General features: G+C 36.7%; 11 protein-coding genes, 1 long non-coding RNA gene, 5 other non-coding genes and 1 pseudogene across 23 annotated transcripts; 12 read left to right on the top strand and 6 right to left on the bottom strand.

Moving 5' to 3' along the window:
• Positions 1 to 32703: 32703 nt before the first annotated feature.
• On the bottom strand, positions 32704 to 54908 carry LOC132155199 (roquin-1-like). Of its 4 annotated transcripts, none has more exons than XM_059564063.1 (19): positions 54728 to 54908; positions 52678 to 53128; positions 47363 to 47483; positions 46044 to 46283; positions 45775 to 45950; positions 45352 to 45552; positions 45105 to 45237; positions 41296 to 41527; positions 40975 to 41202; positions 40629 to 40828; positions 39506 to 39933; positions 38363 to 38518; positions 38118 to 38264; positions 37797 to 38016; positions 35570 to 35657; positions 35313 to 35403; positions 35057 to 35191; positions 34852 to 34946; positions 32704 to 33574 (listed from the first exon to the last, which is right to left on the bottom strand). In XM_059564063.1, exons 2-19 carry the CDS (start codon positions 52906 to 52908, stop codon positions 33412 to 33414), a joined length of 3285 nt encoding a protein of 1094 aa, XP_059420046.1. In that variant the 5' UTR covers positions 52909 to 53128; positions 54728 to 54908; the 3' UTR covers positions 32704 to 33411. The 4 variants fall into 4 exon arrangements, with proteins under 4 accessions (XP_059420046.1, XP_059420044.1, XP_059420045.1 ...); XM_059564061.1 differs by having other exon boundaries at positions 35570 to 35660; positions 54728 to 54907; XM_059564062.1 differs by having other exon boundaries at positions 35570 to 35660; positions 38363 to 38515; positions 54728 to 54907.
• Positions 54909 to 59020: 4112 nt separating this feature from the next.
• Positions 59021 to 63871, top strand: LOC132154363 (procollagen galactosyltransferase 2-like; annotated as a pseudogene).
• Positions 63872 to 72343: 8472 nt separating this feature from the next.
• On the top strand, positions 72344 to 73717 carry LOC132154295 (uncharacterized). Its single transcript, XR_009437143.1, has 3 exons — positions 72344 to 72417; positions 72550 to 72606; positions 73574 to 73717. It is a non-coding gene; the product is annotated as an uncharacterized LOC132154295 (long non-coding RNA).
• Positions 73718 to 79790: 6073 nt separating this feature from the next.
• LOC132154362 (Krueppel-like factor 9) lies at positions 79791 to 86463 on the bottom strand. Its single transcript, XM_059562893.1, has 3 exons — positions 86354 to 86463; positions 85623 to 86259; positions 79791 to 80095 (listed from the first exon to the last, which is right to left on the bottom strand). The coding sequence occupies exons 2-3, from the start codon at positions 86125 to 86127 to the stop codon at positions 79791 to 79793; spliced, it is 810 nt and encodes a 269-aa protein (XP_059418876.1). The 5' UTR covers positions 86128 to 86259; positions 86354 to 86463.
• A 10497-nt stretch (positions 86464 to 96960) lies between these two features.
• On the top strand, positions 96961 to 112695 carry LOC132154361 (apolipophorins-like). The gene is made up of 25 exons (XM_059562892.1): positions 96961 to 97110; positions 97280 to 97330; positions 97464 to 97612; positions 97836 to 97906; positions 98170 to 98335; positions 98928 to 99065; positions 99159 to 99336; positions 100513 to 100649; positions 100731 to 100834; positions 101562 to 101727; positions 101838 to 102023; positions 103645 to 103797; positions 103916 to 104060; positions 104564 to 104722; positions 104811 to 104929; positions 105679 to 105876; positions 105953 to 106108; positions 108262 to 108446; positions 108535 to 108717; positions 109337 to 109428; positions 109538 to 109707; positions 109807 to 109960; positions 110112 to 110191; positions 110319 to 110499; positions 112532 to 112695. The coding sequence occupies exons 1-25, from the start codon at positions 97029 to 97031 to the stop codon at positions 112693 to 112695; spliced, it is 3567 nt and encodes a 1188-aa protein (XP_059418875.1). The 5' UTR covers positions 96961 to 97028.
• On the top strand, positions 112472 to 143219 carry LOC132155198 (uncharacterized). 2 transcript variants are annotated; one of them, XM_059564060.1, is made up of 39 exons: positions 112472 to 112687; positions 112767 to 112897; positions 114677 to 114835; positions 114969 to 115152; positions 117046 to 117257; positions 117366 to 117554; positions 118049 to 118191; positions 118325 to 118484; positions 119002 to 119085; positions 119617 to 119754; positions 120153 to 120269; positions 120391 to 120608; positions 120716 to 120909; positions 121107 to 121319; positions 121402 to 121553; positions 122577 to 122654; positions 122783 to 122862; positions 122961 to 123042; positions 125402 to 125539; positions 126155 to 126314; positions 126430 to 126533; positions 126628 to 126771; positions 127416 to 127529; positions 128099 to 128221; positions 128325 to 128483; positions 131354 to 131515; positions 131604 to 131766; positions 132447 to 132628; positions 132730 to 132822; positions 133345 to 133549; positions 133896 to 134083; positions 134470 to 134567; positions 138833 to 139017; positions 139381 to 139583; positions 139693 to 139855; positions 140685 to 140794; positions 141800 to 141919; positions 142156 to 142312; positions 143036 to 143219. In XM_059564060.1, exons 2-39 carry the CDS (start codon positions 112781 to 112783, stop codon positions 143038 to 143040), a joined length of 5496 nt encoding a protein of 1831 aa, XP_059420043.1. In that variant the 5' UTR covers positions 112472 to 112687; positions 112767 to 112780; the 3' UTR covers positions 143041 to 143219. The 2 variants fall into 2 exon arrangements, with proteins under 2 accessions (XP_059420043.1, XP_059420042.1); XM_059564059.1 differs by having other exon boundaries at positions 112473 to 112687; positions 128093 to 128221.
• Positions 143220 to 149418: 6199 nt separating this feature from the next.
• Positions 149419 to 152625, bottom strand: LOC132154294 (agouti-signaling protein-like). The gene is made up of 3 exons (XM_059562848.1): positions 152387 to 152625; positions 150142 to 150218; positions 149419 to 149896 (listed from the first exon to the last, which is right to left on the bottom strand). Exons 1-3 carry the CDS (start codon positions 152532 to 152534, stop codon positions 149711 to 149713), a joined length of 411 nt encoding a protein of 136 aa, XP_059418831.1. The 5' UTR covers positions 152535 to 152625; the 3' UTR covers positions 149419 to 149710.
• A 25607-nt stretch (positions 152626 to 178232) lies between these two features.
• Positions 178233 to 190461, top strand: LOC132155197 (receptor-interacting serine/threonine-protein kinase 2-like). The gene is made up of 11 exons (XM_059564058.1): positions 178233 to 178938; positions 180427 to 180580; positions 180726 to 180881; positions 181499 to 181656; positions 182460 to 182509; positions 184741 to 184902; positions 185719 to 185804; positions 185946 to 186038; positions 186150 to 186243; positions 186773 to 186997; positions 187121 to 190461. Exons 1-11 carry the CDS (start codon positions 178748 to 178750, stop codon positions 187501 to 187503), a joined length of 1752 nt encoding a protein of 583 aa, XP_059420041.1. The 5' UTR covers positions 178233 to 178747; the 3' UTR covers positions 187504 to 190461.
• Positions 190462 to 192243: 1782 nt separating this feature from the next.
• Positions 192244 to 204250, top strand: LOC132155196 (Y+L amino acid transporter 2-like). Its single transcript, XM_059564057.1, has 10 exons — positions 192244 to 192259; positions 195995 to 196515; positions 198898 to 199023; positions 199266 to 199410; positions 200476 to 200599; positions 200708 to 200811; positions 200902 to 200998; positions 202411 to 202560; positions 202657 to 202840; positions 203494 to 204250. Exons 2-10 carry the CDS (start codon positions 195996 to 195998, stop codon positions 203586 to 203588), a joined length of 1545 nt encoding a protein of 514 aa, XP_059420040.1. The 5' UTR covers positions 192244 to 192259; position 195995; the 3' UTR covers positions 203589 to 204250.
• Positions 204251 to 217472: 13222 nt separating this feature from the next.
• On the bottom strand, positions 217473 to 231457 carry LOC132155194 (coiled-coil domain-containing protein 39-like). The gene is made up of 20 exons (XM_059564056.1): positions 231245 to 231457; positions 231028 to 231147; positions 230803 to 230949; positions 229954 to 230112; positions 228622 to 228714; positions 228369 to 228497; positions 228008 to 228199; positions 227553 to 227656; positions 227257 to 227389; positions 226168 to 226362; positions 225883 to 226047; positions 224809 to 224946; positions 224263 to 224471; positions 223773 to 223896; positions 221976 to 222135; positions 220757 to 220863; positions 219194 to 219334; positions 218787 to 218966; positions 218099 to 218190; positions 217473 to 217972 (listed from the first exon to the last, which is right to left on the bottom strand). Exons 1-20 carry the CDS (start codon positions 231332 to 231334, stop codon positions 217801 to 217803), a joined length of 2850 nt encoding a protein of 949 aa, XP_059420039.1. The 5' UTR covers positions 231335 to 231457; the 3' UTR covers positions 217473 to 217800.
• Positions 231458 to 234099: 2642 nt separating this feature from the next.
• On the bottom strand, positions 234100 to 265695 carry LOC132155188 (DCN1-like protein 1). The gene is made up of 9 exons (XM_059564050.1): positions 265606 to 265695; positions 265432 to 265466; positions 237805 to 237934; positions 237002 to 237215; positions 236677 to 236845; positions 236436 to 236566; positions 236263 to 236345; positions 235582 to 235678; positions 234100 to 234911 (listed from the first exon to the last, which is right to left on the bottom strand). The coding sequence occupies exons 1-9, from the start codon at positions 265648 to 265650 to the stop codon at positions 234835 to 234837; spliced, it is 981 nt and encodes a 326-aa protein (XP_059420033.1). The 5' UTR covers positions 265651 to 265695; the 3' UTR covers positions 234100 to 234834.
• eif4a2 (eukaryotic translation initiation factor 4A, isoform 2) lies at positions 239323 to 251802 on the top strand. The gene is made up of 11 exons (XM_059564042.1): positions 239323 to 239421; positions 240155 to 240212; positions 244752 to 244884; positions 245074 to 245213; positions 246754 to 246922; positions 247128 to 247237; positions 249372 to 249515; positions 249799 to 249936; positions 250196 to 250285; positions 250930 to 251009; positions 251099 to 251802. The coding sequence occupies exons 1-11, from the start codon at positions 239393 to 239395 to the stop codon at positions 251241 to 251243; spliced, it is 1236 nt and encodes a 411-aa protein (XP_059420025.1). The 5' UTR covers positions 239323 to 239392; the 3' UTR covers positions 251244 to 251802.
• On the top strand, positions 246660 to 246726 carry LOC132155462 (small nucleolar RNA SNORD2). Its single transcript, XR_009437255.1, has one exon. It is a non-coding gene; the product is annotated as a small nucleolar RNA SNORD2 (small nucleolar RNA).
• Positions 246979 to 247048, top strand: LOC132155461 (small nucleolar RNA SNORD2). The gene has a single exon (XR_009437254.1). It is a non-coding gene; the product is annotated as a small nucleolar RNA SNORD2 (small nucleolar RNA).
• On the top strand, positions 247277 to 247454 carry LOC132155456 (small nucleolar RNA SNORA81). The gene has a single exon (XR_009437249.1). It is a non-coding gene; the product is annotated as a small nucleolar RNA SNORA81 (small nucleolar RNA).
• Positions 249552 to 249737, top strand: LOC132155455 (small nucleolar RNA SNORA81). Its single transcript, XR_009437248.1, has one exon. It is a non-coding gene; the product is annotated as a small nucleolar RNA SNORA81 (small nucleolar RNA).
• LOC132155460 (small nucleolar RNA SNORD2) lies at positions 250045 to 250121 on the top strand. The gene has a single exon (XR_009437253.1). It is a non-coding gene; the product is annotated as a small nucleolar RNA SNORD2 (small nucleolar RNA).
• b3gnt5b (UDP-GlcNAc:betaGal beta-1,3-N-acetylglucosaminyltransferase 5b) lies at positions 253908 to 267791 on the bottom strand. 3 transcript variants are annotated; one of them, XM_059564048.1, is made up of 3 exons: positions 267766 to 267791; positions 265432 to 265466; positions 253908 to 255305 (listed from the first exon to the last, which is right to left on the bottom strand). In XM_059564048.1, exon 3 carries the CDS (start codon positions 255122 to 255124, stop codon positions 253985 to 253987), a length of 1140 nt encoding a protein of 379 aa, XP_059420031.1. In that variant the 5' UTR covers positions 255125 to 255305; positions 265432 to 265466; positions 267766 to 267791; the 3' UTR covers positions 253908 to 253984. The 3 variants fall into 3 exon arrangements, with proteins under 3 accessions (XP_059420031.1, XP_059420032.1, XP_059420030.1); XM_059564049.1 differs by lacking the exon at positions 267766 to 267791 and adding an exon at positions 265606 to 265695; XM_059564047.1 differs by lacking the exons at positions 265432 to 265466; positions 267766 to 267791 and adding an exon at positions 257203 to 257665.
• Positions 267792 to 269665: the final 1874 nt, after the last annotated feature.

The following is a 269665-nucleotide window of genomic DNA, read 5'->3' as shown; positions in this document are numbered from 1 at the left end:
GTCCTTGTTATTTTGTCTATAATGGTTGTAGAATTAGAATTAAGTATCTCACATCCTGAGAAATCTCTCGTGTGCCTTCCTGAGATGGACATGGTCTTGTTTTTGAAGTCATTTTTTTTTACCCCTCTTTTTTATACGTGCGAAGGAAGAGCTACAAAAGGAAAAAAATAAACACATCTGATATTAATGTTATGTGTGCTTCAAAGCAAAATTGCGTTGCTCTGCCTCTACCCTTATCAAAAAGGGATGGAAATGACTTTAAAACAAGATTAAACTAAAAGTCATGATCACAGACCATCTCAGGAAGGCACATTTGCACACATTTTAGGTTTTGTAGTTTGCAAAGCTTAAATTAAAACATCATGAATTTCTCATTGTTGGGCAAGATGTCCCACCAACAATGTAGTTTTTAAGTGGAACTTCATCAGAACAGAGTTTGAAGGGAAAAGGAATAAGAAAATTCTGTAAACTGTGGGGTGGATCCAGTTTGGATTGTCTAAACATGTTTTCAGATATTTATGTTACTAGGCACTTTGTGACAGCTAATCATTTCCTTTGTAGCACATACCGTGTTCCTCCAGGGGATACAAGAATAATATACATTGTTTGTGTTCTCCTTCTGAACGCATCAAATCAAAAGTGAAAGTGATTTTATCAAACAGGTCCATTATGTGAAGGCTTTTAAAAGAAGTATAAATGGTTTCACCAAGACTGTTTTGCTGTTGCTTTGATCCCTTGTCAATATAAGATGAGAAGTTCAATAGGATAGGATGTTCTTATAACTGGATTCAGCTTTGTTTTCAGGAAATGTATCTTGGCATATTATATTTTGGTTTATTTTGCAATAATCAAAATGTGTGAATAACACTGGTTTTTATTCTTTTATGTAATTTCATAATTTCTCCTTGCAGCCACTGCTAAATAAATGATTTTATATTGCAGATGGAAAGTTTTAAGTGATATTCTTTAGAATTTTTCATTTTGATTACTTTCATGAAACAGTTGTGGTACTGTGTTGGGTCGCTTCTTGGTAAATCCAATGAAAATCTGGATCTTGAAGTCAAACCAGTGTGTTAAAAAGAACAAAACAAAACATTTAAATGGCTGGTTACCACAAAATTATACTATCATGCTATTTTATTCAGAATGCTTCATAAGTAAATATCAAAACAAATAAAAAAAAAATAAAAAAACAAAAGTAACTATAATGTAGATGGTATGCTGAAGTTTTGCAGATTTTTTAAATCACAGTTTAACTGTTAATTATGATGCTGTAGTATTCTGAATTATATTTTATTAAAAGTAAATTATTTCTATAATTATTTAATAATAATAATAAATACTATGATTCAAAACAATAGAGCTTAATAATTAACTGAACTGAAATAAATAAATAAATAATGCCTTTCATCTTCATTATACTATATTGGTAAAGGCACTAATATTGTACTGTACTGGTGAAGGCACGAAATTGCATCCTCCATCTACTGGACATATGTGAGCAATACAAGACAAATAATAGCAAAGCAATATAAGTATATATATACAGTATATTGATACCAAATGAGATATTGGCTCATCTTTTTTAAACTAATACCATCTCAAAATTTACACATCTCATTCAAAACCCTTTTGTCTCTCTCTTTCTTTATATATATCAGAGAGAGAGAGAGAGAGAGAGAGAGAGAATTTTTATTTATTGAACAAAAAAAGATTAGTCACAATAACACATTAATCATTTTTCACAAATTTAAACCATTTTTAAACCATTTCAATAACAGAACACAAAACTCCTCTATGACACCATATTCTTTCAAAAAAAAAATTTAAAAATAGCTGTAAACACCCTTTCAACATTATAATCAATTCTTTGCTCAATTTGATCTCTTGTGCTAATGTAAATGGCCATTTTGGCTTTACCCAAAATAAAATTAAGCAACTGACACACATTCTTTCGTTTCAGAAACATATTTGAAACCCAAAATAAAAGTTTGCACAGAAAACTTCTCATTAAAACAAATAAAAAGATTTAGCAAACCATCAAATAAAGGCTTTATTCTTGAACAATACAAAAAGAAAAACAGTCTCTCTCTGAAAACAAAAAGGACATTCATTGCTAACTGGATTTCTGGATTTAAAACAGAAATAAAAACATTAACAGAAATTATGCCATGCAGAATTCGCCACTGTAGATCTCCAGCTCTTTTAGTTAACGTTGGCTTGTACAGTGCTCTCCACTCTGGTCTAACATTATTACTCATCTTAAAAACACCAACTCTTTCATGTAACAAAAAATTTATTTTTTTTTGTTAAAAGATTTTACACAAGCTTTATAAAATGTTTTCCCATTACGTTCATACAACTCCATTTCCGTCACCTTTTCAGATTCCAAAAAAAAAAAAAAAAACTTGTACAAATACCTACATTTTGTGAAGTAATAAAATTTGGAAACTGGTCCTTCTCATTGGGGATAAATTCCCCTTCACTGTAACCTTGAAGCATTTTAATTCTTCTGTCGTAAAAGCAGATTGTAATTTCTGTAGTACTTGTCTAACAATTCGAATGGATTTCACTTCTAAAAGATCGGCTACATCCCCAGCTTTTCCAAGACTTGGGCCAGCCACTTTGACTAAAGGTCCAATTGTTATAATCTTGGATTTATTGAATGCTGCAGACATTGTCCCACTTGCACCCAAAATGTCCAAATGTGATCCATAGATCAGGGGTTAGTTCAACAGCCAGAATAAAGATAATGTAGAACCAGTTCTTTTCACTTGAAAGAGGCCCCATACTTTAAAAAGATTCCTATAAAACTCCGGCGTCCTGGATGTGTTGATTTTTTTGGGATCAAACAAGAACAAAAACATTCCAAACATAGTCCCTCAGGAAAAATGATACTGGGTTTGTTTATTCATTAAACAAATGATATTATCACATTTCCACAAATTAATATCTCGTGGCCACGACAAAACTAAACCAAAAAGACCCGAGTTTCATTTTTTTATCTTAAAATGACAGTCATTTATTAATTTATGCCAGGAGTTATGTAAAAGAAAAACAATGTTGAGATCATTTTGAAACTTGCGTCGTAGACCTTTTTAACGATGTAAGTGAATTGCATTATTTTACATTAAAACTAGCAGTGAACTCTGAACTAATGTGAACAAAGAATGCTTCTATGCACTGGCGTCCTCCCACAGGTTAAGAGATTTAAAAAAAAAAAAACACTGTTAATACACTTGCAGTGAACCAAATGAAACAATACACTTTTTAATGTTATAAAAGTGTGCACATTGAGAGAAATTAACAGCAGATGTTCACGTCAACAACTTCTTTAACTTGAGTAAACACTGCTAATACACATATATATTTGTTAATAAATTAAATAAAACGAAAACATGCTTGTTTTAATGCTATTGAATAAAAAGAAACGATCTACTCGCAAGCCCCTGCTCAACATGACAGTACCCGGATCAATGAGCTGCGTCTCGGGGCGATGATGTCACTTCCAGGGAGGCATGTTGTACACGCCCCCATCCCTTGGCTCCACCCCCACGGCAAAACAGTGTTTTGTTTGCAAAACTAAATTTTTTTCTCCCAAAACTTTATTTTCTTTGCCAGTTCTTTATTTTTATTTGTAAAAAGCTAATTTATTTTCCTCAATACTTTAATTTTAGTTTGCAAAACTTTATTTTCTTTTGCAAAACTTTATTTTTTTGCGTATATATACAGCATTATATTGACTCCATAGGTCTGATATCAGAGGACCGGTCTCAGAAAATAAAGAATGTATAACACTTTTTTGAGCTTTGTTTTTTGTAGACTAAAGAAGAATTTTGACAGCACAAAACTTTAATAGATTTAATTATATCTTTTGTGACAAGTGTACTGTTGACATAGTTGCTTGATTGGGTTGGACAGTGTTATTCCTGCTTCCTGCTTGCCTTGCTGCTGGTTTGTGATCGTAGTTACGTGTAGCTTTGTTTTTTTGTAGAATCTTTATCTTACTATCACTCTATGTTGTTTAAAGTGATAAAATATAACTTAATTCCCACCATATTTCTGATATTATCTATCAATTTATTCTGATTAATTTGGTCGTTCACTTTTATTTTAAATCCACGAGTGCAGTGCACCTGCATCACGTTAGCACACATTAGATTGTCATTAGAGTTTCCATTTATGCCTATCGCTGTTTTCTTTTCTCCTCTCTTCTCTCGTGCTACTCTCTCTCTGTCCAGTTTTTCACAAGTTCATCAAACAACTGTGGTAAGAATCTTTCATCAAGCACGGTGAGTAATGGCTTCTCCTGCTATTGTTGTTTGCACTGCTTGTCACATGTATAGTTTATCTATCTCTGTCGGTGATGAGGGATTCACATGTGATAAATGCAGGGAAAAAGTTTTCAGATTTCAGATTTCAGAATTAGAGACACGCATCCAAACTTTAATTGAGGACAGTAAGAATGTGAGGGGTCTAGATATGGCTTTGGATGCGTCTAGCTCAGGGCGTCCTGTACATTGTTCGTTTCCGGTAACAGCGCCATCGCAGCATGGCAACTGGGTGACAGTGAGGCAGCATAGTCGTGGGTCAAAACACCGCTCTTCTGTTCCGATCAAAACATTAAACAGTTTCTCCCCACTCAGTGATGCACCCACTGAGAAACCTGATGAAAGTGCTCTAGCTAATGGCGATTCTATTGTAGGGAACGTAAATATAGAGACACCAACCAGCATAGTCCAATGTTTACCGGGAGCCAGAGCGCCTGACATCTTGGCAAATTTAAAAGTGCTGGCTAATGCTAAACGTAAATACATTAAGATGTTATTCATTGTTATGTTCTTCATAACAATGTGGCGAGATCACATTGTTATGAATGGCGAGTGGCGAGATCACTAATGTTATTTTTAGTGATCTCGCCAGTCAGAGATCACTAAAAATAACATTAAAGAGGTGTGGGAACTTGCAAGCATTATGTCAGACACTATAATATGCTCTGGTCCCCTCCGTGCTTACCATGGTGATTAGATGCATAGCAGATTGTCATCACTCAATGGCTGGATGTCTAAGTGGGGCCCGCAGAATTACATAGGTTTCATAGACAATTGGACTTTTGGGGCAGACCTGACCTGTTGAAAAGAGTCAGCCAAGGTCAGGAAGCATGCAGACTGGCTAAACCCAACCGTCTGCTAGCCGCCTCACGTCCCAGAAGTCAGTTAATTCTCAGCACATAGAGACTCTTTCACCTAGATACACGCTATAGAGACTGTGAACTAGAAAATACAAAAAACGTCCAAACCAATTTAAGAGTAACAATTTAATTGAGGTTAAACAAATAAAAACAGATACAATATGGATAAACAAATGGCAAATAAATCTTGGATAAACAAATGGCAAATAAATCTTGGCTTGTTGAATATCAGGTCCATTTCTATAAAAGCACTTTTTTTTTAAATAATATAATCACTGATCATAATCTAGATGTGGTCTGTTTGACAGAAACCTGGCTAAAACCTGATGATTACATTATATTAAATGAGTCCACCCTCCAAGATTACTGTTATAATCATGAGCCACGTCCAAAAGGTAAAGGGGGAGTTGTTGGTTCAATTTACAACAATGTTTTCAGGATTTCTCAGAGGGCAGGCTTCAAGTATAACTCATTTGAAGTAATGGTGTTTCATACAACATTATCCAGAGAAACAAATGTTAATGATAAATCCCCGGTGATGTTTGTACTGGCTACTGTATACAGGCCACCAGGGCACCATACATACTTTATTAAAGAGTTTTGTGATTTTACATCCGAGTTAGAGTTGGCTACAGATAAAGTTTTAATTGTTGTTGATTTTGATATCCATGTTGATAATGAAAAAGATGCATTGGGATCAGCATTTATAGACATTCTGAACTCTATTGGGGTTAGAAAACACGTCTCAGGACCTACTCATTGTCAAAATCATACTCTAGATTTAATACTGTTACATAGAATTGATGTTGATGGTGTTGAAATTATGCAGCCAAGTAATGATATCTCAGATCATTATTTAGTTTTGTGCAAACTTCATAAAGGTAAAACTGTCAATTCTACTTCTTGTTACAAGTATGGTAGAACCATCACTTCTACCACAAAAGACTGCTTTGTAAGTAATCTTCCTGATGTATAAGAATTCCTTAGCATATACAAAACCTCAGAACAATTGATGATGTAACAGAAACTATGGAATCTCTCTTTTCTAGCGTTCTAAATACAGTTGCTCCTTTACGCTTAAGGAAGGTTAAGGAAAACAGTTTGACACCATGGTATAATGAGCACACTCGCACCCTAAAGAGAGCAGCCCGGAAAATGGAGCGCAGTTGAGCAAAAACAAAACTAGACGTATTTCGTATCACTTGGCAGGGAAGTAACCTATCCTACAGAAAGGCATTAAAAACTGTTAGATCTGATTACTTTTGGTCTCTTTCAGAAGAAAACAAACATAACCCCAAGTATTTATTAAATACAGTGGCTAAATGAACGAAAAATAAATCATTTTTTTCATTTTCTCCATTGTCACCGATAGAGTTTTGGTTCCTTGCCGCTATCACCTTCATTTACTGCGATATAGTTGACTTGATTGCAAATGATTGCACAGATACTATTTAAACTGAACTGAGATGATGACATCGCTGAATTCAATGATGAACTGCCTTTAACTGTTATACTGCATTATTGTTTTCCTAATTAATGTTGTTCATGTTCATGTTGTTAATGTTTTCAATTGCGTATCTTTTTTTGTTTAAAGCGCTATGTAAATAAAGGTGACTTGATTTGGGTTTTACCAAATACCCCCCTCCCCCATGCTTGTAAAAACTGAAAACTTTCGTTTTAATTCCTAAAAGTTTCCCAAAATAATTTAAACACATCTTTAAAATGTGCATCACTTAATAGATTTGCATTAAAATGTCAGTAAGCACTTTTCAGCTTGATAGAGCTTAAAGTTACTGTACATAGCACCAGACTATGATCAGAAAACCCAACTGGGGTTTTGAAGCAGTTCTTAAAAATACTAAGATGGTATTTAAAGCAATAGAATCTGTCTAATCTTGCTAATGACAACACATTATCACGGGCAAGTGCCCATGTATTCTGTTTTAAATTCCCATTTGAACTCCTCCATACATCACATAAATCATTAGCTTCAATCATCTGAATAAGTCGTCACAAATAAAATACAAGGGTGTGATTCTCAACCTGAGCTTGAATCTTTAGCAATCTACCTTTCACAACCTCTTCCATCTCGATGGAACAGGGAGTAAAACTAACAGCAAATAAAATAGCAACCCCTCCACTAAGGGAAGATTTATGATTTAAAAGGAGAGACCTTTAAACATTTTTTTTCCATTCAACAGCATTTGTTTCATCACTATGTGTTTCCTGTATAAGTAACACATCAAGTTGTTTATAATTCATAGTTTCAAATATCAAAGATCGTTCCATACAATCTCTAGCTCCATTCACATTTAAAAGACACAATGCAATTTGAAAAGAAAAAAAAATAAACTTAGACCATAAAGAAAAAAGCAGCCAATAAGGGCCAAAAATTTGAGCCAATTTACTGCCATTAACTTTTCATCTGGTTTTGTAGTTTTTTCACAATTTTTTTCAGCCTATAAAAGTCTCATGAATTTTCCAAAAAGCGTTTGATATCCGGAAAATAATTTGCAACCTGTACCCCCCTCAGATTTTTTGTCAGTTTTAAAAACTTCTTGATTTACTCAGTATCATAATCTTGACATGTCCATTTATTCTGGGAACAACTAGAAGCACCAGAATCAGAGCAATCACTCTCGCTGTCAATATCATCAACATCCAACTCCTTTTCAATTTCTGTTTTTCTAGTCTGTTTTGATTCTGAAACTGTATCTTTCTTTTTTCTCTTTTTTTTTTTTTTTTTTTTTGAAACTTTGTTTTTATTAAAAGGATATGAGACGGTACAAAGCACATTTGTCAAGTTGTGATTCTACAGTCATGTTTGTTAAAAAAGAAAGAAAGAAAGAAAGAAAGAAAGAGAAAAAAAGAAAAGACAAATATGGCAAATATTTTCAAGGACATTACTTGTTTTGTCTCTATGCCCTTTTTTTTTTTTTTTTTTTTTTTAAGAAAAAGAAATAAAATGAACAGAAACAAAATATAACCTAAAATATGACTATTAAGGTTAGTAATACTCTTGTATAGTTTTGCTATTATTCCTAAAAAAAAAGTTCAACTAATGAATTGTGATGGGGAACACTTTGTTTAATATTCTGATTATAATAATTCCGTATTTATAAATAGCGATAAAAGTCCTCTGTCCCCAGGTTAAATTTGTGTTGCAGTGTGTCAAAGCTATCTAATTGATTATCATTTACAATTAGGAAAAATACTTTTATACCTTTATTTATCCAAGTCTTATATCTGGAGTCAGTGCTGTTTGGTATGAAGTTTTGATCATATGCCGGCCAACTCAGAATTTTAATATCATTTTTCAAATTATATGTTTTCAACAGCTCTTTCCAAACTGTAAGTACAGATTCTACCCATCTATACCCCAAGTTGTCAATTGATTCCAGTCGTTTCATGTCTGCCAGTATGGCCTGTAAGGGGACATCCGAGAGCATATTGCATTCTATATCCTTCCATTTAGCATAGAGTAGTGTACAAACTTGAGCTGAAATGAAGTAGTTTTTAAGACAAGGGAGACCCCATCCTCCTTTCTCTTTTGACAACTGCATTGTTTTATAACGAATACGAGGTTTCTTTCCTTGCCAAATGAATCTGGAAATTGCTTTGTCCCATTCAGCAAATGAGTGATTTGGGATGTAAACTAGAAGAGTTTGGAATAAGTAAAGAAACCTGGGCAAAACGTTCATCTTTATGGTTTCAATCCTTGCTGTTAGACTAAGATATGGGATGAGATTCCACTTTTCAAGATCTTTTTTCACATTTGAGTAAAGATGGTTATAATTCTTCTCCAGAGTTTTTGATAAATCTTTGTGGAGGGTTACGCCTGAGTCTGCATGCCATTTAAATGGATATTTCTTCTTAAAGTGATTAGGGGGTTGCCAATAAGAGAGGGTTTCAGTTTTTCCAATATTTAATTTGTAACCAGACATTGGGCCCATAATATCAAGAAAGTGCATCAGTTCCGGTACTGATATTTCAGGTTTGGTCAAAAATAAAATTATATAATTTGCATAGCACGCAATTTTATGCTCTACTTTGTTAATCGTGATACCACTGATCTTTTTTGACTGTCTAATATGTTGGGCCAACGGCTCCAAGTACAGAGCAAAGAGCAGAGGGGACCAGGCACAGCCCTGCCTCACTCCTCTTTCCAATGTCAGTGGGTCTGTTAGATATCCATTTATCCTTATTCTCGACGTTGGGTAGTCATAAAGAGCCTTGATGTTATTTATTACCAAATCACTTATTTGAAATTTTTTCAACACTTTAAATAAATAAAACCAACTAACTGAATCGAAAGCCTTTTCGGCGTCTAAACTAATTAACATTGCTTTCTCTTTGTATTTTTGTATATGATTCATTAAATGTAGGGATCGTTTTATATTGTCCTGAGTTTGTCGGTTGTTTATAAAGCCTGTTTGTTCATTATTTATGAGATTTGGCAGAATATTTTCCATTCTTTTAGACATTAATGAGGTGTAAATACGGTAATCTACATTGAGGACTGAAATAGGCCTATATGACCCACATTCAAGTTTATCCTTTCCTTCTTTAGGTATTAATGATATGATAGCTTCTTTCCAGCTTGGAGGAATCCGAGTTTTTTAAGTGCCCAATTAAATGTGGTTAAAAGTAGGGGGGTGAGCTCCTGTCTAAAAGCTTTATACTACTCTGTGTTAAAGCCATCACTACCCGGTGACTTGTTGTTTTTTAGCCTCTTAATTGCATTTTGTATTTCTACTGTGGTTATTTCTGCTCCTAATTTGTTGTTTTGCTCTTCAGTCAGCACGGGAAGATTCAGTGTATCGAGGAAAGAGTCAATTTCACTCTCTTCATCCTGAGTCACTTTAGAAAACAAAATTTTTTGTAAAAAGATTCGAAAGTCGATTGTATTTTATCTTGTTTAATTTCCATTGTATTAGTTTGATTGTCTCGAATTTTGAAAACTGCTCTCTCCGCTTGTTGCTTCCTAAGTTTCCAGGCTAATACTTTAGTAAATTTAGAGCCACTTTCATAGTATCTTTGTTTAGTAAAGAGCATTCTCTTTGTTATATCTTGTATAGTCAGGTCATTGATTTCATTTCTAATTTTTTTTATTTCTTGTAAAATTTGCATATCATTATTTCAAGCATTTCTATCCTCTAGCAATTTTAGATTGTCTTGTAACTCCTGTCATTTTTTCTGCTTTTGTCTCTTTTTTGCAGAGGTTACTGCAATTATTCTACCCCTCAGAACCGCTTTGGCTGCGTCCCAGAGGATAGGCGGAGAAGTTTCCCCATTATCATTTTCTTTGATGTATCTCAAAATATCTTCTGACATTTTCTTTTTAAATTGAGTATCATTAAGAAGGCTAGTATTGAATCTCCAGAGTGTATTTCTTGGTTTTTCACCTAGATCTATTGTCATGTATACCGGTGCGTGGTCACTTAAATCTATTGTACCGATGTCGACTTCAGCAACTTTTGATTTGTCTTTATTAAAAATGAAAAAATTATCTATCCTTGTATATATCAAGTGAGGATTAGAGAAGTGGGTATACTGCCTAGCATTTGGGTACATTTCCCTCCAGATATCTATTAGCCCTATATTCTTTATTAGTTTGCGGAATTTTATAGTTGTTGCCTTATTATTATTACTTTTCTGGTTTGAAACATCCAAGTTAGGCTGGAGATGGAGATTGAAGTCTCCTCCACAGATGAGGGTTCCCTCAGAGTGGTTTACAATCAAGTCCACAATACTAGCATAAAACAAACCATCACTTCCGGGTGGAGCATAAACATTGAGTAACGTATACACATTTCCATTGATAGTACCCTTGACCAATATAACACGCCCCTCTTTATCTTTGTGCTCATAACTCTGTTCAAAAACCAGTTTGCTTGATATTAATATGGCCACGCCTCTTTTATGTTTACCTCTGTATGAAGAAAAGTATATTCTAGTATAACCATATTTAGTCAGCTTTTGGTGTTCTAAATCGTTTAGATGTGTTTCTTGTAAGTAAATAATGTCTACTTTTTCCCTTCTCATCTTTGTTAGTATCTTTGTACGTTTAATTGGATTTAGTATTCCGTTAACATTGAAGGATGCTATTTTTAGCTTTTCAGATGCCATTTACTTGTTTTAAAAAATAATAAACACATTATTTATGCTACCGTACTCTCTGGTTAAACATAACACATTAGAACAATAATAGTATAAGGTGGAAAACTGGATAAGTTGCAACTCTTTGGGTTCCATTGCAAAGGTGTGTAAACAGTCCTTAGTCCTTTACCTGACCAATGTTTTGGCCAAAGTTTGGAGGGAAGTCCTTTTCAGATGGTAGTAAGAAATGGGCCCTCCCCGACAGCTTAGAATAAATGTTCATTGTCCGGACCCTCCAAATAATTACTATAGATAGGGGAAACACGATAACTGAAACCGGACAACCGCGGCAACAACAACAGAAAAAAAAACTTTCACCGTTTTTCTTCAATGTGGAGGTTCTCTTCTAAAAGCCTGGAGCTTGGATATGACCGTAGTTTGTCTGCCGGACGGTCCGCGGAGGTCGTTCTCTCTTCTACCCGAAACATGCCAGGGCTCTGCATCCAGCAGCTCCATCGGGTCCCGTTGGGGAGGCAACACACGCACCGCGAAGCCTCGGTCATGCATATCTTTTGTTGCTTCATGTGCCGTGTGGTAGACACGCGTCTCATCCTCGTAGAAGACACGGAGCTTGAATGGGTACGGGGTCTGAAACCGAATTTTCTTCTCCCTCAGAATCCTTTTCGCTTCGTTGTATTCCTTGCGGCGGTTGAGAATGGCAGTCGGGTAATTGTGGTCGAAGTAGATTCTTTGTGTGTTAACGTAGATTCCCTTCTTTTCCCATGCCTTTCTCAGTATTTCTTCCTTTGTTCGGTATTGCAAAAACTGTGCTACAATTGACCTGGGTTTTTCACCATCTGCGGGTTATGGCGCTAGGGCTCGATGCGCCCTCTCAATGTTGAGTTCAAGGGAGTCTGGAAGGTTTAACTTCTCTCTGAGGAACTTTTCCAGAAAAACACTCACTGAGTTGCCTTGTTCTTCATTTTCCGGTACGTTGAATATCCTTAGATTTCTCCTCCGCGCCCTGGCTTCTTGGTCAATAAGCTTTTGGTCATTTTGGGACTGGGTTTTGAGCACTTTTCTCATGATTAGCTCCATCGTCTCTAGCTTTGCTTCCGTTGCACTAATGCGGTCTTCGGCTTCTTCAATTCTCTGATTTGCGTTGTTGATATCTTCCCTGATGACGTCCAGGTGTTGTTTGTTTTCGTGCCTGAAATCTTGTATTTCTTGCAGAATCATTTCCAAATTGACTTTAGCTTTTTCTTTAGCTTTTGGTCTCCCGACGTCATCTTTAGCATTAGCATAGCTGTCGTGGCTTTGTATGTCATCTTCGGTGTCTGTTTTCTCTGGAGCATTTTTTCTACTTCTCTCTCGCGTTTCCATCTTGCCTGCCTTTTCAATCAGGTCTTATTGTTGGTAGTTGGTTTTAATACCCGGCAGGTAACGTTTTTAAAATCTTATCGGAGGAGCACGTTTCCTAAGCTGCCATCGAGGTCGAGACCGGAACCTCTTTTTTCTCTTTAAAGGTGTTTTAAAAACAGCATGATCCATATCCATCAATTAAATTCTCGCTTAAATTGACACTCTCTGAGGGGGATGTTTTGTCTGGCACTACACTGACATGTGAAAAATCCATGTTGTCATCAGCCTTGGACTCAATCTTAATGATGACAGGGAAAATTAAATATTTCTCTCCATTATTTTCTACTATAGCCTGATTCTCAGCTTTTATATGTGAATAAGGTACTGTATCAGTTAAGCTACTATTGGATGGCCTGGGTTCCGCTTTGATTGGGTCAGGAACATTATCTGTTGTTCCTTCATTCCCAGCTCACACCCCATTTTTATTTAAGGCATCCTGCACATTTGTACCATTTTTGTCTGGACAAACACGCACAAGATGCCCTGTTTTACCACAGCCAAAGCACTTTAATCACATCAGTGCTTACAAAGATAGTGTAATCAAAGTCCTCAACTCTAAGTTTCAGATTCAGGTTAACATATAAATAAATCTCCTGAAGGATACTACATGTTTAATCAAGTCTGACTTATATTCAAAAGTGATTTTTTTTCTCATAGGAGTGACTATCTTTCCAAACCGTGACAGTTCTTTAGTAAAACTTTAGTCTTTAATAAACGGTGGAACATTAGACAACATAACTTTTTTATCAGGGGTAGAAAGGGGAACCACAGGTAAAAAAAAAATGCTAATTACTACTCCCTTTTCCACCACTTTGTTTCCTTTCTCAACAGAATTCAAAAACAAAACAATAGCATTATTCATTGTAGATGCGGATAAAATACATCCATGGCCAGCGACATCACTAACGGCCAGAATGCACTCCTCCACATTCACCACAGCCACCACCTTCACTCCGTGGCACTGGTGAGAGACTCCAAACTACTGCTTGTGTTTTGGGCTGCCATGCTTCCCAGTGATCGATGCACTGGTTGGCAATAGTGGTCGACCGATATGTGTTTTTTGACAGCCGATGCCAATATCTTGGAAAGATTTTGTAAAAATTATTATTATTAATATTTAAAAAATTTGAAATCATTTGACAGTGGATTAAAAAATAAATGTGTAAAAGAAACATGCTTATACTTTAGATAACAGCATTTTTCACAAATAAATAAATATTTTATAAAAATATAATTAAAAAGAAAGTAAACACTGTAACCAACAGGGCACTCTGTATTCTGGGAAGTTTGTATGCACTGGGAATCATATTTTTAAAAAAAAACTCAGGGTAACCCTCATTTTACATACAGCACACAGTAAAAAAGGCATAAATATGACAGTGGGAAAATGCATAAAGCGCAGCATAATTTGAAATCACAAGTTTAAAGTTTAAAGCATTCAAGTTACAGGGACTGACCATCACGCAGTGATCATGCTGGATAAAAATGTACACTTCACAAGATCTCACAGCTGGATTGGACTAAGAATGTTCATTAGTCATTCAAAGATTTGTTTAAATTATATAAATGCGTATTTGTTTAATGCTGACGGCAAATGACAAAGTATTCAAATGTTTGTGTTTCTATTAATAATAGGCCTAATAAAAGCAATCGTTATAATACTTTCTATATATATTAATTCCTTTGTTTAACCGTTCTATCTGATTATTAGACAGACTTCTATCCATGTTAGACAGAACTGTTAAGACGATGACAAACAAGAGAGAGAGTGTGAGCACAGTGCATGCATGTCAAAATAATCCCGCCTCGAACACATCGGCCAAGCAGAAAAACTTAACGGCCGATGCCGATATTTGAAAAATGCAGATATATTGGCTTTGGCAATATATCGGTCGACCACTAGTTGGCAATGGCCAAAAACCCATCAAGGAAAACTTATTACACCAATCGATACACCACAGATATCAAACCCCTTTAAAAAAAGTATAAGAAAAAGAAAAAAAGAGAGAGAGCAACTGTCTATTGCATGACTCAGGCACACTGAATATCTTAAAGTGAACACTGGCCAAATAATTTCCGTGAAGTGGTTAGTTAAAAATATTCATTCCTGCAGAGTGTGCTACTGAGTGAAGAGGATTTTCTTCAATTGATTACACCTTGAATTGTTTTTGTAATGCATTAAGACAGCGTAGGGGTGGGTGATATGGCAAAAATCTTATATCACGTTATGGGGCATTTTATATGACGATAACGATATATATCTTGATTTAGATATTTTTTCTTTTAATAAGGTTTTTTATGATATTAAGATTTGATACCATATAATTTTCATAATCCTTGTCACCAATGTCAATATCAAACTAATACAAGAAAAAAATATATATAAATACATATATAAAAATAAAAAAACTCAAGCTCACTGGCGATACATAAACAGTCAGTGATGAAATAAGAACAAGAAACTAATTACAAGCACTAGGACAAAAAACTACAATAAATAATAAATACATTGTGTAAATGAATTAGTCTTCACTGTGTAAGTTATATCCATCTGTGTATATATATATATATATATATATATATATATATATGATCCAGAAGTGCAGGTGTTTTAAAACAAGATTAAAGTCGTAATATTACAAGAATAAAGTTGAAATATTACGAGAATAAATAAAGTCTAAATACTTTGAGAACAAATTCGAAATATTACGAGAATAAAGTCATAATACTACAAGAATAAAGTCAAAATATTACAAGAATAAAGTCAAAATACTATGAGAATGAATTCAAAATGTTTCGAGGATATAAATGGAAGAAATTAAAGTTCTTGAGAGTATAGCCTTTATTATGCATCCCTGATTGAGAGCACCAGGAGAAGTTGCAGGCCACCGGAATTTATTTGAATATTGTTGTGTCCGAGTGGCTGCATCATCGGGCTGATTTTGGGCTGATTTCCCCCCTTCCGACAATCCTAGCTATGTCCCGATTATCTTGATGGTTCTACAGATTATTTTATCAGATTTTCCCTTGGTGTGAGGTGTGTTAAGAGTGTCCGAACCTGATCTGATATCAAGAATATGATATTTATTAACAAAATGAACAGGAACAACTTTTTATCTTAACATCAGCTCACACACCCAATCGACATTCCTTCAGGGGGCGTATTTTTTAATACGCTACAATTATATGTGGGATCAGTAGCAGAAATCATACCATGTGTCATACTCGGGGGCAGTGTGCTTGGAAATAATATTTCATATCTTCCATTGCATTCAATATTTGTAGTGTGCCAGCCACCCAAAAGCAATAATATTCGTGCTTTTGATAGACCTACTTTTAATGTCTCAGCTTTCAAAATCAGTTTTATAGCAAAACACAAATTATGTGTCTTACAATAATGTTTTTCAAGCTCTCTAATGATCAGATTGCTATATTCATGTGAAACAATTAATTTAATTAAACTGTTTTCTCTGTGAAAATTCCAAATATGTGAAAATTTATTCTCATAATATTTTGACTTTATTCTCGAAACATTTTGACTTTATTCAGATGGTAGTAAGAAATGGGCCCTCCCCGACAGCTTAGAATAAATGTTCATTGTCCGGACCCTCCAAATAATTACTATAGATAGGGGAAACACGATAACTGAAACCGGACAACCGCGGCAACAACAACAGAAAAAAAAAACTTTCACCGTTTTTCTTCAATGTGGAGGTTCTCTTCTAAAAGCCTGGAGCTTGGATATGACCGTAGTTTGTCTGCCGGACGGTCCGCGGAGGTCGTTCTCTCTTCTACCCGAAACATGCCAGGGCTCTGCATCCAGCAGCTCCATCGGGTCCCGTTGGGGAGGCAACACACGCACCGCGAAGCCTCGGTCATGCATATCTTTTGTTGCTTCATGTGCCGTGTGGTAGACACGCGTCTCATCCTCGTAGAAGACACGGAGCTTGAATGGGTACGGGGTCTGAAACCGAATTTTCTTCTCCCTCAGAATCCTTTTCGCTTCGTTGTATTCCTTGCGGCGGTTGAGAATGGCAGTCGGGTAATTGTGGTCGAAGTAGATTCTTTGTGTGTTAACGTAGATTCCCTTCTTTTCCCATGCCTTTCTCAGTATTTCTTCCTTTGTTCGGTATTGCAAAAACTGTGCTACAATTGACCTGGGTTTTTCACCATCTGCGGGTTATGGCGCTAGGGCTCGATGCGCCCTCTCAATGTTGAGTTCAAGGGAGTCTGGAAGGTTTAACTTCTCTCTGAGGAACTTTTCCAGAAAAACACTCACTGAGTTGCCTTGTTCTTCATTTTCCGGTACGTTGAATATCCTTAGATTTCTCCTCCGCGCCCTGGCTTCTTGGTCAATAAGCTTTTGGTCATTTTGGGACTGGGTTTTGAGCACTTTTCTCATGATTAGCTCCATCGTCTCTAGCTTTGCTTCCGTTGCACTAATGCGGTCTTCGGCTTCTTCAATTCTCTGATTTGCGTTGTTGATATCTTCCCTGATGACGTCCAGGTGTTGTTTGTTTTCGTGCCTGAAATCTTGTATTTCTTGCAGAATCATTTCCAAATTGACTTTAGCTTTTTCTTTAGCTTTTGGTCTCCCGACGTCATCTTTAGCATTAGCATAGCTGTCGTGGCTTTGTATGTCATCTTCGGTGTCTGTTTTCTCTGGAGCATTTTTTCTACTTCTCTCTCGCGTTTCCATCTTGCCTGCCTTTTCAATCAGGTCTTATTGTTGGTAGTTGGTTTTAATACCCGGCAGGTAACGTTTTTAAAATCTTATCGGAGGAGCACGTTTCCTAAGCTGCCATCGAGGTCGAGACCGGAACCTCTTTTTTCTCTTTAAAGGTGTTTTAAAAACAGCATGATCCATATCCATCATTAAATTCTCGCTTAAATTGACACTCTCTGAGGGGGATGTTTTGTCTGGCACTACACTGACATGTGAAAAATCCATGTTGTCATCAGCCTTGGACTCAATCTTAATGATGACAGGGAAAATTAAATATTTCTCTCCATTATTTTCTACTATAGCCTGATTCTCAGCTTTTATATGTGAATAAGGTACTGTATCAGTTAAGCTACTATTGGATGGCCTGGGTTCCGCTTTGATTGGGTCAGGAACATTATCTGTTGTTCCTTCATTCCCAGTGATCGATGCACTGGTTGGCAATAGTGGTCGACCGATATGTGTTTTTTGACAGCCGATGCCGATATCTTGGAAAGATTTTGTAAAAATTATTATTATTAATATTTAAAAAATTTGAAATCATTTGACAGTGGATTAAAAAATAAATGTGTAAAAGAAACATGCTTATACTTTAGATAACAGCATTTTTCACAAATAAATAAATATTTTATAAAAATATAATTAAAAAGAAAGTAAACACTGTAACCAACAGGGCACTCTGTATTCTGGGAAGTTTGTATGCACTGGGAATCATATTTTTTTTTAAAAACTCAGGGTAACCCTCATTTTACATACAGCACACAGTAAAAAAGGCATAAATATGACAGTGGGAAAATGCATAAAGCGCAGCATAATTTGAAATCACGAGTTTAAAGTTTAAAGCATTCAAGTTACAGGGACTGACCATCACGCAGTGATCATGCTGGATAAAAATGTACACTTCACAAGATCTCACAGCTGGATTGGACTAAGAATGTTCATTAGTCATTCAAAGATTTGTTTAAATTATATAAATGCGTATTTGTTTAATGCTGACGGCAAATGACAAAGTATTCAAATGTTTGTGTTTCTATTAATAATTGTTAAGCCCCTCCTGAAAAAGAGCAATCTTGATAACACCATTTTGAGCAATTTTAGACCAATATCTAATCTTCCTTTTATAGGTAAAATTATAGAAAAGGTCGTTTTTAATCAGCTGAACAAATACTTAAACTCAAATGGATACCTGGACAATTTTCAATCTGGTTTTCGACCGCATCACAGCACAGAGACAGCACTCATTAAGATAATAAATGATATTCACTTAAATTGTGACTCTGGCAAAATATCGGTGCTGGTATTGCTAGATCTCAGTGCTGCGTTTGACACTGTCGATCATAACATACTACTAGAGAGACTGGAAAACTGGGTCGGGCTTTCTGGGATGGTACTCAAATGGTTCAGGTCATACTTAGAAGGGAGAGGTTATTATGTGAGTCTATGTGAGAGCATAAGTCTAAGTGGACGTCCATGACATGCGGAGTCCCACAAGGGTCAATTCTTGCACCGCTCTTGTTTAGCCTGTATATGCTTCCACTAAGTCAAATAATGAGAAAGAACCAAATTGCCTATCACAGCTATGCTGATGATACCCAGATTTACCTAGCCTTATCTCCAAATGACTACAGCCCCATTGACTCCCTCTGCCAATGCATTGATGAAATTAATAGTTGGATGTGCCAGAACTTTCTTCAGTTAAACAAGGAAAAAACTGAAGTCATTGCATTTGGAAACAAAGATGAAGTGTTCAAGGTGAATGCATACCTTAACTCTAGGGGTCAAACAACTAAAAATCAAGTCAGGAATCTTGGTGTGATTCTGGAGACAGACCTTAGTTTCAATAGTCATGTCAAAGCAGTAACTAAATCAGCATACTATAATTTAAAAAACATTGCAAGAATTAGATCTTTTGTTTCCAGCCAAGACTTGGAGAAACTTGTTCATGCCTTCATCACCAGCAGGGTGAACTATTGTAATGGGCTCCTCACCGGCCTTCCCAAAAAGACCATTAGACAGCTGCAGCTCATCCAGAACGCTGCTGCCAGGATTCTGACTAGAACCAGAAAATCTGAGCATATCACACCAGTCCTCAGGTCCTTACACTGACTTCCAGTTACATTTAGGATTGATTTTAAAGTACTTTTACTCGTATATAAGTCACTAAATGACCTAGGACCGAAATATATTGCAGATATGCTCACTGAATATAAACCTAACAGAGCACTCAGATCATTAGGATCGAGTCAGTTAGAAATACCAAGGGTTCACACAAAACAAGGGGAGTCCTCCTTTAGTTACTATGCCGCCCGCAGTTGGAATCAGCTTCCAGAAGAGATCAGATGTGCTAAAACACTAGTCACATTTAAATCTAGACTTAAAACTCATCTGTTTAGCTGTGCATTTATTGAATGAGCCCTGTGCAATGTCCGAACTGATTGTAATATATATATTCACTGTTTTTTTTTTTTTTTTTTATTTTATGGAAAATCATTTTCTAACTGTTTTAAATTCATTTGAAATAAGTACAGTTTTAATAATTTTAAAAGTTTTAAAATTGCTTGTTTTATTCTTGTTATTATTTTTCTTCATTACTATTTTACTTTCTTTTATGTAAAGCACTTTGCATTACCATTGTGTACGAAATGTGCTATATAAATAAACTTGCCTTGCCTTGCCTTTACTGTAGATGTATTCATTCAAAAATAGCCATATTAAAAAGCTACAATTTGAGACCAGAAATGCAGTAACTGTAAGAGTAAATAATAATTATAATAATGATGATGATAATAATAATGACTATGCACCCGTTTGTAAGGAAGCGTGTAAATGAATTTATCTATTCAATGCTGTCACGTCATGTGACAAAAGAACGAACGATAGGTTAAAGACTTTTATACAGTCCTATTATTATTATTATTATTATTATTAAACACAAACATTAAAACATTATGGCAGTATACACTTAAAATCATAAATAAAATATGATTGCCAGGGTAACGGTCTCCAGTCTATGGTCAAAACTTAAGGGTCTGTCACGTGATTAAGGAATGACTCAAAAACCCAAAAGTCTCAAGAGATGAACTAATCAATTCTCTTTCCGGCTCAGACTGCTTTGGTTAACTTAAACCTGAAGACTTGTCAGACAAGAGGTGAGGTGAGCTTATCATAGACTGAAGACCCAGGTAAACAATTAATTCATCTTTTCTGTAGTATAGTTTTGTATTATTTGTAGTGTGATCAATGCTTGTGTAACTACTATTAGTACTAGTAGACGTTAGGGAAGTAACACAAAATTTTTATTATATTTGTTGAAATGAACGAAATGACTTGAAAAAAGATTTGTTCATTTTGCTGAACGAGACTCAAAGGTCAGAGTCAGTAAAATGATCTGAACTTCCCATCAGTAATGAAAACGTATTGCCATAAACAATTGTCACGGGAGGAACACAAGACAGACACAGTGGGCGTGGCGTCAGGCCTCGGAGAGGCTTTTATTAACAGAAATCAAATGAAACAAGGGATAAAAGGTGGCCAAAGGGGAAGAGTGTCCAAAGCAACAGGGAATCTGGTGTCCTCGTCGTGCTGCGGGGTTCGTGTGGGTCGGGCAGTGTTCGTGGAGGAAGGGTCCAGGTAAGGGGCGGAGTCCGGCGGCCGCACGCGCTCCCCTCCTCGGTCCGGGGCGCGAGGGGCGGCGGCTTCCTCTAGCGGCCGCATCTCTCTCGTTGGCCGCGGCGCTGGTAGGGGATGGACGGCCCAGCATCCTGGCCCGTCGGCCGTGCAAACAGGTGCAGTTCCAATCCGGATCGCGGGTCCGGCAGCTCACATCACCAGTGGTGCGGGAGTCCCTCACCGCACCCTTCCTGGACCCACGAGGACACCAGTGTGCATGCACGGGGAAGAGACCGGTCTCCCGAGGAGAGGCGCGTTGGGCTTTTAAACAGCGGCGGGGATGAGGCTCCATTTCCTTCAGGTGTGCCCCATCACACGCCGCCAGCCCTGACTCTTCCAGCGCCCCTCCTCTCACACACCCACTCCAGTCGGGAGCCTGGTGAAGGGCGGCGATTTAGGACGGGGTGCCGGTGACAATTAGGGAGGAGGCAGCTGACTCGTCACACAATGTATTTTGCAGCACCATGAAATAAATGATAGCGCACAATATGAATCGATAGACTTTTAATTTCGTCCATCCAATTTACATTGTCATTGATGCAAAAAACTACTTTCAATCCAGGTCAGGCGGTGAGGTGGTATTTTAGCATGCAAATTTATTCAAAGAATATAGGAAATGAGAATACAACTCATAACTTGCAAACAGATTAGTAAGTATTAAAATCAGCTTCAAATATAGAAAATGCAAATCCAAAATTAATATCGTTTTAAAAGCAATCCATATATGATGAATTTTGCTCATCTAAAATTAATACAGATGATTATAATATTCAAAAGTAATCAAAATGTTAAAATAATAATACAAAGTATATAAGAATACCTGTATATCAAAAGTCAAAACAATACAAGTCAAGGTATCTGATTTGAATAAACCTGTAAGAAGTTCAAAGTATTCAAGTGAGCCCGAAACAAAAGGTAAAGTAAAGATGAGAAAGTTCAGTCAAGTAGAGACTGAAAATGGGAGGGTATCTGCACCTCTTTATGTAGTCCCTTCAAAACAAAGAGTCTTGTGATCGAAAATGAAGTCTTGTCTCAAATAGATATGAAGTATTGGTCATATGTCTCCTATCTATCCAAAATATCAGATAAGCCTTGCAGTTCAGTTTCACTTCCACATTTGGGAAGGTCAGACTGCCTTATGATTGTCAATATCTATAATTTTGGCTTTAAAGAGAATAGGCTCAGTTGAATACAGAGTTACAAATACATCCAGAGAATGTGTCTCTAATTAAAAACCCAGACATAGCAGACTCATTAATATCTCAAAATACAGACATTGTGGAACAAACTGAGAGCTGCTGCATGCCTTATCTGTCTCTGTCCCTTATATGGCTACAGAGGTCTTTTAAGGCCTCTGGAACAAATTGTTTTGTGTGCCTTTGAGCACGTAGCAAATTTATACGTGGCAGAGATCGGAATTTCGATGCATCAGTTTTGCACCAGTCATATTGCCCAGCCCTCTGAGGTTTTCAACTCAACTGGGGGAAAGGACTAGAGTTAAAAACCGTTGTATTAATGGTCTCCAGAAGAGCACATGAGACACACACCACCATATGTTTACAGTTCCCAGCAGCTGCACTGCGCTGTCCTGTCCTATACAGCTGTCCAATGGACGAAACATTCCCATTCTGGGTTTAGGTGAGAACAAGCTCATTCATGAGGTGTTTTGGATGAGATGTGTACATTTTGAGATGGTATTTGTTCAAAAAAGATGATCCAATATCTCATAATTGAGACTGTACCTGTCTGTCTCTCAAATGTGCCGACATCATATCCTGCTATGAGATCATGATACTGGAGTAGCAGAGTGGCACGTTCCCATAGATGTGTGTCAGCTTGTTGAGGCACATGCCCCTGTTGACTACCTTGTCCAGATTACACGTTTATGGGCTTCACGACATGAACACCCCAGAGGGCTGCTTGAGTCTGGACACCTGTGAGAGTTAACGTGTCACAACAAAGTTCATGACAATGTCATCACAGTTTTGCGTTTGGTCCACTAGAGCGTGCACTTCACCCGGCTGCTCTTGGAACAGCTGCAGGAAGCGCCGATGGAGGCATTGTGAGCAATAATGAACATATGTGCAGTTTTATCATATTCGCCAAATTCAGACCATTTCCTTTAATATATATATATACAGTCGTGGCCAAAAGTTTTGAGAATTACATAAATATTAGTTTTCAAAAAGTTTGCTGCTAAACTGGTTTTAGATCTTTGTTTCAGTTGTTTCTGTGATGTACTGAAATATAATTACAAGCACTTCATACGTTTCAAAGGCTTTTATCGACAATTACATAACATTTATGCAAAGAGTCAGTATTTGCAGTGTTGGCCCTTCTTTTTCAGGACCTCTGCAATTCGACTGGGCATGCTTTCAATCAACTTCTGGGCCAAATCCTGACTGATAGCAACCCATTCTTTCATAATCACTTCTTGGAGTTTGTCAGAATTAGTGGGTTTTTGTTTGTCCACCTGCCTCTTGAGGATTGACCACAAGTTCTCAATGGGATTAAGATCTGGGGAGTTTCCGGGCCATGGACTCAAAATTTCAACATTCTGGTCCCCAACCCACTTAGTTATCACTTTTACCTTATGGCACGGTGCTCCATCATGCTGGAAAATGCATTGTTCTTCACCAAACTGTTGTTGGTTTGTTGGAAGAAGTTGCTGTTGGAGGGTGTTTTAGTACCATTCTTTATTCATGGCTGTGTTTTTGGGCAGAATTGTGAGTGAGCCCACTCCCTTGGATGAGAAGCAACCCCACACATGAATGGTGTCAGGATGCTTTACTGTTGGCATGACACAGGACTGATGGTAGCGCTCACCTTTTCTTCTCCGGACAAGCCTTTTTCCAGATGCCCCAAAAATCGGAAAGGGGCTTCATCGGAGAATATGACTTTGCCCCAGTCCTCAGCAGTCCATTCACTATACTTTCTGCAGAAGATCAATCTGTCCCTGATGTTTTTTTTGGAGAGAAGTGGCTTCTTTGCTGCCCTTCTTGACACCAGGCCATCTTCCAAAAGTCTTGGCCTCACTGTGCTTGTAGATGTGCTCACACCTGCCTGCTGCCATTCCTGAGCAAGCTCTGCACTGGTGGCACTCCGATCCCACAGCTGAATCCTCTTTAGGAGACGATCCTGGCGCTTGCTGGACTTTCTTGGACGCCCTGAAGCCTTCTTTACAAGAATTGAACCTCTTTCCTTGAAGTTCTTGATGATCCTATAAATTGTTGATTTAGGTGCAATCTTAGTAGCCACAATATCCTTGCCTGTGAAGCCATTTTTATGCACGCAATGATGGCTGCACGCCTTTCTTTGCAGGTCACCATGGTTAACAATGGAAGAACAATGATTTCAAGCATCACCCTCCTTTTAACATGTCAAGTCTGCCATTCTAACCCAATCAGCTTGACAGACCAGTCTGGATCCTGAAGCTCAAAGCTGCCATAGCTGTACACACCAGATGCTGTGGTCACTTGCTTCCATGGAACAAAACAAAATCTGATCTGCAAATTGCTAGAGCACAAATAAAAATAAAAAGAGAGAGAGAGAATTTAGGGTATGAGTCTCTGAAGAGAGAATCTGAAACCCCATTTTTAAGCTCAAGTAAAGCACAGATGAAGTTTCCTATAACATTCCATTACAGAAATTACATTACCTTCCAGACAGAAATTGGAAGGCTGATATCAGGAACACTGATCAACGTGTCATCATCTAGCATCAAAACAGCTGTCCATGTGAAAGACAGTGACGGTCAGTACAGTCTCACAGACAACACCACAGTCGTAATAAAATAGGATGATCGTGACATAAAGAGAGTTTACCCAAACATTACAATTCTTTATATTTTTTTCGTAAAATTTAACCTCATGTCATTCCAAACCCCATGACTTTCTTTCTTCTCTTTCTTCAATTTCTCAGTGTTTTTTGTTTTTCTATGCAGTGATAAAGTCAATGGTTCTCAAAACAACATGACTACCAACATTTTTTTAAATGTCTTCTATGTTCTGCTGAAGAATGAAAGTTATTTATGTTTGGAATAACAGAAGATATGGCGAATAAATGATGACAGAATTTTTCAAGTGAACTACCCCTTCAGAAGATCTCTGTCTTCATTTTCTCACTTATTTTGTTTCAAACCCATATGAAAAATCTAATTAGATTTTATCTATTCATTTATTATAAAACACTGCACATTAAACTGCAATGCATACTGTACATGCCAAGACTTATTCTATTATTCTATGATGAGGATGTGTTTATTTTATTTTTTATTTTGATGTATTAATTAAATATATCTTTTTTTTTTTAAATGTTTTTTTTTTTACATTTTTAGTTACACATTCAGTCCAGGATACAATTATAGTTACATATTATAGTGTGTACTCTTATATGTCATTGGCCCTTAATACAAAAAAAAAGCACCTGGGATAAGAAAGTCAGTCATATGTTTTTGGAAAATGTTTGGGTCATCTGGCAAACCACCTCTCACTCATGTGAGAATCATACACCTACCATCAGCCTTGATCTCAGTGTGCGGCTGCAGGCGATCCTCTGTTCTTTGAAGATGACGGGTACAGGGTTGTGGGCTAAGGGCGTCCCACATTTTCTTGGGAGGTGACTTGTTAGAGTTGTTCGACACTATAATGCATACATCTAGTGGGACGTGTGCTCACAGCCCAGAACCGTGGAGCTCAACTGCAATTTTTCTGAAAAAAGTAGAATTTTTAGACCCGCCCTTGGAGCCCGTTTTCTTCACAGATGAGAGCAGAATCTCACTGAGCACATGTGACAGACGTGAAAAAGTCTGGAGATGCTGTGGATGGTCGCATCAGACTTCCATGTGCTAGCCGATGACACCCTTACTGCTGTTAGGGATGAAAACCTCAAAGCCACTGTCAGAACTTATGCTGGTGCTGTGGGCACTGGGTTACTCCTGGTGCATGACAATGCCGGCCTCGTGTGGCCAGAGTGTGTAGGCAGTTTCTGAATGACAAAGACTTTGATCCCATTGACTGTCCCTCATGTTCCCCAGACCTAAATCCAGTTGAGAACCTCTGTGATGTTTTGGGATAATGATCTCCAGCCTTGTGCTCGTCAACATTCTCACCTGAGTTAACAAGACGATTACTGAAATGATCTCAGCAGGTCCTTTAATGACAGCAATGAAATGCAGTGGAAAGGTTTTTTGGGGATTAAGTTAATTTTCATGGCAAAGAAGGACTATGCAATTCATCTGATCACTCTTCATAACATTCTGGAGTATATGCAAATTGCTATTATAAAAACTTAAGCAGCAACTTTTCCAATTTCCAATATTTATTTAATTCTCAAAACTTTTGGCCACGACTGTATATATGGGATAGAGCAATGTGCATGTGCGATTTCACAGAATAAATAAAATCATGTAGTTTTGTAATAACGTAAAAGTTAACAGACATAATTTTTCTTTCAGATGAAATTTTCACTATTCCTTCAAAAATGCTTTCCACATTGACCATAATGGCATTTACATGATTATCAATATCTGGATTCATTGGCTGAATTTATTAAAAGGGGGAAGCATTATTATTAAAGTTAGATAAATCATACAATTTCTCTGCAACCATCTCTTTGCAGGTTCTATTTTCAAAAGTTCCAGATGCATGAAAGTAATACAGTTCTGTATTGAGCAAACACACCAAAAAAAAAAAATGTGCTAACATATGCATGTTAATAGTTTACTTTAATTATTGCGTGACTTAGTATCTTAAACAGGGCTGCTGCAGGCCAAATGGGTGCCCTAAGCAAGATTGTACGGAAGTTCTAAGCAGCTATGCATTATAATTTTTTTCCTTCTTGTTTTCTCATTATAGCGACTTATTTTTCTTGTTATCTCGACATAATGAAAGTTTGTTTTCTAGTTATAATGACATGACAGTTTTACTGTTGCTATAGTAACGAACTCAACTTTGACAGGCATCTGACGGACAACCATGCAGGCGCTCTTACTGTAGCATATATTTCAGCAAATTTTGCTTCGCCTAGGTAACAACATCTACAATACTGTACATAAATAAAGTCTGATCAATCACTGTTGATTTTTCCAGAGACAGTACACCAAATGTTTTGTTTTTGTAATTAACATTTCAAAACAACACCGCAGACACAGGCAAACACAGTGCCTTCAGAAGGATGCAGAACTATTCTAAGATCTTTTAGAGCTGCTTGGATTAAACTCACTTTTAATTTTCCCTTTATTTGAAATAAAATTATATATAATTTGTAATTTTTATTAGTCATTATATGCTGTGACAGATATATCATGTGCGTTACAAGCTTCTGTTTGAAAAGATCAATCATGTGCAGTGTATGTGTGTGTGCAGAAAAAAACGTTTATATCATTATAGAACAAAACTGAATTAAATTAGCCTATGCCCTTTACATATACATCACATTTCTCATCAATATGGTTAACAATAAAGATAAGTAAAAGCACATCACAAATAGCCTACATCATTAAATCCCGTCCTACTGTAGATAAACAGAACATCTCCGCTTATTAACTACTGAACCTTTTTCCAAAAAACGTGTTCTGTATCATAAAATAACTGCTTATCAAAACCAAGGTTGACATCACTGTATTCTGTTTGCACCTATATCTTTATTTGTGCTTCTTTTAGGCACATGATTAGGTAGTTAATAAGTGGAGATGTTCTGTTTATCTACAGTAGGACAGGATTTAACGATGTAGGCTATTTGTGATGTGCTTCTTTTCCTTATAATTAATCTTTATTGTTAAACATATTGATGAGAAATGTGATGTATATGTAAAATCCATAGGCTAATTTAATTCAGTTTTGTTCTATAATGTTGTAATCGTTTTTTTCTGCACACACACACATACACTGCACATGAACGAGAAAATTAAGTCGTTATAACGAGAAAACAAGAAGGAAAAAAATTATAATTCATGGCCGCTTAGAACTTCCGTAGTCAAGGCAGTAGAGGCGGTGCAACTATAATGACGTCTATAATCCCGCCCACTCTAAAGCGGTGGAAACGCAAACCAAACCGTACCATGGCATGCAGTGGAAAAGTGCTATCACTAAACCATGTCCACAGAAGTAAACTAATAATAAAAGTAAATAGTATAGATGTTTGTACCAGGCCAAGCTATTGTCTAAGCTGCTATAATTTATTGAATACTTTTTTTTTCAATTTGTACTTTATCATGATTGAAGCCATTAATAGTTTCTCTTTGAGATCATCCTTTCGAAAGCGCACTCAATGTTGTGCTGTTCAGGTCACTGCTTGGGTTCAGCTTGGATGATTCAGACATGGCAGCGCTCGCTGAGTTTGCTGCATGATGGAAGCTGTTTTTATACAGTCTATGGATGGGAGACATGACATGTGAGCTGGGACCCAACTCATGTGGAATGAATGACCAGATCCAAGAAAAGCACCTGGTCAGGTGAGCTTGGAAACAACTAGAAGCTCAATGGCTCTAGTTTTCGATCTAAAAAATTATCCAGAATGGTATCATGTCTGAACGTAATTATGTACGGGATATTAGCAGGTTTTCGGATTTCGCAGGTATTTGGATTCACATTAACAACAGAAGACCTGGACTGAAAGTGAATTCAAAGTTATCCACCACTTGTCACACGAAAACTGGTATTAAGTCTTGTTGAATGACTGTTATTTGTGGAATGGTCTAAATATTAACCATGGAAAGATTTCAGTTATGTGACCGACTGGAAGACCTGGGAGGCAAAACATCCATAGAACTGCAGCACAAATCTATACATTTTCCATCCGTTTCACAGCCGCAAATATTTAGATCACCTCTCAAAAGAATATAACAAATGTACGTGAACAAAATGCAAGTTTTGGCCATTTGCAATCCATAATAAGCACCCGCTGCAATATTTCAATCATTAAACAGTGCGACGAACATTATAAAACCACTGTGCCTAAATAAATTTAAAACCGTCATTTTAAAAGATCAAATTCAGTAATCTCTATATTAAATGATGCATATTTTACATAGGCAAGAAGGTGAGGTTCTGGGTTCATATGCTTGCCTGTACAAAATATACATCATCAATAAGGTGTTTCCTGAATTTCACACTATATCTGCATTTTACCACATTACTACTTAATGCAAACTGTGTAAAAATAACTGGCAGTCAGTTGGGTGTTTCTATGAGTGTGTGACATCACATGAAAAGAGAGCAAAGGGACAAAGTTTTGTGTACAAATTAACTGCTAGTCAGGACACTTCTTGTCCTTAAACACTTAAGGACGAGGGACAAGCATACTAGTAACAAAACCACAGGTAAACAATCAAGTTGATACTGAAAGGTTATAAGTTATGCCATGTTCTCGTTTCCCATACTGATTGTCTATTATGCCGAAATGGGTCAAACTGTTGGTGCGGTTCTTTAGCAACGTTTATATCTCACACACCCATGTAATGCTCTGGGTTTGAGGTTCTCAGAAACCGCACTGTTGGGACTAAAATAAATCTTAAAACATGGAGCCAGCACACATCTTTAAAGCAGTGTTACCAATATTGTTTATTCCATCCCTCTCATTTCGAATCCTTGTTGTACACAAGTTACATTTTCTTCTCAATATCACAGGTTTCTGTTAAATTAGATTTTTTTTTTTAAATCTTGCCCTCTAACATTCAGTTTCACCTTCCTCTCTCATTTTAAACAAACAAAAAAGCAGATTGTATTATACAAAAATGCAAACCAATTTTCACACAGTGAATTCTTTTACAAAGTCATAAAATGGCGTAATAATGGCTACATCCACATTGGAGTAAGATGGTTCTAAACATTCCTTAATGGAGTATAATATACATTTATATATAAAACCTTTCCTTGTTGAAATTGAGCCTGTACCTTAATTTAAGAGATTTTACAAGACAACTTGGAAGTAATCATAAAAAAGCTATTACATTTCCCAAAAAGTTAGGAATAAAACAAAACGAAAAAAAAAAAAGACAGCCATTCAAATGAGTTAATGACATTCCAAATGAGTTAATTTGCATTTCATTTAAATGGAATTCAACAGATCTGCTCAAAACAGACACAATCCAGTCATAGAGTTATGAATATCATCCATTAGAAACAAAGAAAATCACATTATCCTGCAATGTCTCACTTGAGGAAAAATAACCTCATGCACAAAACTGTAAATGAGCCTTACTTGTTTCCCATAAGTCGCTATGTGTGGATGGTTGATACTAATTTGTAAAACAAACGAAAAATATCCACGCAGAAGTAATTAGCTCAGTGAGATCACTGATCATTACAGGAGAAAAAAAAAAAACGTTCTGCTGCACCCAAGCAAATGTCAAATATTAAATACAAGATAGCACATTCCCATACAACCCAAAGATTCAAATAAAAGCAGCATCCCTTAAGAATGCTAACATAAGTACAGCTTTGAGCACTGTGTGAAAGCCAAACAAAAAAATCTCAGCACACAGAGCGCTGGCTAAACGTTTGCCTGTTGAAGCAGCGATTAGCATTGCAAAACTGAACGCTCGTCATGCTAGCCCTTGCGCCTAACAAGAGCCAAAAAAATCTGATGTTAGCGATGGCGGCGGGAGTATGTCAACTCACAAAAGTTTGGATAACTGCAGGAAGGAGGAAAATGATCTATTTCAGACTCCCAACAGAAATCATATAAAAAGCCTTATGCTTAGCCACGTTCACGTGCCTCGATCGATGAGACGTCAAGATAAGCCGCTGGATTGAAACGTATCCTGCTCAATTTAAACCAGTCTGCAATCGTTTTCTTTTCCCGTTTGAATATAAAAGGGAACTCACTGAGCACATTATAGCCTCCTGGTGTGATGCTCCTCAATTAAGAAATATGTTTAACTAATTTTGAAACTTGATCATTGAGCATAATTGCTAATTGGATGGGTGAGGTGGCATAGAACTGAGAAATATCTAGAAAGATCATGCCCAGGTCATATAATTATTATGGGAGGAAATAATGAAATTTCCATAAAAATGTCAAAGTAGTATTTATATTGCATTGACATTTTCTTGAAAAAGTATAGTTTTTCTTTTTTTGTCAGTGTAAATTAATACAAAAAAATGCTAGTAAGTCTAGTATTGGTATATAACATTTACACAGATTTTACTAAAAATGTGTCACTTTTTTGTGTAAAGCATACAATATAATATATTGAAGTAATGATAATGAGATAGGAATTCATGAACATTTGGGGGAGAAAGATATGCTTTAACATTATATTCCTTGCTGACCTGGACATGATTTTATGAATTTCACTTTAATTCTTGGGCTACAAAGCAGTCTTAAACAACAGGAGAATATGAGAAGCTCTAAATCCAGGCAGAGGCCAGATTCACCGGAAGGGAAGTGAGAAGCTCAGCTAAATCATGAGCTACACAGCACATCACATATTAGGCAAAGCCTTAACTACTTCACGGGATCTTCATCAACAGCATGAAATAAAAACACTACAAGAATTCAATTTCCATGTCGAGGAGGAGGTAATTTTTCTCAGTGAGTGTGATGGACATCACATGATAGTAAGGTTGACGTCATCTCTGTTTGTCGGCACAGCTCGATTTCAATCTCAGCGACATCTCGAAAAGGCTGCATTTGCTCTTTGACAAGCAAGAACATCAGATAATGACCGTGACTACAAGTCATTGTAATAAGAGAAATCAACTATATCACCACGGCTATAACACAAAAAGCACAAAAGATTACATGTTAAGACTGAGGTTGCACCCAAAATTGGAGCTGTATATCATAGTCGGTCTCAAGAGACTAGAACAAAATGTCACACGTGAAGAATGTCATCACTATAGGAAGACTTCAGACTTCAAATAATCTTGTTCTCTTCATTTATTGGGCATCGAGTATGTTGTGTAAAAACACTTAAGTCAAAGCAGGCTGATGGAGGATAAACTCAACAGGCCTTGATTCGTGAGTTGCGTTTCTGCAGAAATTCATAATCATCTCTGAAGAATTGGTTCCAAACTAATTTTGAGTTTATACAAAAGAAACCCAAGACATTAAATAGCTCATCTATAATGAACATCTGTCTGGATTGTATTTTTTTCCCCAGTCAAATCTGTAATGTGATCATTTAGCGCTATGGGGCCTGGCGCTGTCGAAACTACTGCCCTGGTGTACTTCTACGCAGCGGCTTAGTGGCGAGACTCGAATATGCAAACTCGACCAGGAGAGACAAATATGCAACTTCACAGAAGTTAGGGAAAACTGATGAAATAATTTCCTAATAGGCTGTAATTTAACGAAATGACTGTGGCGCTGGGAGAAACAAAACTCACCCCGACCACAGAGCTCTGAAGAACACAAGGGGAAAAAGTCTTGCACCTCTTCTACTAAAAAGCACACACTCATGGAAAACATGTAAAAAAGTGCTCATTTTTCAAGACATTGTTTGCATTCTATAAAACGGAATGCTTAAGACACGTGTAACCACACATTTACAAATTCCTTAACAGTTACAGAGCCAAACCAGAAATTAAACAAAACCTGACAACTGATTATATATATATATATATATATATATATATATATATATATATATATATAGAGATCTTCCCCTTGTGTCATCCAGAGCCCAATCGAACTGCTTCACAGCGATACACTGCCACGATCGTGTGTCATGTGGGGAGACCTGTGTTAACAGTCCATAAAAATGGATTCATAAAAGGTTCTCCATGCTACTTTAAAACCTGGTGAGTCAGATCATATTCAAGGCTGCAGAGATCCAGGGAGTTGAACATTTCCACTGAGCCCTGACAGCACAATCAGCAACTAGCCCCGATGCTAGAAATATTGCTTCGATTCTCGTTTTGATTCCACAGGTTTCCACCTGTCTGTGCTAGCTTTGGGTTGACTGTTCGTTCTTGATATAGAGGGAAAACAACAAAGTAAGCATTATTCAGATACCCTGGTTTCCAGGCGATGAGAAGTCATTAAAACAAAAAGCTCATTCACAGAACAAAAAGAAAGAAAATTTATATCACGGCAGATACTGCTCATTTTTCTAAATAAAACAGAAGTTTGTGTCGGTGCATACATGTAGCAGCATGCAGGTGTGTGTGTGTGTGTGTGTGTGTGTGTGTTCCTCATATCAGCTCAGTCTGAATATTAAAAACACATCTTGTGTCTCTTGAAACTGGTTTGAATTAGTCAAGAGATTAATTTCAAAGCCCTCTGAGAAGGAATATTGACCTCTGGAGAGGTTGTCTCTGTGTGTGTGTGTGTGTGTGTGTGTGTGTGTGTGTCTGTACTCTTAAGAGCAAGAGTGAACACCACCATTCTTCTGAAGGTCTGAGCTACTTGCTACTTGGTCAGCGGAGCAGAGGGTGAGAGAAGATGTCTTATTGGTGAGCGAGAGCATAGATCCACCCATGCTACTGGCTGGCTTCATGCCACTGGATCCATTAGACACCTCACTGATGGAGAGAAACGAGAACATTCAGAGTGAGGAGTGTATTTTGTGGAAACATTATTCAAACAGGGCACCATGAAAACTGTTTTAGGTCTTTGCTGATGGTAGCCTGAGGAAATGGACTGCTGAGCCTAACAAGTCACAGTGTAATAGTGAACAGATGTGGAACAGAGATCTAGGTTCAATCTAGGGCTGCATTTTGATTACTTAATCAAATGTTCTCAATTTTGAGAAACATTTTAGGTCTACATAATAACTACATTATAAGTTTACTTATAATTAATTTTAAAATGTAAATGTTATTTTAAGTATACAGGCTAATAACGAATATATTAACCATTATTAGAAAGACTATTTGGGAGATAAATTTAATTAAAATCAGGCTTCAGTTCAGCTTACTAAATTTAACTATTTATTTATTTATTTTTTATTCAGCTAATTTAGCTAACTAAAAGTGAATTAATCAACAGCTCTTAAGAATTCAATTCACATTTAAGTTTACCTGAATGTACTTAAGTTTATTTTACTTTCAGAGTCTGCGTTTATGTAGACAAACTTTGATACAAAATGCATTACAAATAAAAGTAGTGTAATACCGGCTGTGCAAAATGTTCCCATATGAAAAATAGATGTACAACAGTACAAAAATAATATACCAGAAAAAAAATACAAATAAAATTTGAACAGTACTCAACAGGAATTAGTCCTTTAAGGTGATGTTAAGTCTAATTAGATATCTGCCAGTTCTTTAGAGGAAATTATTATTTTTGGGGGGGAGGGGGTTGGGGGTTGAACTTTTGCTTATGTGAGAGGGGAGTGAAATAATAAAAAAAATAATTTAATTGGCATTTTTTTTCTGTCTTTTCAAACCTTCTATCTCAATATATTTGAGTTGGCGTGTGTGTTTTGTGTTTCCTGTGATGTCATTTCTGGTAAGGGAGCATAGTAAGTATTAGTGCGCCATAGTTTTTGCAGTGCATTGTAGGATTTTTTATGGAGTGTACATTCCAGTTAACTGGAAGGATTTCACGAATGAGAGCCCTTAAATTGGCCGACTCCCTGATAACTGCACTCTCTGTTTCTAGTCAGTCTGAAGACCTAGGAAGGCTGGTTCAGGTGTGTTTAATCAGGGTTGGAACTAAACTCTCCAGAACAGGGGCCCTCCAGGAGCAGGTTTGGACACCCCTGGTATAGTGCATGTTTATAGAGAAAAACTATGGAAAAGTAGCTTAATAAAATGCAAAACCGTGTTGTGTGTGAACAGCCACTTTCCCCACTCACCCCAATGCTAGAGAGAGTTCCTCCAGCTGGGCTTTATGGTCACTCTGCCCATTCTCAACAGCCTTCAGCTTGTATTCATGGGCCACCTGGTTCTCCTTCAACCATAGGAACATGTTCAATTAGTCATATGAAAATATATGAACACTTGTACAAAAAAATATCCTCACATGGAAAATAAATGGCTATCGGTGACAGTTTGACTCACCATGGCGATTTCACGGGTTCTCTTTTTGATCTCCAGCTCTACGTGATCAAGCTCCAGGCTGAGCTGCTCACTAGACACAGCATCACCTGAAGACCACTTCACTCCAGCCACAGGCTGAGATGCCAGCGCACACACCTGTGTGTGCACGCGAGAGGTTTGTTAATATTACTATACTATAAGACTATATAAATAAGAATACATGAATATAAGGCTGTACGTTGTGAGTCATGAATTTGGATGGAGATTTCATACACACCTCCATGCTGCGGGTCTGCTGACAGATCTGCTGGTTGACTTGCTGGAGCTCAATCTTGAGCTGCTCGCGGTCATGGGCAGACACTGGCAGACTGGCAGAAACACGGAAAAAACATTAAATGATAAACTAAATAAAAGAAAATAAAAACTATTATGGGGTATTTTAATTCAATTATACTATAATTGAAAATATCTAGTATTGCCATGATGCATCTTTTCTTGTTCTTCTCTGCAAATGTAAAAGGCAAAGTTCAGTACCACTCGCTGAAGTGTCCCTGAGAGTTGATGCTCTGATGCTGAGGGTACGACGCTCCTCCCCATCCACTGTGGTTTCCATATGGATAGTCTGCTGGAGGACAAAATGATGTTTCCATAACTCTTGAACAACGAAAGTCTAAAAGTACAGTTATTTTAGTGAAATATCTGCAAAATTCTGTGGGCAAAATTGTGATTTTTGCATTTCAGATTCTACGTGTGACAATCTTTGGCTGAAAATTCCTTAACAAATGGATTCCTTTTGAAGTGACTAGATTTTGCCCATGACATTTGCAGAACACCTGTAAATATGACTGCACCTTAAATCAATAGCGCACAATTTAATTAAATCTTCAAAAAATCTTTAATTGAACCTGAATCAAATTATGATCTCTACTGATCATTCTTGAAGACTGGCAGAACACTCCTGCTTTACAGATAGGGTTGGGAAATGAGAAGTGTTTTTTGTATACAAATTTGTGAGATGGAGAGACCTTGAAATTGTCTACCATCACTGTTTTCCCTATTGATGGTGGTGCAAATGTTTTGATTTATTTGTTCTCTTTTTAATCTTATTAATTGTATTTTATTTAAATTCTTGTTTCTAAATGATGTATATAATAAGACTATAAAAGGCAATCTTTTCTTTTCTTATTTTTTTGGGCAGAGTGGGAAACAAGATTTAAGCCGCCACTAGAAGTTGAAGGTGGACGGATAAAGAGCTTGGACAAGATTGTAGTGCTGTGTAGCATGTGAAACTCCAGCCTAGATGTTGTAGAGGGGAGTTGGTACTGTTTTTAGTAATTGCAGTTCTAGTTTTAGACTGTTTTATTACAATCTTTGTTTTAGGCTCTTATACCTATTTATTTGCACATTTTGCATACCTGCTCAAAATAAACAGCCCTTTGGACCCCAACTTTGCTATTTATCCTCCTTGTGACTGCTTGGGTCATTATCACACAAATTACCTTTTATTTTTATTTAAATATATTGTGCTCTTTTTCTGTTAACAGTGCTTGAACAAGCGTTATGTTAGCATTATGGTATACTATTATACTTATTGTGATGTTTTGAATTAGATTTTATTTTAATGTCCAATTAAAAAGCTAAAGTTTTAGAATGTTTTTTAAGATGTTTAATTAGGATTCATGATTTTTTTTATTTATGTATTTCAGTCATTCCAGTATTCATGAGTTTTTGTTTATTAGTTTGAATTCATTTAGTTTTAGTTATTTCAGTTATTTAGTTTACTTCAACTTATGAGAACCATTGCCTTGGGTAGATGAAATATGGCTGTAGTTTTATTTATGGTTTTAGTTAAGGATAATATCCCTGGTTTGGCTTTTGCACTTTTACCCAGGGGGGCAGGGTTTCATATTTTATTGAATCATCCCTGGGCGCCGCTATAGCGGACCCCCACCTGCTGTTAGCATCCCATTGACTCCCATTCATTTTGGCATCACTTTGACAGCGAACAACTTTACATCTGAGGCGTTTAAAGACTCAATTTGTCCATTCATTATTTCTAAAGAAACACGAAAATGTATAAAAGCCCCCATTACCTTGAATCTTACGTTGTGGCCCCGTAGAAGCAGTTTTTGTAAAAAAAAAAAATAGGCTAACGATTGCGTCATAACCTGCGACTCTTTGTCACACAGTAGAAAATTACTGTATGGACAGGAGGAGAAGCTCGCAGGCCATCTTTTACTGTCTATGAGGCTATCGGGGGGACGTGGAGGCATGAAGTCAAAGGAGAAGCCCATAGAGAGTCCATAAAAGCAACGGGACAAAATTATTCAACAACGTCTGCAAGATTCGGTGGGTGATTCAGATTTCTCTTGGCACAGCTATTAGAAGACTTTTTTTAATAGAATACAATTGTCAGACAGGTTGCTCACGTGACATCTACGTCATCAAGCTCAGTTTGAGTCTGCGCAGTACGCTTGACCCCCAGGAAGTGTGTGCTTCTAATTGACTTCACTTGTCTCCGTTGAATCCAATGAGGTCGCTGTGTCCATTTCTATTACTGTCTATGCTTTTACCGAGTCAGGCTATACTAAAATACTCAAATAGAATTTAATCAAAAAATTGTGAGGAGATTTTTAAATGAATCGCTTAAAACAAATCACAAAAGTACTAAAGGTACTAAGAATTGTTAATGGACCCTTTCAGGCAAGCTCCTATCCCTATGTACGACTAAGTATTAGGTATTATAAAGATGTCCAGTCACCTGTCGTGGTCATGTGTTGGGAGCCCGAGGCCTGTGAGGATGCTATGGCCTGTACAGGCCCAGTGGTCTGGTAACCCGTTTTAGAGGTACGTGAAATGGCCCCAAAAGGAGACACTGTGGGCAGAGGACCAAAGGGAATGATGGGATCATCGTCTTTGGCTTCTGCAGAGCGCCGCTGGGTGTCCAGTGGTGGTTCACGGAGAACTTTCCCCTCTGCATTCTGTTGTAGGACAGTAAAGGAAGGAAACGACAAATAAAAGCCCTATTATGGATAGTCTTATTTGATGAATGAAAACACAAAGCATGAGGTAGATCACTTGCCATCATCTCCACAGCACTACTGACATCTTTTGGTTTAGCATCCTTGGAGCCAATGTATGATCCTATGGTGTCACATGACCAGGGGGAATACTGCCCAGTGTAGTCCGGCTCTCGACTTCCAAAGGCTTTAGAGCCATCCTCCAAATACTGCATGCAGACATTCAGAATTCAAAAATGGAAAAGAGCAATGTTAAGCACTATATTCATGATCCATGAAGGACAGCAGGATGTTATTCAGGACTCACCTCCTGAGGGTAGTCGTTGGGGTGTGTGGGGAGAGTCGGGGAGGCAGCGAAGGGGGGAGGAGAGATGACTTTTCTCTCCTCTAGCTGGACAAGCAGCTCTTTGCGCCTGCGATGCAAGTCATCCAGACTGGGCTGAGAGCGGCTGTAAGGGTCCTGCTGGGGGAGAACATATTAATCAGATTGGGAGATTTACACTGATTAACTGACTTGAACTGGTTGAAGTGTAAAGTAAGGGGCCGTTCACATATCGCGCTTAAAAACTCATGGAAAATGCTAGGTCCGCCGCTTTCTCCTTTCCAAAGCGCTCAGGCAGTTGCGCTCCTGAGGCGTCTGCCGTTACTAAGCAACCATGACCCGCTCTCTCCATGAAGACGCAGAAATTTCAGCAAATGATAAATGGATTTGCAGCACTAAAAATCGCTTGCAGTAGCTCTGCTACTAAATTTATTTAAAAATGGCAATCCATTTACAGCTATGATCAGCTGTTCCTTCATCTTGGCTGAGCTTTCAACGTTGTTACGGTATGCGCTTGCGGCATTCTGAAAAGTTGAGATGTTTTAACTCGATGCGGTGCGGACGCGCCTGGAAAAAACATGCGCATCGCACCGCGTGCGTGTTGCTTCCATTAAGAGTGCGCATACCGTACCATACCATAAACTTGACTGGTGGAAGTTTTTCATGCACAGTGGGTAGACGCGACTAATCGATTATGACATTTGTCTTATTTTCATTATTGTTGTTGCAGCCTGATTTTAAAGCATTTACCAATCCTAGTAATTTCATTAAATGTTAATGTCAGCATTTACTTAATCCATCACTAGAATTAAAATGTAAATCTGCTAACATTATTCAAAGCACCTGAGCGCTCAAACACATCCGTACATCATATAATAATGATAATACATTACTATATTTTTTTCTTTGAAGCTAAAATAAAAGCTATCAAGAACAACTTCAAGTTATATTTTTTGCATGAATTATATTCAAGTCAATGTATTGGAAAAATAGCAATAAATGTTATACTAAACATGATATTAAAATCAAGTTCATTAAATAAAACAAAAACATTAAATATAGGCATGCATATCAAGCAAGGGGAACTACTGTGTATCATGCAAAAACCTCAAGAAGGACAAAACTCACTCCTATGTGGGACCTCATTTGGCTGGGGTGCGGTCCAGGAGGATAGTACCCCTCCGATGCGTATCTGTCCCTGGATGACGCTTCCTGGTGGTGGTACAGAGAACCTGCAGCCCCTGCTGAAGGTGGAGGCATAGCGGCCGGTGGAACATCCAGAGGAACCGGGCTCATCCTAACCAAGTCGTCTCTGGGTTGGGCAAACTGAGGTGGGGGTACGGGATAGTGTCCATGTCTGCGACTATAATGGGATGCTGGTGCATATGTGTGGGCTGAGAAAGGGGGACCAGAGTGGTGGCTTGGATATTGGCGATCTGGGACGTAACCTGGGTAGGGCTCTGGGTAAGGTGGCACTGCAGACTCACCGGGGGGAGGCGGATTACGGATATAGCGAGGAGGGACATACTGTGGAGGTTGGTATGGGTAGGGGTTGCCTGTAAGAACACAAAGACTATGAGCATTATGACAATTAAACTAATATTCAGTAAAAAAAAAAAATTGGTGTAATATACATTTTGATTGAATAAATGGCTGACAAAACATTGATTTAGATGGTCATGGCTATTTGCATGCCGTCAAGAGTTTTTTTTTAAATTACTTTCACACTGCAAAGAAAACGGACCAAATAATAAGATATGCACTTGCACGGTCACATGCTCAGTTACCTACGTCTTCAATGACCTAAACAGGAGTAAATTATTAAGCAAATCTCTAAATGAATATCCATTATTCTTTATGTACATTTTAATGCTTCGGTGCCTGAATTAACTTTTCAGATTTTGGCATTTTATTGTTTTATCGGTTAATACAAATAATAAATCTGCAATTAAATTGAAAATAAATCAAATAGACCAAATTCCCTCAACAAAAATCTACAGCTATTCAGTAAAACCAAGCTAAGACAAACATCAACTGATATATTCAAGTTAATTATTTAGTATACACAATCTTATATCTTCAAGTTTACGAATAAGACTAGCTCATTTAAATCGGTTGGTGGGCAATACCCAGCATTCATCTTTTACTCCCAGTTAGGACACAGTATTAGATGGCATTAAAGAGCTCCAAGAACCTTGAGAGCAGAAGACTTTCATAACCAGAAAACATGCATATGAGCAAATCCAATCACCTGTTGGGTACTGAGCATCATACTGAGATCCTGAGGGAGGAGGTCTGCCGGGCTCTGGATAGAAAAGCTCTGGCTGCTGTTGTGAATACATTTGTGGCGCACCTCTGGCCATGATTGGCACCTGCTTGGGCATGGGTAAGTGCTCCGCCCTGGGGTGAGGCACAGGGTGGGGAGTCAGGGCCAAGCTAGATTTATCCAAACTTAAGAGAGACAAGAGGCAGAAATGAGTCTTTTAAAGCCAAACCTTTTAAGCACTTCTCACTCTTGCTGTTCCTCTTGCAGTCAAACCAATTCAGATACTGTAAAAGCAGGGAACTAGAAGTCAAACTGAGAAGCAACGGCTTACGTGTCGGGTGGTGACCCAGGAGCACTCAGGCTAGTGGCATCCATCTTGGGCTTGAGTAAGAGGTCATATGTGGAGGGGTCTGTGCCTCTGGAGATGAGCTGGGAAAGAGGGGCCCCGTTGGTAAGTGTAGAAGCCTTTCGCCCAGGCTCCAATGGGACCACCTCCTCAGGCAGCAGGCCAGGGGTGCAGGGCACTCGTGCAGCAAGGCGTTTGTTCATTTTACGGTGCCTGCAGAAGCGAACAGGAAATGAGATTCTGAATCGTAAGCAAGTTTTTGGTTTAACACTAACCAGATATGCAAGATGTTCCAAGGGCACTCACTTTTCCAGCTCCTCCTGAGAATGGGCGAAGGTGCAGCTAGCTCCTCTGGGACAGCCTCCTTTCTGTTTCATGTCTCTGCACATGTATGTCTTGTATTTGCTGTGCTGTGGAGTTTGCTGTGTGTCGGCACCCTTTTTGCTGTGGTTCTGGATGAAGTCCACTAGTCCATGCACCACCGTCTTTACCGCCACAAGCCCCTTCTCCAGCTGCTCCCAGGTAGGAGGAGGAGCATCTGAATAAAGATGTACCGAACAGGTACAGATGTTACTAATACACTCTAGGGGTGGGTGGCATGACCTTAAACTTAAATTTACAGTAGGAGTAATTTCATACCAAAGTATTTATTTTCACAGTATATATCAGACACCCTAAATACGGCACAGGTATATCCTACATTTTCATATTAGTGTTATTGTATTATTAGTTACAAAATTTAATGTTTTCGAAAGATGTCTCTTATGCTCACCAAAGCTGAATTCTATATAATTCTATATACAGTAAAAACACTGATATTGTGTAATATTGCCATAAAACACTTCCACTGTAAAATGTTTTGACAATTTTACTGTAAAATAGGGGCAGTAGTGGCCTAATGGTTAGAGTCAGACTTGTAACCCGAAGGTCACGGGTTCGAGTCTCAGTGCTGGCAGGAACTGTAAGTGGGAATGGTCCATGTTCAATACCCATAACTGAGGTGCCCTTGAGAAAGGCACCAGAACCCCCAATTGCTCCCCGGGTACCGCAGCGAATGGCTGCCCACTGCTACCAACTGGGTGAGTGTTCACGATGGGTGTGTTCACCTCTCACTTGGATGGGTAAAATACAGAGAACAAATTCGGAGTATGGGTTACCTTTCTTGTTCATCACGGCACTCACTTTTTACTTTTCAATAAATGTCATTTAATCCTCTGATTGCAAAGCTGAATTTTCAACAGCAATTTCTCCAAATTATTCATTTAGAAATCATAAAATTAATTAATAAAAAAAATAAGAACAGTATTTTTTTTTAATGTAAACATAAATTGTGACCTGTGCTGGCAAAATGAGTCACAATCAGGGATGGGCAATATATGAAAAAAAAATTATATCTCGATATTGTCATTTGTTTTTCATGTTATTCGATATATATCTCGAAATGTTTGCATTTAAATAATACAAATAAAATAGGGGAAATAATTTTTTTTTTTCACAAGTTTTTAACTAAGAACACAAGTCTGTCTATGGTCTCTAGTTTAAGAGAAGCTCTGTGGCATGAAAATATGTTCCCACTGCCAATAAAAACACTTTCAGATGGGGAGCTATTTGCTGTAGCACATAGATATTTCTTATATATATATTAGTGCTGTGTTCAAAATAACGATACGACGATGTATCGTCACAAAGATTTGACAATACAAATATCAATACAGCTGGCCCTTTATCGATATTGTAGCACGTGCACAGCAGCGGATAGTGCTTAATTTTAATACAAGAACACAGTTTAAAATTTAGTAGAAAAGTGCAAAGTTTCTAAATGAATAGAGCTTAATATATAGGAATCAACAAGGTTTAATCTGACGGCAAAGGTACAAAACCAGGGTTGCCTTATATAAAGAGATGTTATCCCTGAAACATTGCACAATACGGAAATATCTGTTAAGTGTGTTACTTATCTTTGTCAATCTGGCAACCCTGTGTACGCGCTCTCTTTTCACAATAAACACGCTTGCTTTCTGAAAACACCTGTTAGCTTGCAGTTTAGCGATCTCCACTTCAATATTCTATTCTCAGCACATTGTAATTCATCAAGAGTTTATTTACATAGAGAGAGAGAGAGAGAGAGAGAGAGAGAGAGAGAGAAAGAGAGAGGCTGTGCACATATGAATGACCTCAGTTTTGTTGCATTTCTTTATTAAGAGTGAAGCTGTGGCTTTCAAACAATGATGTTACCAGCTCCTTGTTGAGAAAGATAAAGTAGCTCTTGAGCGATTAAGCTTTTTATGGTTTATAAAAATTTGCGGGGGCAGTGTAAAAAAGTTTGTTGCTGAATCTCTGATTGCACACAAAGCGTGATCTGTGTGAGTGACTGAGTGCGTGTGTGCGTAAGATACAGAAGACAGTGCATTAGTTTAGAACTCTTCTTTTTATTTTATTTGTAAATAGTAGAGAGTGCATTAATTTGTGCAATGACAACCTACCATCAATGTTAAGATGATTTTTTAACATATTAATAGGAGTACATTACAATATAAATTTGAGTAAATTATTAAATTTATGGGCTTAAAAACAAAATGCAAACAATCAGAATGTTGTACCTGGTGGGGAGTGCCCAATGTAAACATTAAACATATGCCTTTACCTATATTGTACCGTGGTACAGTTATGGAGGCCCCTCATATTGCAGAGGTCAACTGCTTATAGTTAGCACTGGCCCTAAAGTATGCAGTGTTTCAAAAACAGCCGTTTTACTAAATTCTACTGAGGTAAAATTCAGTGCAGTCCTGTATCGTGCTACGTATCTTATCGTGGCCTCTGTATCATGATACGTATCGCATTGTGACTTTGCTGGTGATACACAGCCCTAATATCTATCTATCTATCTTTTTTTTATACCGAAGACTTATACACTCTGTCTATATTATGAAAAATGTTAAAACAAAAAAATTCACACAACAGCAATTTAGTTCATTTTAGTATTTAGTGCATTTATACAGCAACCACAGTCGCGAACAATACGTTCGAGATCTCATGACAGAACACAGACCGGCTGAATGATGCTTTCATTTAGATCGCTAAACTCCAGTTTGTTTCCTCAATAAGGAACTAGTGTTTGCTTGCACACGGTTGCCAGATTGCTTAAAATAAGCAAACCACCAGGAAATTTTTTTTTATCTATGGAACAACAAAACTCTGATTCTAGGATTTGAACTCTTGATATCTGGCAACCGCACTCACGAGAGTTCATAGAGGAGTGAAGAGCAGTCCTAGTCACAATGAGCACATTTTCAAAAATGAGTTATTGCTATTAACATCAAAATGATGTATCATTTGTTGGAATCAGAAAAAAATTAATAAATGACAGCGCAACAATTGTTTAATATCGATAGAGACAGCAAAATCAATTTTGAGAAAAGGTCTGAAGGTTCCAAAACAATTTCACCATAACATAACATCTCTAGCAATACCACCAAATTCGGTGGTATTGCAAATAGAAAAATATATGTACAACAATTTTTTCCCCTCCAAGATACCTCAATGCACCACACGGGGTGTTTTAACCAATCATCGAAAGTCGTTATTGCGACTAGAGGTGTGAATCTTCACTAGCCTCAGAATTCAATTACGATTCAGAAGGTAATGAATCGACTATAAACAATTCATTTTACAATATTTTACATCTAAACAGAATCATTCAAGTAAGAAAAACAAATAATCAAATGTAAAATTCACTGCATTGTCTTCAGTGTATTCATTACAAATAAAGCAGTACAATCAAGAGCACTAGTGTAATATATAGATCTAATATAATGTTGCACATCAGTTGATTTTCACTAACGGTTAACCAAAAGTTCACTTAAGAATCGTTTGTTTACGTGAATATTTGCCATTAATACTGTAATTCTGTGTGTATATGTATATCAAGATTTAGCGCTGACATTTTTCCCTTGTTTTGCCTGTAGCTCGTAATTAGCCTGTGTGTATTCAGAGTCATTTTGTCAGCATTGTCACAAATGTTTTTACTGTCATTACATATTCCGTCATATCACTAAGCTTTAATTCGGTTTCTCATATGCACAGTCAACATCTTAGGTTTGTCTGTCTTAGCAAACCTGGACTGGGGTCGATGTTAGCGAGTAACTCGAGGTGAGGTCTCAGCCGGTTGAGATTGGCAGGGTCACCCGTCCTCTGCAGTGCGATGGTCAGCTCCTGCACACTCTGAGCAAACGATGCTGGGGTCTGCAGCTAAAAAGACAAATAATATTCCCTTTATCCATTATTCTGAGACATAATACCATTTATGCCATTTGAAAGAGTGCATGAAATTCTCATGCTGTGCAAACAGATGGCAGTTTTTACCTTGTCAATGATGGACTGCATGTGAGACTTATGAGACTGGTCTCCATACAGCAGAGAAGACCACTGATCGGGCGCGATGCGGAGCCCTCCCTCCATTGCGATTTGAACAATCTGAGAGTCGTGTTCCCGCCTAAGTGCCTCATACGTGCGGAATTCTTCTTTCAACTGCATTAGCGATGAATCCTCATCTCGCTTAGTCACCTACAACACAGAAGAGATTCAACTGAAACCTCAGAGCTACAGCTGATAATGTTATTGCGAATAAGCTGTTGAGGTGATTAAAAAGGTAATTTGCACATTAAAAGAATTAATCCCAACAGATCTGAATATGAATTAGAAAACATTTATCATAAAAAAAAAAACTCTCATAAGATGCTTGTGAAAACCTCAGATGAGATCAAGTGCACAATAAAGGGTACCTACCTTAAAGCAGGAGGCACGATAGAGGAGCTGAACTACATGTCCAATACTGGTTTTGGAGGCCTGAGGAAATCTTGGTTCCAGTCTCTGGACCACAAAGAGGACCAGAACCTTCCTGGAAAGAGCGGATCCGTCTTCCAAAGCCAACAGCACCAGCTTTAGTGCCTCCTCCTGCATGGCTGTAGATTAAAAAAGCCAACATATAAGACACCAGAACTTCCGCAAGACGATGATCTTTCATGTTGGTGTGAACAGGCTAAGTGTTATATTACCAGGCCCCAGGAACTGGCAGCCTCTGGCTCTGACAGCAGCCCATAGGTTGGAAGAGAGCTGCTGGGGGTTTTGGTGTTGCAGAATGAGCTCAGTAACAGTTCTTTCACCCAGAGAACGGGCCGCCCGCATTGCCCTGACCCGTCCTTCCTCTTCCACCAGCTGACAGTGCACCAGAGTCACCAGCTTCCTCTGCATGGGGCGGCTCAGCATGCTCTGAGCAGCATTACTCAACCCCACTCCTAGATAAAGCCAAAAATATATAAAAAAAAAAATCACTTGCCCATTCCCATCATACTGGCTTAAAATTGGCATGAGAAGAAAATTCACCCTATTTTTTTAATGCATCCAATTAAACTTACAGTGAACAATAATTCAAAGCAGGTAATTAAAATAAATATTTTTTTAAAAAGATTCTGAGCCCATTTTTTTTTTTATTGGCATGACTCAATCTTCTGGTGAAATCACAGACTTCTCTCTGGTGACATGTTGTATTTCTACAACTATTTAGTCCACTGAAACGCCACCACTTTCTTCCTATTCACCGAAGGATAGAACAAAAATCACATCCCTACCTTTTTTTTTTTCATTTTGGATAACCTGTGTCACTCAGATGTGCATCACAATACCGAAGAAAAGTTCTGTCGCAAACTTTCATAACATCACAACTATGATACTCGAAGTAGAGATCAACGGAAAATCAGTTTACCAGTTTTCCCGATATACAAGTACTGTTCCATTATCGGATATAGATTTGATAATATCGGATTTACGATATCTTGTGGGCACTTTGAGAATTGCACGCAAGACCGACGTATAGGCATTACGGCACTGCATCTTAAATAGAAACGAGTCAACACGGCGTTTACACAGTTAAAGTAACTTGATTTGTTATAGCTTTATTTAACATATCAGCCAATAATGCACAAATAAGTTGCATTACATAATTGATATGTCGTTTAAGCTTGCCATTGAGAAACAAAATGTAAAGAGTTAAATAAGACAGACTTAAATAAGTGCGTGATAAAAACAGTGCTCTGTAAGCAGGCATTTCATAATCTAGACAGAGAAAAATTACTATATCTCTGATAAAATGCCAGTTGAGATTGGAAAAAAAAAAGTTATATAGACCTCACTGTGGTTTATTAACGTTCGGTTTAAGACACCCAACTTATTTTTAGATTATATAAAGGAATGACCATAAAAGTTTTTTTTTCTTTTAAAATGTAAAATTATTGATGTGTCTGTTGATTCCCCTTTCCGGTTTTGTTTGTTAAAATTGATTTGTTTTTGTTGAATTAAATACAGACATGTCAGTTACCTCGTGCACTGCTGAGGGGTTTGAGGTAGAGGGCCAGCTCCTCAACACACTGCCGTGCTTCATCATAATGCTTGGTGTCCTCTGGACACGTAATGAACACCACAGTTTGCTGTTTGGGCACCTGAGAGAAAAAGACAACTTAAATGAAGCACACAGTGATCTGAAAAACTGTGGTTATGCTTAGGGCTGTGCTGGTGAGTGCAACAACCGCACCACCACAGTGGCAGGATACCACTGGTGATGGTATGAAATAAATAAATAATAATAGTGGTTAGGGCTGTCACTTTTGAGAATAATCAAATTCAAAAATGAAAAATGAGACTCCAGCAAAAAATTTTCTGAGACTACGTCTAGACCCCCACCCCCCAAATATAAAAAAAATATTTACCAACAGTATTGAAGGCTTCTACAAACTATTTAGTCATAAACATACCACTGCATAGTTTTTTCAATTATAAAACACTAGACAGAAACTTAGACATCATAGAAGTGATTTATTTGAGCACTAGAAAAATACAATAAGAATAATTTGAGTAAGAAAAATAAGAATAATAAGAACAATAAAAAAAGATTTAACTTTGTTTGCCAATTACAAAACATCCTGAGATTGATAGAAATGCAGTATTTTCAATGGATTACGATGCAAATAAGTGCTGATGTGCTGATGGCCACTTATACAGATGGTAATAACACAAATGTGCCATAAATTAAATAATCCACTCTCTCTATTCATATAGACGCGTTCACTTTGATAGCCGTGATCATACAGTAATAGTGAGCTGATTTGGGCTGATTTGCACTCAAACAGATGGTAATCATGCAGATACATTCACATTCAACATAAAACACACTCTCACATATATAAAAACTGTTGAAAAATAAAACAAACAAAGAAAAAAGCGATCGCTATAAGTTCCGCCTCCATCAGCTGACAAGTGCGTCAGAGCACATCACGAGGCAGCGCCAAAATTCTAATAAACTATCTTTCGCCTACTTTTCATTCATTCTTTTTTCCGGTGGATCGCCTCATTCTGTTTGTGACACTGTACGCTGCAAAACCATGCCGTTTTTTTACTACCAAGATGCAGTTTCTGACCGTGAGTTATTCCATAACGGACGCAAACAGTTCTGTCGCTGAAGAACTGAAACGTAAACAAAGGAATAATGATCCATATTACAACGTTATTGCTTCGTTGCACTAAACGTGCTTCATGAGATGTCGTTCAGTGGACCCTTACCTTCCTAACTAAACCGGGATTTACAGCTGTGGATGTGTTTATGACTCGTTATTACGACAGATCTGGTATGTACTGCGTTTCTAATCTTCATGTTTTTTATGTGTACTGTTTACACAAATGTAGCAAATATAGTCTTTATAAGCTTTCCATTGAAAAACAGCGATCTGTCGTCGATGCTTGAGGCTTAGATCTTTATAATGATACATAGTTTGTCAAGATTAAATTTGTCCCGTTTCATTTAATCTATTCATAAACACTGACACGTGCGAGTTGAGAAGCTTTCAGGACGAGGGCGTCGGGGTGCAGGCTAACAAGTTAACAGTGAGTCATAAACAGGACTATCTGGATTATTATATTTTTTTACTTAATGTTTGAAACAGCAGGTTATCCGCTTAGAATATCAATTTATATGAAGTGCCACTATGCATATCCCACAACATTAGGCTAAATGAAAAAAAAAAAACAGAACAGGCACAAACAATAACGTGATAACCTAAACAGCAACAGGAGTAAGGCATATAGACTAGACTAATTCACTTCTTAATATTGTTTGCAAGAAACACCAGTCTATCAACTTGATCTGGATTAAGTGCGGCTCTCTTTTTATTTACAATGTTCCCCGCGGTGGAGAACACACGTTCGGAGCGCACAGACGTGCCTTCCTGGCTACTAGCTCTTATTTGCTCGATTTGGTCATGGGCCTACGCTACAATACGTCTAGAGTTCCCTCTACTGGATAAGATGGCAAGGAATAAAATAAACAACAAACGGTCTAATCATAGACTGTAAAAAATGCACAACACATGGCATTTTATAAACCGGATAATTTATTTATAGTTCGATTACGGATATTTCACGTCAAGTTTGAATGCATATTCGAATATCGAATAAAAAGTGACAGCCCTAATAGTGGTTGCACACAAGTTAAGTACAAAGCTTTGTTTACAAAAGAAATAACAGTTTAGCAACTTGATTTAGCAAATATAGAAACATTTGGATTTGTGCTGACTGAAGGGTACACAAGCCCATAAATGTTCAAGGATGACATTGTTTACATTTTAATGCACTTTGCACAAATAATACTGTGTGTAAGTGAAAATCCACAGATGTGCATTACACAATTTGAATGGACACAGTAGAGGCAAAAAACCACCCAATGTTATTTTGCCAACGGTCTTTAGAGCTAGAATTCTGCATGCTATATATCAGATAAGGAGATTAAGTAGTTTGGAAGGACTGCCGTATTTTCCAGACAATAAGTCACAATTTTTTTCATAGTTTGGCTGGTCCCGCGACTTATAGTCAGGTGCGACTTATTTATCAAAATTAATTTGACATGAACCAAGAGAAAACATGACCGTCTACAGCCGCGAGAGGGCGCTCTATGCTGCTCAGTGCTCCTGTAGTCTACACTGAAGACATAGAGCGCCCTCTCGCTGCTGTAGACGGTAATGTTTTCTCTTGGTACTTGGTTCTAAATCAATGCGACTTATAGTCCAGTGCGATTTATATGTTTTTCCCTCGTCATGACGTAGTTTTGGACTGATGCGACTTATACTTAGGTGCAACTTATAGACCGAAAAATACGGTACATATTTTTTTTATCCCTCTGATAAAAATGAAGCTGCAAGTTTGATTACTTACTTACCTATCATTGTAGCTTTTTAATATGCTATTGAAGCCATCTGATTTCTAAATATAATTTTGATAACATTGACAACAAGTTTCTGTGCTCCTGAATGTTTCTGTGTGCACGCAAATGCAATCTATATAAATGAGTGGTGTGTGTTCACGTGCTTTAATGCAGCACATTATTATAGAATGGTGTAGTGTTGGGCAATATGGTCATTTTTCAAATCGTCATATCGTCAGCCCGTGAGATCGATGATACACGATATTATCGTGCATGGGGGGAGCAAGAGAGACTTTTTGTTCCTGTAATAGCATAACTATTTGGGGTCTTAAACCGCCAGGTGCGCGAGAAAGAGCATATGGAATCATCAATCATCTAAAAATATACTTTCTTTTCTTTTAAACGCCATAACAGCTTCTAAGGCTATATTCATGGCGAGAATAAAATGCAACTAATCAAAGGAAGACTAGAAAAGATGTTTAAAATGTATTTCTTCTTGAAATCTTAGAACCATGTTCGGACTCACTTGATTAAAAACTTTTTCAAAAGTATCAACAGAATAAAAAAGGTTTCTCAACAGGGGCAGATGTAATGCAATCTAGAAGGATATGTTTAATGGACAATGATTTCTGACAAGATGAACATTTTGGAGGATTTTCTCCTGAGAGTAAAATGTATGTGTAATTTATGAATGTCCTATTCTGCATCTTGTATAGATGACTTGATTCCAACGATTCTCAAAACAGAGATTATGTTTTTTTCCTCACATCAGGATTTAATGCAACTTATTATTTAGACATTGATCCCATTCTGATTGCCATTTATTTCTGATGTATTCATTTATCATTTGTTTTAAGTCTGTAAAAGGTATAGAACATTTTACTAATTCTGTAGATAGCGCTTCTTTTGCTGCACTGTCCACTTTCTCATTGCCAGTAATTCCTGAGTGTCCAGGTATCCAGCAAAAGAAGATGTTAAAAGCCTTTGATATGAGCATTGATAATTTAACAAAGATCTTGACTACTGTTGGATGATCAGTTTTCATACTTTCCAGTGACTCCAGGCATGATTTTAAGTCAGTCATAATTAAGAATTTCTTCTGTGAAGACGTTTCAATAAATTTTAATGCCAACAATAAAGCATTTGCTACTGCTGTGAAGATTGAACTTTGATCTGGAATACATATACCTTGATGTACTTCATTCGTTGCAAAAGCTGCCGCTACCTGGTTTCCAATTTTGGATCCATCTGTGTATATTAGAGTATGCTGGGGATAAATAGCTCTTATTTCTACAAATTGTAGCTGATAATCATTTGAATGTGTTTCCGATTTTTTATTCTTTGATAAATCCAACAAAATAAAGGGGTTTTTTTTGGCAAGGAATGAATTTTGCAGGAGGAATTTTTCAGAAGTACGTTTGTTCCAAGAGTGATCCAAAAATCCATCGAATATTTAGCCCCCGGATGGGGGACGTATCAGATATGAACAGATAAAATATACTTTCAAACATACTGATAAACTAACGTTAAATATAAAAATATTGTATTTAAAACAGCTAGTTCATATATAGTCGGACGCAACTGTCATATCGTGCGTCCTGTGACAAATTTGTTGCATCTGCGCACGGAAGTTATCAGATTAAATGTTCTGCAATATCAGTCAACGGTGGAAATCAATAGTAGCTTTCATTTAAAGTGCATCAGTTTAACACTAATATAGGACATAAACGAACACGTTAAATATAAAGTATTCAAAACAGGTAAGTTCATATATTTAGAATAAAGTTCAATGAACTGATGCATCAATCAAACAGCGCTCGGGACCACGCGCCTCATGATGAGCCCAACACACTGCCACAGAAACCAGAATGAGATGCATTCTAACATAACTGTGGCATTAAACTTAGAGTTAGTGAGGGTCGTTTAAAATATTGCACATATATAGGCCGTTCAGATTAGACTTGTTAAAGTGCAATGAAATACCTTGTATTTTCAGACGATGTACATCTGTTTGTGGACGGACGTTCACCGGCTACAGGCTCTAATCCTTATTTGCGCACGCAGTGTGTGTGTGTGTGTGTGTGCGCGCATGAGCATGTATGAAATGCGATGCTTAAGTGAAAAAGCTGGGCAGTTTGATAGCAGAATTATAATAGGCCGCCGAATTATAATAGGTCGATCAATAAAAATAAAATGTAAAATGTAATAGCCTACATTAATAGGAGAATGAGCCTAATATCGTCTTGACAATCGACAGAGACATCTGCTATCGTCGATATCTCTGACTTTTGTCGATACACGATACTATCGTCTATCGGCACAACCCTAGAATGGTGATCACACTGACAGAACCCAACCCAAAACAGACAATGGTTGGCCCTTTACCACTAGGTGGTAATGAACTGCCACCATCACAGCCCTAGTAATGCTACTCTGCTCCTCACCTGACCCCCAACCAGCTGTAGCAGGGCAGAGTTGACAGGCAGCTGCTCGATGTCAGTGTTGATGGCCGTCTGGTCAAAGGGACAAGCTTTGCGGTGTAGCTTGTTGAGGCACATCTTGCAAACGGTGTGGCCACAACCCAAACTGATGGGCCGACGCACTGTTTCCTCGAATGTCTGGGTGCATATGGGGCACAGTAAAAACTCTGTCCATTGTGGAGCTTGTACAGGCATCGTAGCAAGGTTGTTCTACATGTAAACAAGCGTAGGGGGGTTTCTCTTGGGTGTGCGTGCAGGTGTATGTGTGATAGGGTGGGTCATTTAACAAAAAGGGAATAATAGATGAAAAAAAGAAAGATAGATTCCACTGGAATCAAAACATCTTCTGAACACAGGAGTTCTTAAATAAGTTCACACGTCCCGGTTGATCATCACATGGTGTGAAACCCGAAACCTGGAACAAAAGAGATGCAGTTGAGGATTAATCTGACAAATATGCAAATTAGGAAACTAACTATCTAGCCTATCTTTAGTGGTGGGTTCACATGATGCACATTATTAACAAACACAATTACACAGTAAAATACAGGAGCCAACTGGAAATAGATCAAGCACGTCTGGCAGCTGTTGCTACCCAAACAAACAAACAGAAAACTAACAAAAACAGTACAGTTGAAACATTTATTGTAAGAACAAATGGTTTAAACCCTACTGAGGCAGGGGCAAAACTATTTGGAGATTAAGGGCTATAAAAACGATTTTTAATTTGTTTTGTTTTTCTGGCTTTTGACAATATTTTCTGATTTATAGAGTGATAAGATTATTCAAAATCCTTTCTTCAAAATCCTTAAACTGTAAAGAAAATTAGACAAGAATTTGGAACTATGCTTTATCCAGGGTAATCTATAATAATTCGTATATATTTAATTAAATAATAATTAAGAATATTTGAACACTTGGGAAAGCCTGTAAAATTAAACAGCTTTCTGTGGTTTAAAAATATGGTGGTATTTATTAGTTAATCTTTACTCTGGGTAACGTTACCTGTGGTGTAAACTGTCTGCTTAATGTTACGTTCCCCACAGTTTACTCGTCTGTCAATAAACTCAACTTCATATAGTTCAAGCCATTCTGAATGTATAAGCATTGCATAACCTCATATGTACATGTTTGATAGCAACATGTTAAAATTAACACCATTTACCCGACGAAAATAAACCAAACTGTTAAAGATTTACACTGTTCTCCACAGTCCATCTCTATTAGCTATCGAGCTAACACAATGCTCACTGGCTCCTGTCTCCATCTAGACTGAATACGCTAATTGCAAACACAGTTTATATTTCTTACAATGATTGTGAGTGAAGACAATAAGTTAAACAGTCTCTAAAAGGTGTTTGTTGTACATTTTCTAATGTGTGACATTAAATGAACGCAAGGCACAGTATATAGGGCGAAATATGCAATCTTGCGGGATATCGGTTTAGGCTACGTTAAACCACAAGAGATCCCGCGATTATGTAAACGGCGACATCTGAATTTGACCGTACCACTCGATTGTTATCCACACACTGTCAAACCAATGTAGCGGTAACATGACATGTGGGAAGAATAGATGCAAATCCAGAATCACGTGGATTACTGTAAATAGTTGTATTTGTACGCGAAGGCCCGTGTAAACACAGCTTTCAGTTCAGCTAACGTTACCTCAGCTGATAAACTACACTGGCTAATTTACCCAATTGCTATTCATTTCAATCGAATACACGGCTGAAACCCAAATTACTGACAAATACAACACCAAAAACTGCACATGGCACGAACTACCCAACAATTAACCCCGAAACCTGACTGTAAACGCGAAAAATAGCAGAAGCCAAAGCTACACAAGGCTAGCCGGGCGGCTAAATGCTGCAAACCAGCTATCAGATTAGCCGTTAGCAGCAGTGTGCGGTCCACACCCAGAAACGAACACATAATGCACGCAAAAATGCTCTATTCTGCAAGCCACACACGCACAATAACAAATGCACACTCACACACGCATTCTTACTGTGTCTCGGCTATCTTCATCTCTTCTTAAGAAAATGCATGATTATTTCCTCGGTCGCCATGTCGACCGTTATAACGGGTTGCCGAAGTAGTTCGGGAGTTCATCCAGCAGCGGCGATGCTCGAGCTAGAGAAGAAGCGGTTGAGTACCGTGCGCCTCCTCCGGTGGAGGAGCGCTAACGTTACATCTGTGCTCTTGGAGATGCAGCAATGGAAACTCATTTCTGCCACTAAGGAAAACGTTTTGGTAAATTATTATGTAAATTATTATGACGTAAAGCCAAAATTCTGACATAAAAAGACAAAAAATTATGATATGTTCAGGTCTCGCCTTGAGGGGGGTGGAGAGGGGGATGGCATCCCTCTGGTGGAAAAAAAAATACAAAAAGCACCCCGCCCCCAACCATCGCCTTTTGATTAGTAATTTTGTAGTGTATTATGTAAACTTATTGTGCAAATTATGTTACAATTATACGATAATTCACACAAACTATATAACGGAGATTGGCCGATCAGAACTCTGTAACTTACTGTAACAAGCTGCGCACAAGCTGAAGCAAGTTTCCGTTATTTTTCACGCAAAATGGTTCAAGCCCAACTTTTGATGTCCTTTTTAAAAGAAGACAACAGAAAGTATGATTATTTCCTTGATTAGAATTTAAAGACATTCCCTGACATAATGGCATTATGCTGTATGTGTGTGAGGGACTGAGAAACAGCTGACATTATCGAGTTGAGTTGAATTCACCGACTCAAAAACACGACTTTGGTTGGTATTCTGTCCCTATCCGTTAAAAGTTGAAAGTGAACTAATCCTTTAATATTGGATTGTAAAATATTTGGAAAATAATTGTACATATAATGTGACAAGTAATATCATTATTTTTCACTTTTATGTTAAATTTACATTACAAATTACAGAATCAAAATTCTGATCTTTAACAAACTGTCTAAAATGTTCTGTGCTTTTAAGCATTAAGCAGTAAAGTTGATTTGATAGGATTTGATAGTACAATCCTTTAGAATAATCGTCACTTTGTTGACATCTTGAGTGGGGAGTAGGGGTCATCACTTCATTGGGGTCATCAGGTGGGCCCCCTTCTTCCTTGGTGTTTCGTTGATAGGCCCATGACACCTCCAAAGGACTCAACAGCGACACCTAGCAGCCCAGGTGCACTCCTCTCTGCTTTTTTGACCAGATAATGGTCATTGGTACAGTACATGGAAGATCTAAAAGGCCATCCATAGGAGAGGATGGGGGATGGATCCAAAAGCATTGGCCAAGTCCAGGAATAAGATATGCAGATCTCTTCCTACCGTTTTTGCAGTTTGGATTTGATGGCATATCATACTAGTACTGTATGTTTTAAACATCCCGAGAAGTCTGGTATACCAGCTTTCTGTATCGACATATCAATCAAATTGTTGTTCTCTATCAGGCATGTTGTCATCATTTGAGCAATATTGCTAAAGAAGATCTTTCCTTCAACATTCAAGAGATTGATTTGTTGAAACGGCTGATGTTCAAGGCATCCTTTTTCTTTTGGGATTAGCACTCCCCCTGCTCTTCGGCTCGTTCTTGGGATGGTTTGCCTTTTCCAAGCCACTTTCATTTGCCTCTACATTAATTCTTGTAAAGCTGGTATGGAGCTCCGTTTGGTCAGAGTGCTGATGCTGCCCTTGCCTTTGTCACAGTTTTCTCAACCTCACTTCACCTTGGAGGGCTGTCATCCAATTGATGTTCTGGCTGAGGAATGGTTGGGATGTCTGGTGGTATCACCCTCTGCTCATGTCTCTGGCTGTCTATGTGGGTTGCTTTCAGGTAGTCCTCCAGTTCTTTCTTTAAAACTTTAAGTGACCCACTCTTTTCCTTTGTAAAGACAGCTTTCACAAAATGTTAATATTATAGTAAATATTAATTTAAATAATAAATATTAAAATATAGTACACAGAATAATACTTTTAATTTAACAGATTATTGTTTTGGGTGGCATATGTAATATTGCATACAATTGGGGTAAGAAGGAGTGCAAAAGTGAGTTGAAAATACTTGATCTATCACATATGACCTTTACATACTGAGTGCACTTTTTAAATAACATTTCTGTGAATTGTACTAACAAAAAAATTAAAGTTTGTATTTATTTTCCATTTCTGTGGGGATTAACAGACCAATCATGAATATTGAGTGAGTGCTCATAGGTTAGAGATGGAATCTACCAGCAGTGGATGTGCAGTGAATGGTGACGTTGACAGCTGAATGAAGAGAAGCATCAGGGGAGTTATTTCTCATATCAGTAACATTTGTAGTCTGCCACTGAATGATTTTTCTTCTTGGGTCAGTGATTTACTTAACTGAACCTGTGAACTGTAACAGACCCAAATGGGTCATCAGTGAAAGGAAGGTAAGATATTGTATAATATTAAATAATACCATGTAATAATGTAATGACAGATTTTACATTTTTATATATATATATATATATATATATATATATATATATATATATATAAAATGCCTTTTCATGAATCTGTATTCCTTTTAGAATGTTTGTTGTGGATAATCTAACACTAGGAAAGTATTGGTATTATGCAAACTCTTAAATAGTTTGTTCTGCATAAGAGGGATTCAGGAATATTTAATCTACTAACACCAGATCCCTAAACAGTGGCTATGCAAAAACCTCCACTTCATCTTGTTTAAATTTGTGTCTGGCATTTTGTTCTTTGAAGTTTCCCTTCATTGCAAAATGGATGAAGAGACAGAGGATCTCTCTGGGACAAAACCACTACCAGATGACTTTCAAACTGGACCTTCCACTGATCTATTGAAATCCAAAGCATCGTTCTTCTCATGTTCCCCTGCCCCTGGTTCAGCTGTTTCTGCCCTGCAATCTAAAGTCAAAGCAGTGTCCCAGAGAAAGTTAAATGGGACGGAGAGAGATGATCTATTACCTGAGGGTTTCACAGAAGAATCAGTGAAGAAAAACCGAGACGATGATGTATTTTTGTCAAACAGAATACACCGACCAGAGCAATAAATCAAGCACTGGGGACAAAGAAGTGCTGGAACCCAACTCTGGGTTGCAATTTAACATCTGACAGGAAACGTCCTACAGACATGTTGCAGATGAGCAAGCACTCTAAAAAATATGTCTTCCAGATGTAAACATGCACATCAGATAAGATGTACATGTGCTATCAGGGCAGTATTGTTCTCCAGTCAAGAAATCTAGAGAGAAATAAGAAATAAAAACATCTAAAAACTTTTGGGTTTAAAAAAATATATTAAAAAATACTAAAATAAAATTAAATATAAAATAAAAAAGTGTTTAAGCCTTTTAAATAACTGTAATAATTTTGCTATGTACATTTATTATTATTATCACATTCACTGTAAAAGCCTAATGTCAGTCCAGCATACTGTGCTCAATATTACAATAACACTGAGTGGAAACCTAATCAATAGCAACGATATAAACTTGAAAATGGATATATGTTCTTGATGAAATGTTCTTCTCTGTCATCATTTACTAAAAAAATAAAAAATAAGTAAGCACAACATTTTTGTAAATTTTGTAAATAAGCACACACAGAAGAAAGAAAGTCATACTGGTCTGACGACATGAGGGTAAGTAAATTATGAGAGAATTGACATTTTTGGGTGAATTACCTTGACCGACTATGCTGCCATTGACACTAAACTTTACACAGACAGCAAACCGGTATCTGACACAGTGTGATCCGTTTAGCAATTGTAGTATGCTTAGTAAATATTTTACAGATGAAGAAAATATGAATACTGTGGTCAGTTTACACATGATAGAAATATTAAGAGCAGTATCACAATCGATCAAAAGCATAATTTAAAAGATGTCACTTTCTCCATCTGCTCCATACAACTTTTTGAATACACATTGAGCCATTGTCAACCTATATGGGGGCAAATTGTAAAATTTTAAAAGCTTTCTTTTATTGTTTTTTAACATGTAGACAATAAAACTATCAAACTATATTAGACATTAAATGATAAAACAAAACATTTGATGAAACAAGTTAATTTGAATTTGACAACAAAAACAAAAAAAAAAAAAATTCTACTGTGTACTATAAAATGGGGTGCATTACTTTTGCTTTGTGCCATGATTTAGTCATTCCTTTGGTTGTAAGTATATATTATTCTTTACAGTCTTTTCTCTGAAATGAGTGTGCCAAACTCAAACCTCCCCAGTCAGTGTCTTCACTTCTCTCACTGATATACTATAGTACAGCATGCTTCTGCACATGCAGGTACTATGACGGACCTGAGAGCACCTGGAAAACTTCTGTTCGGACTGTTACTGTTAGAGAGATGGATTGGCTTTATTCATGCACTCACTGACCTGGAGCCTGTTCTGGATGAGACATCTCTACTCAAGCCCAAAGTAGTCATTGCGGTTTTGGCCCGTAACAGTGAATAGTTATTTACTGGGATGTATTGAGACGCTGGGCTATCCCAAGGACTGCATCTCTATCTGGTAGCTGTTTTTTGTGTCATATTGGATTTTGTGTCATAGATTGACATTGCCATGAACTTTGATGGATGTATTTTTATATCTACACACATTTGAAAGTGCGTGATTACATGATTCTAATGTCTTATTGCTGAAAATTACCATAGAGTGATAGTACTATTATCACACAGTCTGAGATATATAATACACATTAGTGGTTTTGCATCTGACTGCACATTGATGTGAGATCTGGGCTTTTAATTACATCTTAGTCTGAAATATCTGGGAAATCTTGAAAAGGAAATATGACAGTGAAGTGAAAGAATGTGTGAATGGGGAATGAGGAGAAATGAAGGAAAAAGTGCATGGAGTTGCCACTCCAGTTAATGGCAAAAATGTGAACAATGATTATATTTTGTTATGTAGTTTATTTTTATAATAATTTCTGTAATTTCTTTATTTTACTTATCATTATTGATAATGATAAATCTATTAATACAATTACTATTCTAAAATATAATAATCAAATGTATCATTTAGCTGACAAGGTCTAATTGAACAATTATTTTGGACATTTACTACCAAAAGTTTGGAGACAATAAGATTTTATATTTTATATAGGCAGAGGTAATGAGCAACAGGTGAAAAAAATCAGGCATGAAGTTTCCGGGCAATGGGTGATGGGAAATGCAGTCCAGGATAGAGTGGCAAAAGTGTGGGATAAGGGCACTCCAGCTGGTAATCATGACAATAAGACCTGGGGCCTGTACCATGATGGTAGCTGAACAAATTCAGAGTTACAGGATTAGTTTTGAGTTGACAAAACCAAACATCTCCAATCTGGCTTTGTTGGTACCATGATGCTGTTCTGCAACTTTCTTTGTAAACTCAGGCTTTGATCATCCTGTTTGTGGAGCACGTGCACATGAATGTGTGACAGCACTGGTGAACAGCCAATCACGAGCCTTGCAACACAAAGCAAGTTTGATTTACTTCTCGCGAGAGACCCAGCGAGATTCAAAACTAAAGGTTAAAGGTTTTGCTAAAGGTTAAGAGATTGAAGAATGTGAAAAAATTTAATTTTCATATGAAAAATGAAGGAGGACAAATAAAATAAATAATCTTGCTCTATCAGTGCAGTTGTTAACTTAGTTTATACATTTGAAAATATATAGTGATAGAGAACTTGTAAGGTCGGATTTTTTATTTTTTAAATAGTGCAGTTTTTTAATAGTGTAGTATCATTTGATACTACAACTTATTTATATTACATGATCTGTATACATTAATATTTATTTAAAATAAAAAAATTATAATAACTTCTGTTAAACAAAAATTGTTTGTGTGTAAAAGATATAATAATAATATGAATCACAATAATTATATAAATCATAAAATGATCATAAAGTAATTATCATTAAAGCCAGACTACTAATTTTTTTTTTTTTTTTTTTTTTTTGCATTAGTGACCTTTAATTTGGAGCAAGATAAACTGGAGTGACTTTGTGTCAGACATGTGTCACTCCTCTCACATCTGATTGGTCCAGCTTCAGTTTGAGATCACTAACCCAGAACATACAGTAACCTGACTCGGAGCAGGTTAGCCGTGGAGTGTAAGTTACTATGGCAATGAATGCCTCTAAAAGCCAAGCCACTTACATTGTACCTAAAACCCAGGATTGGTGCAAACTAACCTGAAATTTACTTGGCTAGCCAGCTAATCTAGCTTCATGGTACAGGCCCCTGGTTTCAAAAACAGGGATAAGACTAAACCAGGATTAGGCCATAGTTCAATTAGGACATTTCAGTATTTTTTTATAAATTTACATTACTGAGACAAAAACAAAGGCACTGATATATTTCAAGATCAGTCAGTCCAGCTAAAACAGCTCAGACTTAAATTTTAGTCTGGGACTAGGCTTAAGCCTTGACTGTGAAACCAGGGGTAAGCGTTTTTACAGTTACTTTTGATCAATTTAATACATCCTTGCTAAATAAAACTATTTTTTTTAAAAATCGTACTAACCTCAAACTTTTGAATGGTAGTATATACTGTCATAAATCTTTTCTTTTGGCAAGATGATGATGTTGAAAAGTAAAATGGGCTAATTCCAGCCCTAACATGGACTTTTTCTTTGTCAGGGACGCTACCAACCACAATATTGATAACACCACTACAATGCTGCATAAATGGCTGTCTGGAGTGGAGCATTTGTATCATTCAGTGCAGCTGCAGACTGTGGAGGAGGAAGAGAGGTGAAAACACACATAACATTACATTTCAAAGCTCTATATGTTAATATCCATTCTCTTAGAACTCACTATCCTCTCTACCATGAGTAACATAAAACTTTTAATGATATATAGAATTGCTATATATTAACCTTAAGGGAATCTTCATATGTGTCTTTGTAAAGCATTCAGTTTGTCGTTCCAATATATCAACCCATTCTCACTCCAAAGGCGTCAAAAACGAGACACCCCTCGCTGTATGTACGTCACGTATGTACGTCACGTATGTGTTTACCGCGCATGCGCTTGTAATTTGCATTGCGTGATGACGTTAGTTGTTTTTGCGTCGTGCGTGCATTAAAACGATGCGCATACTTAACAGAAAACTCTAATAAAATGTTAAAGTATTAAAGAACATTAAGGTGTAAAAAAGACGGGAAAAACAACCATGTTTCATCTGAGGTAATTATACGGAATTAAAGTTTATTCTGTAATATCTGTGTAGTATCTTACTTACAATATATTAACATTCTGTTGCACTTTACTTCACTGTGTATATTGTAATATTACACTTTAATGGCACCTTATATTTCTTTTTGAGCTAGTCAAAATTACAACAGATAATGTACAGTCGTCGGCTCTAATAGTGCAGATGGACATGACTCCCGGAACTCAGGTTGTATTGTTCAGACAATGCACTCCAGTTCACGACACCTAATTTACATAAAAGAACAAACAATACTAAAGCTATATTAAATCATTTTTAAGAAAGGCAGAAGAGCCCTACAAGGAAAACATTTTAAATTTATTTTTAAATATATTATATGGCGTTAGAAAAAGTGTTATTTGCTTTGTCTGTAAACTACCTAAGAGATTTAATTTATAACCAGCATTAACATCAACTAAATTAATAAAGTTTGTCAATTCAAAATTTAGGTTGGCCTGGCTTGAGAAAGCATGGCAAGTTTTTTTCAATTTGAAAATTTTACATTTGAGGGCTATACAGTCTGTCAGAGAAAGAAAAACAGATAATTACAGTACTCTAGCCACATGAAGTGGGTCTCTTCTCTGAATTTCTTCTCACTGACAATGTCCCCAAAAAGTCATATTAAGACATATGAAGGTCAGTTTAAGAGGTAACACTTTACAATAAGGTGTCATTGGTAAACACTAGTTAATGTATTAATTAACATGAACTAACAATGAACAATAAATGTGTTACAGTATCTATTAGTCTTTGATAATGTTAATGAAAAAGGATTACAAATATGATACTTTTTTTGCAATGCTTGCAACCATCAATGGCATTACTTATATTAATAAGGTCTTTCTGCTCTATTTTAAGACATCTTTAATGGTTCATTTTAGGCGAAATAAGACTTTGAAAGACCAGCATTCGAATACTATATCATAAAACATGTCATAAATGTTGAAATTGCACACATTTGCAATGACACTCTCTATGATTATGACCAAAGCATTCTTACAATTAAAAGCAATTTAAACGCAATTTTTTAAGAAAACAAAAGTAATATTTCATAGAAAACTTTGAACTTTTCATGACCTGATGACTGTGGTTCCCAATCCTGGTCCTGGAGAACCCCAACACTGCATGGTTTTGGTGTCTCTCTTATCTATGTTTACAGAGATTTTTAATATCTAATTATTAATATCAATATTTCACATACTGTACATTGTAAAGCTTTCCGTGACATCTTGTGAGATCTCGGCAAAACGTCTGACGATTTATTCCAAAACATGATGCATGATGGGACACTATACACTAAGCGTTGTATAGCGCTCCGGAGCAGTATTGGAGAGGTTTAGTGTGTATTAAGGACGCTGCGCTTTGGCGGGAACAGTCTTGAGCACACACAGTCATGTACACACACTCTCAAGTGGCCAAGACTGCAAGTGTGGGTATCTGGACTGGGTCAAAGTCTTAAAAATGAACCCTAAACACAGTCGCACATCACAGTCTTAATAATTCAGTTTAACACTTGTATGATATTGTACAAGCCCCAGGACTGTCTCATCTGACACTATCAAAAGAATTCATATGACTATAGCTTGCTATTAATTACTTGCTTTCAATAATGGATGCATTTAACATTTAATTATACAGCATCTTTACAGAGGCTGCTTTTAATTATCAATATTGACGGCAAATGTTTCCCACTGAAAGCAATGAAGGTCGTAGTGCGTCGATATTGCAATGCCGAGAGGCACATTTGACATCATGAAAGTGACGCTAGAGGCGCTTGACCATGCTTCGGTTTTTGACGCCTTTGGAGTGAGAATTTGTATAGTCATTATGTGGATGAACCGGGTGCTAAGCACTGGACGGAGTTTCGGTTCTCCCATGTGATGAAGCTGAGGCAGGCTGCACTCACAACAGCCAGAGCACAGTGGGCAGACTAGCTTACCTTCTGTACTGATCTTAGATCAGCTTCCTATGACTGTTACAACTGGCTGTGCTGTCTTGTCATATCTACCATATTTAAATATGTAGAGTTATTTTGCATGGTCCCTTTAACAGTTCTATGATTTTAATGATAATATGGTGTAACAACCACTAAAATCTGTGCCTAGACTAAAATGTATATGATTATGTAAATACATTAATATTTACATTTAGTAATTTAGCAGGAGAATACAAAGCAACTTACAAATGAGGACAATCTAAGCAATCAAAATCAACAAGAGAGCAATGATTTGCAAGTGCTATAACAAGTCTCAGTTAGCTTAATGCAATACACGCAGTAACCATTTATTAAAAATAAAAAAATAAAATGATTCCATTGCATAAGTATTCATTCCCTAATCTGGGACAATTGAAATTTAGCTCAGGAGCATTCATAATGGTTATAATTGTAACTGCACTTCAAGTGAAGTTCACCTGTGGCAAATTCAATTGAATGGGCATGATTTGGAAAGGCACACACAACTTAATAAAAGATCTAACAGCTGATAATGCATATCAGAACAAAAACCAAGCACTGAGCTCAAAAGAACTGCATGTAGAGCTCAGAAAGAGGTTTGTGTCAAGCCACAGATCGGGGGAAGAGTTCAGAAAAAAAACTCAAACTCAATCCTCTCTTCAGTAAAGACACATGAAAACACACTTGGAATTTACAAAAAAAAAAAGCACCTAAAGGACCCTCAGTCTCTGAGAAACAAGACTATCTGCTCTGGGGAACCTCAGTTTTAAGCATCATGTTTGAAGGAAACCAGCTCTGCTTATCACCTGCAGAGTAGCATCCCAAAAGCAAAGTGTGCTGGTAGCAGCCTCATGCTGTGGGCTGTTTTTAAAGAATGAGGGACAGTGCAGCAAGATGTAGAAATAGCCTTAATGAAAACCCAGTCCAGAGCATTCAGAAGCTCAGACTGGGCAGAAGGTTCACCTTCCAACAGGACAACGACCCTAAACACACAGCAAGAGTGGCTTATAGTGAATGTGAATGTTCTTGAGTGACCCAGCTAGAGCCTGAGCTTGAACCCAGTCAAATAATTCTGAAGAAACCCTAAAATGTGCATCGTACCCCATCCAACCTGAAAGAGCCATAAAGGTGAATAGATGAGGAGAAGGACGGCAGATAATTGCCAAATGCTGATGTGCCAAACTTGTCGCATCATACCCAAAAATACTTAAGGCTGTTAAGGTTACTCAGCTAAGTATTTAGTTTGAATACTTATGCAATGAATGTACTTACTTATTTCAGGTGTTTTTTTATACATTTACAAAGTTGTGACAATTCTGGTTTTGCTTTGTCATTATGGTGAATGGAGTGTAGATTGATGTGGAAAAAAGTAATTTAAAGCAGTTTATCATAAGAGCAAGTGCAGCCCTCACCTTTTACCCTGTGCACCATTACTATCTTTGGGCCTTGGATGATATCATGGCTTTTGCATTTTCTTCAAGACAAGCAGGTAATAATTACATTATATTTGTTTCTTACATTACAGTTTTACTCACAGCAATATATTACTGTACTGTTCTCTAATGTAAGTAAGCCTAATGAAAGAGGAACCTGTAGGTTTTAGATTTGCTTGAATGTTTTTTAGTTGCTTTTCAGTTTTATAATGACAACTTTTTAGATGTTGCATTATTCTCTTTTCAGGTGTGCAGATGTCCATATGTAACAAAGAGCATTATGGGTACCTGGTTTGAATACAAAGCAGACTCTTGAGCAGGGGCGGGTCTACGTGGTGGAAATTCGATTGGCCACCCAGGTGCCCCCCCTATCAGATGTCTTGTGATTGGTTTATTTTATGGCCAATCACTTTATAGACTACTGAAGCTCGCGATTCAAAGAAGTAGCCTACAGCGTCGTCAGAGAAACAACGCTCGTCGCGATCTTGGACTTTTACTTTATCAAGTGTGGGAAGTCGAGAAACTAGTGATAGGAATTCGGATCATTATACCGACTCGGACTTTTGAGTCGCGTTCAGCAAAATGAACGAATCCTTTTTCGAGTCATTTCGTTCATTTTAGCTAAATGTAATTAAAATGTTACGTGTTACTTCCCCAACACATCTAGTACTTACGCAAACATTGATCACACTACAAACAATACAAATCTAAAATGCTATAAGATACAGAAAATATTAATTCATTCTTTTCCTGGGTCTTCAGTGTGTGATTAACTCACCTCACCTCTTGTCTGATAAGTCTTAATCACGTGACAGATCCATGCGCTATTTCTGACATTCTGACACTGTGTTTTTGTTACTGTTTCTTGAGGATCTGTGGTGTGTTATTATTTTATAAATAAATAAAACCTTATTATAAATAAAATATTGATTAATTTGTCTTTTTGACTGTCTAACAGTAAATAAACACTATGCTATATAATAATATAATAATTATTATATAATAAGTATTTATAGCCTAGTTTAATTTTTAATCCAATTTTGAGTTTGCTGGTATAATAATTGCTTTTCTTGGCAGACTTGACAAATTGGTCTAATAAATGTATACGATGCTTGCTCAAAAAGGACATAATGAAATAAATTAAAAGCAAATAACATTTTGAATCCTAAACAAGTAACACTACAGTTCTATAGTCTAATCTGAAGGGTGAACTCAAAAAGACATAAATCATACAACAAGGTCATTTTTGAAGATTAGAATCCACTGTAAAAAAAAAAAAAAAATCAAAATATCAAAGTGATGTCGCCGTTCAAGAACGACACATTACAAGACACCAAACAAAGAGCTGATAGGTAACCTTTATGTATGGTTTAATATGTTTGTATGGTTTTCTTAGATCAATGTTTTTACCCCATCAGGCTCTGCTCGCGTTGGTCGTGGTTGATTTCAATCGAGTGTTCAGTCAACGTTCAAACAATAAACAGTCATGGTGATTTGCATATTTTGTATCAGTTTATTTTGTGACAGTGACCTCATAGCAAGATTGCACCAAATGACAATATGCACAGAATGTTCCATAATAATAATTGTCTGGTGACACGTTACTTGTTAATGCATGAGAGTAAGTCAGTTAGATAGTCAGTTAAATTGTCAGGCCTAACTAGGTCATTTACAAGTGAAATGACGTGGATGCATTCTGTGCATTTCATTCACAATTTGAAATATTTTTTTTTTGAGATTGAGAATAACAGACACACATTAGTGTTTCCTTTGAAGGCAGGGAAGAGAGCAATGCCAAGCCATGAAAAGAAGTAAAGATATAGGGAGTTTCTTTCAAATAAAAAAATAAAAAATTTAACTTAATGGATATTTATACTGGGATGACAAAAAACAAAATTAATCAAAAATGTGCTTTATTACCGCATTTGTTTACTGTAAGTAACTTTATTCAAGTTAAAAAAATAATAAAATCAATAGGATTTACGTATATAGAATTTCGCTTTTTTTTTTTTTTGGTCAATGGCGGCCACCCCATTTGGAAGCAGTGCCCCAGCATGCCCCCCCCCCCCACCCCACCCCACTGAAAATGCTCTAGACACGCCCACTATGAGTAGAGCTGACACAGATTTTTCAGGGACTTTCTGGTGATGTTAAATACAGTAGTAGTGCTATATTTGTGAGTGAATAAACTGTGAAGCAGAGGTGTGGGGCATCTATTCACCACTTTCTGTTCTACCTACCACAAACACTTCACTGTATGCCTTTCTATAGAGTTTCACAGGAAAAAGAGAATTTTCTCTCCTTTGTGACATAAGTCACACATCCCCCCTTGTTCTTTCTGACCCTGTCATTAGATTAGCTTGACTTTGTTTTGAAATCTTCCTGTTAAAAGAATATAGTGTAAAGTTCATTCCCAATCCAAAAGATAATTTACTGAACTAACAATACAATTAGTAATCAAATCATCATAAACCTTGAGCTGTTTCCACTGTGTTTAGCATATTCTTCTCAAGAATTCCAACAGACAAACTCAAAATGATTTAAGTTTATTTTTCACAAAAGATACCTGATTGTTTCAACCTGATCCTTACAGTTTGTGGCAACATTTTAGCACAGACTGATTTGTGGTTCTATCAAAATGTGACACATTTTCCCCTAGTTATTTAAGGATGTGGCAGTTAAAAACCACCACAGTGGACCTAATAGCAACCAGTGTGTGACCAGAACCAGTGAAAGCGTTCAGATGGGAAGTAAATAATTGATTAACCATGTAAATAACTGGACCGTCAGTTAAAATTCGTACATTTTTTAATTTAATGCCTTTGAATCATCATTCAAAATATATTATCCAGTCAACACCAATTTCTTCACAACTTTCTTTAAATAATTCACACACCAATCATTAATTCCTTTAATTACAATGACCCTCTTTCTACAAGTCAATGTTGCCTTGTGGTTAAAAGACAATCTTAAATTTATCTTTCTCAGTTGACTTCAAAATGGAAATTTCACAGTATCTGCACATTGTTTCCAAACCCTAAGACACCATGGCATTCAATCAGGTATAGATATTTACAACTAAATGTAGCATATTGCAAAAAGTTGTGTGTCAATGCAATACTCTTATCTTCCCATTTTTAAGATTTATTTGATTAATCTAAAGCGTTGAGAAGATCGCAGATATAGTTTGCTGCGCTCACTGGAGTTACTGGGTATAGACGTCACCCTCACCGATGCGGAAGATGGCAAGTATGATACACAATGTCAAAGTTTAACCTATTGTCCTTAAACTGTCCTTCTCTATATAAAGTACATATCTCTATTATCTCACATGCCACAGTCAAATATGACTCCTTCCTGTTTCTTCTCTCTATTAGAGCCCTGAATTCAACTCAGCTAAGAGCTTTGGGAATTGAGATGCTCCCTGGTAATAAAGATCCTTACTTCGATCGTGTGCTAACTATGTGTGAAAGGTTATTGCAACTTTTTATCTCACAATTCAGACTTTTTTTCTCACAATTGCAAGTAATAGGCCTATTCACAATTGCGAGATATAAACTAACAATTCTGACTTTTTTTTTTTTGCAATTGCAAGTTTATATCTCGCAATTCTGTCTTTTTTTCTCTCGCAATTCTGACTTTTTTAACAATTGCGTGTTATAAAGTCAGAATCATAAATGTCAGAATTGCAAGTAAAAAAAGACGCCCAGACTTCCCTCTCCATAGACACATCCTCCAGCTCTTCCGGGGGGATACCGAGGCGTTCCCAGGCCAGCTGAGAGACACAGTCCCTCCAGTGTGTCCTCGGTCTTTCCCCGGGGCCTCCCGGTGGGATGTGCCCAGAACACCTTCTCAGGAAGGCGTCCAGAGGGCATCCGGAACAGATGCCCGAGCCACCTCACCTCAGAAGTTCAAGTATCTTGGGGTCTTGTTCACGAGTGAGGGAAGGATGGAGCGGGAGATTGACAGGCGGATAGGTGCAGCTTCTGCAGTGATGCGGTCGATGTACCTGTCTGTCGTGGTGAAGAAGGCATGAGCTCTCCACCAACCTGAAGTGGACATGCCACCCTTTTCCAACTGAGAACCATGGCCTCGACTTGGAGATAATGATTCTCATGCCAGCCGCTTCACACTCAGCTGCAAACCGTCCCAGAGCATGCTAAAGTTCCTAGCCCGATGAATCCAACATGACAACATCATCTGCAAAAAGCAGAAACGAAATCAAGTGGTCCCCAAACCGGACACCCTCCGGCCCCTGGCTGCACCTAGAAATCCTGTCCATAAAAGTAATGAACAGGACCGGTGATAAAGGGCAGCCCTGCCGGAGTCCAACATGCACCGGGAACAAGTCTGACTTACAGCCGGCAATGCAAAACAAGATCCTGCTCCAGTCATACAGGAACCGGACAGCCCTTAACAGAGGGCCCTGTACCCCATACTCCCGGAGCACCCCCCAAAAGGAGGCCATGAGGGACACGGTCGAATGCCTTCTCCAGATCCATTAAACACATGTGGACTTGTTGGGCAAACTCCCATGAACCCTCCACCACCCTGGTGAGGGTATAAAGCTATCCTTCCATTAAAGTCAATGCCACCAAAACATTACTGCTTCAAAAAGTTCATAAGGAATAAAAGTATTCTAATTCATCGGTTTAATCGAAGACTTCAGTAGAGACACAATTGCATTATTTGATAAACACATTTAATTCAGGCTTTTATACACTTATAAACACTGATCAATGAACATACATAGAGCACATCAAATAAGGTAAACAGAAGCTCAACTGTACTTGCTTGACAATTTTATTATTATTGTATTGAATGTGCTCTATATGGCAAAGGTTTGGAGAAATTATGTATATATATTTTTTATGTTTTTGAAAGGTGGTTATAATGCTTACAGGCTGCATTTATTTATCCCATTAAAACATTAATATTGTGACATATTTGTAAATTTTAAAATAACCTCTATTTTAATATTTAATAATTTTAATATAAGACTGGTAGGGTACATATGTGTGTTCATCAATGTTTGTTAATCATAGAAAGTGGTCATGTCTCCTCAGAAAACCTGGATTACAACGTGATGCATTTTCATTGAGATATATTTTATCACATTTATGAAGAGTTGCACATACAATAATGACTTTAAAAAAAGGATTTTTCATTTAACTAACTCTGGTATTCCTTCTGTAGGGACAAATACATGTCTCATTTTAAAAGGAGAGACTTGAAGACTTCTCTATACAAGCCCTTCTGTTCTTTCCCACACACACTGGGGAACCAGGGTATTTCAGCGACACCGAGACCTCCACCATCTGGGATGAAGAGACTGTGGCCACTAACTGGGACTGCTATCACATTCATGGAGACCACAGTTGTGGTGCTAAGAGCCCATCGCCCATCTCTAAGAGCAGCCCGAGAAACAAACTTTGATTAAGCTCTTACAGAATTAATTAAGAACATGTCAAACATCTTAAAAAAAGGAAATCAGATGACAGCTCAAGGAAACAACCATAGATGTAGAGTCAGTCTGTAATTTGTGAATGATAGTAACACAGCTAAGCATCTGTACCAATTATTAGCACACTTATGTAAGCTGTGAGGAACACTGAACATGTACAAGAAGACCAGATACAATACAAAATACATATGAAAGTGGTGATTTTGTTTCCACATTTTGATCAAGGATGGTAAAATAGATGCTATAGTTAAGTGAAAACTACTCTCAAAATGATGGATTTATTGAATGTGCTTCTTTTTTCCTAAACCAAATTTAACACGGAGAGGAGTTTGTTTACATGCAGTGTGGTTGAAAATCTGGATCAAATGCTGCTATTATTATAGGAATGTTACAACAAACCAAACACTAAGAAATTCTAAGCAATTTTTTTTATTTATATATTATTTACTTATTTTAATGTATAAAATACAGGTGCATCTCAATAAATTAGAATGTCATGGAAAAGTTCATTTATTTCAGTAATTCAACTCAAATTTTGAAACTCGTGTATTAAATCAATTCACTGCACACAGACTGAAGTAGTTTAAGTCTTTGGTTCTATTAATTGTCATGATTTTGGCTCACATTTAACAAAAACGTCTCAAGGTTACGAATGTAACCCTGGTTACTTAAAGGAACGAGACGCTGTGTCACGAGACGCTGTGAGTTACGTTAAGTCCGTATAATGTATAATCCGTATAATCTCGTTATCATTAATGTATGGCTGTCCATAACTGATAGATTTCGGTAAACTCCACGCTGTCAGGTTACGTTACGACCGCTTCGCAAACAATATACATTCGCTTAAATATTATTACAAAGATAGTCATTTTTCTGTCATGTTAATGCTACTTAAAAATAATAGATTATAGATATATTTAGGAAGAGTTGCGCGTCTCACACTAGCTGCACGAGCACACACAGTAAGAGAAAGAGAGAGACACAGAGAGACAGAGAGAGAGAGAGAGAGAGAGAGAGAGAGAGAGAGTAGCGTAGCCTACTCTGTATCCATGAAGATGATGACATGACACTGTCAGATGTAATGAGACATCAATAGTTTAGCAATCAACTATGAAAATTTATAATTGAATGTAGCAATATAGCCTAGAAACTATTAAGGTAACTTATTTGTGTAATTATGTTTTCTCTTGACTGTATAGTTAATTTGTATGTACATTCATTCATACAAACCTATGTAATATTTAAGTGATAATTTATTTTTTCTCCCTTTTCCATTCTCAGATATTAAACCATATACTATTTTTTTTAACCTTAGTTTTAATCCATTAACATAATGTTTGTCTTCTCTCTTTTGAGTATTGATTGCCATCTAGTCCTGATTGCAGAGTTAAGCTCCAGTCTCAATCCTGTATTGCTGAAGTAGCTGATCGAGGTCTTCAGGATCACCACACACTTCAGACAGGTGTGTGGACAGACTGGAGATAAACTTTGCAGAGTTGAGCTCCAGTCTCAATCCTGTACTGCTGAAGCAGCTGATCGAGGTCTTCAGGATCACCACACTTCAGACAGGTGTGTGGACAGACCGGAGATAAACTCTGCAGGATGCTGGTCCTCCAGGACATCACTGTTGTAAGTGATCAACCTAGCAGTCATCCTGCGTCACTTCTCAATGGTGTCAAAATAAAAATACATTTTAATTTGTATTGATATATGCAATATTTCACTGATATTCATTGATGTTTCCTCTTTTTCTCCATTTAGTTTGTGTCAGATGCAGATAAAGAGTCACTAGGAACAGGTCACTGCATCTTTTGTCATGTAAGTACACTTCAATTTATTTAAAGCTGCATATTCATAAAGTAAAAGTCATTAGTTAATTTTTAAAGCGCTCATTTTTCCAAAAATGAAAGGTCTGTCATTTACCGTATTTTCCGGACTATAAGTCGCACTTTTTTTCATAGTTTGACTGGTCCTGCGACTTATAGTCAGGTGCGACTTATTTATCAAAATTAATTTGGCATGAACCAAGAGAAATGAACTAAGACAAATAATATAGGAGTGGTTGGATTTGATCATGCACGTTAAAATATTTAAAGCTTCTTTTTCAGATTTGTATTTACAGCATTATCTTAATAGGCTGAATGTAAACTTATTGGGTGAACACCGGTAGTTTTGTGTGAAATCAGACATTTGAGCATTTATAGCCAAAATGGCATGATCATAACAGCCGTGAATATTCAACTGTTAGATTGGTGGTCAAATCGGGCTCCTCCTATCGAATCATTGAATCGTCGACTATTCAGGGTCACCCCAGTAATATCGCATTGTTTTGCCAGAATATAATTCAACCTTGTGTTAAAACAATTTTTAATTATGTACTCAATAATGCCTTCTGTTGTTGAAGTGGGAAAAAAATTAACATAACACATGCATATTGGATATGGATATGTATGTGAGTCAACGTCTTCAGAACTAAAATTTGAAAATGTTGTAAATGAATTATTTTAGTCTTTCATTGAGTTTTCCCTTAATCTCACTCTCAATCTCAATCAACCACTGGTCTCTCATTGTCTCATTTAGTCATTCATACTCTGTCACTCTCTGTGTATCTCTGCTATCAGTAAAGCATACATTTATTTATTATTAACATTAAAAAATGTTCCACAAAAAATATATATATAAGTGCCCTGGGAGACTTCCTGAGGAGAAACTTTGATTTTGTTTATGTTTATATATATACATATAAAATGTATATTTACATTTTAATTGTTGTTTTCTTTCTCAGGTAGATGCTGGAATAAAAAGCAGCCAGGCTACAGCATCTAAAATGAAGACTTCTATTAAAGTGGCTCTGTAACATAAGAGACTTGGGACGGTGGAAGGAGCATAAGATCAGAGATCAGGCAGAGCTCTACTGGTGCCCCTTAGGGGATTGATTCATCTATAATTATCTATAATATCTACCTAATGTGCTAATGAAGTTATAATTGGTCATTATTCTGTTTTATAAATCTATTCAATATATTCTAGTGTTCAAAAGTTTGGGGTCAGAAAGTTTTTTTTTTTTTTAAGATATTACTAAGTATTACTAACAGTAAAAACGTTTACATTGTTGGACAAAAATCCTATAAAAAAAAAAAAAATGCTGCTCTTTTAAAACCTAAAAAGATATTACTGTTTCCAAAAATGAAGCCGCACAACTGTTTTTTTTAGGAAAAAAAAAAAAAAAAAAAAAGTTTATTGAGCACCAAAACAGAATATTTTAATAATTTATTTTGGATTGTATGACACAGAAGACGAGTAATGGCTGCTGAAAATTAAACATCATAGTAAAACAATATTTTTTTAACGGTTATTTAAAATTGTAATGTTTCATAATTTTACTGCTTTAACTGTATTTCTTATCAAATAAATGTAGTTTTGGTGAGCATAAGAGACTTGTTTTAAAAACATTTACAAATCTTACCTATCCTAAACTTTTGAACAGTGTTTTTCTGCATTTATTACATGGCCGTGAATAAATCAAAGTATTTGAAATTTATGACTCTTTAATTTATTACTTCTACTTTCATCTTATAATTATTCTGCATGTGATTTAATAGTAATATTGCAGCATTCTGCAGGTAAAAAGTTTTATTTATTAAGGCCACAAAGGCCCTACACAGGTTTATGTCCACATTTCCCTCCAAAGTGTGGGCATACTGTGAGGACTGCTGGGGCCCTAGGTCCATATTTTCAGCTAGGACGCTACTTTGGATGAATAGAGGGCATACTTTTGGCCCATAGTATTCCCACACTCTCCCCGCTGTGCCCACACCCAGCCCACAGTGTACCCTCACTCTCTCCACTGTGCCCACACTGCACCCTCACTCTCCCCACTGTGCTCACACCCTGCCCACACCCAACCCACAATGTCCCCACACTCTCCCCACTGTGCCCACACCCAGCCTACACTGTGCCCACTCCCAGCCCACACTGTCCCCACACTCTCCCCACTGTGCCCACACTCTCCCCACTGTCTCCACACTCTCCCCACTGTGCCCACTCCCAGCCCACACTGTCCCCACACTCTCCCCACTGTGCCCACACCCAGCCCACACTTTACCCACACTCTCCCCATTGTGCACTCACTCAGCCCACACTGTCCCTGCACTCTCCCCACTGTGCCCACACTCTCCCCACTGTGCCCACTCCCAGCCCACACTGTCCCCACACTCTCCCCACTGTGCCTGCACCCAGCCCACACTTTACCCACACTCTCCCCACTGTGCCTGCACCCAGCCCACACTCTCCCCACTGTGCCCACACCCAGCCCACACTGTACCCACACTCTTCCCACTGTGCCCACACCTATCCCACACTGTGTACATACCTGTGGTCATGTTATGGGCACACAATTGGTCCTATTGGGGGCCCACTCAGATTTGTGTGGGCCAGCCCACACTCAACCCACACTTTTGGGCTGTCCCACTCGAGCCCCACACGTGCCCCGCATTTGGCGCCGGTATTGGGGCCCACAGTGGGCTGCCGACACGGGCAAGATTTTTTTGCCCACAGTGGGCCCACGTGGGCCCCAAAGGGGCATGTTTTCTGGGAAGAAGCTGAAGCCAGCTGCGTGGCAAGTGCATTTATAGCTTCCTGGTCGCTACGTCACCCCGCCCGTGACGTCACATCCCTTCCATTGGAAAGATTGCACACGATACTCAGAGTCGGTCTCGTCAGGGACGTTCCCCAAAGCGTTTGACACCGCTCGAGTTCCTGAAAAGGAACCCAACAATTCACCATCTCAACAAATTAGAATACTTCATAAGACCAATAAAAAAAAAAAAAAAGGTACTCAATACTTGGTAGGGGCTCATTTTGCTTAAATTACTGCCTCAATTCAGTGTGACATGGAGGTGATCAGTTTGTGGCACTGCTGAGGTGGTCTGGAAGCCAAGGTTTATTTGACAGTGGTCTTCAGCTCATCTGCATTTTTTGGTCTCTTGTTTCTCATTTTCCTCTTGACAATACCCCATAGATTCTCAATGGGGTTCAGGTCTGGTTTGAGTTTGCTGGCCAGTCAAGCACACCAACACCATGGTCATTTAACCAACTTTTGGTGCTTTTGGCAGTGTGGGCAGGTGCCAAATCCTGCTGGAAAATGAAATCAGCATCTTCAAAAAGCTGGTCAGCAGAAGGAAGCATGAACTGCTCCAAGATTTCTTGGTAAATGGGTGCAGTGACTTTGGTTTTCAAAATACACAATGGACCAACGCCAGCAGATGACATTGCACCCCAAATCATCACAGACTGTGGAAACTTAACACTGGACTTCAAGCAACTTCTCCACCCTTCCTCCAGACTCTAGGACCTTGGTTTCCTAATGAAATACAAAACTCGCTCTCATCTAAAAAGAGGACTTTGGACCACTGGGCAACAGTCCAGTTCTTCTCCTTAGCCCAGGTAAGATGCCTCTGACGTTGTCTATGGTTCAGCAAATTGACATGTCTGTGTGTGGTGGCTCTTGATGCCTTGAATCCAGCCTCAATCCATTCCTTGTGAAGTTCACTCAAATTCTTTAATTGTTTTTGCTTGACAATCCTCATAAGGCTGCTGTTCTCTCGGTTGGTTGTGCATCTTTTTTTTCTCCACACTTTTTCCTTCCATTCAACTTTGTTTACATGCTTGGATATCGGACTCTGTGAACAGCCAGCTTATTTGGCAAAGAATGTTTGTGGCTTACCACATTTTGTTAAATGTGAGCCAAAGTCCTCACAATTAAAAGAACCAAAGACTTAAACTACTTCATGCTATGTGCATTGCATTGATTTAATACACGAGTTTCACAATTTGAGTTGAATTACTGAAATAAATTAACTTTTCCAAGACAATCAAATGTATTGAGATGCACCTATATGTGTAAAATGGCAATAACAAAGTGTTGTATTAAATTAGAATGTAGAATTTCAATCAATTGGGTCATAAAGACTAAATGCATATTATAGAAGAATTAGAAAAATGGTTTGGATGAAAAACATGATGCGTCACAAAATGATGTATGAAATACACAGCTTGATCAAATTTAATGACTTGTTTAGTGGGCAGTATGTACTTGAGATTTGATATGATGACCTAAAGAAAACTATTACAATCACATAATAATATCTAAGTATTCTCCTATAAAATGAATAAACAACCAAACACAAAATAATTCTTAATCCATTTATTTATTTATTTAAAAGCACTGGAAGGTTTTTTGTTGGAGGCAAACAATGAATCAAATCAAATTATTAGTCAAGTCTCATTCCATAAAATAAGTACAAAAAAATAATAATAATATTTTAAAGCCCACCAAAACTAAAGCATGTAATAAATAAAAAATAAAATCGCAGAATAATGCAAAACAGGAGCAAATGAAAAGAATGCTTAACATTAGGTCATTATCATGGACAGAGGTTTTCAGCATTATGTGTTCTCACCTGAGGAGATACATGGAAGTTTCTGTAGTTTGACAAAACCCATAGGTACACTGTTATGAGACATGTCTGTAGACCGAGATCTCAGGAGATCTCAGTAGACATCCTTTAGTGTGATCACTACACAATCAGTACATAATCATTTTAGTGTGTCAAAACTGATGGATCTAGATTGTACGCCAAGCAACAAAGCAATTCTCAATATAAAGTCATCACTCTATATATTCTCAATCTAGCATCGTGATTAAAAGCAGCCGTGCTCACACACACACAATCTTAGTTCACTTAAGTTTGACCCGCAGAGATCAGATACCTTGAACACAGCAAATGATGCAGCTTTTTTCCCAAAGGAACTATAGAATATGCATTTTCTACACAATACGATTGCTAAGCTATCCTAAACTACCTAGAAAGCTATGTTTTGCATACTATATAGACATCTACAATACGTAAACCAATACAAAGCATAAGAAACTAGAATTTCCAGTACATCAAACCAAATACAAAAAATAATAACTGAAAAGTCCACAAAACACACAAACAGTAGTGAGTGAAAAAAAGAAGAAGACTTGATCCAGTGGTTTGTGAGAGTACTAGTTGCAAATGTGTCATGTATAATGGGAGAGATATCAAATGCAAAGTTGAATCAGGACTGCTAAAAGAGGGCATTGTGAAGGAAAAAAAGATGGAATCACAAAGGTCGAGAATCACACACAAAGCCCACCGCAGCCTAACACAGTGTCCCACTGATCGCTCAACAGATCCAGAGACGACTCACTACAGGAAGACGACAAAAAAAAAAAAAAAATTCCCAGCCAAACATAAAACATTTAATTAGCTACAGAACAAACAGTCTTATATACTATTCTGGTTCGGTTTATGTGGTTGAGATCTTATCAGTTGTCATCACGCTTTAGGCTACTGCCAGCAGTTACTTAAAGCACTGAATATTGCATGATTCGAAAATGGTACAATGAACCATTAAAAATAGCTGTAGTTTTGATACCAGACGAACTGCGATCAGATATTTCGTATCAGTTGCACTCCAAATGTCAAGCAAAACACAAACAAAAAGTGAAAAGTTCACAAAAATCAAGTCCATTTTCCTCACACTGGTTTAAGCACTCAGACAAAGGTGCACATTTAGACGAATGTATTGATTTATTGTGATAGGTCTTTATCCCCTTCCACAGTGTTCGTTTAGTTGAGCACTATGCAGTAGCATGTATACAGTGAAACCCATCACACTAGCAGGCGACTAGCATCGTTAACAATATCAGTAAGACAAAAGTGCAATATTGCATGTGTATTTCTTTAGTTGAGAAGAACGACGCCTGACAGCGTACCTGTAGAACATATCAGACCGTAAACAATGGTGCAAAACAAGTTAAAGGATTTTAAGGCTTTGAGTTTCCTGATGTGTTTTTTTGTTCTCTGAGATAGTTGTAAGAGGTCCGCAGGCGGCACATATGAACGCGATGCGCAAACATTCGCACACAAGCAGCACTATTCTATTCAAGCGTATACTGTCACCCCTAACATAAGGTGTATTATTATCTAGTAGTTCATATTATAACATCTTTACCATTCAAGCTGCAAGCATAGATATTTATCTACACGTATCCACATTACTATTAAACACATTGCTACATGTATCAACATGTCAACATTACATGAACAAACAAAAGAGTTCCTCCAAGCAGAAAATAATAAATGCATGGTCTAATAATATTAATTAAGAAAATACTACTACTAATGGAAAACAAAAGGTAAATTAAGATGACAATAACTTAATTTCGGTAGGGAAAGCTATGTGGAAACTGGCATTAGAGGCAGTGCTTCTACCTAGAAGGAACTCGCTGGCTGTTTTGATATGATCGTTGTTTGGGTTCAAAGAGTTTCAAGAATCATATTCATTTAAGAATGAATTTTACATCACGACTTAAAAGGTTTAGCAAAGCCAACGAGGTTTAAGAATGCACTGAACGTGACAAATTCATGAGTAACACACAAATACTTTGTGATAGTTATGAAAAAGTATCTGGTTATTGCTTTCTACAGCATGTGTGGACAAGCAAACCCAGAGAGGGTTTGCCATTCTGGCTGCACAAAAAAAGACATGAAAAAGGTTGTGTGAAGATTGATGGAACGACTGTAAAAAGACAAAGAACGAGTAAACTTTCCCTTAAACTGTGACGCATTCTTTCGGAGATTCTAAAACATGGCTAACAAGTGATACAACAAGATGGCCAATGGAAAACATTGTGCTACCACTGATGGCCATTTTGTTTGCATGCAAAAATCTATTCCACCCAACCGAAGCAATTTAAGACCAATGTTGCGTTCGGCATCACTTGTCGGCCATGTGATAATTTAATCACGCAACTCAGGAATGTGCTTTAGCGTTTGAGTCTCCTTCGCCCGTTTTGGTCGTCACTGGTTGGGCGAAGGGGTTTAGAGGAAGACATGGTGAAGTTCTTCATTTTTGGCCTGTGGAAGTGAAGACTGAGCTTAAAGGGTTTCCCAGCATGCACGGCGATCAAGTCAAGCTGTGGTGGCAGACAGAGGTGGTCCCGGTGAGGAGGCGTCTGAGGACGAAGTGGCGGCGGTGGTGGACTGGGTCGAGGCGGATCCCTGAGCCGAACCTTTGCGGTTGATCATGAAGGGGTGGAAGTTGGGGTGCCGGCGGGCGTGTTTGATGAGGTGGTCGCTGCGCATGAAACGCTTGTCACAGAGTGGGCACAGGAAGCGTTTCTCGCCAGTGTGGGTACGCAGGTGTCGAGCCAACTCGTCAGAACGGGCAAACTTCTTTTCGCAGTCGGGCCAGGTGCACGGAAAGGGCCTCTCACCTAGACAGAAAACATGAACAATCCACAACACATTAGAGAAGATTTTGTATGATATACACAAGCGTACTACAAAAGTCGTCAATGGCTGATGAACCTCAGACAACTTTACTAGTTTTCCGTAGAGTACTTACTACTGTACAAATATATCATTAGCATAGTAGCTATTACACAATTGCTTTGTAAGTTAACAAGCACTAATGTTTTTCAATGTACTAGAATGTATACCACTTATGGCGCTTTTCCATTACCAGTACCAGCTCGACTCGGCTCGACTCGCCTCGGCTCGCTTTTCGCTCCGCTTTCCATTGCAGATAGTACCTCCACAATAGTACCTGGTTGTCATAGCGACACTGCAGGAAACTGCCGTGACGTAATCTTCTACGCGACACACACCCGCAACCAAACAAAGGAAAGTCTGCACCTCCACGTTTGACCACGGCGTATTCTTCCGAGTTGCCATAATATGTAATGGATTGGATATATCACGCAATCTCTGGCCAAACTTTTTAAAAATGGCGGGGTTATTCTGGATACTATCTGGATACTATTGTTGGCGCGTGTAATGATGACGCAGTGAATAGTGACGATTCTCTCTGACCAATCAGCAGTCTGCTGTGTTTTCACGTCACATTATAGTATCGCCTCAGCTCGCTTGGAACCTCGCCGGAGGTGGTACGAAAAAAAGTACCTGGAAGCTAGTACAGGTACAACTTTTACACAGTGGAAAACCAAACAGAGCCGAGTCGAGGCGAGCCGAGGCGAGCTGGTACTGTGTAGTGGAAAAGCGTCATTAGTGTTGTCACCAATATATCTGCTCATAGACTTTGCCTTCAAACACTCCAGTGTGTATTTGTGAAAGCGCTCGGTATAGAGCCTGAAGCGATGATCATTGTAGCCAATCACAGACATATCTGTTGAGCGCGTGAACACAATGGCCAATCAGAGGTATTTAAGAATCCGCTCAAAGCTCAAAATGCTAGTGGGAATTGCTGTTATTGTCACAATTTTTGACAACACTAATACCACTGTTCTGGTACACGCAGACTTCTCTTTTCTGTTCACACTGTAAAAAAAACCTGATGAATGGGGGGTGGGGGCTATTAGACTCTGATGTTGGATGACAAAATTATTTTATACATTTCAGAAACTGGACAGTACATAGTGCTTAGTATATCATTTGGGACACAACTTTTGTGTTCCGAGCTCTGTTCCAATTGACAAGGCCACTACGAAGTGTTCATGCTCCCTGAGCACTGGATATCTTTTGAAGTCCGCTTTACTTGACAAAAAATGTGTAATTAGAACACATTTCAGTGCCATCACACACAGGCGAAACATGAGTTGCGCATATAAGATGTGTTTGAGGTATGACAACATGTACTTCCGTAATAAACACAAATTACCGTAAATTAATGTAATAAGTGTAAATGTATTAATTTAATCTAAATAAATGGCCATATTTAGTGCTGTCAAACGATTAATCGCATCCAACATAAACGTTTTTGTTTACATGATTAATCACGATTAATCATTTGACAGCACTGTTCAACAGTCTGTTGCCATGTTTAATATGAAAATTTAGTTGTTAGTCCTCCACAGAAGTGACTTAAACTGCAATTCATCAACTGGCCGCTAGAGGCTGGCTCCAAAAGGGAGTCAATCCCACAGACTCCCCATGTTAAAGGAGTCATGACCCACAATTTGCACTTTTCCACGAGAATCAATGTATGTTATGATTGCCTAACGATTATACACTGGCCGGGAAGCCGATATTTAAAAGTGAAGCGTTTGTTTACCTCAGGGTTTGTAAAATAGCCCACGTGCACGCGCACTCAAATACGAGATTTTGATTTCTTCCCCGTCTTGACGTCAAGACGGGCAGGATATACCATATATGGACACAGCAGCAGGAAACTCGCCCTTCCCCTCTCCCCCTCATATTCAGTCGAGAAAGACGCTGGAACTAGTGCACACGTGAGTTGCTCTGTGGTTGACTGCCAGAATCAACATGTAAATGTGTTTTCTCTACCAAGAACGGACCTACCTATCAGAGACCAGTGGATTAAATTCATTTTTAATGAAGCGGTTCCTTCAACCCTTCCCACTGGCTTATCATTACGTGTTTGTGCTAAACACATTGTACGCTGAAATCCTTCACAAATTTGGGGCAAATATCAGGCGAAGTTGGCATCGAAGCTCGGGAGAAGCGCCATTCCAACAAAATTGCATGCAATTGAAACTGTAAGACTGTGTTTTTTATTGCTCTACTGTGTGTAACAAACAGCATCTAACTGCTAATGCGGCTATTGTATGCTATTGCGTCTGTCACTAGACAAATAAACGAAAGACTCGTGGTGAAGTAATTATTTATGTTCCCTGTAAACTGACTGCAAAAACGGACTTTTGACTGCATTATAATGATTTCTTAATTCAGAATATGATCACGATTGCGTAGGTTGATGTGTTCGAGGAATTTGCCAGTTAATAGTAACATTTAAAGCCCCTTAAGTGAACGAAATGACTCGAAAAAAGATTTGTTCATTTTGATGAACGAGCTTGAACAAGAGAGTCTGGCGTTGCCAGATTGGGTGTTTTTTCGCTATATATAAAGGCCGGTTTACGGTGTGTTTTAGGTGTGTTTTCGCCTAGAAGGCTTTATAGAAATCTGGCATCCTACTGAACGAAGTTAAACTGAGAGAGAGCGTGGCGTTCACAGACACCAGAATGAACGACTTCACAGTAACGTTCATCAGGCAGTAATGCGGTATGTTCAGTTCATGTTCGCCCAAAATATGAACGAGTTCATGAACTATCGTTCAATGAACGCATTCAGGCACAACACTGGCAGGAGTATTAGCTTCGAGGTATGGGGAATGGCTGCTAACGTACTTTGCAAAAAACAAATGACTGAGATCATCATGAATTCGGTTATTGTTTATTTATTGCCTAACGCTTATATATGAGGCGCCGTCTAGTTTGTGTGTGTGTGCTGTGCTCGTCTTATATTTGTGTGTGTGTGCTGTGCTCGTGTCTCATATGAGTAACGCTATGTGCGTGAGTTCATATACATGTATGTGTGACCACTTAGTATATATGCAAGCGTGTTTCATATGTGTGCGTGAATGAAGTTTGATTTAAGCCCTAAACGGCGCCTCATACTTATACACTGGCCGGGAAGCCGGTCGCGTTCATTCACAACTTGCGCCATGATGTCAGTTTGTAATGATATGCTAAAGCATTACCTGCGTTGTCAACCCCCCCCCTTCCTGCAACCAATCAACGCGCCCCTCATTTGCATTATTATAATGACCGTCCACGACAGCCAAAATATCGCATCAGATCTCGCGAGACAATAATGCCTACAGAAATAAGGGGCTGAGGAGCTCTGTGTTTATTTTTTTTCCACTTTTCTTTTTTAGAAGGGCCTGAAAGACTATAATACAGCAGTAGGTATCCAAGGTAATACGAGGGTATGACTCCTTTAAAATACCCAATTTTACAGCAGGAAAAAAAAATGTTTACAGCCTGATACAAAAAGTGGTTTTGGTCTATATAGCTAATTTTTTATACCTAACCCTTCATGACAACTGTGAAGGAGGTGAATTTTTTTTTATAACTCATGGTTTAGATTATATTAAGCCTTAAAGTTCTGCATAATTAAGGGCGTGGCAACTTGAGTGACGGGTGGATTGCCGCTGCAGTCACCACTGTCGCGTCGTTTCAGCAACCAGTCCCACCCACCTCCCAGCCCATTTTCAATCATCCGAGAGTGACGCACGGTTGACGCGCTACCAAGATGGCAACGCCGGCTCCGCCCACTTTAGGCTTCAAAAATGTTCTTCAGAAACCTACAGGTGTCGTCACGTACATGTTTTCTTACAGTCTATGGTTGTTAATGGTCCTTACTTTTTTGTTTATGGTCTTTACTTTTTATTTCTAGCTTCACAATTCCCACCCACAATTTTTTTTTTAGTAATACAAAAAATTATAGTTATAAGTCATACCTATCATATTCCATAAATTGCTTTCCCCAATTTTTGATCATGAAATTGTACAGTAATTGTTGATTTTATTTAAGGGGTACGGTAAGGGTTGGTCATCGGTTTTATAGCTATAATTACCATGCACTAGGTCTTTGACTTTATAATTTATTGTATGTTTCATTAACAGCCATTGTTCTGTACTTTAGAGAATTCAAAAGCAATAGAATTTGGCCTTACAAACATTTTACACATAAAACATAAAATGTACTTGAAAAGACTGAAAGACAATGACATCCACGCTTTTTTCTTTGAAGGGAGACATATCTTGTATTAATATGCATAACCTGTAGAGATGTGGCTTGTTATACTGTGAGACGCAGACAGTACCAGTACTCTTCAGACTGGAATCTCACTTAAGATGGCAGAACAAGTCCTCATCACAGGGCTCTTATGGTTGAAAGGAATGCACCTCTAGTGTTTCATTGGTGTACTAGCCTTTAATCTGTACTGTACTAGAAGACTTATTCTGTGAGTGTAAGAACTACTGCACTAATGTTTATCACTGTAGTTGCCAGTGTACTAGCATATCATTAGTACACTGTACTAAAGATTTCTTAGCGTAGTGTACTACTTATAACTGTACTACAACCCTTACGAAAATTAACCAAGGTTTTACTACTAATAAAAAAACCATGGTTATAGCTGACTCATTCTAACCACAAATTTTGCTACACTAACAATATAGTTTAATAGCATTTGTAGTCCAACTATGGTTTTACTAAGTTTCAATATGCCAAAAAAAAGTTTATTTTCTTAAGGGAATCTTTTGCACCCGTGACCACATTACACTTTAATTCATGAACAAAACCAAATAGTAACAGTCCGTTTGTGAACGGCTCATGAAGGGAGGCCAGGTGCATACTTTAATAGCTCCTTTAGCAAAATAACAGAAAGTGCATTTAAATGGGTTCCTGCGCGCACACGAGCTGTATTCACATGCAAATACGATGAGACTCGTCACTATACTATCCTATACTCGGTCCTCCCTCACGCGCTCCTTCTTTTGTTCATAAACTTTCTTTGTTGGGAGGCCACAGTTGGGAGTTTTCCCACTCTTTTGTTAAACTAACGAGTAGTGAATTGCATTACTATCCAGGAATTCACTTTTAATATCTCAATTCAGAGGCGCTAATTGGAATTGACAGGAGCCCCTGACAACAGTCAACAAACAAACGACCAATAATTAAAAGTTACTCTCTAATAAAACACAGCCGACGGTTAAAATTCTCCATTATATGCTTATGCAACAAAGATTTTTTTTACAACCAATTTATGCGACATGCAGTTTATAAAACGATAATTAGTATTTATAAATGCGCATATATAGAGGAATTATAGTCGCATATATAAAGTACTTATACTCTATTCATATGTAGAGAGTATTTAAACTGTATTCCGTATGTACAGTTATATTCGAGTATGAATACGAATGATATCTGCAGCATTGGCGACCATCCCTTCCCCGCGCGTGCGCTTCAGCTCACCTGTGTGGGTCCTGATGTGCGCCTTCAGGTGGGATGATTTGCCGTACACCCGGTCACACCCGTCGAAGGTACAGGGGTGACGCTTGGTGGGGGACCGGGGGGCGCCCCCTCCTCCCCAAATCTGCTGAGGGGTGTTATTGTACTGTCCCGGGACAGGGGTGGCAGAGGGGGTCATGGTCGGCGTTGGGGTGGTGGAGTCAGACAACGTGGTGTAGCCGCTCTCTCCGCACGACGAGTTGCTGCTTTCGGAATAGGCCGACATGGGACGAAACTTGCCGTGCAGGTCGGTGAGGATCTCCGCCACCGTCATCATGTTGGCCCCCTCTAACCGGAGCGTCTCCCGCACCTCCCTGTCCTCGCTCGACCCGTCTGGCTCCACGGCAGAAAGGCCCTGAGTAGGGACCTGAGCCGCAGCAGACACCGGGGTGGGTCGATGAAGGACGGGGCCGCTTGATATCGACACCAGACACTCGGCGGCCAGATAATCCGAGTAGGCGAACGACATTTTGTCGCGACTGCGTTTAATGACAAAGAAAAAGTTATGATGGGAGCCTAGCTTCCTGAGTGCGTTCGGTTCTTCTCCAAAGACGTTCAACTCGTTGTTTTGTTCTCATCAGCAGCGGCCTCTGCTTTCTATCTACAGTAAATACACGCAAAACATAAACGATATATAATAAACGATAAAAACAATATCCAAAAATAAGTAAAAAAATAAATACATAATACGCTACCGGCGTGTCTGCATTACAAGCCTCAACGTGGTGTCCTACATTGCCCCTCGTTTCATTGTGTCTGCTGCTAGAACCGGCAAAACCCACGCCACGCCCCCGGCCGCGAGTTTAGTAATCCTACTACGAAGAAGGCTTGGCTCATGAATATTCATTACGTGACGCGCTGTTCCCCTAATCGCCTCGACGGATTGGCTGAAGGCCAGACGAGGGTAAGTAGGCGGTGCTCAGAAGGTGAAAAAAAATAATCACGACGAGCTCATGAATATTAATCAAGACGCGTGACAGGACGGCCCAGGAAGGTTCACGCACCATTTGGGGAACTGACGAGCATTACGGGCGTGGACCAAAGAGAGACCATTTAATAGTATGCCAAATGGATCCGTGGAAAAAAAAATCTAATCGGTGTAACGTAACAGTTTCTTTTGTGGAGTGAAATATTTGACTGGAATAAATAAGATAACAACTCAAATTAATTCTTATCAGTTGGTGACGTCATAGCATGAATGAAGAAATGGAAGGCGGTGTCTTTTTCATTTTGATACTTGTTTATGTTCACAGGAACTTAATCTACAAGACAAGCCGGCTCACATGGATAAACTAATTGTGCTTATTTCGTGGAATTCAATGTTTGGTCTGTGTCATGTTTTTTTAAATTTCATTTTCAGTTTATGTCAAAGATGGGGGCTGGTCAAGACACGCCCCGTTTACGCTGCCCCATTTACACTCATTCATCTTTCATGAAGTTGCGCTTTAATCCTAAAATATAAATCCTCCAATTTTCTGCAGTTTCCTAACAACACAACACACAGTTTCCATAAACTGGTGCGCAATGAACGTCGCAGTAGATTAGACCAAGGTCATCAATACAGGCTCTAAATCGTTCCTCCAAAGACCAGATGAGGTCTGGCGTCGGAGTATTTTACAAAGAGCAACAAGCCATGCATAACTCAGCAAGCGCACGCAGTATACAGTCACTGGAGATAAAGTAGGGCAACCTAAAAGCTCCAACAACAGACGCTGTGAATCATAAATGATGGCGTCCTCCCCGTTTTTTTTTTTTTTTGCCCAACATACTTCTTAAAGGTGCAGTGAAAAAAGGTAGTGCTATGGATAAATGAAAGGAATAATGGAATATATTAGTGGGTCAGTAAATACAGAGGTGGAAAGTAACGAATTACATTTACTCGCGTTACTGTAATTGAGTAGCTTTTTTGTGTACTTCTACTTTTTTAAGTATTTTTTTTAATCTGTAATTTTACTTTTACTTAAGTATATTTTGTTTAAAGTATTGTACTTCGCTACATTTTGAGTAAAAAAAAAAAGTCAGTAAATAATGGGCAGGAGGGCAAACTGGCGCTAAAATCACAAGGAAGATGCAGACGGACAAAACAGGCGTTAGTGGTGCAGACATGCTCTATTATGCTGTGTATGCTGTGCTTGCCTAGGGAGACCAAACTAGCAGTTTATAAAATCTCGACAAGACATCAACCCCACGTAAGCATATAGAGGTGAGCTAAATAATTGCGTCATTGCATTGGTGGTTAAAATGATGCTCTGACATTTTAGCAAGAGGTTTTGCACAAATTAGCCAAAAAGACTGGTGCGGAGTGTGCGATATATATTGTCTGCGATAATATCATAATTGTTGTTTTAATGATGTACGCGCGCATTTAGAGTGTTCTTTCACTGTGTGATTCAGTCTGTTGAAATGCATTTAGAATGAAATCAATCAAAATCATTTAGAATCAAAATCACACAAAGAATGCTGTCTTTTCCTCTAAAAATCATAATCACACACACACACACACACACACACACACACACACACACACACACATATATATATATATATATATATATATATATATATATATATATATAGATCAGTGGGGATTTCTTTAAGACTGCAAGGGAAGCTCAGCTTCCCCTCTAATGTAAAAAAAAAAAAAACCCAACGGTCAAATATGTACTATTGTGTATTATGTATTGTGTTAATCAGCTACATGTCGGCTGACTCGATTTTCTTCTCATACATTCCCGTAGCGTCACAGTGCATTTCCCTGTTGAAGCCGAGCGTCCATTGACTTCGATGGGGCTGCTTTGAACAGTTTTTTTCAGTGCTCCGAAGCTAGACGGTCATTGGATAAATGCTACGATTATGTCCCGCCCACGGACGCTCAGCGTCTCTGGAGGTGAATGAAGACTGGGCTTCCGCGTGATGATTGGAGGATCTGTCGATCTCCTTTTGACTGACAGCGGTCTGCACCATAAGAAGTCGGCGAAGCTGTTTCACGCTCAGTCCCATGATCGCGGATTTCTCAAGTGTATTCGAAAGACAAACTGCGGCAATATTTCTTGATATTTGTAAAATGCAGAACCACCACAAAATTAAATTGGTAACTAAGACAGATTGAAAATGTGCGCGCGCGCACACACACACACACACACACACACACACACACACACACACACACACACACTATAGCCATCTAGTGGTTAAAGTGATTTATTAAAATTTTTAAACTGAATTTCCCCAAAAATTGGCAAAAATCTTACATTAAACCTTATAAAATTATCCATGGTATCCCCATGTATGAAAGTTAGAAATCTGGGTCTTTTATGAAGTGAATTTTACCTGAAATGCTTTTTTCTTTTTTTGTAAAAAAAAAAAAAGCCTATTTAAATAAATATTTATTTATTTATAGAAATGTAAAAGATTTAAATCCTCCAAAAACTGTACAAAGTTTAGTAAAAACATAAATGAACAGAGTAAAATTATATTTGTAAAAAATTTAAATATTTTACTATTACAAAATAAAATGTTATTGTCTGGGGTCAAAAAGACCCCGAGTGTCATTACAAATGAAGACCATCAGAGGGTTATAATGTAGGCCGAAAATGAGCTTCCCCTCTTTGAAAGACCAGCAGCCGCCACTGATATATATATATATATATATATATATTTTTTTTTTTTTTTTTTTTACAACAGGACAGTAAACTAAGAGACTTGCGTTTTAGACACCATATTGCCATTGTTTTTGCTCTATTTCTACAACAAAAATTTATTCCAAACACAGCCACCAAAGCAAAATTTTGCATCTCTGAGCAACATGACAGTGTTTCGTTTCTGAATGAATCAACTGTTTAAATGATTTGGTTCAATCGCAATGACTCACTTATTAACAGTGACTTGCTGACACATACTGGCCATTTTAATTTCACATTTAAAGTATCTTTTGATTTTTTTTTTTTTTATAATTAAGTTTTTTTAATTTCAAATGAGTATTCAACATTTTATGTCTGGCATATCAAAACATTATTCATGCATTTGTAACTGCAGGTTAAATGCATTCTTGTCCTGCACTAAACAGTGTAATACATCTAAATGCCACGTCCGATGAAGCTTTTGCATTTCCTCTGTATTGAAAAGATGAGTTTGTTGATACTGATTTGCCAGATAACAGCCCAAATGTTTTATTATTCTAAATAACTGATTCCTTTAATTAAAAACAACTAGTTTGAGATTAATAGACCTATCCCAGGGGTGTCAAACTCAGTTCCTGGAGGGCCATAGCCCTAACCCTGCTCCAGCACACATATCATGTAGTTTTCAAATAAACCTAAATGATTAGATTAGCTGGATCAGGTGTGTTTAATTAGGGTTATATCTAAACTGTGCAGGACTGTGGCCCTCCAGGAACTGAGTTTGACACCCTTGGTCTGTCCCATTTTTGACTCCCTCCCACTGTTAAAATGTAACTAAGTAATTTTTACTCTGAGTAAATTTTAAATGAGCTACTTTTTACTTTTACTTGAGTGGATTTTTTAGACTGGTACTTTTACTTGTACTTAAGTAAAATTTCATTAATGTAATGGTACTTTTACTTGAGTAGAATATTTTTGTACTCTTTCCACCTCTGAGTAAATATAAAGGCTGCATAGTTACTTCATGTGTGTGTTTTATGTTCGGTAAGACACCATGAATACCACACACATACACGCATGTTGGGTTCACAATATTAAAAACAATTTCAAAACAATATTCTATAAAAAATTTATAACATCTAAAACTTTAATTCTTATGTTGAAATTATTTTGTTTCAGAAAAAAGATACTAATTAAAAATATTACGTTTGCACTCAAGTTGTTAGTTTTATGCCTATGCACCCTTAACTGACCCTTAACTGCACAACTAGCCCAGCAGATGGTGCCAGTAAATTGTACTTCAGAGTGCAGACAGGCCTTTCCTTTCCTCAAATGTCCTCAATGAACTTGTGTCTTATGTATAGACACAATTAAAATTTCTTACTATCGCTCATACTTAGGGATATAATGTAAAAGCTGACATATGAAATATTAGTCAGAAATCGTTATATTTTTTAAATGTTGTTCATTTTATCTTTAGATCATACTCAACAAACTCTTCATGGCTCATATATTGTATGACACAGGACAATATGGAGCTCATACTTGAGTAGGACAATTTTATTCAGAGGCCCTAATTGAGCGAAAATATGAACATTTGAAAGTGATGTGACACTCAGCCAAGTGAACACACACCCAGAGATGTGGGCAGCCATTTATGCTGCAGTGCCCGGGGAGCAGTTGGGGGTTCAGTGCCTTGCTTAAGGGCACCTAAGTTCTGGTATTACCAGCCCAAGACTCGAACCCACAACCTTAGGGTTAGGAGTCAAACTCTCTTACCACTAGGCCACGACTTCCTGAAGTTGCTGATATTTATAGGGCCAAAAAGTAGTAAAACAGACTAAATATGCAGAAAAAAAACAGTAATAAGGACTAAAGATATAAATATCAGTTCCCTATCTGTTGGTCACCACGAGTTATGTCGAATGACATATGGGGTCTCACTTGGGAGGCCAATCATCTCTGAGGACCAAAGTCTTTTTAGGCAAGTCAAGACGCTCGGCCGCCATCTTGGCATCGCCTCCGGGCAGCTATTTCGGACTAACAAGACCAGGCTCCTATCTAAATTAATGGGCAGAGAGTCAGAACTGCACTTTCACTGGTCACCGGGACATAAAAACTGCATGTATAGAAACAGCAGTGAAATATGATAAAAAACGCTGAAAAATATTGATGAATTTGCCCCAAAATAAGGTTTAAAATGCCTTTTTCCCCACATGTTATACTTCTACTACGCATGTGCAAGGGTTCCTCAACTGTGCACATATGTCAGTGGAACCAGACGATAGGCTTAAATGTTTCCCGGCTTGACTGTTAAAAGCAGATGATTTGGTTTCCAGCGAGAGGGCGGGACATGTGCATACAACCGCCATCTTTGCCGTTACGCGTTTTCCTTATATATATAATTTTCATTATTTTTCAATTAATGCTGCATTTCAGGTTAAAATAGAGACTAGGCCTTTAAAATAATTTTTTTAAGTGAGATTGGTGCCACCTGGTGGGAGTAGTGAGCAATAATTTGAATATATATTTAGAGATTCTCAAAGACTACTTTTGTTAAGTTTTTTTTTGTTTGTTTGGTTTAAATGGTAATTTGAAGTGCCAGTTTTACTTTATAATACAGTCAAACCTGAGCATTGCGTTAGAAAGAGAACAAATGGAAAGCATTTTGTTACCCGTTGTTTTAATTCTAATTTAATAAAAATGCAATTCATTCTTAAATTCATTCATTCATTCAAAAATACAAACGTTTTACAATCAACATTTTAATTAAATCTGTTTTTTGTACTATTCAATGAACAGTAACTCATCTTCAAAAGGCAACAGCAATTATGAACAAAAAACTAAAATAACAGCAAAAGTATAATAATAACAGTAAATGGAAAATAGAAAAAATAAAAATAAATAAATAAGTGTTTTAAATATATTAACTATATTTACATATTATCTGCATAATTACATACTAACTTTAATTAGTGTTTGTTACACATGTCACAGATCACAACTGAGTGTCTCTTGCAAATTGGATGATTGCACTTTCACATCCCTCGTGTGTGTGTGTGAGAGAGAGTGTGTGTGAGTGTTCAAGAGAGAGACACAGTTTTCTATGTTCTCTGTTACAGTCTTACCAGCCTCACATCCTTCTCTCTCTCTCTCTCTCTCTCTCTCTCTCTCTCTTTGTGTGTGTGTGTGTGTATGTGTTTATACATGTGTTCGAAAGAGAGACGGTGTGTGGCTTTTGCATTTTGGACCCAATGTCTTCGCTTTATTTGATCCATTGATTTAATTTCACATAATCTCAATTTTCTCTGTTACAGTGTCACATTACTCTATGTTATGTGTGTGTGTGTGTGTGTGTGTGTGTGTGTGTGTGTGTGCGTGCGCGCACATGCCTGTGTGTTCAAGAGAGAAACACAGTGTGAGACTTTTGCATTTTGGATCCAATGTCTCCCCATTTTTTTGATTCATTGATTTTATTCCACATATTCTAAATTTTCCCTGTTACAGTCTCATATTTCTCTGTGTGTGTGTGTGTGTGTGTGTGTGTGTGTCTATTTTGCAATCTTGATGGCTTACAGTCTCATGCTTTCATGCTTTCATTGCTGTGTGCTTTTTTTCTTACTTTGTGTTTAAATAATTGATTTTATTTCACACATCTTCCAAAATTAGCTTTTACAGTGACCCACATTCATTTGTGTCTGTGTGTGTGTATGTTAATCTGTGTATAAGTATGTGTGTGTGTGTGTGTTTGTCTGTTTTGCACTCTTGATGTTTTAGCGATTCACCCCTTCACTGCTGTGTACTTTTTTTAAGCATCGTGGCTGATTTGTAGATTGTACGCACAAAAAAATCTCTGTATTTTCGTTTTCAATTTCCTATTCATTTCCTATAGTTGGAACCTGACTGTGACTATGTTTTTTATGACCACTTAGCCTTGTCAAATCCTGTCCCCAATTTTTTTGTGTGTTCATATACCAAGTACCATAAAAGTCACAAAGTTTCGTACCATTCAGATGAAGCTACGATTTTTAATTTTTTAATTTTTATTGTAAAACTTTTCGGTCAGAAGTGACCGAAGAACCCCAGAGGAAAGCGCCAATGAAAATTGGCTTGTGGATTTTGCATGCTGAGCCACTCCTCATGCCTATGGGTATATAAGGTGACAGTGCGCATCCACTCAGAGTAGTTGATGATATACAGGTGCATCTCAATAAATTAGAATGTCATGGAAAAGTTAATTTATTTCAGTAATTCAATTCAAATTGTGAAACTTGTGTATTAAATAAATTCAGTGCACACATAATGAAGTAGTTTAAGTCTTTGGTTCTTTTAATTGTGATGATTTTGGCTCACATTTAACAAAAACCCACCAATCAGATGTTGATTGCAGCATCAGGAAATGGGCTATTGGCCTCTGAGGATGAAGATTCGGCGGGGCTGCCCACCTCGGGTGTTGTCGCCACTGCCGAAACAGACCCAGAGCTATCGGCCATGCTTGCTCGGGCAGCTGTGAGCATCGGGCTGGAGGTGAATTCCCCACCCAGGCCTGAGCACTCACGGCTGGATGATTGATTCCTCGACATAGAGCGCTGCCCACAATCATGTTCTGCTCTAGTTCCTTTCTTCCTGGAGGTGCATGAAGAGGAGACGAAGTCGTGGACAGCCCCTTTCATGGCAAGATGCCGCTCGTCTCCCTCTTCCATCCTCACTACCCTCGATGGTGGGGCAGCCAGGGATTGACATTCCCCAGGTGGAGAGAGTGGTTGCGGTGCACTTGTGCCCACACAATGCCGCCACTTGGAGGAATCATCTGAGTCTCCCATCCAAAGCCTGTAAGTTGTCTGGGGCTCTCGCTGCCAACTCTTACAGTACCACGGGCCAAGCTGCCTCTGCCTTGCATGCCATGGCTATCCTGTGGGTACACCAAGCCAAGTGGCTGAAACAAATGCATGAGGGTAGTACTGAGGTTGGTGAATGCAGGAGCTGTGTACAGCAACTGACCTTTCACACCGAGCAACAAAAGTCTCGTCGTGGTAGGCGATGTCCGCTTTGGTGGTCCAGGAGCGCCATCTCTGGCTTAACTTAGCAGAGATGAAAGAAGTTGACAAAGTTCGCTTTCTTCGTGCTCCCATTTCCCAAGCTGGTCTGTTTGGCAACACTGTTGAGGATTTTGCCCGGCAGTTCAAAAGCAGACTGAGGCCATTTAGCATATCTGGCCCTGGTGTAATCCTCCAGCTGCCACCGTTCTGTCATGGGCCATGCCTTAGCCTGCTCGTTGCCGTGTGCGCCATTGGGCGTCCTTCACTCCAGATCCACCCCGCGCTGAGACCACATCGAGGTGAGCGCATCGAGCCCCACACAGGAGAGTGGCACCCCACATGTCACATCCAGCCTCTAAATCTTCAAAGAGGATGACGAAGCAGCCCTGACACAGCAAAGCAGAGATGTTGGAGACAAAGACAACACCGTAGACAGAGTTCCGCTCTTTCCCCTGGGGGAGGACTGGGTAGAGAATCTTCTTTTGTCTTTTCTTTTTGTTCCAACACTGACTAAAAGAGCAGATTCCATTTCCACTCCAACGCATTGCAAAGCCTGTGTGAAAGATGCACCGCTTTCTCACTCTCACCCATGGTGCCCCTTATCGCTAGTGGCTGAGAGGTCACAGTTCAGAGACGCAACACCTCTCCATGCATCTCTGGCCAGTCTCTCCAGGGACACAGGGTGTTTTGCTGCAATGACTCTGAATGTGATTCCTTCTGGGCTACCAAGCACAACTTCCCATCGCTGCTATGTCGACTGTACCTTTGGTGCCACTCGTACAATGTTTGGGGGCATGGCTTACGCTGCCCAATCCATCCTGTTGGCTCATTTGGACAGATCAACTCAGCAACGCAATTCAGTTCACCAGGTGACCTCCCATGTTCAATGCCATTCTTGAGACTACAGTGGCAGTCCGAGATGCCTCTGTCTTGTGCAAGGAGATTGCTGTCCTGTTGGTGAAGGAAGCAGTCCAGCCAGTCCCTCCAGCCGAGATGAGGAAGGGGTTTTACAGCCCTTGAGGGCACCCTTGCCCCACTATGGGAAGTTGGCATCATGAGCGTCTCGATGACTGGCTCATCATGGCCCGGTCGTGAGAGAAGTTGTGCGATCACAGGGACTTTGGGCTTTGGCACCTCAGTCAGTTGGGGCTTCAGGTCAACCGAGAGAAGGTATGGAGTTACTTGGTGAGTATGACGGCACATCTCACAAACGAACATGCTCAGTCAATGCTGAAGTGCACGAATTCCTTCAGAGGCAGGACAGTGGTACCACTGAAACATTTTCAGAGGCTCCTGGGGCATATGGCATCTGCAGCCACAGTCATGCCACTCAGATTGCTTCATATGAGACCACTTCAGCACTGGTTACACTCCCGAGTCCCGAGCTGGGCATGGCACCACGGTACACATCGTTTCACCATCACACAGATGTGTCACCACCTATTCAGCCCTTGGTCGAACCTTGCTTTTCTACAGGCTGGCGTGCCCTCAGAACAAGTGTCCCGGCATGTCGTTGTCACGGAATGCCTCCAACACGGGCTGGGGCACTACGTACAATGGGGAGGCAGGTTCAGAGTCCTGGACATTACTAGCCCACCCGGACCTGGTCTTTGGAACTCATGCTCCTCGTGACAGCTCTCCCTGGCACATCCCCATGAGACACAACCTCCTCTCTCAGGGACTGGCACAATATGGCTCCTAATGCAGACCTAAGTGACCTACTGCCACCGGTGGTAGACACTATCACTCAGGCTATAGCTTCCTTTAGGAGGCAGTCCTATGCTTTGAAGTGGAGTCTGTTCTTCTCACCGAGAAGACCCCCGGAAATGCCCGGACAGAGTGGTGCTTTCTTTCCTGCAAGAAAGGTTGAGCTTAGGCTGTCACCCTCCACCTTGAAAGTGTATGTTGATGCTATAGCAGCACATCACGATAGCATTTTCTCTTAAGCTCAGAGATGATTGGCCTCCCAAGTTATGTCATTTGACATAACATCTCTGTTCCCTCCATCAGGGAACAAGGGTTATGTACGTAACCAAGACGTTGTGACTATATCTAAAATATCTAACAGTAATATGTCTTAGTAAGATGATATTTAAATGCTTAGTTTTTTTATTATTATTTGTAATGTGGGCGGAAAACATATAACGCAATGCAATACAGTGTTCATTGAGAGATGGAACCTGACTGTTCTTTAAAAACCTGATGTATCATATTTGATACTTCAATCAGTCCAGTAAGTGTTTATCTTCAAATTATATTAATAATATAGAAGTTATTTTTAAAATCAAAGATTTCACTGCAAAAAATTACCATGAATCACAACCTGAAGGTGAACATTTTTACAAAAGGCCTTTTACTTGCTAAAAAATTATAAACTTACAATGGAAGTGAATGACACAACTTTTTGGAGGATTTAAAAGTACAAATGTGATACAAATAATGTTATGAAACAAATTACATTAACAAAGCCCCTAGAAATTTATTGCAAATTCATGAGCATGTTATGAGAAGGCAGAGGCTCAGTTCAAGATGTCCATCGGTATGCTGCAAGATTTTGTTAGCTGGATGGTCCCCTGGTGAGCATCTGTCCTCTGATTGGTGCCTTAGTGTCCAGTGGGTTTTTACAAAGGCTTAACTCAACATCTATCCATTCACTTATGTGCTTATGCTTGGTAATGGTCTCTCCTATGAAGTGCAGGGCATTTCTTTAAATGCAATCACTTATGGCTATGTCTCCAGTCTGTCTAGTGCTCCAAGATCTCTGTCTAATAATGTTCCTCATCTTTTTCAGTGGTAAGTGTTTAATATCATATTCATTAATATCCCCCCTTGATTATTAGGGGAGAATATAGAATTCTAAATATTTTATGAGTAAATGTTTGTTTCGCCACAAAGTTTTGTGTGAGTGTTAGTACTTGTAGTGAATGACTGTTTTTAACTTATTAATGTTTTCTTTGACAAGCTGACTGCCACAAACTGCACAAAGATCAACTTTGCGGGTCTACTTGCCCTGGTAAGAGAATACATGTTAATATTTATTTATTTATTTGCTATTCATCCAATCACCCAAATAGAGGTTTTCTCTAATTTAGCTCACTTCTGGACTCAGCACATATAATTACAGTATATCTGACTTATGTTTACAGCTGTGCAGAAAGGGCAAAGGCACACATATAGATACAGTACAACAATAAACAGTGCTTGGAAAGGTCCTTCATCAGGAGGCAGCCAGTTAGCTTTGGACTGTGTTGTTGACATTGATGTCAGACCAGGATGTCCAGAAATTATATTAAAGGTATGTTATGTTCTATCAGTCATTCTATATATGTAATAATTTTGTCATCCATATTAATATAGCTCTTCTTCCTTTACAATGCAAACATTTTCATAAAAAACATAATATAATTACACAATTGAGACAAAAATTGAGGCATTTGATTCAATTATTATTATTTCTTTTTTTATCTTTGCAATCATGTTTCATTTATTTCATATTTGTTATATTTATTTGCATGTAGCTAAGGAACATACAAATAAAACATAGCTCTTCGAAAAGAGAGAATTCAGTGCTACGCTTGAAGAACATAAGGTAATTAAAGTTTCTTTTTGATGTGCTACACTCCTCTAGCATTTTCTGAGTTTGCATCCAATTAATACAAACTAACTGCATAGTTATGCAATTTTATGTCTGGTTCAAAGTGTGAGAATTAATCATGTAGTGACAAACATTTGAAATAACATAATGCTTCAGTTGATGCCACATCACTAAAATCACTCTATTGCTGCTGTAGAGAGTTAGTCTGTGATGAGTGTTAAGAGGTTGAAGGTCCATCTGGTGTTTTGATTTCTCAGAGAGTCATTGGAGAAGAACACCCTGCGGTTCTGGCTCGAGGGGGGAAAGGTCACAAAGCTCTGCCCACAGGAGGCTGAGCAGGTGTGGACCCTCAACATCAAGAGGTCCATTCTGAGCATGTTCCAGACCTCACACTCGGGACGAGCCAGGGAGACAATCAGAGAGGTGAGAGGGACTGTAACTCACTCAGCATGCTTGTTTGTACAGGCCCACTTTTATACCAAAATCATATGCTCAATTTTGAAATATACTTGAAGCACTGAGTTTGTAAATTTGTAACAAGTTAACATGGTAATTTTAATAAAACAATGCAATAAAATTAAAATTAGGGTCATTTAACAAAAATAAATTAATGCAGCAAGAATGCATTCAGCTGATCAAAAGTGACATTTCTAATGTTACAAAATAATTCTATTTCAAATAAACTTTAATTAAAGAATTCTAAAAATACAAAAAAATTAAAATACAATTCTACAAAAATATTAAGCAGCATAACTATTTTCAGCACTAATAATAATAGTAATGCTTCTCGAGCCCTAAATCTGCATATTAAATTGATTTTCTGAAAGAACTGGAGTGCACAGGAATAAATTACATTTTAAAGTATATTACAATAGAAACCGTTCTTTTCAATTGTACAAATATTTTACAGTATTACTACTGTATTTTTGATCAAATAATGTAGCCTTTGTGAGCATAAGAGACTTTTCACAAACATTAAAAATCAAACTGACACCAGATAATGATTTCTCTACAGACTGATGTGTATGGGACATGTATGAGCTCTTATGAGCAGAGGGGACCATCGCTGGTGAAGAGCCGAAACCTCCAGCAGTGCCTCAGTGACAGAATCGATCAGTTTTGGAAGCACTCTGTTCCCCTGAAGGATGGCATGGTGGGCCCCATTTTTTCTATTGTACACCCAACATTCACACAACTGACCCAATGTAAATTGTCTTCAGTTTGAGTTGCTTTTTATTTTGATTAGACGGTGAGTGCCGGCCTCACATGCATCCAGCTCAATGATGGAACAATGCTGAAGAAGGTCAACTGTACAGAAACAGTGTCACTGGTTCCCCTGCCAGGCCTCTTAGAAGTAACAGAAACTAAAACCATTTCAAGCCTAACTCTCCTGAGAACCCTTGAAGTGATTCCATCAGATTTGGGTAAGACTAAGTTTTTGGTGTTGTCGATCCAGTATGATCATGTCACTCTTTTAATGCTATATTTCTACTTATTTTGAGTATAAATATTTATGTTGACTACATTTTAACAAAATAATTAAATGTTTTACCCAGATACACTTCTCTTGATCCTTTCGTGTATCAAATTTAATAGAATTTTCCAACTGTGAAAAAAGTCTGCAAGTAAATAAAAGCTACATGTGGTTTGGTGATAGTAACATCCAATTCATGAACGAATCATTTTAGCTAACACTTTTGATCATTCATTTCTTGGGAATCTTTCAAACTCCCTCAAACAATAATCTAATTGATTAATTTCACAAATCATCAATCTGAATCTATAATAATGTGCAGTGGATCTCCATTTGGGAATCTAAAGATTATGTCCTTAATATGACAAAGTTTTATTTTTATATTTTATTTTATTTTTTATTTCTGAAATGATGATTAAGTTGGTGTGTAATATCTGAATAGATTATCTGGTGAATGCATACAGACCCAAATCAAAAGAGTCTAGTCTCTATATGGCTCTGTTATTTTATGAAAATAATGAGCAGTATTTTGTTAAAGTAATTTGTGTATTAACCCGCTATGCAAGAATTTTAGATAGCTTTTTGATTCATTTAGATTTATTTGCCGTATTTTTCGGACTATAAGTCGCACCTGAGTATAAGTCGCATCAGTCCAAAACTACGTCATGATGAGGGGAAAAAAACATATATAAGTCGCACTGGACTATAAGTCGCATTTATTTAGAACCAAGAACCAAGAGAAAACATTACTGTCTCCAGCCGCGAGAGGGCGCTCTATGTCTTCAGTGTAGACTACAGGAGCAGTGAGCAGCATAGAGCGCCCTCTCGCGGCTGTAGACGGTAATGTTGTCTCTTGGTTTATTTCTCTCGGTTCATGTCAAATTAATTTTGAATCAAGTCGCACCTGACTATAAGTCGCAGGACCAGCCAAACTATGAAAAGAAGTGTCACTTATAGTCCGGAAAATACGGTAATTTGGTAGCCTCTCTTTACATTTATTTAGATTAAGTGTGAAAACTGGATACTTTATTAATAACTACTCTTTTTATAAAATTACACTAGCATTTAAATGTAAAACTATATAAAACTTATATGTAAAGTGTAATCATCTTCTCTGTCATTTTAGTGCAGAACGCTGGTTACTTGACCAGTATTGTGTTTGAGGCTGAAGGCCAGATCTCAGGCAGACATGGTGGACCATCAGTTCAAGAGGTTTCCAATACAGTGAGGAGGTTGTGTGCTCATCTCGCAAATCAGCAACAGGTCAGGCGCCAGCTCACTGTTTTAAAGTGATTCTTTCATTCAAGATGGTAAGTTTCTCTCACTTCTCTTCATCGCTCTTAGCAATCAGAGCTTCTCCTGAATCTGGTGCTCCAGTTGAGAACCTTGTCGGCCCATCAGTTGAGAGACTTGTGGCATGAGGCCTCCTTCAAATGTCGAGATGACTGGTTGGTCCTTCATCACTTATTGCATACATTGTAAATAGTGTAATGCTGGAAGATGTCTATTGATGATATATGTGTCATATACGTCATGACATGCTGTAATAAACCAAGTTACATATTGCAAAAAAACTAAACAACAGAAAAAAAAAAAAAAATCACCTCATTTATTTCTTCATTGTGACTTTTTTACATTGTAAATGTATGTAAAAATGTATTGTAATTTATGCAATACAGTAATACTGTGACCCATTTTATTTTATTTATTTATTTTAAAGAATTAAATCCAACAGAAATTCAGAAGGGAATGAGAAAAATGACTTTTTATAAAAGCAAATATAATTTTGTATTTTTTATTTTTAATAAGATGGGAGGGAAAAAAATATTTAAATGCTTTTTTGCTCACTTGCAATAGTTTTGCAGTCACCTAAGAAACTTTTGTGACGGAAATTATATAAAGGGGGAGGAAAAACATATTTAGTGCTTTGTGAGTGAACTCAATGTTTCTTGGCGGACTAAAAATGTTTTGCAAGAGAACACAAAACTTTTCAAGGGAATGCAAAGTTTCTCGAGGAGCGCAAATGTTTTTGAGAGAATGCAGAGTTTTGCAGTGGAATGCAATACTTTTGTGAGAGAATCATAAGCATTGACATTTTTATTCAATTCAATTATACAGCAATTACATTTTAATTTTTATTTTCTGATGGTAATGTTGATTTTGGTGTCATGGCAGGCAGCCCCTTCTAGATACTCTGTCAGCCTGTGGAACTGAGGATTGCATCCTTGTCACTACAGACCTCATACTCAACAAAGAAGTGGACCAGGAACAAATCCTACCTCTCCTCAATACTATCAGTTTTGCTTCCCACCCTACTTCATCCATGATTAGCCACCTTAGTGTATGTTTTTGAGTTGTTCAGTGACTAAATTGAAATGAATTATAATCCAAAATTAAAAGTTGACGTGTGACCAAGTTAATATGTGGATTTGTTGGTATTTTCTCCTCCAGGCTTTGCTGCAGATACCTCTTATTCGTCCAAAAGCACTGCTGGTTATGTCTTCACTGGTCCACGGTCTTTGTCAAAAGGAACAGGGTCCATGTAACGAAATCCCTGGAGTCCAACAGTTCGTCCATGTTCTGAATCAGAGTCTTGATGCAGGAAGTGAAGTGGATGATCATTTGCAGATCACAGAGGTACAGTCAGTGCTGGGTAGATTATTACAAAATCATAATCTGTTTGTTACTAATTAAAAATTACATTGTAGTCAGTAATGTAATCAAGATTTATTTTAGGTAATGTATTCTGGACTACATTTGGATTATATTTAGATTTCTTTTGACAACTTGTTTATAGATTTGAATAGGATTTATATATATATTTGTTTATTTGATCAAATAAATGCAGGCTTGATGAGCAGAAGAAACTTCTTCCAAAAACATTAAAAATAGTAATGTTTCCAAACTTTTGGTCTGTAATATATATATATATATATATATATATATATATATATATAAAACAGAGAATAAAATGTATGAGCATTAACCAACATTGAAATGTGTTGTAAAATGATTAATAATTCTAAACCTCAGAGGGACTTCAAGTATTAAATATTTTGATTGACAAAAAGTTTGAGAATACCTGCATCACATAAACTAAAAAATTAAAGTGTCCCTTTTATGCCATTTTTAAGATTCCTAATTTTGTTTTGGGAATCTCCTACGAGAGATCAAAAAACACTTTTGTTTTCTCAAAATAGGTATTATCACCTCATTTTCCAGCGATTCTCAAATGATTATTTTGAAGCAGTTCTAAACCCCTCCTTTCTGTGAGCCTACTCTGCTCTGATTGGTCAGATGGCCCAGTCTGTTGTGATTGGTCTACCGGCGTACAGCCCATGTCAGAAGCCCATTGACACAGTTCTGTATTTTGAACGCTCGGTAGAAATTATAATCATTTAATATTTATCATACTTACAGGTTGTGATTCAGTGGAGCCAGCTGGTCCAAATAAACTGAGTACTGAGCCATCTTTCAAGAGCAAGTGTTCATGAATCCCACACTGATTAGAGAAGACGTTGTCAGTAAAATGACGGGAACATAAAAAAAGATTGGGGCTGCACAGCTGTGGTGCAGTGAGGGGGAAAAAAATAAGATGGCATTGGAAATGAAAATAAAGTGAAGTCAATTCTTTCATTTGGGAGACAATAACTTTATTTATTGTGCACTTTCGGCATTACAACTTTGCAGATTGTTTACATTCACATACAGCTGCATTACACACTGCATGAAAGGCAACATTTGGAATGGCATATAGGTGCACTTAAAAAAAAAAAAGGGGTTAGGGGGAATCAATAAATTATGAATAATTTACAGTCATTGTGTGAATAATTTGTTTTTAAAAGTAACCGTAATCTGATTATAAGCATTTTAAAACATAACATTACATTTTTGGAATCCAAAATGTCACGTTTTCCAGATTCCATGTAATCAGTTATTACCCAGCACTGGGTACAGTCGAAAGATGACAATGACCTCTCAGACTCAGAGAGCGGAGGCATCCTGCAACAACTAAATTAACCAAAGGCTCAATACTAATTAAAACACTAATCATCCCAAAAATCAAAGTTATGGTGCAAAACTAACAGTGGAAGTGAATGGGGACCATTTTTGCTGAGTGTAAACCAGATTTTTGCTTTTTATGTAAACAAAGGACAGACAAGTGAAAATTAAAAACAACATAATGTCACAAATAATTGAGCTTGACTCATACTGAACCTAAAATATGGCATTAAACTGTTCTGTACCTCTTGTGCAGCTGCTGCATGTGTTGAAAGCAGTGGAGAACGCAGGAGCGGCTGCATCAGATCTCCTCCCCAAACTGAGCCGCTGTGTGCAGAATCAGTCTGTGCCTCTGGAGCTTCGGCTGGCAGCTGTACGAGCATTCAGGAGAATCCCATGCCATCATGACGTCAGTATCACCGAAATAACACATTGACATGCATGTATGTGCTGATACGTTTACATTGATGTGATGTCTATAATGGCGTCTTATGTTCTTGCATTATGTTCTTTTTTTATGTTATCAGAGGACAACTCTTGCTCGGGCATTTCAAAGCCAGCAGGAGAACGTGGAGGTCAGAATTGCAGCATATCAGCAGCTCATGCACTGTCCAAACCAGGAGATTTTCACAATAGTGAAAACAGCTTTAAGCATTGAGAAGTCTAGTCAAGGTATTGAGTTATCAAATATTATTTATTATTAAGAACTCAAATGTGCTACATTATTTCAACACTGTCAGAGAAAGTTTGAAATTCAAATGCTTTTGATATGGATAGATAAATATTCAATTGGTAAATTCTGGTAGAATTACCTTTTTTTTGGTGTGTCTCCCAATAAATGGCACATTATTATATATATTATTATATATAAATAAAAAACCAAAACCTGTTTAGTACCAAACCTTAAAATGGGGTTGAGGTTTGAAAGTCATGCAAAAATGTTCATAAAACTATATGGCCTTAAAAACAGCTTAATATAAATATAATGGCACGAAAATGTATATAAAAAGCATAAAGTGCCTGCATTTACGGTGAAACCATTTCACCATTTCCTGAGAATGAACCAAATATGTCCTGCATGGAAGAGGTTGCATATTTTCAGCTCTCATATTTCTAACACTCTTCAGCTGTAAAATGAGACACATTTTTATACAATCTCTATGATATCTCTTTAGTTGGGTCATTTGTTTGGAGTCACCTTTTCAATATCCAGAAAACAGAAGATCCTCTGAAAAAAGACCTGATGGAGTCACTGCCAGACGACATCATAAGTAAAGACTTTGAAGCGGAACCATGGAAATATTCCTCACATATGGACTATACAGTGGACACAGGTACTACACATAATGTAGCAGTAATGCTCTACTTGTAACACTTTGGTTTTCCCTCATTTTTAATGTGTTGATTGTATGTCTGCTTCAGGAGTGGCTGCTGCTAACATCGAGGGAGCTGTAGTTTTCTCCCCTGAATCTTTTGTTCCACGTTATGCTATGGCAAATCTAACAGTTCACGTCCTAGGCAGAGCATTCAATCTTCTGGAGGTGACGATCCAATTTGTTCAACATCTGTTTGTATTTTCCACAAAACTTATCTAACTTGAGACTATTTACTTACTGTTTACTGTACTGTTCCTAGTCTTAATGTTCATCAGTGACAACTATTCCAATGAAAATATAAGTTTGTCTTCATAATCTTTCATCATGATGAAAAACTTGTTTCGTTTTTTCTTTTAATCATTTTTTGAGTACAAAGAGGTGAGGGTTTTCAAACTGTAGCCCAGAAACATGGATATTGCCATGATGGGTCTGCTGAATTTATTTATTTATTTATTTATTTTTTAAATAGTGTTAAAAAGGTAAAATAGAAAATAACTAATACTAATTTAAAAGACCAAATATCTTCAAAGATCCAAATATTATTTAAAAATACATAGTTGCATAATTTAAAGCAATTATATTTTTCACCATATAAATGAAACAAGGAATATACTGTATATATATATATATATATATATATATATATATATATATATAAAATAGCCTTTCCTCATATAATGCCAGTAACCAAAAGTTAAAATCTAGCCTTTTCCTGTATTTAGTTTTTCTCATTGAATATTAAGTCAAAAATATATACCATTACATAAGTTAAATAAGTACCTCTAGTAACTTGTCTAGGCCATGTGACAAATTGGTTAATGTTAGCCAAAAAACAAAACATAAAGCTACTTAGCTATTTTAGTTTTGAAGTAGCATATGTTCAATGAAAGTAATCATTTTAATCGGTTATTTAGATTAGCCTAAGAATGGAAAACCTAGAGCCTGTTCTGAAGAAAATCTTTGAGGAGCATCCTCTTGCATCAGCTGATCACTCCAGACCTAAGGGTCAAACAGACTCTGTGAGGCATGAACAGAAAGGACCGAACAGAGACGAGGATCCAGGAGGCAGTGATGGCTGTCAGGCCACAGGTTTGAGTTCCATCAACACTAAGGTAAGAGTCTTGCAGACTGGGGGTTTGTGTCTCTTATTTGGCTCCACATCAGGCATGACCAATATTTCTGTTTAAGTTCACAGAGCACAGGAAAAGAGATAGTAGATTCCGATGTTGGATGAATGTGAAGATGTTTGGCCACGACCTCACCTTTATGACCTGTGATGATGTCCATGCGTATCAGAGAAAGCTGTCACTTAGTACAGCTGGTGTTGTTGTCAAGTTGTTAAAGGTAAGAAATTCTTTCTCAAGCTTTTACTTAAAGGAGCATGCTGGGTTAAATACTCTGGTCAACATTTAAGCTCAAATTATCACTGTTATCTATGACTTTTGCCTCAGTAAACTCCTAATTTGCTGCTTAGTAAAGGCCCCAATATACTTCAAATGAAATTGAAGAACGAACTGATATGATGTCATTTAGAACAAAATCAGGTGTTTCAAACTGCCGAAATAAACTCAAAACGAACTTTTGAAATTTCGGCAGTTCGAAACAGCTGACCAAAGCAAACTTTCTGAAGGAGTTCGTTTGGCTCATAAACACCTTTGAGTTTCCATTGGTCCGTGGCGGTAACGCAATTGGTGGCTGTGTTCTGAAACTCGATTTGCTTTTTTTTCGGTTCATTTCTTATTAAACAGAGGTCAGGCAGAGAGAACAATATCAACAGTGTCCTGACATTTTCATCCTACGAGTCCTACCAGGGTTTACTGTGCATGCGCACATCAATATTGTGTCCTTTTTCTCATGCCTAACAACAATATTGAATGTGTCTGTATTACTGTAAGGGTAGGTTTAGGGTTGGGGTAGGTGTAGCTGATTGTACTACCCACTGTATTAATGGGAGGTAGCAAAATCTGACAGTGTAGGACAAATCAAAAGAACACCGGCCTAGACACTAGCAACATGAACACACTGAGGAGTCAAATAGCTGAGATGGCACAGATATATCCAAACCCATACAATCGCTTGCGGGGAGACTGATTCAGTGAAAGCGTTTAATTCCAAGAAAGAAATTGCATCGATGCTTGGTGTCGAAGACCCGAATTATGCAAAAAGCGATGCAGAGAAACATCCAAGACAAGTTTTCCAAATGACTATGAGACATTCACACTTCCCATAAATGACTGATTATGGTTCTTTTGTATTGCAAACATGATACTTGACTCTGAACAACTGCTAATCATTATTCTTTTGTCTGTAATATTCTGCCCATTAGTGCCCATCTCACAGATTGCCTATACTTCATAACACTTCAACCATCATTTCATCGTTGTTGTGTTTAGGGGATATGCACAAGCGTTGTGAGTCATGTTTACATTAATCTACACCTGCCTCCAGCGGAAAACGAACTTCAGTTTGAAGTATACTGGGACTTTAATGGTTAGGAAGGTGGCTGTTAAGTTTAAAACATTGTATGGGTCAAAATTATCAAAAAAAAGTTTATGCCAAAAATCATTAGGATATTAAGTAAAGATCATGTTCCATGAAGATATTTTGTAAATATCCTACTGTTAACATATCAAGACTGAATTTTTGATCACTAATGCACTGCTAAGAATTCATTTGGACAACTTTAAAGGTCATTTTCTCAGACAAAACGTGCATTACTCGCCATTGATGTAAACAGAGAGAAGTAGCTCCGGCTACAATGTGCTTCCGCCAGACGCGAGCGCCAAAAGTTACCGACTGCAGCTTTATTGTGATGGGCATTTCGGCTCTTTTTCGTGAGTGAACACACACACACACACACAATGGTGATCATATTTTTATTTTAGATTTGCATTCAGAAATGCAAGCTGCCTTACTTTCGAGGGGCTGATGATCATTCAAATGATTCCAAATGCTGTTGTGCTTCTGACTTATTTTCCTGCTTTTGTGTGTGTGTGTGTGATGGCTCGGCCCCTCCCTCATGCCGTATAATTGGTTGACACCTCGTGTATGATTGACAGTAACAGAATGTGAGGCTGATCAGACAGACGAAATATAATTTTTTTTTGTTCTTTGAATTAGTCAATTATTTTAAATAAAATGCATCCATTATTTCATTATTACATAATGATTTAATTTCTATAGGCTATATTTTTTTAAAATAGAGTCGGCTCTTCAGATATGCGAGCCAGCTCCTGTCGTTCACCTACAAGAGCCGGCTCTTAGAGTCGGCTCATTCGCGAACGACCCATCACTACAGCTTTAATGTAAGTTATTTATTCTTTCTTGTGCGGCCCGGTACCAAATGCCGCATGGACCGGTACCCGGGGGTTGGGGACCGCTGCCTTAAATGATGTTGAATTTGCTTAACTTGTAATAAATCCTGAATAATGTCAGTATGTCTGTAGTATATTTTGTTGTAAATACTGTAATATTTTAAAGTTCCTTCCTTTTCCCAGGGTCAAGAGATTAAAATCAGTCACAGGCCTATCGTTCTGGCAGAGGAACTGGTTTTGCCATCTCTCTCTGGATTACCCATGAGGCTAAGCATCAACATGTCCACTCTGTTCTCCCTCCGAATTAAAGGCATTGCTAACTATAAGAATTGGTCACATTTCTCACTGGCGGGCTATGTCAAACCAAAGTATGTTTCATGAAGTTTGGAAAATGGCAGTGTGCTGTCCGGTTGAAGATATGATGGCCAGTCATCTCCTGTTTGTCCTTTTGCACAGTGCACTGGTTTCTATCTCCGTGAGGGCTGGAGTGGATGGAGCATTTGCTCGTGTGGGATTAGAGTGGGTCACTCAACTCAAAACCTCCACCAGTTTGGATGGAGCTGTATATCTACACCATGGACAGAGCCTGAAGGTGGTTCTCAATACTCCAGAAGATGTCATGGATGTACTGACCTTCAAGTATGAACATTTTGTACATATTGTTTTGAATATAAATATATATATATATATATATATATATATATATATATATATATATATATATTAATGCTGTCAACTCATGATTAATCACAATTAATTGATCTGACATGCATATTTCAACAAAACTGATGTTTATTGAAATTTGAAAAACGTTTGTCCTCAAAACCTCATGTGGTATGACTACAACTCAGAAACAGGATATTATATCATAGAGAATACCCTAACGACTGTTATGGCAAGTTTTTACTTTTTTTATGACAAAACAAGGTTAGTTTGGTTTGTAAAATGTCATTTTGCATTTGGTGCGATTCCCTTAAAACTTGGATCTACTTATGAATTTAAGAACACTTATACATGAAAAAAATAGTTTATTAAAAAAAAAAAAAAGATTAAGATGTGTACACTTACAGTACATGTATTTAATGTGTAACAACATGTTATTACTTACATGATGGTTGCACCACAGAACATTTTAGTGTGATTAAAAAAAAAAAAAAATCATATTCTTAAAGATTTTTCCTTTTCTTAATTGTAGACATTTTATTTGTCACTGACCTATAAACAGTTGTTTTATCGCTTGATCGTCTACCCGAAACAGCTCCAGAATGTACCGTGTGAGTGGGGAAAGTAAAGAGGAGCTCATAGCTTCAAGAAATCTCAAGGAGAAGAACACTTGCACTCCTAAAGCATGTGAGTGTATTTAAAACAACAAAAGTTCTATGTTTCTTAAAATGTTTCTTTGAGGAAAGAAATAAAGGTGTATTTTGCGTATTGACGTGTTTGAATGGTTTTTTTGCAGGGTCTAAGATGGTTGGATGGCAGTTATGCTCTGATGTCATTTATCCTTTGACACTGATGGGAAAAGGCTTCCCACCACTAGACCCGCTTCTTTTTACTCTCAGACTCCAAAAACTAGACAAAGGTCTCAACCAGTACCTCTTGGAGGCAGCCTATACTTTGGTACCCCAGGTAGGGAAGATATCTGACATCTGTCCATTCAAGTTAAGAAGGTCAAAATAAACTCCTCATTAAATTGTTCTCTCTGTGTCTCTTGTCCATCTTTGACAGCGTAATTCCTGGATGCCACTGGAAGCCACTCTGCTTCTCTTTCTTGGCACACCGCAATCCACTATCCCCAGAGATGTGTCCCTGGATGTCAATCTCAGTCCAAAAAGACTTATTCTGAAAATAACACATCCCCTAAAAACCATTCACATTCAAGGTTTCAAAAACACTTCAAAAATGGATTTCCCAATGAATATTTCAAGGCTGATTTCAAACTAGAACACAAAACAACTGTACTTACATAACATTTATTATACAAATTGCTTCTTTGAATGTTTAGGATATTTTCCCATCTTTTTTTATCACAGCACAGCTTGAAGAATTAAACAACCAATATTCAGGCAGAATCGAACTACTGATAGACAACATCCACCATTATTTTATCAAGGTAAGTGAGAAGAACGTTTGCTTTTATTAATTTCAAAGTCTCATTAAAAACTGTTATGCTGATTTATTCATGAATCTTGTCTTAATCAAGAACGTGGTTCATTAAATCTTTCACAATTTTGCCCAAGGGTCTACTGGAGACCATGAATCTTGCTTCAGAGATGAGAGCCCACTTTCATCTTGATGCCAAAGTAGTAGCAGATGGGCATCCATTCTCCCTCTCAGTCAACACCACACATGCTCGCAGCAGGAAGTTCATAATACAGGCCTTGCTTAAAAATGTCTTCAATAAGGACGCATCGATCTCAGGCAAGAATTTGCTAATACATTTTAACAGTTCCATACGTTGTTTTTTTTTCATTCACTTTCGCATTTTTCATTCATTAGGGAATTCAAATGGTTCGTCAATGTAGGGTTCTTAGATGTTAACCAAACCGACTAGCTCTGAGATGATCCACTGCATTACAAACTTTGAATTTGAAGGAATAAAGCATATGATCATCCTACAATGCATTGTAAATGACGTCATTTATTCAGCTGATTGGCTGAGAGCTTTATTTCATCTGTTTGATATTCTAGTGATAGTAGAACTCCAACCATTTCATCGTTTGTATTACTTGCTTGTAGTATTTTTCATAGCGAGTGTTATAGCAGACTGCTAATTACACTTAAATTTTATAAATAATACTGTTTTTTTCTCATGGAATGTAGTTTTAAGAGTTTGTTGGTGAGAATCTCGTTGTTTATAATTCAAATAGTGTTTTGTTAATTAAGATAACATCTATCTAAAAATTTGCTTCAACATTTTCAGATGTTAGCTCTAAGGCATCAGCGGCCATTCAGCGCTGCCTTTGTACTTTTGACCTAAATTGCCTAGCAACTTTTATGATGGCTGTTGTTGTTTATTAAAATATATATATATATATATATATATATATATATATATATATATATATATATATATATATATATATTGTAAATAATTAATATTAGTAATAGTATATAATAGTATATACAAATTATAATAGTATTTTGGATTGTTAAACTGCATGCATGGTGGATTTAGTTACATTATTCCGCCATGAAAGGAACATTCCACTTTTTGTTTTTTTGTTTTTTAAATAGGCTCATTTTCCAACTCCCCTAGTGTTAAATAGTTGAGTTTTACCTTTACCTTTTTTTTCCCTTCAGCTGATCTCCAGGTCTGGCGGTAGCACTTTTAGCTTAGCTTAGCATAGATCATTGAATCTGATTAGACCAAGGTTGCTGGGGACTATTTTCAAGGGCTGCCTAATATAACTGCGCCTGCTGCACCCATGGAACAGCAGTAAAGTTCCTTGATTATTATGCCGGAATGAGAGTATAGTTCCTAGCCAAATCACAACTTTTCATTTTCTGTCATTCTTAGTACACAATGTAACTACAAAATGTCAAGTTTTAAATAGGAAAAATATAAAAACTCTTTGGTCATTTTTGAGCGAGATGCTAATGGTTTAATCAGATTTAATGAGTTATGCTAAGCTAAGCTTAAATTAATATGTAAATATGTGCTGCACGCTTTCCTCTCTGTAACAAAATAAACACAACAAAAATGGAGAAAACAGAGAGCATTTTTATAAAGCATTTGTTCATAGCAACATGGGTTTCCTGTGAAGCTTTCCTGTGAAGTCACGTCTTGTGTATTTACATGGCACTTTATTTGATATAACCACCTTTCTCCTCAACGCGGAAGTAAGCCTATGGGTGAGACTTCCGTTTCATTAGCCGCTATAGGTAAATAACGAGGAGAATAACAACGTGCAGTAACTGTAACGCAAGCAACTGTAAGCAAACTGTTTTGTACAGCTAAAAACAGCTGGACGCAAATGAGACTGGAAGCTACACCCATAGAATTTACAAATGGCGGTGCCCATCAAAAGCTAAATTTAATTTGCTAATTTACATTTGATGATGCTGAGTTAAAAAAAAATCTATATTTCCATCTCATACAGTCCCCCCCCCCCAACAAAATATTGTAATAAAAAAGTATTTTCTAGATTCTTCAAATTGTATTAGTGTTAGCTTCAGTTTGACTAATCAACATAATTAAAAAAAGAAGTTGGAATCACTAATTTGTTTCCTCCAAAAAAAAAAGCATTTCTCATCACTTGAAAATGGAAGTTGTGGTAGATTAAAATATTTCATCTTAAAAGTCAATGTCTATTTAGACAAAGAGAATGGGATTTTTATTTCCAGAACTGTGAAGTCAATTGTAATAAAAAGCAAAATGTTATTTCTCTGGAATTTAATTTACTGTGATGTGATTTGCGGTCATCTCTTTATGTTCTGTTTCACTTCACAGTGCAGCTTGAGAAAAGTCTGGATGATAGCCAGAGACTTTATTCTATAGATGCCGGGTTTCTTTTGCCTAGTGCTGTCAGCATCAGAGCTCTTGGGTTACTGAAGCAAAGGGGCTCAGAGTGGAGCTCTGCTGTGAGGGTCAGGTACGGTGTACAAGGTAAGTGATTTCTACAAACAATGCTACACTTTTAAGACAAAAACAGAACAGACTCTTCATTCACGTATTTATTTTTCAGAGGATTCACAGAACATGCAGGACTGTCACATGACGCAGAAGCTCCACAGCGAGTCTGACCCAGTCCAGACGTACCGTATAACAGCAGCACATGAACTCCACTGTTCCCATTTCATCAACCTAAACCACAAGGTCAAATTTATTGTCTAGCAAATACAACCCGAATTCCGGAAAAGTTGGGACGTTTTTTTTAATTTTAATAAAATGAAAACTAAAGGAATTTCAAATCACATGAGCCAATATTTTATTCACAATAGAACATAGATAACGTAGCAAATGTTTAAACTGAGAAATTTTATACTTTTATCCACTTAATTAGCTCATTTAAAATTTAATGCCTGCTACAGGTCTCAAAAAAGTTGGCACGGGGGCAACAAATGGCTAAAAAAGCAAGCAGTTTTGAAAAGATTCAGCTGGGAGAACATCTAGTGATTAATTAAGTTAATTGATATCAGGTCTTTAACATGATTAGCTATAAAAGCTTTGTCTTAGAGAAGCAGAGTCTCTCAGAAGTAAAGATGGGCAGAGGCTCTCCAATCTGTGAAAGACTGCGTAAAAAAATTGTGGAAAACTTTAAAAACAATGTTCCTCAACATCAAATTGCAAAGGCTTTGCAAATCTCATCATCTACAGTGCATAATATCATCAAAAGATTCAGAGAAACTGGAGAAATCTCTGTGCGTAAGGGACAAGGCCGGAGACCTTTATTGGATGCCCGTGGTCTTCGGGCTCTCAGACGACACTGCATCACTCATCGGCATGATTGTGTCAATGACATTACTAAATGGGCCCAGGAATACTTTCAGAAACCACTGTCGTAAACACAATCCGCCGTGCCATCAGCAGATGCCAACTAAAGCTCTATCATGCAAAAAGGAAGCCATATGTGAACATGGTCCAGAAGCGCCGTCATGTCCTGTGGGCCAAGGCTCATTTAAAATGGACTATTTCAAAGTGGAATAGTGTTTTATGGTCAGACGAGTCCAAATTTGACATTCTTGTTGGAAATCACGGACGCCGTGTCCTCCGGGCTAAAGAGGAGGGAGACCTTCCAGCATGTTATCAGCGTTCAGTTCAAAAGCCAGCATCTCTGATGGTATGGGGGTGCATAAGTGCATACGGTATGGGCAGCTTGCATGTTTTGGAAGGCTCTGTGAATGCTGAAAGGTATATAAAGGTTTTAGAGCAACATATGCTTCCCTCCAAACAACGTCTATTTCAGGGAAGGCCTTGTTTATTTCAGCAGGACAATGCAAAACCACATACTGCAGCTATAACAACAGCATGGCTTCGTCGTAGAAGAGTCCGGGTGCTAACCTGGCCTGCCTGCAGTCCAGATCTTTCACCTATAGAGAACATTTGGCGCATCATTAAACGAAAAATACGTCAAAGACGACCACGAACTCTTCAGCAGCTGGAAATCTATATAAGGCAAGAATGGGACCAAATTCCAACAGCAAAACTCCAGCAACTCATAGCCTCAATGCCCAGACGTCTTCAAACTGTTTTGAAAAGAAAAGGAGATGCTACACCATGGTAAACATGCCCCGTCCCAACTATTTTGAGACCTGTAGCAGAAATCAAAATTGAAATGAGCTCATTTTGTGCATAAATTGTAAACTTTCTCAGTTTAAACATTTGCTATGTTATCTATGTTCTATTGTGAATAAAATATTGGCTCATGTGATTTGAAAGTCGTTTAGTTTTCATTTTATTAAAATTTAAAAAACGTCCCAACTTTTCCGGAATTCGGGTTGTAGATATGTACTCTGGTTTCACAGGTTTAAAAAAGTTTTCTGCAATTAATTCTAGTACTGATTCCCTTTTGGTTTCTTGCAATGCAATGCATATAATACAGTTCAAGATACCAGATATGGCAACCTTCTGATTAGTGGATTGTTCCACCAATAGATTCACCTTAAACATGAACGGAGCCCAATCCACATCCAGTCATCTCTTGATGTGAGCTATGGAAAGCAGTGGAACCAGAGCAGCAACAAACACAGGATCCTCTTCAATCAGTCCCTTAGAAACCAGTCTGAACCCGGGCTCACCAGTTATGCTGTGGAGGTTTTGCTTTACTAAATCATTCCGATTGAATCTCGACTGTGTAAATCTAATGTGTTCTCACATATTGTCAGATGTTTAGGTTGTGCTCTTGATTATGATTATGTCCCATAATAATGTATATTGCCTCTTCCAGCTCAGCCTGCGACTTCTAGACAGAGGACTGAATTACAGAACTCAGCTTCTGCACTCTTATTTCAAGAAGCACAAATCTGAGAGCAGCACTCACCTGAAAATCAACTACAACAATCAGATGCCTCTAGTAGCTGGCCTCCACTGGAAGGACGTGCCAACAAAGAGCTCCCTTCAAAAGTGGGAAGGTGTGTAAGTATATATTCCCTTGATGGTCACCAACAGGAATCATTCTTCCATTTGTGAAGATCTATCAAGATTTTAGAAATCTAAACACTATAATGGTACCATTTCTATTATATGCCAATAGTACAGATTTTTTTATTTGTCATATTGGTCCACATCAGATTTTTAACTATGCATGTTCATTTCCATTTTTTTTTATTTTTTTTTTACATGTGCAGACATCTAAAGTTCACTCAAAGTTAATCTAGTTCATCTAAATACTAATATGGAATAACACTTTTCAATGTAGTATTTAGCAAATCTCAAAATTATTATTCATGTAATAATGTACATTATAATTTTGTAATGCTTAAATTCATTTTGTAGCATTTAAAGTGATTGAAAATAGCTTACAGTGTTTGGTTTATTTAGACCAGTGATTCTCAACCAGGGGGCTGGGTGGTCCAATAGGGGTCCTCAGCAGGCTTCCAAGGGAGGCACAAGGTGACTGAAAAGTATTTTAATTTAATACAATATTATTAATATATTAAAATATAACACAAAATCAACATAAAAACTTAAATCATCTAATTTTTTCCCCTCTCAATAACATATATATATATATATAAAAGAACATACAAACCCAATTCCAAAAACGTTGGGTTACTGTACAAATTGTGAATAAAAAAATAATGCAATGATGTGGAGGTTTCAAATTTCAATATTTTATTCAGAATACAACTTAGATGACATATCAAATGTTTAAACTAAAGAAACCGTATCATTTTAAGGGAAAAATAAGTTGATTTTAAATTTCATGGCATCAACACATCTAAAAAAAAATTGGGACAAGGCCATGTTTACCACTGTGTGGCATCCTCTCTTCTTTTTATAACAGTCTGCAAACGTCTGGGGACTGAGGAGACAAGTTGCTCCATTCAACCCCATACCATCAGAGATGCAGGCTTCTGAACTGAGCGCTGATAACAACTTGTGTTGTCCTTGTCCTCTTTAGTCTGGATGACATGGCCTCACAGTTTTCAAAAAAGAACTTCAAATTTTGATTCATCTAACCACAGAACAGTTTTCCACTTTGCTACAGTCCATTTTAAATGAGCCTTGGCCCAGAGAAAATGCCTGCGCTTCTGGATCATGTTTAGATATGGCTTCTTTTTTGACCTATAGAGTTTTAGCTGGCAACGGTGAATGGTACGGTGGATTGTGTTCACTGACAATGTTTTCTGGAAGTATTCCTGAGCCCATGTTGTGATTTCGATTACAGTAGCATTCCTCTATGTGGTGCAGTGCCGTCTAAGGGCTAAAGATCACGGGCATCCAGTATGGTTTTCCGGCCTTGACCCTTAATCACAGAGATTGTTCCACATTCTCTGAATCTTTGGATGATATTATGCACTGTAGATGAAGATAACTTCAAACTCTTTGCAATTTTTTCTGAGAAACTCCTTTCTGATATTGCTCCACTATTTTCGCCGCAGCATTGGGGGAATTGGTGATCCTCTACCCATCTTGACTTCTGAGAAACACTGCACTCTGAGAGGCTCTTTTTATACCCAATCATGTTGCAAATTGATCTAATAAGTAAAAAAAAGAATCATGGTAAATCAATATCAATTCTCCCAGTTTCTGTTAATAAAGTTTGAAAAAAAGCAGCTTTGTTATAGTTACAGCAGAAATCCCATATATACATAATTACAAAACAGTATTGAATTTAGTGTCTGCCATTTATCAGTTATTAGCTATAATATAATACCAATTATCTGCTTATTGATGTCCTGAATTTGATAGCGGTGCATCTCTATAGATTTCGTTGGAAATGGAGTGCCCATCAGTTTATACAGTTAATGTTAATATTCTAATTCATGTAAAACTTTGCTTGTCATTCATTATGTCAACAGGGTCATTTAACATGGATACCCCCTGGCTCTATGTGTACATAGCTCAAAAACTAACTCAGCCCCAGCGTGGCATCATGCAGTTCAGCTCTGAGGTCACCACACGGAAACTGGTGAACATGAGAAGTGTTACTCTGGAGGGTTTCTACAAGGATAGGGGCAAAGAACGACTAGGCCGGCTGCATCTTTTCACACCCACTGCCAGTTATATTAAGGTGTGCGTACCTTCTATCACCTCTCACTCAGAGCTTTTGACTATTTCTCTCAGAAATGGTCTTTCTGGAGGAACTTCAGGATAAATGGTGATCTTGGTGTTGTTGAAGGTTGGTGGATGGAACATGCTGGGCAAGCGTGGAGTTAAAGCTTCATGCTTCATCAGCACAGCCTGGACACCAGCTTTGCATGGGCAGATATCTGTAGTCAACGGAAAGCAAGTGAAGACTCTGGAAATAAGTGCAGGCTATGGCAAGCAGGACCTCAATATTTCTGCGGTTCTCAGTACTCTGGATAAGGTACCAGAAAATGAGTACTACCGTATTTTTCGGACTATAAGTCGCACCTGAGTATAAGTTGCATCAGTCCAAAAATATGTCATGATGAGGGAAAAAAACATATATAAGTCGCACTGGACTATAAGTCGCATTTATTTAGAACCAAGAACCAAGAGAAAACATTACCGTCTACAGCTGCGAGAGGGCACTCTATGTCTTCAGTGTACTGTAGACTACAGGAGCACTGAGCAGCATAGAGCGCCCTCTTGCGGCTGTAGACGGTAATGTTTTCTCTTGGTTCATTTGTCTTAGTTCATTTCTCTTGGTTCATGTCAAATTAATTTTGATAAACAAGTCGCACCTGACTATTAGTCGCAGGACCAGCCAAACTATGAATAAAAGTGCGACTTGTAGTCCGGAAAATACGGTAGTCAGAATCGTTACATGTTTGTATGAATGTTAGCCATTCTGGACTGTATTTTTCTCTCTCTCTCTCTCTCTCTCTCTCTGAACAGAAGCTAAAGAAGAGGCTTTTGATGATGACAATGACTCTGTCAGATCTAAAAAACCCTTATGCAGAGCTACAGATGGAGGGTGCCATAGAAGAGATACGGAAGGAAAAGAAAATTTATCAGAAAAGATGGAAGCTAAACTTCAGGTCTGTCTGGAATATGCAAAGGACGAAGTAATGACAATGATGACAGCAGCAGGAACATATCGCTGACTTTCTCCACAGTGCTGTATACTCTATACCCATAAGTGTATTTAGTTATGTCTGCTTCTTCCAACAGACAACCATTCAAGTTTTTCCCTCAGAGTCTCATCCTCCAGGAGACATTCACAAGTCATCTACATCAGAAGGTTTATACTTTAGAGTCAAAGGTTCTTGTCAATGGAAATAAAAAGGTCATTCATGTCCTTACTCTGGGTTTCCAGCCACAGCAGCCATATGTGAGTCTGAAATTTATCAACACACAGTGTTGTGATTGTGTTCATAGGCTATATTACAGTATATAGACTGTAATGGTAGAGTCACCCAAGTCTTTTATCCAAGGATTAAACTTAAGTCAGTTAATCAGAGTATGTAAACTCACTGGCAAACTTTGTTCATTTACATTTAATGTAAATGTTAGTGCCATATGCACAATTCTTAAAAGTATTTTTACACACCAGTTCGATAAACAGTGTTATAAGAGTACACATTTACATTTTAGACACAATAATGCCATTTGCTTTGGTCTATATTTTGCTGTAGCAATGAAAATAATTCCGCAACCAAACCAGAATCAACAGTTCTCCTTCTCCAAGCAAAACACAGTAGTAGTGTTCCTTAACAACATGTTTGAATGGTTGAGTGAGTGATTCAATGACTCACTCATAAATACAAGAACTTTTCTCTTCTGAACATACAGTACTGTTTGAATCAATAAGAATAAATTGTCGTTGTGTAATGTGGTTAATTTGTTAGGTGTGCTCCTCAATAGTCCAGTCTTTCAGCACTGAGAGAATTCCCCAAGACTCAAAGATCTGTGTTACTGTCCAAAACCAGCAGGTAAACCAGCAGAGATATTTTATGTACCGTATTTTCCGGACTATAAGTCGCACTTTTTTTCATAGTTTGGCTGGTCCTGTGACTTATAGTCAGGTGCGACTTATTTATCAAAATTAATTTGACATGAACTGAGAGAAATGAACCAAGAGAAAACATTACCGTCTACAGCCGCGAGAGGGCGCTCTATGCTGCTCAGTGCTCCTGAAGGCTACCCCTGGGCAGCGTAGAGCGCCCTCTCGCGGCTGTAGACGGTAATGTTTTCTCTTGGTGCTTGGTTCTAAATAAATGCGACTTATAGTCCAGTGCGACTTATGTTTTTTTCCTCGTCATGACGTATTTTTGGACTGATGCGACTTATACTCAGGTGCGACTTATAGTCCGAAAAATACGGTATTTCAGAGCAGTGCAACATTACTCTTAACTATTGTACAGCTAGTGTCATTTTACATCTTTTATATTATCAAAATTTTAAAATGAGTTCACATTTTGTCTTTGTTCCTGTCAATGTGCTTTCGGAACCTGTCTGTGAAGACTGCTTATGAAATTCAGGGCAGGCTGTGGACTGGAAATGATGAAAAACTTGCAGCCTTTGGTCAAGTTAAAATTCATGACTTGACTACATCTCAGCAAGGTATTACAGTGAAAGCCAATCTGTCCCAGCTGTTTCAGGTAAACAATGATGTACTCTTTATTTTTTTGTTTTTACTTGCCTCTGATCTTTGTACTCAATGAAGCAAGTGCCTAGTAGTTGATGGTACTCTGTTCTAGTTTACCTTCATGTGAAATACCTGTTTACAGTTTGCCTTGACAGTATACGGTAAACTGCTGTGAAAAAGTGTTTGTGAACTTCTGTCTGAACTTCTGCCTTCTTGCATACCTTTACACTGAAGGTCATTGGATCTTTAACCAAAGCATGAATCTATAAAATGACCTTTCATGAAGATGCATCTTTCGTGTATTTATTATTCAAATAGTCCAATTCAGATGAGAGACAAGTAATTTTTCACATCATTGTTGGGTTGTACCTTTACCATTTTAAGTAGAATTAAATGAAGAGTCTTTTTCAGCTGGATTTCCCGACCTCTGTCAGCCTACATCTCGAGGTGCTCAGGAGTCACAGGAACGACAGCGAGTTTGAATATCATTCAGAGGGGGAAGTTGCCATTGATGACAAGAATTACCATGTAAATGCCCTGAAAAGTGACATTTTGCGAATAAGTCATTGCACATTTCTAAGTTCTAGGTTCTGTTAATGATGATACAAGCATATATTGTTTTTTTATTATTTGTTTTATGACATTCCAGGCTAATGCAGCAATAACCGTATCCCCTTTTGGAAACATTAGCAGTTCTATCAGCCTGAAGGCAAATGAAAAAAATGCAACACTTCACTTCACTCTAGACAAAAAGGTGGCAAAGGGCATTAATACTGTGTGCATCCGTGCTGGCTTTCATCAGACCTTATTCCCAGGGGTCACTTCTGACGTTCATATTCATTTAGCTGCTAATTCTTCTTCAGAAAGGTAAACTGATAACAGCAGTTCTGTCTTAGAGTGGGATGACATTTTCACTGTGCTACATCATCATTTAGATATTTTTTTCAACATCTATCTTTTTCCTTTTTCTCCAGTGTTTTCTTGCAGTGTACAGTTCAAAAGAAAGAGGAGACGTTTAATGCTCACTTGAGTGGAAGTCTACCAGATGATCAAGAGTGGCGACTATCTCTCTCAGCAGATATTTTCAATTCCATACAAGATCTCGCTGCTTTACCTAATTCAGCTAGTTTAGTTGGAGTACTAACCCAGTCAAAGGGTCTAACTGAAGGTAAATCCAAGAGCAATGTGCAGTGTGCAAATTCACTTTTCAGTGAAAAAAGTTTCAGAAAATTTGAGTAGAATTCAAGTTTATTTATTCATTGCATTACACAATAGGCTAAGTAAGTTCACCATGCAAATGCCACATCTAACTGAATGTGTTGTTAGTGCTTGCTACTTTCATGTTGTTGTGTGTTTGTGGTGCAGGAGAGATTACTGTAGTAGTGGATGATGCTGTGTATGGGCTGGAAGTGACTCGTCAGCATGACAGCAAGTCTGGAGAAGATCTTAGTGCCTTGCTATGTCTAGTTGCTATGGAAGAGACACTGTGTGTAAACATCAACAGTAAGTTAACACATTGTGGGTGCAGACGTCTTCATACCCAACTGTCTCACTCTTTCCCTTGGCTTCGTTCTGCAGGTATGTTCAGCAACATTAGCAGACTCTTGTTATGGCTGTGTGGTTGAGTGTAGTATGTTTCTGTCTCTGTCTGTTGGAGCAGGGCTTCCGCTGAACAGCAGCGCAGGTGTGTATGTGAACTGGAATGGCAGCAGTGTGTGTGCCCAACTGATGCTGCATGCAGAGGCCAGCAGCCTGACAGCCACACTGGATCAGAGTTCTCAACACAGCTCACAAACTACTGGATGCTCTCAGGTTAGAGTATCACAGTCATTCAGTAATCGTAAATCGCTGAAAGGCTCCCATATTTCTCAAATCTCAAACACACCAGCTAACACACAAGAACAAATGCAGTATTTGTGCAGTTTCTTTTCTTACTTGTTCCTCTTCTATGTCCATGAATTGGCTGAACTTCCTGGCTGTATGCAAACAAAGAAGTTGCTGTGTATTAATGAATTCACCAGATTTGAACTGACGAAAATGAATAATCAGCGAATAATGAGTAATGTGTCATATGAACTGCCTTATGGGGCTTTTATGGTCATTTTTGTCTTTTTTGAGCTTGAGATTTTTATTCTTCTTAACATCTTCTTTCATACTCATCCATTACTATTATTTAATGTAATAATACATTGAATATGACATTTACTCACTCTAATACTTCTGTGAAACACAAAAGAAGATATTTTGAAGAGTGTTGAAGAAGAATAACACACCTGGATATCACTGATTTCCATTGTATGGACATTTTTCAAAATATCTTCTTCGGGGTTCTACAGAATGTCAATAAGCAAATAGTTTTGGAGACCATTGACTTCCACTGTATAAAGCAAAAAACACAGAGACATTTTGTCATAATTTGGTGAGAAAAGTAAGATAGAAAATTCATTTTCAGGTGAACTATCCCTTTAATATTTCTCTCACACTGTATAGTACAGCTGCCTTTATATTTCAGGAAAGGGGATTTTACAATGGAGTAAATGAATATGCTAGTCCTGAAACCTTTCTAACATCTATATAAGTTGAAGTTTTGTGATTTGTGTTTGTTTTGAAATCACCTGTGATGCCTACCTTAATCACACTTAATCGTAGAGTGATAATCACTTATTGAAGAATAAGCAGCATCAGTTTAGTATGCAGTAGTATCTATGTGGAGACCACAGAAACCCCTTCTACACTCTGGGTCATTTCCCATGTTGATGAAGGGAAATACCTCTGATTCCACACTCCTCTCCCACAAGCAAAGTAAACTGAAGGCCCAGAGACTTGTTTTTACAGGTGAACTGCACAGAGGGGATCGCCACGGGCCACCTGCTGGGCGTCTGCTCTGGGCAAGGCCAGGAAGATTCAGTGAAGGTACGTGGGTGAGAACATTTAGGAGCGTTTTCTTCTTTTGAAGAATGGTTCAGTGATCGCTGTGGACATTGGATTGTGTTTGTATCATATGGTGATTCACATCTGAACCTATCCTGGTTTTTGTGTAGGTTGGAATCAGAGCCAGTCTTTATAACTCCCAGATGTCAGCTTTCTCATTTGATCTTCAAGGTCACCAGAATATCTCCAGGTACAGTAGCCTTGTAAGAAATAATAATAATAATAATAATAATAATAAAAACAGCACATGTATGAGTAGACTATCCAACTAACTCTTGTCTTTTTTAGCATTGGACTAATGGTGAACATTTCCCACAATATATCTGCTTTGCATTCATACCTGCCATTTGAGTTTCACTCAAAATCACAGGTATGACAAAATCATTCTTAATTTATTTTAATTACTGTGGTTATTTTTTTAAAGGAATAGTACTCTAAACATTTTTAAGGGGCATTCAGTACTTCTCTGGCTAGCATTTGCATCACTACCCTTCATGTATTTTACACACCGATACCACAATGGTGTTATTAGACGCTGCACTGCTATGGAGGTAAATCAGTAGCTAAACTCGAGAGGTTGAAGATCTGAATGTGAGAACTTGCCATATTAATATTTGTATTTGTAAGTTCAAATTTACACTCACAGCTCTGATGTGAAAAGCTGAATCTTTCAATTTGCACACACAGAAAATGATCAAAACACCCGTGTTTTGAATTGGAAGTTGTAGATTAATAGTTACAAATGTGTAGAATGACATTCACACAAAGAAAATGACATACACACATGTTTACGACATATTTACTTTTGCACTTTACTTCAGTTTCGCTGCACAACGTCAAGTCGGCACTTACAACCTCTCAGATCTGGAAGTACAAGTTCAAATCCTAGCGCTCTGACTTTTGCTACTCTTTTTGCGGTATTCTGTTTCAAAACTCACTTGTGCACTTACAATAGCATTTTATACTGGAAAATGGAACAGCATTATGTTCTCATACTCCTCCTTGGCAGTTAAATGTGACTAAACAATTAAGTGTAACTTTTAACCAATAAAATAACTGTACTACATGTTAACTCAGTCCTGTTTAGTTAATTTGAAGAGATCATGGTACTAAATAATATGCGCAATAATTATGATCCATGAATGACCATTTGAAATATAACATTTTCTAATATGGTTATTATTTATACTACAATAACTGTAGTATTTAGGTTTAAATTCCAGTGCAAAGAGGCACGCTTTAAATTAGAGGCATTTGGTGGCCAGAAAGATAATATTCATATGCAATTCCATTGCTTAAACACTAGATGGCCTTGTTGATGTTTAATAAATACATGTATTTAGCTCTACTAGTCGCTCAAAACAGTATTTCTGGTCATAAGTGCTTATTTTTTAGGTTTTGCTGTTTAATGTACATTTAGACATTATTAAACACTCGATTTTTATTTAAAAAAAAATAATAATAATGTTGCATTTAAAAAGTTCATTACTGACAAGCAAATTAGGAATTTAACCCAATGAAGAAGTTAAAATTATTTTTACAAAACATAAAAATAATAAGAACAGCATTATATTGCAACTCTGGTAGAGTGATATGCAGTGGGATACATATAAAATATGTTTGCATTATTTGTCTACCAGATAATACCTGAATGGCAAAATGAATGCAGTGTCTTAAAATCCTGTCAAAGCTAAGGATATTCAGTGAAAACAATTGGCATTGTTCATTGGTCAGGCATCGACCAATAAAATGTCTTCATTCGCACCAAAGCACCGCCCCCAGCTCTGCTCTCTCACATCTGCATATACAAGTGCACAAGTGAGTTTTGAAACAGAATACCGCAAAAAGAGTAGCAAAAGTCAGAGCGCTAGGATTTGAACTTGTACTTCCAGATCTGAGAGGTTGTAAGTGCCGACTTGACGTTGTGCAGCGAAACTGAAGTAAAGTGCAAAAGTAAATATGTCGTAAACATGTGTGTATGTCATTTTCTTTGTGTGGATGTCATTCTACACATTTGTAAATATTAATCTTCAACTTCCAATTCAAAACACGGGTGTTTTGATCATTGTCTGTGTGTGCAAATTGAAAGCTTCAACTTTTCACATCAGAGCTGTGAGTGTAAATTTTAACTTACAAATACAAATATTAATATGACAAGTTCTCACAATCAGATCTTCAATCTCTCGAGTTTTGCACTGCCATCTCTATGGTATCTGCGTTTTATGTATATTACACTGATATAGGTGAGTTTTAGAGAGGTCTACACAATAATTAACCCCTCACCTATTCAGCCAGAAAGAAGTTACTTGTGCATTGCAGAATTTTCTGTCATCAAATTTTTACACCTGTTTATTGTCTTTACTTTATGTTTTCTGGCTTCAAATTAACTTGTAATATGTAATCTGTAACATTTCCAAAGTAACCTTCCCAACACTGATACTGAGTGGGGCGACCAGCACAATATATAAATAAAACACTTTGCATAGGAAACAGTACAGTTTTCATTTCACTCGAGTGTGCACAGTTTACTTCTTAATGTGAAATAAAACTTAACTTAGCACCGAACTACTAAATACATATTTAAGTATGCTAGATTGTTGACGCATGACCTTATTATCCACATTATCCACATTTCCCAAAGTGGCTATCAGTTAACATCTCAAAAAATGTTTGTTTTGCATTTTATTCCTTTTTATGTAAAAAATGCCTTACATGTTGTTCCCTTACAGTTGAGCCACACACGCTCTTCAGTTAAAGGTACTGCAGAACTTCTGGTCGGTGTGAGCGGTTTGGCTTTTGAAGCAGAGATCTCGAGTACAAACTCTGGCTTTAAACATGTGCTGATGTTCAATCACTCAATACCTCAGGTAGTGGAATTGTCTGTCAGCCCTAATATTATATCTCCTCTAAAGGTGAAATCATGTTTACCGATTTTCAGCTAAATCCAGTCATTTCAAAAAGAATCCAAACGATCTGGAATTTCGAGTCAGGGCGAAAATTTCCACACACAGATTTCACATTGGGTTCAAATTGGTCACTCAAATATATTTTATCACGACATTATTGACAACAAACAATGGACCTTTTTGACAACAAAAAATTAGCAGAAATTTTACTCATTTGCAGTGCTGGGTTGTAATAGAATAATACAATCTGGATTACATAATCATATTCCAAAAATTAAGGATTTGTAATCAGACTGCAGTTACATTTTTACATATTACAATTACATTATATTACAAACAAATTGTAAAAATTCTCATTATTTCCTATTTACATGTAATGCACTTTTTTTTTGTCATCTGAACCTCATTCACCTAATATGTTTACTTAAAGTGTCCGCTGAGAATAACTAATTAATACATTTGCATGTTCATTTTAATCTGATATTAGCACCTTAACAATACATGAAACATGATACTTTTTGTTGTGTTTAGATTTTGCATTAGATTTTGAATAATATGTTATTTCTGTACCACTAGCTACACTTGTTACCCAGGAATCTGGCATTGAGGACACGCTACGGTGGAAAGAGAGGGTCACACACTCTCATGCATCGAGCGCAGTGGGAGAATCAGGATTTAACACAGATCGACTCCTCAGAGGGTGTCACACAGTTACATAGTTATCCAGAACTGCCAGGTGGATATGCCACATTGCTATCGAAGATGAAGTTGCTGATCTATTCACACACTTCGTCAGTTGTATCATCATGAACACCGTATTCTGAAATGCTCACATGTCTCTCTTATTACAGGAAAGAATCAGGGTTGGGGTTTGGATCTTAGGATAGAGAATGACAGTCAGAGGAAACTAGCTGATCTGAGTGTCGACTGGATTCTGTTTGGACACCATGATCAGGTTAAGCCAGGCAGAGGTTTTTGGGGGTTCTGTTGTGGTTTGGTCTTGTGTTATTACATTGTCCTGATATAAGTCTCTTGTATGTTGTTTTCAGGTCCGAGTTGAAGGCTCTTGGACTTTGGTGAGCAGAAAAACTGATTCATTAGAACAGAAACAACCCTTTATCTCAACACTGACTCACTTTCACATACATGCCCTGTCTCACGGATCCGGCCACAGGCACGACAACAACAACCAGGTGCACAGCTGCCATTCTCAAACAATCTCTATAATCTCAAATAATCTCCACACTTTCAAAGAAAAGTATTTTCTCTCTATACAAATCTCATTTCCAATGCATCTCTCCATTTTCAAATACTTGCCACACTCTCTAGGCTGCACTTCCTTTCTTATAATTGTTAAAGGGATAGTTCGCCCAAAAATGAAAATTACCCCATTACTTACTTACCTTCAAGCCATCCTAGGTGTATGTGACTTTCTTCATTCAGGCAATTACAGTCGGAGTTATATAAAAAAATGTCCTGGCTCTTCCCATCTTTATAATGGCAGTGAAGAAAGGTCCAGATTTTGAAGCCCCAAAAACAGTGCGTCCATACATAATGAAAAGTACTCCACATGGGTCCTTTATTAACCCCTGGAGCTATGTGGAGTACTTTTTATGATGAATGGATGCACTTTATTTTGCTTCAAAATCTTTATCATTAAAAGCTTGGAAGAGCCAGGATATGTTTTTATATAATGCCGATTGTGTTCGTCTGAAAGACGAAAGTCATATGCACCTGATGGCTTGAGGTTGAGTAAATCATGGGTAATTTTCATTTTTGGGTGAATCATCCCTTTAAAATGGAATATCTATGTTATACAAGTTTTGTGTTTCTATAGGCCCGTCTTTCTTGGGAGCACGGAAAGCCTGTAAATGTTTCTGTAACAGTGAGCGAGCACTGGCATAATGACTTAAGCAGAGGACAAGCCTGTATCTTTCTCTCACCAGGACAGGTACACCACAGCACAGCACTCACAACTTTCATTTTACGATCAATGTTATGTGACTTAATGATGACAATGACTTAATGACAATGACTTAATTTTGCTATGTAATAATTAGGATAATGTACAGTTATTATCACAAAAAATTAACCCCTCCAGGGGCATACAAGGTTTGAGCAGGATCCTGTTCAGCCTGTCAAGGTTTATTTTGCAATAATGTCCAGCTGACTTACATACAGTACCGTTAAGGTTTGTATTATACTTTTATTTATTTTCTGTTCATTATTATCATCATAATCAATGATTAAAAACAGATAATAGTTTTGATTAATCCATGACAGATTTTTATCTCCCTTTTTATTCAAAACAACAGCATTTATTTGAAATATAAATAATTTGTAACGTGATAAATGCCTGTCACCTGTGATTTAATACATCCTTGCTAAAAAGCATTATGTATTTTTTTAGACTTCAAACTTTTGAACCATAGTGTATATAAAAAATAAACTACTGTATGCTGTGCCCCAGACAGTATATATCTGCTTTGTTTTCTGTATATATGTATCTGTCAGATACAGTCGTTGCTCCCCCTAGTGGAGATGGAGGGATGTGTTGCTGTAGCTCAGGAGGGGAAGGCCTACTCCCAAAACACCGAGCTCAAATGGAAGGAAAAGAGGATAACTCAAAGCATGAAATACCAGGTGTGGATTATTTAAGGAAATGAAATCTTGTTTGTTGCAATACCTTTATTTAGGATGTTGGGATCTGAGATGGTCTTTCTTTTTTTTGTTGTCTGTTGTTTAGGGAGGAGTAAAAGGAATGCACACACTCCTCGTGGAGGTGGGGGCCCAAAACGTCTCACCCTCTCCATGTCCATCTCACTCTCTTCTGACCCAGATACACACCAACCTGAGGGACCGTCTTGAACACCATGTTCAGATTGGCCTCTGTCCTCCACAGCCTGTAAGACCACACACTAGCCATCATTAAATTACAATAAAATGTACATAGAACAACTTTAAGGGGTTGTGAACTGAGAAATCAAACTTCCCTTGATCTTTTGACAGATAAGAGGTCATTGCACTATGAAAAAAATCCTATAAGTTTCAGCACTTAAAACTTTCTTGTTAGTCTAAAAACAGCTTATATTGAAGCCAATCTGCCAAAACGACAGCTTGTGGAATCTACCACTTTATGATGTAATAGTGTGGCTAAACACAGAACAAGATCTAGGCCTACATCTACATCATTGCCAGTTTAGCCCTGCCCACATTTGCACATGTAGTGTAAATAATGAGAGAGGCAAACCCAGGTCGACACCGAAATCAACCGATAACGATGCTCCGAAGACAAGAAGATGCAGTGCAGTGCCAAGCTGTGGAAAAACACAGTCTTTGCATTGCCTTCCTTCTGATTGCTTTGTCTGTTATTACAGATAATTTGATATGTACCGAGTATTTATGGATTTTTTACCTAAATCACAGCAGTAGTAGAACCAAGTGAAGGCTTTATTCTAAAGAGTGATCAAAACATGCAGGGTCAAACACCAGCAAACAGGTATAATCCTGGGCAGACAAAAGGGTAATCCACAAAACAAGTGTAGGTCAGGGCAAGCAGCAAATTATGTCAAATTAAAAGTTTTTGATTTAAAGTACATTTTAAATCATCATGTTTAAATAATCTTTTGTCATGCTTTTAAAAAGTGCACATATTTTGACTTTCTAAAGCACATGTAAAGTACTTGAGTATTTTGAGTAGCACATGTAGAGTACCAGTATTTCAACTGGGTTATTTGAAGTATTGTTTATGTACTAAACAGCAACTTCATCATTACAAATGTGTAATTACAAATATATTTAAATACAGCAAACAATAAAAGATACATAAAAGTACATAAAGATGTACCTACAGTACGTTCTACTTAAGTGGGTCAAATGCTCTTTAGTTCAAATAATTGTGTTTAATATAAAATGTTTATTTTATTGTAAATTACATGCAGTTAGCCTGAAAATATAACATTTAGTTTGCATACAAGTATTTTTTTTCAAGTCACAAGTACCGTTTTTTTAATTTTTTTAAGGATGTTATTTTTTGATGAATTTCCTTTAAGAAAATGTAAAAATTAAAGTGTTACAGTTAATATATGATTAGGACTAGGATTAGGACTAAATTATTTGGATTAAAAATTGTGGTAGATCACTACAGTTATATTAATTCAGGTCAGTTGTAATGTGAGAAAGCTCTACCTCCTTTAGTGGACTTTGCTATCCTAGGAACTACCAAAAGTCCAGCGTTTTGTGATCTTAGGGAGCATGATGGATTGTAGCGTTGTAGAAGGCTAGTTAGGTACGCAGGAGCTAAACCATTTAGGGCCTTATAGGTAAGTAATGATAATTTGTAACTGATACGGAACTTAATAGGTAGCCAGTGCAGAGACTGTAAAATTGGGGTAATATGATCACATTTTCTTGACCTGGTAAGGACTCTAGCCGCTGCATTTTGGACTACCTGTAGCTTGTTTATTGAAGAAGCAGGACAACCACCTAGAAGTGCGTTACAATAGTCCAGTCTAGAGGTCATGAATGCATGAACTAGCTTTTCTGCATCAGAAACAGACAACATGTTTCGTAGCTTGGCAATGTTTCTAAGATGGAAGAATGCAGTTTTTGTAACATGGGAAATATGATTTTCAAAAGACAAGTTGCTGTCTAATATAACACCCAGATTTTGACTGTAGAAGAAGTAACAGTACATCCGTCTAGTTGCAGATTGTAATCTACAAAATTCTGTGTAGTGTTTTTTGGTCCAATAATTAATATCTCTGTCTTATCCGAATTTAATTGGAGAAAATTATTGGTCATCCAATCTTTTAAATTTTTAACACACTCTGTTAGCTTAGATAATTTAGAGGTTTAATCTGGTCTCGTTGAGATATATAGCTGAGTATCATCAGCATAACAGTGGAAGCTAATTCCGTATTTTCTAATAATATTACCAAGGGGCAACATGTATATTGAAAATAGAAGGGGACCTAGGACGGATCCTTGTGGCACTCCATATTTTACTGATGATAAATGAGATGACTCCCCATTTAAGTAAACAAAATGGTAGCGATCGGACAGGTAGGATCTAAACCATCTTAGAGCCTGCCCTTGAATACCTGTATAGTTTTGTAATCGATCTATGAGTATGTCATGATCTATGGTGTCGAACGCAGCACTAAGATCAAGTAAAACTAGAAATGAGATGCAGCCTTGATCTGACGCAAGAAGCAGGTCATTTGTAAATTTAACAAGTGCAGTTTCTGTGCTATGGTGGGGCCTGAACCCTGACTGAAATTCTTCATACAGATCATTTTTGTGCCTGAAGGTGCTCAATTGAGCAGACACAACTTTTTCAAAAATTTTAGACATAAATTCTTTGGCTACAGGTAACAACTTTTTCAGTAATTTACTGGGTACAGGATCTAATAAACATGTTGTTGGTTTAGAGACAGTGATAAGTATATTTAGCTCCTCCTGTCCTATATTTGTAAAGCACTGCAGTTTATCTTTGGGTGCGATGGATGAAACTGAAGTGTTAGACGCTGTAGAATCTACATTCGCTATTGTATTTCTAATGTTATCTATTTTATCAGTGAAGAAATTCATAAAGTCATTACTATTTAACGTTGGTGGAATATTTGAATCAGGTGGCGTCTGGTAATTTGTTAATTTAGCCACTGTGCTAAATAAAAACCTTGGATTGTTTTGGTTATTTTCCAAGAGTTTGTGGATATGCTCTGCCCTAGCAGTTTTGTAACATTTGTTTTTTTTTGTTTGTTTTTTTCACAGGGTTTAATTTGGTCTGGATCTCACAGAGTGAACTCAGGCAAGGAGCTGTTGTACACTCACACCCGTGTGTCTGTGTCCGGACACCCTCAGCACAACACCTTCACACTGACGCTCAGAAACATCAGCAGCAGTCAGCGCTCCAACTACTCACTGATCACAGAGGTACTCACACTGCTACTGAACGTGTTACAAGTTGTTAAAATTTTAAAAGACAATGGAAAATACGAAAACAAATATGTGTTATTTACAGTGGCTGGTAGGAAACTGGAGTGTGGAATTGGCCTGCAGCTCTCTGTCTTCAGGCAGGAACATGGCAGTCCAGATTCATGCAAAACTAGACCGCAGTGAGATGCTCTGGCTGCAGGGGATGCTGGGAAAACGCTGCCTTCGAGCTGCTGCTGGATACGACACTGGTGAGGATGCTAGTTAACCCTAAAAAACTCACATTTCTAGGGTCTTGAAATGATTCGCATGATTACAACCTTGCTGTTGTACACTATCTACTACTTGTCTCTTATATGACTGATAGTTAAATGATTTTTAGGAAGTAAAAAGCCTTTTAGTATAATTGTAAACGCAGAGATTGTTTCAAATTTTTTATTGATGTGAAATCGTTTTTTGTTTATAAAGTAAATCTAAGAATAACTTTTATATTGTAAGTAAGATGAACACTTACTGGATTGAAGCAGCTATGTTTACATGATTATCCAGACATTTTTTCTTTCTTTTATAAAAATCGTATTAAAATATGCAACATCAGACTTTTGAAGAGCATTTATCACCACTGTGTTCCAATGGATTTTATGGTTTGCATATAATCATAAAAGTTATTATCAATAAGATTTTCCCCCTTGTTTATGAGCACCATATTGCCACTATATGAACCATAAAGCCTGATGTATCAAGTGTGTTTATTGAACAAAAACTCATATGTAAACCTTTTTATAAAGATTTTAAGACTATTATTTGAGTATTCATTTATGACTATTATTAAATATTTCAGGCTTTACATGGTTAATTCTGCTGTAACAAAATTATAATTTATCATATATTTTTATGAATGAGACTTGTATGCCTTTCTACTTGCCGTCAGAAATGTCTGATGAAATCAGAGTGGTGTTTTGTTCGGAAGGACATCACAAGTTTACCCTGGAGGCTCAGCGAGGCGGTCGAGGCATTGAAAATGAGACCCTTACCCTTATTTCTGTAGGAGCAGCCAACCAGAGTCTGCTATTTCAAGCTAAGGGATGTAGGGAATGCCTGTGGGCTGCGGAGGTGAGGACAGCAAGGATTTATGAAGTTTCTCACATAATATAAATCTGCCAGGTACCTTGTACATAGTTTTTCAGGTCTGGATTGATACCATATCTTTACAGGCACGGCTCCAGCAGCTGGGGTCCCGGATTAGGAGTAAACTTTTGGACAGAGTTCAGAGACTTCAGCATCTACTGTTAACATTCAGACGACAGGTTTGTTATATCTCACAGGCTGTCCTGCCGCATATTTGGACTATGTTAAAGGGTTAGTCACTTCAATTATTCACCCTCATGCGGTTCCAAAGCTGTATGTCTGTCTGTCTTCTGTGGACCATAAAAGGAGATATTTTGAAGAATGTCTCTGTGGGGTTCAGTTACACTATTAATTATTTTTATTTTTTTATGAGTGGATTAGACAAGTTTAAATGGGTGATATAAAAAAGTAACAAAAGTGTCCCTCATGGGTCATTTTGACCCAAATAGGAATGAATGGAATTTATAATAAAAAAAGTGCATTTTTTATAAAAAAAATTTTGATATACAAAATCTGAGACAATCCAGTAGAGATGTATACCCAGACAAAGGGCTGAGACTACAGAATATTCGCAATGCAGAAAAACTCACATACACACACACGCACACACACATGCACAAACTCACACATGGTGCAGATACTCCAATAGAACACATTATAATATGTTTTATCGTTCTCGCTTTGATATATCTGTCTTCTAGGCGGGGGACAGCATGTTCCTGCTGGAGCTGAGTGAGGGGCCGCTGTCTCTGACCCAGCAAGCCGAGACTCTGCTGCTTCAGAGAGCAGGAGCGCTGTGGAAAGCATGGACCACCGGCCTGCTCCGACACACGCTCACACACAGCCTACCGCACACGCTCCATGTCCTGCATCTCATATCTCAACAGGTCCAACAAGAGCTCAGGAGTGAGTTTGCCTTAAGTTCTCTATGTCACTGATAATTCATTCAGGTTACCTGATTTTATTTACAATCACATGCACAGTTCCCTTTGAGCCGTACTGGGTGAATGACAGGAAACACATACCTTTATTTTATAAAATACAGAGCACATGTTAAAATGATTTTCTGTGGTAATGTAAGGTCACAGTATCTGTAATTGATCTTGACAGTATCCTAGTGGCATCACTGCATAAGCATCTGTAAAACAGTCGTAATTATGCACCAGCACAACTGTGGTTTCATGTCATCACCTTTCATTTGAAAATGCCTGTCAGTGTGTATTAGTGTTATTGTAGTTTTAACTTTTCCCAGAACCCCTGGCTACTCTAGCTGGAGCGTACCACGATGTGACAGGGGTGCGTTTGGACATGGCGTGGCAGCAAGGAATGCAGCTGTGGACCAGAGAACTAACAGAGCGTTTGCCTGCAATACTTCACGATCCTCAACTGAGGGCGCCGTCGCTGACTGCATTGCATGTTGCCATTTTTGCAATGGACATGGCAAGAAAGATGCATTTCTCTGTTTTCCTGCCGTTACAGGGGGTGTTTATGCGACACCATTTTCAACTAAATACAGAAAAAAAAAATTATGCATTAATTTACATGACAACAGCATTTTGGGAGCCTGAAAAAGCTAACTTTTGAAACATGCCAAGTGTAAACTACAAAATGCAAATGCAGATCATGCGCATGTATATTACCTGTTCAGTCTTTAGACATGACCAAGTCTCTTTACAAAGTGACATCGCCAACTACTGGCCTGGCATGCATAACACAGCACTCTTAGTAGTTTTCGTTTTCAGTACATCATAGTCATGTAAATGTACTCCTGGAATGTTGATTAAGCAGGATAGAGTTATTAAGAGTTTGTATGTTATGTTCTTCAGGTGGGCCAGCAGACCTTTCATTGGATGGAAGCCCGATCGGCTGCCATGCTAGTGGGTATCAGAAGGCAGCTTGCAATAATGTATAAGTTCTCCAAAAGGTATGTAGTAAATCTGCCAGAAACATGACCGATCGCTGCTTGTTGCATCTGAACATACCACAGGTGCTGTTCACTGAAACTGGCCAGTGTGTTTGGGGTGCCAGAGTCTGCACTCACTGTATGTCAACCCCTTTGCTTGGAGTATTAGTAGACTGTTAGGTTAAGGTAGAATAAACTGACGTACTTGTAAAGTTATCTATAGTCAGGAAGAATGCCTGTTAGGGGACTATCAAATTAAAGTGTTTACAAAAAAAATCCTCCTTGAGCCCAGTCATTCTCAACCAAAGCCCTGCATTGTTGACAGCAATATTCAAATGACCCATTACTCTTTTAGATGTTTGAAATGAAATGGATTAAACCCTGGAGCACAAAACCAGTCATTAGAGTACTTTTTTCGAAATTGAGATTTATACATCATCTGAAAGACGAATAAATTAACTTTCCATTGATGGACAATATTTGGCCGAGATATAACTATTTAAAAAAATCTGGAATCTGAGGGTGCAAAAAAAAAAAAATCAAGATATTGAGAAAATCACCTTTAAAGTTGTCCAAATGGAGTTCTTAGCAGTGTATATTACTAATCAAAAATTAAGTTCAAATTAAGATATTCAAGGTAGGAAATTTACAAAATATCCTCATGGAACATGATCTTAATACTTAATATCCATATGATTTTTGGCATAAAAAATAAATCTAAAATTTTGACCCATACAATTTATTTTTGGCTATTGCTACAAATAAACCCCAGCGACTTAAGACTAGTTTTGTGATCCATTTTAGAACTTGCCATAACTATAAAAATGTAAATCCTTTCGAAAAATGTCCAACAAGTTATACAAATTTATTAATTTATTATTATTTTTTTTTTTTATTATTTTTTTTATTTGTTTGTTTATTTGTACAGGGACAACGCACAACAACAGTGTTGTGCCAGAGTTAGCTATAAAGCTAACTTGCATCTGCAGTCCCTGGGCAGGATGTTGTTACAAAAAAACAATATTGAGTGACAAACAATACAATACATATAATACATACAATATCACATCATACTACATTATACTACAAAAAAAAAAGTCAATGATCACATATCTGATTTTCCTTAAGCCATACTTTAAGCATAGTTTTAAAAATACTAAGTGTTGAACACTCTAATATTAAAGGGAACCCTGGATAAATGTTAACTTTGTTTACCACAAAAGAGACTTATCATGTATATATGTATGTATAATATATTTAGTTGAAAAATACATTTATAGTGCTATTCATAAACATGACTTGCATGCATCTCTTCTAAAATGAGCATGTTTATAATTTCTGAATTAAAGTTTTTTAATTATTATTTTGAAAGCCTAAATAAAAGGATGGCATTTTTAAAAGAATAAATAGTCATAGTCTTTTATTGTTATTTCTTTAGAAAGAAAAAACAACAACGCATGTTTACATATGTAAACTCGAAAAAATATGTAGTGTGACCCCCCAAACACATGATATTTATGAATTAATTTCATGAAATTTGTCACATGATTACAGACCATCAGAAATACACCATCTACTGATCATAACAATTTTTTCATCCACATTTTTTTTTTTTTTTAGTTTGGTAAATACCACCTGGATGTTGCAAGCACTGAAGCAATGTTCTGTGGGCGAATGAGATAAAAGTTTATCTGTTTACTATATATGCACAGTGGGATGTTTTGTTTCAAATTGAGCATACCAACACTAAAACCCCCTCCCCAACTGTGAAGCATATGTCTGGAGAGGGATGTGGAGCTGATCTGATGCCTGAGGTCTCGCCTGCTACAGTCATTGAGGGACCAATGAATTTTATATTGTACAGCACATTGTCAAGACTTGATTTAAAACTCATGTTGTTTGACCACAATCCAAAACACAGAAGTAAATCAACAACAGAATTCTCAAATTGCGTAAAATAGAATCGCCAAAGTTCTGAGCTCAATTTGATTGCTGGAACAGAATGTTCAAGAAACATCTCAACAATACACATCAGCTGAAATGATTGGGCCATACAACACACCTTCAGCACATAAAATGAAATATTCTGTCATTATTTACTCAACCTTGTGTGGATCCAAACCTGTATGATTTTCTTTCATCTGTACTTTTTATGTTCATGTTTCTCAAATGTGAAAGAGGAATCAACTCTGTATCCGCACACTGCCTGAAACATATCTCTTTGCATGTGCGTGCTTTGGGTGGTTCTTCTTCATTTGAATGTATAAATTGGCAAACTAATCTGCGAATCAAATGCATGCTGAACTGTGGGGCCTGATCCATACGCATCAACTGCGATCTGTTTAACCGCTAATATATATTAACTGTACAGTCGTGGCCAAAAGTTTTGACAATTACATAAATATTAGTTTTCAAAACGTTTGCTGCTAAACTGGTTTTAGATCTTTGTTTCAGTTGTTTCTGTGATGTACTGAAATATAATTACAAGCACTTCATATGTTTCAAAGGCTTTTATCGACAATTACATGACATTTATGCAAAGAGTCAGTATTTGCAGTGTTGGCCCTTCTTTTTCAGGACCTCTGCAATTCGACTGGGCATGCTCTCAATCAACTTCTGGGCCAAATCCTGACTGATAGCAACCCATTCTTTCATAATCACTTCTTGGAGTTTGTCAGAATTAGTGGGTTTTTGTTTGTCCACCCGCCTCTTGAGGATTGACCACAACTTCTCAATGGGATTAAGATCTGGGGAGTTTCCAGGCCATGGACCCAAAATTTCAACATTCTGGTCCCCAAGCCACTTAGTTTTCACTTTTGCCTTATGGCACGGTGCTCCATTGTGCTGGAAAATGCATTGTTCTTCACCAAACTGTTGTTGGTTTGTTGGAAGAAGTTGCTGTTGGAGGGTGTTTTGGTACCATTCTTTATTCATGGCTGTGTTTTTGGGCAGAATTGTGAGTGAGCCCACTCCCTTGGATGAGAAGCAACCCCACACATGAATGGTGTCAGGATGCTTTACTGTTGGCATGACACAGGACTGATAGTAGCGCTCACCTTTTCTTCTCCGGACAAGCCTTTTTCCAGATGCCCCAAACAATCGGAACTTCTACTTTCTGCAGAAGATCAATCTGTCCCTGATGTTTTTTTTGGAGAGAAGTGGCTTCTTTGCTGCCCTTCTTGACACCAGGCCATCTTCCAAAAGTCTTGGCCTCACTGTGCGTGTAGATGCGCTCACACCTGCCTGCTGCCATTCCTGAGCAAGCTCTGCACTGGTGGCACTCCGATCCACACTTTTCACAAAACGTTCTTGCAACCTGGTAACTATGGTTCCACAGCCTGGTTAAAAGGAGGGTGATGCTTGAAATCATTGTTCTCCATTGTTAACCATGTGACCTGCAAAGAAACGCGGATAGGATATTGGGGGTGAATTTTTTTTATAACTCATCTGTTTAAATTATATTAAAACTTAAAATTCTGCTTAATTAAGGGCGTGGCCACTTGATTGACAGGTGGATTGCCGCTGCTGACACTGCCGTCGCGCTAGGTGGGCGTGGCTTCAGCAACTAGCTCCCGCCTTTTTGCCCATTTTTGATTGTTCGGGAGTGCCAAGATGGCGACGGCCTGCTCTGCACACTTTGGGCTTCAAAAACACACTTCAGGAGTCTACGGGTGACGTCACGGACACTACGTCCATGTTTTTATACAGTCTATGAATGAGACCAATCACTGCAGATTAGCATCACACAAAGGAAGGGTTTGGAAAAATGAATCATTGAGCGAATCGTTTAGGAGTCGTTTAGCAAGTAAGGTTAAAATAAATGCATATTATAAAACAATGAAAGTGTTTTTTAGACCTTGCATGCATGTCAACCTGTTGTTGGGGACTCCCAAAACCAAAATATGTACCTTTCATTACCCGTAATGGGGGCACTTTAAATACTACTAATAATTATTGCATAAAAAATAAATAAACAACCATCATGAAAAAAATTGTTCAGCAATTAGGTCAGAAGTACAAAGGCAGGGCTCTGATATACAGCATTAAAAGTTCTGTTATTCCTAGAATATTGCACAGCTGGAAAAGGCTCTCAGCCAATAAGATTTGCGGACCGGAAATAACTGTTGTATATATGTGTGTATGCATGTAAGTATAATAAGTTACAGAGTTATTGCTAGTAATTTCTATATATTTTATAACTATTTTGATTTGGACTGATGGTAGGAGTGATACATACAGAAATGTACAGAATATAATTGCAAACTTTATTCCACAACCGTCTTCAGTGAGGGTGAGGTAATCTTTAGGGTGCCACTTCCTGTGGGCCCCTGGCTGAAGGTGGAGGAGGCAGGTGTAACTGAAGTTCTTCTGGAGGAGTTTGTCATGAAGCCTCTACTGGCCTTGAATTCTGTGAGCCCTACAGCAGAACTCTACCGGCTGAAGAGGAAGATGATGGACAGTCCAGTTAACTGTGAGTTATTGAATGTTTTAGAGTCTGTCTGCCTCGTGTGCCTTCATGTCTAACACATGTTTTCCAGCTCTAGGCCACTAATTGAGTTAATGTAGACCCCTGAGATTGTCCTACTATTCATGAGACAGATAAAGTTTAGCCATCTTTTACTCACCCCCCATATATATATTTTCTTGTCCATAATGAAAGTCAGTGGGGACCAGTGTTGTTTGTACCCAACAGTTCTTCTGTGTCCAGCAGTAGAAAGAAATTCAGGTTTGAAACATGAGTAAATGATAACAGGATTTCATGGGAAACAAATGACTATGTCTCCATATGTCTATTTACACACATCTGTGTTTGTACTTTATTTCCTCTGTCCAGATCAGGCATTTCTAGTGGAAGACATCTATTTGGTGTCATTCGACGGACATCTGTTCAAACTCCCAGCTTCCTGTGACTTCATCCTAGCAGCTGATGTCATCCAGCAAACCTTCAGCATTCTGCTCAAATCTGACAGGTTCAAACGTCGCTCGCTTGTAGTGCAAATGCAAAACACAAAGATTGCAATTCACCCAAATGGAGAGGTACATGTACCTGTTATTATGATGTCTAATATTTGTTTCATAGCGGATTTAGAAACTTAACACTATGTGATTAAATGGAGTAATACAAAAAACAAAATGTTGCTTTTAGGTGGAGGTTAATTGCCACATTGCACACATTCCATACACTAACCATGAAGTGGCTATCAGAAGGGATGTGAATTTAATTGAGGTGTCCAATGAGAGAGGACTTTGGGTATCATGTGACCCTCATCTAGAAGTTTGTAGTGTGAGCCTAGATGGATGGCTTCATGGTAAGTTCATTAGCGTTGTTTACTTCATTACTTGTTTTTGGCGATAAAATGTTGCCTAACATTTAAATGGTAGTACGTATACAGTATGTTAGGATTTTTCACGTTTTTGAAAGTCTCTAATGCTCACCAAGGATGCATTTATTTGATCAAAAAATGCAGTAAAAACAGTAATATTGCAAAATAGAATTATAAATAACGGTTGTCTATTTTAATGTTAATAATTGCAAAGTTTTTCATGAACAGAAAGTTAGAAATAACTGTGTTTATTTAAAACAAAAATCTTTTTTAAATGTCTTTACAGTATTTATTGATCAACTTAACGCATCCTTGCTGAATAAAAGTATTATTTCTATATAAAAATAAACAAAAATCATGGTGACCCCAAACTTTTGAACAGTATATTGTAACATACTGTAGTATATTAATATATAGGATATTATAATAACTGTTGAATATGTTTTAGGTTGTTACTAATTCGTGTACATCATTTGCAAATCTTCATGAAACCCTTCATAAAAGACAAAATGTTTTTTCCCCTTTTTTTCAAAAAAAGAAAAGAAAAATGTTTTGAATCAAATGCTGTAATGTTATGATTTGTTTCTGAGCTGGCCGGTAACTATAACTTTTCTATAAAAAAAAAAAAAAATGATTTTGAACTATGATAAGTGTCACTGTTCTGATCTATTGTAAATGCTAATATGCTGTAACGTGATGAATTAATGGATTTAATGACATTCAAAACCAGTGCTGCCTACCAAAAGTTCAGCTCTCTGAGGTCAATCATTCTAATACGCGTTCTAAGACGTTATTTTAATAAACTGTTTTTCAGGTGTGTCCACTGGTCTTTTAGGAACCAATGATAATGAGGCAGCTAACGAGCTTCTTCTGCCAGATGGCTCTCACACACAAAGTGTGCTTCAGTTTACTCACAGCTGGCAGGTAATGAGAGAAACCTGTGAGAAACGCACACCTGTTCAGCAAATGATATCACAGCCGGCTCAAATCACAGCACTGTTACATGCACCGTGCATGCTTTTTTAAATGGAATAATGTATCGTAAAACAGAATGTATAAAGACTTAAAGCTATAGTTAGGTCATTCCTACAGCTTGGTGGATTTTATGTCCGCATAAAACAATAATGCACATTTTACATAAAAATATTAAACAACTCTCATGCCACCAAATTGTTCATGCCATTTTTAAATGAACTTACACTTTAAATTTTTGAGCATGTCCCCTTAATAACATGACTTTTCTTGGAGGGAAAGTAACTCCAAGAACAAATTAAGTATTAGTCATAAACGTTACTTTTTTTATATACATTTAAATTCTTCCTAAAGTTTAATCTTCTGTTAGCATGTTGCACTTTCCTACTTAGTAATGGGCATCATTAGCTTAAAACATCCACCCTGTTACACAATGCATTGAGAAAATGCCATGTAACAGGATTGACAAATTTCCTAGGTCACATATGAAATATTTAAAATAAAAAAAAATATGTATATTTAATTATACTAGCCTGAGCTTGCCCATTGTGTTTTTCTGATATACAGATATTTTTCTCCCTCTAATAAGACCAAAATAAAAAATTATTATTATTTATTTATTTTTCTTTTTTTTACAAATCTGATCAGTCCAAAATCTTTCAAACTTTAGGAATGAGCCAGTCAACTCATGTCATCGGAACCTGAATTTTCTTTTTAGAATCAAACTTCCTTTCTTCCATCGAACAAAAATGTGAAACTGAAGAATGTTCGCACTGCTCTTTTCCATTATTTAAAGCATTCCGTATAGTGACCAGTGCTGAGCTCCAAAAAGCAACAAAGAACAGTCAACATTCATCAAAACAACTCTTTTCGTGCTCCGTGAGAGAGAAGAATAATGAGGGTCAATAATAAAGACTGTGTGGATCTAATGTCATATTTCCATGCTCTGTACTGTAGGTGGATTCGGAATGTGTCATCAGGAAAGCTGAAGTCTGTCAGAATGGCACTGCTGACTCCCTGCCGTGTACATTTCTGTTCTCTTCTACAAATTCTCCTCTGAGCCCCTGTTTCAGAGTGGTAAATACTGTACTCTGTTTTCTCTCACTCAGTGACATGTGCTAACTATTACAAGCCAGTGTATATAAAGATCCCTTTGATTAGATTGATCAAAAGACATCCACTCCTTGGGGGAAAAGGAGAATGAAAGAATGCAATAGTAAACAACACAATGAACTTCAGATGAAGAATTCTTATTTTTACATTGCGTTTATAAGCAGTCATTTTTTCGGATGAAGCATTTTCTGTCTTTTTAGGTGGACCCCGCACAGTTCATGATGAAGTGTGAAGGACTGGAGTGTGTATGTGATGAGCGTGCAGAGGTTTCAAGACCATCCTTTTGCACATTGGCCTCTGCCTATATCCATCAATGCCATAGAAACTACGTTCCACTGGAGCCGCCAGTGCAGTGCGGTCAGTATTTCTGCAAATGCAGTGAAATCTATAACCGTATTTTAAATAGATTACCCCTAGGACTGCACAGTTTGGTAAAAAATAAATAAATAAAAAATACATATTGTGATTTTAATTTGATCAGCATCATGGCAAGCATTTACCATCTCATATTGATTTTGCCTGGATATCTAAAAAGAAATAAAAAATAAAAAGATAAAAATAAACACCACAAAATCAAAGTGAAACAGCAGGTATCATGTTTAACAGAATATGCAAAAAATATTTTGTGAATTATCAAGTAATGTAATATTTTCCCCACATCCTTTTGTATATCAGAAGTTACTCTTCACACTTTATAAAAGAGACAAACTCTGATGAAGAGGGCTCACCCAAAACTGAACCAAATGAAAAAGAATCCAGTTTTTGTTGCATTCATATTGTATCTGGAAAATTTTGGTCCACTAAGTTCACTTTTTATTCACACTGTGTTTGAACTCAGTCCTATTGCATAATGCATTACCACATAAACCATTATTATTATTATTATTATTAAATACAATAATGTTTGCAAATGTGAACCTGAAACAAATGCACCGCTGACTCAAATCAAACCAAACTCATGCCGAGACATTTGTGTGGTGTGAGCACATATTGTGATCCATTCTGAGATGCTTAAACTGGTTAAAAAAAAATTGGTATCATGACATGAGTTTATATTTCAGACTTGTGTTTTAATTTCAGTGTAAGGGTGGTGTCCGGTTTACTCCAGTGGAGACATGAAGCATCAGCTGACCTGAAAATTCACAGAGACCTGTACAAAATCATTACTTTAAGTATCTTTATTAATTATTATTATGCACTATGACAAACTGATTTTAAAAAATATATATATATATATTTGCTGCCTGTTTTGCAATATGCAGTATTTTATGTAACCAAGAACATTGAATCTTTTATTAATGATAGTAAATAAATGTTAAAATATTCTAATTTGTCATTTGCATTTGTAAAGTTAGAAATTAATACATCAGTATAATTTAATCTTTTTATTGTATATATATATATATATATATATATATACACATATATATACACACACACATATATATATATATATATATATATATATATATATATATATATATATATATATATATATATATATATATATATATATATATATATATATATAATTATATATATATATATATATATATATATATATATATATTATTTTTTATATATATATTACATGCTAGATAATTGTGTTAATTACTAGAGTAATAACAACAACTAGCATATGTCTAATTACCAGCATTTACACAAGTATTTTTTTACTTTGAAGGTATGTTTGCTACATTCATTTCAATATATGGAAAACTGTTTTTCTGAACAAATAATCAGCAAATAAGTCAAAAGTAAAGCAGTTTGGACACTACACAACTTCACTGTGTTATGGATGTGCATTTTAAAAAGTTGATCTTAATGATCTGCCTATGATAACGTATAATAATGAATATCCTCCTGTGTAGGCTTAAATGTGCATTAGCTCTCTACATTGTATTTGATTCCCTGCCAATAAAAGCTTCATAAATCTTTCTGTTTTAATGTGATGGTATCCAAACAGACAGCATGTGGGAGACATTTGGCTTATGTTCTCCTGTTATTCCTTGAAGCGGGATGCGTGACAGGTTTTCCAGACATGAAGGATGGTAGAAATGTTCCTCTTACTCTGAGTGATGGTCTTGTGAGGATCATATAAGATCAGAGCCTTGTCAAGTCACTATAAAAACTCAAATGTGCATGTGGATCACCATAACAGATATTTATGGTCCTTAAGACGATGGATCTGTGGACTAGTTCTGTCATGCTGCAGATAATTCATGTGAAAGTTTATTTTTAAACATTACGTAATTTGTAAAAGGCTCATGGATGTGTGGTTGTAAATATTCACAATGAAAGTGCACTTTTCTTTAAACAAAAGTTCGTAAAAGGTTTATGAAACACTCATAGACGATAAAGTGAATAAGCGTTTTATGGTACCATCCTCCCTTTCGTTGATGATGTCACAATGGGCCTCTCGCCAAGCCTTTAAAAAATTCAAGTCCGCTTTTAGTAGTTCTTTTAAACTAAAAACTAAGATCATATACTTTGAACCAACTTTTTTTTTTCAGAGATGTACCAAATAAAATTATACTTAAGTGCACCTGGCTTATACTGATAATAAACTGATTGTATATTAAACTGATATCCAAAATATTTGGGCTATATTTGAATTAAAAATTTTGATCACGAAAGTATAATGAAGTATTCTATGTATACTGTACTTTGATTGTAGTTATTATTACTCTTTTGAGAGAATATTCTATTAAATATGTAAACTGGCTTCTTTTCGGTAGTGCTCCAGTTTTATATTCAATTCAATTTCAATTCAAGTTTAGCGCTTTTTACGATACAAATCATTTTAATTAAAGCAACTTTACAGAAAATGAAGTTTCTACAATATTTAGTAGCAGCTTATCAGTGGTGACTGTCAGTTTATGTACATATGACAGAAGTTTATAGAAAAATCAATTAATGAAGTAATCAAACAGACGATGAACACTATTAACAGTAATTATTATATGATGCAATCAAACTTATATCAAAAATTTGGTAGATCTGTATGTTGTTTCAGGGGTAGCATCATCAAATCCCTTTCATTGTTATATACTATCTTGAGAAGTCAGATTTGAGATGCTATGACTTAGAGCAGTGGTTTTCAACCTGTGGGCCGCGGTCCCCTAGTGGGTCGCGGTGGTATTGCAGGTGGGCCGCCAATTACTATTAAAAGAAATAATAATTTTGTTAATATATGTAAAAATGTCTGCGTCATAACATAATAAAATAATTTCATATAATTAAATAACAAAAAAATAAATATTAAACTGTAACTATGCTTCCACTATTCGAGCTCGCTGATTGATTTTAGAATAAACCACCAATTAATATTTTTGCTGCATATGCTACAGAACAACAAATTCAAACATGCATAAATGCTGTCAACATGTTCCCTCCTGACTGCTTGCTCCGCTGACTGTCTATCCGCTGCCGAGCTCTGCCTGGATCTGGTTTTCCCGTTTTGCTGAGCGGTGCCAGCCCGAGTTATTTTCTGTTCATTGCCAGTTCATTCTAGGGCTGTGCGATTAATAGAAATCGTCATAAAATCATGATTTGACCGTGCGCGATTTCTAGATGCATTATTTTAATGTGCTTTTGCGTTACATTAATGGCTCTCGCTGCTGCTTCTGCATGACGTACACATACTGTATACACACTGCAAAAGGAGTATGTGTGCACCTGTATAATGTATAACAAATCTATTTCAACACCTGAGGCACCGCTTCAATTAATGAGCTCTATGAACAATGCATGGCAAAAAAGAAAAAAAGTCAGTGGACACGGGATTTATTTATTTATATTTTTTTGCCATAAGTCTAGAAATTTTGTTACACCTTTATTATAGGTATTACAACTATATAGGTATAACAAGGAAGTTACAACTTTTTGATAAAGCTTAATTGTTTTTTATTTGGAAATATGTTTAAAATTCATCCTGAATGCATTTATGACTGTAAAGCATATCTGTGTGTCAAAATTGTTTTTAAAATCGAAATTGCAAAATTGTTCAAAGAAATTGCGATAGTTTTTTTTTTTTTCATATCGCACAGCCCTAGTTCATTCAATAAATACATGTACAGTTAACAATCTGAGTGCAAAGTTATTAACCTAACAATAGGGGGGTCAGTAAAATTTTTTGCAGTAGTCCGCGCAAACATATGTGTTTGGTTATGTGGGAGCGAGTTGAAAAAGGTTGGGAACCACTGACTTAGAGCAAATGGTTCATGGGTGACCTGGTCTTTTTTGTATACAGTGCTAATAACGCACGCAGGAACATATAAACACTTTTTACAAAGGGTGTTCTATGGCTTCAATTATAAATGATTACCAGAATATTTAATGTTAAACCTCATCACAAAACATCAAGTCAAATAGCAAAAGCAGGTCTTTATGTAATACATAAATAAAAGTCATACATCCGCTGGTAGGAATTACTTCAAAGTCTACTTAAAGTACAGCTAAAATTTATATTATATATATATATATATATATATATATATATATATATATATATATATATATATATATAACTAATACCTAAATAGGAACCAAATAGTATTCTTAACCTGTTAACTGTCACTCACATTTTTGAACATAGACTTGAAATTGCATGATCTAAACCTACATTTTTATAATTCATGACTGAAAGCATTTTGTAACATGATTTTGATGTACCATTTTCATGGTAATGCAATGTTTGATTTTAAAATGGGTTTCAAAGGATGAATTTTGAGATTTTAAGTTTTCAAGTGATATCATTTCTGATGATTTCTAAATTGTGATAGAGAAAAAGGCAAAAAACAAGACATTTTTTTGACAAAGGTCAGAACTCCTGTTATGATGTAGGTTTTTTGAGGTGCACTCTTGCCATAAATTAATCTATTACTTTTCCTACATAATATTTAACAAAAAAGATTGGTAAAATATCTATTTAGGAGTCTTAGACCTTTCCAGCGATATATAGTTTGTTATGATTAGATTAGGATTTTATTGTAATATAGTGAAGTAAAGGTTAAAGTACAAAAATAAATGGTCAAAAATAAGAATGTCCATTTACAAGTTTGGTTGAGGTGTACAAACTATTAAACTAATAGTTTACTTAGAATATCAGGGTGTGTTTTCATAAGCTAAAACCGGGCTGAGAAGAATATGACTATTAAACTATCATTAGACCTTAAGTTTACTTGTATTATAGTTCAGAGTAAATTTAAAACCTTAAAAGTGAACTAGTTGTGTACTTGAAAATGATGCTTTAATAAACTGAAACTGGGCCAGTTTAGTCCCAATAATTAAATAGTATGCTTACTACTAGTAAATTGATATTAGCATACTTACAACATTAAGTATACTTGACCTTACTTAAGTTTATTAAATAAAAAAAAAACTTGAAGTGTACTTCTTTTTTGTGAGTTCTTATTCTTTTCGCTACAACACAAAATTAAACTGTTGCATTTGTTCGAAATGCTTAAATGTCATCCCTTATAATCAAAGTCTCTTATTACGCATAAAACACAACAGAACTATCTGATATTCCAGAATTGTATTCGTTTCTCATCTCCACTAATGCAACACACACTGTCTCTTACATCATTTACAAGTTCATTAAGGAAGACACCGTCCCTCGTAACTTGTAATGAATCAAGCTCTGCTTAAATAGCATGCAAGGGAGATGTACTATTTAGTCTTGGCACCAATCCAAACTGCAGATGCTTTTTAGAGCTTAAAGGAATATTTCAGCCAAAAAATAAAAAAATATACAAAAACAAATAGCTGAAAATGTTCTCACCCCCAGGCCTTCTAAGATGTAGATGAAGTTTGTTTTTTCATTGGAACAGATTTGGAGAAATTTAGCATGACATTACTGAATGGGTGCCGTCAGAATGAGAGTCCAAACAGCTGATAAAAAGAATCACAATAATCCACAAGCAATCCACACCACTCCGTCCATCAGTTAAGATCTTGTGGAGTGAAAAGCTGCACGTTTGTAAGAAACAAATCCATCTTTAAACTGTTTAAACTGTGAGTGTCTGTCACCAAATATGAGTCCATAATCGATAATAACATTTCCTCCATTAAAAAAAGTCAATCTCCTGTTGTCCTCTCACATCAAAATCACATCTCATCATTAGTGAGCAATTGATGTAATGCTAAATTTCCCCAGATCTGTTCACTTGAAGAAACAAAATCATCTACATAATATGGCTGTGTAAATTTAAAGCAAAATTTCATTTTTGGGTGAAATATTCCTTTAAGAAGTATTAATTTTTGTGGAATGTAAAGTTCCCATATAGCAGTTTTAAACGTTTTTATTACAAATAAATTTGTAGCGAGGACATTGAACAAGTTTTTATTTATTTATTTTATTTTTTGCTAATAATATTCAGTCAATATGACCTGACAGTGAATAGATATATGTAATAATGACAGCAAGCTTCTCATCCACAAAGCATCCGCTTAACATCCACAGATAGGAGTTTAGTGTTGTTGTTGTTTGTTTGTTTTTTTGTGTGTGTGTGTGTGTAGAAATCAGAAACATGACAGTGGAATCATCACAGTAGAAATACGCACCTTTAAACGTAGTATTTAAAAGATCACCGTATGAGGATAACATTTAAATCACATTTACTGCACCTACAACGATTTGTCTTGTAGCTTATTAGGCACTGTTACATTAAAGTTAAACAGTATATGCCCCTTGCTTAACAAGGGCTGAACAATATTGAGAATAATAACAAAAATCACTTCGCCAGCATGAATTCTACAAGAGTTAACTGTAATAACATCTCCAGTCTGTAAATGAGTCACAATAGTGCCATGGTGCAAAAAGAGAGCGAATAACTCCAGTCATATGGACGTGACACATTCACTGTACAGATAGTTAATGTCATGTATGATCCATAACCTGCTACAAAGCAGTATGAGAGTGTAGAAGCACAAGCTGCATGTGTGTTATATAACAATGTGTCTCATGTGGTGGATTTGGAGGTATGTTCTGAACAAATATTTGCTAAATCCAAAAAAAAAAAAGTGAATGCTGGTAACACCTTTTTTGGGGGGTTACACTGACTGGTTACACTTACAATTCACACACACACACACACACACACACACACACACACCAAAAAGCAAAAAGTGGTAAATATTGAAATTCTCACTGGTTCACTAATGCAGCCGCACATAGACAACGTGTGTTTATATGACTTCAGTCTGAAAAACTCACTTACTAACCTTTTCTTTCTTTTTACTTCTAGTTTTACAACGCTAAAACCTTAAATGACTATGACTTGATTTAAACAGCTTCACAGCTCCACTAATATAGACATTTTAACAGATAAAATAATGTAAAAGAGTTTATAAAATCAGAAACTTCATATCACCGCTTTTAAATCCTTGAAGAATTATTCACTTCCACTGTAAGAGCCTCAAAATAAAATCAGTGTCTGCTTGTTTTCATGAAAACAAGAGACGAGTCAAAGTCATTTATGTGGTTGTCAACATTATGGCACATTCTTTTTACACCAAAGGACGTAACTGAACTCTACACGTTTTTGGCCCAAATTAGTTTTGGTTGAAGTTAGTCAAATTAGACAGATGTGTCATCATCAAAAAACGACCAAAAATGGTTTTGTATGGTAAATTATTGAAAGCTGGGTACAAGATACTATCAGATTAAATTAATAAATGACTTTTTATGACTTTCTTGTTGGCTGATAAACAATATTTGCTGTCCAATGTGCACATGTGCGTTTGGGGTCATTAGGTTTTCTTGGGGCAGAGGTGTCCGAGTCTCCAGCAGTGACAGATGGTGTTGAAGAGCCGACAGTGGCAGGAAGCACATGGGTCACAGCAGGGAGTGAGCGAGGAGCAGCTCTCCATCAGACCGGCGCAGCGCCGCGCTGGAGTCTGGGCTGGAGAAAGCGCCTCAGGCCTGGGCTTAGGTCTCTGGAGGACACATATTTTCATGAGAAATGAATAAACAGAGCAAAGAACCACTAATGCATTTCTATTTACTCAAGGTTTTAATGTAAAAAGGATTAACTCGATTTCCAAGAAGAAATATTATATTCTTGTTCTTGCAAAAGGACAGATGTGCATTAGTCCACTTGAACAATGTTGGATTTGTTATATTGGGGTGCACGTTTTAGGAGATCCTAAATAACACAGTGTGATGTGTGGAACGAATGTACCACCACGTGATGTCTCTGCTGAGACAGATAGCGAGTCCTGGCAAAGAGCCTCTTTGGTTTCTCCTGATTCCACGCTCCTGTTGGGACACACAGATCATATGCACTGCATTAGGGATGTAAACATATATATAGGGTTTTTGTTTTTAATCGTTTCACACTTTAAGTGGAAGAATCCCAGGTGGCACTTGAAAGAGACGGTGGTAGATTTTCCCGTCTGCCTGCTCACATGAGACGTTTGCTGAAAATAATGAGCCTTTCACTGGAGCTGTTTAGTGCAGGGCACTGAATAGTGAGACTGTGTGGAAAAATGGAAAAAAAACAAAGTTTTCTTCTAAGCCTCATTGGTGACGTTGACAGTCCAAGGGGAAAGAAAAGAAGGCTTTGTGTTTGTAAAGCATGTTCATACTGGCCTGATTACAGTACGTGTGAAAAGCAACACGTTGTCAGGTGGCAGAGTGAATGATCTAACGTCATGTGATCAGAAGTGAAACATCAAACGGTATCAGAACGCATGGTAAATAAAAAAAAAAAACTAATCTTAAATCATCAGTGTATTCAGGACCAAACAGGTGTTTTATCAAGGGGAACACACACACACAAACATTTAAACATTGCAAACTACAGTAGTCAAAACGCAATATTTATATATAAATACAAAAAATAATACAAATAAAAAGCTCAAGTTAAGCAGATCAGGTGTACAATGTTTCTTCATTTCATTTTCAAATATAGTCAAGTCAAATAATATTTAATATATCTATACTTATTCTAAATGAATCAACTGTTATTATCAATATAATATATCATATGTATACACGTTATATTATAAAAAAGTAACTGTCACACTAAATGAAAATTAAATTATGGTATTAGGCTGCTGGTTAAATCATTACATGTGACCCTATTTGTAGCAATAGTCTTTTTTCTTTAAAAGATCATGTTTCATAAAGATATTTAGTAAATTTCCTACTTTAAATATATAAAAACTTATTTTTTGATTAGAAATATGCACTGCTAAGAACTTCACTTGGACAACTTAAAGGCTTTGTTTTTTGTTTTTTTTTGCACCCTCAGATTCCAGATTTTCAAATTGTTGTATCTTGGCAAAATATTATCATATCCTAACAAACCACACATCAATGGAAAGTTATTTATTTAGCTTTCAGATGGTGTGTAAATCTCAGTTTTGAAAAATTGACCCTCATAACAGTTTTTTTTGGTCCAGGGCCACATATTTCTATTCATTTTTATTAAAATACCTATAATTATTTTATACATAATATAACGTGCTGATACTTACAACTATATATTTTATGTTATAAACAGTTACAATAGCAATAATAGTAAAAAAAAAATAACTTTATCATTATACTTAATCATTATACTAAACTAAATATTAAATTATGGTTTTAGGCTGCTGGTTATATATTATATACATTTTTTAATAAATTTTTATTCAAATATTAAATATAATTAATTTTGATAATAATTATGTGGATACATGAAACAATGATATTATGTACAGTAACAGTGACAGTATGAGTAAACAGTAACTCATATCATTACACTAAATTGAAAATGCTTTTAGGCTGCTGGAAAAATTAATATATATTTAAAGTCATTTTAATTCAAATTTAATTACTTTGTATAATAATGTAATATGTGGATACAGACAATCACATACATTATATTATGTAACAGTAAAATAACAGTATCAGAGTAAAAAGTATACAAAATATTAATTATAGACTGCTGGATAAATTACTAAATGTTTATTTGTTTTAATTCAAATATACCTATTGTATAATTAATGAAAATAATTTTAACTCAGTACAATAATTTTAAACACGCACACACACACACACACACACACACACACACACACACATAGGCCTACATTATATACAGTAACTATCATTATCGTAAACTGAATATGAAATGTTCGTTTAGGTTGCTGGTTAAATTCTTATAATTGTATTAGTTTTAACTGAAACATGTCTATTTTTATAATTTAATAAAATCAGAAAAAAATACCATCATTATTTTTATAATATAATAATGTAGGCAATTTGGATACATGCAACTATATATATATATATATATATATATATATATATATATATATATATATATATATATATATATATATATATATATATATATATATATATATATATTATACACAGTGCTATTTACTGCTGCTTAAATTTCTATATTGATATTCATTTAGATTCAAATATGTTACCTGTTGTTATGGCAGAGCTGTGGTGCGCCGCGTCGTTTTCGTGCTTCTTGCGCGCGTCTCTCCTGTTCGCCTCGCACGTGATGGACTGAACAACTGTGCAGAAGACGCAGATGAAGAGCGCAAATCCTTTCATCACTGCCGGCGTCATTTGCCGATCGAATGGAGTGTTTAGGTGTGTCAGGTTCGCGTTAGACTGTCCTCCTAGAGATCACTCAACAAGTGAGGTCCGTGCTGAAGCCCATTCGCAGCGTTTATAAAGCCCAAACTCACCCACGCCCACTCGGGTACGAGCACTCCTCATTCAACACCCTGCCAAAGTCTGGCTGGGCATTTCACTCATCTATCGCAGATGTGTTGCTCTTGTCAATCATTAAGACAAAACTCAACAAATATCACAGCAATACATTAAAAATGATATGGTTTAAGCCTAGTCCCAGACTAAAATGCATGTCTGTTTTGGTTTAACTGTAAGAAACTTGCACTGACATATCTTTAAATATGTTAGTAGTTCTATTGATTTTTCTCTAGGTGCACAGCAGAATTGTATTGTTTTGTTTTTTTTCCCCAAAAGATACTTATGTCCTAATTGAACTTTGGCCTAATCCTGGCTTAACTTTAAACCCTGTCTGTGAAACCAGGCCTATATCTAAGTACTTGATCGTAAACTTGATTACCCGAAGTTTGTTGTAAGATGTTTTGACATTGAAGTTGTTAGCTCTCCAGTTCCATCAGTCTCAGTGGAGCCATTTTACAGATGCGCAATTGGACTGGACTCTGGGTTTGACAAGGCTACGCCGGGACACTAAACATCTGAAACCTTAAAACTGCTGTCTGTTTGGGTATCTTTCCTGGAAGCTCCAAGGGCTCATACGGATCGCAGCATGTTGTCCTCCAGCATTTTTGTGTAGCTCTGCTCTTTTGTCTTGCCCTTCATGAGTTTTCAGGTCCCTGCTGTTAAAGCATCCTTGAAGCATGACGCTGCCATCGGCATGATGCACCAAAAACACAAAATGCCAAAAGTTCAGTTCTGTTGTGCCTTTGATAGGAGTTTAACAGGTGGATTCACAGTTTCCACACTTTTGTTTATTTATAATACTTGAATTAATTCATAAAAGTGTCTGGTGTTATATTTTGGAATTCTGTCATGAATTAGATCATAGATATAGAGACCTATGAGAAGATAACTTGTTGCATAAGGAGTAGCTGTAGTTGCGTCAGGGTGGATAACTATTTATACATTCAAAAATGCATTTTATTTTCTTACACAAAGGAAAATAATATTGCTACATATATTGCTCTTTCATAGCATCAGTTAATATGTGTCTGTGGCTACTGTACGTTTACTGTAAACATTTTGGTTGTAGATACAGCTGCAGCACATTTTGTAGCCAGTACCAGTTGCAGCTGAGCCCAAGCAATCCCATTTATAACGGCAGTATTATATAACAGCACCTGATAAATCTAATTTAATGCCAAATACATCTTTGTTCCCACATTTTTATTACAACCTGTTTAGAATTATGAGTACTGTGCACTAAATTCATAATATGATATTTCAATACTATGACAGTGAGTTATCAGAAAGTGATTTACATAAAAGGTTTGCCAAATTCTGAGAAATGTTTACTTAGCAAGTGCTAGGAACTATTAATTTTGACCTTATGTACCACATCGCAATAATTCACAGGAGGGGGGTGGCAATAAACATAATTTTTTTTGACAATAAATATACATTCGGATCCGGCATAAAAAAAGTCTCAAAAATCATTCAAATTAGAAACAAGTTATTGGTTGCATTTGAAGCAGGACGTTTCACATCCAATCACAGTAATGATGTTAACAAATAAATCAGATAATGCATTGGCAATTTAGTGATATTCCTGCAGTTGTGGTTGACCTGTCTTGAAATAAAACCCTGAGTCCTCTTAGTCTGAGACTGAGAAAAGACAGAGTACAAATGCGGTCGAGACCAAGACAAGATCAAGACCTTCAAAATATGGTCTCAGACCCCATAAACTGTTGAGAAAACATACAAAAAACAAGGCAACTTGATGACTCAACTTATCCTCTGTGTGATCAGTTTGTTTTATTGCCCTTTGGGAGGCGATTTTTAATGCCCAAAGAAAAGACACATATTTATAAAAGATCTTTTGTACTTTCTGCGATCTGATTTATTCATCAAGAAGCTATGTGATTCAATATATTGGTGTGTATATTTATGTGTTTTGTAGTATGTGTCTGTATGTGTGTTTGGTTTTTGGACAAATTTCAACCATGGTTGACAATAAAGATGTATTGTATTGTATTGATGCAGTAAGACTTTAGAGTTGTCTCAACATTTCTTTTATAGTTCTTCTAGGAAACAGTACTGTGTTCAGCCAACCTAAATTTGTTTGTTAATGCAATGATGATTGTCTTATTTTGCTAATAAAGAAATCCGTCACAGCATCTGAAACAACAATTACTGTTGTTGAGTAAATTTATTATTTTCAGTTTCCTGGATGAAAAAAAAAAGAAGAAGAATGTGTAAAAAGTCACATTTCCATGTTTACATCTACAGTATTTACGAATAACAAACACTGAATAACAACAGTTTATCTCAGTAAATATTGATAATGATGGTAGTGAGAACATAATGAAATGTTATAAAGACCATAATGGACAAAATTGTCTTTGATTGTAAAGCATCCTACAAGACTAAGATATCCAGGATATAGATTTAGGTGTTTGATAATATATACTCATGAACATACTTGAGGTTATTGCAGGGTACACATAAAATCTTCAGAGTAATCAATCAGAAATTGAGATGAGCACTGTGACCAACCTTCCTTATTTTATGCATACACCATAAACTTGGTGACATAAGGTTAAAATGCAGTTATCATGAAGGCAAGGTAATGCATTTTATATGTCATAAAGCATAGCTGCAAAATAATGGTTTGGGATATAATTGGAGTTCATTTGAGTGTAATTCAATTCAAGTTTATTTGTATAGCGCTTTCACGATACAAATCATTGCAAAGCAGCTTTACAGGAAATTAAGTTTCTACAATATATTTAATAGCAGCTTGCCAGTGGTGACTATGTCAAATTGATGTATATAAAAGTATGGTAAAATTAAGTTAACACTTACCAAAAATTAGTATACTTTAAGTTTATTTTATTAAGTCAAGTCAAGTCACCTTTATTTTTATAGCGCTTTAAACAAAATACATTGCGTCAAAGCAACTGAACAACATTCATTAGGAAAACAGTGTCAATAATGCAAAATGACAGTTAAAGGCAGTTCATCATTGAATTCAGTGATGTCATCTCAGTTCAGTTTAAATAGTGTCTGTGCATTTATTTTCAATCAAGTCAACGATATCGCTGTAGATGAAGTGACCCCAACTAAGCAAGCCAGAGGCGACAGCGGCAAGGAACCGAATCTCCATCGGTGACAGAATGGAGAAATTAAGTATACATAAGTAAAGTTCAAGTATATTTTTAAGTATACTTTATGTAGCAAGTATACAAATATCTAGTAGGGTGTTCTAGTAGTATACTTGTACTGTTTCACTACTCCTTTGCACTAAATTGGCCCACTTTCTACAACCCGAATTCCGGAAAAGTTGGGACGTTTTTTAAATTTTAATAAAATGAAAACTAAAAGACTTTCAAATCACATGAGCCAATATTTTATTCACAATAGAACATAGATAACATAGCAAATGTTTAAACTAAGAAAGTTTACAATTTTATGCACAAAATGAGCTCATTTCAATTTTGATTTCTGCTACAGGTCTCAAAATAGTTGGGACGGGGCATGTTTACCATGGTGTAGCATCTCCTTTTCTTTTCAAAACAGTTTGAAGACGTCTGGGCATTGAGGCTATGAGTTGCTGGAGTTTTGCTGTTGGAATTTGGTCCCATTCTTGCCTTATATAGATTTCCAGCTGCTGAAGAGTTCGTGGTCGTCTTTGACGTATTTTTCGTTTAATGATGCGCCAAATGTTCTCTATAGGTGAAAGATCTGGACTGCAGGCAGGCCAGGTTAGCACCCGGACTCTTCTACAACGAAGCCATGCTGTTGTTATAGCTGCAGTATGTGGTTTTGCATTGTCCTGCTGAAATAAACAAGGACTTCCCTGAAATAGACGTTGTTTGGAGGGAAGCATATGTTGCTCTAAAACCTTTATATACCTTTCAGCATTCACAGAGCCTTCCAAAACATGCAAGCTGCCCATACCGTATGCACTTATGCACCCCCATACCATCAGAGATGCTGGACAGTTGAACTGAACGCTGATAACATGCTGGAAGGTCTCCCTCCTCTTTAGCCCGGAGGACACGGCGTCCGTGATTTCCAACAAGAATGTCAAATTTGGACTCGTCTGACCATAAAACACTATTCCACTTTGAAATAGTCCATTTTAAATGAGCCTTGGCCCACAGGACACGACGGCGCTTCTGGACCATGTTCACATATGGCTTCCTTTTTGCATGATAGAGCTTTAGTTGGCATCTGCTGATGGCACGGCGGATTGTGTTTACCGACAGTGGTTTCTGAAAGTATTCCTGGGCCCATTTAGTAATGTCATTGACACAATCATGCCGATGAGTGATGCAGTGTCGTCTGAGAGCCCGAAGACCACGGGCATCCAATAAAGGTCTCCGGCCTTGTCCCTTACGCACAGAGATTTCTCCAGTTTCTCTGAATCTTTTGATGATGTTATGATGAGATTTGCAAAGCCTTTGCAATTTGACGTTGAGGAACATTGTTTTTAAAGTTTTCCACAATTTTTTTACGCAGTCTTTCACAGATTGGAGAGCCTCTGCCCATCTTTACTTCTGAGAGACTCTGCTTCTCTAAGACAAAGCTTTTATAGCTAATCATGTTACAGACCTGATATCAATTAACTTAATTAATCACTAGATGTTCTCCCAGCTGAATCTTTTCAAAACTGCTTGCTTTTTTAGCCATTTGTTGCCCCCGTGCCAACTTTTTTGAGACCTGTAGCAGGCATTAAATTTTAAATGAGCTAATTAAGTGGATAAAAGTGTAAAATTTCTCAGTTTAAACATTTGCTACATTGTCTATGTTCTATTGTGAATAAAATATTGGCTCATGTGATTTGAAATTCCTTTAGTTTTCATTTTATTAAAATTTAAAAAACGTCCCAACTTTTCCGGAATTCGGGTTGTAGTATATTAAAGTATACGTTTAAGTATACTTTAAGTATAACAGTAGCAAACTTTGAGTACACAACTAGTTTACCTCTATGTTTGTAGTTTGTACTGCAATTATACTAAAAGTGAACTTATAGGTATACTGATAGTTTACTAATTAAATACTTTATTCACTTTGAAGTATATTCTCAGTAAACTGCTAGTTTTGTAGTTTTATACAGCAAGTATACTCATTCGTTTTCTTTAAGTGAACTTTACATCATACTTTAAGTATACTACTATGTCCCTATTTAGGTTTTAATTTGTATATATTTTGTTATATGAATATCTGAACATACAAAACATCCAAAGAAAGAACAGGGTATCTGCTTGTAAACAAAAAACATTTTATTCTAGCTTCATGCATTCTTTCTTTCTTTATTAATTTTTTTTTTACATAAAGAAACAACATTTTGAACAAAAAAGCTGAAACAAGACTTAAATTGGATTCAGAATGATAATTAAAACATAGATGGAGTTTATCAACACCCCAAAGTTTGACTGTAATTATTAGTTCTTCATCTTGTTGACATTTTATTCCATAACGTTACAGTTTTGATGCTGTTTCATGTCAGATGATCATGTTACATGTGTTTATCTGTTGTTGTTTCTTTTTCTTCTTCACTTGTGTTTTCTTGGAAATTCTGTACAGACAATGTGTACTAGCGCCCTCTGCCATATAACAATGAAAACATGGATTCTAGGAACACAAGTATAGTTCAACTATATTTAGACTTTTTGTAAGTATAAGTATACTTAAATGTCATACTTAATGTATTTCTGAGTACATTCTGCCCATTTCTGAGAAGAACATAAAAAGTAAACTAAAAGTATACTTTCCTATTTTAGCTTAAAAGAACTATACTAATAGCATACTTGAACACATTTCTTTTTTGTACGGGAATCAAACAGACAATGAACACTATTAACAACAATTATTATATGTTGCAATCAAACTTGTAGCAAAATGGCCACTTTATTATGTACACCTTGCTAGTACCGGATTGGACCCTCGTTTGCCTTCAGAACTGCCTTAATTCTTTGTGGCATAGATTCAACAAGGTATTGGAAACATTCCTCAGAGATTTTGGTCCATATTGACATGATAGCATCACGCAGTTGCTGCAGATTTGTTGGCTGCACATCCATGTTGCGAAGCTCCCGTTCCACCTCATCCCAAAGCTGCTCTATTAGATTAAAATCTGGTGACTGTGGAGGCCATTTGAGGAAAGTGAACTCATTGTCATGTTCAAGAAACCAGTCTGAGATGATCTGAGCTTTGTGACATGGTGCATTATCCTGCTGGAAGTAGCTATCAGAAGATGGGGACACTGTAGTCATAAAGGAATGGACATGGTCAGCAACAATACTCAGGTAGGCTGTGGCGTTTAAACAATGCTCACTTGGTACTAAGGGGCCCAAAGTGTGCCAAGAAAACATCCCCCACACCATTACACCACCACCACCAGCCTGAACCATTGAGGCAAGGCAGGATGGATCCATGCTTTCATGTTCTTTATGCCAAATTCTGACCCAGCCATCTGAATGTTGCAGCAGAAATCAAGACTCATCAGAACAGGTAATGTTTCTCCAATCTTCTATTGTCCAATTTTGGTGAGCCTGTGCGATTGTAGCCTCCGGTTCCTGATCTTAGCTGACAGGAGTGGCACCCGGTTTGGTGTTCTGCTACTGTAATCCATCTGCTTCAGGGTTCAAAGTGTTGTGTGTTCCGAGATGGTATTCTGCATACCTTGGTTGTAAAGAGTGGTTATTCGAGTTACTCTTGCCTTTCTATCATCTCTAACCAGTCCGCCCATTCTCCTCTGACCTCTGACATCAACAAGGCATTTTCGTCCACACAGCTGCCGTTCACTGGATATTTTCTCTTTTTCTGACCATTATCTCATTATCCTAGAGATGGTTATATGTGAAAATCCCAGTAGATAAGCAGTTTTTGAAATACTCAGACCAGCCCGTCTGGCACCAAGAACCATTCCACGTTCAAAATCACTTAAATCCTCTTTCTTCCTCATTCTGATGCTCGGTTTAAACCTCAGCAAGTCATCTTCACCACATCTAGATGCCTAAATGAGTGTACATTGTTTTAGGGTTGGCATCATCTGAGGTCCTCCAAGGGCTTATATCATCTCTTTTCAGGTGTTTGGTCATCTCAGGTCTTTGTAAGGGCTGGATCCAGACTGAAGCTTGTGTAATTCCTAGTTATAATGGGATGTCAATCCTGTGGCAGAAACAGAGAAACAATAGAGACATAATTAGCATAGCTGCTGTTCTAACAAAGCAAGAATGATTTGTTTGGGAGTCAAATGCGAAAAAGCTCTACCTCTTTTAGTGGACTTTGTTATCCCAGGTACTGCCAAAAGTCCAGATTTTTGTGACCATTAGTTAGGTACACGGGAGCTAAACCATTAAGGCCCTTGTAGATAAGTAATAATAATTTGTAACTGATATGGAACCTAATAGGTAGCCAGTACAGAGACTGTAAAATTGGTGTAATATGATCATATTTTCTTGACCTGGTAAGGACTCTAGCTGCTGCATTTTGGACTAAGTGTAGTTGTTTATTGAAGACAACCACCTAGAAGTGCATTACAATAGTCTAGTCTAGAGGTCATAAATGCATGAACTAGCTTTTCTGCATCATAAAAACAGGTAACATGTTTCGTAGATTGGCAATGTTTCTAAGATGGAAGAATAGCTATTTTTTTAACAATCGGAAATATGATTTTCAAAAGACAAGTTGCTGTCTAATATAACAGCCAGATTTCTGAGGAAGTGACAGAACATTCATCCAAATTGTAATTCAAAAGATTCTGTGTATTGCTTTTTTGTCCAATAAGTAATATATGTTTTGAGAAAATGAGAAAATTATTGGTCATCCAAACTTTTATATTTCTTTTATACTTTTTCAAGTATGCTTCCTAAGACTAGATGTTAAAATCTCTTGATAATTAGCAGGCACTGTTGTTGGAGATGTCCTCTTGGGTGGGGTTGAATTGGGAGGATAATCGCCTGGTGCCTCCACTACGACACATCATCAGTTGTGCACTCCAGCCTCATTGGGTGTTTCGGCCTTTTAACACAATACACCCTCACCCGAGGCTGGCCCACCACAGGCTGATCAGACCTAGGTATGTGTCACACCGGAGGCTCCATAAGGTCATTTGGCAGCCCATACAAGGTCTTTGATGGTCTTCCGCTGAGTCTGTCCTCCTTTAGTAACCTTTTGATGGAACTAGCTACAAAGCCCCTGCAGCCCACTTCTACTGGACACACGTTTACCTTCCAACCCTGGTCCTCTACTTCAGCAGCCAAATCTGCATATCACAACCTTTTTCTTTCAAATGCCTCATCGATGGCTTCCTCCCATGGGACTGTCAGTACCATTATGTAGACATGTCGACAGGCTTTGGACCAAAGGACCAGGTCTGGGTGCAGGTTGGTCGCTGCGATTTCGGGTGCGAAAGTGAGTCTCTGACTTAAGTCTACCAGCATTACCCAGTCCCGCACTGTGTTCAGTGGGCATGAGTCTGGCGCTGAACGATTGGTCAACCATTTCTCCCCTTCCATGATGAAGGATATTGGTTGCTAAAAGGTAGTCTGGGCTTCCAGGGGCAAGATGTTGATGGTTATCCTCTTATTCTCCAGTGAACCAGCCAGGCACTTCAGCACTTGGTTGTGGTGCAAGGTGTAGCTGCCTTACGTAAGGCTTGTTTTGCAGCCCACCAGGATGTGTTTCAGGGTTGCTGGGGCAGGACACTGGAGGCAGGTTGGATCCTCTCCAAACCAAAGATGTAGGTTGGTTGGTGAGGGCAGGACATCATATGTGGCTCTGATGGTAAAGCTCAGAATATTGGACTCCATGTTCCACAGCTCGCTCCAAGTGATCTTCCTCCTCTCCACACCTTACCATCTCATCCAGCAGCCTTGCTTGGCTTGGGACACCACTCTGGCACACTTATCCGCTTCCTCTTGGTGTTGCACCTCCTCAACCACCAGGCACTGTCTTGCAACCTTGGCCCCCTCTGCCTTGTTGGACTTGGTCCACTATGTCCCCGTGTCTCAGAGCAGATTTTGCCTGTGCCACAGCTACCCCTGGTCTCCACTTCCTCCCTGTGGCTAAGGCGGGAGCAGCCCCTCTGACAAAGGGATCCCGGTATTCTTTGAGGGTCATTTCAAGCCTTGCTTTAGTGCATCTGTATTCCTCCACCAGCCTTGAGAAAGGGCTCCTTTTCCATACAGGCCTATACTGCTTTAGGCCACTGATGGTATCCTGCCTCAGTTGTTCCATCTGATCAGCATCTTTGAGATCTGTGTTGTACCACAGACCAAGTATGAGCTGACAAGCCTTTAATGGCTACCTTATGTTACAGATATGTGTTCAGTGCAAGAACTTTTACTTATGAACATCTCTTATTACACGCGTTTATTATACAAGTGTTAATATTTTTGTTCATCAGTGTACTGTAGCTTTTGATTTTACAATTTTTGGGATATTTAAAAAAATATATAAATATAGAAAGCCTCTACCCACATGTTCTTAGTCAGGTAGTGGCATATTTAATTTCTGACAGGAATGAAAACGAGACTGCGATGGTCAGAAGTACAGTGCATTCAGTGGGTTTAACAACATACTGATTGTTCAGCTGACAAAAGTCTTTATGAAAAACCTACAGTAGACTAAACTTTTAAAACTGTTTTGAAAGTTTTGAATTGTGAATATTATATGATTTAGGACCTTTACTATATACAGTGCACATCATTGTAAAGACTGTAAACTTACCCCTGACTGCCTCGTATTCATCTCTGTGTTAAATTCAGTATGTCATCCAATCTGATTAAGATCTACATTCAATTCACTGCAGTTTCCAGCTGAAACAAACTCTAGTGGCCTAAAACACCAAAGACTTTTATTCCTTTTCACACAAATAATGATTATGAGGCAGATTATTGATTATTAAAGACTTATTTTTGTGCAGTTCTTTCTGACCTCAAAACACTTTTACCATGGTGTGTGATTTATTTTCTTTCTTATTTATTTATTTATTTATTTATTTATCCCATCCCACCCCGGTACACTCAAAAAATGTAAATACAATGTAGATCATTATTTATGAAAGAACATTATTTTGTGTATTTGGCGTAATGCAATGTGTTAAAAACACATTATTTTCCACATACTGTGCTTTATTGTTTCTCCTCTATGCCCTGCCTTTCTGAAATGCATTGATTTTCACAAAGCTCATCATTCTGAAAAGTGAGGTGTACTCTGATTGGCCAGCTATCCAGTGCGTTATGATTGGTCGAATACCTCAAGCATGTGACAGAAATGCTAGGCCCCTTGCCATACTGTGATGCCGTGTCCCGGCACGACGAGACAAAACCAGTAAAACCCATTATAAAATAGGCATTTGCTGCATCCAGTGGGGACAAATTTACTGATTATAATGACTTATAATGTATTTTTACGCGTTGCATTGCATATTGCGTTACGTAAACATAAAACCATGTCTGCATTTGTGATCTGAGAAATGACAACCAACAAGCTCTACTCTACACTGCTCAAAACTCGCGTTTGAATCGTCAGTTTTTAAATATGAAAACTTACTTACAGGCTGTGAGTCAGAAGCACCTGACTGTCCTAACTTTATAAAGAATATCTCTTTGGATTTGAGACTTTAGTCTTTGTGACCTAGAGCTTGTAACACGCCAAAGAGAAAGGAAAAAAATATTTGCATCATGTGACCACTTTAAAAATGAATACACTACATTAAAAGCAGAATGCCATAAATGTACAGTTTTCACATTAGATCCATGTATATGAGAAGTAGAGAGTTCCATCTAAATAATATCCAACAGATACACAGTCCATGTTCGTCTGTCCATTGTGTGAGGAGGATTCCAGCAGTTGACTAGCAATTTGTTTTCTTTTTTTGCTGCTGTGAGAGCAGCTAGCAGTAAACATCTTTGTTGGACAGACAAGGTGAAGTCAGGCATATATCAATACCCAACAAATAAATAGTGTGTGATCTCTAAATCTAAACTAATACATTTTCATGTCTACATCACATAACCAGCTCCATATACAGATTTTTTTAGTATAGTGATAGTCTGTTCACTAAGTGCTTTAGTATGAGCAGGTGTGCATGCGCTGTTGTAAACTAGCTGTATTTTAAAATATGAAACATATATTGTAAATAATTGTTAAACATAAGAAATATATATTTCCATATTATATGTGTGTATGTACTGCATGAGTAAATATATATTTAATATATTTATAAACATGCAGTAGCATGTCATATCGCATGTGTATCTACTGTATATATTATAAAGTGTATTACTGAAAATAAAATTAAATATAAGAGTAAATATATTGTCATATTTTTCATTATATGAAAGTAGCAATTTCTTATGTATTATTCAATATATTGTAATACATTATTACACAATATATTATTCTGTATATTTTCTAATATACCATTATACTGTATAATTTAATATGTTGATCATTCATACATATTTTCTTTGTGTAAGAACTCGATAGCTTGGTTTGTGAGAGTTCTCAGCTCATGTGAAATTTCTTTGAAATAACATGAGTTATGAGTAATCGACAATGTGTAAATAAATTAAAATGTGACAGCATAAGCATTCATACGACAGCCTTAATTCCATAACTATTACAAACAACCACCATAGAGTACATAAATACATAATACATAAATTTTATAATCCAACTCATATACATTAGAAATCATGCAGATCAGAATCTATTAAACAAATTAGATTAGGGCTGCTCTGGATAGACATCAACAGAAAATGATACAAGTCTTATTTTAATTTCTAGGCTGGAGATGGCCAAGCGCAACCTAATTCAATAAAGAACAAAAACTATGTGGGCTTCCAACTCCATCTTAACCTTTTTACGCTCGACAGAGGAAACGCTGTTGGAGAAAATGTTTCTTAAAATTATTGTTTGTTTTTATAAAGATTTCAAGATTATGAATATTTGAGCCCAGCAGCATAACAGCACTCCTTCAATGTTACAGCACACTGGTCTCGTTCAGAAAGGAAATATAGAATTAGAGCTGTATTGAGACAATACAAAGCTCAGAGCACAAATATTTGGCCTACTGCTGCTCCAATAATTACAAAAACATCCTTGAAAAACTATTTTCACAGTATCTCAACAAAAACAAATATTTCCTTATTAACATTTTTTTCCCAGTAAAATTTCTAAATATCTTTAAAACAAGATTAGTTTACTTGAAAAGCAAAAATGAATTTGCTTTGAAATTGTTGTCAGTTCCTGAAATTCAGATCTACAGCATGACTGTGATTGTGATGTTGCTTTTTATTTATATTCTGTTAGTTAGTAACTCAGTTAACACATTGTAAAAGTAATTAGTTACTCAGCAAAGTAACTGTGACGTTAATTTTTATGTTCCATAATGCTATTATGTCATATAACATCTTTAATATATAATATACTTTAATATTTAATATACTTGTATAATATACAAATGATCTGCTCTTATCATCTGATCGTGGGTGTATTTCTCTATTAGTTTTATTGGATCTTAGTGCTGCGTTTGACACAATTGACCACAACATTCTTTTGCATAGACTTGAACACTTTCTTGGCATTAATGGAAGTGCATTAGCATGGTTTAAATCGTACTTATATGACCGCCATCAGTTCCTAGCAGTGAATGAAGATGTATCATATCGATCACAAGTGCAGTATGGAGTACCTCAAGGCTCAGTACTAGGGCTGCTACTCTTCACGCTTTATATGTTACCCTTGGAAAATATCATCAGGAAACATGGTGTTAGCTTTCACTGTTATGCTGATGATACTCAGCTCTATATTTCTTCACGGCCCGGTGAAACACACCAATTTGAAAAACTAATGGAATGCATAGTCGATATAAAAAACTTGATGACGAGTAATTTCTTACTGCTAAATTCTGATAAAACAGAGGTGTTAATTATAGGACCTAAAAACTCTGCTTGTAATAACCTAGAACACTGTCTAAGACTTGATGGTTGCTCTGTCAATTCTTCGTCATCAGTTAGGAACCTAGGTGTGCTATTTGATCGCAATCTTTCCTCAGAAAGCCACGTTTCTAGCATTTGTAAAACTGCATTTTTCCATCTCAAAAATATATCTAAATTACGGCCTATGCTCTCAATGTCAAATGCAGAAATGTTAATCCATGCATTTATGACCTCAAGGTTAGATTATTGTAATGCTTTATTGGGTGGTTGTTCTGCACGCTTAGTAAACAAACTACAGCTAGTCCAAAATGCAGCAGCAAGAGTTCTTACTAGAACCAGGAAATATGACCATATTAGCCCGGTCCTGTCAATACTGCACTGGCTCCCTATCAAACATCGTATAGATTTTAAAATATTGCTTATTACTTATAAAGCCCTGAATGGTTTAGCACCTCAGTATTTGAATGTGCTCCTTTTACATTTTAATCCTCTACGTCCGCTACGTTCTCAAAACTCAGGCAATTTGATAATACCTAGAATATCAAAATCAACTGCAGGCGACAGATCCTTTTTCCTATTTGGCGCCTAAACTCTGGAATAAGATACCTAACATTGTTCGGGAGGCAGACACACTCTTGCAGTTCAAATCTAGATTAAAGACCCATCTCTTTAACCTGGCTTACACATAACATACTAATATGCTTTTAATATCCAAATCCATTAAAGGATTTTTAGGCTGCATTAATTAGGTAAACCGGAACCGGGAACACTTCACATAACACCCTATGTACTTGCTACATCATTAGAAGAATGGCATTTACGCTAATATTTGTCTGTTTCTCTCTTATTCCGAGGTCACCGTAGCCACCAGATCCAGTCTGTATCTAGATCAGAGGGTCACTGCAGTCACCCGGATCCAGTACGTATCCAGACCAGATGGTGGATCAGCACCTAAAAAGGACCTCTACTGCCCTGAAAGACAGCGGAGACCAGGACAACTAGAGCCCCAGATACAGATCCCCTGTAAAGACCTTGTCTCAGAGGAGCACCAGGACAAGACCACAGGAAACAGATGATTCTTCTGCACAATCTGACTTTGCTGCAGCCTGGAATTGAACTACTGGTTTCGTCTGGTCAGAGGAGAACTGGCCTGGTTTCTCCCAAGGTTTTTTTCTCCATACTGTCACCGATGGAGATTCGGTTCCTTGCCGCTGTCACCTCTGGCTTGCTAAGTTGGGGTCACTTCTTCTACAGCGATATCGTTGACTTGATTGCAAATAAATGCACAGACACTATTTAACTGAACAGAGATGACATCACTGAATTCAATGATGAACTGCCTTTAACTGTCATTTTGCATTATTGACACACTGTTTTCCTAATGAATGTTGTTCAGTTGCTTTGACGCAATGTATTTTGTTTAAAGCGCTATATAAATAAAGGTGACTTGACTTGACTTGACTCTTATGGTGCGTTCACACCAGACACGAATAGAGCATCTGGCTCGAGAAATTTCAATGTTAAGTCAATGCAAAGACACGAATAGACAACCTCCGAAAATTTGCGAAACACATTCTTAATAAACCGCATATATGAGTTTAAAACAACTACATTCTCACATGAAATACTTTTAAAACTAGATTTATTCGCGCAAGTCGCATCTGGTGTGAACACATCATTAAATATTCAGTACAGTAACATGTTAGCATGTGTTGATGTGAGGTGGTTCATAAGATTTGAGTTGCTTGAGGCAGACGTGGATAAAGTCTTTTTTCATGGGCATACCTTGCATGTTACAGAAACATTCTTGCCTTTAATTCCCGGTACTTCCAGTTCGAGAACACCATTATCGCTGATGCCGTCTTGTGTTTAGTGGTTGTCAAAGCGTGCAGTGAGACAGCGTGAGCAGAGCACCGCCCACCCAGCCAATCATCATCGGATTTGCAACGGTGTCAGGCAGCTGATGTGGAGCCACTAGCCAAAGCATGACACCTCGCGCTTTATTCAACCAAACTGTAGTAACAAGACACTTTACATTCTCAGCAATGATAACGGCGTTGCAATGACGGGAAAAGTAATTAATTAGATTACTCCGTTACTGAAAATTTAACTCCGTTAGTAACTCCGTTATACTTAAACGCCGTTACTCCCAACACTGCTTATGAGGACATAACCCATGTCCTCATAAAAGGTTTTGGCTCCTCAGTGCAAAATGAATGTTACTTGTTTTAAGGATATTTAGACTGATTAAAATAAATCAGCTCTAGTGCAACACATCTTGCTGCTCTGTAATTTGTGTTTAGCTCGAGGCCAGGAACAAATGATTCACTCACATTCATCACGTGAGGCTAATTGTCAGGCCTTTCAGCTGACCCTGAGATCTTGAAGTAGTTCTTTTTCAGCACACATACACCCTAATAAAACACATTCTCCTCTCTTAGGCATCAGCAGATATTAAATCATTACCGACTCATACTACATGTGTTACATTCCATGCCTTCACACACTATCAACATACACTATCTGACAAACACATACACACACTCACACTCAGCATGAGGTGTTTGGTGACAGCTAACGCTTAAGGTTAAACAGATGACTGGAGCCGCTAGTCTTTTGTTTTGTTTTATTCTGTAATTAATAGAGGTCCACAGTGAGGCTGTAAAGCGTCGCCTAGAATGTGTTTTACATTTGGCATGGGATTACTTTCAAGTCAAACTATGAATTCATGGGAACATATTTCTTCTTCACACTTGTGCTTATGCCTCCAGTTGAAGCAGACTTGTGAATGTTTTGTCCAAACATTCAGTCTGACTTGACAGGTGTGTAATGTGAATGGAGACATCCTCCAATTCTTCACACTGCTCAAGCCACCATTTGTTTTGGTTTGGTCTGTTTTGATTCATACCATAATTTAGATCATGCATGGACAGATTAGGTGTCTTGCTTATGATGGTCTGGAAAGTAATTGTCTTGGGGTTAGAATTTAGCTTTGCATTTTGTTTGCCCATATTGAGCCCCAGGAAAGAGCAAATGGTCCACAACAAGGTTAGTTTCTTGGCTTTAGAGGAGCATTTTTACACATTGTTATTGTTCTCCTTATTTAGTTACTAAGCAACTAGCCTTTTCACACTGATAAAAGCTTAGAAGTTGGACTAATGCTAAATATCACACATTGCAAACTAGGAGGTCATAGGTTAAATAAAAGCTGAAAAAAATGATAATAGAAAACATAGAAATGTGAAGAAAAAATATTTATATGGAAATAGCATATGTCTTGATCTGTTGCAAGACAAGCCTGAATTTTTGCTTTTGTTCATTACATATTAAAAACAAGAGTGCTCAGGGTTTTTGTTACATTTATTGTTGCATTAGTTTACATAATATGAAACAGTCCTGCCACAAAAGCAATTGCTTTTATAGCACATAATTACTCTGTTTATTTGTTGAGCTGAAATGTTATTTTTTTTTTCAATGTTGAAATGCTTTCCCCAAAAAATTACAGGCATGACAGTAATCTATTTGTAGACTGATATATCTGAGGCGCTCTCAGGACTTATGAAAATATGTTTATCTGCACATCTTGAACAGCTTGATAACTGATTTTATGACCAATGACAGCAAGCCCTGAATCGCCTCTTTTTTGATACAATGACACTGTATCAAAGGAAAAAGCAAGACACAAGACCGATCAAACACATCCAGGACATAGACACTAATCAACTCTGAAGTGTATAATTAAAAACATGATTCATAGAATTGATTCATGAGATGATTCATAATCAATACTGAGTGGCTTCAGTGTTTACAAAGAGCATAAAGTTTACAAGAAAACTACTTACAGATGTTTTCTTGTATACACTTCTGGTAGTCTCTCAAAGCAACTTCTGCCAATTTGAGAAGAGCTGTTCAAGGAAGCCTCAGAATGTTCAAGGGTAATGGGAAGTTTTATTTCATGCTCTGTGTTTAAAAAAAAGGGGCGAAAGAATTAAATATTAATCTCTTAGGATTTGCTCACAGATCATTTGCAAAAAAGAAAAAAGAAAATGTCTTGTTTTGTGGTTTCCTAAATCAGTCTGAAGGAGTGGATGCCGAGTTGCCATATCCTTCATACTGATATTAATTATATTATTACATGATTTCTTGTTTGACTATTAATCAAGTTTTGGCAAGAGTGAAATGTGTAACCTTATGTGCGCTTATGAGATATTAAAGAATCCTGTTCTACCCTGTATTTCTTGTCCTCAAGATTAATGTCCACATATTATGTGTGTGTATCCAACCGTAATGATAAGACACTCGCCAGTGCTTGAAAGCCTTGAATTTTAGATAAGTTCTCTGTGTATGTGTGTTAGTATCTGTCTGTGCAGGGAGAAGCTCAGACTTTCCTGCCAATTACCAGGGCTAAAAATATGGTTTTAACATAAAGATGTCGACAATATCACAGTTTGGTGTATGTGTCATAATATATTTCCCATGGATCCCTGAGTCAGCCCATCAGTAAAAATTACTTTCCTTTTTAGATTTTTTTCCCTTTCATGCAGCTTTGAGTCCTGAACATATGCAAAATATTACCACATTTGCTTGTTGCTAATCAGTGTGCCATTTCTCTGTATTAATTCGTCACAAAGTAATTTTGGTTTACCAAACTAAGGGTTTTACGCACAGATTTCTTGAAAATTTTGTGCAGACTTACTGTTCTAAAACAAGCTTAAAAATTAAGTATATTATTGTATTACATCACAGTGTCTTAAACACATGCACCATTCATGAGCAAATTATATGGACCTTTATTATATTGAGATGAACTGAGGATAAACTAGAAAGCAAGACATCTTAGATGTTACCGCCAAATGGAACAGCGAGTTGGTCCTAAAACTGTTTTGTACTGATTCACTTGCCTTTATATGCTCCGTGACTAACCAGAATTACTTTCGATAATTGCCTGCTTAATTTTAAAGCAACACTGATGGCGAAACTTAAACAAATCCAGATTTTAGCTGTTGCTAATTTTGGAGCCACACAACAGAGGTGACTCCATGATCCCACCAACTCACAGAGTCGCCTTCGCTCATCTCACAAAACCAAAACTCGACCCAGAGCTAGTATGTATTTAGCAATGTTTATCAGGCCCTGAACTTTCTGGAAAAACATCACAAATTAAACATCATGTAGCCATTGTGTTGTATTTCACTACTGCTGAATGTGAACAGATATTCTGATGATAAATGGAGAGCATGAAGAGTGTAAAGTAATGGAGTAACTGAGGCTAATAGTGTCCGGGAGATCAAATCTGATAGCTTTATCCTCAGGGATAAGTGGAATTGCTGTCTGGCCCATATTCACATGTATGACTTTAGCAGGCTGAGTTATTTGTCATCCACTGATTGCAGATGACAGCGTGTTTGCTTTCCACTCAGCTACAGTGGCCAGAAATCACTAAACACTTCAAGACATGTTAACATTAAATGACTAAAACAAAGGCTTTTTCAAGTTTTGGACCTACTCATTCTACCCTTCAGGAAACTCTACAAAGAATTTACATTTTCCTTGAACTTTACACAGACAGAAGGTTTATTATTGTGAACGTTGCACCATTTGGTGTGTTATTAGTCAAGCTGAGAGAATTATTATATTGGATTTTAATAAAGTAACATGATTTTAATCAAGACATTTAAGATCATCATGCAGGGCTCATTACAAATGACTAATTATTTATAACAGATTTCAGAAACTACGATTTGTGCAGAACCAGTTGTGCTGAACAGTTGACTCAATTATCAAATATGTGATTGAAAAAATCTCTACCACATACGATACATGCATGAATAAAACATCCAGATAAGTAATACGTGGAAGTATTTTGTATTCTCTTATTCCAAGAAGTTTTACCGTTTTTGGCTCGATGACCTGTTTATGATCATGTCTCTGGATGAATCATACAACTGTATCAATTTATTCTGCAATCCAAATCACAAAGCATATACCTAAATGAGAGGAATTCCAAAACAGAAGTCAAAAATCTGGGTAACAAATGCAAAATTGTATCAGAGAGTGAGTGATGTTACTACTTTGGCTGCTATAGTCCAAGTGTGAGTTTGACTCAGACGTGCTATAAAATCTATATAAAACCACCTGATAGAATCACACATGCACTCACACACATCATTAAACCATTTAAGCAACATCTTTCAGTTAAGTCATTAAAAAGTGTGTGTGCTCCAAATCATTTTACTGGAACCAGTTGGTTTGATTCATTCAAAATAAACAAGACTGCTATTCTTTTCTTATTATAGACTTAGAACAAACAGAAGATTTGAAGTAATTGCCCTGTATTTTTTTATTTCTTTGATGGGGTTCTTGGAATGGTCCTTCAGAACTATGCTTTTCTGGACTGTCAGTTTTGCACCAGTACGCTCTATGACTCCTCATGAACCCCAATTCAGAACTAAAGACAGATACAAGTAGTTTCATAAGACAAAATGTTCCCAAGACCGGCCTGTTCCTCAGTAAAATTATGGGATGGTTATATAAATAATAACACTCAACTAGAATTCATTTCAAAGGGAGTAAGTGGAAATTAATCAATTATATGGTGGACATGTACTTTATGATTACTTTTTATTTGGTCTCCTGAGATCATATCTCTCCCCTTCTTTATATTCATGTGCTGTTAAAAGTCTCTAGGCTCTCTGTTCACTTCCGCTTGGGTTCTATACATGCCACTATATGGATTTAAACAGGGAAAAGTTGAAACATATGTGTTATGTTAGTCCAGTGGTACAGTCTTGATGGACTTCATGAAGTATTCATGGCATGACGTGAGGGAGGATTTCACCTACAATAATATTCATGCAATCATGCAAAGGCCTCTAACTTAATTAATACTAACTATAATACATCGGCTCAGTTATCATTGTATTGCACTGATTGCATTATAGAGCTTTGATCATTAAACAAATGGTTTGATTTACATTACAGGCTACCAGAATTTCATCTTACTTTTTGGCCATATAAAAATCACCAGTCCGCACCAAATTTTTGCTCAGTTTGGGCCTTTGAATAAAAATGATGTGTCCTGTATTGTATGTGTCCATATTCTCCATTATCATAAAATATTAGCCATAAAAGCTTGATGTATAAGATGTGATAATCAACAAAAAAGACATTTAGGCTAAAAAAAATGTTACATAAGAAAAGATACATAAAAAAATATATTTAGTTCATATGTCCGGCTTTACAGGGTTAAAAGATTAATCCACGATTAATTCGCTACGATCCATTTTGTGCAGCATTTAATCCAATTAGACTTCATTTCCCTGAGCATTAGAATCATTTTGGAGTCATTAGTTTCAGCAAGAAGACCAGAAATCCACCTGCTTGTCCTGTTTTCTAAGCAACCCACAAATAGGTTGTGTTGTGACATTACTTCTTTGTTCTCGCCGGCTGGCTCATTTGGAGCTCTTTGTGCAGCAGGACATTTCTCAGGGGCTCAGTCTCTATCTCTTCATCCATTAAGTCTCTCTGAAAGCAACATTTGGTCCCTTCCAGTGTCTCACAGAAAGCCTTCAGTAAGCTCAGCACGAGAGTGCTATTTGCTTTTGTTTGCGGTCAGGGATGTTGGTTGTAAACTGGTGTGTCCAGACAACTGGATGCATCATATCTGGCTGAATGCAAGACTTATAGTAACTTATAGTGAGCTTACCCATCTGTCTCTAATACTATCAAAAGCAGTAGGACAGTCATCCAGACATAAGAATTCTCTGACTGACTCACTTCAGTAAAGAGAAGGCTGAAATGTTACTCTATTACCGCATGATTTTCTCAAACGTTCTGGTAAAGTGTGACATTGTGACAGTAATCCCCACACATTTCTTAACAACAGTGCTTTCACTTATTATATAGCTGTTGACTGTATTGACATACCCGTGTCCATATTTGATGATGATAATGTAAAGATTCATTGGACCCAAATTGTGTGATTCAGTGAGCACAATAAATCATTCTCGTGTATAAATTGGACCCCATAGACTTGCAATCTTAACCCTTAGGGCAGTTCAACTCTCCCATTGTCAATTTAACTTCTCAGCCAAAAATAAAGCATAATGTAATAACTTCATATTTCACACATCTTTATGAGCAACCAGGTTTTGTAGAAAGTCTTGTAAGCCCAGTTGTCTCTCTTCCAGAAATTCAGCGCTGATGTGCCTGAACCAACGCTTGGGCGGTTAAACAAATTTAAACAAACGAATCATCTCCTTCAGCTGATACACAGAATCACCTGTGCCTGAGCTTTTCATGTAGTCGAGAGAAGTCTGTGTATCGTCTAAAAATGTGCCAGCTCTCATCTGGTGCACACTTCATTAAGATCTTGTACACCTGAGAAGTTCGTAAAGAGAATATTATGTCCTCTTTATCACTTAAAACTGCATTTGAATCATCACAGATAATGATGCTGTGCAGTTTTCCAACTGTTTCCATATAAGAATCAAAGTATTGTATTCAACACCATGTGTTTCTTAAAGAGATAGTTCACTCAAAAATGAAACTCACAAGACTTGTGTTCATCTTCCAAACAAGAATGAATATATTTTTTATGTAACTTTAAATGTTTTCTGTTTTCTTGTCAATTCAAAATGTTATAAAAATGATGTAAAAGTAATCCAATTTAGCGATTTAAGAGTTTCTTTATATGAGAAACAGATTTAATTTTGGTTTTTATTCAAATATAAACAATAGATTCATGCAAATTGATTCATATGGGTCACATTTATAATGTTTTTATAAACTTTGTGAAACACCAAAGTTTTGGTTACATGGCCTTTCAGTGGAGACACAGAAATCTCTCAGGTTTCGTAAATAACATCTTCATTTGTGTTCTGAAGCTGAACAAAAGTTCATCATGGTTTTAGAATGACATGATGGTGAGTTCATTTTTGGGTGAACAATGCCTTTTTATTTGTGTTCGTTTTGAAACAAAGGCACCATTTGACTCTAGAGGACACTTGTATGATACTTTTTTGATGCTTTGGTTTCCTTTAAAGTGTGAAGCTGCAGTCCACATTCTTTGTAACTGCATGTATAAAATCAGCCCATTATTCAGAATTTCTGCTTGCGTGTTCCACGCGGAAGATACAAAGACATGCAGATCTAGAACAACATGAGGGCAAGTTAATGACAGATTTTTTTATTTAGGGGTGATCTATCCCCTTTGAGTGCTATACAGTCAAAATATGAACAACAGACAATCTGATACGAATTCATGACAGCAGAGTGAAAAGAACCACAAATAAGTAAAGATTATTTACTTTATTATTTACTGTTATTATTTAATTTTATTTTAGCCATATTTTATTGCAATCATCTGAAACTGTATTACAGAATCATTAAACATCAGAGTATTGGTCTAAGCATCACAAGAAAGTTTTGTGAGGTAGTTAGACCTTTATTTAATGTAGAATTAAAACTTGTCCTTTTTTCCTCCCTGCTGTGTAATGACAACACCATAAAAGCTACCATTTGGCTGCCTTTTGTTTTGCATTTTGTTGATGGAAAGTGGAAAAGTTAGGTGTGGAAAAAAACTGAACACGCGGGATGCATCAGGACACATGTGAAATCCCTCATGTTTTACTGGGAGGCACTAGATGGCGCCATTGACACTTGAGGTGATTATTAAAGGGATAGTTCACCCAAAAAGGAAAATTCATCATCATCATTTACTTGCCCTCATGTCGTTCCAAACCTGTATGAGTTGCTTTCTTATGTTGAACATAAAGGAAGATATTTTGAAGATTGCTGGTAATCAAACAGTTGGTGGTTCCCATTGACTTCCATAGTATTTTTTTTTTCCTATTATGGAAGTCAATGGAAACCACCAACTGTTTGATTACCAGCAATCTTCAAAATATCTTCCTTTATGTTAAGAAAGCAACTCATACAGGTTTGGAACGACATGAGGGCAAGTAAATGATGACAGAATTTTCCTTTTTGGGTGAACTATCCCTTTAAATTCACCAGATGGTAACAAGTTTTAAAAATGCATTTAGTTCAGTCTGTAAATAAACGAGAAAACGCCACTGTGTTACTTCACTTATCCATTCACTTATTCACTTATTGTTTTTTCCAGTTACTTTTGTATGAAATATAAATAGTAATAATAGTAAAAATAATAAATATTATGTATAGTGAAAATAATGTATTACATGAATGACATTCAGAATGTATTTGCTATTTGGTTTGTTTTCAGCTAAATCATTGTTTTGGTGACTTTCATAATTATATATTAATTAATGCAATTGCTAAATCATACCAAGTATAATTAAACAATATCACGAGCAAATAATGTGTTGTTATGATTGCATCACAACTGTGCTGATATTCAGAACAAAATCAGAAATGTGAGTGTGATATTGCTTTTACAACAGTATAAAAATAAATAAATAAATAATACAAGTTCATATTGAGTAAGACATAGTATGGGACTCACTATTTACAGTTACTTTGTCTATTTTTGCTGCACCAACAAAATTAATTCCAAACAATGCAGAATAATTTAACGTTAATGAGTAACAGAAAGAATTGGTTGAATGAATGATTAAATGACTTAATCAGAAAGACAGTCACTTGTCGCCATCTACTGGTGAAACCATGTAACTTGCAGAAAAGTAAGTCCCTTATACACTTATACTTATATACACTTATATTTAGTTACACCCTACAAAGATGGACACTGTCCGGATAAAATAATAATAATAATAAAAAACATTGAAAATCAGTGACATTTATGTCATTAAGTTTTTTAGTTAATGACATAAATAGTGAAAGTGAAAGTGACGTGACATACAGCCAAGTATGGTGACCCATACTCAGAATTTGTGCTCTGCATTTAACCCATCCGAAGTGCACACACACAGAGCAGTGAACACACACACACACACACACACCCGGAGCAGTGGGCAGCCATTTATGCTGCGGCGCCCGGGGAGGAGTTGGGGGTTCAGTGCCTTGCTCAAGGACACCTAAGTCGTGGTATTGAAGGTGGAGAGACCATTATGCCACGACTTCCCCTATATACACACACACACACACACACACACACACACACCAGCCACACACACACACACACACACACAAGATTTCTAATAATATACTTGATTGTTGGTGCCATTATCATAACCATTAACAGAATGAGGAATAATGTTCCTCAGGGCACTTCCCCTCCCATTGTGCCAAGAGCAAATCACTTCAGGTTACCAAGGCAGCCAGCTGCATCCTCTGCATGAGAGCTAATGTTGTTATCATTACTGAACCCAGAACCACTGGCAATGAGAACTCGAGGAGGGAATTCATTTCTATTCCATATCAGCTTTTCAATGATATTTTCAGCAGTTATGTTTTTTTATTTATATATATATATATGCATAAGTTTATTTGTATAGGGACAGTACAAAAAAAACATTATCCCAGTCAAAACTTGAAAATATGTATTGCACATAGAGAGTATGGCAAAAGCTAATTGGCATCTTTCTTTTCTAAAAAAAATAAAAGGCTTTTCTAAAAAAAAAAAAAAAAAAAAAACTACTACTCATAGAATAAAACTACCACAATGTGTCATTCATAGACATTGAAATACGTACCTAAATTATACATATAAGAAGAAAAAAAACTTTTACATTACATTACACTTTTACATACAAAAATTATTACATTTAAATATGCGTGCAGTTCTGGTTTATTATAAACCACCGCTTTACCTTCAATGTAAAGGACTTAATTTCAAGTATTGCCTTAAAATCATTTGGCACAGGTTCCAGAGTTTGGAGCCCTCAATAGAAAAGGCTCTTTGCCCTTGTGTACAAAATCATTGCATGAATAAAAAGATGAGCTGCCTCATTTGAGATACATTTTCTAATAAGTCTAAAACAATTTAGGTTACTCCTTACTATTTTTGATAGCTTTTTTATATGTTTAAGTTGTGAGTCTAAAACAATACCTAAAAAATTAAGCTCATCTACATCCTCTATTTCTTTATTATTTACTCGAATTATTACTTTTTCTTTTTGCTTTCTATTAGAAAAGCACATAAAGACAGTTTTCTTAGCATTCAGAGTAAGATGATTTTCCTGGAGCCATATAGATATCCTTTCCATTTGTTTATTTAAAACTGCAGCAACCTTGGAAGATGACTTTAGCCAATGTGTAAATTACTGTGTCATCAGCATAAAGCTGACAATCAACATCGGGCAACAACCTGGTAGATCATTTATAAACAAACTAATGTGTAAGTTAGCCTATGTTTGATTAGCCTATTTTTGATTATGTGTAAAAGTAAATATACGCTTAAAAAAAGGGAAAAAAGCCGATATTCACAGTGTTCAGGTCTGGTGAATACACCCCAAAATTGTTATTAAATGTAGCACCCTTCGACACTCGGAAGCTTGTTTTGTTACTTAACGTTACCTGTATTCAGAGAAATCCCGCCACCTGCGACAGGATTGGCTGCAAGTGTTTTAAAATATGTCTGCGATTTGCCAATTAAAATGTCATTCATCTATCCGCAACAAATAATAATCAATTCAAGGGCGGGACTAAAGGGGTTTTATCACTCACACACATACAAACACACACCTACACACACAATCGAAACCCATAACGTTGAGGATTGTAGTGCGACCCACTCACACATTCACATACCTGCGCAATATTTGACTAGCGCACACCCACCACCACGAACACGTTCCGTTACCTTTTAATCTCAGACTGTGGTGGTTTTATATCATTTTGGCGGTAATTTTTCCGTTTGTTTTACGGCGCGATATAAAATGCGTCGTTCGGATTGGGGGCGTGTCTCCGAGCGCGAGCTGTAGGATTTAGCTCTTTTCCATCTGTTATTCAGTGACACTTTTAACAAGGATATTATGACTCCATCATTTAGCAGTCAGACAGATGCACACAAACGCCTATTTCTGGAGTATGTAGTACGTTACGCAGATTAGACCGCTTTTCACAACATGTAGACACATGCGCGATATTTAGTCTCTCTGTGAGGGTTCTCAGCAGTAACAGTGCGCTTTCAGTTCTCCTTTCTACTGAAGCTGAACGGACCCGTCTCATCTCATATTATCCTCAAACATGGAGCACACCGGCTGCGTCAACATCTGCAGTCTCACCAGCACCTTACCGGTGATCCCGTACCGGAAACTAACGGACCTGCACTACCTCAGTAAAGGCGGCTTCGGGACCGTGTTCAGGGCGCAGCACAGCGACTGGCGCACCACGGTGGCGATCAAGTGCTTGAAACTGGATTCACCGGTTGGTGAGAGGTGGGTTCAGTCAGTTTACCTGTGCTGTCTACTTTGCGTATTTATTAGCATAAATGCACGGTTCCTTAACCATTTTCCAAGGTTGTCGGGCTTTTTAATGTGCTGCGATTGTTTCAGTCTGGTAGTTTTACCATAGATGCTGGTTGTTGCAGGTTTTTAGGAAGGGATACAGTGCAAATAAGGTCACTGATTTAAACCATAGTGCGACACTCACGTACACACATGAAGTATGCGGTCAGGCGACATGCTTTGGTTATCTTAATGCAGTTGGGAACTGTATGTTCGAGATGTTTAAATGAAGTTTTAGTCATGCTACCGCTAAAAAGTGAGAATATGATGGACTCGAATGCTCCAGTCTGGACTAGTCACTAGATGCTCTTTCTGGGCAAAAACCGACTGCGAAAGAGTTGAAGGTCAGACGTTTCTAAAATCAGAGAAAACCTGGAAGTGTCATGGAATGTGATTTCCAGGCCTGGAAAAGTCATGTAAACCAGGTAAACATTAAAGACTTACATTTTAAAGTCAGGGAAATGTTTACTTAAAATGAAAGTAGTTCACTTAAAATGTTTCGCCATCATTTACTCGCCCTCATGTTGTTCTAAACTTGAGTGAGTATTTTCTTCTGCTAAACACAAAAGGAGAAATTCAGATTGCATCTATACATTTTCATCTGTATGAGTTGATATTGGATAATTAATGGGAAATTTAGTGAAAATGAGCATCTACGCTTTCATCTATCACTCGGTGATAGTTCACACACACACACACACACACACACACACAATCTGTTGTCATTTCTCACACTTGTCATTCCAAACCCATATGACTTTTCTTCATCTTTGAACAAATTAAAATATTTTTATGGAATTTGACTTTCAAGAAAGGTTAAAAAAAAATCTCACATATTTCATCATAAAAAATATTCATGTCTTTGGAAGATGAATGAAAGTCTTTTAGAACCACATCAGGGTGAGAAATAAGGACCGACTTTTCATTTTTTGATGAACATTTTTTGGTGACTGTATAAAATAACATGAAGGTGTTATAAACGCACTTGTAGCATGTAAAATTATTGATTTTAGTTTGTTGTTTTTTAATTTATTCAGGAAAAAATAATCATTTTAGTATCATACAAATCCAATGATGTGAAAATAATTACCAGCTTATCAGTATTGTCCAGAATTTTTATATAGTTTATTTTAATATTGAATATAATTCCAGTACTCTTTCTAATTCTTATAAAGTTTATACTATTTCTGTGCTGTTTTAATGAGTGGCCTTCAAAAAGGACACAGAAGCGACATAAAAGTGTTGTCATTTATGAACTGTGCCAAGATTGTCAAGATTTCCCATGGAAGAATGGATAATAGAAAAAAAAGCTGTGGGAATCCATTCACTCAATAATTGATATTTCATTGTGGTCTGGTGACAGAAAAAAGAAACTGCAGTCCTTGTCTGATCTTTCACCTTTTTTTTTTTTTTTTACAGGGAAAGGAATTGTTTATTGAAGGAAGCTGAGGTGCTTCACAAAGCTCGATTTAACCAGATCATCCAGATCTTTGGGGTTTGTAATGAGCCCGAGTTCTTCTGCATTGTGACAGAGTACATGACCAATGGATCACTGGATGAGCTTCTACATGAGGTATAACTGTACAAACAGCGTTTCTTTTACATTACATACTTCCTGTTTAGTCTAGTAGTATTAGCGTAATGGACAGTTTCTCTTTCTGCTTTGTGGCACACAGGTTCTTGAGTGTTGACTTCTGTATTTTCTTATTATGTTACAGAAAGATATGTACCCAGTGGTGGCCTGGCCGTTGAGACTGCGTATTCTTTATGAGATCGCTTTAGGAGTAAACTTCCTACACAATATGTCACCACCCCTTCTACACCATGATCTTAAAACTCAGAACATCCTGATGGATGGGGAATACCATGTTAAGGTTTGTGCAGATTTGCTTGAAGATGTCTCCAGGCCCCATTTTATTAGACTTTCACATGTGTGTTTGGATGCATTAGTAGAGATATTTCCTGGAACTTACTAAATGTAAGCAGTCATTGAGTTATTTGAACATCAGGGTGATCAACTATGAATGTTTTTGTTGTCATTTGAGCTGTGTCCATGTTTGTCTGAACGTTATCAATGTTGGTATCTTGTAAGTCTGCTCTTTCATGTTTCTTTCCCAAGTTTGAATATCTTACTCCTATAAAAAGCCTCTTTTTTTCCCTTTTAAATGAACACTCTTGCTATGCCTTAACATGTCTTAATTCGTGTGGATTTAAAAAAAATACCATAATCATTCATTATTTATTCTCTGGAAAGTCTGCAAACATTTAATACTTAAAAGGGATAATTTAACCCTTAAAACCTGTATGGCTTTTTTCTGTAGAACACAAAAGGAGATATTTAGAATAATGTACTGGTGGCTCTTTTACTTGCAATTACAATAGGGACCGGAGCTCTGAAGCTTCAAAATGAGAAGTATAATATATTTTGTTGTAACTTTACAGTGGCCTCTCTGATCTAAAGTGCATCTTGTATGTGTATGTTTATGAATAGATAGCTGATTTTGGCTTATCTAAATGGCGCCAGCTCTCTATCACTAAAGGCTCCGGCTCCAAACCTGCCGAAATGGGAGGCACAGTCATTTATATGCCACCTGAGGAGTACGAACCTTCCAAGAACCGCAGAGCTGATGTCAAATATGACATGTACAGGTCAGTTTCTGTAGATTTTATAAAGCTTCCAGTTTTGACCGGATGAGTGGACTTCCTTCTGAGTTTCATATTATTTCTACTACAGGCTTTTAAAGTACTGCTCTTTCAGTTCCTGTATTTTTCGGGGGGCATCCCCTTGAGACGTTCAGCTGTCCTTATTTCACCATGGCCCTAGTCTGTTGCTGACTCAGCAAAATTCCACTCTTAATTTATCTTCAGAGTTCATATGGCGAGCTTGGAAATGTCTGGGAATTTTAAAAGTGATTTCAAGGCCTGGAAAAGTCAGGAAAAATTTTTCTAGTTATTCTTATCTCTAAAATATTTGATTGGCTAGAAATCTATAAAAGCCTTATCCAAGTTACAAGTGAATGGAAAAGCCAATGAAATTAATTGATTAACAGATGTGCAAACCCTTTGATTGGGAGGGAGGAATATAGCAGTACAGGATGTTTAGAATTATGGGTGGATTTATATAATACTTCACCAATTTTTCAGAACAAAGAGAGAGGCTGGGAAACAGAAAAACATTACCGAAAAAACATTAACCAGTTTCTGGGTTTAATCATATCTCACCAAAACCGCTCATGAAAGAGGGCTTTATTTTGTTCTTTCACTGCTGTGGTCCAAAAAGAGAAGTGATTTAGAAAGTAAATGTCAACTTGCCAAAATATCTGAGGTTTTGTGATCTTAGTCAGAGGGCATGTTGAAATTATTTCACTGATAGGAAAGTGAGTTTTGTCTCCAAAAGGGGGATTGCCAGATTTGGACGTAGAGACTCATCTGTTCTGTGTTTCCTCTTTCAGTTACGCCATCATCATGTGGGAAGTGCTTTCAAGACGGATACCATTTGAAGGTAGGGTCCATTGGCTGATCATGAATTATAGAAAGAGTACCAATGGGTTCCATGACAGTCACCTAGTTCATATGTCTTATGTTACATTCTGAGTGCTCTTGAAAGTGGCCCAAATGTATGTGAACATCGGAAACGATGAACAAAGCGTTTTTTCAATTTTCGCATACATTTAAACATAACCAAACTTCAAAAATAAGGACAATTTGACCTTATATCTTCTCATTTCTTATAACAACATACAGAATCGTAAATAAAAAGAGGACAACCCATCTCCAGTAACACAGATGAATCAGTAGCTTCAGTGTTAATCAGGGCACATATTCATGAAAATTCTTAGTTGCAAAATTCCTAAAAAAACATGGGTGTTTCCCGTTAGAATTAAAGAGAGCATCCTTGTTAAGATAAAAGTTATTCAAAAATAAATCTTAATTGTTAGGAGTAGTGTTGGGCGAGCTGCTCCATAGTCATATCGTCCTATCGTCAGCCTGTGAGATCGCCAATACATGATACTACAATATAATTACAATAATTATAATACTTACATTTCCTCAGTTATGCAAACAGCTGCTACAGAAAATGAGCAAAGAACATCATCGCTGACTTCAGTCTAGCGCGAGTTTATGAACTTTAAAAATCAGTCCTGTTATAATCGGTGAAGATATCTACACTCTGTTGGATAAATCTTATATTATAATTATAATCTCTTATACAACGGTGTCGTGTCTCAACTGAACATCTCTGATTGGCCATTGCATTCATAAAGTCAACGGAATCGCGTGTGATTGGTTATAATGCGCAACACTGTAAACACGCGGAAAAATAAATATGATGGAACAAGTAAGCCCTAAAATTAATTAGATAGTATTACTAGCCTAATAATAATAATAATTGTCTTGTTATTGTCAAAGCCTGTCACAACCAATCACAGTCTTCAAAAGAATGCATCATACCTAGCAACAGGGTCAAACCCCGCCTCCTCACTAAGATGAAAGTTTTTGTCTTTTCATTGTTCAGAGCTGTTCTCAGATTAGTTCCTAGTTAGAAATCTGTAAGATATATTAGAAGCTCTCTGAGAGGATTCTGTGAAGCTTTAAGAATATCAGCCAGGATCCTTTCAGTGACTCTAGTGATTATGCCATACTTAGACAATTCACTAAAATGTTCTCGAAACAGTTGCTCTAATAATGAATGTGTAAATCAGTCTGCTTTAAATCTGTCAGTCTAGCACTTGCCAGTACTGATATAGGCCTATAAACTAAACTTCTCTTATTCACCATTAAAATAATGCATGTCTGTGATTGGTTACAGTATGAAATGCCAAGTAAAATACCAAAACCAAATTTTCATGAAGTTATAAAGACCTTTTTTGACATGGATGTAATACTGTACTGAAATACTCTTAAAGTTTTCCCTGCTTATTCTATTCAGTACAAAACATACAGATCAAACACCAGGCTTTGTTAAAGTTAACTAAAACCTTAAATTCAGTTACTTCAAATAAAACGGTGACTGAAAAAAAAAAATAATAATCTGATTTTATTTCAGCTAGTTCAGCTCACTTTAGTTTGGGGGCCAGTTCTCACTATTAACTAACTATTAACCAAGACTTTTGCCTTAATAAACTCCTAATTGACTGCTTATTAATAGAATAGTAGTTGTTACGTTTAGGTATGGAATTAGGCATGGTGAATTAAGGGATCTAGAATGTGATCATGCAGAATAAGGCATTAATATGTGGTTTATAAGTACTAATTAACAGGCGAAATGCTAGAATGCTGTGCAACTAGCTAAAAGTAAGAACTGGTCCCTAAACTAAAGTGTGTTAACAGCAAAGTTTTTAATGTTCATTTAGTTTAACTTGATATACTAAAATATTTAAGCTAAAACTGAAAATTAAACAAATAAATAAAAATTATATATACATAATTTGAAAAAAAAAAAAAAAAAACTTAACAATTAAAATGAAAACTAAAATATAAAAATAAAAGCTAATTCAAAGTAACCAAAGTAGCACAGCAACCAGTGAAGTTAGATTCATTGTGCAGCCTTACTCAACACTAAGCACATTTTGCTGTGTCATGTTTTTGATGCATAAAAAAAAAAAAAAACTCCTGACACAGATTTCCTCTCATGGTCACTTCCTCCTCCGTTTCATAAATTGCAGCCATTTGTCTATCCAGGCAACATTCCTCCATTCTACGTCACTGTCCTCTTGTTGTTTCTGTGAGCAGAAGCCACCAATCCCATGCAGATCATGTTCAGTGTTCTCCGAGGATCTCGACCCGACACAGGCCTGGACTGTCTGCCAGCAGAAATTCCCAGTCGAGAGACCCTCATTAAACTCATGACCAGCGGCTGGACCGCTACCCCAAATGAACGGCCCTCCTTTCTCAGTGAGTGTCAGCCTGATCCCCACCCTTGACCTTTCCCCTGCTTTTCACAATTCCTCTGAATGTGTTTACTTCATGCTGTCACATTCCAATATGGTGACCTTTTCTTGTGGATCGTTAAATATTGTAATTGTTTAACCACAATTCTGTCATTCGTCCTTACTGGCAATTATGCTGTTACTGACAAGTAAAAACGTTGAGTCATTAAAAGTTAAGTTTTCTCATGATGATTTCTGTTTTGCAAACCCTGCAACAGATCAGGGGAATGAGGAAATGAGTGTGAATAGACAGAGAGAGCAGTGGGGTCATCTTCATCCAGAGTTGTCGTCTCTTTCTTTTGAGAGACAGTTACCTTGTACACGGTGCACTTTCAGATTTAAAAACTTTGCAGGATGTTTTCATTCATTTAGAGGTGTGTTATACACTGGATGAAAGGTAATATTCAAAAATCTGTAATAGGGGCTCTTTAATGTACCAGATATGCTTAAGAAAATCACTGATTACTGATGTATTTTAGATTGTAAATAAAACCCGAGCATACCTTGAGCTTGTGTTAACCACAAACCTTATTTCAGGCATTTAACCAAAAACCCATTCAGAAAACTTTCAGGGAATTCCAACTGGAAGTCTTTTACAGTAGTTTTACAGTAGTGTTTTGAGATATGAGCAACTAAACAAACCCTGTTTATTCTGATGACAGATTGAGCAAGAGGGCATGATGTATGTGTAAACATGACTGATGACCATACATACATTTTGAATATATATTTTTATTCAATTATTTTGAAGCTTAATAGCTGCTTTGTCTGTACTGTACAGATTGTCTTATTGACCTGGAGCCCATGCTGAGAAGATTTGATGAGATTAATTTCTTGGAAGCAGTGTTGGAAGTGAAACGAACAAAGGTAACTATGCATGGATGAACTATTGTTTTAATTCCCATTTTTGTCTAGATTTAGTTAGTGGAATTCGTTTAATTGTGTATTCTTACTGTAAAGTAAAAAACTATCAAAAGTATTGTAATTTTTGTGCCGCCTTTCCCTTAGTATATGAGGCCATCAAGCTGCTGCTCATCATCTCAAACAAATGGGAAACTAATCAAAGAAAAGATTGTGAAGGAGCAAAACATCCCTTGGCCAGTAAGTTACTATGGTTTTTTAAATATAAGTCCTGGGCTGTTGATGATTCAGCATTTAATCAGAGATGAGAATGGTCTGACGGGTGTCTTAATTTTCTTGTTCATGTTACAGGACAACAGTTCCACATCTGGATCAGGATCCTGCTCTTCCCACGAAGCAGAAATATCCCATCCGGGCTGCCTTACCATATCCAATCCCTCTCAAGGCAGGACTCATTTCTTCTAAAAGCGATAGATCACCCAAAAATTAGTTCTGCCAACACTTACTCACCGTCATATTGTTCACTACTTGACTTAATTTCTTCCACAAAAACAAATTTGCTGGAATTGCTGTATGAGGAAATTCATAGTAAGGCTTTTCACGCTTGAAATAGTTAACTCTGGGTAAGCAGAATCCTGGGTTAGTTTGTTTCACATTTCTCACTACTCATTCTTTAACCTGGTATATTATTATTTGTATTTATAAGCTTGTTTCACACTGTAAGTTCAGTACCACTTTATTTTAAGGTGTCCTTTTTACACGTTACATGTACTTATTATTATAATAACAATTAATTATCCATAATTACATGAAAGTAACCCTAACCATATAGTACATGTACATGTAGTTCAAAAGACAAATGTAGATAAAATGTTGGGGCAATGTCATCACATGCACCTAATCTATTCTTATTTCCATCTGGTCTTTGGATTCTTTTAACTGGTTCGTTTATTGGTTCTGTTCTACATCATCAGGTGTGTCAGGTGCTCAGGCTGGTCCGCAGGCATCATTAATATCCCTTCCGCTTGATCCTCCAAAACCTCTTGTGGACCACTGCTCTCGGAACAACCTCAGCCCTGAATACCAGACGGCACAGCATGTGTCCGACCTCAACATACCTTTCAACCCGCATGCGTCACAGAGTGAAAGTGACCTGCCTCTTCCCATACAACCCCTCACGCTGCAGCCACATCCACAAGGTAACCTGTTAGTCATACCTTGAACAGGAACAAAGCATCTGTAAGGTCTTTTTAAAAGTTGCTGTCAACTTTTGGCATCCTTGATTCAGGCTCTCCTTAATGTGCTCTTGACTTTCCTTGCAGATTTTGTCACAGCATTGGACACTCAAGGTCCGGTAGCTCGCTGGATTGCTGCCCGAAGGGAGGATGTGGTGCGGCAGATGACGGAGGCGTGTCTCAATCAGAGTTTAGATGCTCTGTTGTCCCGTGAGCTGCTGATGCGCGAGGACTATGAACTGGTCGTGAACCAACCCACTCGTACCGCCAAAGTGCGGAAGCTTCTAGACACTTGCGAGCGGCACAGCGAGGACTTCTGCCGCGTGGTGGTGCGGAAGCTCCAGGACAACAAACAGATGGGCCTTCAGCCCTACCCCGACCTCAGCACCACCAGCCCTCCGCCTCCACCTTATACTGCCCCCAGCGCCCCCTTCCTCTCCAACTCATTTAACAACACACGACTCTTCTGACCTTCTCCCAACTCCCAATCACTGCTCTTGAACCAGAGCTCTGTGGGTCCTTCTCTCAGTTAAGGATGGTTCCTGTTCACATGCTCTTACGTTTGTGCTGCTTGGCCGAAACTTTGTGTGCCTGGACAAGTGCTTTTGCCCCTGTGGTTAAGGTGTTGGTGCCTATGACACACAACTTTAATGGTTGCACTGTACAAGACAGATTTCGGTCAAATAGCCACTTGGCTTGTTATGACTTCTGAGCTATACTCGTTGTTGGCGTAAGCCTAAATCCTTGATGACAGGGACGCCAATTTAAGCAGTACAGTGGTTTGACATCGCCACGTTTAAACCTTTATTCCAGTCATCAAAAGAATCTGGTTGCTGCTACTTGGAAAAGCAGTGAAACGCATAATCAATCAATTCTATCCTGTCAATTTGCACTTTCCATGTCAGCGGATTTAGTAAAATAGAAGACTTGAGGTAAAGTTTAAAGACACACCTTCCTGTAATGGCACGAAACATCCAGATTACTGCACAGTTGCATGTCTGGACTTGATGAAAGCTCATGTGAATCAGTTTTGTTCTTCTTCTTTATAAACCAGTTTTTTTCCCACACTGCACTCAGAGTCTGTTGGTTGTTTCACTATAGGTCAGGGTTGGTGGACGTTTTGCAGTAGTCCTTTTGTCAGGGTAGATGCAGTTAAGTCTGTGATGATACGTTGAAAATTACAGTGTATTCAATGGGTTCTTCACTAGAAAAGTCAACAAATACATCTTGAGAATTAGACATGACTTTGAAAATTATGACAACCCCAGCTTTTGAACAGATGGAATGTTGCATACTGTATATTCTGGCCCATTTGCTTTACTTAATGAGAAGTCCATTAAATAAAGTGCAAAATAAAGTCCATTGGCACACCAGTGGTTCAGTGGTTTGGCCATTAAGGGAAACTTCACCTAAAATGAAAGTATTGTCGTCGTCATCATCCTCATGTCATTCCAAACCTATAAGACTTTCTTTCTTTTAAAAAATGTTTTTGTCAGTGGGGTCCAGTGTCCAGTTTTGTTTGGACCCCATTTACTTTTATAGAAATGCCAAGAAGTTAGCTTTGGCATGTTTGGATTTTTGTGGTCTATTGAAGAATTTGTAGAATTTATTTTTTTATTTTTATTTTTTTGCCCAGCTGCCAATGGAACAAACCAAGCTCCCTGCCTCTCTGGGTTTTCCATTGAGCCAATCAGATGTGTCATTCTTTCCTTGTGTTTATTTTTTTCTTTCGGTACAGTGACTACTGTAGCATCCTGTTAGTGAGCAATATTAGACAGCACATTGGATGAAGCTGACTCATTCCAGGCTGAATTGGTTGGTACACTGGAGTCTACAATGATAGAACTCACACAAACTGGCTGAGACCAACTTTACACACCAGCCTTTTCTTCTCTGTCATGTTTTTGAAGTTCTCAAATGGCATGTCAATCAAATGCATTAACTCAATAAATAAGATAATCAGAGACCCTGTTAATTAAACCATATGTGGCCCAGAGTTGTTCACACTTCAGCCTAGATAAGTTACTCTTCGTAAATGTGTGCCATCTACCGTATGTAGCCTAGTTTGCACTGGTTATCACTGGCTCCAGATGTAGCAGCAGACAGAGCACAGTTTACAGCACTTTTAAACCATAAAATAGACTCTAGCATGAAGCAACAGTATGAAATATTCCGATGTTTACATCACATCTGAATAGATTTTAAGAAATGCTACTGGGAAGATGCTTTTTTTTTAAGAAACAAAGAGTAGTGACTCTTTGCTACTGTTTATACATCCGTTGCCAGTTTAGACCAGTTTTCTGCCATGTAATTTAAAAAACTAAACCAAAGGGAATGAGTTAGCACTGTCAATATTCTACTGATCCTCAAGCAGAAGACAAATAGAAATTCATGCTGAATGGAATTTGTGCTGATGGTTTGGTCTTTTTTTGCTTGACCCATGAGCCAATCATATGCTTGTTGATAATATGAAGCGTTCGGTGAGTGTTTTGCTGTTTTCCAGTGTTTTCAGGCATTGAATTCCTGTGCTGGTGGGGTTGCATGATTCTTTGCTGTAGACTTCCCCTCTGTTCAAACAGACATTGTTTTAGAGGCCTTATTGTTACAGAAGTGATGTATTTTCATTAGAGTGATTACATTTGTCCCCTGGAATGTCCTGAAATTGTTTTTTTTTTCTTCGCTAAATTGCTCATGCTGTAGTTTTGCTACTTGATTTCGATGCGTGTTGATTGAGCACCACACTGATAAATACGGAACAGAATTCGATTCAAAGTGCGAAACCAGTCTCGCTAAGTTGGTGTTTGATGTTAATGAATCCTTTTCAATACAAGAATCAGATTTGTAGTTGTTATTTACACTTTTTATTACATATTTTTATGTTGACTTTCCATGATTTGGGACCATTTGTGATATAATGGCCTGTTATTTTTTGTATTTATTTAAAGAGTTTCTTAGTGATAATTTACATGCATCTTAAGTATGCATCATGTAATGGGTTGTTGTGTATTTTTCTATGAAGTTTTGCAAATGATAGTGCTGTGCCAATCTGGTGATGCTTCGAGGCTGAATTCATCTTTAGATTATTCCGTGGCTGAATCTACTTTAGCAATCATCTCAGCAATATATCAGACAAATACTGAATTGCTTAATGGGCTTATTAGGTCTGGATACAAAAAGTGTTGTGTTTTTATTCATATCACATTTAAAAATCACCCTGGCTAGGGTTTTATTTTAAATGACTACTACTGATATCAATTTTCAGTTTTTGCCTTGAAGCTCTTAGACTTGACACATAAATGGCTTGTCATCAAAGATTAAATAACAATAATGTATAGCATATGTAGCAGTGTACAAGTAGTGTACATCTGTGCTCTGGTACTATGTGAGGTGCTTCCACAAAAATGTGTGATTAAAATGTGTAGAATTTCCTGAAGGTGTGGGGTTTCTTCTATTCGTGTTGCCTGAAAGTACATTCTGAACTGTGTTTACACAATAACTGGTACTAATCTGGTATAAGTGTGACCTCTCAACAATAGTGTGCTTTTGAAATCTGTTATGACCTACAAAAACCATTTCCTCATTGATTTGCACGGGACTGTTACCTTCACACGCAAGATATCTGGGTGGTTGCCTTAAAAGAGCTCACCACATGGTTTCTGTGACATCTGCGGCCATATTTACAAAGAAAATTAGGGGAAAAATATACTTCAGAAATTTTTGAGTAGCGTTTTAGAGCAAAATTACTATCTCATAATTTTAGAACTTTAATACCTAAATATTTACATTTATAATGTATTAAATTATAATGACTTTTTAACAAAGACGAAAAATAGATGATACCTGAACCTCTTTTGTAAACTTTATTAGATGTGCAGTTACTGTACCTTTCTTCAGTACCATTCAAAAGTTTGGGTAAGTACTTTTTAATTGTTATGCTCACCACAGCTGCAATTATTTGGTTAAATATAAATATGGTAATATTTTGAAATATTTGTGCAATTTGCAAATCTGAATTTTAAGCCACACAATCCTTCAAAAATTATTCTAATATTTTTATTTTGTTTAAGTTAAGAATTGAATTGGATTTTTGTGGAAACATTGATAAATATAAAAATCTGGATTCTCTGAGTAATAAAAAAATCAAAAGAACAGCATTTATTTGATAAAGAAATCTTTTGTTACAAAAAAAAAAATATCTTTACTTTCGTTTTTGATCGATTTAATTCACATTTTATTCAAAAAGAGAATAATTTTTGGGGTGGAGTATCCCTTTAAGGATACCGACCGCAGCTAGTAAGGAGAAGGTGAAATCAGTTCTGCATTCGCGAGTCTGAGACGCAACTCTCTGTATGCACACCGAACACAGCAATCGAGTACTCCGTTTAATTCTTTTGCATATACTTTTGTTTGAATACTTTCAAATATCTTGAATGTTTTAATTGGTGCGGTTTAAAAACACATGCAAATGATAAGCATCGCCTAGGGCCCCACACAGCTGTAGGCCCCTATAATCATCACCACCATTCACTAGCGACGGCCCTGGTCTCAGGCCTTAGCAGTTTGGTGAACCTGTTTGAAGCAAATCTCTTTTAAAAACTTCTATTGATGACATAAGTGTTTGTGTATACGACCCTTGTTGCTAAATATGTCTTCTGTATTGTATTTTATCATCCGCCAGAAAGAAATGCCCTTGTGGAGTTTGATCATTGAATAAGTATCTCCTCAATAAGCTGCACAAGTTGAGGAGTCATTTCAGTGTGTTGCACAAACGAGTTGCGCAAGTTTAATACTTGAGGTCAGAGGGTTCACAGTAACAGTGCCTTAGTAAACACCTCTAATAATGGACAAGCAGCCTGTCCTTAAACTGAGTTCTAGAGCCAGAGCTAGAACGGATCAGATAACAAAGACAAGCTTTAGTTCAACAGGGTTTTACTGAGCTACTTTAACTATCAATAGGGGTGGACAGGCGTTCTCTCTCTCTCTCTTTCCCTCTCTCTCTCTGAGTACAGACCTCTTAAAATAGACAGGGCAACTCAAGAAGCCATATTGCCTCTGGTGGAAAAACATCATGGTCTGCGGTCAGGGATTGTGACAACACTCATCCTGTTGACCTGTTACACCCTGTGACCGTCTTTCTTTCTTCAATCTGACCAGGATCACCATCACTCTGGAAACTTGTATACCTCTATATCCATATTCTTTTCATTTCATCTGACATGATTAAAGGTAAAGTACAAAAGTTTGCTTTTGGCACTACATTTAAAAATGTAAAATAGTAGCCCAAACTGTTGGCCCTACAGTGGCATTTCCATGGGTAAGTGAGGGTTGCCTGTTGGTAAAATATCTAAATTTGAGGCGATTTCTGTTATTATTTTGTTATTATAAATAAAAAAAATGGAATTAACTTCAAACTAATTGTAACAGAGTGCTCAAGACAACATTAAATACAGGAATATTGGTGACAAAAATAGACTCCTAAAACAAAAGGTCTTTAATGTAGTTTATTGGTAACACTTTAGTTTAGGGACCAATTCTCAGTATTAAATATTACATTTACATTTTATTAAATTTAAATTGCTTATTAGCTATTACGGTCACACTTTATTTTAAGATCCAATTCTCACTATTAACTAACCATTAACTATGACTTTTTCCTCAGTTAACTCCTAATTTGCTGCTTATTATTAGTTTATAAGGTAGTTGTTAAGTTTAAGGTATTGGGTAGGATTATTGATGTTGTGCATTATATGTACTTTATAAGCACTAATAAACAACCATTATGTTAATAATAGGTATGATAATAAGCAACTAGTTATAAGTGTGAATTGGACCCTATACTACAGTGTTACCGCTATTACTAGCATATTTATTAGTTTTAATAAAACATGCTTTATTCTGCATGACCATATTTTAGATCCCTAATTCACCCATACCTAAACTTAACAACTACTGTACTAACTATTAATAAACAACAAATTAGGAGTTTATTGAGGAAAAATAATAATAGGCAATAGTTAGTTAATAGTGAGAACTGTTCCCCAAACTAAAGTGTGAAATTCACTAATATATCATTGAAATCAAAAGTTGCGTCAGTTAATATCTAATGAACCTGAGCTGAATGAACTAACAGTAAATAGTTGTATTTGTATTAGCATTATCAAAGATAAATAAATAATTTAACAAATTCAGAGGTGTCAAGTAACGAAGTACAAATACTTCGTTACCTTACTTAAGTAGAAATTTTGGGTATCTATACTTTACTTGAGTAATTATTTTTCAGCCGAATTTTTACTTCTACTCCTTACATTTTCACGTAAGTATCTGTACTTTCTACTCCTTACATTTTAAAAATAGGTTCATTACTGCTATTTCATTTCGACCTTTTTTCATTCCGGCTTGTCATCATTCAAAAAAAACAAAAAAAAACGTATCCATCTAAATCGCGCCCTCCACATGGAGTGAATTTGGTTGTGGTTGGATGAGAAGTATAAACCTATACCATTCCGACACCCTATTGGTTTATAAAACTTAATTGTAAACCTTTCATGATTATGAGGTTTTTAACTGACTAAAGTTATGATTACTGACTTTATATATTTGAATGTTTGATAGACTTGACGCCATTACGTCATCGCCAATGACGTCATTACTTTGAGCGTAAAGAACCGGCGAACCGTTTTTTTCAACCGGTTTACTGAATCGAACCGTCCGAAAGAACCGGTTCGCGGAAAAGAACCGAACTTCCCATCACTACCCTTAACACATATATACGCATACTTAAATTGTACTTATTTAAATATACTTAATTTAATCATACGTACTTTATACATACACTACTGTGACTCTTGGTCACGTTAGTATTTTCACCCAAAAGAATGGCGTTCGGCCAGTTATTTCTATATTTTGCTGAAGTGTGTCAGTAGAAAATATCAGTTCACATTTCCAAACATTCATTTTGCTGTTGTCAGACTGCTTGCGCATTCAAAATCACACTAGATTATTATTAAAATTAATGGCAAACTGATATTTCTTTCTCTAAGACTTTTGCACAGTACTATCATAATATCAGAGAGATTGACAGAGATACAGTAGAAACATTATGTGTGGTTTTGTATTAAATAATGACTCAGATCATGAAATAGCAGACGTAGCAGACGTATGTAGCGAATACAGGAAGCTATCAATCAAGAAGGTATCAGGATTATGAGTTATTTTTCATTTTTAGTTTTTGATTAATCACTTGGATTAATCATTCATTTTGACAGCACTATAATGTTTATTGTAAATAGACAACTATACAAGATTAATTGTTACTAAGCCTGCGCCAATGTTCTTGTCCATTGCCCTTGCAGATTCCTGCAGCTAAGCTTGGATGTACATTTACATTCCATTAAAGGTTATTGATGACACGCCTCTGAAGTTTGACTTTTTGCACCATGACAATACTTATAGGCAACTAGTCATCATATCTATTCTTTAATGTATCTGCATTGTACTAAAGTACGTTCATTTTCAATGGGCATATATGCGGATGAAAGAGGTAGCCTAGTGCATCCCAAATTTTTCAACATGAACATTTTAATATAACATTATAGTCATTATGGCCTATGGCCTTTAGAAAAATGTTTTTTTGAGGAGGTGGGGTAGTGCACAATAGGCCCCTGTGGTGCGGCCTAAGCTTTTGTTCTTAATGGCATTTTTCTTCCTTACATTACTTTTACTTTTATACTTTAAGTAGTTTTTTAAACCAGTACTTTTACACTTTTACTTGAGTAAAAAGCTTGAGTTGATACTTAAACTTCTACAATAGTCTTTTTAAACCCTAGTATCTATACTTCTACTTGAGTAATGAATGTGAATACTTTTGACACCAGTGAACAAATTAATTACAAATTGCATCAACTAACCATAACTTAATGGCATCTTATTTTTAAGCATAACTGGAATATTTTGCATGTAATATGTTTGGGAACTTTACAGTAACGTCCCATTAGTTAACGTAAGTTAATGCATTAACTAACAATGAGCAATATGTTTGTTACTGTACATTATTTCTTAAACTTTGCTAATGTTAATAAATATACATATTACTGATCTAAAATTATAACGGTTCTTTGTTAGTTCATTCAGCTCAGGTCCATTAAATAATATTATCAGAGACAATTTTTGATTTTAATAATGCATTAGTAAATGTTAATATTAATATATCATAAATAAATTCTACAGAAATATTTTTCACTGTTATTGCTGAATAATGTAACTAATATTTACAGATGTAATCTTATCGTAAAGTGTTACCAATATTTAAAGGCACAATATGTATTTTTTGCCGCTGGAGGGCGTGTATTAAAAATACAGAGATAAAGGCGTAGCTGTTTCATCATACTAGATACATTTGCAGGTTCATTTATAATCTTACTCTGTGCAGTCGTCGCCGATCTATTAAAACGCACAAACACATTAAAGTCTTTGGTGTTTCCATGTTTTCTACAAAACAAAACCAGAAATTGAAGGGTTATGACGTCATTGGCAGGCGACACCATGACACTATGGACATGTACCGTGTCACTAGTTAAATTGCTTATTTCTCTGGATTTGAACATTCATCGACATATTTGGGATTTATGTAAGTACACAAATCAGCAAAATACATAACACTGTTTTAGTGGTTTTTCGATATTTTAATCATGCAATCTTACATATTATGCCTTCAGTGCCAATCACAAATTTGTTCCATTCTAAAATGTGTTAACAATTTATATAGACAGATATGAAGACAAAATGTTGTTCTCAAAGTAATTTTGCATTGTGCAAATTAGTAAGAAACAACAGTCGAAACAATACTGTATCTGGGATGTTATTAATGCTAAACAAAACCACCATAAACATCATCAAAATTGTGTTTAACGAGTTGTACCAGTGATTACAAATGTAATAACTGTTGACTTCTTGTGTCTTCAGCATGAAGAAACTGATGTCTTTAGGCCAAAAACTCTGTCCGGGGTCACGGAGTGACCTGGACGTAAAGAAACCAGCTGGAGCCTGCAATGGTCCAGACCCGCCAGAGGAGAAGATGATCATGAGGAGAGAGATTTCTCTCACTAATGGCATCTGCTTAATTGTGGGCAACATGATTGGCTCAGGCATTTTCGTTTCGCCCAAGGGTGTGCTGATGCACAGCGCCTCCTACGGCCTTTCGCTGGTCATCTGGGCTCTCGGTGGCATCTTTTCTGTGTTTGGTGCACTGTGTTATGCAGAACTTGGAACCACTATTACAAAGTCTGGCGCTAGTTACGTCTACATCCTGGAGGCTTTTGGGGGTTTCCTTGCTTTCATTCGTCTGTGGACGTCCATCCTGCTGGTCGAGCCGGCCAGCCAGGCGGTCATCTCGCTGACGTTTGCCAACTACCTGGTGGAAGCGTTCTACCCAACCTGTCAGCCTCCGTACGATGCTGTGAGGCTGATAGCAGCGGCTTGTCTCTGTGAGTGCTCAGTGTGAAAGTCTTGTCTGCTTTTTCAGTATTGAAGAGCAATACTGTCTTTTTAATCTTTCATCAACCACCTCTGAAACGACTTCCCTTTTCGGCTGGTTTCTGTTAGCCATTGTTGTGTGAGATCCTGTCACCCCAAAGCCATTGCATTACCTGAGACAACTTTTTTTAATCAAATTCAGAGCCTGATTAGAAATTATATAAAATTACATTACAGTATCATGTATTTTTTCTTAATTACGAAAAATGAATTTGTCATTTAAATTACATATTACATTAGGCTATATGACTAAAGCTAAACGTTTTCAAATTAAACATTTCACTTTGTGTGTTTTCAGTTAGCTTAGCTTATTAGCTTAGCATAACATTTAGTCCTTAAGAATGTCTTGACTAAGGGATACTTTACCCCCAAAGGATCATTTTCATTTACTTACCCTCATGTCATTGCAAAACAGTTTGTCTGTTAAACGCAAAAGAAGATATTTTGAGAAATGTCTCAAAGTTTATTGTTCATACAATGCAAGTCAGTGGGCTTCAGTGTTGTTTGGTATTCTTCAAAATATCTTCTTTTGTGTTTTACAGAGGAATGAAGGTCATTCAGGTTTGGAACGACTTGAGAGTGAATAAATGATGGCGTAACTTTCACGTTTAGGTGAACTAACCTTTAGCTAAAACAAGATATCACATTAACACATTTTTATTCAGGCATTGAGGAAGAGGGATAGGCTCGAGAACAGCACCTTAAATATAGACAAAAAACTGATAATTCTTTATTACAGATGGCATGATATTATTATTGTAGATGCTATGTCAGTGATTTTATTTCTATATTACATGAGTGTGTGAGAAATATCTTCTGCTGTCTTTCACATCACTACACACAAAACCTTTTTTTTCTTCACTTCACTAAAGTTCATATATACTGCAGATCATTCTGTGTGAAATGGCATTCACAACACATTGCATTTCCCTATGTAATGGCGAAAAAAAAAAAACCGTGAAAAGTGGCTGTTTCATGCCACAATTAACCAATACGGCTAAGGTATTACATTAAGAAAAATTATGAAGTTATTTTTGTTTCATTTAGAATAATGTGCACTAATGAATCATCAACCACTGATTTCTAAAGAGATGTAGGCCAACTATTGCAGGTCTGACGATTGCAGACACTGGTATTCAGGTGAAAGGTCAACAACAACACATCCTTTACAAAGAAGTAATGGTACCATGGTACAGCAATGCTATGGTAATCTGATACTAATGATTAGTTTCACACATCATGTTTACATTGTACTCCAAGGTTCTTCAAATAATACCATGGTTTCGCTATAACACCGATTCAAAAAGCCATGTACTTTTGTTGGTGGCTCCTGTTATCTGAGTGTACATTCATTTGCAATGGCTTTTTTTAAAATCCACAAAATTATTCTAGTTTGAGCAACGTAAAAGCGAAACAGATGAATGTTGCACTTTTCTCAGTTTTGCCTGGTTTTCACTTTTGCCTGCTCTAATACACGAGACAGACGAGGTGTTTTTGTCTCTCTTTTCTTCTCAGCAGCTGTTGCCTTCACACAGTTTCTAGTCAGAGTTAAATGTGTTCTCAGAAGGCAGGGACATGATCCACTGGTGCATGAGGACAGACTGTAACATCACACACACCATTCACATGCTAACCAAGAATAGGGTACAAAAACAAAAACAAAAATACAGTCATTTGTTTCTTTTTGTTAAATATTAATGCTTATTCCTTAGCTTTCCAAAAATGTAGATTATCAACTTCACATATCAAACAATTGTTATTGTAGCAATTTAGAAAATCCTTATTTTGTCAAACAATTCTGCTGTGCAACAGGGTTATGCATAAGATTGTGGAACAAAGCTAAACTTTACATTCTTGATAATGATTTTTACCACAAAACACTGAATACAGATTAATCCGTGAGGTAATTTTCCATGATAACTTTCCATTTTATAATGTTGAATTGTTGCATGTTGTCGAAAAGGTCAAACTCACTATTTGAAATGACAATACAGTGTTTTGAATGGCCTACTTTCATGCTATATTAATCATTTGTTGTATTACAGTTTATATAAACTACTGAATAGTTCTCATTAAAAAAAAAAAAATATATATATATATATATATATATATACAAATATATTATAAGTAATCGGGACACTATAATGTACTATATTCATAGAAAGTGTCTGCTGTGGTTTTTGAGAAAATAAGAGCAACAATAAGAACCAACCTTATATGTAATATCTTGCGAGTCATCTTTTGACTAAAACATTAATGTTAAACCTTCTGATATTCACACAGGTGATGTCCAGATGTATTTAATGTGTTCCTCCTTATTTATCTTTCCTCAGGTATCCTGATCTTCATAAACTGTGCTTATGTGAAGTGGGGCACTTTGGTTCAAGATGTTTTCACATACGCCAAGATCATGTCTCTACTCCTCGTCATCACAATGGGAATCATTAAGATAATTAATGGTAAAAGTAGTTTCTGCAGGATCCTGATAGGGTTTATAGGTGGATTTATTACAGTAATTAAGAGAAATTGAGATTGCATGAACAAGGAAGTAACTATTAATCATAGTTCAGGTTGCACCTACGCAGGCTTTGTTGTATGAAAAGACTCATAGGTAATTAAAAAGGGATCTCAGTGGTTCTTGTACTGCTCAACCATATAATGTTCTCTCTGTGTTTCTCATACTTCCTTATGTGCACCACAGGAGAAACGAAGAACTTCATTAATCCATTCGAGGGTTCCTCCACAGAGGCGGGCAGCATTGCCCTGGCTCTTTATTCGGCTCTGTTCTCCTACTCTGGCTGGGACACGCTCAACTTTGTTACTGAGGAGATCAAGAACCCTGAGAGGTATCAGAATAACAATTTGTTCCACATTTAAATGGATATTTTGTTATTCAGTAATTGTGCATCTAGTTATAAAAATCACATACTCCTGGTGGCCTTAGAAACCAGACATTTAAACCAATAATATGACTCTACAAATAATTTTTTGTGAGTAACTATAAATAAAATAAAAATGACATGATGATAACATTTAGCCTGGCAAATTAGAGGTCTGAAACATGACAGTGTGTAGCCTAAGGCAAAATAAAAGAGAGGTAAAGTTGTGTGGAAACCCTCATATGTACTTTTTTTTTGGGGGGGGGGGGGGGGGGCATATTTTAATGCAAAATACTAGCTGCAGGCAATAATACAGATTCATTAATAATGAACAAGGGGTAATAACAAATGCATGCGCATAAGCACCTGTCATGAATCTGGTGTTTTTTTTGTTTTTTTTTCTTCATAAATAAATATGCAAATTGTACAAAATTAAAAATGAATGAGACCCAGGGCTTCATTTCCAAAATGAATAATCATTTTAAATGATTCAATAAACCATACATAAAATCATTCACTTGCTTCGTTCCTGACTGAATCAGACGTTTTTAACAAATAAGTTGAATGAATGATTCAATGACTCACTCAGTAGAATTCAGCTGTCGCCACCTACTGGCCTTTTTACTCTCATATTATTTTGTCGTCATTTTATTTATATATTAATTTTTTAATTAAAACAGTACTCTCATAAAAATTTTCAAGCAGCAACTGCAGTTATTTTCACTCCCTCTGCGCTGCATCAAAAAGCATTTTAAAAATTACATTAAAAATATGTTTTCATTAACTAAAACTAAACCAAAAAACATTTGAATGTTTAAATTAATTTCAAAGCCAAAATTCACTAAAACCTAATGCTTGAATATAACTAAAGACTAAGACTAAAATGGCAAAATTGCTGACAGAATTAACACTAATTAATAGAGATTTTGTTCCACCACCACTAGCATATTTCAGACTTGATTGTGTTTCTCTTTAAGCATATACATTAGCATTTATCCTAAGCATTTAATCTTTCTCCTTAATCGTTCATAGGAACCTTCCCATCGCTATAGCCATCTCCATGCCAATAGTGACAGTCATCTACATACTGACCAACGTGGCATACTACGCTGTTCTGGACATGCCTTCTTTCATGGGTAGTGATGCAGTGGCTGTAGTAAGGATCTTTCTGATGATTAAATATCTAATATTTAGTCTTTAGAAGTTTATTTTATAAATTAAGTCATCATTTGATTCAAATATCAGTCTGTGTCCCCATCTGTAGACATTTGGAAATCAGGTGCTGGGCCCCATTAGCTGGATCGTTCCCATCGCCGTGGCCATGTCTTGCTATGGAGGACTCAATGCCTCCATCATTGCTGCCTCCAGGTAAACCCATCTCTTTTCAGTTAAAACAACAAGAAGGATGCTAAAGTCGTGATATATGCATATAGTAAAGGTTGCATTTTTTCATGTTAGGTTGTTTTTTGTGGGGGCAAGAGAAGGCCACCTTCCCATCAGCTTAAGCCTGATCCACGCTGAGCGCTACACTCCTGTACCTGCACTCCTCTTCAATGTAAGGCTCTTGATTTTTTCTACAATTATCAGTATGCACATTATTTGGACCAGATTGTCCATGATAATATGATACTACAATGTATTAAACATGATATGGGGTTCACAACCCATTTTACTTCTGTATTATTGTGTATTTATGTGGGAAAAAGTCCCTGAATCATGGTTCTGCTTGGTGAAACTTCATTAACTTTGCAAATCTATTGTTTTGAACCAACTATCAAGTCGTGTAATTTAAGAATGCAAGGCTTTAAGTCATTGACTTTTTCAAAAACGTTCTAAAATGTCAACAGTTCGCCATTATCAGTGTTCTCAGTAAACCCATGAAGCAGTATGTATCTATATGGGTTTTACCAGATCTCAGTGCTATTTTACTAATTTGTAGACATTTTTAAAGAAACATTTGTATAATAATAGTTTTTTTGGGCACCAGCAGAATTATTTTAGAAAGCAATTGATTAAGAGTTTTGCAAAGCTTAATTCTTCCATCACTACTAGTGATGTCATATTATCATTTTATTTTTAAATATTTAAATTCACTTAGACAGTATGAAAAAATTGTCATAATTTAGTTTCACGTTGCTTCCAGGTCTGTATTTCTAATGCTGTATGTTTAAAGATGCACTTAGTCATTTGTTGTTCATGTTGCGCCAACCAACATGGCAGCTGGCTTTGACTTAATGCGCGGTCACGTTAGCGAAATCTCAGCATAATTTCGCATGGAAAAAAGGTCCATTGTCAATAGCACAGAGATGTAGCCTATGAAGCACTGCTCAAACAGGAGTTGCTTTCAAACCATAGACTGTATAAAAACATGGTGATGTCACCTGTAGGTTGTGGGCGGAGCCGGCAGTCGCCATCTTGGCAGCGCATCATCGTGTATCACTCCCACATAATCTAAACTGGCAAAAGAGGCAGGATGTGGGTGGAGCTGGTTGCTGAAACCACGCCCACCTAGTGTGACGGCGGTGTCACTCAAGTGGCCACGCCGTTAATTATGCAGAACTTTAAGGCTTAATATAATTTAAACTGTTATAAAAAAAAATTCACCCCCTCACAGTTGTCATGAAGGGCAGAATTAGCTATATAGACCAATTTTTGTACCAGGCTGTAAACATATTTTTTCAGTTAAAATTAATATATTCTGTGAACGAACATGTAACCACAGAAGTCATATGATCTTTCATTAGGTGATCTGCTCCACATATAGAATAGCTTTTATTAGGTTACTGAAATGAGTGGAGTGGGTGGAAGTCATTTTAAACATTTTTATAACAAGTGCTATTTGTTTCTTTTATTAAATGAATTAATGTGTAAATGGCTGCTATTATGATTGGCTGCCGCCTTTGTGTTTGAAATAAGCCAGGTATCTAAGTGGGCATTGATAAGCACTGGATTTGTGTCTGTTTGTAGTGCGTGATGGGTCTGATCTTCCTGTGTGTGGAGGACGTGTTTCAACTCATCAACTACTTCAGCTTCAGTTACTGGCTGTATGTGGGCCTGTCTGTGGCGGGACTCATTTACCTGCGCATCACTCAGCCTGACCGACACAGGCCGGTCAAGGTAACTGGATCCATGCACATCTGATTATTACATGGTGTTTGAATAACAGTATGTGTTATTCTGTGTGTTTGTTGACTCTGTCTTTTTCTCCATTAGCTCACATTGTTCTTTCCCTTCGTCTACTGCCTGTGCAGTGTGTTCCTCGTGATTGTTCCTCTGTACAGCGACACCATTAACTCTCTCATAGGAGTTTCCATCTCACTGTCTGGAGTGCCGGTTTATTACCTGTGTATCTACTTGCCTGCAGAGAAACGTCCAAAATGGATTGGTAAACTAAATGGTGAGAATTATATTATACATTTATTGCTATAAGAGGGAAAAAATATATAATTAATTAAGCTGCAAATTTCCTGACGTCAGATATGAATGCATTTAAAGTTATAATCACCAACATTTAGGTTGAGAAGGTTTAGGTGTTGGTTCCCTGATCGATTTAAATGGATTTTACCAGTTTAACCTCTTGTTTCACAAAAACAGTAAATGCATGGCGTAAATTTAGGTTTACAGAGTTATAAAGGCAAAGCAGAAAAAAATACCCTGTTTAATTGAAAGGATCAGGGAGAGTAAAATGGTCATTATATGTGGTGAAAGCATTATAACCATAGCAGCTACCATTTCACCACAACAAACATGTGACTATTATTCATGCAAGTTCACAGTTCTGCTTAATTTATTCTGTGAATCAAGCCAAGGAGTGGTTAGATGTTTTCTTTTGGTATGAAGGAGGACTTCAAATTCAGACTGAGAAATGTTTTATGAGATACAGTTACATACAAAAACAAAACTAGTCACAAAATGTTCTAGTTAATTCTTAAAATAAGAAAAGAAAATTCCAATGGGATGGTGCAGGTAAAATGATAGGTAAATGTATATATATATTTTTTTGCTCCTGTTATCTCCAGCCTGTTTCTCTCTTTATTTTCTCCATGACAGATGCTGTCACCAAATACACTCAGATCATGTGCTGCTGCTGCTTAACTGACCTGGACGTGGAGCCAGAGAAGTTGGCAGAACCAAAGACTCAATAACTATTTCAAGAGGATGTGCCTGGAGCATGGATTCCATCTCTCAGAAAAAAGACAAACTATTTATCAAAAGCAAATACCTCATGGATTTATAGAGTATATCTCATAGAGATCAAATTCTGACGATATCTCCAAGATAACTTTTTTGCTCAGTTTAACTGAATAGCAAAATACTGTGTGTAATTTATTGTACTGGTGTGTTTCATCACTGTTCGCCTTTTTTTTTATTTCATTTACTCTGTCAAGGTCTAAATAAAGTTCCTACGCCACTGACTTAAAAAGACTGTACTTAAAGGTACTGGAAGACACTGAACTACTTTTTAGTTTCAGACTTGGAAGGAACACAGGGCCTAGGAGCTGAATGTACAGGCAAACTGGACAGCATATCTTATCTCAGCCTTTTTGGGACTACAGTATAGACTCATGGGACTTTTTTGCAAAAGAAAATGCACATTTCTTTTTTGAACTGTTTGTCAGATGCAGTAAAAATGGAAGAATATTCGATTTGTGATTTGTGAAATTCAAAAATAAGTGATTTTGTCATTTTGATATGTGCACTTTTTTTGTATGATAACTACAATTGGTTGGCTGTCTAGTTGATGTTTTTTATTCACTTGAAAAAAAAAAGAGAAGAAAACAGGAAGTATCGCTTAGACGTCACTGAATATGTCTTGAGTGTTTGTGTAATTTAAAACTTCTTAGAAAGTTAGCTTTGATTTGCTTTTCTGCCTTAATGGATAATGCTGGGATAGTTTTAAATATGTGTGATTGATGGGCCATGACTTAGAGATTTTTCCAGATGGCTACAGCTAAAAATAGAGAAAACTATGACAGTCTGGGAGCTCCAGTGTCAGATGTCCGGGTGATGATTGCAAGAGATGCCTTTAGCTTCTGACGCACAACATGAGACAACCAAACATTTTATGAAATCATTAGATCTCATTTCATCTGTCTCACACCTCTGTCAGTGTATGTTCAACTTTTATCCATTTAGCTTGCTTTACAATTATGCATTTAGTTAAATTTGACTATATATATATATATATATATATATATATACTGTATGTATAACACAGTGATCTTTCAGATGTCATTGGTAAATGTAAAATATGTCCATATTTTATTAGATTTAAAATAAAAATATCTTTTCATTTTGATTATCTGTTTTGACATGCAAACAACTATAGTCTGTGATTTGCAATTGACATTTAATATATGCCCATCGCAGCCTGTTTATTTAGAACCACTCTTGTTTTTTGTTGGAATCTGGTTTCATACATTTACATTTAGTCATTTAGCAGACGCTTTTATCCAAAGCAAAAAAAACAAAAACAAATGAGGACAATAGAAGCAATCAAAAACCAACAAAAGAGCAACATGTAAGTGCAAATGACAGGTCTCGGACGCAGTACACATAGCAAGGTATATATATATATAAAGGTTGGTGGTTCGATTCCCCAGGAACACATGATAGGTTATAATTGATAGCCTGAATGCACTGTAAGTCGCTTTGGATAAAATGTCTGCTAAATGCATAAATTTAATATATATATATATATATATACACACACACACACACACACACACACACACAAAGAACAGCAAGTAGATAGAATAGAATAAATTGAAAGCTCGTGTTAGAGTTTTTTTATATTAAAATAAGTAGGTAAAGTAGAGTTCAAATAGAATAGAGTTAGAGGGTCAAATAAAGATGGAACAGATGTTTTTAGCCGTTTGTTTACTCTGCTGCTCTGATTGAGTTGGGCAGGTCATTCCACCAGGAGGGGACATTTAATGAAAAAGTCAGTGATTTTGAGATTGCACAAAAATGCGTCGTTCATTTGCAGAACGCAAGCTTCTAGAGGGCACATAAGTCTGAAGTAATGAATTTAAGTAAAGGGGTGCAGAGCCAGAGGTGGTTTTGTATGCAAACATCAATGCCTTGAATTTCATGCGAGCAGCTACAGGTAGCTAGTGCAAATTGATGAACAGAGGTGTGACGTGCATTATTTTTGGCTCATTAAACATTAATCTTGCAGCTGCATTTTGGATTAATAGTAGGGGTTTGATAGAACTGGCTGGAAGACCTGCCAAGAGAGCATTGCAATAGCAGCTAGATAGAGCTTGAACAGGGAGTTGTGTTGCAAGTTCTCAAAGAAAGGGGCCTGAGCTTCCTAATGTTGTATAAAGCAAATCTGCAGGATTGGACAGTTTTAGCAATGTGGTCTGAGAAAGTCAGCTGATCATCAGTCATAACTCCAAGTTTTCTAGCTGTTTTAGAAGGAGTTATGGTTGATGTGCCTAACTGGATGGTGAAATTTTGATAAAGTGCTGGGTTTGTTGAAACCACAAGCAGTTCTGTCTTATCCAGGTTGAGTTGAAGGTGATGGTCTGTCATCCAACAAGAAATTTCTATTAGACAAACTGAGATGCGAGCAGCAATGCCATGTAGACAGAGAAGAGAAGTGGTCCAAGAACTGAGCCCTGAGGCACCCCAGTAGTTAGTAGTTCATACAATGATTGAAATAAATGTGAATCAAAGGATGTGTCAAAGCAGAGCTGAAATGCTGATTTTACTATGTGTCATGGAAAGTAAAAAAGAACCCTACTTAGCTTCATGCAGCCCTATGACTCAGTGTAATTTCAACATACTTAGTCATTTGATTAAAACTAATCCTCACCTCAAGATCATTTCAAACAGTTCTGTTTTCTAAAAAGTTTTTAAAATATTACTGTCAACTGAATTATTAATAACATTATTTATTTTCAGAAATGTGACTGTTAAGTGATGAGAATTAACCAAATTAGTAGTTTGAATACAGTAGGGCAACCAGCATCAACTGTTAAGTGATGAGAATGAACCAAATTAGTAGTTTGAATACAGTAGGGCAACCAACATCAACTGTTAATACATAATTAATGTATCTTTTTAATGACATGTGGCCTGTCTGCCCTTTCAAAAGCACCTGTTAATTTTATATAGTATTGATGAATCCTGTGACAAATGGGGGAAGAAGTCTGTCAGCATTCCCATTCTTCTGAAGATTTGTCTGGTGAAAACAGCTCTCCCAGCCCCTGCTGGAAGATACTGTAACTACACAAAGGTCCGAAAAAACATCTGTTTGTATGTTTGCATCTGTATTGGAAGAGATTTGAACTGAGCTGGGCAATGACATCAAACTGAAAAATGTACTCTTACTATTGCTGTCTTTTTATTTTCCTGCTTGACAATGTAAAGCTGCTTTGAAACAATCTGTATTGTATAAAGTGTTATATAAATAAAGGTGACTTGACTGATGACAGTTGTTAAACGTAGTCGTATACACTATAAATTTTTGAAAGCAACATCTATGGGGCTATAATTACTAATAAATTACCAGTGCCAGATTTTTGGGAGGAGTCTTTAGTTTGGAATGTAACTAAGTGTGCCTGAATGTAATTTATATATATATATGTAATTTATTTATATATATATATATATATATATATATATATATATATATATATATATATATATATATATACATATATACAGTACAGACCAAAAGTGTGGAAACATTACTATTTTTAATGTTTTTGGAAGAAGTTTCTTCTGCTCATTAAGCCTGCATTTATTTGATCAAAAATACAGAAAAAACAGAAATATTGTGAAATATTATTACAACTTAAAATAATAGTTTTCTATTTGAATATACTTTAAAAAAATAATTTATTCCTGTGATGCAAAGCTGAATTTTCAGCATCATTACTCCAGCCTTCAGTGTCACATGTAACATCCAGTCTATCACATGATCATTTAAAAATCATTTAAAAATCATTCTAATATTCTGATTTATTATGAGTGTTGGAAATAGTTCTGCTGTCTAATATATTTGATGAATAAAAGGTTAAAAAGAACTGCATTTATTCAAAAATGTAAAAAAATTCTAATAATATATATTCTAATAATATATTTTCTTTACTATCACTTTTTATCGATTTAACACATCCTTGCTGAATAAAAGTATTGATTTTATTTAAAAAAAAAAAAGAAAGAAAAAAAAATTACTGACCCCAAATTACTGACCAGTAGTATATTGTTACTACAAAATATTTATATTTTAAAAACATTTTTACTTTTTATTCATCAAAGTATCCTAAATATGAAATATAAATATGAATCATCATATTAGAATGATTTCTAAAGGATCATGTGATAATGATCCTAAAAATTCAGCTTTGCATCACAGAAATAAATGATAATTTAAAGTATAATAAATTTAAAAACAATTATTTTAAATTGTAATATATATTACAATATTAAATTTTTTTCTGTATTTTTGATCAAATAAATGCAGGCTTGATGAGCAGAAGAAACTTCTTTCAAAAACATTAAAAATAAAAATGTTTCCAAACTTTTGGTCTGTACTGTATATATATATATATATATATATATATATATATATATATATATATATATATATACAGTAAAATGATAGTACTTAAGTGAATGTAACTTCTCTTTGTGGCTAATAATAATAATCTGTGATCAAACTTTTGCAATTAATGAAACGTTTTTTAAAAACATATTGTTGAAATTTAGCGTACAACTGGGCTAAAGGCATACCTTATGTAAAATTCAAGTCAAGTTGAGCTTTATTGTCATTCCACTACATGTGGGGGCATACAGTACAGTGGAACGAAATGTGCCTCACAGGACCATGGTGCTTCATAAATACAGACATACAACAATTAAGTAAAACAATATAAACATATACACAACTAACCTAATGACAATTTTTGATTATAAATATACTATATACAGAGGTTTGCCTACACATAAACTAAAAAAATACCAACTATGAATGCTTTACATAATACTGTACATGTGCAAAGAGAAACTTCGTCTAACAGTGCGTGATGATTTGTAGTACATAAGCATGTAAACATATTACTGAGTCTTTTTTGGGATTATGTACACACAGCAGTGTGTGTGAAAAAGTGTCTAGTGCACATAGAGGAGAGTGTGTTACCACAGGTGTTTTGTACAGCCCCACTCACCTGTGGGTAGCTCACTTCGAATTGCACAAAAAAAGAGAGTTTCAGACAGTTTTTCTGTGATATGGTAAGGTTGGTGGGTGTTTGGGGGGAAGTTTCAGAGGAGGACCAGGTGATTTGAGTTCAGGGCTCTCACAGCCTGGGGGAAAAAGCTATTGAGCAGTCTGGCGGAGCACACTCTGATGCTCCGGTACCGTCTTCTTGTTAGTAGGAGCTGGAAGAGACTGTGGGAGGGATGGGTGGGGTCCTTCACGATACTGTTGGCTTTGCTGGAGCATCGTGTTAGGAGGGTGGAGGGGAGAGGGGCCAGCTGTGCCACTTCCTCTCTGTAGTGCGTTTCATTGCTGTTGATGATGAGACATACCACAGTTGTGTCATCCATAAACTTGATGATGTGGTTGGAGCTGAACTTGGGCAGCGTGAAGAGCAGTGGGCTGAGCACACAGCCTTGTGGAGCACCTGTGCTCAGTGTGGTTCTGCTCGAGGTGTTGTGGCCGACACAGACTGACTGAGGTTATCTGGTTAGAAAGTCCAGGATCCAATTACAGAGGGAAGTATTTAGGCCCAGCAGGTTTGGTTTATTAAATGTGCTTTTCACTACACTCATGTATGATTGCAGAAATATATATATGTTTGTATTGAACATTTACGGAGTAACCAATTTTGTAGGAAAATAAATCAAGTAGTTTATTTTGTTTAAAAATCTTATAAATGTTTGAGATGGCAATGGAGGTCTTTTACCCCATACACAGGGTAAAAGTCTCACCAGCACGGGGGAATAGGCACACAGTATTGATACACAAATAAGCTAAAATATGGTTTTTAATGTTTTTTTTTTTTTTTTTTAATGGAACAAATTAATAGTTGCTCAATACAATCACTGTAGCAAAGTTTGTAATATTTTCTGCTTATTTTCATAAAATAATTCATTTTGTTCAACAAATATGTAAAAAAAATGTGTTCCTGTAGCTCAAGTGGTAAAGTATATGTTAGCAAGCGCAAGGTTGGGGGTTTGAATCCCAGGGAACACATTTTAGGAGAAAATTGTTTGCTTGAATGCAATGTAAGTTGCTGTGGATAAAAGCGTCTGCTAAATGCATAAATGTAAAATTTTAAATATACTGTCATTAAAATAATGTAACATAAAAATACATTTTAATAATATTTTAAAAAGTAAAGATTCTAAAAGCACTGAAGGAAATCCAGTAATAATTAAATATGGATTTACAGTAGTAACTACAAATTATATTTTATTATATGATATATGATTAATATCAGATTGTTATATGATGGTTTCATTATAAACATGGTGTTTATCTCTAAGGTGGACAGCCAACTTAATATATCTGAATCTAACCATGCCAGCTATTTACTATCATGTTATTTATTGTGCCTTTCGCTCCAACAGCAGGGGTCCTTTTTTCCCCAAATAACTATTCTTCCATTATTATTAATGACCTTAAACAAAACTAAACATCATTAAGAAGACACGTGTCTCAAAATCTATGTTCAATAAATATTAGATTAAATTTGCACAGAATCAGCTTTGCGTCAGGATCAGCTAAATTTATGCATGCATCTTGAAAAGCGGTGTTTTGGAAAATGCTACTTCAAGTTTTTGTGCCAGTAGTGGTTATAAGTGGTTGAGAGAAATAAGTAGATCTAAATGTAATGCCACAATCAACACTTTTCCTTTCATTTTCACTTTATCTGCGACAGCCATAATAGATTTAACTGAGCAGGGGCATTTTTGTCCAATTTGGTGGCATTTTTGCCTTAAACCCCTGTTAATTTCAGACCTGTGGCCAGGGGAAGGCTGTATGCTTCAGTGAGAGAGCAGCCCAAACGTGTCCGGCCAGTTCACCGAAAAGAAAGAACAGACTCAAGAAAATGATTAAAGCACGAATGATTATCATAATCCAAAAGAACAGCATTCAGTTAAAATAAAAAATCTTTTGTAACATTATAAATGTATTTACAGTCAGTTTATTAAATGTAATACATCCTTGTGGAATAAAGGGGGGGGGGGGGGGGTAAAAATAAGGGTAGTTTATACATTAAATATACATTAAACTTATTTTCATAGTATGTTTAAATTCTTGCTTACACCTAATTTGTGAAAATACTTTTTGAAAAGACTGTAAATGTTCATGAAAAGGCTGTTTTTGTGTGTGCATAAATAAAAAGCATATATATCATCAGAAGTTACACATATTAGCCTACTAAACAGCCTTTTCATACACTCAAACAGAACACAAAACGAGAAAAAAAAACTCAGATCAGCTGACATATAGTGAATAAAATCATTTAACCCATACATCTCTTTGAAGAGTCTCACACACATTTAATGCTCAAACACTTTTGTTTCTGCTCCTCACGTGATTTGGCCTTTGCTAATCAATGCTGTGGCTCCTCGTCCCATCTGACCCCACATGACAGCTCTGATGCTGCTCTCTATACATCAGACCCCCAGTATAAAACTCAAGCATGTCTCTATCAGTTCACTGACAGGACGCACAGACCGCTGACAGATCTTCACCATGCTAACAAGAATCTTGCTGCTGACTCTCACCCTGACCCTGGGGATCAACATGATGGCAACGGGACAACCGCTTCACGCTCAATGCAGAGTCATATGGTAAGATAGCATTTACCTGGAGGTTTTTGTGTGCATATATTGGAAAAGTCATTTCTGCTGCTGTCAGTGTATTTGCATTCATATTATAGTGTAATAAAATGTGGGTGGGTCAGTTGGTAAGATCATTGTTATATAACTCTGAATGCATGTAACATCAGTATAAAGAAATAGCCAGTGACTTACCATTGACTTACAATGGAAGTCAATAGCTAACATCAACTGTGCATTCTTCAAAATATCTTCTTTTGTGTTCAACAGAAGAAAAAACTCACGAAGGTTTGGAAAACTTGATGAGTAAATGATGACAGAATTTTTCCTTTTTTTCACAATATCATCATAATAGCCATATCTGTTATTAACTAAAACCAAAGCTAAAGTTTTATTTGTATTTTTATTTTAGTTTTCTAAAATTACTTAAACCAAATCCTACGCAAAAATAAGCTATATAAGCTATAGACAAATTCAAAATAAATATGAAAAAAGCACAAAACTAAATTACTAAAAACTTTAACTAAAATTAAAACTAAAAATATAAAAATAAAAGCTAATTCAAAATAGTATTAAATATGATAGTATATGATCACATATAAATAATAATAATATTAGTAAACAATATATATAAATGATACTCAAATAACACCGGATTCAACATTCTACCTCCTTCCTAAACATCATGCTTATGGAAAATCAGTTTTGAAGGAGTTTTTTGTTATCGTTGATGGTATTCTATACTCTATAAATCTTATGATTGAGCTGTATATCAACCAAGACGAATCACAAACTGGTGACTTGCTTTACAAGGCTTAGATCTTTTATCTCTATGATCCACCGTGCTAATTATTCACAGTGAACATAAAGCTCATTCGATATGCATGATGCAAGCCTAAGGATGTCCGTGGTCTAAATTCTGTCCCATTTTAAGTCATACCCCAGATCCACAATCAAATTTACAAATTCACATGACTTTAGAATCAGTTTTCAGAACATGGCATTGCATTGAAATCTCCCTCATTTTTTGTCAGGCTCTTTGGGATCCCATGCCAGGACGTTTATGTGAGTTTGGTGAACCAGATTAAGGCCTGGAGGGGTATGTCCGGCTGTATGACTGTTGGACAGAGATGCCTGTATGAAGTAAGATATTCTAAGATCGAACTGTTTGCTAAAGCAAGCATCACTATTATTATTGCTCATGCTTTAAAAGAAATAGTTTTGGCCAAAAATGAACATTTTCTAGAAATGAACTCACCCTCAGGCCAGCCAAGCTGTAGATGAGTTTGTTTCTTCATCACAACAGCATTCCATCATTTGCTCACCAGCGGATGCTCTGCAGTGAATGGGTGCCGTCAGAATGAGTGTCCAAACAGCTGCTAAAAACATCACAATAATCCACATGGAATCAACACGACTCCAATCCATCAATTAATGTCTTGTGAAATAAAAAGCTCTATGTTTGTAATAAATTCGTCAAGACATTTTTTTAAATCGAACCTTGTTTCCAGCTAAAATACGAGTCCTCTATCCATAATATAGTTTTCTCCAGTGGAAAAGTCATCTTGTCTGATTCAGTTCTAGACAAATATGTCAGTCAGTGGATTTTGATGTGAGAGGACAACAGGGGATGAACTTTTTACACAGAAAGAAGTATTATTATGGATTATGTCAGCCTGAAGAAATGGTTTAAAGTTATTAATGTATTAATGATGGGTTTGATGACAAGATGTTAACTGATAGACTGGATTGATCCGGATTTCTTGTGGATTATTGTGATGTTCGGATTTTCATTCTGACAGCACCCATTCACTTTTTTGGCTTAACTTTATTTAAATAAACCTTTCAAAGTTTAAGCATTAAACTTGTATTGCCATCTACAGGTTGAGTCCTGTTTTTCACAAAAACATAACTGTTTTAAGCTGTATATATTTTTGCCATTAATTGTAATAATCCAGTGAGATATTTGAATGCACACGGAGTCTGACAACAGCTGGCATATTTCCTTAGAAATGTCCACAAATCTAGTGACCTGTTGTGTTCTTCAGCTGGTCTCTGCCACCCCTGTCCACATCGCTGCCAAACACACGTCCAGACAGTGGACCAGCAAGGAGGACCTGAACTTTCACCTGGAGGCAACCGAAGAATCTGTTTGTAGAGTCATGGTAAAACGCTCTGCTGCCAATATTTCCTTTCTGCCAATATTGTACCTTCATTTCAGTGTTTCTGTTATAACTTTATTATTTTAAAAATGAGAGAATGACAGAAAGCCACATATGTATAGCTACAGAAAAGAAAACATTTGTTTCTAGAAATATGTTTTGCTGGACTACGGAATCAGTCAAAGTCATGAACATTCAAGAACTCTACATTCCTCTATAAAGCTTTGGTTCATTTTAGAAATTTTTTTTACATTATTTTCTACTTGATTATATTTCATTTTTTCCTACGAAAAATGTATTTTGAGCAGCCGTTACTCTTCAGTGTCACATGATCCTCCAGAAATCATTCCAATATCCTGATTTGATGCTCATGAAACATTTCTTATTATTATCAAAGTTGAAAACAGTTGTGCTACATATCTCTCTCTCGTTACTACAACTTTACTTTTACTATTTCAGGGGAATTTGTATCATTTAATATCATTACAATTTTTAGTTACTCTCCTTCTGTTACCTAAAATGTTTGTTACACTGTCATCTCTTTTCTCTACTTTGAACTGCTGAATCACACAGTAGCTAACTACTCCTTTTCAAGGATTTGAATACTTTTTGGCTAATTCTTTCTCCTTTTTTGCCACTGTCACAGGGGTTTTCTATCTCTAAAGCATGGGGCAGGGTGGAGGACAATGGCATCACATACTGCACCCTGTACAACCTGATGGAGGGTGAGACTCTTTCAGCTGTGACAGCCATTGACACTGTGCTGTATCCTATGATGATTCAAACTGTTGAAACTGTTCACAGGCAGCGGGCTGGTGGATGCTGCTGGTTATAAGCAGTACACAAATGAATGGATTTGTCTGGACTACTCGACTGCCAACTGCACCATCTACTGATCAGATCTGCTGCTCTTTGAAATGATTTAATACAAAGATCATAACACATTTATGAATCGCTTGTAATTCTCCAAATGCAGTTTTTAGTATTTTAGCAGTCACTCATATACAGCTATTCATTGTTGATCATGCATTCTTGTTTTTCTGTGTTGAATCTCACCGTTTCTAAAGTATTGTTTTTGTTCCGACCTCATCTTAGTAGTATTATACATTTTGGATTTGATCATACTGCGTACAACACGATGAGGATCAGATTCTTGTTCTTGTTCTCTTTTATTGAGTGTTCAGGTGTTCAGAATCTAAAAATATTCTATATAAAGTGGAGCATGTAATATCCAAATTCAAGAGAGTTGTTTCTCCCGCTCCTCCTCCTCCTCAGACTCGTCGCTCGTGAGGGTTGCCAGATTACAGACGCGCAACTGGCTGTCGCATTTTTTATTGGAGAAACAAATATGTGCACAGCATGTTTCCAAAAATATCTTTTTATGCTTTATTGCATACAACTTTTTAAAATACACATAGAATACATCAATAAAATGTAGATAAAATCTGTCATCAGAAACAAAAGAATGTTTTGTTATGTCAACTTAATAGACCTTACTGAAATATGAATACTAGTTTACAAAAACAATATTTTTAAGCAGTTCTGGAGCCTTTCTGGATGCTTCTCACTGTAATGGAAGTTGTTGCTTGGTGTTGAGAAGGAATGAACGTTTCAATCTGAAATGAGAGAGGGTATTTTAAAACAAATGTTCTGTAGGTTTTGTTTACATATTCATATAACAGTGCCAAAATAAAAAAAAAACTGAAAAGTTATACAGTAAAACAAATAATTAATATTATAATTAATTTATATAAGGAGCCATTTAAAAGTCATTTTTAATGACTGGTGTTTTGGTGGATGTCCACAGGTGTGCTGGGGTTAAAGTTGAGCAGGGTTTGAAATAAATGGCACTTCATTTGATTATTTTAAATCAAATGCGATAATATTCATACATTTTAAGCATGAAGTGTGTTCAGATTTACCATTGTTCTGTGAATCAGGTCATTTCAATAAGAATCCGTATGATCCCACACGTGAGGGCGAAATATTTTCTCATGCATATTTTACAACGGGTTCACAAGAGTTGACCAGAAGAAAGCTTGGTTTGAACTTCTGTGTAAGCAGTGCTTCATATTGCAACACTAGTGTTTGTTAATATAACAGGCACATTATCAAATACTCATCTACTGTACATACATACTTTAGACATCATAAGATATGCTTTTAGGAAGGTGAAAGCAAAAAGACAATAAAATAAAATAAAATGTATACCTGATGCAGAAGGAGCTCCATCTCAGGTGAGTTACTGGACAGATCAACCACAGATGTGACAGTTATTCTCAAGCCAGTAATTACTGAAGGGTCTATGAGAAAATAGACAAGAACGTGTTATAATAAAACCAAAACTAATCTCCAAATTACAATAAAAGCTAAATTTTTACACAACGTTCTATCATAATTTACTGACCCTCATGTTCCTCATTCCAAATATGTACTTACATAAATACTTTCTTTCATATAACCCGGGTTATAGTTGACAAAAACCAAAACCATAATAACTGAAATTACTAAATAAAGAAATAAAGAAATGTTAATTGAAATAAAATAAAATATAAAGAACTAGTTTCCAAAGCAACATTTGTCATTTTCATTTAGTTTAACTAATGAACTAAGATAAATCAAATTAAAACTGAAATTAAAATGACCAGACATAATTAAAAACACCAAAAACTAGTAAAAACGACACAGTTGTGTATGTGTGTGTGTGTGTGTGTGTTTGTCATACAGTTTGGAACATCATTAAAGTGAGTAAATAACATTTTTGGTTAACCTGTCCCTTTTAAACTAAAGATGACTCTAGTGAGTTTCTATCTGATTTCATCTAACTGACTAATAATCATTTGTGATATTATACCAACTGCATCAAGTAGCAAAATATAACTTTGTACCAGGCTGCTGAGTTGATGGTTCATAAATCATTGCCCAGTTTTCTGTTTGTGGAGCTGATGTTGTTTCTGTTGACACGTCTGTTGTTGTAGGAGCAACTGTGAGCAGCATTAAACAAACAGAAAACAGGTTTGTAAGTGAATATGTCAGTTATGTAAATGAAAAAGTTAGTATGTCAACAATTTATCATTGAATCCATTATATACACAAAATGAATCAGGGGCAAGGATTTGATTTTACTACAGCTACTGTATAAAAGTAAGACTATATCAACATGCATTTTCATTGACGAAATAAGACGAGACTAAAATGTATTCAAAAAGATAAAAACCTTTTATTTTCATTAAAACGGAGACAGAATGATATTGTGGACTGCATGCCTCTACTATTGCGATCTTTCATGTAATATTAAAGTCTATAATAAATCAATATACTAGATGAGGTCAAATATGAGTCCGGATTCTACTGATTTGTGCTTACTGGTGAAAATTTCTCAAATGACAATAATCATTACGATTATAATTTTGAGCAAAAAATATTTTGATCAGTTTAACCATTATAAAGCATGACGAAATTTTGTCTAATGCTTGAAATTTTAAATGCTCATATATTTCATTGACTTAAACTTGACTAAAAACAGGACAAGGTTGACTTAATATGATATCTAAAATGTACATTTGAGTAGGATAAGACTAAATAAAAAATTTCTGCAAAAAAGAATACTGCTGAACGGTTAATTAATAATAATCTGACTAAAACTTGACTAAAATACTTTCAATTGTCTTTGACTTAAACTAGACTGTTGAGACTTTTAGTCGACTAAAACTAACAAGGACCTTTAACACAGGACTAGGACTAAAATAGAAAATAGCTGAGTAATTGAGCAATTTTTTGATCAGTCACTCACCGTTAGTGGTCGACTGTCCCACAGAAAAACACAAAAATCCAACAAACAGGATGAAAAGGTTCTCCATTGTTCTGCTCTTTCAGGAGGAAGGTGTCTGAATGTGCTGTGTATTCAGTGACTCTTCAGGTTTCTGGGCCATATGAGGGGGTTGACCGAGCCGTCTGTCTCATGGGTTTAAACAAATATTGAGACTGAACACACCCCTAGCACAGTCAGCACAAACACAATGGCCAGTAACCCGATAACACTGATCCATCACTCGCGGGTCAAAGCATTTCAAAAATGTAGGGTTTTATTGTTTCTTTCTTGTTGCTGCGACATAACATAATCCAAGTAAGTAGTGAACTAAACAAGACGAAGACCCGTGTGTGCACTTTCAAACGAAAGCATTTTTGTGAAAGGTCATTAATCAAACTGTGTGTTTACAAGTCTACAGTATTTTTCCTTGAAACTAACTTCTAGGAAATTAAATCATAAAAGTGAATTTTAAAGAATCACTGAACTGAATAAATGAAACATTGAGTTATAAGTGGAATAACAGGAATGGTGGTAATGGTATAATTCAATGACTTTTCTTCATAGAGATTGGCGTGAGATCTAAGGGCTTTTGCACTTGCTGCTCTTGCTGCTGCCAGCGCTGGGCGGCCGAGACCCGTGCGGGGACGTGATGGAGAGGCCCAAACCCAGATCCACTGTCTTCACTGCAGGGGACGTGACAGACTGGCTTCTGGGACTGCTGCTGGCTGAGGGATTTGATGATCTGATGTGTCTGTGGGGCACATAAGACAATATTCAGGGATATCTGTCTGGTTTAAATTGTCCCACTTGGTTGGATAGTTATGCTGTAATAGCAGCAGATGCACATGTGGAATATAAATCATGATCGTGTGAATACCGATGGAGTGAAGCAGAACTGCGGGCTGAGCTGATCTTTGAGCTCAGACGACCTGAGGGAGTGGAGGCGGGAGAGGGCAGGGACAGACCAGCCTGAAAACAGAGGAACAGTTCATTAGAGACTTCATTTATATGAAAATGTTAGTAATTCCACTGATAGCTGTCCCCATTGTAAAAATGTACAAATATACTACTGTTTAAAAGTTTGGAGTCAGTTAATTTTTTTAATGTCTCTTATGCTCACAAAGGCAGCATTTATTTGATCAAATTAGAATACAGTAAAATTTCAAGTAACAGTTTTCTATTTGAATGTGTTTTAAAATGTAATTTATTCCTGTGATGCAAAGCGGAATTTTCAGCATCATTCCTCCAGCCTTCAGTGTCACTTCATCCTTCAGAAATCATTCTAATCTGCTCATTTGCTGCTCAAGAAACTCAAAAATTGAAAATGAAAAATATTTACTGAAACCTTATCTTATCTTTGATCGGTTTAATGCATCTTTGCTGAACGAACGCATTATTTCTTTCAAATTGAACAGTTTAACATAAGGTGATTCAAAATAGCACTTTGTTTCACTTTGACAAGGCAGCATTATCATTTTATGATTTTGAATGGAATGCATTTTGTTTTTACAATGCTTCATGTTGTTTATAAATGATGATGGGTAATTGTTCCTGTCGTGCTGTACCTGCATAAAACGTATCTGCAATGCAGATGAAAGGTCAGGATTCTCCTCGATGGCTTCAAGGAGCATCTTATTTACGCTTTTATTGCAGTCTCTGAGTTCACGTAGCTCTATGTCACGTTCCTCAAATGTCTTCTCTTTGGTGTTTTTAGCAGACCGGATTTCCCTGGTATATTTGGCACACTGTGAGATAAGAACAAGATAAATCACAATAAAATGGGTATAATCATTCATTACTGGCCATACTGTGTATACATAGATAAATACAGGAGAGACCTGTATATGTATAGAGTTGTCACACTTTTTAATTGGGGCATGTTGTCACAACAGAAACTGCCATTTAACAACCTATTCTGATTTTTTTTAGCTAATCTGAAAAGACAAAGCAGAACAACTGCAGGTGGTCAGACCTGTTTGGTGGCTCTATTGAGTTTCTCCTCTTGAGAGAAGATGGAGTGGTTGAGAGAGAGCACATGGGCTTGAGTCCTCTCAATGGTCTCATTCTGGACTGCTTCCTCTTGAAGAAGACCGTCCAGTGTGTGGGACATGCTCTGAAATATGTGGAAAAAACATGCTTTATGTACTATCCTCTAAATGAATTATTTGTTATTACTGATTCAAGCTGACCTAGCTAACTAGCCTTGAGGTTTTCACTTTTCACGGGGCAGGTTCACAGAAACCTGTTTGACCTGCTGTGAATGTTGATTTCAAAACAATGTTTTTAACTGTTATGTAACCCAGTAACATAAATATAAAAGCGAAAGGACAAACTTTGCATTACAGTGTATTGAGACTATAGTAAGCTAGTAACAACCTACAGTTCTGGTGCCAGTACCTTTAAAGTAAAGGAGTGGTCACGTTAGCGAAATTTAGGTGTAAGTTTAGTAAGAAAAAAAAAAAGACATTTTCCATTGTCAATGATGCTGCTTATGGAGAAGTCACATTCAAACCAAACAGCTTTCTGTTGGTCTGTGCAGCAAATTCACATGACTAACTTGTATACTGGTAAATATGGCATTTATGGTAAATGTGACCATACCTTTCTAGTGTTTGTTACACGTCTTACATATTACTGTACCTAATTACTATACTAATAACAAGAAATATGTATAACTATAAAACACTCCAGAAAATGATGACATACTAAGTACATATAGTTGATTGGAATTCCTTTTTAACTATTTATGTAACTACAGACAATCACGAACAATGTAAAATAAAATGCTTAAATGCTTTTATATGAAAACTTAAAAATATGTTTATAGCATTTGATAATCTAATGTTAATTATATAAAAAAAATATATAAAAATAAAAAAAACATATATATATATACACATATATATATATATATATATATACACATATATATATATATATATATATATATATATATATATATATATATATATATATATATATATATATATATGTATATATATATATGTATATATATATATATATGTTTTTTTTATTTTATTAACTGTTAGTCCATGATACCTAACACATTAATTAAAGTTAGGAATTATAAAAATGTTCTATCATAATACACATATTTCTATTGAACTTTTGTCTGCGTTCAGACTTGAACTAAAAGTAGTGTTTCTCAATTCATATGTTATCATTTTTTTTTAAATAGAAAGAAAGTGACATTCAGCCAAGTATGGTGACCCATACTCAGAATTTGTGCTCTGCATTTAACCTATCCAAAGTGCACACACACAGAGCAGTGAACACACACACACACACTGTGAACACACACCCGGAGCAGTGGGCAGCCATTTATGCTGCGGCACCCGGGGAGCAGTTGGGGGTTCAGTACCTTGCTCAAGGACACCTCAGTCATGGTATTGCCGGCCCAAGACTCGAACCCACAACCCTAGGGTTAGGAATCAAACTCTAACCACTAGGCCAGTGGTTAGAGAGATACACCACAGTGATTGTAAATGAACTGTCTGCTTGGAGGAATGTTTACCTCAATGTCCTCCTGCAGTTCTCTCATTTGCCGTTTTTTATATTTGTATTTCTCCTCGGCCGCTCGTCTCTGCTCCTCCAGCTTCAGTTTCTCCTGGTGCGCAGGACCTACAGTGAGATCACAATGAAATTCTATTTGTTTATATAAATTGCAATATTCCACATACTGTTTATATGCCAAATATAAGCCTGTGTAGTATCTACACCATAAACAAGTGACGTTTGCACTTAGGGTGTGACTTAAGCTAAATTTATTTAATTTGACAAAAAGTTGTGTGTGTAGTTTCAAGCCAAAAATGAGAATGAACTATTTCCAAGGGACTCTTTACCCACCACTGACAGAATTTTCCAGCTTTCTGCGTTTTCACTATTAGAAGCTATCACACATCTTCTGAAAGAGTACTGAATCTCTGAATCAAAAAAAGGAGCTGAAACTATCAATAAATAGCATATTTAAAATAATAAACAGCATATAAATAAAACTGCTTAATGTTACCCAATGAAACATCGAACCATGAAGTGCTAATAGGACAGTGCAAGCTTTTGATATATTGATGGAAGTGATCTATTCCATCTATGATTAAATCATTGCTGTGAATCTGATCCACATGTATAGTTGCAAAATGTTGCTTTATGAAACTTGCCCACATTCAAGTGTTGATTAAAAAAAAAAAGAATGCATGAAGCTAGAATCAAATGGTTTGTTAAAAAACAAAGGCTCTGTTCTTTCTTTTGACATACTGCATGTTCAGATATTCATTAACATTTTCTGAAAGTTTCCTAAAAATGATCAAAAAGGCTGGCAAAATTGCTGTCGGGGAAAAAAGTTTATGATCAAGAACCACTACACAGTCACAGTAACAGAGAAAACTGAGGACTTAAATACAATGAGGAATGATAATCAACAAACCAAGGAACGGGTGTGACACTAATGAGAAACCATGGTAACAAACGAAGGAAAACTCAGACAATGAAACAGAACATAATCATGACACATGAATTAATATCAGAGGTGCTCATATATTTCAGATGAGCAAACAAACTTACCAGACACCTCTAACATTAGAATCGCACAACAATGCATTGTGGGAAAGTGATGACATTAGTGATGAAGAATGATTTAAGAAGCTGGCACTGAGTTATGGTGTTTGAGACTGACTTTCTAAACACCAAGCAACAGTTTTTATACAGAACTGTAGTTTTGATGTGAATGGACTTACTGGACTCAGTGACTTTGGTCAGGGATTTGCGATAGGTTGTATTGCAGTTGTTGACGACCTGCAGGGTGTTCTCCAGTGCATGGATCTCTTTCTCTGTCTTGCGGATTTTGGTGTCCAGATCATCTCCCTGCCGCTGGAGTTCTTCTTTCTCTTGAGCTGCCTTCAGGAAAAGTCCAGGATTTATTAGCTATTAAGATGTCTGGAGTATTAATGTTCAGGTAGAAAAGCTTTGAATTCAAAGACCCAAGCTGCACTTCTTTGTTTTGGATTTATTCATTTTAATGTTTTTAAAAAGATGTCTCTTATGCTCACTGAGGCTACATTTGGGGATATCCATATCGGGACAGACATGAGATAAGATATTGATATTTATCGCAATATTCATTTACAATTAAAAGGGAAAGAAATGCTTCCATATGTGTGTTAGACCTTGAGAATAAAGGTAAACATGACTTTATTCACAATTAAACTCTACAGAGTAAGCTACCTTTTAATTTAGAGCCACATGAAATCCATTTAATTTTACCCTAAATTCAGTTTTCCTTTATTTTTTATTTTTTATGGATTCTGTTTAACGATTCAATACAAATTTATCATAAAAAAATGGTGTCTAATCAAATGAATGAATAAAACCTTGACAATTTAATCAATCTTTTAAAAAGTAATCAATTCATTCACACAGAGACATGCACTGACTGGTTGCTGTTGCATTTATTTCTGCTTCTACTAGGCTTATTGAATAAATATGTCAAGAGCTTATCTCGATCTCGATACGAGATTGTTATTGGCCAGTCCTAATTCAGGCTATTTGTGGAACGTCACGTGTCTAGCAGTGACTCAAAGACTGTATATGGGCTACCAGGGGCATCCTTTAAAAATGCCAAATAATAATAAAATAAAACAAAATCTTACTGACACAGACTTTTACAGCACTATATACCAGTTAGTTTTTTTTACTTGTGCTTTTTTGACTACATCAAATAGTAGTATGACTACACAATAAAGTATTACAGAATGAATACTTGAAGACTGAAACAGTGATGTACTTCATTAAGCATACCATTACTTCTTCTTTTTCTGTAAACAAATCTGTGACATTTACTGTAAAATACCGGCAGCTGTGGTTGCCAGAAAAGTACCAATAAAAATATGGTAGCAATATTTTAGGTTTTACAGTCATAGCTTAAATTCACAGTAAACCAATAAATAAATAAATAATTTACTGACATAATGTTAATATACCATCCTACTGAAGTACTAGAATCTGTTTTGTACCTTTGTAATACACTGATAACCACCAAAAACAGGTGGCAATGAGTAATAATAATAATAACAAACAGCTTTCCTCACAAGCTGGGGAGGTAAATACTAACATATAGAAATTGCACAGTGTCATGCACACAAATGATGACACACAATACTAAAATAATGCAATAAACATTAATTTAACAACACTAGATGTAAGATAAAACAAATATGAAGTGTGATGCCGGGAATTCTGGGAATGTTAATTTTTGGTCTTTCTCTGTAAATTATACAATGACGTTCTTTTTCACTTCCAAAAACTGTAACTGTAACAGTATATTACTGTAAAATCACATTCATTGTAATTACAGTAATTCACTGTGTATAGTATTGGAACTTATGCTTTTGTACGGTCTTTTACTGTTAAAATCACACTCATTTTTTACAGTGAATCTGATGCAGAAAGTCATTTTTAACTATTTTTCTGCGATTCTACCTTGAGCATGATGCAGTTCCATGCATCTAATTAGAAAAAAAACAGAGGTATGACACCTTTATAATGAAGTAGGCCTGGGATTTCTCCTCTTCTCCCTCTGGTGCAGCCAGAGAAACAGTAAGGATCTCGTACCTCTTCCTCATCTTGTCAATTTTGAACAGTCTCTCATTCATCGCAGCACTGACACCATTTATCACAACCAACAAAGTGTAGAAAAAAATAAAATCAATGCAGGTATCAAATATATGACATGAAATCCATGCAGATCCAACTCTACTTTTTTTCTGGATTTATAAAAAGAAAACATATATTATTTCTATAGCACATACAAATCACACAATTAAAATAAGAACATTTAAAAATTAAATAAAATAACTAAAAGTAAAAAAAGAGAAAGCTATCAATCATAAATCATGGTTTTCATTCATTTTAATTTTATCGATATATTTATTTCAGTATGAACCTATCTTTCTGAGCCACACTAAAAAATGAAATCATTTGAAAACTCCATTAGCTAGCATGCTCTTCAGTCAGTGCTGTTTTTACCTGAGCCCTTGTCTCTCCTGCTCAGTGAGCTTGACCTGTTTAGCGAGCATCTCTCTGTGCACGTGGATCTCCTCTTCTCTCTCTTTCATGGCCGCTTGCAGCTGCAGACGTCTCTTCTCCAGACTCAGCACTCCATCTGCTCGGTCATACAGCAGACCTCTCAGCCGCTGCACCTCCATCTTCAAGAGACCTTTCTCCACCATGCTGTCCTGAAGGGAGGAGACGTACACATGGACATGTGTGAGACAGATGCCAATGTGTTTTGTTGTTCTCTCCCAGTTTTCACTGCTGATATTTTTTTAAATGCTCTTGATAGATTAGGTAATCTACAATAGATTAATAATTCATTATGCATTTTATCAGTTTTGCTGAGAGCAAGTGCTGACAGTGGGGGAAAATTGTGGAGTATATAAATAAAAAATTCTGTTAATGAGAAATTGATAACAGAAGGCATTATCAAATTAGCCCGAAATACTTAAACAAACTGGCAATAAACAAACAGGCAGGAAAGTTCTGTGGCTATGGATGAAGAATTGTGTTCCGAACCTGTTTTTTGAGCCTGAGTTTTTTCTGGTCTTTCTCAGAGTTATTAATGAAGAGTTCCTTCTCCTGGATCTTGGAGGTCAGTTCTCTCTTTTCTGCTCCGATCTTCTCTGTGTCTTTCCTAACGCAGCGGATATCATCCTGAGAATATATGCACCATTAAAAACATCATTACACATCTCAGAAAACCATGTTTCACCAAAAGTAGAAAAATATACAGTCATACCAAAACCATCAACATTTCACACATTATCACAGTTTATTCTCTATAGTTTAGAAAATGGTGATAAAATATGACAAGAGCAAATTTATATGGATAATAACACTTAAGCACAACGTGGTCAGGTCAAAGTGTCTGAAAAAAATGTTGGCCCCCAAATTTGTAACACTTTTACTGTTAGTCCACTGTATGAATATTTTTTGGGTACGATATGTCACAGTTTGCTCTATTTTGTTTTCCTCACTTAGATAAATTAACTATAGTGTCCTGCACCCGCTAGTAAAAAATATAAAAAAATTAATCTGGTGTCTGAATAATTTTTGGTTTGACTGTGTGTGTGTATATATATATATATATATATATATATATATATATATATTACAGTAATTCGAATTTAGAAGAAAATGTGCTTAATTTTCATTACAATTCTGTTGCAAAAACTTTATGTTTCTACAATTCAATTATTAAGCTTTAAAAAAAACATTCCTTGAAATATGACAAATAACACCTGTCAGATTGTTCAGAGATCTGTTTGAAGTTCTCTATGCTTATTTCTAAGCTATTTTCTTTTTATATTGCATGTAGAACAGAAGGAAACATAAGATTGAGAGAGCAGGAAATTAATACGATTTTGTGATTTAATACGAGTGTTAATTCTCCAGTGCGATTACTGATTGCGATAACTCAAGGGCAGAATACCACATAAAAAAAAACAAAATCAGTAATCATTGGATAAACACATTTATGATGTCACCTGTGAATCAGACCCATGTGCCCACTGATAACAGCTGTTCTCCCAACCTGAGGAGAGCTCTGGGAAATCATTGTTTTGTGACAACAGAGGCCCACACTCGCACCTGGAGTTTCTTCAGCTGTGTGGTGAGGGTGCTGGCTGTCCTCTTCTTCTCCTCTAGAGCTTCAGCCAGATCAGAGGCCTTCTCCTCCAGAGCTTCCTTTTCTTCTGTGTTCACCTTGCCCTGCAGGTGTGAAGTCTTCTTCTGCAGCATCTGGATCTGAAAGTCCTAGACCAAACAAAAGAACAATACTTGAGCCATCTGTCAACTTCCAGAAAACAACCATCTAGCTTGTGTTAACTAGATGATAACTCTGTGTTGACACTGACAGAGACAAGGATCTCTTGCCTGGTTGGAAATGATCATCTGCTGTTTGAGCAAGTTCTGGTCCAGTTTGCTGAGTCTGCTGTCCAGGTTGGAGATAGCGGCCCGTGTGGCGTAGATCTCAGCTGTGGTGCTCTTCTCTTTATCACGCAGTCCCTGCAACTCCTGACTCTTTCTGAACATGAGCTCTCTCTGCCGGAGCAGCTGAGCATCCATCTCCTACACACACAATCAGTAACACAAAACTCGGATTACAGTAGAACAAGATTCACTTAACATTCATTTTATACAAATAAAATGAACAAATTATATTAACTTCCATAAATAGGTTGTTAACAAAATCCTTAACAAATATATATATATTCTGTATGATCAAATAAAAATAATTTACAAATGATACATGTATCTTTGATACTGGGTAATGGTGAATTTCTCCTATTTTTATCATTCAGATTACCTTTGCTGTTAAATGTACTGTACTCAAAATGTCCTTACTAAATTTAGCCTTTAGCAAATCTCTAAATGAATATCCACTTTGATGAGATTTGTAAATTTATAGAATTTAAAAAGTCTGATTTTATTTTTTTGTGTTTTATTTACAGTCAGAATAGTACAGTATTTGGCACTTATGGGTTATTGATCATAACAGTGCATTGTGTGTCCGATTTTTCCAAAAGTTTGAATGAGGGTTATTATTGTTAATTAAAGCTAAAACTATGATATTTAAAACTAGGCTGAAATAACATTTCAAAATATGACATGAAATACATAAAAAATATGAACTAACTTGAACTAAAATGACTAACAGGAAATGAACAAATACTAAAAATAAACAAAAAATAACACTGAAATAAAAATTACTTAATCCTGAACCTAATAAATAATAATAATAAACATAGAAAAAGTTTATAACACAACTACTAAAATTTAAATAAAATTGAAAACATAAAAATAAAAGCTGATAAGAGAGAGAGAGAGAGAGAGAGAGAGAGAGCGAGAGCGAGAGCGAGAGCGAGAGCGAGAGAGTAGCCCCCTCTCTTTTTTGAGCCATATTCAATGCAAATCAAAATGATGCTCAGGTTGGCAGTGGATTGCTGAAGGAGTCAAACTCACTTTGATGCTCTGTTCCTGTTCTCTGTACAGTTGCTCCATCTGTGCTGCTTGTCCTTCACCATCCAGCACCGCCTCTGTCACCATCTGCAGTTTCTCCTTCAGAGCAGCGTTATGTAGCTTGGCCTCTTCAACTCTACAACAAAAGAACTGCATACATTACTACAATTAATCTGCAATGTTTATGTGATATCAGATCTGACTTTAGGTGTGGCACTTTTTCCCCAATTCCATTAAAAGTGGATGAAAAAACAGAGGAAAAGTGATTGGTGGTTGTCTGAGAAAAGAGAAAGCGTTACTTTGCTGTTTTGTGCTGAATGTCCTTTTTCATGCTGGTTAACTGAGATCGGGTGTTCTCCACATCTGTGGCTATTCGGTCTAAAGTTCCCTTCAGCACTTCCACCTGAGAGGAAAACACCACGTTTGATTAGATTATCCAAATTCATTAATACATTTACATTTGATGTATCCATTACCCTTTTGGTACTTTTATAATTTCCATAATAAACATATTCATCTGCTGTGGTATTTACATGGTACCCCAAGGTCTTTGAAGAATAAAAACCGGTAATTTTATCTTGCTACCATAACAGCCATGGCAGAATGATAGACGATTGATACAAATTTCATCATGAGGGACTTTGATTGATTTCTGGGTCACGGGTTTAAGGATAGAGGAGCAATGAACTGTGGATGCACATTTAACTTGAGGAATGAGAAGCACCCCAGTGTCTGGGAGCTCTGGTCGATTCACCTCGTCCTGCAGACGTCTTTGGTTCCTCTCCTCTTCCTGGAGCTGCTGCCTGAGTCGAAGCGCCTGACGTTCAGCCGCACTTATATTCCTCTCCAGCTCTTTATTGTTCTCTATCTCACGCTCCATGAAGTCCTTCCTCTCCTTCAGCAAATAATTCTTCTCTCTTATTACTTGGTTCACCTCTGCCTGCATCTAGAATATCAAGAGATTCACATTCAAATCAAATAAACTGTCTTTTGAATTAAATCATTGATAGAGATTTAAATGGTTGTGTATTTTATTTAAAAAACTGCACAGTATATGTTTACATCTGTCCATTTAATGTTGCGTTTTTATTAAAAGAGTGCCATCTTCAGGTTACCATGGCACACTGCTGTATCTCCTGGTCTCTTTTTATCATTTGTTCAATGGTGTTCTCCCACTGGCTGATCATCTCTTGTCTCTCACTGTGAGCCTGACGGAAACTCTCGGCTGTCTTGTCAAGAGCCACCTGCATCCCAAAACACAAGTGCATTCACAAAGACCAAAGTCTTTAAGAATGATAGGATTCTCAAATCACAGAAATGTCCTCTCACAATTAAGAAATGGGTGGGAGCAAGAAAAACATCTATCACCTGTGCTGTAACAGTCTCAGTGACTTCACTGTCCAAGGCTTTTCTCTTCTGGTTGGCTTCAAGAGTCAACTTCTCAATTTTCAGCGTCAGCTCCTGATTCAAAACGCAGACATTATCTCAATACAGACATGGCAGTTATTCTGCAATGCAAACTGTTGCCTACAAGCTTAACATCACACTACTTTATTCAAAAATATTCACATTTCTAAAATATGTGCCACACAAGTGAACAAATCTCAAGAGAAAAATATAGATATATATCTATAGATATATATGGAGTCAAGCCAAAATGTATTCAGACACCTTCAACATTTCACACATTATTATTTTATTCTCTATAGTTTAGAAAATGAGAATAAAATACGACAAGAACCCAGAGTTAAACTGTGTCAGAACAAATTCATCTTGATAATGTCAGATAAAAATTAAGCAAAATATGGTCAGGTCAAAGTGTCTGAATAATTTTTAGTCCCAAATGTCTTGTACATTTTACTGGTAGCTCACAATATGAATAATATTTGGGTATGATATGACACAGTTTGTATATCTCTATATATAAAAAATTATATTTGTTGTCAGAATAATTTTTGGTTTGACTGTATATAAAGTATGTATGTATGAGGAAACTACACTACTACTACTAAACTAACTAAAAGCATTAAAAACATTTTCTTTAAAAATATTTTCTCATAATTTTATTTAGATTAAACACTAAAATACTTAAAGCTAAATAAACCATAACTAAAAACTACATAAAAAATTAAAATATAAAAATAAAATATTATCCAAACATTTTACTAATACATAAAATACTGATACATTATTTTAATTTATTTACATTATTTACTTTAACTGAAGTTTTATAACCTTATGGCAGTTAAGCATGTTTGTCCCTTAATTTATAAAAACTGTAATGTACAAATTAAAGGCAGTACAATAATATTTTACAGTTGTGAATATATATATTTATTTATTTATTTTATTTTTTTTTTGTATCACACAATTACTATAATGTGTGTAGAGCGGTTGTGTTCAACTAATTTCTTAATTCGTTCTTTTAGGGGGTGATTTGACACCGACATGTTCCTGGCAGGTTTTGTGAGATTTACCAAGGTACTTTGTGTTACATGGCATTCTCACGTTTTGTTCAACAATTAAGTGCTGGATATAAATTTAACTTTTAAAGGTATTACAATATTGCTGTTTGCATTGAATAAAGCAAGGACAGCTTGTGTAAGACAGCCTTTTACATTTTTCTTGATGGCAGTCGAACTGGCTATACAAGTGACCCAACTCAAACAGATGATCCTGCCACTCTTACTAGCAACTCACTCGAATCTTGCTCTCGTCTTGCTTGGCGTACTTGATGATGGCCATGGTGTCTTCGTCCTTGTGTGCTGATTCCTGCAGCCAGGCCTCCAGGGTCTGCTGATCCCAGTTCAGCTGACTCTTCAGCTCATCCAGCTTCTGGGTGGCTTTAAAGATGATGTTCTGTGCAGATGATTAACAGAATTACTTTAGGACTTTAACTACATTATAAAATAAACATAATGCATTCACTACTGTTCAAAAGATTTGGGGTTGGAAAGATATTCTTTGAAAGAAGTCTCTGTTTTTGATCAAGGCTGCATTCATTTGATAAAAAAATACAGTAATCCTGTTAAAAAAATACTATTACAACTTAAAAGATCTGTTTTCTCTTTCAACATATTTTAAAATGTAATTTAAAATGTAAAACCGTCGTGATACCTCAGAATTCAGTCTTATGTCATCTTGATCAGCAAGACTTATTATTAATTATTATCAATGCTGAAAACAGTTGTGTTGCATAATGTTTGTTTTGTGGAATCTGGGACACATCTTTTAAGGATTCTTTGATGAATACAAAAGAACAACATGCATTTGAAACAGAAATCTTGTAACATTATGAATATCAAATATATATCTTAATGTAATTTAAATGTCCCCAGACTTCTGAACTATAGTGTGTGTGTGTGTGTGTGTGTGTGTGTGTGTGTGTGTGTGTGTGTGTGTGTGTGTGTGTGTGTGTGTGTGTGTGTGTGTATACATTTGTAGTTTGTGAGCCACCAATGAATAGTGGTTGTGTGTCTTAATATTGCTTTTACAGTTTATGATTAAGCAGAGGTTACATCATATGGATGGCGTGTGTGTCAGCTGTACCTCTTGTGTGTTTTTCTTCTCATTCAGTGTTTTCAGTTGATTCTCCAGCTGACTGATCTCCTGCTTCAGGCGGCCTGTCTCTCGCTCCGCCAGGGCTCTTAAATGCACCTCTGACTCAGTCTCCTTCTCTCTGGCTTTGCACAATGCCTGAATACATGCGAACATCTTACAAAACAGAAAAACAAAGGAAGGATCAAGTTCCTCTCCAGTTTTCTCCTAACTTACCTGAGTGTGGGAAACCTCCTGTCGTAGATTGTTGAGGTGTTCAGTCAGTGCATTTATCACATCCTTGTTTTTATTTATCTTGTTCTCAATGTTTAAATGCTCTTTTTGCTTCTTTTGGAGCTGTGGAGGGAATAAAAAAATGAATGAGATGTACACACACCTCTCTTAAACGCTAGTTCTCCTGATATGAAGTCAGTTAGCAGATAACTTCTCTCACCTCTTCCAGCAATGCTTTATTCTCTTCATTGGCTACAGGGATGGCAAAACCAGCGTCCCAACCAACTTCTGCTAACAGCGCGTTAGACATTTTGTTGTTTCAGAGACATTCAGGAGTAAAACATAAACGGCTCGATGATATTAAGGCTGCCAGACATTTACGAATGGCGAAGTTTATCGTTGTGTTTTCAAGAGTCGTTTCCTAGCAACGACGCTAACTATCGACGTGCCGTATTCTACCGATAGATGACGCCAAACGCTTCTTTCTCGGGCAGCAGAATAAATACTACAATACTTCAGAAAGTTTCTTACAAAATATTAACTTACATAATAGTCTAGATGGAAATAGGGGTCCACGCGCACCCCCCGGCTTTTTTTATGCCACCTGATTTTTTAAAATCCTTAAAGTGTCTATTTTCATAATCTGCCAGTTACCAAGCTGAAATAATGTCCCAAAGGGTTCTTTTTTAACCCTTTGCTGCACCCGACCGGAACCCGAAAAATCAAAAAATGATATAGAAAGTGGCATAACATTAGAAGTAAACAACATACAGAAACAAATGAACAAATGAATTTGTTGGAATGTTTATTTTTGACATTTGACAACATATTGACCTTGACATATTGACATATTGACAAAAATAGTAAAAAAAAATGGCCAAAGATGTGTAGAGGATCAACTATTTTTTTGTTTTCTCAAGCGCATAGGGTGATTCTTTTCCACAACCTGTTATTTCTTTATCATTCAAGTGTCTATTTTAAGATTAAATTGGGTACCAAGCTGAAATAATGTCAAAAATGCTTTATTTTTAACCCTTTGTTCCAAAACCGAAAAATCTAAATAATCAATAAACCTCCGAGAACAAACAAAAGACAAAAAAGCACTGAAAACGTAAAACACTTTAAAAGCACTGAAATTTTGGAATTTTATTTCATTTTTTTTTCCTGCATGGCAACTGTTTGATTATAATACTTTTTGTTGTTGTGTCATTTAAAAAAAAAAAATTCTACATATTTTTTTTTCCCTCTAAGGTTAAAAATTCCTTAAAACAATTATTTAAATCCTGAAATTAGTTTTGGAAATAATTTACTCACACAAATGTCATCTTAAACCTGTATGACCTCTATTTGTTTTTTAGAACATAAAATATTAAATATATATTTTTATTTCATATTTAGACTAAATATGATATAAAGTGGCATAACCTTTGATGTAAACAACTCACAGAGACAAATTGACACATTTTTCAATACAATTCTGCCCCCAGAAATTGTTATTTGTCATGTTTTACAACATCTTGACCATCTGTGGTCAAAAAGAGCAAAAAAAGTTAATTTGACAGCGTTTTTATTATACTTAGCAGCCTGAAATGGGGTTTATTTTAACCTTTAACTTCACCTATCCTGAACTTTTTGTTCTTTTTGACCACAGATGGTCAAGATGTTGTAAAACATGACAAATAACAATTTCTGGGGTCAGAAATGTATTGAAAAATGTGTCCATTTGTCTCTGTGAGTTGTTACATCAAAAGTTATGTCACTTTATATCATATTTAGATTTTTCGGGTTTGGTGCAAAGGGTTAAAAATAAAGCATTTTTGACATTATTTCAGCTTGGTACCCAATTTAACACTTAACATTTAGAAACTTTAATGATAAAGATATAACAGGTTGTGGAAAAAAAAAATCACCCTATGCGCTTGAGAAAACGAAAAAATAGTTGATCCTCTACACATCTTTGGGCATTTTTTGCTTTTTTGTCTAGAAATAAGGTCAATATGTTGTCAAATGTCAAAAGTAACCATTCCAATAAATTCCTGGGGTCAGAATTGTATGGGAAAATGTGTTCATTTCTTTCTGTATGTTTCTGTTTCTATATCATTCTTTGATTTTTCGGGTTCCGGTCGGGTGCAGCAAAGGGTTAAAAAAGAACCCCTTGGGACATTATTTCAGCTTGGTAACTGGCAGATTATGAAAACAGACACTTTAAGGATTTTAAAAAATCAGGTGGCATAAAAAAAGTGCGCGTGGACCCCTATTTCCATCTAGACTTTGTCCGGTTAAACATGTTTTGGAAAGATTTAAACTAAACATTTCATTGTTAAACACTAAACATTTAAATGTGAATTTTGTGGACAAGAAAAGGAAACATTGCGTTTTTGTTGTATTTACGCAGGATTATAACAGACTTGTGTGCTTGTTTTTTTTTTTTTTCAGAAGGAATTTTTGAAAACATTAGCACAGCATATAATACAGTTATTTATTTTACTAGCAAAATATCACATGCAAACCAGAGATTTTACGTTTTATAAATGACTAATTAATCAATAAACCTCCGAGAACAAACAAAAGACAAAAAAAAGCACTGAAAACGTAAAACACTTTAAAAGCACTGAAATTTTATTTCTTTTTTCTCTCCTGGCAACTGTTTGATTATAATACTTTTTAAAAATCAGGTTAAAAATTCCTTAATAGTGAAATATTAAAACAATGATTTAAATCCTGAAATTAGTTTTGGAAATAATTTACTCACACAAATGTCATCTTAAACCTGTATGACCTCTATTTGTTTTTTAGAACATAAAATATTAAATATATATTTTTAGATTAAAAAAAAAATCCACATAAAGGAAGTCCATAATGATAACCAAAACAGTTTGATATCATCTTTTGTGTTCAAACAAAACAAAGTCATACATCTAGTCATTTTGTCATATCCGAGTTTGGAACAACATGAGGGTGAGTAAATGACGAGTTACATTTTCGGGGGAACTTATAGTATTTCAAAGGCTTTAAAGCAAGTTTCACTAAAGGCTCGCTGAACTACCACACACACAAAATATTTTCAAGGTCATCTGACTTTATTAATCAAAACCTGATTTTATTGTATGGATCATGTGACTTATCAAAGTGCGTAATGAACTGCAAACACAGTATTTCAATACATCAAATGGAGTCATTAATCAAGGAAAACTGAGGTAATGTTCAAATTAATATTATTTCTAGGATTGTAAAATATATTTTCAGTTATTATGACCTATGGATATAATCAGAACAAGCAAAGTGAAATCACTGTCTGGATATCAACAGAAAAAGTACATTAAGTCACAATAAAAAACAAAAAGAAAGCAAATGTGACTGGCTCTCAAGACACCAGTTACTCGGTTTTATAAAATGAAGACAAGACAGTCAAAAAACTTTGATGTGTAATTTTCATAAAATCCAACTGGAAAGAAACAAACATTCAAAGCAAGAATGCACATGGCGCACTAAAATTAAGATTTTGACATTTCCTAACTGTATCTGTGACGGCTTGTTCGACAATCTGCTTCATCTGGATGAGACCACTGAAGTCCCAGAGACTGAATAAGATCCTGTGTGAAGTCAGAACAAAACCGACCCAAAAAGATAAAAGCCCAAATCACCATTAGACGACTGAGGAGAAAAGATGCCTTTAATGTCTCTGGTTTGTGTGAATGTCTCAGTCCTGAGGGCTTGGAAAAGGCAATGCAGATCTCAGTTCAGTCCTCTGTGCTCAGCAGAAGCTGTTTGTTTTCAGAGAGGCCCAGACGGCCCTCAGAAGGAATGTACTTATACAGCTGTGCTCTTGGTGCCAATGTACAGTCGTGCAAACTCCACAAAATCATCAATAAGTACTGGCCAGGCTCCTAAATAAAGGGGAAAATCAAAAGTATGAATGTGAGCTTCATTTAGAATTTTACTCACATAATTCAATTAAAACAATGTGTAAAGTCGAATCATTTGACAACATGATGAATGAAACCTTATGAATGTTAACTAGCTCTCTGAACATTTATATATATGTGTGTGTGTGTGTGTGTGTGTGTGTATGTATATATAGTCAAACCAAAACATTTTTTACTAGCGTGTGCATAGTTCATTTATGTAAGTGAGGATTGCAAATTCAAGTAAACTGTGACATATTATACCTAAATATTATTCATACAGTGGACTACCAGTAAAACTGATAAAAGTTCGTGACCAAATATTATTCAGACACTTACTTTGTCCTGACCATGTTTTGCTTCAGTGTTATTTGACATTATCAAGATGAATTTGTTCGGACACAGTTTAACTCTTGAGTTCTTGTCATATTTTATTACCATTTTCTAAACTATAGGGAATAACCTAATAATGTGTGAAATGTTGTAGGTGTCTGAATAAATTTTGGTTTGACACATATATATAGCCCCTTTCACACTGAGATTCTGGATAATACACAGTATTTTGTGTGTGTGTGTGTGTGTTTGTATGTACTGTATACAATGGTATATAAACATGTAAAAGATGAAATAAGTAAAAGCAGTTCAAACTAACCTTCCTCGTCATAGTTTGACATATCGTCTGTGATCATCGTGCTGAAATCTAACAAAAGGTTCCACGTGTCTTTTGGAATGGATCGCTTATGATGCTCCTGCAAGGCAGAAGGAAAAGCAAACAAAACATACTCATCCAGGTTTATGGTGTTAAACACTATTTTTACCAGTGCAACACTCTACATTACTTTTGCCCAGACTTTTGCATCAGTTCAGTCTGGACACATCAATGATAGCTGGCAAAAATCAGAGTCAGTCTGTAGATTTTGGGCAACCAGTGTTGAAAGATTTCAAAGAAAATAACACAGTGCATCATGGGCACAGACTCGGATTGTTTTAGCATCAGACTATGAATCTGTCCAGCTTGAGGATATCAGACATGTTTAGTATTTTGAGCTGATTTTGGAATGCATATTGTTTTAAAATGTTTGCATCTTCTAGCTACAAAATGCATGTTTCTGCCCGAGTCTGTTGTGTTCAAAACAACTTGAAAGTTTTGTCTAGTGTATAATGCACAGTGTTCTCTGTAACAGTTTTTAATGACTGCAAGTGTCAAAATAAAACTGTTTCATAGTTTGTTTTACAGTTTGGTGATGCTAGTGAGGCATACATTTAAAAACACATTCAGGTTTAAAAGTAAAATCTATTTTTAACTTACAGCCATGAACAGATCGATACTCACCAATAAAAATTTGTTCCATAGATCTAGGAATTTAAAACGCCCAGCCAATACTAAATTCCAGTATGCAATTGCCATTTCTAGGTCTAGAGAAAAACAAAACAAAAAACCTGAAAAAACACTAGTTAACTATACAGAAATGAAAAGTAATAAATGTGAATAAACCCAACACATGCCTAAGCCCTTTTGTCCTGGATTCTTAGCAAAGTTGAACGTGAACTGATAGAAGTCTTTAAATTTCCCTTGGTCCTTCAACTCTTGCTCCATCCTGGGTAGCTGTGCTTTGAGTTTCTCTATACTGTCACATCTTGACAAAACAAAGGCAAAGATCAGCTTTTCAGTGTGAACGTCACTGGATGAGGGGCAAAGATGATTCGGAGAGCTCAGACGTAATAATAAAAATAAAAAGAGATTTACCCTTGCTCAGCCATTCCCTCCATGAATTCTTGTTTGGAGAACTCACATTGTGTCGCTGCCCGAAACTTCCAAGCAATTAGCAGAACACTTACACTGGCTGGATCAAGTCCCAAATCATCGCAGAACTGTTGGATTCCATCTATACCGATCTTGTTATCATCTTGAGGGTCTGCAAAAATCAATACAATGCAAGACATTTTCTCTTTTCTTAAAATTTCTTACAGGAAATTTACACAAAGCATGGTTTACAGGGTTTGTAATAACTCTCTATATTTGAACACACAAAACACTATATAAAAGTGATGATATGCTGCTCAATCCTTACCTCTGTATCGATTGTAAAGCTGTTCTAACTTTTTCCGGTCTAGTGTTCCCTTTAGGTTATGTATGTAGAGGTCGGGATTTTGGAAAAAGTTGTCTGTAGCAACATCTAGTTTCCAATCATTCTGTGACAAACAATTCAATGCTGTTTTCTCATTTGACTGGGTAAAGATCATGAACTGGCGAACTTTATCCTTCTGAGAGGATTTCAGCTTGTTCTGTAATAGGGAAAAAGTAGAAAGCCATATTCAGTTAGTTAGATATTGTATATTAAAAGTCAGTAGTACAGCACCGTGTTCTTGTACATAGACGCAGTCTGTGTTAAGAATCAGCATCACAATGGCATACTGACAACAAGTTATTATTTAATGAAAAGTAATAGAAATAATTGTTTTGTTCTAGAAGTTAGATACCACGAAGACTTCATACATCATCGCTTGTCTGCTAAAATGTTGCTGTATAGCAGTTCAAACTGTTTGCAGAAGGTTTTGTAACCGATAAACAAACAATCATGTACTGTGGCCCATTAGTTCGGCTTCTCGTTTGTAAAACGAACTTGACAGTCCTTCTGTCCAGGTCAAACAGCTTTGACCTCGCTAGCCTCAAAGCTACCTGTTCTGTATTGCAGTCTAGCGGTTAATTCATCAATACTCTCTCTCCTGCTAGGTAAGTTTAAAGGAACATCGTCGTCAAAACAGCCTAACAACTAAACATTATTCGTCATAGCGGTTTATGGGTATTTTGTGACTATAACGGACATTAGTAAAACAATTATGTTTTTTTTTTTTTGTTTTTTTTTACATTTACCATGTTTGTGATTTCCAGACTCCCTCTTCCGCCGTCCCTCTCTGCCTTGCACCTACTTCCGCTCATGCGCAGTGACACTTGTACTGCAGTCAGCTGTTCGCCAAAGAGACTCAGGATCATATACGAAGTACTATTTCAGAAACCGCAATCTGTAAAAGGTAAATCTAACGTCCACCACCAATGTGAAAAAGAAATGTAATATTATATTGAGATGAATAAGCAGAATTTAGTTTTTCTATAAACAGGCTACTGAACTAATAATTTTTTTTACTTTGAAACTGAGATTTCGATGATTGGAAAAGTAATTTAAATTAATACAATGTTAAAAGTAAAAGTCAGTTTATATATATATATATATATATATATATATATATATATATATATATATATATATATATATATATATAAATTATTAGTTCAGTAGCGCTTTCTTAAGAAAAAAAATAACTAGCTTTCTAACCTTTTCATATTCTATCTGTTTTCTTTTAATTTATTATACAATTAACAAAAGCAAAAAATACCTCTAACACTATCTCTTTTCTTTTTAATTATCATATTATTTTAAAGGCCCTTGCTATGTGTACTGCTAACTGAGACTTGTTGTAGCACTTATATATCATTGCTCTTTTGATGATTTTGATTGCTTCCATTGTCCTCATTTGTAAGTCGCTTGCGATAAAAGCATCTGCTAAATAACTAAATGTAATGTAAATCTAATTACTGTTATCCAGATAACATAAAAACTACATTCACCCTAACTTTTAAAACGTAACATCATTAAACTAATTAAATTTAAAATGTATTCCAAACTAATTGAGCAATAATGAACAGGAAATGTTGTTGATTTATGTATTTTTCAATTTTATCACATCTTAAAATTTCACTGATTTATCCACTTTTATTATCTATGACATCTTTATGGAGCGGTGGGGGTAATGCAATCCATAAACTCACATTTCCAGCAATAGAGACATACACAAGTGAAATATTTTAGGTTTTAAATTATAAAATGGGTTTTAGTGGTTTTACGCATAGGAAAAAAAAGCAGTATATGGTGGACTAAAAGTAATAGTTCACACAAAATGTTTTCATTATTCGACCTCAAAAAATGTTCAAACCTAAACTGCCTTCAGGCATTTTTTTTCTGGGTTTCCATTTCTTTAAAGACTGAGTGACCGAGGCTAAGGCACTAATAGCTCATTTTGTGTTACACGGGTGAAAGAAAGAGAAAATAGAACTTTAATTTTAAGGTGATCTGTCACTGTAACTCAGTCCCATTTTAAGGCCATAAGTGTGGAGACCCCGTAGCGACTCCACTACTCCCAATCAGTGGTGCAATATCCTTGCGCTTCTCCATATAGTCCCATGCAAACTTAGACATAACAAAGTTAAAAACTCATAAAATGAACACTTATTTAACTCGCATTTCACCTATAGTCGCGATCGATAAAACGTCAGTCGCGTGTAGCTGTCTAAGTGTTAATACAGTTTTACTCTACATTTACAGAAATAAGTTCCGGTTAGATAAAATCGCTAGAGATTCACATGTTCTTCCTTTTCGAGTGAATGCCGAAGTCGCGAACGGACAATGTCTAGCGGTTCTGCTGATTACAACAGGTAAAGTCTTTATGACAGGTAACCCGCAAGCATTTTATGTCAAATGCCTTCCGTAAATGTGTGTCTTGTTGAATTTGAAAAGCTTCGGGCTAATTATATCACCGGTACTGTGGATTTTGACGTGGGGCGTGTGATAGGCCGCATACTTGCATGTGAACTCTCACGTATTCATCGCTCACGGCCGTCTATGACCAAATCGGTTATTCTATACTATTTCTTTTCAATATTTGACATTAGTAAAGATCGAAACGATGATCGTTAACTAAGCTTCACGCCCAGCCTGAAATCTAACGCGTGGTTTCCATGCTTGAGGCCTTGTATTCGTGTCTCCTGCACTACCTTAAAATCTTGTTCTTATTTTGTAAAGTTGTTGGTTTTGTGTGTTGTTTTTTTAATGTCTTTAGCCATTTTATGATCGGGAGGTAAATAATTGGTATTCTACTACAACTACGAGTAGTATAAACTGCTTTTTAACATATTAAAGATGAGGAAGTGATTCTACTGTAAATAAGTGGGACTCAATTTGGGCGTAGGCTTTAAGGGAGACCATGACGAAGATATTTTCACTTAATACGACCCATTATTGACTACAGTGTTTATTTACGGTTTCGATTGTTGTCCACGTGGCATTTTTGGAACGTGCGCTCACATGCACGCGCATGTCGTGATGGGTCGAGTTTTGTAATGCTGTCAGTTTATTAACTTCATGTCCTTGTGCTGTATGTTCCTGTAGCTCACGAGATCGAGACCATGGGGGGCCTGAAGGAATGGAGCCTGATGGTGTCATCGAGGTGTGTATGGTTGTGAAATCTGGTGGAGTACTTTAGTGGTTCTAACAATCATCTGGACTGGTGATGAATGTTTTTAGGTCAATCCGTGAACTGCCTTGAAGGTGGGGTCACATTCTGTGGGTGAAAAGGTTAATCGTCATTGGTGTAAAAATGTATGCAGCACACCTCCCACAGATGTCACTTTTAAACCAAGCACATTAGTTTTTTTTGTTTTTCCCACCACATCTACATTGAGCTCTCCTTCATGGCCATTTAAAAATTTATAAATAACTTTTTGATGCATGTATTATGAATATTACACAGCGATTATTCGACTGAAGTTTCAGAATTGTCAAAATATTCAGATATCATGGTGAATGAATACAACAGAACTGGTAATGATAATATGGTTGTCAATGAATACGCTTATTCGTTTTCAGAATTTGGTTGGCATTTTATTTATTTATTTTGTTTCAGCTGTACTAAGATTTCCCCCAAGAAATGGGTAAAAATTGTCCGGGAAGTTGCATAAACTAAGCCTTTATGTAAGGACTGTGTCTTAAAGGAACACTCCACTTTAAAGAAAAAAAAGGGGGGGCTCATTTTCCAACTTTCCTAGAGTTAAACAGTTTTACTGTTTCTGAATTCATTCAGCCGATCTCCGGGTCTGGTGGTAGTTTAGCTTATCATTAGGGCTGTAGCTATCGAATATTAGAGTAATCGAGTATTCTACCAAAAATTCCCTCGATTAATAGAGTAATCGGATAAAATGTGTTTTTGCTTAATTAAAGTGCAATATTAAATATGCAAGAGAAAATAAGACTCCTTGGTCTTGTGACAGACACGGAGGGACCGCACGTTCAACATGGACGTTAATACGCGCACATACACACAAACACACACAGAGACTGTTTGGTGATACAAGAGTTTATTGTAATTATTGATCAGAGAGTGAATGAAATGCCTGTAAACTATGTGTATTGTTCCCGTGTAGCGTTTGTCCCGTGATTTTTAGAGTCCTTCAGTGTGTGTATAAATAAAGGAAGTCGTGCTTCTGCTCCATTCATTAACACGGACACGCAGGACATGCAGGATTCATATTTAAATAGTCTGTTCCTCCTTAATATTTACAGACATTAGTCCATATCGTGATTTGTTGTAAGTGCAATGACCTATTTTTGATTATTTCATTCAAAATTTGTCAAATTCCGTGCCATTCCGTTTTTATGACTGGATTCCGCGATTCCCTCCGCGTTTCCTGCATCACGGAAATCATAGGGCCCTAGTTGTGGTAGGCCAGCTCTATCTTGCAATGGACACACGCCACGACGTTCTCTTTACGTTTGCCCGCGCCCTCAAATCAACACTGCTGACTCCTTGCAGTATGCGATTTCAGACTCAGCGATTGTGTCTCTTTCCGCTTTGTGGGTGATGTAAACGCGTTGTCACATGAGATTTAAAATTAATTAAAAGAGGCTTCAAGGCAGAGGAATTTGCCTCGATCATTTTTTGTAATCGAGTTACTCGAGGAATCGTTTCAGCCCTACTTATCATAGATCATTGAATCTGATTAGACCGTTAGCATCTCGCTCAAATGATCAAAGACTTTCTAGATTTGTCCTATTTAAAGCTTGACTCTTCTGTAGTTGCATTGTGTACTAAGACCGACGGCAAATTAAAAGTTGTGATTTTCTATGCCAATATGGCTAGGAACTACTCTGCTATCGCTGCAAATATACAAACTATTTTCAGGGGTTGCGTAATATCATTGCGCCTGCTGCACCCATGGTACGACAGCAAAGTTCCTTGATTATTACACTGGAATGGGAGTATAGTTCCTAGCCATATCGGCCTAAAAATTGCAGTTTTTAATTTTCTGTCAGTCTTGGTACACGATGTAAATACAGAAGTCAAGTTTTAAAGGGGTCATATGTTGTTGTTTTTTAAATCATTTTGTGTATTTGGTGTAACTGTTGACATGCTTTAATGTAAAAAACAAAACAAACAAAAACATTATTTTTCTATACATTGTACTGATACTGTACGTTATTGTATGTCTTCTTTACCCTGCCTCTCAAACGCGTCATTTTCTACAAAGTCCGTCCTCCTGATAAGTGCAGTCTGCTCTGATTGGCCAGCTGACCCAGTGCATTGTGATTGGCCGAATACCGCAAGCACTTGTTGGAAATGTAACGCCCCTTTCCATAATCACGAGCTTCATCTGATCTGGGGTGTGCTTCCCAAAACCATAATTGCTAACCTGTTAGCAACTTAGTTGGTTGGCAATGGGAAATTGCATTGCAACCAACAAAGTTACTAACTTGGTTAGCAACTATGGTTTTGGGAAACGCACCCCTGAGCTGCTTCCAAATGTGGTTTTAAATCAGATACATATCCGATATCTGGACATCTGACCTACGTCTAAACATGCATTCGATTCCTTGTAAAACTCCCAATGCGAGGGTGACACGTTTGCCCATAAATATAGTGTGTTAATGCCTGTGTGCTGTATGCATTTGCATTTTGAGATGAAAACTTAAAAAAAAAAAAAATGCACACTCAGAAGCTGGTTTTCAACCTCTGCCCTGTGAATTTTAGAAATACAGCAGCTTCTCTTCTATAAGCTACATTAAATTGCACTTGATTGCAAGCTTAACACTCGCATGGTCTCTCTCTTGTTAACTTATTCAAGTTAATTTAATAAATATCTTGGTGCTACTTTTTCACTAAAGAATTCTACCTCTAACGACTTATATAAAATGGCATACCAAATGAAAATGACCGTCATTTATCCATCCAGTGAGATTTTGAGCTGCAAAACCTCCATGACCGCTATTGTCCATGCTGGCAAATAATAGCCAAGTGGCCACTTGACGTGAATTATATACATTTTAATAGCACGACCATTTATAACCAGAGGATCTACCATGTGCGATCCCTCAATCATTTTGGGTGGGAATTGTTAACACAGATAGCGGATACCAGTCGTGTGTAAATTGAATGTAAACCGAGGGGTAAAAAAATTGGATCTGTATATCAAGACATGCAGTTTAAATGCAGCCTGACTCCACTGTGTGACCCTGTCTCTAGAGGTCTCCACGAAGGAGCCCAGGACCCAACCTGGGATTTGTATGGGTTTTGGGGCTATATTTTAAATGGTCAACCAAATACGGGTCTGGTCCCAATCGATTACTTCGGGTCCTGGGTCTGTTTAACATTGTGTGTAATACCAAAGTCGATCGGACTCTGAGAACATCTGGCTGTTATCAATTGGCTTTTTTATTTAGAAGGTGAGACTTATTCCACCTATCCACTGCAGTTTCTCAAATTTTTATAATATTATTAATGAACCGTCTTGTTATCTAACATTTTTGCTCAGACTCTGCTCAGAGAGCACATAAATGATAGCAAATAAGTAAAGCTAACGTCAGCAGCCATGGCACTGGACGAGCAATCATTATTAGAATCCATGGGCAAACAGTCTAAATTATGCAAATTGACTCGAGATACAAAAAATGCTAAACTGCAAAGACTCATTTGTTGGTTCCGGGTAGTACATTTTTGACACGTCTCGGTCCTGCCCGGGTTCAACTTTCAAAATAATAGACTGGTCCGGGTTGGTTCAGTGTAGCACATTTATGGGTCTACTTGGGTTCGAATGATTTTGAATGAGCTGTTTTATGGGGGTGTGGCAGGGTCTTAACTTTAAAGAATATCTCTTTGGTTTTGAGACTTTAGTCTTTGCAACTCTACAGAATTAATTCATGCACCAAGAGCTTGTAACACTCCAAAGAGAAAGGAAAAATTTAAATCGCATCATATTACCCGTTTAAATAGAAAAAATATAGAAATTTTGTTCATTTGAGCGAGATGCTAATGGTCTAATCAGATTCAATGATCTATGATGAGCTAAACTTAAAGGGCTACCACCAGACCCGGAGATCGGCTGAATAGAGAGAAAATGGTAAAACTCAACTGTTTAACTTTAGGAGAGTTGAAAATGAGCCTATTTTAAAAAAAAAAAAAAAAAAAAAAAAACGTGGCGTGTACCTTTTAAGAACAAGTCTGACCGACTAGCTGTTAGCCAAGGGGGAATGAGTCTTTCTTTTCAGATTCAAATTAATCAATTTACATGATGTAACTGGCAATTATCATCAGTCTTCAGTAAATTCAGTTAAAGCTTTTTTTTGTAACAGCCACACTGGTCTCCAGTGTTTCATATTCTTTCTGGCTACAAACACTTGAAAATGCATCATACTGCTAATTTAGACTTCAGAATTGGTCATTAGGAAATTTCTGATAGCATGCGAAGGCACAAAAAGCCCTGTTTGTTCCCATTTAAAACTTGACCCAATTCTTGAACTGACATGCCCCAATACAGAAAGAAGGGGCTTTCTTCAAAAATCTTTAATTGTAATTTCAATATTGCAGTGCTTTTCTTGTGTGCTCATTGTCTGAGGCTTCATTTTATCCCGTCCCATCAGCTTACATCGAGGATATTGTTTGTACTTGGTAAGTTGAGTGTATTAAGTGAGATCTCTCATACTCATTATTTCACAGAGCAACTGGAACGAGATTACGGACAATTTTGATGACATGAACCTGAAGGAAACTCTCCTTCGTGGAATTTACGCCTATGGTTTTGAGAAACCCTCAGCAATCCAGCAGAGAGCTATAATCCCTTGTATAAAAGGTACAAACAAGCTTCATTACATTCAACTTTTGCTTGATGTGGTTTTTAATAAACAAGATTACCTGTGCACAATTTGCTTTCTGTATATTAGTTTGTAGTCTAGTTAAACTGAAGTCTGAGTCTCTGCTCATTGTAAACCGATAGTATGTGCTTCGCATTAGTGTGAATTGATTCTTGATTTCTCCATAGGATATGATGTTATCGCTCAGGCCCAGTCAGGCACTGGTAAAACGGCCACATTTGCCATTTCCATCCTGCAGCAGTTGGAGATTGAGCAGAAAGAGACTCAGGCTCTGGTCCTGGCACCAACCCGAGAGCTCGCTCAGCAGGTATGCTGTACCTGAGGTCACCATAAACTTAGTGTCTCAGACCAAGGCGGCATATTCTGGCAGTAGCCCCATTCAAGGTACTCTTTCGCTGTTCTTCCTGCTCCATCAGTCATTACATGTGGATGTTTTTCTTTGTGTGTAATTTTATGAGCTAGTTGGCAGGAAGTAATTAGGTGGTGCTTCAGCCAGAATAATTTTCTGAAGTACAGGAGTATTTACCGTAAATGGTTGGAAATGAGATTTTAGTTAATGGTTTGGTTGTTAGACTGCCAGGTAGGGCTGGGCGATATATCGAATATTAGCGATACTATCGGAATAATTGACGACGATGTACAATTTGAATATATCGAGAATATCGAATATTTCAAATTCAAGCATACTTTCCCAAAAGAACGCGCCGAATGTCCAAAAAAGGAACCTGTAACCGCTAACTGCTCTACGCCCCTCTACTACGAGAGCTGTAATGATAGCGGTTGCCAGATAACAAGAGTTTAAATCTCCCAATCAGAGCTCCACTGTTACAAGGATACATTTTCTGCCCGGTGTTTGCTTATTTTAAGCAATCTGGCAACCATGCGCAAGTTCTCACTCTTCATTGCGGAAGAGCCGCCGATGATAATCTGAAAACACTAACAAGCTGGAATTGAGCGATCTAATGAAAGCGTTGTTCAGCCGGTCTGTGTTCTGTCGTGAGATCTCAACTGTATTGTTTGCATTTGTGATCGCAAAATAAATGCACTTACTCGACCGCTGATGTTTGTATAGAGAAACATAGGCTATGGCCATTTGGAATTACTATTGGGGAATTTCACTGATATGTTTACCAGTTTCCATAATATAGACAGAGAGAATGCAAAAGTCTTTGGTATTCATTTATATATATTTATATATAAGAAATAGCTATGTGCTTCAGCAACTAGCTCCCCATCTAAGAGGGTTTTTAGTGTCAGTAGGAACATAGTTTCATGCCACAGAGCTTCTCTTAAAACCACAGACAGTTGACAGACTTGTGTTCTTAGCTTAAAAACTTGTTAAAAAATTAAAATAAAATACTAATCCCAGTTGCATAGTTTAAATTGTGAATTGCATGCACTAAAAAGTTGACAGAATGCACTTTCTGTAACTGTTACTTAATTTGCACTGCTTCAGTTACATATAGGCCTACATGTATTCATTAATAAAAAGCAGTAAGTGATCTCTTGGTCTAGATTTTTTAACTGCTTAAATTAGCTGTTTAATCTAAATGTTTTTTTTTTTTTTTTTAATGGGCAAAAGAAAATCATGTTTTATTTTTTATTATTTAAATGCAAACATATCGAGATATATATCGAATATCGTAAAAAATTTGACAATATCGAGATATCATTTTTTTTTGTATATCGCCCAGCCCTACTGCCAGGTGGGTTCCATGGGATGATTGTAGCAAAAAAGAAGCTGTGGACAAAAGTGTAAGATGGTATACTGTCTTTCGGGACTGACTTGTTACGGACATGACCTTTTCAACTGATCATACTTGTAAATGTGGCTCTCTGCTCTCTAGATTCAGAAGGTTATCCTGGCCTTGGGTGACTACATGGGGGCTTCTTGCCATGCTTGCATTGGAGGCACCAACGTGCGGAACGAAATGCAAAAACTCCAGGCGGAAGCTCCACACATCGTCGTTGGCACGCCAGGCCGTGTGTTTGACATGCTTAACAGGAGATACCTGTGTAAGTAGTGAATGCAAATAAATTAGGCTAAGACATGCAGGCTCAGCTGGGAGGAAGTATGACATGATGGTATCATCTTTCGGGACGGACATATAATGAAGATATTTACAACTTAACTGATCATACATTTGACTGTCATGTTTTAACTGATTTGTAAGGATTTTTGAATTAAAGGTGTTTTTTGTTTTGTTTTGTTTTTAAACAGCTCCCAAATGGATCAAGATGTTTGTCCTTGATGAGGCTGATGAAATGCTGAGCCGTGGGTTCAAGGATCAAATCTATGAGATTTTCCAGAAACTAAGCACAAACATCCAAGTAAGTCCATGTCTTGATGCCAGACTCTCAATGGAGGTGTCTTCCACTCAAAAGAACTGTGCTAAAATTGCAGATTCAAGGTTTTCCTGGTTTATGCGATGATGCTAGCAGAGTGTGATGTGGAAGAAGAGCAGTAGCCCTGTACCAGGAATGAAACTAAGTCGGACCTCTTTCTTAATGTCTAGTGGCTTATGTTTCAAGGTCCAGAGCAACAATACATCAGTTTTCAACTGGAAGAAATCTTTGATACAATATTAAAAATCTCTGGCTAAATGTTTAAAATCAATTCATGCCAAACTGGAGACGATCTGTGCTACTTTCAGGTCGCTCGTCAATTTATTTATTTTTCTTCTTCAGTCAAATACTTTTGCTTCCATTGCACAAGATTCCATGCTGAAGAACCCACGCATTACGTTACCAAAACTTTGAGTTCATGCAGCTCACGTGCTGCTGTCATTTAAAGGGCAAGTGGTTCAGAGAATGGCTGTATTTGAATGAGTGTTTTCAGCTGATAGTTGTAAGACAAAATTTGATACCTGCTGTTAGAACGGAGGAGGAATGGAAGAGAAATACACAGTATATACATTAGGGCTGTCAACGAATATTCTAAATTCGAATATGTATTCGAATAGTTTAAAAAAACGAATTTCGAAGGTGAAAATTAATATTCGAATAAAAAAAAAATGTGGAAAAAAAGGCCCGCGGTAGTAGAGGCGTGGTTGTCTGCTTTGCGAGTGGGCGCGCTAGCGCGCCTGAGGGTTTCAGGGACAGGTCACAGCCTCACAGGAGTCGCACTGTGTCTGGCAAAGCATCAATGCTGAAAGTTGACGCGTCTTCATGGAAGATGCCAGCAAGTGCAGAGCCCAACTCGACTGCAGCAGAGAAAATGAGGTAAAATTGTTGACCCGCGTGATAAAGTTGTATGCAAGCTATTTAAGATACAGTTAGCAGTTAGCATACCATTCGACCACTAGCAACATGAGGTCACATCTCAAAAATGTGCACCCAAATGAGCATGGCCTAATGTGTGGAACTCCAGCTAAACAGTCACGTCTTGACACTTAACGTTACTTTGCATCGCTTGCCGCAAGCACTTTGTCTGCAACACGACAAGAGGCCATAACGTATAAAATAATTTCGTTCATTTGTAAGGACATGAGACCGATCAGTATCGCGGATGGGGCACGCTTCGGGGAGTTTTGTCAAGCAATGGATCCGAGGTTTGATTATTTATCGTTTCATGTCAAGGAAAAGTTCCATGTTTACCACAGCACAGCTCGCTCGGAGCATTCAATGTCAGTTCTATATGCTGTAAAACTTAAATTAATATTAATATAATATTTGTTTCAATCACTGAATGAAGCCTGCTATATTTGGGACAACAGTCGCGACCTTAAATTGCTTGCACAAAAATGTGTTTGTTCATTTAAACCATTATGCGCAGAGAACGTGAGGGTGAGGGAGCGTGAGGTCTGCAGTCTTGGCCATTAGTTGATTTCCTTGTTTTTGTGTAGGTAATACGTTGTCATAAATGTTTAAACTTAAATAGACTATCTATACAAGTAGTTATGTCTCTTTGTATTATTTTTGCATGTTATTGACGTAATGCGTGTCATTGACAACATGCGCTACCAGATGTTCGAATAGTTTGATTATTCGTGTATTTTTTAGAGGGAATATTCGAACGTCAATTTTGAGCAATTTTGACAGCCCTAATATACATGCAAGTGAAACAATATAGATCTACATGAAAGCCAAATTAATTTGATGGCAAGTCAACTTAATGCAGGAAGCTATGAAGTGCATACTGATCATTTACTTACCCACGATAACTTTTTTTAGCAAGTAATGTCAAACTGGAGAGGGTATTTTTTTTTGGGGTCAGATTATTGCACGAGATTCTCATCAAGTAATTTTCAAATCTTGCTGAAGAACCCAATCACCACGTGTGTCCCAAACTTTGAGTTCATGCAGCTCAGGTGCTGCTGTCATTAAAGCAAATGGGAGCAAATCAAGTACTTGCTGACAAATTATTATATGTAGTTATATTTTAATGAAAAATCCTTCACTAGCATTTTCAGAATTGACCCATGCGTGTTTTTGTCAATGACCTAACACTATCATGTATCTCAAGGTTGTGCTGCTTTCGGCCACCATGCCCGCTGATGTGCTGGAGGTGACCACCAAGTTCATGCGTGAACCTATTCGCATCCTGGTGAAAAAGGAGGAGCTGACTCTGGAGGGTATTAAGCAGTTTTACATCAATGTAGAGCGAGAGGTGAGGCACTGGTTGTCTCTTTTTAATGTCTCATATCCCTTCTTTTAAAAGCACCATGCTAAAATCACCAGCTCAAGGTCTTCTGGTCTTGCTCTGGTGTTTATGCTAGTACTGGTAAATCTTAAAGAAGGAAGAGCAAAAGCACATGGTCGGAAATGAGTCTAGGGCGGACCTCTTTCTTAATGTCTGGTGTCCAAGGTCTCGAGATTTTGTGCTATATAGTTCATGAACTCTGGATATTGATGTAGGATGACTCCGCTAATGCTAATTCACTTATCTGTAGGAGTGGAAGTTAGACACGCTGTGTGACCTCTACGAGACTCTTACAATCACCCAGGCTGTTATCTTCTTGAACACGAGAAGAAAGGTTGACTGGCTGACAGAGAAGATGCATGCCAGAGATTTCACCGTGTCTGCTCTGGTAAGCTGATGTGCATATGTGCTCATTTAGAGTTGTTTATAATAGTTAATGGTAGGCCAGGGTTTGATCGAGACCGATTGCACATTATGGTGCTTAATGCTGGATAAAGTATGAAATGATGGTCTACCATCTTTCGGGACTGACCTTTCATGGAGAGAATTGTTTCTAAACATAACTGATCGTACTTGTCCAGTGTTTGTTAGTCAGCATGACGTGTGTGTGATGTCTTGCATTGGTTAAAGCAGTCTGTGTTTTTCAGCATGGAGACATGGATCAGAAGGAGCGAGACATAATCATGAGAGAGTTCAGGTCTGGCTCTAGCAGAGTGCTCATAACCACAGATTTGCTGGTGAGTAGGGCTTTTATTTGTAAATTTAAGTTACATTTTCAAAAATATTGCAATACGGTTATATTAGGCTACTGTGGTTAAAAATGTAAGGTTACCCAACTAGTAGTAATTCAAATTCAGTGTCTATTTTAAGTTTTGTGAATTTCCAGGGAATTGCTATTTTGTTTTTTTACTTGCTCTACCTTTTTAAGACCAAATTAAGAACAACCCTTTTTGGTCAATACTGCTGATATTTTCAATACCTCTATAAAGCTACATTTAGTCTCAAGTTTAAGCAAATTTTCAAGATAAGTAAATGGTTATAAAATTAGAAATTAAAGCGTGATTTGTTGTAAGAAGATTCAGCACGATGAAGTGGGTGTAATCAAAACATTTATAAATTTACTTTCAATGGGTGATTAACAGATGTTAAATGAGACTTTGTTAACTTTTTCAAATGACTGAAAATTATTCAAGTCAGTCAGTCCAGAGTGTTTTTTTTTTTTTTATGGCCTTTAAACTTCTGGTGTAGTCGCATGATTTTTATTTATTTTTTTCTAACATGGATTTTACTATGAAAATAGCTGTAGAACCTGGCATGGCATTAAAAAAAGTTACATTTGGTCCTTTTTAGCATGTCTGACCCTGAAATCCCTGTTCCTCAGGCTCGTGGAATTGATGTGCAACAAGTTTCACTTGTCATCAACTATGACTTGCCAACAAATCGAGAGAACTATATCCATAGGTGAGTAAAACATCAAGGTGCCAACATGTTTCTCACTGGCTGCATTCAATTTATTGAATGTTGATGTCTTCGCTATAATCATTTCTCAGGATTGGCCGTGGGGGTCGTTTTGGCAGAAAAGGTGTAGCCATCAACTTCGTTACTGAAGAAGACAAAAGGATTCTTCGAGACATTGAGACGTTCTACAATACAACCGTTGAGGAGATGCCCATGAATGTTGCTGACCTGATTTAAACTTTGGAGAATTTAATGCAGGGATAAGTTTTTGAATGATCACTTCATTTGCGCTTATTTTATTGGAAGAAAAAAAAAATCTACACCGCTCAATGCTGGCTGTGGATCCGACTTATGAATTTGATACGTGACGTTGACTCTCTGTGGACAGTTGTAGACTCCAACCATATCAGTATTTACTGGTGGTGGTGTTTACAGAACATGGGTTCTTTACATGTATTCTTTTTTAGATGTTTTTCCCCTAGTATGTTCAAAATGTATGCGTTAGGTGTTCTTCATCGTTTAGTAATTTACTTGTGGACTAAAAGATATAAGTGCTGCATTAAGTCTGCCAATTATGTTATGCTAACATATGTGTGCAGTTTATCTGGGCTCACTTCACCTATTTAGTAATATAAAGGCACTTTTTAGTTTTGTGGAATGTATTACTTTAAATATATCGTCTTATCAAGTACTACTTTTGTGAAGTCCTCTTAAGAGGTGGGTCTTAACACCTTAACTCAATGTTCCATGTAGTGTTTGGCCCATTTGACAATAAAGAGGATGATTATTCTGTCAATGAATTGTTGTCCAGTGTCTTTTGAACTGGTTCATCCAATACTGAATCTGAGAAATCACTGCAGTTTATTTTCTGTAAATGATTTTCAAAGAAATGAATAGGAGAACCCTATTTCGGTTTGGACTGATAGAATAGGATGTGTTTTATCTGAGAATTCAAGCACTCCTTATTCACTTCTTGCCACTGACTTTAATTTAAAGACCATTATTTGTAATAGATTTCCACAAATTATTTGCTCTTATTTTTTGGTGATGGGACTGGTTTGCCGTCTTCATGCTGAGCTTTTTTATTTCCCACACTTTGTAACTTTCTCAGCCTTGATTTGTGTTCACTGGATTTTAGAGGCCCAGCCAAACTTGTATAATAAATAAATAAATCTATAAATGGAGATGTATTTCTGTAGTCCAAGACTTGGAGCTGGTTGATAACAAGAGACTAAATGTGACCGCAGGGGTTTTCTGGGACGTTATACAACACTGAAAAAGAAACAAAACAATCATAAGCTTTTGTCAGTCAACTTATTTTCTGCAATAAGCAAGACAATGCCAATGAATCCCATTGTTTTTTTTGTGTTGAGGTTACCAGGGGTGCATTTCCCAAAAGCATTGTTAGCTAACTATGGTTGCACGCTCCATTGAACTGATTTGTTTCAACCTTAGTTGCTTTCGGGAATTGCTTCCCAGGGTGATTAACTTTTAGGCTGGCCTACAAAAATATATCACTGCAGCACTTTATTAGTAGATCGTATCCGCATACTGTTAGCCAGGTAATGTATTGTGCATGAATCACTCACTGAACAATAACCAGATTTACCTTTATCCGGAAAGTCATTTGTACCTTCAAAGTTTCAGGTTTGTAACTTCAAACGTCTCATGTTGAGCAAATTTGAAATGCAAATCTGCCCATTTTCCTGCTTGGCTACTGAAGACACATCACACGTCATTCCTAAGCCTTGAGATGTCTAGCAAAGCCAAACTAGTCCACTACAAGAACAGATGCAGCCGCTTGCCTCATTCAAATTAAACACCATGATTTAGGCAGATTGTTAATTCATGTTTGCCTGACGGTTTGCAATCAAATACCACTGATATGATTACTTGTATATCCCACGATCCATGACATGATCACCGTTTTCATTAATAACCATTAATTGTGCTTGGCATATTCATATTCAAGAATTTGTAGCAGAACTAATTTCATACCAGTCCTATAAGGTGTATGCCAAAAACAGGCTGAGCATAGTCAAATTAAGTTTAATAAAAAAAATGGAAGCTGCCTTTTATAAGTATTCTGGAGAGGTAAAAAATTTGATCTGTTTCAGAAAGGAAACACACTTAAAAATAATCCGCAATCTAGTAATGTATGCAAAGCCACACTTTTTACAGGTAACAGTTTAATCATTAACAGTAATGATGCATGGGAGGGTGGGCTTCAACAGTGACTGGTGTGGGTCTAGAGACTGTAATATGTGGTATGACAGAAGAATGTTTTAGGACATTGCTGATCTTTATGTTAAAATAAATCCAAATACATAATGTGGCTCGGTTTCTCAGCACTATTAAGCAAAGAAAAGTGTAACTTAGACTTAGTTTATATCTGTTTTCAATCAGACCTGCAATGGACCGGCCATCCGTTCATGCTAACCCTACATAGGGCAAGTGGTTCAGAGAATGGATGTATTTAATGTGACTGTGCGCCAGCCATCTCCTTAAGAGCAATTACATTTTTAGTCAACCTTTGTCATTCTAAGCTCTGCCCTGTTGGAAACTCTTTCTTTAAACATCTCTACATTTAGGTGAAATATCAGTTCTAAACAAAGAAAATAATTTTGAATGTGTTTTTTTTTATTTAGCTGATAGCTGTAAAACTAAATTTGATTCCTGCTGTTAGAATGGAGACAGAATGGAAGAGAAATATAAATACAGCATATACATACAATATACATGCAAGCAAATCAAGATATATAAACATGAAAGACAAATTAAATCACTGAATTCCTTACCGAACCAATTTAACATACTGGTACTGTGCAATACAGTACAAAGTTACCCAAGTAATCTGACTTCTATACACACACACACACACACACACACATACACACATATACATATATATATATATATATATATATATATATATATATATATATATGAGTTCTTATCAATTTTAAAAACTGTCATATTCAAAAAAAAGCTGCCTTGCATGGGTAAGAGTTTGAAAGAAATGGTACGCATAGGAGCCTCACTTTCGTGACAGTACAGTAGAGCCTCCAAATCAGTCCTGAGGATATCTGACCAGCTTCGGCTTCTGTTACACGCTTCCACATTTCATGAAAATCGCTGACGTGTCCATGTGAAGTCATCATCTGGTTGTAGATACAAGGGTGATAAGGAGCTTTTCCCTCTCCCGAAAAGAACGCATGGTCCTTGGGAGCAATGTTTATCACTTTGGCGCAGATCCCGAGGAAGACGTCATCGATGTGAAAGGAAGCGTTTATGGTGAGTGCAGCTTGATAGATTTTGGTAGCCACATCTCTGGAGAGGACATACCCAGAGCCAGGGGTATAGTCTGGGTAAGACAACCATGGGTACAAGTCTTGGGAAACGTAATATTTGCTTTCTTTGTCTCGGACAGGTGGTGAACCGTGGTGCACCCTTCCTATCCAAAGGTTTTTGGCATTACTGCGACCGATCCCTTGCAAGAAGTGAATTAAGTTGGGAATGTGGACAAAGACGTCGTCATCTGCAGACATTAGGAACTGTGCACGGGGACAGTAGGTTTCTTTCCAGCCAAGCTGCAAAAGTAGCTTCCGAGTAAGATTGTGGAAGGTGTCTATGAAGTCCTGCTGGATGAGGTCATGATATCTTTGGTCCTCAAACAACAGTTGTATCTGAAGTCGTCTTCTTTGCTCTGGTTCAGGGTGGAGGCCAAGAGCGAACAACACCCTTACAGTAACACCCAGCATCCTTTCAATGTACGCCTCGTTTCCCCAAGTAGAGCGAATGGCCCGTCTTCTTTCAAAGTTCTCAGAGGAGCTTTTCACAAACAGCAGGAGAAGAACGTCTTTTTCACCACACTTCCTCTCGTGGTTTATTAGGTATCTGTGGTTGCTGTACTTGATAGCGTCTTCGGGATTGACTCTAAAGCTTGTGTTAATGAACGTGAAGCTATTGAGAAGATAGCGGTACGAGAAAGACATTACATGGGTTACAATGTTATTGTCGATCTTTTCCCAGTACGCCATGAGCACTAAAGCACTAAAGCATATTATTATTAGATGTAGCTGTTTTCTTTTTAATCTAGGCATTTTGAGAAATATCATGGCTCCTCTGAACTTCCTGGTTCTGTCATCTAGTCATAGCAGTCTTCAAACCCTGTCCAAGGCTGGGTTCCAATGTGAGATGAGGAAATAGTCGGGACCCGGATTGCTCAGCTGGCATTGATGTTGACGCCTTTGTCAAGAAAAAAGACCAATGAGGTGCTTCCGGTGTGATTGAGAAAGTCTGTAAAAGAAACATATGTGACAACTTCAGGGGAGTGTCATGTTGTGAGAAAGGGAGATAACAAGAGACCAGGTCAAAAATTCAGTTGCCTTTTATTTACATAAATGGTCAAATCCCTTAAAAGGGATACCCCCCCCCCAAAAATTTTTTTTAAACAAACAAATAAATAAATCTGTTATCACCTGCTCACACTTATGCCAACATAATTGTATTTTTTACATAGACTGAATTATATTCTCCTTATATTATCCCATTGTAACACTCAAAGATATGCCCTCTGCTAAGAATATTCACATTTTTACAGTTTTAATCAATTTGGGAAAAAGAGAAGAGAGAAAATACTTTTTTACTCCTTTACATGTAAATCCAACGCAAGAGTGCAGCACAAAGTGCAGTGTCCTTCTACTTTCAGTGGTGTTTTATTCAAAGTAAATGGTAGCGCAAGCCTAGTTGGTTTTTTTCTAATGTATCTCATTTCAAAACATTGTGTTTTGCATAAATCTAGTCCGTCAAACAAGGTTTAAACTATACTAAATCTTGCCAATATATAAAAAAAGCTCTGCCACACTGAAAGATCATTCTCATGATTCACAATTCAAAACTAATCAATTCAAAAGTTTTGAATTATGAATCTTTATATTTTATTTCAACTCTATATTTTCTGTTTGACAGAAACTTGGGGCTATTTTGTCAGTCTTTGCAAATTGTTAGCACCGTCTTGAGTAAACTTTCCATTGAATTTGCTAATTTGGGCTTGCAAGATATTTGTTTTCAGTGTTTGTCGTAATGTAACAATAATCTACAGCAAAATAAAATATATGAATAATAGAAGAATGACTTCTCTATGCTATCCTACAAGAAAATGCAGCATATCCTTGCATCTAATGTACTGCGATGCAAATGTTATGCAATGTAAATGCAAATTTGAAGAGAAAACAGGCCTGAGGGTCTCAACAGAGAAAATTCAGAGCTCTGTGCTTCCACCAATCACTTGGAAAAGAATAGTGTAAATGGCATATTAAAATCACAATAAATGTAGTAGTTTAGTACTTTTTTGGTAGTTTCCGCAGGAGACAAATTACACTTGCAGACTGCCAGACACGTTTTATTTTTCCTAAATGATCAGGTATGTCTAGAACTCCTGAATAGTGCTTCAGATTCCATGCAATGGTTATTGCCACACTTCTAAAAGTTAATAAACAACTGAATTAGTAAATGATGAAAGAATCATCATTTTTGGTTAACCATTCTTTTAATGGACAAATTACACAAAAATGCTACTTGTTGAACTTGTGGATCATTTCAACATCACAAGACAACATAATCAAGGGCTCGCCTTGAGACCCAAGAAAATATACTTAGGATAGCTACTCTGTCCTCTCACTTAAAACAAAAAGTTGGTCAATCTCAAGGCTAAGGTAACCACAGTGGCTATTAAAAAGTAGCTCGAGACGCGTATTAAAATGCATTATACAAACACATGTCGAATCAAGTAGCCTAGCAACTGCAAACAAATGATGCTGGACTTTTTATCAAAACCAACTTTGCTGGTCTAATCCTTTCAATGACATTTAACACTAGTGGTGTGTTTTATTGCATATTTGAAGACAGTTCTCTTCAAGTTCACACAGATGAACGGGTCCAAATACGGGTTGCCTTCACCTTAAACAGTATCTTTTGTTTAATAATCTCATTATTATTTTGTAACATTTTTTAAAAGTGTGTTTGTACTATTTTTAACTTTAACGTATAAGTTAACGTATAAGTTAACGTATAACTTAGCCTATGACTAGCAAATGTCGGTAGGCTAAATTACGAATGAATATAGCAAAATAAATAAACAAATAGATAAAATAAAACAAAAATCAACGGCATAAAGAACATAAGACGGTCTTACCAGGTCGATTCGCAGCATGTTTTAATTAAAGCTCCGAGCTCAAGTGCGTCTTCATCGGCTAGGCTAAACGTGAACTTTCCTCTAGAGCAGTTTCAGACATCTGTGTCCAGCCAGAGCAACACATGGTGCTGTTTTTACTTGGCATCGAAGCTTTCCCTCCAGAAGTTATCGTGAAGTGACCTATCCGCAAAGAGTGAGTGTGTTTGAGTAACGAAGGACACTCCCGTGTTGGTTGAAATTAATGTTAAAGGAGACGCTCTGGCTGTCTGTTTGGTGACCAGGTTCCACAAATGTAAACCTAGATTGATAACAATTTATAATAACTTCCATTAATAAACGTATCTGAAAAACTGCCCCTCCCCGCTTACAAATGATATTAAAATTCAGTTGCTATATTACATAACCTAGTGCACTTTTTTAGATTACAGAAGTCAAACCGTTGGTTACGACAGCGACTCTCTTCCCACCATTGCGGGACATGCATTTCAAACTGACTGTTATTTTACACTGATTTAATAAATGTAAAAGTTTTTTTTTTTTTTTAAATGCATCCTGTTGATGTATGATTCAAGGAATATACCTCTTAAGGATATAGAATAGTGAGAGTTGAGGCAATAAATACGTGTTTTGCACCCAAATTACAATTATTCGTTGTTGTTGTGTTCGTCGCAAATATTCTGGTAAATTTAACTAACCACCCTTTACACAGACTTTGTTTCACTAGCTAAAAGTCCAATGTCCATAAAAGTACTAAATGATTAATATTAAACATTTACATTTGATGAAAAGTTTAAACTTTAGATTGGGTACTGCAAAAACATAGCCTATATGTATGTATGTGTGTGTGTGTGTGTGTGTGTGTGTATATATATATACAGGTGCTGGTCATATAATTAGAATATCATCAAAAAGTTGATTTATTTCACAAATTCCATTCAAAAAGTGAAACTTGTATATTATATTCATTCATTACACACAGACTGATATATTTCAAATGTTTATTTCTTTTAATTTTAATGATTATAACTGACAACTAAGGAAAAATCACAAATTCAGTATCTCAGAAAATTTGAATATTAATTAAGACCAATACAAAGAAAGGTTTTTTTTTTTTTTAAATCTTGGCCAACTGAAAAGTATGAACATGAAAAGTATGAGCATGTACAGCACTCAATACTCAGTTGGGGCTCCATTTGCCTGAATTACTGCAGCAATGCTGTGTGGCATGGAGTCGATCAGTCTGTGGCACTGCTCAGGTGTTATGAGAGCCCAGGTCGCTCTGATAGTGGCCTTCAGCTCTTCTGCATTGTTGGGTCTGGCATATCGCATCTTCCTCTTCACAATACCCCAAATAGTTTCTATGGGGTTAAGGTCAGGCGAGTTTGCTGGCCAGTTAAGAACAGGGATACCATGGTCCTTAAACCAGGTACTGGTAGCTTTGGTACGGTGTGCAGGTGCCAAGTCCTGTTGGAAAATGAAATCTGATTTCCAAAGGAAATGCAAAATTTACTTTCATCAGAGAACATAACTTTGGACCACTCAGCAGCAGTCCAGTCCTTTTTGTCTTTAGACGCTGTCTGTTGTTCAAGAGTGGCTTGACACAAGGAATGCGACAGCTGAAACCCACGTCTTGCATATGTCTGTGCGTAGTGGATCTTGAAGCACTGAATTTCCTCTTTGTGAATCCCCCCCAGATTTTTGAACGGGTTTTGTTTCACTATCCTCTTCAGGATGTGGTTATCCCTATTGCTTGTACACTTTTTTCTACCACATCTTTTCCTTCCCTTTGCCTCTGTATTAATGTGCTTGGACACAGAGCTCTGTGAACAGCCAGCCTCTTTTGCAATGATCTTTTGTGTCTTGTGCTCCTTGTGCAAGGTGTCAATGGTCATCTTTTGGACAACTGTCAATTCAGCAGTCTTCCCCATGATAGTGTAGCCTACAGAACTAGACTGAGAGACCATTTAAAGGCCTTTGCAGGTGTTTTGAGTTAATTAGCTGATTAGCGTGTGGCACCAGGTGTCTTCAATATCGAACCTTTTCACAATATTCTAATTTTCTGAGATACTGAATTTGGGATTTTCCTTAGTTGTCAGTTATAATCATCAAAATTTAAAGAAATAAACATTTGAAATATATCAGTCTGTGTGTAATGAATGAATATAAAATATAAGTTTCACTTTTTAAATGGAATTAGTGAAATAAATAAACTTTTTGATAATATTCTAATTATATGACCATGTCAACGAATATATCATAACATGATATATAGTTAAATATTCAAATATTCTGTCTACAATAATTGTACAAAAATCAAAAACACTATTAGAATATCCTAAAATGTTGCTTTGCTGACCATAATTATGTATCAACCAACGTGTTTTTTTTTACCATATTACCATATTCTACCATATTTTAGTCAGCTATCCAATCACAGTGGAGGACAGGCGGGGCAAATACCTCACGACTAACTGTCACATCTTGGATGTACTTTGACGAAGGACAATGGAGGAGTTAATATTGATATGAAAAATAATGCATGCAACATTTAGTACGTGATGCATCTGCCATATTACTTCACCGGCTATTCAGTATCCCAGATAGCAAAAATCATCTGGGCCAATTGGAAGCTCTGAACCAGATCCGCGCAACGGACTCCGGCGGTGTCTTTTGACACAACGGGCCAATAATGGCACGGACCTGTTTTTTCCGGATCTGGACCAGAACTAGGCCAGATGTGGATTCCTTTATAATGATTTGGCCTAAATGTGGGCCGGATCTGGTACCATGTTGGATCTGGGCAAGCTCATTTGGTAAATATATATATATATATATTGTGTTTGTGTGTCTGTAAGCCTATATATATATATATATATATATATATATATATATATATATATTAGGGGTGTAACGATACGCGTATTCGTATTGAACCATTCGGTACGAGGCTTTCGACAGGCAATGCCCCTGACACCCCCTAAGAAAAAAACACCAACTTATATGTTTATGTTAGGCTACTCAGTCAGGTGCTCGCTCACTCAGTAATACACGCTGAAGGCTCGTTGCAAAATGGCTAATGCGTTTAACAGACCAGAAATAGAAGATCCTCCAATAACCAACAGGTCTGGTGTTTGGGTGCACTTTGGATTCCCTGTAAGCTATAATGGTGATGGCAAGAGAACGGTGGATAAAAAAAACAACGATATGTCGCATCTAGGTTTACACCAGCGGGAATACAAAAAAAAAAAAAACACCAGCGGGAATACTTGAAACATGTCAACTCATTTACGCCGACATCACCTTAGTGTGTCAGTATCTGGGAAAAGACGGAAAAAAGGAGAAACATACATGCAACAAACTATGCCCGCAGCATTTAGACAGACATTTCCAACGGATTCAAACAGGGCAAAAGACATCACCACGGCGATTGGTAGGCTACATTTACGTTATAGCCGCGGATATGAGACCTTACTATTTACCATTGATTCTATCATCACCATTATAGCTTATAGGGAATCCAAAGTGCACCCAAACACCAGACCTGCTGGTTATTGGAGGATCTTCTATTTCTGGTCTGTTAAACGCATTAGCCATTTTGCAACGAGCCTTCAGCGTGTACTGAGTGAGCGAGCGCCTTACTCTGTAGTGGAAAACGTAGGTTTTAAGAACATGCTTAATGTAATTGAGCCCCGTTACAATATTCCTTCACGAGCCCATTTCAGACAGACCGTAATTCCTGCTTTGTTCCAAAAAACATAAGCCCTATAGAGAACCAATTGAGTAAAAACACACTCAATATAAAGAGTTATAGAGTTCCATATAAAAAGTTACATCTTTGTATTTGTTCATAACTAATATAACATTTTCATTTTTTTTTATAAGGAGCTGTTTTGTTTTATACAGTATGCTGCTAAGAAAACACCATAGAAGATGGGTAAAGAATAGCTCCATCATTGTTCAATGTAAAAAAAAAAACATACTTTGTTAGTTTTAATAAATAAAACATTTTTTAAAAATCAAGGAAATTTATCTGCCAACTTTTTCTTTTTGCTGTATCTAAAACGTACCGTACCGAACCGCACCGAACCCGAACCGTGACACCAGTGTATTGTATCGAACCGAACCATGAATTTTGTGAACCGTTACACCCCTAATATATATATATATATATATATATATATAGGCTTACAGACACACAAACACACAAGTCGTATACATATCTAGAATTCAAATACAGTTAATTTATTAATACAGTTCATTTATTATTAATTTATTGAATATTAAAATCAATATTCAGATGAAAAATGAATTGTTCAAAACAAGTTTTAATATCATTCTTTATCATTTACCAGTCAAATTTATAACCGAGACAAGATAAAAAAACAGAATTACCTTAAAGCTGGAAAGCCGATCATGCATCTAACCATCCAAGTGCACACTCGGCATAAAGAGCTGTTAAGATTAAAACTAGCAACTCTGCACTCTGCATTGAGTCAGTGTCATGGACGTAGGACAGAGCAAGTATAAATATATTTTCTATTCTATATTTCCATCTTATAATGCAGACACTGCCTAACTGTCTAACTGTGACTACATCGGACGCGAGAGTTGTCATGCCGTGCCCTGCTGCACTAAAAAACTGTCTAAACTTGATGAAACCACACCACAGTGTCAAATCATTTGAACGTTTGTCAGTACAGTTCATCATAAATAGAAAAAGGCATCAGTTTACTGATGGGGATTGTGTCGCATATTATCTTTTGTTGGATCGCACCACTTGTGTCCGGTGTAGACCTGGCATGAGTTTTTTAATGGGTTATGTTATTGCCCTGCTTGTTTTTAATGTTTTTATGAAATATCTGTATAGACTGCATGATCATATCATAGTATTATTTACTGCCATGCGAGCCACACAAGAAAAGCTTAGTGAGCTGCGCAACAAGTAGCACTGCTGCATGTTGCTTTTTTGGTGGGTGTGCTTGTGTTGCAAAATAGTGTGAAACATCTCTCTCACTCAGCAGCATGTCTCTATGGCAGACTCACGGGGGGCAGGTTGAGCCCATTCGGAACTACGGGATGTTAAAAAGAAAACCAATTTTCATTAAAACAAATTGATGTAAATTACACATTCGAGTTGCACATTCTGAACACTCTATTAAAACAATTGAATTACTACAAAAAACAATGCAAAATTAAAGTTTATTTATTGATTTCACCCTGGTGCCATTTTGGAGAATATCCATGCACTGAACGTTAAAGGGATAGTTCACACAAAAATCTAAATTATGTCATTAATAACTCACCCTCATGTCGTTCAAAACCTGTGAGACCTCCGTTTATCTTCGGAACAGAGTTTAAGATATTTTAGATTTAGTCCGAGAGCTCTCAGTCCCTCCACTGAAACTGTGTGTACGGTATACTGTCCATGTCCAGAAAGGTAAGAAAAACATCATCAAAGTAGTCCATGTGACATCAGAGGGTCAGTTAGAATTTTTGAAGCAAAAACTATGACTTTATTCATCATTGTCTTCTCTTCCATGTCTGTTGTGAGAGAGTTCAAATCAAAGCAGTTTGTGATATCCGGTTCGCGAACCAATCATTCGATGTAACCAGATCTTTTTGAACCAGTTCACCAAATCGAACTGAATCATTTTAAACAGTTTGCGTCTCCAATACGCATTAATCCACAAATGACTTAAGCTGTTAACTTTTTTAAAGGGTCATGAAACCCCCCATTTCAGCACAGGTTAGTTCTCACCACGGTTTTAAAAAATGCTAAAAAAGTGGGCGTGGTGTGCGGTTACACTCACCAAGTGAATGAATCGTGTTTGTGCCGAGCTCTTATTACAAAGAAAAAACAAACACTCTTCTGCAATCCATGAATGTTTCTCTGTTAATGTGTGTGATGTCATTTCACAGTCTGATGAGTCTTTCGTAGCGAATCAACACATGCTGTTGTGAATAATTAAGCGAATTTTTAACCAATTTTCTCCAACAGTTAAAATTAGCGGATGCTAACATTGTCTTCTATGATGTACAACACAAACACCTCTGCTATAATCTTAGAATAAGTATTCTGGGGTTTCATGACCCTTTAATGTGGCTGACACTCCCTCTGAGTTCAAACAAACCAATATCCCTGAGTAATTCATTTACTCAAACAGTACACTGACTGAACTGATGCGAAGAGAGAACTGAAGATGAACACCGAGCCGAGCCAGATAATGAACGAAACATTGAAAACGGTTCACCGGTTCTTTTGCGCTCGACGTAATGCCATCATTGACGATGATTGCCCTTGATTCAAACCTTCGGTTTACCTGGGCTCATAAAATTAGCTCAGAATTAGTTCAGAATCAATCAACAAAAGAATCAGTTCGGTTCAGATGCTCTGTGTGTCGATCTGCTTCACGCTGAATCACACATGCACAATATCATCAGTTCTCGAATCGGACGCGTCTGACAGAAACGGTTCTTGACTCGAGAATGAGTCAGTCTTTTGTTCATTATCTGGCTCAAAATATCCTAACTGACCCTCTGATGTCACATGGACTACAACCCGAATTCCGGAAAAGTTGGGACGTTTTTTAAATTTTAATAAAATGAAAACTAAAGGAATTTCAAATCACATGAGCCAATATTTTATTCACAATAGAACATAGATAACGTAGCAAATGTTTAAACTGAGAAATTTTACACTTTTATCCACTTAATTAGCTCATTTAAAATTTAATGCCTGCTACAGGTCTCAAAAAAGTTGGCACGGGGGCAACAAATAGCTAAAAATGCAAGCAGTTTTGAAAAGATTCAGCTGGGAGAACATCTAGTGATTAATTAAGTTAATTGATATCAGGTCTGTAACATGATTAGCTATAAAAGCTTTGTCTTAGAGAAGCAGAGTCTCTCAGAAGTAAAGATGGGCAGAGGCTCTCCAATCTGTGAAAGACTGCGTAAAAAAATTGTGGAAAACTTTAAAAACAATGTTCCTCAACGTCAAATTGCAAAGGCTTTGCAAATATCATCATCTACAGTGCATAACATCATCAAAAGATTCAGAGAAACTGGAGAAATCTCTGTGCGTAAGGGACAAGGCCGGAGACCTTTATTGGATGCCCGTGGTCTTCGGGCTCTCAGACGACACTGCATCACTCATCGGCATGATTGTGTCAATGACATTACTAAATGGGCCCAGGAATACTTTCAGAAACCACTGTCGGTAAACACAATCCGCCGTGCCATCAGCAGATGCCAATTAAAGCTCTATCATGCAAAAAGGAAGCCATATGTGAACATGGTCCAGAAGCGCCGTCGTGTCCTGTGGGCCAAGGCTCATTTAAAATGGACTATTTCAAGGTGGAATAGTGTTTTATGGTCAGACGAGTCCAAATTTGACATTCTTGTTGGAAATCATGGACGCCGTGTCTTCCGGGCTAAAGAGGAGGGAGACCTTCCAGCATGTTATCAGCGTTCAGTTCAAAAGCCAGCATCTCTGATGGTATGGGGTGCATAAGTGCATACGGTATGGGCAGCTTGCATGTTTTGGAAGGCTCTGTGAATGCTGAAAGGTATATAAAGGTTTTAGAGCAACATATGCTTCCCTTCCAAACAACGTCTATTTCAGGGAAGGCCTTGTTTATTTCAGCAGGACAATGCAAAACCACATACTGCAGCTATAACAACAGCATGGCTTCGTCGTAGAAGAGTCCGGGTGCTAACCTGGCCTGCCTGCAGTCCAGATCTTTCACCTATAGAGAACATTTGGCGCATCATTAAACGAAAAATACGTCAAAGACGACCACGAACTCTTCAGCAGCTGGAAATCTATATAAGGCAAGAATGGGACCAAATTCCAACAGCAAAACTCCAGCAACTCATAGCCTCAATGCCCAGACGTCTTCAAACTGTTTTGAAAAGAAAAGGAGATGCTACACCATGGTAAACATGCCCCGTCCCAACTATTTTGAGACCTGTAGCAGAAATCAAAATTGAAATGAGCTCATTTTCTGCATAAAATTGTAAACTTTCTCAGTTTAAACATTTGCTATGTTATCTATGTTCTATTGTGAATATAATATTGGCTCATGTGATTTGAAAGTCTTTTAGGTTTCATTTTATTAAAATTTAAAAAACGTCCCAACTTTTCCGGAATTCGGGTTGTACATTATGGCATTCAAATAGCTTTAATAACTCAACCTCCACGGAACACTTAAGATATAAAAAGGGACTCACCTTACTATTTGACAGTCCTGGCTCTCAGGTGGAACCTGAAATTGAAACAGATTGTTATATAATGTTGCTGGACAATTTCTCAATAAATTTACTCAATGGAGCATGGAGCATACTGACAGAATAAAAGCATCTTTTGGCTAAGATTTTATAAATAATAATAATAATAAAACATACCAAATACATGTCTGTTTCTTCAGTGCCCCTCTCTGTTTCTATCATTCAGGATGAACCTGAGAGCATTCTGTCTGCTTAATAAGGGGACTGATGGTCAAAATTTTGGACACATTACTATTTTTAATGTTTGTCTCTTGCTTACCAAGCCAGCATTTATTTGATCAACTTTTATATTTTTCTTTTTTTCTATTTTAACATACTTCAAAATATTATTTATTGCCTTGATCAAAGCTCGGTGTTGGAAACAGTTGTGCTGCTTATTTATTTATTCATTTGTTTTTTTTTTGGGGGGGGGGGGCCTGTGATACTTTTTAGGATTTATTGATGAATAAAAAGTTATTTATTCAGCCTTACCATTTATGTAAATAAATGATATTTTAATTACAATTTTAGAAAAGTTATTATAAGTTAAAATATTAATCTACTTTGTGAACATTTAGTGAAATGTAATTTATTTCTGTGATCAAAGCTACACCAGTCTTCAGTGTCACATGATCCTTCAGAAATCATTCTAATATGCTGACTTGCTGCTCAAGAAACATTTCTGATTATTATCAATATTGAAAAACAGTTGCTCTTTAATATATAAAAAAACCATGATATACAACCATTCAAATGATTGATATGTGTGTCATTGAATATAAATGCAGTATATAAGCATTACATTGATAGAAGAAAAAGCATTTATAATGTAGCAAAAAATATATTTAAAATAAATGATGTTCTTTTGAACTTTATGTCCATCAAAGAATCATAAAAATGTTTCCAGAAAATGTTGAGCAGCAAAAAGTTTTTTATTTTATTTTAATAAGAACCATTATCGATAACTGAGTACCAAAATGAATCCAGCACTAAATCTGCATGTTAGAATAATTTCTGAAGGATCATGCTCTGAAGACTGCAGTAATGATGCAGGAGATACAGGAAGAAACTACATCTTAATAGATATTCAAATAGAAAATAGTTATTTAACATTGTAATAATATTTTACGACACAATATTACTTTTAACTTTATATTTGAACAAATAAATGTATGAGGATTAAGGGATTAGTTCACTTCTAAATTAATTTACTCATAATTTACTCATCTTTATTGTCTTTCTTCAGTCGAAAATACATTTGATAGATTTTCTCTATATAGTGGACTTCAGTGGGGTTCACTGGGTGGAAGGTCCAAATTGCAGCTTCAAAGCATTCTACACGATCCCAGACAAAGAAGAAGTGTCTTATCTAGCGAATGGATCGGTTATTTTCTTTTAAAAAAAGGATAATATGTTTTTTAACCTCAAAGCTCTTCTTATGTAGCTCATGCGTACTCTGTACAGTTCCGTTCGAAACAGTTAGGGTAGGTCGAAAAACTCACATCTCATTTTCTCCTCCAACTTCAAAATCATCCTACATTGCTGCAAAAGTACCGACCCAGCGTTCATAAAGTGAACATGCAAAGAAGCCCTTTCAAAAGCCCTTTACAAAAACTGTAAAACAGAAATGTAGCACGATTTAAAACGATTTTGAAGTTGGAGAAGAAAATGAAATAAAAAAAATTCGACATTCCCTAACTGTCATGAACCGGAATGCACAGAGTTAGACAAGGCAAGAATTTGAGGTTAAAAAGTATATAAACTGGAATGTTAAATTATTATTATTATATTTTTTTTAAATGACCAAACTTTTCACTAGATAAGTTTCAAACTGCACCGAAGCTGCAATTTGGACCTTCCACCCAGTGAACCCCTCTGAAGTCCACTATATAGAGAAAAACCCTGTTTTCCTCAGAAATAAGGACATTTTAATTCCGAAGTGAACTAATCATTTAAGAGTTAAGACTTAAACGTTAACATTGCTAGCTCACTATAATTACCACGCAGCAATCTTAAACAATAAAAACTAATAGAAGCAGTTAAAATAAAGTTTAAATTAAGTAATTAAGTAAAAAATGTGTTAATGTTAATTATGTATAATAACAGACCCCTGGAAGTATTCTTCATGTTAGCAAGTCCTCTAATAACATAGGCCTTAGTGTTCGCCATCATTACAGTCTGACACAGATCTAAGAATCAATAAAAACACCAAACCTTTAAGTTATGGAGTACACAGCATAATAAGAAATTAATTTATTAATAGAATAGAGAATAGTTTGATCGCATGGTGTGACATACCTTGGTGAGGTTTTAGAGGACAACAGCGAGCAGTCTGTATCTGCCTTGACCATCTTGATGTCTTATGTTCTGAACACCATCAAAAAAAAAAAAAACGTGCATTTCCACGGACGGGGCCCAGATCTGCTCTGCGACTGTAGTTCCCACCCACTGAAACCGAGCCCAGGCTGGATCCGTTATCTTCTGAGACAGCAACCAAAGCGCCTCCTTATCGCTTGCAAGTGTTCACAGCTAACGTTAGGCTTTTTCAGAAGAGCGCCTGGCGTTTTCAGCTGACTAAAAATGCCTTGGTTTGCACATTCAGTTGCTACAAATGGGTGCACGCTTAAGATAAAAATAAGTTGAATGGGCCTGGTGGATGGATGTGTGTGGAAATTACTGCGTTCAGACCCTGATATCCTTGTGTAAACAAGCTTGTCCCCACCTGGCCCTGCTAAATTTGGAATCACACCATACCAAGCATTAAGCAGGGGCGCAACTGTGGTCTGACAGGTGGGGGGATCAAAACAGTGCTGGGAAATAATCAGTTTATATACGCTTTTAATACGGAAGATTATCAAAAACAAAACAACAAAGAGCATGATCTTTCATGAAAGTATTATTATTAACATAATTGTAAGGAAAAGTTTTTCAGGTAGGTCTAACAGTTAGTGAAGTGTGGCCAAGTATGGAGAACCATACTCGGAATCTGTGCTCTGCATTTAACCCATCTAAGTGCACAAACACACTGTGGGCAGCCATACTTGCTGTGTTTCCCGGGAATCGTTTCAGGTTTGGTTGTTCAAGGGTCTCACCTCAGTCTTAGGGTGAAAGAGAGTGCTGGTTATTCACTCCCTCCCCCCATGACCATTCCTGCCAGCTCAGAGACTCAAACCCACAACCTTTGGGTTATAAATCCAACTCTCTAACCATTAGGCCATGACTGCAGTAGGCTACTATTCAGGAAACATACTATAATGTATGTAATGTGTCACGATTAAATGATCATGTTTATCAGTATTATCACAGTACTGTTAAAATGTGCTGGAAATGTTAAAAAATAATTTAATCAAGTAATACATTGAAAACCAACAAAGAACAAAAATTAGCAGCCGTATGCACTTTTTAACATTAACATGAACATTAACAATTGACAATAAAAATTGGTTTGTTGACTAACAAAATAACATGTTATGTGGCCTTTTTTCACTACATTTCAGCCTTTAAATATTTTTTAAGAGTATAGAAGTAGAACTGAATGTAACTGATGGGGTGTTGAATGATGTAGGCCTATATCAATGTTACTAGGCTACGTGTTTGGGACACAGTAAGAACCTTCTTTGTGATTGCTGTAATTTGTTCAGTATTGTTCATTATGACATTAATTAACTTGTAAATGTTTCATGTTTGAATCAATTTGATTATTTGGCTTGAAAATGTATCTGCTATATTTAAGTTCTTGCTAGATGCATGAATAATCATAGTTTCAATAGAGTTCCGTGTGATAAACTAACTGTTTATTATAGCCAAGCAAACAAGGTTGACGTCACTGTAGGCTTATTCTGTTTGCACCTATATCTTTGATTGTGCATCTTTGAAGAAGTGTACATGATTGTTAGTTAATAAGTGGGGATTATGCTGCGTTTATCTAGACATGCTTATCAGGGCCAGCCCATGGCCATAGGTAGTTGCCTAGGGTGCAAAATGACAGGGGGCGCCACGGAAGTTTTTTTTTGGTCAGAAGTGCGCACTCTGTATACAGGTGCTGGTCATGTAATTAGAATATCATCAAAAAGTTGATTTATTACATTAATTCCATTCAAAAAGTGAAATGTGTATATTATATTAATTCATTACACACAGACCGATATATTTCAAATGTTTATTTCTTTTAATTTTGATTATTTTAACTGACAACTAA

Source organism: Carassius carassius, chromosome 12 (genome assembly GCF_963082965.1).
Source record: "Carassius carassius chromosome 12, fCarCar2.1, whole genome shotgun sequence".
NCBI lineage: Eukaryota > Metazoa > Chordata > Actinopteri > Cypriniformes > Cyprinidae > Carassius > Carassius carassius.
This window is presented reverse-complemented; position numbering and strand designations above follow the sequence as displayed.

Coding starts and splice junctions, on each gene's coding strand:
- eif4a2 (XM_059564042.1), top strand. CDS start 239,393: ATGTCTAGCGGTTCTGCTGATTACAACAG. Junction 244,885..245,073: donor TATAATCCCTTGTATAAAAG/GTACAAACAAGC, acceptor ATTTCTCCATAG/GATATGATGTTATCGCTCAG. Junction 249,937..250,195: donor ATTTCACCGTGTCTGCTCTG/GTAAGCTGATGT, acceptor TGTGTTTTTCAG/CATGGAGACATGGATCAGAA.
- LOC132154362 (XM_059562893.1), bottom strand. CDS start 86,127: ATGTCGTTCGCCTACTCGGATTATCTGGCCGCCGAGTGTCTGGTGTCG. Junction 80,096..85,622: donor GCACATCAGGACCCACACAG/GTGAGCTGAAGC, acceptor TTTTCTGTCTAG/GTGAGAGGCCCTTTCCGTGC.
- LOC132155196 (XM_059564057.1), top strand. CDS start 195,996: ATGAAGAAACTGATGTCTTTAGGCCAAAAACTCTGTCCGGGGTCACGG. Junction 196,516..198,897: donor GATAGCAGCGGCTTGTCTCT/GTGAGTGCTCAG, acceptor ATCTTTCCTCAG/GTATCCTGATCTTCATAAAC. Junction 202,561..202,656: donor ACCGACACAGGCCGGTCAAG/GTAACTGGATCC, acceptor TTTCTCCATTAG/CTCACATTGTTCTTTCCCTT.
- LOC132155198 (XM_059564059.1), top strand. CDS start 112,781: ATGCAGGACTGTCACATGACGCAGAAGCTCCACAGCGAGTCTGACCCA. Junction 112,898..114,676: donor TCATCAACCTAAACCACAAG/GTCAAATTTATT, acceptor TTCCACCAATAG/ATTCACCTTAAACATGAACG. Junction 117,258..117,365: donor CCACTGCCAGTTATATTAAG/GTGTGCGTACCT, acceptor GTGTTGTTGAAG/GTTGGTGGATGGAACATGCT.
- LOC132154294 (XM_059562848.1), bottom strand. CDS start 152,534: ATGACGCCGGCAGTGATGAAAGGATTTGCGCTCTTCATCTGCGTCTTC. Junction 150,219..152,386: donor CAGCTCTGCCATAACAACAG/GTAACATATTTG, acceptor GTGTCCCAACAG/GAGCGTGGAATCAGGAGAAA. Junction 149,897..150,141: donor AGCAGAGACATCACGTGGTG/GTACATTCGTTC, acceptor TGTGTCCTCCAG/AGACCTAAGCCCAGGCCTGA.
- LOC132155194 (XM_059564056.1), bottom strand. CDS start 231,334: ATGTCTAACGCGCTGTTAGCAGAAGTTGGTTGGGACGCTGGTTTTGCC. Junction 230,113..230,802: donor AGAAGAAAAACACACAAGAG/GTACAGCTGACA, acceptor TCATCTGCACAG/AACATCATCTTTAAAGCCAC. Junction 223,897..224,262: donor CAGGAGAGACAAGGGCTCAG/GTAAAAACAGCA, acceptor AAATGGTGTCAG/TGCTGCGATGAATGAGAGAC.
- LOC132154361 (XM_059562892.1), top strand. CDS start 97,029: ATGCAATCACTTATGGCTATGTCTCCAGTCTGTCTAGTGCTCCAAGAT. Junction 98,336..98,927: donor CCAGGGAGACAATCAGAGAG/GTGAGAGGGACT, acceptor ATTTCTCTACAG/ACTGATGTGTATGGGACATG. Junction 109,961..110,111: donor AAAAACCATTCACATTCAAG/GTTTCAAAAACA, acceptor TTTTTATCACAG/CACAGCTTGAAGAATTAAAC.
- LOC132155199 (XM_059564061.1), bottom strand. CDS start 52,908: ATGCCTGTACAAGCTCCACAATGGACAGAGTTTTTACTGTGCCCCATA. Junction 45,553..45,774: donor ATCGTGCCTCCTGCTTTAAG/GTAGGTACCCTT, acceptor TCTGTGTTGTAG/GTGACTAAGCGAGATGAGGA. Junction 41,203..41,295: donor TCTCAGGAGGAGCTGGAAAA/GTGAGTGCCCTT, acceptor TCGCTTCTGCAG/GCACCGTAAAATGAACAAAC.
- b3gnt5b (XM_059564048.1), bottom strand. CDS start 255,124: ATGATATTTCTCAAAATGCCTAGATTAAAAAGAAAACAGCTACATCTA.
- LOC132155197 (XM_059564058.1), top strand. CDS start 178,748: ATGGAGCACACCGGCTGCGTCAACATCTGCAGTCTCACCAGCACCTTA. Junction 181,657..182,459: donor GTCAAATATGACATGTACAG/GTCAGTTTCTGT, acceptor TTCCTCTTTCAG/TTACGCCATCATCATGTGGG. Junction 186,244..186,772: donor CATATCCAATCCCTCTCAAG/GCAGGACTCATT, acceptor CTACATCATCAG/GTGTGTCAGGTGCTCAGGCT.
- LOC132155188 (XM_059564050.1), bottom strand. CDS start 265,650: ATGATAGAAACAGAGAGGGGCACTGAAGAAACAGACATGTATTTG. Junction 237,935..265,431: donor CAGGACTGTCAAATAGTAAG/GTGAGTCCCTTT, acceptor TTTCTGAAATAG/TACTTCGTATATGATCCTGA. Junction 236,346..236,435: donor TCCAGGACAAAAGGGCTTAG/GCATGTGTTGGG, acceptor GTTTTTCTCTAG/ACCTAGAAATGGCAATTGCA.